Source organism: Rissa tridactyla, chromosome 9, assembly GCF_028500815.1.
Source record: "Rissa tridactyla isolate bRisTri1 chromosome 9, bRisTri1.patW.cur.20221130, whole genome shotgun sequence".
Lineage (NCBI taxonomy): Eukaryota > Metazoa > Chordata > Aves > Charadriiformes > Laridae > Rissa > Rissa tridactyla.
This window is the reverse complement of record NC_071474.1, coordinates 1,934,255-2,214,358: the sequence shown is the minus strand read 5'-3', so window position 1 is coordinate 2,214,358 and position 280,104 is coordinate 1,934,255. Positions and strand designations below refer to the sequence as shown.

The following is a 280,104-nucleotide window of genomic DNA, read 5'->3' as shown; positions in this document are numbered from 1 at the left end:
CTTGCTGTGATTTGACATGTGCAGTCTCATCACTGCAGGTGCTGCATGGAAGAGACAAGGAGGCTTCATTTCTGGAGGAGAGTGTCTATCAAAGCAAGGTCTGACCTTGCTGGCGCTTTGGGACGCTGGGGACGTGCTTTCTGGACACGCGTGCTGAGCCTCCCAGTCACTGCTCTTTCGAGCACTTTAGGCACTTGCCCGTTTCTTTAAAGGGTTACTTCCTGTGGTCAAAACACATCCTAAAATTGAAAAAGTAAAACAAGAGCTGCAACGGCCAGATCACACTTACATAGTGTCTTGCAAGCTCTTTTCACCCGTGTATATACTGTGTGTCTCCATGGATCAATGCCATGGTCTGAAGCCTTCAGACTTTTTTACCCCACTCAAGCCTTAGAAGCGAACGATGGAGGGGGAAGCCTGCCGCACGGAGCAGCCCCGGAGGAGGACTCTGACACCTTCTGTGCCTGTGAATTAACAATGTTTTGGGAGTCGGCGATAGAGTATTGGCCTGAGGATTCCTCGCTGCTATTCCTGGCTGTGGGAGCAGAAATCGGCCTTGTGGATAGCTAGCACAGATAATTAGAACACCATTTAGTTTGGCTTGTCCTTGGAGGCAGGAGCTCTAGATGTAAAATCCTCCGCTACTGGAGGCAGTGGTAGAGTGATGAAATTTTACATGCGCTGAGGTCACTAGAGGGGGACACAGGGTCAGTCCGGGGTGGTTTTGGCTACTCAAGTACTTCATGTCTCCAGGTGTCCTGGGAAGATAGTACAGCTCCAGAGCTGAGGTTTGTATTTGTCGTTTTGGAGGTCCGACTTGTGTTCCCACTAAACATGTGAATGGGCAAGAATTTCCCCTCTAGTATGTGCCCTCAGTTAATTACAAGAGCTGTAAATAGCATAGACGCATCGGTAGCAGTGGGAGAACTGGCTGGGGTGATAGTTGTGGTGGGCTGTGTTACAGCCAAGTTCTTATTTTCCAGAATTGCAGGGCTTGCGCTCCTTCAGCCAACTGGGGATGAGTCGCCAGCCAGGCTTTTCTGATTTAACGCTTGCAGTGTGGCCATCTGATCAAGCCTGCCTGGGAACAAAGAGAGCACCTCCAGTGGAGGGAGCCGTGAGACATCCCAGCGGATCGAGGAGCATAGGAAGTGTCGTGATTCGGTCACGTTTTACACTGAGTTACTGCAGACACAGGCTGGAGTTCCGCCGAGGAGCTCTCGGACGTGGTGATGTGGGGTGGAAATGGGTGCAGATGCCAACAGACGGGTCCCAGGTGTCCTGCGGGCAGCGATGGGGCTGTGCAGAGCTGGCTCAGAGGATGCTCTTCCGAGGTCTCAGCTCCTACTGCCAGGAAACCCTTACCAGTGGCATCAGGGATTGGGGAATGGCAGGGAAGGGGAGCAGGTTTCCAGTTTTCAGTTTATTTTTAAAAGGTGCCCCAGTGCTCAGAGTGCCACGTTTTGTGCAGGAGAAGCTCTGTGTCGGTGCATCTGGTGCACCACAGGGACATTCAGTGCTGCAAAGCAGTGACGTGCCATTTCTAATATTGCCTAATAAAAACCGCTGCATTGTCTCCTGCTTCCCCCCTTTAAAAAATGGCATGAAAATTGCATGTTAAGCGGAGAGTGAGCTTCCCTTAAAGCAGCCTGTAGCCATCAGTAATATTTATTTTCTCTATTTGTTTTAAGCCTGTGAAGACTGTGGTTTCCTCCATACTGTCCTGATGGAGCCCTGACCAGCAAGCGTGCAATGCCCCTAGCCCTAATGTGCCATTAATGATAGGTTAATGTACAGTATAATGTTTTTTGGACTATGGGTTCATTACACTTCTGAGTGCAAGGTCCTTCTGCAGAGTGCCCAAGGTCCCATTGCATTATATCATGCAATAAAAATACCCTTTTCATATCACACGCTAATAAACTGTATTTGAAATGCTATCTAAGGGCACTGCCATCGTCTTGATAGTCTGTGTCTGCAACAGTTGGGATCTTTTTATTATGGTTTTTGTTATGCTGAATTCAAATTTTTAAATTAAATGCATAATTTGTCCATGCTTCTTTGTAATAAATGGAGCACAGTCCTTTAGCTGCACTGTCTGGGAGGATTCCTGTAAAAGAGAACATTAAAAGGACGGCACTGTTGCAGCCAACAGCAATGCTGCTTATTTCCTAATGTATCTTGTATAAGCGTGAGGTCTTTTATTGTCATTTCTAATTTGCTAGGTGGGGTGGTTACGTTTGGGTGTCACGTAGTCGTTAACATGAGACCTTGGTCCCTCTAATGGCATCCCTCCTCCTCTTCTGGGGTTTGCGTTAAGATCTGTCTTTGCAGCTGGCCCCGGGCTGCAGGGATGATGGGCTCTCAGCGTGTCGACAGGCAGCCCCCGGGTGTTTGCGGCCGTGGCCGTAGACCATGCTGGCTCTGCCCATTCTCCTACCCGCAGGATGGGAGCAGCAGTAGTGCTCCACCAGACCTAGTGAGCAGTGTGGCACATGGCACCTTGACGACATGGCCAGCGCTGGACTTGGCCATGCAGGATTGACAGTCAGGGCTCGGCTTTTCTTGTCAGGGAGGAGAAAAGAGGAAGAGAGGGCAGTGCCCCAAGAGCTCGCTGCTGCTTTTGCAGCCACCAAAGCAGTAGAAGGTGCCGAGGTGGTGCCATGGGGGCACCTGGCCGTGATCCTGGCAGTAAGCGCAGACCCTTGGCTGCAGCGTGGGCACTGCTCATCTCCCCGTGCAATCTGCTGCTCAGGCCACAGCCACGTCCCAGATCAAGGGTAGGTGGGATGGTGTTCCCAGGTTTCTTCCCCTTAACCTTCATGTCCTCCTGCAGCGATGCAGCTCTCCATGCTGGCTCAGGTGCCCCTGGACACTTCCTACCAGGGCAGTGCAGTGAGTTAGCACCGACCCTGGCATGTCCTCCAGGAGAACTCAGAGTAGGTCATTCAGCTCTCCTCAGTTAACCTCTCACCGTTCACAAAAGATATGGAGATGATGATGTGCGTTGGATCTGTATGCACCATCATAAAAATAGCAGTATCATTGAGCACCATTTGGAATTAAGGTTTGTGTCCGTGTCCTCCCTGTGTCCCTCATGTCCTCTGCCCCAGGAAACTCCACCCTGTCAGTTTTTTTCAGATTTACAAGGAAATTCGTGACTGACCGGTATTTTCTGGTCAGTACTTTGTCACCATCCTGGCTAAGGCCTATTTCATGGACCCTTTAAACCAGTCTCACAACAAACACTCACTTGTTTTGTGCCTGGAAAGTCCTCTGAAATCACAGGAGCGTTGCTTAAGGGATGTTATTTATTGTCTGCCTGTCCTTTGGCAGTGTTTAGGAGCCTCAGCGCTGGTCTAAACCTCCTTGGTGCTATCCAAACACAAGCGTTTTATAGTCAGCGGCAGAGGAACCTATTTATGGGATAGACTCTTGTGAAGCTTTGATTTTCCCTGGACTTGCGTGTGAGAGGCAGCGTAAACCGTTACGTATTTATTAGACGAAATAGCTGAAAGGATTCAGGCAGCCCAGATTTGAGGCCGTGGGTGATGCACGGGTCTTGTATTAGGGCTGCGTCCCAGGGGGGACTTTCATCTCCGCGGGACAGTTCACCCTCACTCCTACCAGCGATGCCGGCGAGCAGACCTGGAGCAGAGCTGCTTGTGGGCACCTGGTGCTGGAAAAAGCCCGTGGGTCTGCAGGCCCGCCAGGAACGCGATGTAAAGTCTGTTGCAATAAGCTCTGGGTGGGTTATTATCAGAAACGAAGATTCCTCAGGCCACAGGAGAAGGCCATGAAAGCAAATTGCTGAATTTTAAGGATAGGTAAAATTACGGAACTTTTACCCTTGAATAATGGCAATTTAATTGACTGGGCTAAATGATTGATGGTTTGTGAGCAATGAGTTCGAATTACCAAGGCTGTGTGTTCAGGGGGCCACTGCCCTTTTAATTTCATGTCAGATATTTAAATCATTTACATCACCCTCTGCGAGGCGCTCCCCTTTGAAAGAGTTAACCTGTCTGGTGGGACACTGCAACTTGAGAAATGTACCCTTTATCAAGAGAACGAGATCAGACAAGTTCATTTAAAAAGCCTGGTTTGTCATTGTTTATCTAATTTTCGGAGTTGACACACAAAATTAGGCTGGCTGACACTCACTCTGGGGCTGTCCCTGGCCCCGTCCTGCCTGACCTTTTCGGCTCCAAGCTGCTGCGCGCTGGTCGGCGGATGGTTCCCGTTGCCTGCAGAATTGGCCGTGTGTCCTGCCGAGCCGTGGAAAGGGGTAAGGCAGGCATGGGCAGTGGTTTGGTGTTGCCTTCTCGATGTGTTTTCTGCTGCTTGGGTCTGCTGGATGTACTGATTGCCGCATATTTTTAAGGCTGAGTATTTAAGAATTGGCGAGGAGGCGGTTCCTGCTTTGTGATGAGCGCGTGTACAAGTCTAAGCAAACATGAAGTGCGCGGGGATGGGATCAGCTCTGTCATGGGGATGTCCTGCGATACCTTTGGGCTCTTCTCAGGAGCATCCCTTTCCTTGGGGGCGTGCTTCCCTCCCCAATGACGCCTGTCAGTGTTGCGGTGAGCTCTCGCACGTTACTGAGACTCAGATGTTGGCTGGAACATCACTGGTAGGGCATGAACAGTCTCCATTATAGTGATTTTACTAAGGAAGGTTTAACATCAGTCTCTTATTTGCTAATTTAGAGCGGACATAGGTGTCAGTGTTAAAAAAAAGCTGTGCTTTCTGCTGATATTGGTGTGCATTTGGAGCGGGAGACCCGGGTACAGCTCAGCGCCCCGACTGCCCAGCGGCATCTGAGTGCAGGGCTGGGGGCGCCTTGCTCCGGGCTGGAAGCCAGCGAGCTTCCCCACGTCAAAAAAAAAAAGGATGGATGGCTGCTGCAAAAAAAAGGTATGCACGCCACACCAAGCAGAGAGGGAGAAACCAGCCGCGGCAACGGAAAATGCATTTCAAGCTTCCACACGTTTAGCTTTCTCCAGTGTTACCTTGCAAAGCAAAATAAATCTATATGGGAATATTTAAGTACAGCAGGTTGCTTGTGTTTGCTTTAGAACATATTGCTCGCTGTTGAAGTCAGGGCTGGGATTTTAATTGTGGCTGAGACACTCAGTGACCAGAATTTCTTAATAGGGTCCAAGCTGTTGTGACTCGTTGGCTTTTTTTTATTCTTTCTTGAGGTGACAGTTTATCCCAGCCCTGCAGCGTGGGCATGCCCTAGACCTGGAGGGTGCAGCTGCGTTTTTCCTTTAGCAGTTTTGATTTTTACCTGTTTTTTGTTCTTTTCCCTTCCTCCTTCCTTCCTTCCTTCCTTCCTTCCCTGTCCAACCTCCCTGCCTGTCCTCTCCACTCTCCCTTCCAAAGACATCTCCAGTTTAAGGCACAGGTTTCTGAGGTGTGCGTGGTTTGGACCGCAGGCATTAATGGTTGCAGTACTCTGGATGCCTGAAAAGGGGGGAATGGGGGACCAGGAGCTGAATAGTGGCAAAATGCAGAGAACCCGTCAGGGTGACCTTGTGAAGCAGTTGCTAAGAGCAGAGGAGACTGCTGCTGGTGCAAACGCAGTGGTTGGAGACTTTAGATGAAGTCTTCAGTGTTTTGCATGAGACGTTTCTGGATGCTAAGGCAACTGCAAGTCCCTCTTACATAGTTCGTCCTGCATTTTCACTTCAGATGTTGGTGTAAGCAAGCCAAGGGCAAGTTTGATGGACTTACGCGTTATCCACAATTCTGTATTGCTCTGATGTATTTTTTTATTGCAGTTGCAGGCGAGATGCTGCTGAGCGAGGGATGATCTAGTGAGGTCAGGTATTAGAAGCAGCAAAGTGGTTTTGGTGTAGACTTCAGCGCAGGCCATCCATGGACATTGTACATCCTTGGGCCACCTGTGACCTCCTGGCTCTCGGTACCCGACCTGAACATGCCATGGGCTGTCCACCAAGATGTGCAAAGAAAGACAGGTCCCACTGACACTGTAGTCTTAGCTTTGGTGGAGATCTTTGCTCTCCCATTCCCTATTCAAAAACAAACAAACAAAAACCCCAAAATACAAACCAGAACAAAAAAAACAACTACCAGATTCTGAAAAACACCTTCTAGTAAAAACATCCCTTCAGCCTGCGAAAAATCCTCCCTAGAGCAGTATAGTCTAAAAACATGGGAAATCTAGAGAGTTTCTAAAGAAGAAGAAGAAAAAAATTCTAAGGAGTTTCAAGTTAAACTTATTCCTAGGGAGAAAAGTGAGGGTGTAAAACCCCAGGCTTCAGTGGAATAATCTCACAAAACAAAGCCAATAGGGTGAACAGCATGGCTAGCTGGCGTTTCAGCCTTGCATAGCCTGCAATTTCCCTTTGCATGTTGTGAGTAGCTTAAATGCAAGGATATACTGGGTGTGAGATGTCTTCCTCTGCGGGGAGTCTCTCCATCGTAAAGGAGATTCATGGGAGAAGCGGACTGGCTTTAATAGCCGTTTTTTAATTGCCCCAATGCATCTGCTCTTCCTTGTCTGTGGGCTCTTGATTGTTTTTCCCTGGTTCTCACTATTGTCCTTGACTGTTGTTTTGTTTAAGAGGCGAAACAGCTCCTTCCAGGCTATCTTGCTTATAGTAAGTATTTACGTTATTCTTGCACCTTTTGCACCCAAAACCACTGAAGTGCTGGGCAAAACACGCCTGCACTGATTCTCACAGCACTCCCGTGAGAGAATGGAATCATTTATTCCCTTTTTAACCGTGAGGCTGAGGGAGATTAAGCAGCTTTGTGAAGGTCGTGTTGGAAAGTATGTGGCAGCCTGGGGAGAAACTCCAGGACCCTGCCTCTGGGTTCCCAGTTGTGCCCTCTCCTGAGTTGTTTTCATAGGTAGGAACCAGGTAAACCCAGGAATATTTCAGATTGAATTTGTTTAGTAAAACAGTGAAACCCAAACATACATGGGGTGTTCGGAGTAGGAGATAAAAAAAAAAGAAGAGGGTGCTGTCTTTCTTTGGTGTCGTTCCTGATGTTAGACATTCCAGACCAAAGCTAAAGATTTTTAGTAGCCAGGTGTTAGAAGGAAAAATACATTGTCCATAAGCTCAGTGCCACAAGCATCTGTGTACTTAAGTGCATCATTTTAAGAGCATCCATCTCCTCTTGGTAGGATTGAACTGTCTGCCGCTGTCCTCAGAGCTCTGGAATGGACTCTGGTACCTCTGAATATGTTCTTCGTTCTTGGTGGACCATTTTCCAAGCAGCGACTGAGTGTGAGCACACAGCATCTGCCTGGATGGGAAATTCAGGGTGCTCTGACAAATTTAAAGTTGCTGTCTACAGCTAAGAATGGCTGAAAAGAAGCAATTTACTTCAAAAAATTGAATATTGGGGGAAAACATCTATTCCTGTAGCAGTTACAAAGAGCAAACTCGGAAAGGTCGATTGCAATGGCAGGTAGCAGCTGCCCACAATTTCAAAGGCCTGGAGATAAAATTAAGGGCTTGCAGCCTGAGCCTGGTGGGAAGCGCTGACAAATCTGAGAAGGGAAAGCAAGTTCTTTGAACCGACCTTGCTTTGGAAACCTGTAGTGGCATGAGAGTCGCGCTGCGGCCTCCAGTTTGCAGGAGTGGTGTGATCTCGCATCTGCGGACTTTGGCATCTCAGCAGTCGTGTTCCGTGGGACGGGCTCATCCACACGTGTGGCTTTCACACAAAAGGAGTTGTACGTAGGAAAACTCATGAGCTTTCTTCAGGCTGCAACTGTGCCGTTTCTGTTGTGGCTTCACCCTAGTCACTGCGTTGTCTTTTAGATTCTGTAGACTTTTGGCGTGGTTTCCCCCCGCCCCGTTTCGAATTGGAGTTATAGACTGAGCAGGCTGAAGCTTTCCTTGGGGGAAAAGGCAGGGCAGCCATCGGGTGAGAGCCTGCAGTGCGAAGGTAAGGTGTTCCCAAAGGCTGGGTGTTGTGTGCACCCGCTAATTAAAGAAATCCAAGGAGTGACCAACCAGGTCAGGCTGGTAAAGGAGAGGAAACCCAGGAGCGCAGCTTCCCCCTGCCCGGGCTGAAATACCGAGGGTTGCTGCGATAGACATTGCAGGGCAGTGAATGAACGCTGGAGAGGAAACACGGGGGTATGACCCGTCCTGGTGCGTCCTGCACACCCAGTCACCACCACCGTGCTCTGCCTGCCGTGTAGTCCTTGCGCTCGCAGGTCGTAACAGACCTCGCTGCATCATGGGTTTTGCTCCCGCGGTTATGCCAGCGGCTGTTGAAATTATTCATATACTCACTGATGATCAGCAGTGAGGTTTGTTGGGAGGTGACTGGGATATGGTTGTTGGAATTAAATTATCTTCTTTCCACCGAGGCCCGGCCATGCTTGCAGCGTGGTTCACGGCATAAAGCTGTGTGGTCTCTTCCACTCTGATGAATGGATGGGAAAAAGTTTCATTTAAGCACTTCCAAAGTAAGGTCTGTTTCACCGCTGAGAGATTAAGCCACTAAATGTCCTGACTGGTGTAGCTGTGTCTGCCACCGCCTCACAGCTCTTTGTTAGCCCACAGGCAGTCTTACCTCTCCTTTTTTCCTGGCTTTCGGGGTCTTTCCCTCACCTTTTTTAACAACATCCTTTGCTCTTTATACACCTTTGCTCTTAATATACCTGTTGTCTCAAGTCTGTGGGCTGTATCGCTTCAACTCTCATGAGTTTAATTGTGGGAATTAGTCCTTTGAGATGAATGGAAATGAGAACTGGCTCCTGACAGCTATTGATGAGTTCGCCTTTACGTGTCCGTTATCTCTGTCTTGCCTCTTACTGTGGTGTTCCTCCATCTTCATGGTGAAGGAGCCACATTTGCAGTTTTTCCCCACCAGGAGAGTATAGCAGAAATTGCAATGGGAGAGGAAATAAAGGCTAAGTAACATGCCAGCTCGGTGGGCTGGCTGCAGGGACCTGTAGCTGCCCGTCTGGGGGCCCTACTGGCATGGAGATTGCTCTGTGGTGGTTTCCTCCTGTGAACTTTAAATACAAGGTGGCAGAGCTTATCGGCACCTCCCTTAATCCAGGCAGCAGAGCGGCATCGTCTTTCCTGCCTCTGGACCAGGACCCTTTTCAAGCTGAGATGTTGGATGCCAGAAAGTTGCTGAGATTGAGGAAAGGTTTGGGCCAGGCTCTGCTCCATGTGCGCAGGCTCGGGTCGCCATGGCTCTTGCATTGCCCCTTCCTTGCGTTGCCTTTCCCAAAAGCCTGTGGAGGTGCAGGCAGCGTCCCACAGCTGCCTGCATGGAGAGGGAAAGCTGCTGTTCTGCCAGGTCCTGGGGCCGTGGCTGGCTGGGGCCCGCGCAGCGGAGGAACTCGGGCCCAGGGCTGTTTGGCAGCTTTCACGGCACCTGAAGCCAATGTGGTGAAATAAAGCACTTGGGATGTTTGTAGCGCTTCATGGCAGAGTCTGTGTGTCATGTTCTCCTGGCGGTGGACCTCTTGCTCAACTAAGTCACTCCACCAGAGCGTTTCTTCTGTCTTTCCTCTACAAGGTTAACTGGGAAAGCAGCTGAGCTGGTCCCAGTAAGATCTGAAGAAGAGCTCTCCGCATCTCAGACTTCTCCCTAAAAAGTTCTACCTGAGATTCCAGCCATCCCAAAGAGTTGAAGCAACAGCACCTCACGCTTCCTCCATAATTCTTGTAGATAATGGCATATTTTATTCCTGTGGCTCCTGTGTTTGCTGGCCCTGGCCCCGCAGAGTGTTTTATCGCTCCGAGCTGATGCTGCGAGGATTTATTGTGCTCTGTTTAGCCCGGTGCTGCTTCCTTGTTCCGCTCGGTGCCGTCCTAACCCAGCCGACAGCCAGGCTTCCCGGGCCCCGCGTCCAACCCGTGCTCGCTCTCCGTGGGCCGATTGCCGTGGCTCACCGCTGCGGCTGGCGGCGGGTTGCGCGCCGGTAGCTCCCACATGTACGTCACCCTCCCGAAAGGCTCCCCGGCAGATCTGCTTCGACTCCTTTCAGGCGTTGTTTTGCAAGAGCTCTGAAGTTTAGTGTTGCAAAAACTGAGCTGCTTTTGAGTGATTTGGAGTAGAGGTTTTCATCATCTGTGATGGTTTCTCCTGGCGATTGCTTTCTTTCAGTCATTTATGTAATTGCGGTACTTGGTTTCCTGTGGATTTTTATACTTCATTTGAGATTCATCTGAAGATGGCATGTTCCCATCTCTAGGAATGTGGCCAGATTGAGACATGAGCTGCCTAAGCTGGCTGCTGAAATTGCAGCCCATATTTTTGTTTCATCCTGAGATGCCGTTCTGATTTGCCGAGGTGTCTAAAGACACGGTCCTCCAGTGCCTGCAGTAGACGTATAATTCATGACCGAGAATATTTTGTAGTTATCTCTCTTTCCATCATACTTAATTCCAACAGTAGCTTCTCATGAAGGCCTGTTCCAGTTATACTTAGGTGATATTTTCATTTCTGTATCAGCTGATCCCTCCAAATGACAGGTAACTAGCACGTATGTGCATGAACAAATAAATGCCTCTCCGTGTGGATGCGGTGAGCGCTGCCGAGCCTGGCACCTGGTCCTGCTGCACCTACAGGCAGGGAGCTCGGCGACCAAGCAACACAAGGAATTCAACACTTGCAGGGATATTGGTATTTTCCTAGGTAATTTGAAGAACTCTCCATTTAAGGGATTCCTGTACACAGGGTGAGGCATAAAGTTTCCACCCATCGAAGTCAAGGACACAAAAGTAAGTGAATGTGGAGCTCGTACAGCTGCGGGTTTCCACGTGCCCAGTGGCACCGTTCAGTCTCTGCCCCACAAATGAAGGAGTTCGGGTTGTGCACGCAGCCTGCCCTTCCGCTTTGCTTTCGACACAGGAGAGCGTTAGGTTAATGCCTGCGAAAGCAGCGCGCGAGGGGGCTGTTAAAGAGAGAAACTTCAAAATTAACAGATCCCAGAGCTTTGCAAGCAGACTTAGTGGCTTTGGCAGAATATCGTTTTACCAAAACACCATGTAGAAGTCGAGCAGCCTGGCAGGCCATCCTAGAAAGGAGCTGGTTCAAAACACAGTAAGTTAATCGAACATTAAAAAAAATACATCAGTATTTCCAAGGAGTGCTAGGCTAAGGCCTCAGGAAAGAGTCCGGGTTCCCCCAGCCCTCCCTTCTCTGTATAAACAATGTACGTGGATAATACGGATCCAAGAGAAAGTTCACTGGTTTGAATCACTGGTTTATTGCGTTTTTATGACTGTAACCACAGGATGTTCCAATGTATTTTTAAAAAAAAAAAAAAGAAAAAAAAAAAAAACCGAACCTTTTTGGGTTTTCACTGCAAGGGTTGTGTTTGTCTTGGCTAACTCTGCCTATCCCGCTCTCCAGGGCCACCCGTTCATCGTCCAGTACAACGATGGGAACGCAGAAGTCGTGTCCATGTGGGTGTGCAGGATGCTTGAGGAGCGGCGATCGACCCAAGGACCGCAGTGAGCTGGACCGGCCCCGCAGCGGCGCGCGAGACGGCAGCTCGTCCTGGACCAGCAGCACCAGCCCCGCGCTTCGGACTCTCGGTCTCTCTGGATCGTATTTTACTAAAAAAGTATTTTCTAGAAGCATCAACGAAATCTTTCAGGGTAGTTGGTGCTGCCTTTCCCTTACCGCCACATTAAGGAATTTTCTTCCCACATTTCTTTTGATGCTGAGCAATTTAATGTCCTCAGATTATCTTCAGTTAAACTGTACACAGCCTTAAAGCAAGTATTTTATATCTGTATTTTTTTGTTACTGAATGTATTGTATATTTCCGGGCTCCAGAGTATTTTTTAACTGTTAGTCTTTTGCTCTTGTACGAATGACACGCTGAGTGTTCAGAGGATTTGGTAGGGAGTTGGTGGCTGGCTTTGAGCGCAGACATCCACAAAATGCTTGTTTTACGTGTAAAATGAAAGCGAACAAACAAACAAGAAGCGTCTGGAGTTGCCCATCCTGCGAGGAGGTGAGGGGTTGCCCTTCCGGAGTAAAAGCATGGCAGGTAGATGAGCATCGCGCCATGAAATGAGGGGCAGAGCCTCTCTGCTCCCGGCGGCTGGGCTTTGCTGGGAGGACCAAGCAGGAGAGACGGCACAAGGCGCTGGTGTGCGCAGAGCATCCGTGCGCAGGCACTGCGGGCTCCTCCCAAAATGCAGAGCGGTTTTTACCGAGGTGGAAAGAGGTGAGGTGAAAGAGGACGGTGCTCTCCTAAACAGGGAGCAGGGATGCTGCTGGGTGGACACCAGCTGGAGCTGGCAGCCCAGAGCCGTGCACGGCCCAGGCGGGCTGTTGGCCTCTGGATGCGGAGGGAGAGCAACAAGAGTTTGCCAATGGCAGCGGCGCAGAGGGTGGGAGGTTCTGCCCGTGCCACGCGAGGAAGCTGAGGGCCATGGCAGAGGTGTTGTCCCTCTAAAGGACGTCACAGGCTCACACAGCATCCCACGAGCTCATGGGGCAAGAGACCCTGCGCGGGGGGCCCACGCCATGCTGTGTCACTGGCCCTCGTGGCCAGGGAACGGGCTGCAGGGTTTTACTTGTTATCACAGCAGTTCGTGGCTTGCTTGGGAGCATCTTGCCTTTCTCAGCTCTGCCTTGGTCACTTATTTTCTCACGTTGGAGTCGCTGCACGATGGGGGCAGCTGGGTCAAGCAAAGGCTCCCAGGTTTGCTGTTACCGTAAAGGGAAGAAGAACGATGGCAACGTCTCTGCTGTGTATCTGTTACTCCTGCAATTTCGCTGTGTGTTTCCACAACAGACCGACACAGATTTAATCAGTCCTTGTGACAGGATGCTTATTAAAAAATAAAAAAACAAACGAACCACAGAAGAGAGGAGGACCGTGACAGGCAGAGTTGGGGTGTGTGACTTGGGTGGGGGAGGAGGTTGGGGCTTTTGTTTTTGCATTAGAAATAAACTTTTGCTAAAAAAAACCAAAACAAAACAAAACAAAACTCTGGTAGTTTATTATATACTGGCAGCTTTAAAAAAATACCTCAATTCGTTGAAAAATTCTTCCTGAACCACTGCAAATCCTAAATGTTACTCTGGAAGCAGCCTGGAAAAGACTTTTGTTTCCTTCCTTGGAGGGATCGTTTGTCTTCTTTTGAAGTATAGAGGTTGCAGGCATGAACTTATAGACTAAAGTTTGTCTTAATTGCTCTGATGTCACAACCTCCCTGGCAGATAACAGTACAATGAATGAGTCAACGGCCCCCATACCTTCAGGTCCTTTTTTCTAAAGTGAGACAAATTTCTTCCCTGTGAGCCAACCAGACTCGGGCAGCTCTTCCATTTATTTATCTCTAACGGTTTGCATTCGCTTTCTCTGGATAAAAAGTCTCTCCCTCGGATTTAGTTAAAAAGTCAGTAAAACCAAGGCTTTTCCTCTCGCTTTTCCTGGCAGGGAGGTCGGGAGGGGAAGACGTCACCCTGAAAATCTGTGCGGGATGCCAGCTGATGGGAACGTGAAAAATCTCCTGGCTACCAGGCTGACAGTGTTATAATTCACTGGCACGCGTATTAACCTTGCTGTCTTCATCAGTATACTTAATCAATCCTGCAATCATGGAGGAGGTTTGGGGCCTCTCATCTTTCCTTCCCCAAGTCCTTGAATTTGGTGCAGCGAGGGGGACGGCAGGAGTGGCCGGGGCTCTGCTCGGCGGCACTGCTTCTGCCCCGCTCCGTTCCCAGTTTAACGCTGGTTTTGGGGGGGATTAGGGGCGGGATGGGAGAGCGGAGCGGGCAGGTTGGGGAACGCATCTTCGGCACGGCCAGCCTTGCTGCCAGCCCCAGGGCCGAGCAGCAGCGAGGTCGAGCTCCTGAACTGCCACCTCCTGCCCTGGACGTGGTGTCCGAGGTCCGGACCCACAGCCCAGTCTGCGTTGCTGCAGGGAGGCTACTGGGGTGTCCCCCCCCGGGCCCAGCACCTCGCTCACCCCGTCCAACGCACATCTTAGCCCGGCTTTGCACGCGCGTGTGCAAATCCCCGGAGCCCGCAGAACCCAGTTGAAGCAATTCATCCCGCTTCTTGCCACCATCAGCACCAAGGGGCAAAAGTTAGCGGAAGAGGGGGGAAGGCAATAAAATTGGGCCAGGATCTGGGCAGATTTAGCTCTGCTGGGTGCCCCCACCCAGGGCAAGCAGCTCCCCGGCCGGTTCACACCCAGCCCCGGCTCCTCTCCCATGCCGACCCCATGTCTGTGCCATGCGGGAGCCGGGGTGCGCCTGGCATGGGGCACCCCAAAGCGGTGCAAGGTCCCCCCCCAAACCCATCCGAAGGGATCCCCGGGGGTGCAGCCCTGCGAGCGGCATGGCAAAGGGGGGGCTGCAGTGCTGCGTTGGAGCGAAGGGAATCCTGCCTCGGTGCAGGCAGAGGTGACTTTGAGATCACCAAGACACGAGAAACGCGCCGCTGCGAGCCCAGCCCCGGGTCTGCCGCCAGCCTTGCGTGTCACATCATCCTGTCCCCGAAACGCGCTCCGGGGATGGGGAACGAAGAGGCAGGGAGATTTTCCCAGCTGGCAGGGAGGGCTGGAAGCGCTGGGTGCTGTGGAAGGGCTCAGCGGTGCCGCTCTCCGCGCTGCGCTGGCGCCGGGGCTGCCTGCGGACGTCCATCCCTCTCTCCTCCTTCCTGCTGCAACTTTTTGGAGTCTGAATCAAGGCATTTCTTGGCTTGCAGAAAATGCAGCATCATTATACCCTGCAGGTGGGTCCTGCTCAGAAGACAGCGTGAGGGAGGGGGTCATAACAAACACATTAATTCAGCAGTGGATGTTATAGATGTGCTGAGTGCCCCCCCCCATCTCCCCCAGTCCCACTCCTCATCCCACCAGCTCATTTAGGGACTCCACCTGCGGCCCCACACCCGTCTCGCCGCCCCGTCTCCTCTCCCTGTAACCCCAGTCACGGTGGCACCGACGGACTCCATCTCCCTGGCATGTAGGTGGGAGCGCGCAGGCTCTGGGAAAAACTGGGTATGCCCCATCTGCCAAAACTTCCAATATTTTCAGTTTTTCTCTGCCTGTGATCCTTGCCAGGCAAAGCCCATCCTGCGAGAAGAGCCTGGGATAGTTCGCCTTTAAACGCAGCACGGAATTAGAAATTGTTTTGTTTCTTGTATCCCGTGGCCAAACACGTCCTGCTGTCAGCTTTCCAAAGGCAAAGCGTCAGTCTTTGTTTTCCGAATAACAGCCTGAAAAGCCGTGTGTGTGCGCATGTGTCTGTCCGTGTGTGTGTGCATGTGTCTGTCCGCACGCGTACAACGGGCAAGGAAGCCAGAAACGGGGAATTGCAGCGGGCTGTGGCTTCGAGGGTTGCGAGGAGTCCCCGACCCGTCCGCCTGCCTGGCCGTACATCCGTGGAGCAGGGACGGCAGCGGCCAGCGACGGGATAATGTTAATAACGGAGCGATCACTAGGAGCAGGTCTTAGGAGCTGCATTGGATCCCTTTGACATCAGAGAGCATAAGCAGACTGAAGGACTGACTCTGGGAGCGGTGTATGCGTTTTCCTGCCTCGCGGAGCTTCGTGGTCCTGCAGGGAAAGTTTACCTGGAGGCATCAGCGGAAAAGGGATGGACTGCAGCGAGCCCCCCCCTAGGATGCGTGTGGGCAATATCTGAAGCAAAACCTAGGAATTTGGGTCTTTGCTGGGGAAAAAAATAAAATCCCTTGTCCTGCAGGGAGCAAAATCCGCTGGGAGCCCACAACAGGGACCGCTGTGTGGTGACGGAGGGGCTTTAGCTGCGGGTGGGGAGGGAGGCAATGCCACCGGGGCAGCACGCGCCTCGCTCGGCTTTCGGCCTCCCACTGCGCCACCGCTGCCCAGCGCTGCCTCCAGGCAGGACAGCCCAGGGGGGCCATCGGCATCCAGCCCCACGGAAGATGCATGTGGGACCCCCCCCAGGGAGCCTGCAGCCTCAGCCGGTGAGGAAGACGAGGGAGGAGAGGACCGCAAGAGCCCCAAGCCAGGGCTCTGCTCTGCAGGGGGGCTCCCCAGGGCAGAGAGAGGAGCCCTCGGTGGCTGCTCCCCACAGTGCAGGGGGCCAGGGGACACAGAAACACCCTCGGCTGCTTCGGGCAGTGAACAGGAGCAGAAAATCCTTCACCTTTGCAAGGGTTTGAAGCAGGCGGCACCCGCGCTGCTCCCTGCGAAGGGTTCCGAAACTGCTCAGACTCTTGGAGGCAAAGCATCTGCGTGCAGAGCCTCTTCCTCCAGCTCCCATTAAGACGTGCAGCCGGCAGAGATAAACACACAAGAGACCCAACACCATCCCAGCAGACCCGACCTCGCTCAGCTGCCAGGAGTTGGTCCATTCAGGCCTCAGTGCACCCACGGGGCTGAGTTAAACACATCACAGGTGACCCCAGCTCTGTGAGAGCTGCAGAAGAACAAGCTGTGGCCTCTCAGCTTCTCCGGAGGGTGCTCAGGAGACCCTCCTCAGCTGTGTGGGGTTATTTGTGGGTGAATCCTGCCCCATGCAGCCTGGTCCTTGCCCCACTGCTGTCCTGTGGCTGCCCTCTGCCCTGCGGAGACCTGGGCAGAAGCCAGCCCAAGCCCCAGATGCTACAACTTGGTGGCCATGGTGTCCCTGCAGTGGGAGCCAGGCCCCGGGGAGCAGAGGAGCCCTTCGGTGGGGAGAAGGAGCCGCAGCCCATTGCATGATGGTGAGGCCCCCAGCTATCGCAGTTATTTTAGGATAATCTGTCTTCAGCCTTCCCCGGGGCACCCCTCAGGCTGGGTGGGCTCACAGGCGTCGAGGGGCACAAACACGGAGGGATGGGGGGACCGTCCCCTGAACTTACTGGCCTCATCCTGCCCCCCCGGCTCACCAGTATTGCACCATCAGGCTGCCCAGCCTGCTCTGGCAAAGCCTAATAGGGGAAAAAATTTTAAAAAATCTCTAGCTGTATTAAAGTATTTTGGTCACATTGAATAAAAAGAAGGCTGGGCTGGGCTTTAAGAGAAGAAAAGCTCAGAGGTCTGTGCCTTTCCCTGCGGGAGGCTGCAGCGGGAGCGCTGCGGTGCGGCTGCCGAGGAGCTGCGCTGACCCGGGGCTGCTTTACCTTCGGTGCAGAGAACAGCCATAAACTACAAGTGTGCACTAAGGACAGGATTTATAGATTGAGCCTTACCGGCTCCTGGAGCAGCCGCTGCTTCGCCGGTACCCCACTGCGGCTGCTCTCGCTGCTGAGTCCTGCAGCGAAAGTTCAAGGTTTATAAGTAGCCGGTCAGGCCGGGAGATGTTTAATGGCAAATGGATGTCTGGGGCTTTTACAGGCAGGAGGAGGAAAACTTCTCTGCAGCCAAGACAGAGCTGCCGGCCAGGCCCCGTGCAGGTGAGTGTGACTCCGTCCTGGGGGGCTGCGGTGCCCGGCCGTCCCCAGCACGGCACGGCCTGGCAGGGCAAAGGTAGAGTTAATTGCTGCCCTCGGCTCATCCCGCTCCATCTCCGCAAAGGCGCTGGTTTAACCTAATCAATAAAGTCGTGTCTATCGATCTGGTACGTTGCGTTCCTCCGCAGCCACTCCAGCAGAGGGAAATTAGGCAGATTTAGAGCCAGCAGGGACGGCGCGGGGAGGGCTTGGGTGGCCAGAAAGGTGAGGGGCAGCACTGCCAAGGGGAGGGTAGGGGGTCGGGGACAACGAGGTGGCAGCAGCTGGGGGGAGGGTTGGACAGTGGCGGAGCTGAGGCACATCCAGGGGTGCACGTTGGGGAGGGACAGGGCGAGTGCGAGGGTGCGCTGGGGGAGCACAGTGGGATCGGTGGAGTGCACAGAAGGGGGGCGGCGTGATGGGAGAGCCGGGGTGCGTAGATGGGGGGCGCACGGTGGGAGAGCCGGGGTGCATAGCTGGGGGGCGCACGGTGGGAGCGCACAGTGGGAGCGTATTGGGGTGGGGGGCAGACGTGCACAGCCAGGGCATTTGGGAAGGGCCCCGGGGCGCACCGAGAGGCCCCCACCGCCTCCCCGGGGGTCGCACGGCAGGTCCCGATCCTCGCCCCCCCCCCCCCCCCACCGCGGCCGCTGCCCGTCCCCGCCCGCCCTCCGCGGGCGCTCAGCACGGCGGGTCAGGCGGAGTGTGCCCGGCCTGCAGAGAGCCGCCGCCCGCTCCCTTTGTCGATGTCCAGTAATTAAAATGTCACCGTTTAATTTTCAGGCCTCTCGGAGCAATCTTTTCCTAATAAAGAGTCTAATCGAAACGCTCCTTCCCCCCGCCGCCTCCCCGGGAAGGGCCGCGGAAGAGGCAGTAAAGGCGCAGAGCCGCTGCGGATCGATAGAGAGAAGCCCGGATTGATCGGCCTCTAAAATTAAATTTATTGGGGTCATGGTTTTATATGGTGCTGATACAACTGTTAAATGGGGAACATTCATTTCCAATAGGAGGCGTTTATTAAACTTCCACTGAATTAGACCGCCGTGATTTATGTGGCAATCTCGGCACAGCCCTCCAGGAGAGAGGGGCCTTTCGCCGCCGTCCCCGCGTGATTATTTATTTATACACCCGTGACACGGCTTCCTAAGTTTTAACCTAAATTATCCGTCGGCCTCGCCTGCCAGCGGCACCGGCCCGGAGGGTGGCGGGGGGGGGGGTGTCCCGTCGGGGCGCACCGCCCTGCCCGCCGCCTCCCCGGCGGCCGCGGCTCCTCCGCGCCCCTTCCGCGGCCGCGCACCCCGACCCGCTCGGCGGCCCCCGGAGGGGCTCCCGGGGCGGCGGCGGATCCCGCAAACGTCCCGGCTCTCGCGTGCGGCGATCGTTGAGCGTTAATTAGAAATTCATTACAATTAAAAGCCGCGCGCACACGCCTTAATTACATCTGATTTTTAATTCCGAATCCGTGTTTACACAGTAAGCGAGACGTACCTCCTGATTATCCCCAATACTCTTTATACTGTACTAATTATGTAAATTAAACCTAATTAACTGACAAAAACTGCAGTCAATTCAACTGTTAAAAGATACGGCGGCTGCGAGGAGCGGGGCGCCGGCGGGGAGAGCGGCCGGAGCGGCGGGGCCGGTCCCAGTCCGGGTCCCCGTCCCCGCCCCAGGGCTCCGCGCTGCCGCACCGCCGTCGGGGCGAGCCGCGGGCCGGCTCCGCCGCTCCGGGCTCCGGAGAAGCTCTGCGGGCACCGGGGCAGCCGCACGGCCCGGGGAAGGGCACGGCGGAGGGGGACGGGGAAGAACCGCATCCTCTCGGAATCCCCCCCCCCCACACACACACCCCCCCCCCCGACGTGCCGCCGCGGGAGCGGGGGGTCCCGGCTCGGTCCGCGCCGCTGCCGCTGCCTCGCAGCCCGGCGTGGCCTCGCAGACGGTTCCGCAGCCGCTGCGGGTATTTAAGGCCGTGGAATCACCCCGAAACCCGGCGGCGAGAAGGGCAAGCGGGGCTTGGCCCCACAGCGGGTGCGTCTCACCGCGCTCCTGCGTCCGCTGAGCTGGAGGATGAGGCGGGGGTGGGGGAGAGATAAATAATTAAAAGGCGAGGAATAATTACCGGCTCGGGTTGCGATCATCGCGGGAAGGCCGCGCCGCAAGGCCCGGCCGACAGCACCCGGTCGGCGTCCCCCCCTCACTCCCCGACAACCCACCCACGACGGGACGTCCCGGGGGGAGCCGCGGCCGCTTTCCCGAGAGGACCGGGCCCCGGTTCAACCGCAGCGGCCCGGGGAGCGCGGAGGAGGTGGGTGGCTCCGCACCTGCGTTTCGCTCCGCGCCGGCTCCGCCGCATCCTCCCGGCGCTGCTGGTGATGGCGGGGAAAGAGGTGTGGGGGGGGTGAAGGTGGTGGTGGTGGGGGGGGATACACAAAAGTGATAGCTGGGGGCGATCCGCGCCGTTATTAACTTCTGTTTGATCAGTGTAATTGCGCCGATCGCGGCCGGACGCGATGATTAATTACAGTTTAATTAACGTGGCCGTGACGAGCGCCGCATGCGGGAACCCAACCAGGGCAGGGACACGGCTACGGGTCCCCGCCGCGCCGGCAGGACCGGCGGACACCGGAGCGGGGGGGGGACCCCCCCGCTCCGGTGTCCGCCGGTCCTGCCGGCGCGGCGGGGGCCTCCGTGGGGAACGAAAAAACACGGGCGCGCCCCCCCCCGCCCTCGCCTCCCGGGGATTTCGTTGCCGCCCCGATGTCCCCCCCCCTGCCCCGCCTCACCCCCGGCACCGCTCCCGCATCCGCGCCCCGCCGGCGGAGCGGGCGCCCCGGTGAGGGGGGTGTGTGTGTGTGTGTGGCGGGGGGTGCGCGGTAGCGGCGCATCCCCGATTTCGATGGGCCCCCTCCGCCATCCCCCCCGGGCTCCTCTTTTCGTTGCCGCCTTCTCCCCACGCAAACTTTCAACGAGCATCGCTCCCCCCCCAGGGATGCCCGCACAGCGGGAGGTGGGGGGGGAGGCGCGGAGCGGCGCGGAGCCCCGCGCAGGTGCGGCCCGGGGCTTATCCCCGCTCTTACCTCGGGCAGCCCGGGCGGGTCCCCGCTCGGTGGCGGCCCCCCACACCCCCCCCCCCCCCCCGCTTCCCTCCCTCCCTCCCCGTTCCGCCGTGCCTTAAAGCCGCGCCGTGATTGACTGGAGCGCATCGGTGATTGACGGCCGCGGGGTCCCGGAGGCAGTTAATGTAAATATGCTGGTGCTAAGTGGGTGTGTCTTCCCGTTATTTTAGCTGTCACCGGATCAATGTGCAGCGTCTCCAAGTACGGATCCGGATCCTCCCTCGGTGGCGCGGCTGGTCACTCGCTCTTGTTGCATCTCGCCCGGGCGGACGCGGCGGCGGCGGCGGGGCGGGCGGCGGCCCCGAGGCGTCGGTGAAGGGCGCGCCGCTGCCCGCCCGCCCCGCGCCCCGGCGGCTGCCCGCGGGAAAGGGCTCGGTGGGGACGGGCCCCCCCCCCGCCCTCAACCCCGGCTGATGGCGGCCCCAGCGCCGGGCTGCGGCCCCTAGCCCCGAGGAGAGCCTGCACGTCCAGCCGGGCTCCACGGAGCGGTAAGTGGGAGCGGATGGAGGGGATGGGGATGCGGGGGGGGCCGCGGAAATCGGGGCGCGTTTTCGGGAGACGCTCCCCGTTATTTCGTGTAATTACCACGGAAGCGGCTTACCGCCGTGAGCCCTCCCCGCTAAGCCAATTTGCCCGGCTCGCTGCTGCCCTTCTGCTGCTACGTGCTGCGGGACCTGCCCGCCCCGGCCCCTAATCCGCCCGTTCCTAATCGCCTGCCGGAGACACGACAAAGGGGCTCCCGGCCAGCCGCGCCCGCCGCCCCGCTCCGCCCGCCCGCGGGCACCGAGCGGCAAGTTTCGGCCCGCCCGGCCCGGCCCGGGGCTCGCCCCCCCGCGGCCCTGCCGCCGCGGGACGCGCCGGTCGCATCCTCCGGCGCGTTTCGTTGGAGCCCGCCCGGGGCTCGCCGCAACGGGCGACCGGGCACGGCTCGGCGAGCCGGCACAAAGGGAAGGGACGCGACACCTCCCGGGGACCCGGGGCTGGAGTGTGGGGTGACACCCCCCCTCCGGGACGCCCTTGCCCCGGGCGGCCGCTGTCGCCGAGCTCCCGGGGCCGCCCGGCCGCGTGTCCGCGCCCGGCGGCGGATGCGGCGGGGTTCGGTACCGGCGGCCGCGGCGCGGGGGATGCGCTACGGCTCCGCCAGACCCCTCCGGCCGGGCCGCCCGCGGCGGGGAGGGTCCTGCGGCAGCTCCCGGGGGGCTCCGGGCAGGGCCCGGCAGCGCCGAGCGGGACCGGCCGGGGCTCCGGGAGCGGTGGGCCGGGCGCGGCGGCGGCGGCGGGGCCCCGGGAGTGCTTCTAACCCGCGCCTTTCTCCGATTTTGTTTTGCAGGGGCGTTTTGGGGGGGAATGGAGGCGATCGCCAGTCAGATGGGAAATGGGAGAGATGCAAGCTCCTCCCCAAATTCAAAGCAAGAGCTGCAGCCGTACCAGGGCTCCAATACCCTCAAGCCCAACCAAGTGGGTGAGACCTCTCTGTACGGCGTGCCCATCGTGTCCCTGGTCATCGACGGGCAGGAGCGGCTGTGCCTGGCGCAGATCTCCAACACGCTGCTCAAGAACTACAGCTACAATGAGATCCACAACCGGCGGGTGGCCCTGGGCATCACCTGCGTGCAGTGCACGCCGGTGCAGCTGGAGATCCTGCGGCGGGCCGGGGCCATGCCCATCTCCTCCCGCCGCTGCGGCATGATCACCAAGCGGGAGGCGGAGCGGCTCTGCAAGTCCTTCCTGGGCGAGCACAAGCCGCCCAAGCTGCCCGAGAACTTCGCCTTCGACGTGGTGCACGAGTGCGCCTGGGGCTCCCGGGGCAGCTTCATCCCGGCCCGCTACAACAGCTCCCGCGCCAAGTGCATCAAGTGCAGCTACTGCAGCATGTACTTCTCCCCCAACAAGTTCATTTTCCACTCCCACCGCACCCCGGACTCCAAGTACACCCAGCCCGACGCCGCCAACTTCAACTCCTGGCGCCGCCACCTCAAGCTCAGCGACAAGACGGCCACCGAGGAGCTGTCGCACGCCTGGGAGGATGTCAAGGCCATGTTCAACGGCGGCACCCGCAAGCGGACCTTCTCCCTGCAAGGGGCGGCCGCCGGCGGGCCCGGCGCCGGTTCCCCGGCCGCCAAGGCCGCCTTGCACCCGCCGCCGCCCGCCGGCCCCGAGCTGGCCCCGGCGCACAAGAGCCTGCGCTGCAGCGGGCAGGAGCCGGCGGGCGATCGCGGGGCGCTGGGGCTACCGGCGGCGCACGGCGGGGCGGCGGGGGGCCCACGGCGGGGCGGGCGGGGTGCGCAGCTACCCGGTGATCCCGGTGCCCAGCAAGGGCTTCGGGATGCTGCAGAAGCTGCCGCCGCCGCTCTTCCCTCACCCCTACGGCTTCCCCGCCGCCGCTTTCGGACTCTGCCCCAAAAAGCAGGAGGACGCGCTGGGCGGCGCGGGGGGGCGGCGAGGCGGGCAAGGGCGGCGCGCTGCCCCCCGGCATGTTTTGGGGACCCCCGCACCCCCACCCGCACCAACCGGCCCAGCCGCCCCACCAGCCCGGAGCCGCCAAGGACACCGGCGTCTACCCCTCCTTCCCCGTCTTCTGGCCGGCCGCCGGCAGCCTGCCCGTGCCCCCCTACCCGGCGCAGAGCCAGGCCAAGGCGGCGGCCACCGCCGTGGTGGTGGCGGCGGCGGCGGCGGCAGCGGCGGCGGCGGCCGAACCGCCGGGTTTGTCGGGCCGGCACGGCGAGCTGGAGGGCTCGGAGCCGTCGGGCAGCGGGAGGAGCAGCGCTACCCCCCAGGAGGGCGCCGGGGCGGAGGCCGAGCGCTGCCCCAGCGCGCTGTCGCGGGCGGCGGGCGAGGAGGAGCGCTCCGGGGACGAAGCGCTGCTCCCCCCGCTGCCCCTGCCCAGGAAGGGCAGCTACCTCTCCGCCTTCCGCCCGGTCGTGAAGGACGCCGAGAGCATCGCCAAGCTCTACGGCACCCGGGAGGCGTACGGCGGCGCGGGCCCCCGCGGCCCCGGCTACCTCTCCCCGGACTTCCTCAGCGAGGGCAGCTCCAGCTACCGCTCGCTCTCCCCCGGGGGGGACACGGCCGAGGAGCCCGAGGTGGACGTGGAGTCCAACCGCTTCCCGGAGGACGAGGAGGATGACGCCGCCGCCGCCGCCCCCCCCGAGGGACGGGAGCCGCCGCCGCCCCGGCTGCTGGCCGGGACCGAGGAGCCGCCGCCGCCGCCCGCCGGGGCCGACGGGCCCGAGGAGAAGGCGGGCGAGCCGGCGGCGGAGGAGGGCGGCCAGCCGCCCGACGGCAGCCCCGAGCGGAGCAGCAGCAGAGGCGCCTACGAGGTACGGGGCGTGGGGGGAACTCTGCCCTCGGGGGTGACCGCGGGGCCGGCCCCGGGGCCCCCGCTGCCGCCGCCCTGACTCCCTCTTTTGTAGGTGTACGCGCCGGACAGGGGGGAGCACCTGCAGCCCCTGAAGACCGCCGCCTCCCTGGGAGCCCCGGCCGCCTACTTGTGCACCCCCGAGGCGAAGGGTAAAGGGGGCCGGGGGGCGGGAGGCCGGTGCGCATGGATGGCGCGGCCCCGGGCGCCGCTCCCGCCGGCTGCTCAGCCCCGGGGGGACAACGGGGCCGCCGTTTTCGTTTGGGGGATTTCGGGAGAAAAGAGAGCGCAAACGGTTTCCGGATGGGGGCCGGGGCTGGGCCCTCCCCGGGCCCGGGGATGCCGCCGTCGGCCGGGGCCGGGGCCGGTGCGGCGGGGATGGGCTGGCGGGGCCGCACAAGGCACGGCGGGGCAAAGCTCCTGCCAGCAAGCTACTTTCCAATAGCAAAGCGATTAGGATGTCCGCTAAGAAGGTTTTAACGAGGGCTTTGTCCGTAATTATGTAATTAAGGATATATCAGGACCATACTTTCATTGCTTATGGTTGAAAATCGGTTTATTACCTTTAAGAGCAAGATAAAGAAGACAATCACTCCGCGGCAGAGGATTTAGAGACCAGAAAATCCTATCAGGACCAAAGGAATGTCTCGCATCCCAGCCCTGTAAATACCGACAGAGGTAAGCACCGGTCCGCGCTCCGCCGCGGCCCCTCCGCGGGGCGATGCGCGGTCGGCGGAGCCCCCCGCGGCGGGGCTGACGGCCCTCTGCCCCCCCGGCCCCGCAGGAGAGGACGGCCTCGGCATGGATGTCGCCGGGACGCAGCTGGTGGAAAAGGACATCGAAAATTTGGCCCGAGGTGAGGCGGGGGCGCGTCCCGCGGCGGGGTGGGGGGCTGCGGGGGCGGGGAGGGCTGTCGGGACCCCCCGGCCTCTCTCCGCGGCTCGAGGTATTTGTGTTTTCTGCAGGAGTGATTAACTCCTGTGATTAATGTAACGTAATGCGATTAGCGGCGCGCTGAGCCGCCTCCATATGGAAAAGTGCGGGGTCCCCTCAACCCCGCCATGTATTTTTAAACAGACGAGTTACAAAAACTGGTCCTGGAGCAAATGGAGTTGCGGAAAAAGCTGGAGAGGGACTTCCAGAGCCTGAAAGGTACCGCCGATCCCCGCCCCCCCCCCGCCGCCGCGCCCCGGCCGGGGAGCGGTGCTGACCCCCCTGTCCCCGCAGATAACTTCCAGGACCAGATGAAGCGGGAGCTGGCGTATCGGGAGGAGATGGTGCAGCAGCTGCAGATCGTCCGAGGTACGGCCCGGCCGAGGCCATCCCGCAATTATTCCTTTTATTTTTTATCTCCTTTTTGTCTCTCTCCTTTCTTTTTCTTTCCTTTTTCTCTTTTTTCTTTCTCTCTCTCTGTTTTTTTTCTTTTTTTTTTTTTTTAATCGATATCCCTTCGTGCACCCGTCTCGGGATTTCGAGCCGCCCCGCAAAAACGGCTGCGAGGCATCATTACACGGGAGCGAATGAACCTTCCCTCTCGCAGGAATTTCCACCCGGGCTAAATTAAAAAGCGAGGCGTAAAATTACCTGGGAAGCCGTGCCTGGCTTTGCGCGCATCCCTCCCCGTATTCCCTCCCCCCGCAACCCGCGCTGCCCTTCGGACCAGCGCATCCTCGACGGGGCGGCCGCGCTCCCGTCCCGTTCCCCACCCCCGCGGCGCGTTGTGATGCTCTCCCCCCATCCCAGATACGCTGTGCAACGAGCTGGACCAGGAGAGGAAAGCGCGCTACGCCATCCAGCAGAAATTGAAAGGTACCGGGGCAGGACGGGGGGGGGGCACAGACGTCTAAGAGGGGCCGACACCCTGCCTCTCCCCGCCTTTCCCCGCGTTGGGGGGGGGGGCCGGGGGTGACGGCTCTGTCGCTTTGCAGAGGCCCACGACGCGCTGCATCACTTCTCCTGCAAAATGTTGACCCCGCGGCACTGCACGGGGAACTGCTCCTTCAAGCCGCCGCTGCTGCCCCAGTGAGCGCCCCCCCCAACCCCCCGGAACCCCCCCCCCCCCACCCCGGACCCCGAAGCCATGCGGGCAGAGCCCACACAAGCCATTTCCACGAGGAGACACTTGTACATAGAGGACTCGGAGCCCGTCTTTCCTCGGACTGGCAATACGGCGGGGAGCGGCCCCGGGCCGGCCGGAGGGGGAGCCGGGCCCCCCCCCCTGCGCCCCGCGCCCCCTAGGGCCCCCCCGCTCCGCCTCTCCCATCCCTCCCTGTGTGTCCGCTTCTTCATCCCTTGTCCAGACTGGAAACAAAAGTGGCTATGTGCAATGGATATAAATGTACTGTGATTCTCTTGGTACAGTATTTGTTGGATTTTTATTTATTTATGATGTATATTTATTCCCCCCCCCCGCCCCCTCCCTCGGGCCCCCTCCTCCCTCACCATCCCATTGTAAATTCATGGATGTAACGGCACTTTAACGGGCGGTCCGCGACTCCGGAGGCAGAACAACGCTCGCCCGCTCTGGGGAGAGACCCCTCTGTACGTGATTTTGGTTCTTTAATAAAAACCGACTTTAAGAAGCCGCCTGGTGCGTGGGGCTGGCCCGGGTTGCGGGGGCCCCACCCCGGGCACGCCGCGGGAGGGGCTCGCACGGCCCCCCCGGGCTCGGGGCGGGCCGACACCGGGTGCCGCAGCCGGGGGGGGGCCGCCCGCTCCCCTGCGAAGTTTCCCTTTCCCCCTCCTCCTCCGCGCCGCAGCCGGGAGCTCATTAATGCCCATTTATATGCTCGTTTCACACATGAAAGTATTACATTAATGAGCTCTGAGAGCGGGTGTGGAGGTGCTCGCACACCTATTAGCCCTAAATACCTGGTTTCAACCCAGGATTAACCTAGCACGACATCTCGGCGGGGCTGGGACCGGGGAGGGGGGGATGCACCTTGCGACCGGGGTCCTGGGGCGCTGCGGGGGCGGGAGGGACGGGGGGGAGTCACATGTCGCCCCGCGGTCCTGCAGCATCACCGGGGCTGCCGGGGCCGGCGGGATGCTCCTTGCCGCGGGGGCCGGGAGAACCCCGGGGCCGTGATGCACTCGGGGGAGGGGTGGGGTCTACGCGTTGCCCATCCCGGCGATGCCCGCGGGGCTGCTGCGGTGCGAGCCGTTTTACCGGGAGTTCCGCAGCGCGGATCTGTCGTAATTAGTTTCTGGGACTCTCATTAAGCGGAGCAGCGGCGGTTCCGCGGCCTGGGCCGCCACCGCGTGGGCGCAGACGGTGCTGCAGCCCCCTCTTCACGCCCCCCACCGCCCCCCCGGCTCCTCCAGCGGGCGCGATGCGCCGTGCTCCGGCCCGGCATCCCCTCCCCGCCGCCCCACAACGGCTGCCGGGCCCGATCCGGCGGCACCCGGCGGGGATGCTCGGCAAAGGGACGGGACCGGCTGCTCCTGCACGGCCGCATCCTGCCGGCGTTTTGGGGCCCGTGTCTGCCCAGCAGCTCCCCTCGCCGACGGGCAGCCCTGGGGGCAGGCCAGGGGCCTCCAGAGGTGCCTCCCAGCCTAAATCCCCCTGGGAGTCTCCGATCAAACCCCGCGGTTTTTATTAGGCATCATCCCCCTCAGCAGTTCAGCGTGGGTCTCTTCTCCCAAGGAACAGGCAATAGGACGAGAGGAAACAGCCCCAAGTTGCCCCAGGGGAGGTTTAGGATGGATATTAGGAAAAAATTTTACACTGCAAGGGTTATTAAGCATTGGAACCGGCTGCCCAGGGCAGTGGTGGAGGCATTATCCCTGGAGGGATTTAAAAAACAGGCAGAACGTGGTGCTTAGAGATATGGTTTAGTGATGGTTTTCGTCAGAGTTGGGTTAATGGTTGGACTCTGTGATTGGAAAGGTCCCTTCCAACCCCGGCAATTCTATGATTCTAAGGTTCTACGGCTTTTCCCCTCAGCAGGGAGGGGACAGAGAATGCCTGACTCTGGGATCAGCTGTGCTGGAGCAGGAGCAGCATCCTCTGTCACCTGTGGGTGAGGGAGATTGTCTGAGCCAGAGTGGACACAGCTGGCTGGGCTGAAGGTTACAAAACCCTTGGGGTGGGAGCACACCTGACTGTCTTGGGCTCTTGTTTCTCAGAGCATCGGGCAAAGTTCTTGTGGCCTGTCTGGGGACGGGCATCCTCGTGAGCTTCAGAAGGTGTCTGCGATATGCAACCCTGAGCGGGAGCAGAGGTGCTGGGGTTGCTGGTGGCACCTCTCATGCAGGTAAACCTATGGGAAGGGGGATCACCTTGCTGGGACATGGAAGGGATGTGTAGACTAGGGAGACGATAGCAAAGAGGTGAATAAAAAGGTAGAGTTGAGCTCTGCAAGCCGAGAGGCTTGCAGGAATGAAATACTTGGGTCTCTTTGGAGCTTGTGGTGGAGCAGCTGAGTCTTTTTCCTTATATGCTTCTCCACACATCTCTAGCTGGGTTGTCACTGGCACCTTGTGGGCTGGGGGTGGCACAGGGAGGACCACGGAGGAGCTTGTTCTGGGTCTCTGACCCTGTCTGCTGGCATGGCGGGGGCGTGTGTTGTGCTTGCTGGCGCTGCCGCACCTCGGGGGGGCTCTCGCTCCTGACCCCAGCCCCTCATCAGGGCCCGCAGCTGGGCTCTGGGGCACGGTGCCTTCCTAGCTCCCGTTTCCCTCGTGCCGGGCTGCCGGAGCTGTGCTCTCCCCAGCAGCTCTCCGTCCGGCCTCCGCTGAGCTCACCTGCCCAGCACACCGTGCGTGGCGGCAGCGCTTACCAACACGGGTGCAAAAATGAACTATTATGTTGTATTAATATTTTCACACTACTTAGCTCTCATTAAAATGTACTTTGCTGAATTTAATATGTGACTTCAAATGACACAATGTATTAAGTGCTTAATATACTAGAAATTATGAAACTATTATAGTCTAAGTAATATGAAATAATTAGAGTGAATTAAACTTCACCAGCAGAATGAGGGAAAGGCTTCAAATTTTTTCTTCTGGATTTTTTTTTTCAGTCTTAAAATAGTTGAATGCAGTAATAGACCCTGAAAATAAACAACCGGAGTTAGGATTTTTAAATAATTAAAGCAGGAAAAAGCCTGGAGTGTCTGTATTTGAGCCTGCGATGAATTCTGAATTGCGGGAAGCAGAAGGTCTGCTTGCTGTAGCTGATGGAGTTGTTCTTTCAGGCCAGTGGCAGAGCAGCTCCAAGGAGCTGATCACCAAACCTCCAGCCTTGCCAAGGCTTCTCACCATATGCTATTTTCCTCTTGTACACAAGGCTGTTTATTTGGAGGCAAGCAGACGTGATGGCTCCCAGGAACGGAGCTGTGTCTCTGCTCTGGGTTTTGCTGCTGCACTGCCTCTGAGCTGAAAGTCCCCTTTGCAGAGCAGGTCCCCTCTTAACGGGGGTGCAAACACCAGAGACCCCCACGTTAAAATCGCAGCGCCTGGATGGAGCCTGGCTTTTTGTTTGGAGAAGCGCTTTGAGCCATCGCACTGAAGTTGGGGTTGAATTGCAGGCGTTTTTCTCGCAGGAAGGGGGTTGCCCTGGAGCGTGGGTGGATGTGGGGCTGGTAGACATTCTCTGGTGGGTCTGTAAGAGCGACGCGAAGCGCCCAACTCATCGCTGCCAGGTTTCGGCTGGGTATTTGCACGGAGGTGTGGATGCATGGGACCGTGTGGGACTGCGCTGCCATGGCACGCGTGGTGGGGACCCGCTCGATCGGTGTCTCTCAGGCCCCAAACCTCTGCTCTTGACCCCGTGTGGAGTGGGGTCAGCTCGGATGCGGGCTGTTTCTCCAGCGGCAGCGTGGCCGGATTCCGAGGACGCCAGGAGATGGCGTTCCCAGTGCCGCTCTGCGCAGCGCTCCTCGCTGGAGTTTGTCTGGTTTTGAACTGAGGTGCTGCACAACTTCCATGGAAACTAACAAAATTATCCCTTGGGAAAGCAAGTCTGAGCCTGGGGCGGGGGACGGGACACAGGCAGAGCTGGGCCATCGCCTCCGCGAGAGGCGGACCTGCAGCGGAGAAGCTGTGGAGTCCCTCCTGAAGCAGCAGCTTTGGGGGCAGGAGAGCAAAGGGGGGAAAGAGGCATTTACTGTCGGGTGGGCTTTGGGGTGATGGGCACTGCTGCTGCGATGTGGGATGGTGGCCGTCGGTGAGTTAAAACGTGTTTGCACAATATTCTGCTGGAGGACTTGAGGGGAAGAAAATGAGCAAGGGGTGGATGTCAGCCCCATCCGCGCAGGGCTGGGTGGCACGGCGCCATGGATGGGCGGCAGTCCCGAGAGGCTGCTGGGTCCCTCGCAGGTTTGCTGATCCCCCCCGACAGCCCAGGGGAGACGGGAAAAGCAGCCTTCCCACGAAATCCTGGTGTCGGGAGAAACCTGGGCTGAACTGGAGGTCACGGACCTGATCCTGGGGACTAGACCAGCGGTACCGTTACACGTAAAGATGCTCTGTCCTGAAGTGAGGACATTCTTCTGCAAGCGCATAAGGCTCTCAGCAGATTTATGGAATAGTATCAGAGGAATAGTGCTGCACTCAGGTGAACACCAGGAAAGCTAATACTTGAGTTAAAAGTGCCTCCTTGAGGATTATTTAGGTTCCACCGACTGTATCATCAAAAGACACGTTTGCTTGGAAAGTCATCATTAAGTACAAAGAACATACCAGCAAGTATCTTAAAAAGTGTTAACTTTTTTTATATGTGTCTGATTTCAAGGGACTGTTTGCCGTCGGTGACGGGGGGAAAAATAATCGCCTGAACAATCTTTTAGAAAATGAGTTGTCTAGTCTTGGCCTAGCATGGCCCGTTAGGGAAGATGTGTTTGTAAGACTCATCTGACTTTGAGTGTGCCCTTTCAATGCTGTTTTATCGCTATATTTAGTATTATCCCAGACTGCGGGCTGGTGAGGCAAAACACAGGGAAAACACTTTCCCTTTTCCAATGACCGTCCAGGCCCAGAGTGGGTCTGGAAACCAGCAGGTCACATCCAGGTTGGAAGGGACCTGTGGAGGGCTCCAGTCCGACCCCTGCTCAAAGCAGGACCACCCGCATCAGGTTGTTCAGGGCTGTGTTCAGCTGAGACTTGGGTATCTGAAGGAGCTCTATGATCTCCCTCCGCTTCCAGTGCTTGACCTCCCTCCTCATAAAATAAAAAGAAGTTTTCCCTATCATTTACTCAGAGTTTCTCATTTCCCGTTGCCTCTCGTCGTGCTCCTCTGAGAAGTGCCTGGCTCCATCTTCTCTGCACCGTCCTGTTTGGGACTTGCAGACAGCAGCGAGACCTGCCCTTTGCCTTCTCCTCCCCAGGCTGGACAAACGCAGCTCCCTCCACATCTCCCCACACATTGTGCGCTCCGGCCCCCAAACATCTCGGCCCATCAGGACCCCCAGGTCCCTTCCTGTGATGTTGCTCTCCGTCCAGTCACCCCCCACCTTGCGCTGGCAAGCGGGCTTATCCCACCCCAGGGGCAGGATGTGGCATTTGCCTTCACAAGGTCCATGTCCTTTCTCCAGCCTGCCCCAGTCTCCCTGAACAGCACTCCTGTCCTCCCCAGCACCAGCTCCTCCTCCCAGTTTGGTGTCATCTGCCAATGCTCTGTCCCATCATCCAGGTGGCTAATAAGGGCAATATTGATCCTGAGGGGTGGCACTGCTCACCGGCTGCCAGTCGGACTTTGTACCCCGAAAACAGCGTTTGAGCCTGGCAGTCTGGCCGGTTTTCCTGCTAGTCTGCTTATCTAGTTCTCAGCAGTTCTCAAGGAGGATGCTGTGGGAAGCCATGCCAAAGGCCTTGCTAAAGTCAAGGTAAATAAACCCCCTTGCTTTCCCCTCACCCACAGAGCCAGCCCTTTCATCACAGAGGGCATCCAGGAACGATTTGTGCCTGGGGAACCTGCGCTGGCTGTTCCCAGTCGCCTTCATCTGAGCCTCTTGGAAATGCTTTCCAGCAGGATTTGCTTCATCACCTTCCTGGGGTGATGTTGGTGAGACCAACAGTTCTGCACCGCTCAGCCTCCTCCTCCTCACCCAGACCAAAGCTGGGTGTCATATTTGCTTTTTCCCGGTCATCAGCATTGCTGTGACCTTTGGGGATGATTGAGAGTGACACTGACTCTCAATCAAGAGTGTCCCTTGGGTGCTGCCCGTCTGGCACTACAGACGTCTGTTTGTCCAGGTGGCTGAAGTGGACCCTGAAACGTGCAGTTGTAGCCAAAATCCACCATAAGCTGCCTCGGCCTCACCTTGGCAAAGGCAAAAGGCCCTTTCTTAGGGAAAAATCCCGGCTATTTCAGGATCTGGCTGGCCTCAAGGGGCTGGGGACAAGGTGTGTGTCTAGTACTTGCCTGGTTGGAGGTTCCTCCTGCCTTCATCTTAAGTGTTTTGCGTAAATCAGTTTGGTTTAATTTGTGCAATGAAGTGTGTGGCTGGTGTCCTTCGGGTTTAGTTTGAGTATGTGAGGGACAAGTGTGAACAGGCCAGCGAGGAGCCGTACGTAAACAGACTGGAGTGTCCACATGCAAGGAGGTATGGGTTTAATTAAATTGGTGGAGGTTTGGGTGCAAACAAGACTTTCTGCGCTGCCTGGATGAGAGAAGGGTGTACAGCAGGGTAGCTCTGCCTTGCTTACAAAATCACTTATTTATTTTCATGTAACAAAGTGAACTCTGTGGTTTTCTTGGAAACTTAAAACATATTTTCTCTCTCTCTCTTTTTTTTTTTTTTTAAAGCTGAAAATTCTTTCCTTTGATCTCCTTTCTGACTCTTAATGAAGTTGTGGGATCTGACTTCCCGCGTCGTGCCTGTTGTTTTCGCTTCGCTGCCTGACCGTGGCGGAGCCGGCGCGCGGGGCGAGCTCCTGCCTCTCCCGAGGATTTCACACCTCCTAACACCAGCCCAGCTTCAAAGCACGCTACAAACACGAAAGGCCCGCGTCCGCCTGCGCGAAGGCCAGGCTTTCATTGAAGTCCGTAAGAGCTGAACGTGCACATCCAAAGGTATAATTTGACACTAACAAATTAATTCTCACTATTTTTCTGTGGACAAATTAAGCTGCTGTTGCCACAGTGCAGGCGGATTAACCGAGGAGGGGGCAGGCGAGGGACACCAGTGCCTGTGCTGGAGAAGGGATATTTTCCAGTCCGTTGTGTGTTGGAGGGGATGATGGGTCCCCAAGAGACTCACCCTGGCAGTCTGACTGCCCAGAGCCACTTCTCTCGTGTTGCAATTAAATTAGTGCTAATTGGTAGCCTCGGAAGGGAGCAGAGGGCACGATGCATGGCGCAGATCTTGCACGCAGCGCTGCAGGAGCGCTGGTCCCGCTCTGCTCGCTGCCAGTCAAGGTGCCCTACGGGGGTCTTGAGGTCCGTGACCTTGCCCCCGTCCCCAGCATGTCTTGGTGGTGGGTTCCTCATGCCAAACCCGTCCCGAATTGCCACCGGTGTGCTCTGAGCAGGAGGAGGGGGGCAGGCGGTGCCGCAGAAGCTCTCGCACCCAAGGCAAAGCTCTTTTGGGAGAGGACGGGAGCACCTTTTTGGGAGGCCTTTGCTGCTCCTGCTTGTGCTACTCCAGCTCTGGAAGAAAGAGCAGCCTTCATCTGCTGGGGCTGTTAATGTCACCTTTCACAAGTACTACGCTTGCAAAGGAACCTGCCAAGTATAGCACGTTTTAATTTGCTCTTTTCCCATGCATTCCTGGATTTATGGCTTAGTTCAGTCTGGTTACTGCTCGCTGTATAGATGTAAAGCTCCCTCCAGAGGGTCACTCCACGCCATAAGCTTTGTGGGTTCCCTTGGGGAAGCTGATGTGCTATTCCCTGAAAAGCATCCACCTAAAGAGGGGTTTCGTATTCAATTTTGCAGAAATCTGAGCTCTGAAAGCTGGCAAGGAGATTTGCCTATCCGCTGATTACAGCTAACAGTCTTCTGTCTGAACACAGATACGTTACTCTAGTCTCTGTGTGCCTTTAAATGCTTCGTTGTTTTTAGGTAATACGGATTTGTGAACATATTAATTGTGTAAAAATGAAGAAAAAAAACAAAAGAGAGAGAGGGGAAAAAAAGAACAACTTGGAGAAAATGCATTTTCAGTGATGCCTGCACCAGGTTGAGAAGTACATTTGCAGTTCCTTGCCATCTGTAGCAACTTGTCCAAAGCAAACATTACCAGTCGGTCCAGGTTTGGCTGCATAATTGCCATAAACCATTGCAAGGGCATCCAGAATAGCACAACCCTGGAACTACTTCTAGGATTAGGTCCTACTCCCTTGAAAAATAAACCTTGGCAAGAGCTCAGTTCTCCCTAATAAAAATTCCGTTTTCACAGCTCTAATCAAGTTTTCCAGAGCTGTGGTCCAAATTATAAACTGCATGCAGAATATCTGACCCAGGAGAACAAGATGAAGCTTTTCATTTAAAGCAGTGCCAGGCTGGAAATTTCCAAAGTTCTCAGTGGTTCACCTATGGCAAAACTGTGGACTATGTCCTAATAAACCCGTTCCTTCCACGGCAAAGCTCCATCAGATCCAAACTTCTTGTCCCCGCTCACAGGTGGAAGAGTCTCCTTTGGGGGATTCTTGCAGAAATGGTATCTTTCTTCACAGACTTGTAGATACTTGATTATCTTAAAGGTCTTTTCCAACCTAGACAGTTCTATGAGTCTATATTTCTGGATGGATCTCACAGCTAACCATTAATTATTACTTTTTTTTTCACTGGGGAAGGTGGTGGGGAAAAGGGGCAATGGAGCTGAAGCCACCTTGCTGAGTGGGCACCCAGAGTGGCAGTGGTCTCTGTGCTGAACCCTGCCTGCCTGGGTGGCACCCTGTGTCTGCAAACCCCTTTGAGATCCTCCAAAACTGGGGGTTGTTCAGCCTGGAGAAGAGAAGGCTCTGGGGAGACCTTATAGCGGCCTTCCAGGACCTAAAGGGGACCTACAGGAGGGACGGGGAGGGACTCTTGATCAGGGAGTGTAATGAGATGATGTGGGGTAATAGTTTGAAACGGAAGGAGGGGAGATTAAATTGGATATTAGGAAGAAATTCTTTGCTGTGAGGGTGGTGAGCCCCTGGCCCAGGTTGCCCAGAGAAGCTGTGGCTGCCCCATCCCTGGAGGGGTTCAAGGCCAGCTTGGACGGGGCTTGGAGCAACCTGGGCTGGTGGGAGGTGTCCCTGCCCAGGGCAGGGGGTTGGAACTTGATGATCTTTAAGGTCCCTTCCAACCAGAACCATTCTGTGATTCTATCGTTCTATGACCACCTGGTCATGGTCTTTGCAGAAGATGCTGTGGTTCCCCTAGGATGCCTCCTCATTTGTTACTTGCCTGCCCTCCTCGCCGGCAGCGGGAGGCATTAGGACATCGTTGGGGTGTGATCGGTGATGACTGTGCGTGTGTGGTCCCGCTTTCCACCCCCCCCAGTAGTACAGCGTATCTCTGCACTCACATGAGGGATGCTTCAGAAATATGGGGCTGTCCCCAGGAGGGTTACGAGGACTGTCTAGGTTCGTGCAAGTCATTTGGAGATCAGCGCTAGCTGTTGTAAGAGAACTGCTCGTCAAGTGAACAGCAAAAGCAGTTTTATATTTAATCACTTAAATTGTTTTCTCCCATTGTTTTTCCAGTCTTAGATCCAACTGTCCATCAGTCGCTCTCAATGCAAATGTATTTTTCTTTTTGTGTGATAAATGCTCATCTTGCAATATTGGAAAACAATGAACCTATTAGTGTCTTGAAGAGAGATGATCCAGTTACATGTAACTGTGGGATAAATCTCGGCTTGTTCTGTTACACAGTGCGCAGGATTCAAGCAATAGATGTTTATTTTTTAAATGCAAATGCAGCAGTGATCCATGCAGCATGGGTCGCGGAGGAACTTGGCCATCAGGAAACGACAGCGGAGTCTGTAGGAGAAAGGAGGAAACCACAGCCACGGTTCATCTTTGTATCTCAGGCTGGCTGGGCTAAAAGATGTACAGAAACATAAAAACCCCAGGCAAGATCGTTGCCTAAATGCTCACGTGGGCTCCTAATTGTGGAAACATGTCGAATTATGTGATACGATGTGGTTATATAACACCTTTTATGAAACTCTTGGCACAAAAACAATGCATAAAAATAACAGATGTGGCAAATCACAACCACGTTCTGAAATCTTTCTGTAGTTCAGTTTAGTGAAAACAATGGACTTGATTTAAATTGGATTCTCCCCCCACCTCTCAAAAGAAAAAAAAGTCCACAGGCAAAGAAATATTTGAAAGAACAGTAAAAAGGCTAAAAGCGCAAACAGGGTTTCTCCTAAAGGAATCTACAAGCAGCCGTTGGCTGCAGGGCAGCGCAGCAAAGGTGTGGGGGGGACGGAGGGTCAAGCGCTGCTCGTGTGACTCCCGCTACCTTCAGTGAGGCTTTTCTCGTAAGCCAGGCAAGTAAGATGTGGCCCTGAGATGTGTCCCGAGGGAAGGAATGGTAAACCAGCATCCCCATTAACAACAGAGTATGCAATTGTCTTTCTAGGACCAGCAAAATGGAAAGGGATGCCCGAGATGAACTGCAAATCCTGCACAAGGGAATAACCTGGTGGGTGCCTGGCCGTATCCTCCAGCCTTTCACCATCCCCCGAGTTTTCCAGGGTATCGGCACGTAGGGGATGGGTTTGCAGTGCTCCACAGGAGAGGTCTCAGGCGTCGGGAATGTGGCTTTTCCCATGCTTTTGTGAGGCTGCGTTGCTGATAACAGGCTTCGCCGGTCGCAGCCTGTAATCAGAGCAGAAGCTGCACGCAAGCGAATGCTCTGTAACTCCACCGGGCTGATAAAGAGGAACAGGCTCCAATTAAACACTGACAATTTACTCCTGTTTGTTGTGGTACGCAGTGTCCTGAACACGGGCAGCCCGCAGCTCGGAGCACCTAAAACCCGACCCAGAGCTTTAAACAGTGAGGCAGTGCCGTGCTGCTGCTGTGCGTGGAAGAAGAAATTGGATATTGCTGGGTGGTGTTTGTTTTCTTTTTCATTTTAATCCCCTTTCTGGCTATTAGCTTTTTATACAGTCGATTTCTACATCAGCTGAAGCCGCTGTTGGCATATGGGACCATCCCCGGTACGACAGCTCCGTTATAACCGTGCTTCCCAGAACTGAGTTTGGCCTCAAGTCTGCTCCATAATGTCCTATTAATTCATTATTCATTGTTAGAGAGAGCCCAGATGTGAGTGCAGAACCGACTGCTTGGTTGTTTCTGAGCGATTTGGCTAAGCGGTGCCAATTATTTCTTGGTATCATTTTAAAGAATTTTGGTTCCCAGATGGAAGAAAACTGCAGGGCATCTTCGAAGAAAAAGTGAAAAATAGTATTAATAGCCTATTTTTATTAGTAGAGAAAAGAAAGACCTTTCAGTTAAAGGCTTCCGATTATTAAAAAAAAAAGGAAATTTCAACCGAAGAGAGAACTTACTGTTTTGAAAGAGTTTGCTGGGTGGAGATGTGAAGCTGAAAGGATCTTGTGCAACTCTGCTTTTTAGGTCTAGTACTAAATTCCCCCATTTAGTCCTTTATGTTACCACAGGAAAATCGCTGACAATTGCTGAGGAAACGACTGATTTCTGGACTAGCCGAAAGCACGTGGCATCTTCCAGGATCAGACCCTGACATTTCTGTCTCTAATCTTTGTCCAGAGAGCTGATATTTCTGTAATTCTTCTCATCCTCCAAGTCCTCTGTAAGCGTTAAGTATTTTCGCATACAGCAAATGGAACAATAACGGAGGACTTAATTTCCCCATCTGTCAACTAGTCCTGAACAAATTGTACATCTTTCTCTTCAGAGAGAAATCTTAGGTAAATTAAAAGCTTTAGTGTTCATTTTCATGTAACAGAGGTTCTGAAAGAAATTCTGTCATCACATTTCTAGCTGAATTTTTTTTTTTTAAACATGCTACAAATCATGGAAGACATGTTTGTTTGTTTGTTTGTTTTTAACTCGGAGATGGTGGCTCTGTCTTGGGTAACCTTGGCTCACACTGCCCCAAAGTAATGCACATCGCGAGGTCGAAGCCTGAATTTTGGGGGAGCCGATGCTGTTGGTTAAGGATGGTTAGCAGTGTTGGTAAGGGAAAACTGCAACCGGGGGGCTTCGGAGAGGTTGCTCCAACGGTGCAAAGCTCAAGGGCCATAAGCCTGTGGTGATGCTGCGTGCCCCGTTCTGCCCCGCTGAGGACGGCTGAGCACAGGCTGGTCTTTGTTGCTTCCCAGCGAGGCAGACAGCGTATGGTGTGATGCTGTTTGTCTTGGGCTCGACCCTCCCAGGCCGTACTCCAGTGAACAACGCTACTGACGTTATTGGAGGGTGTGCGTATGGGTCCTGATACGTTGCTTAAAAACACGTTGGTGGGCTTTCGCATTTGCAGGACTTGTTGGTGTTGACTCTGTGCAGGTGATGGCAGCCCTAGGCCACGTATTTCTGCTCTCTTGCCCCTTAACCCTGCCTCTGGAGCAGTTTATAACAAAGGAGGTGCTTTTGGGTGCAGGTTTCCTCCTTCTCCTATATGCAAGTAAGGTTTGTGCTTACTTTCTTGCAGATGTTGTCCATCCCCCACCTTGTCGCCGCCCCAGCTGGCAGGCTCAGATAAGGGATGAATGGAGAGATAAGAAGCTCTTTTCCTTCTCCTCCCTCATCTGGAGCACCAGCAAATGGTGAGGCTCTGCTTTCAAAATCCCACAAGCTCTGTTAAATACATGGGAAAGTGGCTCCCAAAATGAAACAGGTCACACACAGCCCCGCTCTCTGGAAGACAGATTCATCAAATACAAATCTCTGTTGAAAGAAATGAAATGAGGAAAAAAAATTAGAAGCAGGTTCCCCTTCTCTTCAGCACCCCACCGTGTCTCTTGGGAAGCCACCCTTGAAGCTCCCGAATAGGTTTACCTTGAGCAAAAACCCTATTATGTGACGTGGCAAAGACACGCCCTGAAAGAGACAGGTTGGAATTTATCTCTGGAGCTATTTCCACTGCAAAACAAAAGGTTTTCTGTGATAGTCCAGAACAAGTGCCAGTTAAAGGGTATGAACTCTTTTCATACTGTGTTCTACTGCAGAATATTACTAGCAAGGTTCATACAAGCCATTGGGAGCTTTTTGCGCCCTTCTGAATTAGGCAGGCTGAGGCAACGTGGTGGTGTAGTCCAGCAAATTGAGAAAGCAGGGCAGATGATAACTTTTTCTTATCATCTGTCGGCTTATCCCTCGGCAACGCGTTTTTAGAGTGACATCCATGGATGCAGCAATGCATTCATAACGGGACTTGAAATAGCAGAGCACAAGGAAACTGTGGCAGGGCTCTGGCAGGAATCCTCTGGGCTTTACGGCTGGTGTGATTTCTGCTGCAACATGTGCTGCCTTACAAAGGAGGTATGATAGCTTCATCACACCAGTGATAATGAAGTAGAAGAGGACATAAAGAGGCAGCTATTGACTGGCGCGGGTCTTCCCTGCGCTGAGCCTCAGCGTCAGAAGCTGCCGCCGCTGCGATTCCAGTGTCGGTATCCATAGCACGAGCTTTAGAGCGGATCAGGTTCAAGTATTTTTGCTGGGTTGTGCCGTCTACTCGCTAGCTTGTGCTGCCAGTAGAGCTGCAGCGGGGATAAATTATGATGTCAAAACAGAGAGATGTTGTCACACAACCATCTCCCCGTCTGGGGTCAAGGTTCTGCTTTATAGCTTGGAAACCCATTAGTCCATTTGAAAGCATATGGCCAAGAACAGTCAAAAAAAAAAGTCTTGTGTGTTTGGGTCAGAGCTACAGACAAAAGGCTCTTTGTGCTAAGAGCTGACAATGACAAATAAAGAGGAACCTGTTGATCTAGGAGAGAAATGGAGGATTATGAAAAGATCACATGGTGAGAAAAAGACCTTGGCTGTTTGTCTGGATGTCAGTCTCGCCTGTCATTAAAATGCTTTCTGCAGCTACGGCATATTTGTTAATAGAAAATCTGTCTCCTGCTCATGTGGTTGTTTTTTTTTTTTTTTTTTTCCCTAGCCTACAAAATGCTACCTGTGCCTAAATGTGCCGCCCTCACAAGACCACATCAGAGAGGTGATATGCTCTTCACTGGATCCTCGCCATGTGTTAGGTATTACACAGAATAATTAATGTTTGCAAGTATCTCTGATAGCACTGGGAGCACTAGAAACAGTAAATGCTTAAAATTAGTGTCTCTCCAGCCATGATACATAAATACAGGACACAAAGAAAACCCAGTAACAAACCCACTATAATTCAACAAAGTTATTGGAAGTAAACCAAAAACTATGTCTAATGCTAATAATAAGCATATTTCCCAAAGGTAACATTTGATTTCTATCCAAAGCCAAACATATTTGAAGCTCTGCCTGAATGTCGTTGCGGAGCAGATTAACTGGGACAGTTTAATCTGCGAATAACTTTGTAAAGCCTTCAGCCAACTCTGAAGAAATAGCAACAGTCTTGACAAGACTGGGCTACAAAACACTTCACAGATAATGCGTTTTTTTCACAGTAAGTCTGGAGAAAACAGAGAATGGCTTTGGTTTTGTGGCACGCACATCTGGCAAGTGTGTATTTCTGATCGGTGTGCAGAGAACATGCTGAACAGAAATATTTATATTGAACATTGATGGGCTGCCTAAAATGACCTCCAGAGTCTATGAAGTGCACCATAGATTTTTAAAAAATCTATTATAGCCCATTATGTTCTGGAATGTATCCGAGTCCATCATCGCAGAGAGCGCCAGCAACTCTGCATTTGCTGTAGTGGAGGAGACCTATGGAAACGCGTTTAATTCAAAATAAACGGGGGGTGGGGAGGAAATAACAGCATGTTTTTTCTCTGGTTTTATTTATCTTCACAGCTGAAGAGACTGCAACGGGAAGGTGACTGGAAAATGAAACACAAAGGGAAAGGTCCCTTGCTGTTCTTTAAGCACTGGTTTGAAATCAATGCAGATAATGCACTTGGAAGGACTGTCTCATTTACTGGTTTTCAGTAAATTGCTGGGCTGTGCTTCCCAGTGATAATGTGATAGTCATGTCTGTGCCAGTAAGAATATAATTTAAAAAATAATTAAAAAAAGGTAAAAAAAAAAATCCCCCAACCAGCGTGCAATTCCTTGCAAGCAGCATTTGTATAGTTTAGCCTGGGATGCCCTGAATTCTATACACTGACCAAGAAACATCTCGGGCTGCTGGTTATCCCTCCTGGTGGTACAGCGCATTTCTCAGTTCTCTGCAGCTTGTTCCAGAGACGCAACAAACTGTACTTAAATACGGTATCCTCCTGCGGCGCGAAATGCCCGCTCCTGCCCACTACAGCCTGGCACAGCCAAGGTGTTTTCTAACCACTGCTCTTCCTTCTACCTTGGCCATCTTGATTTTTCACCGCTGGTAGTCGGTGATACACTCACAGTGACTTCAGTGCTACTGGATTAGGTTTAGGGTCCAATTATCCTCATTAAAAGTATAAACTAATAATTCATGGTTCAAAGTAGGTTTGCTATGGACAGCACCACTAGGGATTTAGCGCATGATACTGGAGTTGGTGCTTAACGTTTTCTTTTAATAATATTTTTTTAACTGGAGGCAGACCTATTTATATATGCTTTGGGAGAATAATTTTATGGGTAAATATGATCTTTATTAATATTTTTTTTGTTAATTCATTGATGTTAGTAAAGAGCTTTGAAGATGAAAGCACTGTATGCAATAAATATTAAGATTATTCCAACTTATTTTAATGTTGCCAGCATTCCAGCTCCATCATGTTTCATCCAAGAATCTCAAAGTACTTTCCAAATGGTAATTAATTTCCTCTCAACAGTCCAGGGAGATACCTATTATTATCATCCCCATTTCACAAAGGAGTCATTCCGAGCGCATTCTACCCCATGACTTGGTCAAAATCGGGGAATATGGCAGGAGTCTATTTGGCAGTGATCCAAAATATTCCTGACTCCCGTTCTCCTGTTCTTGTTGCTAGACAGCATTCCCTTCTTGGGAGTGGGCTGTGACACTCACCCGCATGGTGCTTGCCTGCCTTCCTCAGGTGCTTCTACTGGTAGCTCTTAAAACAAAACAAAATAGACAACGATAACATGCCACACCCAGGACAGGTGAGGAAATAAAACTCTTCAAAATCAGCATTATCACAGTTATTAGTTTTACTGAGTGGGCTAGGCTGAATTTTCAGCATCTTTTCAGATGCAAGAGTAAACCTTGACTGGATGCTATTTTAGAGTCCTACTGTAGAGTCATAATCTTATAAGCCATACTCAAATGACAATTAACATACAAACATTTTCTCAAATGCAGACGGTGGTTCGAGAGTGCAAGGAAGCGCGAAAGATGTGAGCTAAACAGCATGTGCTGCAGCTGAAACTTCTTCTAAGAACACTCTCCCCAAACCAGAGGCTAAGTTAATGGTGAGACGAGAAGACCATTTAGAGACAGCATGACTCCAGCAATCCATGAGAACAATGCAAAGTTAAAAAATAGCAGTATTGACTGGTGGAAAAACAACATACATATAATTTTCAGGTAATTACTACAGTATAATTAGCTCTGTTGGTTTTGTATGAGCCATCTGAAATGAACTCTACTTGCTATTGGAACTCAACTTTACTTACAGTGTTCCGATGACTACAGTGATTCTTTAGAAATAGTGAGTAGGTAAAAAATAAAGATGTGAGTACTTTATACCAGATACCATCTTTGTGCCGGCGGGCACAGCCTCGCTGCTGGCATTTTATTCAGCATTTCATCCACCCCTACTCTGAACCACTGTAGGCAAGATAGGAGCTAAAGAACTGGAGAAGATGAGCATAATCTGCTCCTATACTGTCTACATTACTACCATGTGTGGTCCATAATGGAAATTGTAGGACAGGGAGGAGGAAAGAGACTCAAGTTGTAACAGGTCTCTGTCTTTTTCTAAATCACTGTATGTGACCGATGCCCCATGCAGAATTGCTATAAATTAGGATTGTATGAAAATGTGGGTATTTTACATGTACTGTGCAAGTTGGAGGAAAAGGGAGAGTAACATGTAACATCATAACAAGGACTTACTCTCAGGCAACGTTCTGAAAAATTTAGCACCTTCGTTTTTTTATTATTTTACTTTTTTTTTTGCCATGGAACTTGGCTTATTAGGAGTTATTTAGTATCTGTAGAAAGTAACTTCTTAAGCTCTGGGTCCTTTCAGTCTTACATAAAATCACTTTAATTGGAACGAAAAAGTTTATCAGAGTTAAAACCTGGTTTTGTTGATGCTGGAAGTCTGTACAGCTTAATTAAAAGTCTGCCTCACCTCTTGGAAGATATTTTGGAAATAGATGTAGCTTTCTGTAGTTTTCCGTCCTTGCATTTGAATAGCTCTTGGCCGGTATCAAGCTTCTGAACCATCTGACGCTCCAGGTTATTACTTGGGTTTGGTACGGCATCATGCACTTCACAGCTCGCTATGGATCAGCAGCCGCCTGTTGCAGTTGCTTTTTACTCCTTCTTGTTCTGCATCAACACATTATGAAAATGGGTGCTAACGACAAAAAATCCCAATTGTGATTCAGCAAAGTGGAATTTTGTTGACAAAAATCTGGATTCAACTCAGCCGAATGAAATGCTTTTACAAGTGTAGATGAGTGTCTCAGGAATGACCATTTCTCAGAGAAAAAACTATTCTAGCTTTAATTTAAAAAAAAAAAAAAAAAAGACGAAAAAGATAGCAATTCAAATAAAAACCCAGAGAAAAGTGAACAAAGGTACTTACAGAACTAGATTCATTCAACAGTGGCAGTTTTCCTGGAATAAAAGTTACAGAAGTTAATGTTAGGTAAGTTAAACCAAACGCTGCAAGGCCAGCAGGATGCTTTTACCTTCTCAGCTTGGCCTGCCTGTCCCGCGTCCGCCTCATTTCGATGCAGAAAGCAGCCCCCTACGACAGCAAACTCCTCTAGTGTAAATGAGTTCTGCTGTTGAGAAAACTGTCGTTATGTATAAAATTAAACAAGGCGTTTTTCATGCTACCTCTGTGCCTGGTTTGGAGGTAAGCCGGGCACTTTTCTTTCCCTGCGCCCGTGCTCGATGAAGGTGCAAAACCTGAAAGGGTTTGATTGCAAGCGACGGCCGTGATCCGTTGGCTCTGTGCAGTGGGGTCAGGCACCCGTGGCGAGGCTGAGCCCCAGGGGAGACAAGCCGGGAGACCCCATTCTGTTCATCCTCACCTTAAAACCTAGTCTCCATTTGCCATGCCTGATACTTCATTTGACACAGTCCAAATATAGAAGAGCTTAATTATGAAGGACAGGCCCTAAGAACGTTAGCGGAGTGCTCTGAGCAAGCACATATCAGCCATTGATATTGGAGCGGAAAAGGCTAAGCAAATAGTTTTAAAGAATGGGCTAATTGTTGTGCCTATTACCATTGTCTTGCAGCTGCAAAGCTTTGTATAGCAGTAAAGTACATCGGGAGCTGAGCTTGACTTGGAATGTGTAATTCCAAGCAGGGAATACAATATCCAGGGCATTTAAATATCAAGGAAGGCAATTAAAATTTTTAAAGATTTGCAAAAATGGCACTGGGGAAAGAGTTTGTGTCGTGGCCATGGGAGGCTTTGAGTACTTGGTGGTGTAAACTGCATTCATATGTGTACAGCAACAAGGCAAGTTGATATTTAAGAACTGAAAAAACAGGAAATACGCAAATGAAGCTGGGATGTGTCACGCTGTAACGCTGCATATGTAATTAAAGAGTATAGTAACTCATTTACATATGCTTTCCATATTGCAATAACATTGTTATGCCAGGAGATCTAAGGATATAAAAGATGTGACATTAACAAAATAGTCCAGTATCTTTCTCCAATTTAGGACTTTAAGTGATTAACTCCCCCTCTCTAAGTTTTAATAACACAGGCAGCAAAGATGTAATGAACCTTCCTTTTCTAGAATAAGTAGCAGCTGTTGTTTTGGGCCAAATTTGAGAGGTGATGGGAACATAATATGATATAATTTAATATAATATTGCACTTGGATGTGAATTTAGGGGGAGACGTGTGTACCAGCCAAGTCTCAGTCACTCAACGATGCTGAACTTACTATATAGCATATTGAGCAATGCCACGTATATTGTTTAGAAAGAATTAATGGACTTACTTTATCTGATATACCGGCTACTCCATTTTCTCCACATACATCCAACAATTTTCACTAAAATGTACCTCCATGACTTTTTTCCTTCCCCAGAAAAGGCTATTTCAGTGACACATCTAAATGCTTTTTATGCCTCCAACAATCTCAGGAATAAAAGGTGTTTTTAATGACTTGGTTACACTTTTCTATCAAGAAACAGAGTCATTGAGAATCTATCTTTAAATAACTTTTAAAGTTATATTCAGGATCAAAAGTGCCTCCCTGTTATTTTTGAGCAGAGAGTAAGTTTGGATCATTAGACAAAAAGGGAAAAGTCTTGGAGACTTGGACTAATGAAAACAGCATGTTAGTAGAAAAAATGCATATCTGTTTTAAAAACGTTATTGTGTCTGAACATGGTTTTAAGCAAGTGAGTTATGTGACATGATACATTTTTGGGGAGGTTACAGAACGGGAAAATAGAAGAAATGGGGGTGGAAGGTAGGTTCTGGAAGTCGTTTGTTTTGCTGCAATATGGCAAAAAGGGGGAAATGAACTCTTGAAAATTGGGAACTGAAAATATCAAGATGTGAATGGTCGAGGAAAACCCTGATCTTTATTTTTCTCTCTTCCCTTCCCCCCATCCAAAAAAAAAAAAAAAAGTTCTAAAGAAAAAATATTGTTGTTTTAGCTCAGAAACAGAGGTGACTGGCAACCGGAGACTATTTTGGAGGTGTTCTTACCTGTTCTGGTTGCACCCCAGCTGCAGTACCTGATGGGCATGCTCTTCGGAAATGAAGACAGAGTCGTGACAGATCTGAGTGTTGCCATCCCTTCCAGGGCTGCGGCAGAGCTGGAGCAAACTGAGAGCACCTTTGAAAATTACTGTGTGTTGACAAAGTCTTTTCTTGGCAAAGAAACCATCATCTAAGTCTCAGGAGTAGAGAGGAACAAAATTTCATTACATGTAAATAATTGTCTAAAAATAGAAGCACAGATTGCTTTTCACATTAAGCTCCTTCTTCATACTAAAGTATATACCGCATTAAAAAAAGAAGTGATTATCAGGAGTCCAAACTGAGAAATAAAGGGCCTGTACGAGCTGCGTCTGTAAAAATACTTATTTAGGGCAGACTACTTCGAATTGAATATTCTGTATCCTCTAAGTTTGCTTCCTTATTTTAATATATCTGAAGACATTCTCAGCCTGTTTTATTTAAGGCAAGTTTTGAAAGAGGACACTGTGGTTTATGGCCATGTGTCAGGTTTGATAGTGTTATGCCATGATTTAGCAAAGCACTTAAGCACATGTCCACATCCCACTGAATTTGGTAGGAAGTGAAGAAGCAGAAAAACTGTTTGCTGTGCAGCAAGCCTCTTTCAGGGGGGAAAAAAAAGCAATTGGAAAAAAAAAATTTGTCTTTATACGATTATAGATCGTTTCGCCACATTCTTTAAACTAGACACAGACTCGTAGATCATATTATATAATGATTATTAAACATATTCAATCATTCAAAACGAAGTATTCTAAACTGGGCTGGTTCAGACCACTGAAATAGATCAGCTAATTATGGTACATGTGGGCGTACTGGGTAGTCATCTGACTTTTATTTTTTTAGATATCTTGCCTAGTGCCCTGCCCCCTCCCCAAACCAGCATTTTAGGCACTATGATAAGTCTTCATTACATGCAGTATTAAGCCGGAGTATTACTTATCAGCCCTTTCTAATTGCTCCTCATTTTCTGAATGCTTCATTTGATATGCTGACGCTGAACTCTGAGAACTGTAAAAGAAATCAATGAGAACTGTGGATACTTATCATATCTGCAATGGGAATGGGCTGTAAGCATGACCCGGAGAAGAAAAGAGCGGTAACAGCGAGGAGTCAGAAGAGGCACCTGCGTTTTCTGTCAATCTGGTCTTGAGACCAAGCTGGGGAATGTTTCTGGGCGAAATGCTTTGAAATGAAATGTGTGGAAAGAGATGTGGGTTGTTTTCCTTTGTTCAGAGAATCAGGACCTCATGTATATTCTTACCAATAAACAGGACGGTATCAAAAAGCTACTTACTAGAAAGATATTTGATAACCACTATCACATTCTTCCCTCAATGGAAACTACCTAATTTTAAATTGTGGCTAACTATTCAGGTCATATGGGAGACATAAATTATAATTCAGTAATAATCATGAGTGGTAATCTCTTTACCACTGATTCCCTGTTGTGGCCTCAAGCATGCTTTCTTTAATCTGCAGAGTGGAGACATTAATGTTTTTTTTTTTTTGTCTTGCAGTGCAGATAATATAAGTGCTTTCTGAATGTACGATAATGAATTTTATAGCAGCTATGGAAAAATGGCAGGTTTTGTATCTCTCTCTGTCTCACTTAAAAGGGCGTACAATATTAGCCGTGGTCAACAATATTTTTCCATCCCATGCACGAAGGTAAAGGCCAAGTGGAGAAAGTATCATGGCAATCTGTAATTATAGAGTGACACACAGGTAAAAGGAAGTTGAATCAAGCTAAGGTGTGCGACTTAAATGCTGGTATTTAAGCTGACCGACTTCACAACTGATGCAGTCATCTTGCCGGGTAGCATTTTTGCTGTGTATTTCTCCCCTCTGCATTATCTAAGATCTGCTGTTGTAAGAACCCACGTTTTACCCCAAAATGATACGACGCAGGCAAGTTTCGATCCTAAAGCTCTGCTCTGATTCTGTGGGCCCTCCTAAAAACACTTTGTATTGCTTTTCCGAAGTAGGAGGCAAACCCGGGCGAGCTCCCGTTGGTTCGCTGAACTTTCCCTGCAGTCCCTGAGGGAAGCACAGCCCCGCTTCGTGCTGCGGTTGGTACGAACCGGCACCCAGCCGATGGCAGGGGACTCCCCCAGCTCGCCCCGCAGCCGCCGTGACCCCGGCCGCGGCCGGGCCGGCGCCGGGCCCTCACCCGCGGCCTCGGCGGCGCCGGAGCCCGGCCGGCCCCCACCGCGGGACCCCAGCCTAGTCCCGCGCTGCTTCACTCCTAAAGCACTTAAAGCTGCGGATTTTCAATTTTCGGAGTTGCAAAATTTAATCAACTAGGAATGCGTATCCACCTCTTCCCTCTGGTGATCCTATTCGAGAGAGCCGCCGGCACCCCGGCGGCTCTGCCCGGCGCGGCCGAGGAGAGCCGGGGCGCGGGCCCCCTCAGCGCTGCCCGATCTCCCCTCAGCGCCCCGCTCCCCTCACGGCCTGAGGAGCGGGACAGGCGGGACGGATGGGGCTGCGCCATCAGGGGGAAACTTTCCAACGACGCGCTGCCCCCAGGGCGGACCGGAGACCCCCCCGCCGAAGGCCCGGGACTCCCCGCAGGCCGGGGGAGGGACCCCGTGGGCCGCTCCCCACCAGAGACCCCCCCGCCCGGCAGAGCGCAGAAGACGGACAAAATGGCGCCGCGATTCAAACGCTGCGCGCTGCGTGCCGGCGGGGGGGCGGCGGGGGGGCGGTGTCCCGGCGGGGTTCACTGCGCCTGCGCCCGGGCTTGCAAGATGGCGGACAGTGCGGAACTAAAGGTAAAGCGCAGCTTCAATTCCCTTCGCGATGCCCCTTGCTGCCGTGCTTGGGGCCGCCGGGGCTGCACTTCCCCCCGGCGCCAGGGGCGAACCGAACGGCTTCCGGAGCCCCGCGGCGCTTCCGCGGCGCTGCCTCGCCGGTGCCTCGCTGGGCTGGCTGCGGCGGCGGCGCCCCGCCGGCAGCGGGGGCTGAGGGACGGAGCGGGGCGGGGAGCGGAGCTGTCCTCCCCTCGCCCGGCCGCTCTCCGCCGGGCAGCCCCCCGAGAGGCGACGGCGGGGAGGGCTCCCCTCAGCGCCGGCGGAGGGGGCGGTTGGGCTCGGGCCGGGCCGTCGTGGGGGTGAGGGCGGCGGCGGCCGGGGCAGCCCCCGGGAGTTGCCGGCGCTGGGCAGCGCGGTTCGTCCGCCCCCGAGGCGGGGCGGGGGGGGGGGACGGTTCACCGGGTTCCCCGCAAAGTTTCCCGGGGACTCCGGCGGCGGCGGGCGGGGAGGGAGCCCTGAGGAACGGCTCTGCCCGCCGTTGACAGGCGGCCGGCTCCTAACGAGCGCCCTCCCCGCCCGGCGGACGGGGGTGGGGGGGGGGAACCGGCGGGGGAGCCCCGCTCGCCTCGCCCCGCTCCCCGGTAAATAAAGGACGTCACAAACAGATGCGGAGGAGTTAGACGATGTTAAGCTTGCGGCTGTCCCTGTCATCCTGCGAAGAGCACCGAAACCTGGTGCTCCGGAGCACCCTGGAGCGGAGTTAGGGCTCCCCGAGGGGGTGAAGCCGGGCGGGGGGCGTCCCGCCGGGCTGCGGGGGGGCCTAGCTGGGACCCTGCCCGGGGTGGAGGAGAGGGAGCAGCTCCGTGTACCGGAGTCAGGTATTTTGAGGAATAGTTGTGGTGGATTATCGGGTGGCGGGGAATCCACTCTTGTACGCGCCCCCCCACCCCCCCCCCCCAAAAAAAAATAAAAAATTCAATAAAACAGATCCCAGAATCTTTCCAATCACTCTGACAAGGTGTGTGGGGGTGCGAACTCTGCCTCACACACCCGACAGTGTGTTTAAAAGTTTGCGAATTGCACTGCAGTTGTCATAGGGTCGTTATTCATCATCAGGGCTTCTGTTTCATGCTTTAAAATTAATACAGTGAAAGACACAAATGAGAAGTATATTAAACGTGTAACATAAACTATGGAATATGTAACGTATGTCTAGGGAGATATTTGGTCTTTCCCTAGAGTTTCAGAAGGTCTCAGTTTTCTGTATATCAAAGGTTTCTTGTGCTTTCATTTTTAGATGCTTAAAGAGCTGTCAGGATATAAAGAAGTATAAAATCTTGTGCTTGTTCCAGCTTTTCTGGGGTCTGTGTCTGCCAGGTCAGGACAAATAGATCCTCCTTTAAATCCTCTGCTGTTCTTTGGTTTTTTTTTTTTGATATCTTGCAAAGTATATTGCTTGGGCCTTTTTTTGTGTGTTTTGTTTTGTTTCAAATTGTGCATCCCACATAATGAGATAAAGAGTCAAGCTGTGACTCCAGTGTTGAACTTTTGTTAATCTTAGTGTGGCAAATGGAGTAGTGTGTTTTGGTAACTGACTCTTGTAAGAGTTTTTGGTGCGTGGTAGCTGGCTTGAGTTTATGTGATGCCTTTATAAACAAGACTGACTCAAATGGAGTGAAAATAGGCAAGAGCTAGGGAATAAAGTTTGTTGGTTTTTTTTTTCCCGGATGTATGTTAAGTTGGTGGGATGGTGGTCAAGGACAGCGCTGAAAGGCATGATTTTACTATGAAAATCGACAATTTATTGATCTTAGGAGCTTTGAAACCTGAAGCCTCTTGTCCAAGGCAGAGCCTGTGGGCCCTGGGTACGTGTACGTGTGTTGGAGTGCTGCTGGTCTGCACCAGCAGAGCGTCGATGCCCGTCCCTTTCCCTTTCTCTGCAGCTTTACAGGTGGAGCTTTTGTAGAAGAGTGTTTGTGTCTACTTGTCATCCTGTGCTTCTTTATTGATCTCTTTCTGAAACCTGCTTCTTGAGAACCAGTAGAGAGAAATTATGATTTTTTAATTTTTTTTCTAAAGTATGTTGTTACCTCAGGGGTCTGAAGGGTAAATGTCAAACTGACTAGTTTATTTTCAATTTCACTTTGCTGCTCAGGATATGTAGTGGTACGTGCAAGCTGGGACTGTAGGATGATAGCACTGCATTCTGTGAAAAGTTGTTTTGTTTTTTTTTTTTTTTTGTAGCTATGGGGGCTTGGCAGTTTACATAAGAAAAAGACAGTTACTTTGAAGACTTCAGTACTTTTTGTTTTTCCTCTGGACTGTACAAAGAAAAAGAAGTGTGTGGGTGTGACCCCTCTGTCAGGAAGGAGTGGGAAAGACAAGTGGGCATAAAATTTCTGCGTAGAGTTGTAGCTGTCACATACCATTTTTTCAAAAGTAGTACAGCTCAGTTATTAGGTACTAGATGAGGTGAGTGCTCCTTGGAAAAATGTGGGTAATGGAAAGCCATTATATCGTAGTTGGGTGCAGTGGGTATTTTTAAGCAGGAGTACATCCCCAGAAAATGTGCCTTTAAATTCTTTCTTTTTTTTTGAAAATTGAAAGAAGATGTAACTAAGGGAGGGTTTGTGATTAAGACTGCTATTTGAAGAATGAACAGTGAATTCCTTTCATTATTTTAATTTTCTTAGGTAAATTCACATTTCTCCTCTGATTAATTAGCAAATGGCATTGATTTCAGAATGAGTGACCTTTAAGAGCTAAAATCAAATGTAATGGTTGCGCAGTAACTCGCTTGTCTTGCCAGATAAACTTGTCAATTTGTCAGAAAAACTTGGTCAAATTTCTAAAACTTTCTTGCTGTCCTTTATAAAGAACCATAGGGATGCGTGTGGGTAATGTGCATACATGTAAATTGGGGAATGCGATATGATGAGTGGTATTGCCAAACACACAAAGCAAAATTACAGATCTTGCTTCCTCCAGAAAAACAATGGTAATTTTCTTACTTGCAGTAATTTTTCACAGAGTTCTAAACCATGAAATAGCGTTTCCTGTAATGTATTTTCTTACCACGACCAAGAGTATTTCAGTCTCTTGCCCCATTTGAGAATGTTTGTCCTATTGGAAAAAAAATAATCAGATAAGATCAGACATACTTGGCAGATCCCAGGCTTGTAAGGTTACTGAATTCTTTGGTACTCTCGGAGGTTTGGAGAAATTTAACCAGTATGTTTTCATTTCTGTTGATGAAACCAGGTAACTGAAAAGTCTGTTCTTCTGTGGATTACCTCCCTAACTCTATAGGCTGAGGCATATGTGAATTTTCCTGATCTTAATTACTATTCCTGTATAATTGCATACAGACTCTAATTTCTCTCAAGGTAAGCTATTTAAAGCTCTTTCTAATTGGAAGGAGTATACTTGAGTGATTAAATCTTTCCTTCAATATTTCTTACATCTCTTTAAATTGGTTATTAGATTGTTGTGATCTTTGCCTTCTACTCAAGTCTTTTGGAAATCATTACACAGTTTGCAATAATCAATTCAATTATACATGGATCAAAGAATGAAAAAGAAAAGCTTATGTTCTAGTATTGTCATTCTTGATACTGTCCTAAGAAGCTGGTTTGGAAAGCACATGCTGGGAGGTTTTCTCCTTTGTTCTCTCTCCTTTTAAGAAAAAGTGCCTTTGGGGATTGAAGAGATCCCTGGTGTGTTTCTTGTTAGACACAATTTATACTTTAAAAAAAAAAAAAGTGAGCCAAGAGTTTGAATGAAAATTCATAATAGCATTTCCACACAATGGTGATGAAAACAAACCATTTAAAAATAGTCAGTTGGGAAATACCCCTCCTCTAAATACAGTGAAGCAGTTTTGCGAAGGGCTAGTAGCACGGCTTCCAGGTGTTAGTGGTAATAGTGACAAATGGATCTCCGGTATGGAAACGCAGTTGTGTTAAATTGCATCGTCAGTGCTAATAAGCATAAGCTACCTATTTCAGTGTTCAATTAGAATTTTACTCTTCTGTATTATGAGCTATTTTTGCTTAATCCTTTTATAAGTTGCTTGGGTTGCGTGTTTCTGTGATTAAAGTCAATATAATCCACTTTTCATTGTTATCTGAGTCTGCGGATTACGTTATTTTCATGCCTGTAATTTGGTGTATGTCAGTATAATTGTATTTTTAATTGTATTTTGGTCTAGGTATTTTTTTTTTTAGCTTTTGGTCTTCGACACTGGAGGTGCAGATATCAGATGAATAAAATTGGCAGCTGTGCATCACTGCTGAACTGTCATAGCCCCAATCCATAACACTTTTTTATTGCCAGTAAAAAACAGATTGCATATTGTGTACATGTAAATATAGTGTCAGCACACTTCTAGTATAAACCCCTCACGAACGTTAGGGGCCATCCTGGAAGTATCTGTAGGCCTGTGCAAGTGAAATTCTTATTCATTGCCACTTGTGAGAAGGAAGGTATAGGAACCAGTAGACTTGTGAGAAAGAAGGTATAGGAACCAGTAGTTTGTAGTAGTTATTTTTAATGGGTGTACAGTTCATTTCTCTTTTGCTTATAAAGGTATTTAGAAATTACAGTTAAAAGGTTTAGAAGGTTTAAATGGGTAGAAGATGCATCTTACTTAGCTTTATACCATGAGAATAAGAGAAGAGTGTTACCCTGGGGAGGGGAAGGGCTCAGGACTGCTTGGCCATTGGTAAGAATGTTTATGGATCAGACACAGATGACAAATATTTAAAAGCATCTCGTGAAGCAGGGTGTAGACAGTTAAGATATCTTCAGATACTGAAGTTATTTATAGGGATGTAGATGAGTGGTATGGTTTATACTCTGACCTGCATTCATATAGAGCACAAAGATAAGTGCAGACCTGTCACTAATGTGTTTGGCATGGTGGGTTTAATTCCTGTAATCCATTCTCGCACAAGTCAACATCTGGTCGTTTTTCTCTTTAGTGCCATTATAATGAAAAACAAAACAGAACTTCCAAGCACTTGAGACGTGAGTGCTCCCTGTAATTGTTCTGAGATACCCCCAGCCCTCTCCGATCCTCTGAGTGCCTAGCTGCTGCATTTCTCTGAAGCGTCTCTTGTAGTCCTGGTTGATTGTAGTAATGCTTATGAGTAGGTTCGGAGCTGAACCCCAGGGTTAGTCGGCTGGTGGGCTCTACCAATATGGGGTTCATTGGTCTCTGCTGAAATTCTCGAATTTGAAGTAATAGTACCTTTCTTGCTGTGATGACATTTTGAGTGGGTTACTTTGTGGGGCCTTGGGATCACCCAGCGTCCCAGAGGATTTGTGGCTGGGAAATGGATTGGATCTCGTGTAGCTTTTCTCTTACGTGGTGATATCGGTGTTTGGCCCTTTGGCTCCACAAAGAAAGAATTCTACCTACAAACCTTAAGTTGTCTCAGAAATGTCTGTTTACTTTTGCTGCTCTGCTTCCACTTTAGAAACTTTTGCTTTGATGAAGGATGTTACAGGTGCCCTTGTAATGGAAGAGACTGCTTTATCCCCCTCCATAAAAAGTAGTAAAAGCCTTCTGAAAGCTGCAATTTCAGTGAAGAATGCAAACATGGTTTTTAAATTTTTTGATATATACCTTGTGTGCCTTTTGCAGTCCAGCTCCCTCAGCTTGTGCTGTCCCCTGTAAGTAGGAACTTAATCTCTGTGCCTGCAAGAATCACAGAGAAATGTTTGCCCTGTTCTTAAGGGGGGAGAAACGGGGAAATATATTGTTTGGGTGACTGCTGTGACACATGCTTGGGCAGCTGAATTTCAGAATCCTCTTGATCAAGCACAGGTATTGATTCTCTCATTGCTCTGTCACTATTTCAGCTCTGTGTAGACCAGTAAATGCTAGAAGTGTTGGTTTGGGCTTTTTAAAATGAAGATGATTGGATTTCATGATGCAGAAATTGCATGTAGTACCCTCAATGGTAGTCTGTTCATGAAAATAAATGCTGTTCTTAAAAGTAGATTCTTCTGCTAGTTAGGGGAGAAGGGTGTGAGGAGAAGAAAGGAGCTCCAGTACCTTAGAAAAGAGTGCTTATTTCTGTAATTTTACTCACACTATCAAAGCCATTTTGAACAACTAGTCACTGCCATAAAATGTGGCTATTTCAAACTAAATTAGAAGCTTTGGGGCTACAACAAAAAGTAGATGATGTTTAAGCTTTTGAAAGTGAGAATATATGGAGTTGAGGATGGGGATGGGAGATGTTAGCTTATCTAGCCTTGTTCTGATCTTCCAAATTTTCAATAGCAGCCAGAACCAAATTAAACCAGGTAACATTATATTATTGTTCTCTGTGTGCTGTGGTACAGACCTTTCTGTTGTCATTTATTTTCATGTTTTGCTGAGACTTCTCTGTCTGTTGCAGCTTTGTTGATCCAGGAGTTTGTCAGCGATTTGCTTAATTTTACTCTCCTGTTGGGATTTCGGATGGCTATAGATGTACTGCCATGTCTTCGCTGTTATATTCTGTCCCTTAGCATAAACTGGAGGGATACCATAGTGCTCTGTAAGCAAACATTGTATTCCAAGACTGGGGAAGAGTAAGAATTAGCAGAAGGTGGGCATTATGGGCCTTGTGTAGAATATGTGAAACAAAGAAATGAAAAGCTAGTATACAATTAGACCAAAGGTCAACCTAAGCTTGACCTTTATGTCTATAGGAGATGATATACAAGAGATTTATATAGGGAGTGACATGATAATTAATGGAGAAGGAAAAGGAGCCCTTTAAAGCTGTTGCTTGGTAAGGATAGAATCCTAGGCTCTGCAGCAGAGCAAAGACTCTGTGGGTTTGTTAAAAGTTTATTTAGCATGGAGGACAGAAAGATAAGTGTAATTCACTCCGTGTGCATTGCTGAAGATTGCTCTGTAGTGAACTTCCCTTATTTTGTTTAGGAAATGATAATCAGCTTTCTGGGTACGTGGTAATAAACATGTATGAGTTCTGCCTCCTCTCTGCTTCTGCCAGGACTGCATGGGCTGTAGGTAATGCATCAGTTGCTAGTTCCCATCCTAGGAGTATGTCTAACAGCAGGAAAAAGTAAGAAAGAGAGAGTTTGAATCTCTGCTCTGCTTTGGGGCTGATACACAGTCAACAGCTTTTCCAGAATAGTAAGTTGTGAAGCATCCCTTCTGTAGATATTTTCTTCCTTATGACTTGTATGTTTATCGTGTATACTGAGAGCGCTTTTTCCCCAGTTTCCAGCCCAGATATGATTTGTTGTGCTAAATTCTTCAAACCATCAGTTCAGTAGGGCTCTCCTGTTAGCTTTTCTTGGTGTTATTTTCAGTTTGACACCTAGTTGCTCCCTTGATCCTGACCATAGATTATTTGGTAATTTTGGTTGGAAGGGACCTTGGAAAATCCAACCTCCTGCTCAAGGCAGGGTTAGCTATGAGGTCAGAACAGATTACTCAGGACCTTATTCAGTCTGATCTTTAAAACCTCCAAGGATGGAAACTGCACAACCTCTGTGGGCAACCTCTTCCACTACTTAACTGTTCTCATGGTGAAAACGGGTTTGTTTTTTTTTTTTTGTATCCACCCTGACCCTCTTATTTCAGCTTGTGCCTGTTGTCTTACATCCTTCTGCTATGTACCTCTGTGAAGATCGTGGCTCTGTTTTCTTGATGACCTCCTTTACATGTTGGAAGGTTGCCATTAGGTTCCTCCAAAGCCTTCCCTTCACCAGGCTGAATGAGCCCTGTTCCCCCAGCCTCTTGCCAGATCATCTTGCTGTACCTCACGTCTTTGACAATAAGATACTAGCATCTGGTTTGGCGATGGGATTTGGGCAGAGGATTCTACGCTACAGATGTAGTTCTTGAGGAGTTTTTACTCCTGTGGATTTCCGTTAGTGGAGATGTATTACAAAATCCTTAACATCCTCAGAAATGTGCAAAAGTAGTTCCTGAGACTGTCCACTGGTATCACTGGAAAAGGTGGACGTTGCTTCAAAAAAACTAGATTTCAAAAGCCGTGAACCTTCTGAGGGGAGCTGAAGACAGGCAGTAGGTAGGCATCTCTTCACCAGGAGGCTCCATAGGATTCTTGTCCATTTTGAAAATTGGTATACCAAGCTCTCCCACTCTTTTCTCCCCTCCCATTAAATACGTGGTTGTAAAAGCAGATGGAAAACTGAGCTCGGTTTCCTTACTGCTTGGTTGCAGCATTGCCTTCACTTCCTGAAGATGCATCCTTTGTGGCCGCAGCCATTCCACTGTGCAAACACATGTGATAAATGTTCTCAGAAATTGGTATTGGGCAGGAGTTAAGCCATAATATTTGGGCAGAGCGGAGATTAGAAGCTTGGTTTTCTAAGATAGGTTTATACTAGGAAAAAAGCAGTTCTCTTCCAAAGAGATGACAGAGTATAAAGCTGCAGAGCCCTTTAGGTACACTAGAATTTTATGTTGAAGCTGTAGGGGTTTGTATTTACAGTGGTTCTTCCACTGGGCACGTACTCAAGCTGCCAGCCAGTATTATGGCTTTACCTTTCCATCTGTACAACTCATTACAGAGCAGCTGTAGGGTCTGTCATCTGCAACATTTTCAGGGGTGTGGTTTGCAATAGGACGCCTTAGGTCCATCAGATTTCAGCCTTGGCCCTCTTGCCCGTGTATTTGCTTGATGCTGCTACTCTGTTCTTGAGGCTCACAAAGGGGAGCAGATTGGCAGCTGAGCCAAAAGGCAGAGTTTAGCAAAATAATTCATCCCTAGATGCTTCTGGGAATAAAATTGGCTCTGTGTATCTCTGCAGAACGACTGGTAGTCCTGAGAGTCGCTTTGTTGGTCTAGTCTAATCTTGGTCCTTCCTCATATTTGTGGTCTGATCAGTGTGGCAGACCATGTGAGGTTCCTCCACCTTGTTTTGCATGTGACAGTGCCGGAGCTTCCTCCTGAGAAAGTGTTATCTTCCTTTCCTTTAGAAGAGCATCTTGGTTTGTTTGCTGTGTAAGCAGGTGGCTTGCTTTTGCTGTCCAGTCCTGTGAAGGAATTTACTGTCCCTTGAAGTGTGACAGTTGGTTGAGAAACATTCAGAGCTGAAACTTCTTGCTTACCTTCATTTGCAGTCTGCTGCGGGATGTTCCTCCTGCCCTCTTTGTAGAGCAGAGCCTGGACTTAATAAGGCCGCTCTGTTCAGCTTTTCAACTGAAAACATGATTAGTTAGCGTGCCAAATAGAATATAGGATGGAAATAGCAGCGAACGTAGTTTTGCTTGGCAATTTAGCATAGGTGCTGCTCACTATTATTTATTTTTTTTAAAAAGCAGAGGCCAAATACAATAGGGATAATGTGTTTTGTTCAGGTAAAATCTGTAATCTGAGCTGCAGAAGTGTGTCGTAAAAAGTTGTGTGGATGAGAGTGTTTTCTGATACATTCATTCCTCGTATTGTTTCTTGAGACTCCCTTGACAAAATGATCTCACTTTTGTGCAGATGTTGTATCTTGTTTCCCTGGTGCAAAATAAGGGTCTTTGAAACAGTCCAAGTATTTGTGTAGATTTTCAGTTTATTGAAAAATCTGTTAGACGCAGCTCTGCTCAGGCTATCTATGGAGGAGTTAGTACACCTATAAATATAGTGCGCCAAAATGAAAAATGTAGGAACTTCATCAGCGGTACAGAAACAAAGCTGTTCTTTTTCATAGGTTCCATGTTGATTTAGCAGTATCTCATCAGTGAATCTGCTGAGGCCACTTGATGGCAGGGCTTCAAATATTTTTAATCAACTGTCAGAACTGTTGTCGGTTTGAATTACAAGTATTTTAGATAATATTTTTCTAAAGGGTGTACACCCAGATTTTCATTCAGTTAATCTCCACTTTTACCTCTTTGGTGTTAAAATTTGACTCTTTCAGTTGAGAAGTAATATCTTTATTAGAGGCTCTTGACAATGTCGCCTGGGTTTCTGAGGAAATGGCTAAAAATAAACATGCGTTATAAACTGAATCTTAAGAATGTAAAAGTAGCTTTACTGGTTCAGACCAAGGGTCCATCTGGCCTGGTATTGTCTCCTAGAGCTTCCAGAAGTGAATGTAGAGAAAAGGGGAAACAGGACAAAATATAAGAAATAACTGTCTCCCACCTGCAATATTCTCCTGGTCTCCAGCTATTTTCAGCTCAGTCCTCTGAACCCGCTGGGGGCTACTAGCTAGACAAGCCATAATAAATCTATTTTCCAAGTGCCTGTCATGTTCCTCTTGAACCTATATAAACTTATTTTGCTCACCGTATTTTGCTAGGGATTTTTGTTGTTCTGCTGCTTAGGACCCTTCTCATTTTGTTTTGAGCCTGGTTCCAGCCGTCTTCATCCACTGGTCACGATGTTGTGTAATGAAAGAGACTGGACAGATGATCCCTGTCCACTGTCCTTGTGCTGTTCATGGTTTTGTAGATTGCTGTCCCCACGTTCTCTATTTTGTAGGTTGAAAAATCTTAGCTTTTGCCATTTCTTAAGTAGAAGAATCTTGCTGGACTTCTGTCATCTTTCAGTGAAACTTTCCACTTTTAAAGACGAGACCAACAAAACTTCGAGATCTGGGTGAACCAGGGATTTATACCATGTATACAATAATTTCTCATTTGCTCTCCATTCCTTTTTTGAAATGATTTCTAACAATAATGATTTGTGTGTTTGACTGCTACTGAGCTGGTGTTTTCATATGTCTGTTTATCTTGGGCCTGGGAGCTTGCTCTAGTGTGGTAAAGGTCATCCCAGAGCCCATCACTTCATAGGTACAGCCAGGTCTGTCTGGGCTGCTTTTCCCCATAGGCATCATTTTACATTTATGTACACGGATTTGCTCTGTCACTGAGGTATTTCACTGATTCTTCAGGTTGCCTTTGTCCTTACAACCACGTCATATCTCTGCAACTTTGTCACCCCACTGATCACTTCATTTTCTAGGTTGTTAACGAATAGGTTAAGCTACATGTGCCAGCATAGGCCCTTGCAGAACTCCACGCATGACCTTCCTCTATTGTTTGGTCTTGGAACAACTCGAACGTATTGGTAATAAAAGAACTTTGAATAGCAAGCTAAGGATCTATTGCCTGTTTTATTTAAAAAAAAAATAATATTATTAATGCTGCAAGGATACCCAGCTTGTGTGAGCAACTAGATTTTAGAGTTTCCTTTGACCTGTACTATTCTGTTGTTTTTAAACATATGTAGAACTCTGAGGTGGTGCCAAGCTGTTTTAAGGGGAAGCAGAGATGTGTTGAAACTTGTTTCCTATGTTCAGTTAACTAGAAAAGTTTTTAAAAAATGTGCCTTTGTTTTTTGGACTACATTCACATATCTTAGTAAAGGGCTTGAGCTAAATATTAGTTGATTAACTGCATTGACTCCCTCGTTCCTTGGGCCTGTTCATGACTGATGTCTTGATGCCTCAGTTTTTTGTTTTTCCCCAATAGTGGACTGTCCTTTGCTTTTGACATAGAGGCTGAGCAAGGTTGTGAAGGGATACGAGGCTTACAACTTCTTTACCTGGAAATAGAAGCTATATGTTATCCAGGGAGTGTAGGAGGAGGCAAAAGGGTGAAGACACTTCATACTGAAATGCTGGGCTGAAACCCAGAAAAAGCTTTGTTTTGTCATGAGATCCTAAATAATCTTTTTTTTTTCTTCCCTCCCCCTGTGCCTTTGGCCCATATATGTAAAAAGGGAGGCAGAGTATAAATTCATGAACATGTGAGAGTCATTCAAATGACATTAATGAGCTGCAAAAGGCTTGTATATATGCAAATTCCTATTCAGAGTGGGATTTGGATGAGTGCGGTTAATGAGGTGGGGCAATAGTTTGGTCAGTAAAGATGAAAAAGAGCAGTGACTGGAGCAGCATCCTCCCTCTGCCCCGCGAGTGGGGTGGGAGTTCGGGGGGAGGCAGCTCACTGCAGGGTTGGGGAAAAGTAAGGGAATGTTTATATCTGCGTTCAGTACTGCAGAAACACTGCACATTTTCTGTTTTCACTTGGTCAGGATTTCCATGGAAGTTTTAACTTTGCTATCAAAGTTTTCTTAGGCAGCTTTTTCAGTTCTGGTTGTTCTTGTGGCTGAAGCCAAGTTAAATGCAGTATCATTTTTGGAGTTTACTTGCAATAGTTTTCATGTATTTTAAATCATAGGTGTGGCTGAAACTTGGCTTAAAGAAACCTTCATTCCATCAAGCAGTTTGTTTCCATGCAGGGCAGGGGTTATTGTGTGAATAGATTAATTGAATTCAGTCTTACTTTGATTGTAAGAAATATACAGTGCTTGAAGGATGAGGGTTGCGGGGAGGGGGACAGTGTGTCAGATTAATGGCACCGGGAAATGAAATATCTCTCTTCCCACTGAGCAAGCATCCTTAGTATCTCTCCTTAACATGCGCCAGCGTGACTGTGAAGGAAATGTTTCTATAGGCCTTGTCTGTGCTATATGTGGGCCAGGAAAATATTGCATAAAGAATGTATTCTTAGTTTTCTAATGCACTGTTGGATGTTTTGTCCTGGGATTAATCATTGCAAGCTAATGGGTTCTTAAGCACTGCATGCTTGTCTTTGAGCCTATAGGTAACATGATGCAGCTAATACATGTAAAACTACAATTTTCTGGTGTGGACAGCACTGGAAGGTAGAAGGACAGAGTAGCCCAAATTCTGAGGGGTGAAGTAGGATTGTGGGGTTAGGATCAGCTTTGTCAGGAGTCTAGGCCTTGCCTAGGATGCATCTTCCCAGCCTGTCTCAGGCTGCATGTTGTCATTTGAAACTGTTTTCTTTATCCTCTTTTGAATGCTGAAGAAAAGCAGGAAGGTCTGCTTCCTCTCCTATTATTTCATCATCTTTTTGCATTTTTCCATAGTGGGAAGAAACCAGTCGTTGTGGGTGATATGAAAAACTGAGCTTCCTGCTTTCCCTTTCTTTGTCCCCATGCCTCTTTTAGATGTCTTCCCCAGCATACGCATTCAGGGTTTGGCACCGCTGCTGCCCCGTTGCTCTCTTTCCAAGCTGCGCTGGTACTTGGAATGAAATCAGTGTGATTCTTGACAGTCTTACTGATGCTTTAGTGGCGTGAGTAGCAGCCAAAGAAGTCATCCATGTCTCATTAACTTGACTGACCCAGGATCCTGAATCCGTCTCGGTGGGAACTAGGTTGAGTACTGACATAGTAAGATTTTTTGAAATGGGAGATGAGCTTCTGACTGCCAGTATTTTCACCTGGGTTTGGACAAGTGACATACAAGAGTGTGGGTTTTTTGGTTGGTTTGTTTTTTTTTTCCCCCCAGCTACTAATTTCTCCTCTATAATAATAATAATTTTATTTTTGCACTTGAAAATTGATTTGTCTCAATACGTGATGTAAATATTAATCCTGTATCATATTGTTGTATGCAATGCATAATTACATTTTTTTAATGCATCTGTACAGTTAGGAATAAATTAGCCTTTTGTGTCCATTTAGCTGCTTTATAAATAGTAAGACCTGTAATTTGTGTTTCCTATTGTGCCATGAGAGACAATAGCTCTTCAGAGTTTGAAAAACTGACTTTTCTTGAATTACTGGGTGGCCACATGTGGCTCACGCATAGTTTCTTGCTAGCACTTTGCTGTTACATGGCTACTCTCTGTTCTAGATACCTTGTTGAGAGAAAATGAGCTAGGATAGGTAACAGTGATTTTTACTAGGTGGTGGTCTGATCTGGTTGCAAAGCCCTGTGTGTTCCTAGGGTAGTCATGGGTAGTCATATTCCACCACTGAACCATTCCTAGATTGGTGCCCTCCTGTCCACCTCTGTCCATATGTATTTTAAAACTCGTTGCCTTTTTGGAATGACTGTAGGACCAGATATCTCATACATCTTGATTCGCTGCTTTGACTTCTTCAGTTCTGAAAAATACTCTTACCCACATAATGTGAGGTTGAAAGGGACCTCCCAAGGTTGTTTGGCCTACTAGTTCCCTGCAAATCTGCTTATTTGGCCGTAGCTGCATGAAGAGCTGTCTGTAGCGATGCCCAAGTTCCTCTCCTGAACCATCAACTGCATAATGAGAAAAACACATGAGAAGTTTAGATGATCCTTCACTTCTGTCTACTTTGTGTTTAGTAACTTTGAATTTCATGTGCAGTTAGCTCTTAATGAAAGTGGCCAGGGACTAGAAGAGTCATGTAAACATGTGAATGTTACTTCTTGGTCTTGCTTTTAGGCTGGTGCCTAAAAACCTGAACCTGTTTGTTCGTAGGCAGATGCTTCTATAAAATATAATGGGGTAATAATTCTTCTTAGACCAACTGATATGGTTGAAAAACATTTCAGATGTGCAGGTTGTTTCTCTAAATGTAATAGAAAGTGTTACTTTCCGTCAGCCCTTGCCTTTCTCACATCCTTTTGTTTACGGCCACTGCACTATTGATAGATGAAATATGTGAAGCAGAGATGTGGCTCCCAGATAAATGGAGATGCTTAAACATGAAAATATTCAACAGCTAAGGAACAGAGAAAGGACTGCTAGTTCTGTTTTAGTCTCCAAAAAACACCTAGGACTAGCTTTTTCTAGGTAGGACTGGGGCTAAGCAAGCAAAGTGAAAAGAACTTGGATCATCTGTTTCAGGAATAAGTAGAGGAAAGGCAAGAGAATGGGTGTCCTCTCCTGAAAGAAGAGGAAGACCTGAGCAGAGAAAATGCTTGTCTTACCTGTGCTCTATGAAGACTTAGAAAAACTGCACTAAAGGAATGATTTTGAAGAGTTTCACTAGAACGTGCTTGAAATTGATACCTCATCAAAGTAGAGACCAATTTAGGATAATCTGTGCTATGAGAACATTGCTGTAGGAAACTTGAGTCTTCCCCAGTTTCACGTGGTCTCTGCAGAACTGGTGACAAGATGCTTGATTTGTGTGGTGCATCTTACCTGGTACTCTGAGGAACTGTAACGTAAAAGGAAAATTTCTTAGTATTGTTCAAGCTCTTAATTAATCTTGATGATTTACTGCTATATGACTACTTAAAAAGGAGTGTGTATTTTGGCTTCCTAATGTAATTTCTATACATGAATTTGAAGACCTTACGAAATAAATTATGTACAGAATGACTAGCTTTTTTTTTTATATATGGATGCCAGTATGATTGCTTGATGGAGTATTTGTTTTCAGCTTATTGACACAGTGGGAACTTTAGGCTCCATTGCTTATTTCTGTGATAACAATTACGACTAATTGTTAGTAGTAATAAATTATTATTCTTGGTGGACCAGTATTGGAAGGGAATAAAGTATTTGGCCAGTGTATTTCATAGGTATTTGTTGTCAGCAGATTTATTTCATTTCTGTTCCATTTCTTCCTTTGGAAAGGGAAATCTTTTAATGATGAATTATTGAGTATTTCCCATACCTGATGTTTTATCTGATATCGTAATTTTCCTGTTCTTCTCCCTTCCTTCCGCCTTTCCTTCCTCCCCAGTCTTTATTCTAGATGTTATTAACTATTGTTGCAGTCTTTTATATATTCCTGTAGCTACGGCTAAAAGCACTACCAAACATTATTGTGTATCTTGTGAGATGGTGTATGAACAAGGGGATATTGGTACGTGGTACCCAGTGACAAGGCTGATGGCAGCTGTGGCCCTGGTACAGCTGTTGCTGTGGATGGATCCTGCTGTTGTGGTGGAGCTCAGTGCCTCAGAATCGCTCTTTTTAGGTGTAATTCACAAAGCCTAGGAATGCATTTCTCAGAACAGAACTTTGTGAGAAGGGTTGTTTCCAAGTCTAAAAGAAAACACTTGATTTTATCATTGGCCATTTTGGCTTTAAAATATTTTTTTAAAGTGGTAGCTGTGAACAGACAACTCCAGTCTCCTAGCTTTCCTTCTCCCAGGGTATTTACATAGCAATTGGTTACTTTTAATGGCAATGAGATTCGATTATATACTGGCTTCAGCCTGCTGCTCAGTCCTTTGCAAGTCAGTATCCAAATTTAATACGATTGTTAATTAAAACTTTTTGAGATTCCAGCATAATAGTTGGTGATGATGTAGTCTGTCTCCTGTGCTGCACCCTAGAAAATGGGACAAATGAGGGGAAAAAAGTTGGTTGTTTTGGGTATATTTGACTGTATAATTTCATATTCTGAAGTGTTAACCTCATTAGAAGCTAAATAAATAGCAAAAGTTTGTTTGTTTTTAGTGGACAGCTAACTCTTCAGTGTTTGTTGATAACTTTCAGCATGTGGAAAACGGATCACTTTGCGGTTCTGTAATGTACAGAAATAAATTTTTTTTTTTTTAAAATCTTGGAGGAAAACATGCGTCTATTACGGCAATAATTTGTTTTAATTGAGTGATGCTTAAGTTGGCTAACACATATGAAGAAATAATGTCTGTTGATGCAGTAGAGATTTAAATGTTGCAAGCAAACGTCAACACTGAATGTGAGAATGTAGGTCTTGAAATTGTTGTGTGTCTTGCTGTTAAGAGGTTCTGTAAGCTGCTCGTGGAAGCCGCCTCTTTATCCATGTTGCTGTGTGAGTACATTCATAGAATTCCAGGTACATTCTTCTCCAGCTTTCCTTCAAAATTGACTTCCAAAAGCTACATGTGCTTCATGCAGGTATTTTAGATATTTAGAAAGTAACTGGAGCTTCATTCTCTAGCGTTCTGCTGAAAAATAATGGCTAAAAGGATTCTCATTTAATAGAATTCCTATCTGTAAATCCCAAATAAGTCAAATTTTTTACATAACCATTGCTTTTGTGTTTTAATTGCATGTTTTAAAAGGTATCTGGTTTCTTCTTTAAAATCACTGGGGGAGGGGGACTAAATGTGTGGTTTTGACCTCCTGTATGGCTTCCAGAAGCTGAGAATTCTTGTTCCTAATCTTTTTTTTTCTTTATTATACAAAGCGACAATCTTTCAGACTATTACTGAATGCTATATAAGTTGTTATATTTTGATTATACTGATGTAGACCTTTTGTGTTATTTGTTAGAGAGATTATAATCGGACATACTGTGTTTAGCAAGCTCTTTGGACAGCTGTGTCTGCGGCTGGCTTGGGCTCTGCTGAAGCTTATTGCATAGGAATTAGCTCTTCTGTCAGCCAGTTGAAAGGCTTAGTTAAGGATAAGAACATTCTTAATAAAAAGTAAACTTGTCTGGCAATGACCCTCTCCCAAATAGTGGAAAATAATTGTCTTCATTATTAGCCTTAGGTGTAAGCTGTTTGTCTTTAGAGAGGCACACTGTTTAGTTGTCCAGCAATTGTCTAAACTAGCATTTCTGCAATTACTTGTCATGAAAATCATGCTAGTGCATAACTCTGTAAAAATGATTCCTGTCTGCAAAGATAAATACACTAGGGACAATTAAGTTTGAGTGCGGCTGAAAAAAAACTTGAGCCTTCAAGAACAGAAATGGAGATTACTACTGTGTCAGCAACCTTATTTAATACCCAAAGTAATAATATAGTTCACCTAGTGAATAAAATCTCTTGAGAATGGTAAAACTTTTGTTACGGATTAAGATAAAATGTGACTTTAAATCAAACACAATTTAGACATGACTAAAGTCTTGGCCGACTTTCTCCAGCAAATCTGGCTTTTACAGTGGGAGCAAGTCCCTTCCCCAGCTGCCCACCCGGCTTCTCTGCTAGGGCAGGGTTGATGTGCAGCCAGGGAGGCAGGGCAGGACACAGTGTGGTTTGCAAGCCATCATATTAAAAAAAAATAATTACAAAATCCTGCAGATTTAAGTGTTCGAGAACTGAAGTGGCATTTTGGGGACATGGGCACACAGTCTTGAGTCTTTCTGAGGAAAAAAACTCTAGGAAAAGGGGTGCAGTGGACATTTAGATGGGTGATCGCCTACAGTAATTTGCCAGGGTATATGTATCGAGGCTTTTAGATGATATTTCACTTCTGTGATAGCATAGCAAAATATCAGAGGCAAAAAACATAAGACAACTGTTAACATGTGGGGATTATATTAAAAATTCCAAACTCTGCCTGCCTGTTGTTACTAGCAGGCAGTTCAAGGGGGGCTAGAGCTGTCTTACTGTTTTCTTTTGCAATCCTTTCACTCTTCAGTGTATTTTGTTACTTTTATCACTGTGGATTTTCTTGTCTACTGTGAGCGACAGACATCTCTAAGAAGTTGGTAGCGTCACTGCTGCAGGATTAGATGGAGGCCTCTGAATCGTGGGTTGGAAGGAGAGCTTAGATTTATTAGTGTTCATGTATACACAGCAATGCTCCGACCTTACTAAAACTTTCTAAATTTGAGGGTCGTCAAGTTTTACCAGCACGACAGATACAAGCAAGCAATGTTTGCCAAGAGCAGGTAAGGAAAATATTCCTTGTACTGTTTGATCTGGGGAATTAAGAGTTAAGGTTGTGATATATTTGGTAAGTTGTTATATGAATTGAATGAGTGTAGGTGACAGTAGGAAATCGCAGGACCTTCTGTCCAGAAGCCCTTTATGCAGAACTGATATAGATTTTACATATACATACAGTCCCTTCACTGCCAGAGATCCCTGGTGTTAGTAGGCACTTGAATCTGAACTTCATCATTCGTGTAGATTTGTTCAAGGGTCATAATGTTTATATTAACAGATATGGAACCATATCATTAGCAAGGAAATATTCTGTTTGTGAGCATGCTAGAGTAAATAACACCTGATGACTTAAGCTTTATAGTGTACTTTCTCTGCTAGCATGGTAAAAAACATGTAACCCGGTGAAAATCATGAATACAGTGTTTGACCTTAAGGAAGCCCATGTCTATGGAGATACCAACAGTAGGTCAGTCCAGGCTATTTTTGGCATTTACAGTATATGGACATCATTTTGTTGGTGCATTTTTAATGGATTTAAATCTATTTTTACTGCCCGCTAGACAAATGCATAGATTTGGTCATACGGTTGTGAAATGTTCTTTATGAGCACTGATATACTGTGTAAATATAGGGTTTCTTTGATTAAGAAATATCTCCTTGTGTGTGTAACAAAAGGCAAATAATATTTACACCTGCGGTTGGTTTGTACCGATTCTTTTGTTACGGCCCTGCTTGCCGAAACATTGTATGCATCACACTAGGATACAGCTGAGTTTTTCGTTGTGAAAACCAATAGCCTCCTTAAAGGTTGTAGTGTGTTGCATATTTATGACTGTTCTTCTGTGCTTTTGCCTCCCCTTCATTTTGAATTACGGTGACTTCAACCTTTGAGTGTTTTGGTTGCATTAGACAAATGCAGGAAGTTACAGCCTGTCATCCAGGCGCTTGAGCTTCCATGAATTGGTCGTTTCACTCCCTCTTGCAGATTTTCGGTAGACTGATTTCAATTTTTATGGTTTAGCCTTGATAGCTTCCTTGTGTGTGCCTTGCAGATAGAATTTAGGACTAGGCAATGTGCCTTCATAAAAGATGGGAATATTTTTACCTTCATGATCTCCCATTTTCACAAATCTTAAATGTCTAAGAACCCAAGAGTTTAGTCTGTGTAGCTGTAGAGAGCTCGTGTAGCTCAGGTATAGCTTTCTTCTCCAGAAGATTTATATCAGGGGTTAAAGAGGCTGTTCATAGCATGCAGGAACTCTCCTGTATTTTTACAGCTGGGTGTTGAAGGCATACGGCGATTAATTCAAAACCACTTCCATACTAATCTAATGCTTCCTAGTTGCTTTTATTAGAAAAAAAGAACAATTCTGATTTGATTTTTTTTTTAAACTGTCTTTTGGAAGTGCATTGTGGAATTCCTTGAATAGTAGTTTCCTTGTTTTCATAAGGGGGAAATTTCCATTTGCGTTGTGCTTGAAAACAGCGTTAGAGCTTTGCCAGTGTGAATGTGTCCCCACTTGTAACGCAGACGATGGCCGGAGCTGATCCCTCCGGACTCTGGGGCCGAAGGTGCTGTGCAGGGTGTCAGTGCAGAGGCTCCGTTGCTGAAGCCTTCAGAAGAGCACAGGGTTATAGTCAGGAGGATTTTCTTTACTTTGACTTTGAAGTGACTCCTTGCAGTGCTCGCCGTCTTCTCGAATGAGTCTTAATTTCAGGATTGTTAGTAAACTATTGCTAATCACTATGTTTCTAATAACAGAAGAAACTTAGTGTCACTGTCTTCAATTGCTGATTATAAATGGGTGACCTCCCATTCAGTATGCTTTTTTTTTAAGTTTCTTCTTTTTTTTTTTTTCTACTTCTGTTCTCCCATCTTCTCCCTAGTGTTTGAGGTGATTTTTTTTTCTTTTCTTTTTTTTCCCCCCTTTGACATTTGTGTTAATGGTTAGAGAATTGTGGAGGACCTGTTGTATAGCTTTAGGCACAAAATGCGGTGTGGTGCCTCGCCAAATGCTGCTTCTTGTGCTGGCAAAACTTTTGAATGCGTTTTGGAGCTTATTCACAGCTTCTAGTTATCATAAACATCCGGAAATAACTTGTTAAATTCTCCAGATAGATCCCGGGGCTGATTACTAGAGATGTAGAAATACCCTTTCTAGAAAGCATTCATCAAATTGTTGGGACTGTTAATGCTGCTGCTGATGGATGAGTATGCTGCTTTGAAGACAGTATCTCGTGGTGCTGGTATTTGTGATAAATTTTCAGTATTTTCCACCATGCTTTTCAATGGACACTGCTCAATTTATTTAAAATAAAAATCACTGACTGCTGCCTGGCTTTTACCTCTTAGGCAAGTCCCTCCATTCAAAGAATGGGAAAAAACATGAAGGCTCACCATCTGTGGTGTTGGATCTCAGCAGATAACCTGTATCTGATCTTTTCTTGAGCAGTGGGACTTAAAGCTCATCTTCCTGCATTTCAAACCAGTGTTTTAGCCCCCATGTATTTTCCAGTCTAGAAATTATGTTCGCTGCCTGAATCTGCTTGTCTTTTTAGTAGCACTTCTCTGAATCACGTGCCAGTGAGACCAGCCACGCAAGGTTATCAAAGGAATTTCTTATACAGAGGCACTAATACTTAGATTTTATTTATTTCTAAACTTAATTCCCAACCTTCATAGATTGGTGAGATGAGATCCAGTTCTTGAAAGCAATTCTTCTTTGGTCTGACCTGTTAACCTGTACTAACGATTGGACTTCTCTAGCCAGAGAAGCTGCCCAGCCTGGGCATCTTTCCACAACGGGTGGAATGACTGGGCTTGTGTGGAAAACCATTCTTTAAAACTAAAGATTTATCTCTGCTGTTTTCTTTGCTGAGAGAAATCAAAGAAAATGACTCTTCATGTTGGCTGCTCTGTTAAAAGTTAAGGTTCCTGGTAAAATATATTTACTCTGAATGGCCAAACAACATTCACAAAGCAAAACGGTCCTGTTGTGTGGCATAGACACGTTTCTCCAACCAGACGTGCTTGTTTATTGAGAGATCTTAGTGAGTCAGGAGCTACAAAACGTGCGTTGATGTTGCAGTGTGTACTAAGCAGCCTGATGCTTTTCATTTCATAATCCTTTTCTGAATGTCTTGGGGAAAACCCTGGTTCCTCTTTACCTTGTACGTGTCTCCATGCAATTTTTGGTTTGGGGGACTTCAACAATTTTCATATGTGTTAGCTTTTAAAAAAGTGTGTACCAGCCTTTTTGAAAGAGCAAGCTGTAGGCAGAGCATCCTTTCCTATTGATAGTCACGGGAGAAGTAGTGGGTGGATGACGTAGGATGCCGCCCGTGGGTTGCTTTTGCATCCTTAAGCTATTTTCTTCCAAACCTTATTGGCTATCTGAAGTAGGTGTGGAACAGGAAATATCCTTGTTTCCAGATGAGTTGCTTGAGAACGTTTCCTCAACACACAGAAACCGGGGGATGCACCTGCTCACGCGGCTGCAGCATGAACTGCAGCAAACGGTTGAGTTCACACAATCTGCCAAGAGAGAAGTGGCACAGATTTGGAAACAAGCAACTGGGAGGTGGGAAAATAAACTGGCCTCTTTGATTCCATGGTCCTCCTGCCCGACATGTACAATTAGGTGACTTGTCTTAAGACAGTGAAATGCCCTGCTGGCTTTGGGAAGGCTGGGCTGTGGTCACAAGGCTTGGGCGAGGGGACGCGGGCTGAAGTGGGGGTGTGTATAATGAGCCAGGCAATCCCCATGACTAATGCAGCTTTTGCGGAGGAACGTGTGTTTGTGTTGTATTGTCAAGCAGGAAATGTCAGATGTATGTTGATAGATTAGAGTTACCTTCTAAACTCTGTGAAGGTCTTTACAGTGAGTCAAAATAGAAATACTCTCTGTTAAACTGAGATAAGTTGAGTTTCTGTAAAGCTTGTTCTTACTCTTTTACACTTTGAACAGTTTTTCTACCGTCCTCACCCTTTCTTTGAATTTTAGATATTGTTTAGATACAACAGGTAGCAAAATGCACAACATCATCAGAACACCCAGTGTGCTTGGTACTGGGATTTGTTGTAGCTGAAACTGGCTTACAGTCAGCTGCTGCGTTTCTCGTGCTGAAGTTAGGCAAATGGCAAGTAGCTCTACCTTTTCTTAGCTAAAAAGCATCAATTTCTTGTGCCCTAGTGTGAAGTTTGTAGGAACATGTATTTACCTGTACTTGAACACAGAACTAAACACCTAGTTATCTGTAATTGCAGTTTGTAAGCTATCCTTCAGTCTGTCCTTGGTAGCTGTGTATATACTTTTTTTTGGTTGGTTGGTTTTGTATTTGTTGTTGGTTTTTTTGTTAGTTTCTTTTGTGTTAGGAAAGAAAAAAAAACCACCAAACCCACCAAAAAAAAGGATTGTGGATATTTGCTGTTGTTAGGAGACAGAATCTTTGTGGTGGGTTTTGTAGCTTGCTGCAGATGCAGCTGTACTGCTGGGAGTGGTCTTCTTACTACTCTACTTCAGGCAACAGGAAAAAAAGCAAGATTTCCTGAAGCAAAATACTTTGTGTCTTTGCCCTTCAGCTTTGCTGGTGTAACTATGCCAGCAAGGGGTTTGAATTGTGATGAGGTGAGATGTGACAGGAAAAAAAAATTAATTATAAATTGCAGCTTTTTTGTGTATTTACTTTGTGCGTTTGACAGCACTTGTTTTATTTCCCTGCTATAATTATCCGGCCTGTTCTAAGATTAGGGTACCAGTGTGACATGGGCCAAGGGCTCGTAGTATGGGTAGTGCTTGTACGGGCAGTGGCACTTCTGCTGGTGGAGCTGGGTTGTGTCCTCAAATAAAACACAACTGTGTTGGAGGAGGGGAGAGGAATTTTCATGTTCAGATTGCAGCAACGTGAGAGACTTTTTGCCAGCATGGCTGCGTCTGTCGGGCTCTGCTTCCCCGTGCCACTGATTGACACGATCCACTGGCAAAACCTATGGATGTGTGTGCGTGTGTTTTAAGGCATTGCCTCTATTTATTTGTGGAAGAAAGGTTTATCAGTGAAGTATGAAACTGTAATAAAACTGCAAATGTTTATTGCTGGTTTTTTCCATGACTGTGTTTTTAATTGATGTATCCGTTAGTGCCCTTAACGTTGCAAATACAATTATTCTTGTCCTTTGTAAGGAATGCGCCAGGGTGGGGAAGATCTGAGGAATTTTATTGGTTTTGGTTTGTGACTCTGGCTACATGATGGACCCTGCTTTCTGTATGCTTATTTTTAACTTGCCTATACCTTCCAAAAATGGAAAATATGCAACGTGTAGCAGGAGCTTCTGTGTCAGCTCAATTATTTCTTAATCCTCTGTGTTTTTTGCAAGCTAGGTCTATAAGTTCATTACAAAACACGAACAGAGTGAAGCTCTGAGAGGTTCTGGCTGTTCAGGAAGTGACTTTTAACAGTGATGGTAGCAGGCATTAAACCCTTCAGCTGTAACTACTCATTCTGTTGAAGAAATGTTTGTAAAGCATTATAAATAGTGTTTTTCCATGTTGCAAATCTATTTGTTTCACTTTCTTTTCAGCTGTCAACACTTCAGATTGTAACTGAAATGCCTATTCTTTTAAGACATCTCTGTTTCTTACAAAGTACCTCGTCTGTTCTCATTAGTAGCTTCATGACAGTCTCGTAGTCGAAAGTATGAAGCAGGTTCTCAGGGTATTCACGGAAAAATATGCCAGAAAATTCCTGTTATATCCCAAGTGTTTGCGGTAGTCTGCAGCAAGGTTTATCCAAGATCTGCAGCAAGGTTATCCAGTTCTGTTGGTGGGGTTCAATGGAGCAGAAATTTTATGGCAAATTTAGTTAAAGCTATCTGGGTGCATACCTCATTAAATACATGAATCATCTCATTTAGCACTTTTAAATAACACGACCTATTTCAGTATAGGGGAATACCTCTCCTGGACACCTGTACCTTGAAGATCTCTTGCAGGTGCTGGATGTTTGAAGAATTGATGAGGGTTGGGGCTGGTTTTGCTAAAGCTAGGGATAGCATACTTTCTAGTACTAGGACTCTAGGTTTAAGAATTAATGTGAAAATAACTTGAGTAATGTGTCTGAATATTTTGCACGGCTTGAAGAACTAGAGAAGGTGGGAGCATTCGTACTCTATTTTAAAGATTCTTTGCTAGCGCTAGTTTGGTTATTCAGCCCTCAGTCACTGGGAAATTGCAGAACCCTGGTATGCTGAATTAGCTGTTTTAGTCCCAAATATGTACTTCAAGTATTATTTTGGTTTTGATCTTTTGGAATTGACTACAAAATATTCAGGGTATTTAGTGGTCTCATACAAAAGATCCAGGTAGCCAGTCGTGGCATTGTACCTCTTTGTCATTTCCTGGGGAATCCAAAATTCTGCAGGAGTATCATTTCATCTGGTGTCACAGGCCTCGTGATGGCGAACGAGCCTGTGTCAAGCACTGAAAGAAGTTTTCAAATAGAAACTGAGCTCCTAAGTTGACTTTCTGGCTCCTGTTTGACCAGCAGAGAAGTAGTTGGTGCACATGGGCGACTGCTGGTTTCGCCACTTTGTGTAGTGTTTTTCTCGGTTCCTGAAGAAGTGAAACAGTGTACAAGTCTTACCAGTTTGATTTCATTAGACCATATTGTGAGACAGTAAAAGACTGTGTAAATGAAGATGCTAATTAATAGAAGGCAAAGCCCAGCTCTCCCATCCAAAACAGAACATGCAGCTTTGATGTGAGAAGTAAGGAAATGGAGTTGGAAAAAGTTTCCTTTAACTCAGTAATGATCATATGGGGTTGAACACAAATTGGATTATAATTTCTCGTTCTCTTTTTGACATCAGTCACTTATCTCCTTTCCTTTGAACCTGTGTGGATTAGTTATGCTGCATGGCAAAAAGCGAGAGAAAGTGAAGTAACGTTCCAGACTTAAGGACTGGCACAGCTTTTAAGTGCGAGTACTGGAGACGTGGATATTGTCAATGTATGACTTTTTATTCATCTAGTTAGATGTAAAAAAAAAAAAAAGTTAACATTATAGATACTAGCAGAACGGTGATTAGAAAATAATTACATTTACAAGCGTTATTTTGTACTGGCAACTTGTCCTTTTCTCATTTTTTTTTTTTTTTTCCCCAGCATTGCTGTCCTGAATTGTATATGGCAAATGGAAATCCCTTTAAAAATTGCTCGATACTGACTTTCTAAGTAGCGATATCTGTCTGTGAACAAGTACTGTTTTGCTTTGTATTTCTTATAATCAGTGGGAGAAGAGCAGTGGTGGGGTGCCTTTAAAAACTGTATGCTTAATGGGATTAAGCCACGTTCTAATGTTAGTGTTTAAGATGATGTAACTTGAATACTAATTTTTTGTTTTGTTTCTTTTAAGCAAATGGTTATGAGCCTTAGAGTTTCTGAACTGCAAGTACTTCTGGGTTACGCGGGGAGGAACAAGCACGGACGAAAACACGAACTTCTCACAAAAGCACTGCATTTGTTAAAGGCTGGCTGCAGTCCTGCTGTACAAATGAAAATCAAAGAACTCTATAGGCGAAGGTTCCCTCAGAAAATCATGACACCTGCAGACTTATCTATCCCCAGCGTACACTCGAGCTCCATGCCAGCGGCTTTGTCTCCGTCTACCATTCCACAGCTCAGTTACGATGGCCACCCTGCCACGTCACCATTGCTTCCCGTTTCGCTTCTGGGACCTAAACATGAACTGGAACTCCCCCATCTCACATCTGCGCTCCACCCTGTCCATCCCGACATAAAACTTCAGAAGTTACCTTTTTATGACTTGTTGGATGAGCTGATAAAACCTACCAGCTTAGGTAAGGTTGCAAATGTTGTAATAATATTTTAAGTCTTTTTTGTTTTAATAGTAATGTATGAATTCAGCAGCTAATGCAGTAACTGGTTAAATATTGCATCACACCAGTGTTTAGAGAATTGCTATTTTTGGTAACTTTTGGAACAGATTGTTCTACATGGAGAGACATCTTACGTAACACTCATTAGTTACTTTAGCTGAGCCCTAAATATGGTTCAAAGATCCGTTATGTTTAAGGGGCGAGTTTGACAAGAAACAAACTAAACCTTAGAAAAAGGAGAATAAAACTGCTTTCAGTAGTTCTTATAAACCATAGAGTCTGATTATTTAAAAAAAAAACAGAAGAGAAATACCCCTGAATCCGTCAAGCCCATAAAATCTTCTCATCTGTGCTGGGAAAGAATGCCAGGCTAGGTATTTGCTGTGGTGCTTTACAGCCGGAACACCTGAGTTTAGGAAGGCTTTGAGGTTCTTTTGCAGTTGTGGCTACTTGTCTTTAAACTCTCTTTTGTATTAAGGTATAAATCACTTGTGTAGCTGCTGAGAATAATCTGATGCTCACAGAGAATTGTATAACAATGTGTGATTTTTCTGGCTCTGGCTCCAAGTAGCACTTTACAGCATGGTTAACTTTTAATACTCTTGAATACTACTTAAATACAATAGTCCTGTTGATTTCTGGAGGGGCTGCTTCCATGTTGGAACCTTCTACTGTCTTGAAACCCTGGAGAAGATTCACTGTGAGAATAGCTGGGAGGAGGAGCTTTGAGAGAATGGATACGGGGAGGTGGTGGGTGAGTGGAAAAAACCTGTCCTTTGCGAAAGAGATCCCTTATAAATAAAAATGAGCAGGTACTTTACGTTAACAGCTACAGGGTTGTAGAAGGCCTGATGATGTGAGTGGTGATGGTGGTCTGCAGACTTTGGAAGTATGTTGCGCAGTTGTTTGCGAATTTTTTTTTTTTAAACTATTATAACTGAGACATTGAGGGAAAAACAGATAGCTTTTGATAATCTCATCTTCTGGTTCAGGTATTCTTTTAAGAGGTATACTGTATCTATTTAGCTTTAATCTAAAACCTAATTGATTAATAAGCATTCCAAGCAACGCTGGTGGTACAGGATAATTAGGTACTCAGTATGTGTCTCATCACTTTTACATTATAAATACTTAAAAATAATGCTATAATTTCAATAAGACATTCCAATGCAGGAATTATGGTATGCGTTTATTCCTAGATGTGGTAAGAGCACTTTGCTGTCAGCTCCATGTCTGACAAACCAGCCCCAAATGAAGAGATCATAATTCATGCTCTGTCATGTCTTATTGCTTGAGGAGTTTATATACAATAGCTTATTTTTTCCCTCGTTTGTGGACTCTGAGTGTCAGGGTAAGAAAATGGAAGTGGATGAAATTCCAACCAGATACCTTTTTAAGCAATCTCTGTCCTTTCAGTTAACTTAAGGGTATGTTTGGGGTTTTTGTTTTGCATGTGCATCCGGTGGTGTCTTTCTGTTTGTCTGAAGCAATAATATTAAAAAGCTTTTTTTCCTGTGCTTTTGGGGGAACAGAGCGCTTTGGTATCTGTGCAAATGAGAAATGGTTGGTTGTTTCCTCTTGTAGTGGAAAGTAATGTTGCTCCGGATTGTAAAATTGCTAGCTCTAAATGTCATGAAGGTATTTTAGAGTAATAAATATATATATGTTAATGAAAAAGTGTATTGGACTAATAACCAGTGATATGCAGCTTTATATGCTTTCAAAACAACTTGGAGCAATTGTGCGTACAGCTTAGGAGTTTTAAATGCAAGTATACAGCAGACTTTTATTAATTTTCTGCATTTATGCAGTTACTGATACTGTAACAAAAAACAGACTTAAATGTTTTGTCGAGTATTTGCCCTCAATCGTTTGGGCATCTTTCTCACTTGCTGCAAACAATGTGGGTTTCCTCAAATGTCAAATTTCTAGGTTGCCTGGCTTTGTTTTCAAATGGCAGATGCATATTACAAACGCTCAGAACTTCTTGGTGTTTTGCCAGCGTTTCAGCATCTCCTGCTTGCTTTTTCCCCATCAGATTCCTCAGGGGTAGGGATAAGAAACTTTCAAAGTTACTCTGTTTCCCTCCACTGCAAGGACAAACTGGTGACCGGATGTGGGGTTTTGTATAATTATCTCCCTGCTTAAAATGGAACCTACTGGAACAGAAAAAAATGTGTGTGTGTGTGTGAGAGAGGGTGAGTGAGTGCAGACTCCACTGATTTGAGGATCTTTAGATTCTTCTGAACTGACAGTCACTACATAAAAGTTGGGCAAAGCACACCTTTGGATGTGATTCTCCTTGGACTTTCCCAAGTCAAGGTGAAATGTCTTGGAAGGTTTGCTACAGTAGTCTTCTGTCCCATCAAGATGTGATTATTAATTTGAAAAACAATAGTTTGACAAAGCCTCGGGGAAGGGAGTTGCACAGCAAGGCACTTGAACATGCATTCTGTACCCAAATATTTCACGTAGGTGGGTAGTACACAAGCTAATGTGAATAACAGATAAGGAAATTAAATTTGCTAACTATTATTTTTTATGTCAAGAACAAAAGGAGGAAATGGATGTTACCTTCTTACACTTGCTTCCTTAAAATGTAGCTCTGAACTGTGATTAAAAGCCACATGCTGACTGCTCACTGGGCTGGATTCACGGCGAGGGGGAAATGCAGTGTTTTATCCATCCATGCCCTTCTCGCCAACAGCTATTGAGGATCTTTACTTGAGCGTGGCTGACTGAAGCATACATGACAAGCTAAGGTTAGAAGGTGGCTGTTGGCTAGCTTTTTTTTTTTTTTTAATTTTTAAACTCTGGTTTACAGCAGCCCATACAACTTGCAGCAATGAGTAGGGTGCTTGCAGAAGAGCAGACTTGCCGAGCTAGTTGAACCCGTAAACTCAGCCTGCGCTACCTCAACCTGCTGCTGTTTGAAGAACTGAAAATAGCAGCTAGGCCCTGCTGGTGGTGGGACTCTTCTCCTGCTGTTACTCCGCTCAGATAGCGGAGTCTCACTTCCTCCCGAGTGCTTCAAGTACACGACTCCTGCGTAGCTCTTTCTGAGCTGTGTGGCTAATACTGACAATCATGGCTGTGCTGTCGGGGGGTGACAGTGTTTTCTTTACTCCCAAGAAGACTGTCAGTGGGCTTGTTTATCTGAGACGAAGAGATATCTGTCCATGTTCAGCGGAGCTGTCAAATTTGATCCATATTTCATTAGTCGTCCTCATTGCAAAATTGAGAAAGCGTCTATATTGGATGTTTTTGTGTGCAAGCCAACTAGGAATGCTCTGTATTCTGAACATGTATGTTGGTGGATGAATCTGTACGCTGAGCTCTTGCAGTGCTAGGGAGAAGTCTGAGCACTCTGCTCCATGGTTAACCACGATTTGATGTGATTATAGGACTGGGTTTTCTTGAGGAAAAGCTATCCAGTTTGGCCCTGGTGGGATGTATGAAAGTTGCCTTATTATTGTGACTTCTATGTTGTTTGTTTGAATAGCACCTCCTTTAAATAGAAGAATTTTGGTTGCTAGTTTCTCAAATGAAGTGCAGCTATCACTTAATTTTCCCCTATTTTCAGCCCAGTGTACAGACACTGCTAATTCGTTGTTTTTTTAAGGATGGGGACAATTTTCTAAAAGTAACTTCTAACACACAGATAAGATCTCTTTTATGTGGTGAAATGTGCTTACTATGAGATGAGTAACGAGTACCAAAATTCTGCCAGATTATTATGGAAAAGACATTAGATAGTTAAACAACATCTTAAAAATACTTCTTGTTACAGCGTATGTCATTCCTAATTGCTTTAGCTGTCTAGTTGTTCCAAAAAATGTTTTAACTAGGTTATGGGTCTTCACTTACCTGTTAAGGGGAAATTAACCTTTCCTTTTCAATGTAAAGGATTAAAGAGGCTGTTGACTATGCTACTCTTTTAAAAGCTGTCCGAATAGCATACGGATGATCACCCTGCAATTTAATTGCACCGCTGCAGGTTTAAGCGATGTGGAACACAACACTGAAACACAGATCTGAGCTGTGGAAATTAGGACTTTTACCTACAGGTCTCACCCTCCTGGAAAGAGGAGACAAACATCAGGATTTCTGGGGAGTCAGAGTATCACTTACGGAAGGCATTGTATGCCACCTGCCAGACTGCAGATACTGGCTCCATCGGGTGAAAGGAGCTTCCAGTGGCTCTACTGAGGCTTGTCTTGGTTTGCTTAGGTCTTAGTTGAATGTCTTAATCTGTGGACTCTAATAAGAGGGTTTCTCCAATAAGCTGAATTTCACCCTTGGTGCCTGCCCTCAAGAATTATATGCTGATTAACCAGCTTCTGACTTGCATTTACCTTGAAATTTTCTTTTTGACTGTGATTGATCGTGGTTACTTGGATGTGCTGCGTTCTTGAAGCCAGATCTTGCAACTGATCTGACTAAAATCTTTAGGGTGACTGTAGTTCAAAGTACAGCTATTAAACAATTAAACAATTCAGTGCACTTAGAAATCTAGGTTGGAAAGTATAGAAGTTTTGTTTGGCAAGTATTCCTCCCTTTCATATATCAGCAAGCTGATCTGTTGCTCTGTCCAGTCAGTATTATGGTTTGTATGAAAGTCACGCTTTACTGTCAGTGTTTGTTATTTTTTTAAATGTACTTTGTGGGAGGAAGTTCAACAAAATACTATATTCTCAACTCGGGCTTGAGCTTTCTGACTTCCGGCTCTACAGTTTTCAGTCGTGCAAGAATAAGCTGAAATATTAGCCCTGTCGTCTTCATGTGCTGTAGCTCAACTAGAATTACAGTGCACTTAAGTTTCTTTTTTTGGCTTCAACTTGTATTTGCATGCAGTATGCCTCAAGTTCATGTATAGAGAATCTTTCCATAGTCTAGAATCTAGTTTTTGAAGTGTGAGAGCTTTAACCCACTGGGTAGCTCTTGTGCTACAAAGGAATATAATTTATTCCTGTTCACTTCAGCTGATTGCTCAATCTCCTCACACATAGAACTGAGATCACCCAAATTCCAGGACCTTACAGGGTATGGATGTTTGCAGACACTGCTGCTCTGATTTGAATGGATCTAGGGAAGCAACTTTGCTTCCCAAGATCAAATTAGGATATCTTCTTGATAATTTGATAAGGATTTGGGCTCAGTGATCCTCATGGGTCCCTTCCAACTCGGGATATTCTATGATTCAAATTAAAGCTTTTAGTAGAAGAAATTGTGGCAAACCACGTGGTTGTCTCAAAGCATGTGAGTAATCCAGTAGTAATCAGTGAACCAACCTAAGCTTGGGGTGGTATCCCGGTACCCCTTTTAAGTGTTTGGAGAGCTTGAGGCCTAGAAGTGATGCTCACATATCATGAGAGAGGAAGCTATGCTATTGCAATATATATTTTTTAAGATTTCATTTTGCAACCAAGTGTTGAGATCACTTAAAAGTTGTTGGAAGTACTGCTGGGACTTGGAAGTCTTAAATAACTTAGAATTTTTTAGAGGTTCTTTAATCTCTCTTTATGATGGCCTTTAGGAAAAGATGATACGGGTTATGCTAAGCCTGGTAGAGAGTTTACTAGGGACTCTCTTATCTAATCGTGAACGTTAAACTTAATTTTTTGCCTTTCCTGTTAGGCTTCTAAAACTTGCTACTTTCTTGGTGAGAGTAAAAATGCACTAGGATACCCGGTGTAGGGATGTGTCAGTACTCGCTTTTTGGTACTGCTCATTTCAAGTGTTTAAACTGTTGGTGCTCTTAAAATAGAAGCTAAAATGCCCAAGCCTGAATGGCAGCAGTTGAGTTCTGGGACATATATTCAGGTGTCTAAAGAAATCAAGTGACTTGAGTATGGATGATCCGGTGACGTTCCTTCCCTCTGGTAAAATGGTGGAACAGATGTGTACTGGAGACCTGTAAGCCAGGGTGGGCAGTGGTGAGAGGAGAGCTGGGGTAGGTTGGGAGGGCAGAGAGTTCTGGCACTGAAGGTTGGCATGAAATTGTCCCTTAATACTTACTGTAGGTCTTCAGAAATCCTCATTGCTCAGAAATGCTCTAGTACATGACTGATTTTAAAAAAAAAAAAAAAATATAAATATCTGTCAAATGACACAGAGTTTCCAGCAGATCTATTCTGTTTATACAACGTATCGTAGAGAGTTATAAAATGCGTAATACTTATGAATTAATTGTAGCCCTTGGAGTATTTCCAGGCTATTTTCATATATAAATTTAGGCACTATTTCAAATAAGCTCCTTTTGTGTCTTTTTACTCCCTGCCTTTCCCACCCCCAGTGTAGCTCTGCCTATTCCTTCTGAGTATTAACTGTTAAAAGCTTAAGTCGAACAAAATCTAAAAATGATCTTAAATGACAAATGCAGCAGACTGACCAAAACCGGAGTTCAGTTTTTCATCTGGTTTAAGCTGAAGAAGGTGGCACTGTCACTTCCCAGTAATGCAGTGTATTTGTGAGCGTGGTGCAGCTGTCACCCGTGGAAGTGGGTTAAGAGCTGGTCACTGCTGTCAAGGCAAGAATGATGTGTATGCATTTACTAAAATGCTTCCCTTCAAGTAGATTTGAAGTGTTTTGAAATGTTAAGGTTACACAACATCCATTGTGATAAGCGATTGAAATGAAGTGGCCAAGATGTTACGGCGAGGGAGTGACGGAACAGCAAGGGGAACGTGGGATTTCTCTGGATGCCAGAGGAGAGCTTGGTGCGGCGGAGCTGGTGGAGCCCATGCTGGCCACGCTGTGCTTCCTCACGGCCCTTGGTCCTGCTCTGGGATGTCTGGCACGCAGGGACATGGCTCTAGCGATTAGCAAGAGCTTTTCCTTCCTTCCAGGGCAGAGGGTGGCTCTCCGAGGAGGGGTCTAGCTGGGAAAGACCCCGATACTGCACACCACAAATGCCTTTAATGGGTAGCAGGAAATTAAGGGTATGGCGGGGAGTCGTTGAAAAGGTACTGCTGCTTCATTCCAGAAGATGGCAGGAGCTTGGTGCTAAGAGGTTGTGGTTAATAGAAAGGAAGTGTTTATGTATAAACACTGTCGTTACCCAGGAACTTCATAAATTGTGGTGGTTTTAAAAGGGCTAATGATACATCCCGAGATGTTGCAGATCCCCCATTAAGGTGTATCCTCTCATCATTTCTCTCCCATGTAGCTGCTTGCTTTCTGCTTATATGCAGATAGTGCAATGGGCTGTACACAGGCATTTGAGATCATGTCCAAAAGCAGTTGTATAAATGAACCCCGTTCAGGATTGATACAAGACGTTTCGGACAAACTACATTATGAGGAGCCACGTGTATGTAGTGTTGCGGTACAGATTTGCTGGCTTCTGCTGCCATTGAGCATAATTCAGAGCCTCTCTGAATTTTACCTTTTTAAAAGGTAAACGTTTTCTGTGCTTCAATCTAGATACAGTAATTTTCGTCTAGCTTGGAGGCGGTGTATTAAATTTTCAGCACTGAAATTTGAAAGGATTGGACATAAATTGTTACAATGCCTTCTGTTGTTTAAAAGCAAAATGCCTATGCTGCAACAAAATGAGATATTTTACCTATCTAGGGAAGATAAGCAAGAATTATTTGTATGTTGGGCTGACAAATTCTAAAATGTTTAGGTTTTTCTGGTTAATGTGTTGGCAAATTTAACTGATCAAAATTATGTACCATATTAGGTTAATGAATAATTAGACATCTCTTGTTTATCTTATAGCATGTAGCAAAAATTTGCTATAGTCCTGATACTCCTATTTAACATAACTATTTTTGCCTTCGGAAATAAAGATGCTATTATTGGAAATCATTGGTAATGGGCCAATTCACTGATACCTTTTCTCATGGCCTGAACTTAGGTAATTACTGCAGTGTAAAGTGCAAGCTTAATTTTAGTCCAAGTATCTTTCTGTATTGGAAAACAATATATTCTCTTCCCTATTTAATAAGCAGCACTTGGTGATGATAGATGGAAAAGATAACCTTAGAATATTGGCAGTATGATGGTCAGCTGCAGTTGCATTAGGAAGCATCACCACCTCAACAATGTGATAACATAAGTTTCATTAAAGATTTTAAGGTATCTGTTCTTGAATGGGAATTTAGAGACTGGCTTTTTCTCAAGGCAGCAAGAGGTATTTTACTGCAGAAAGATTGTGTGGCTATTTTTAGCTGTGGGTACTGGTGAGGTGGAACAGAATATTTTTAGAGCTGTAGAAAATGCAGCCGCTCAAGCTGGGTTCTTTTTTTTTTTTTTTTTCACTTTAGCGCTATAGGGTTTTTCCAAAACAAAGAATAAAATTGGTAGGAAATGTTTTTATGTATTATTATTATTATTATTACTACTTATATAATTAATATATTCATTGTCCATATACACACACACACATATGTATATATACATTCATATAGAATTTTAAGTGTTTTGTGCCTGTGAATGATACTGTCATGTATTAAAGTAGTTTTTGCTCAAATTCTGAAAACTCATTACCCATGTGAAGTGCTTAACAAAGTACAGAACCATCAAGGCATAATTGGGTCACTCTCACTTAATACGTACCAATCCCATATGCTGTTTGGATCATTACTTGAATGAGGTAAGCATGAAATAATTCAGGAAGCTGTGGTGATAGTGAATTGGTAAAAAGAATAGCTTTGAAGAAGAACCTCTGCTCTGTAATGTCTTTGCAATGTTACAGACATTATAGAGTGTGTTGTACTAATGTTGGGGACCTGCAGAGGCAACAGACCTGAGCTTGTGCTGGTTCTTACTAAGTGTATGTGCGTATTTACAAGAAAATGTGGATTTTTTTCATTGCCTTTCTTGGATTTAAGCTGAATGAATGAATAAGTAGTAAATACTCCCCTCCACCACCCCCCCCGGCCTTCAGCACCCCCTCAAAAAAGGTGACATCCTGGTAAGATGAGAAGTGGATTTTTATATGGCTTGCCTGAAACTGTTCCTGTTGACACTCATTTAATTAGTAAGTCTGCTTGAAAAGCTTTTTATTATACTTTCAAAACCTGTCCTTTCAGATTTCTGAATTATTCAGGATACTTTTTAGCAGGAAGGTAAAGCGATGCTTCTGATTAGTGTTATTATTTTTTTAATTACTGTGCCTTTCTTCTTTATATGTAAATCTAAAAAAATATAAAAGTCCATTAGGCATTCGTGCATTGTACCTCCTTTCTGAGATTGCAAAGGAGACGTGGCCTATAAACCACTCTTGACTAATCCTCCAAGCTCTGTACCATTCATAGTGCGCTAAAGAAAAGGTTATAAAACTTACTAATTCTTACTTGTGAAGAAAAAACACCAAAACCCCCCAAAACATTCCTGGCAACTTCTTAAAGAATGTTCATGTTAACTCTGTTGTCCTGGCTAGATTCCAGCATTATTAGCTTATAAATTCTATTTTAATCTACTCGGTTTTCAATTAGAGATCTATTTTTGCCTTTCTTTTGTTAAATAATAATAGTTGTTTGCAGGGCATGGTTGCATGTTTCGAGCCATCAGAATTATTTTCTTGTAGAAAACTATGTATTTTCCTATTTATGGTTTTAATCATACTCCAGAACTTCCAAAGTAAACGATGTGCCTGACTTGCCAGGATCTGTTCGGTGTTCCTAAACACAGCAGACACACCAGACAAATTAACAGAAATCTGTTAGCTTTTCTACACTCTTAAATTCTAGGTTTCCAATGTCTCTTCCTAAGAAATCTGAATTCCTTAGGAATAGGGGAGTTTGTATAGTCATAGATGAGCTTGGAAGCTTAGTATTTAATAGTAAAGCTGCTAAATTAACTCTGTTTAATGTGTTTTATTGAAATTTTCATGCATCGTTTGTAGGATAAGTGGATCTAGAAATAATAGATACGCATATAAAAAGATTGTGCCAAAACATATGGGAGAGGATTAGAGAAAACCACAAAGAAAAAATGTATTTTATGTCCCTTCTAGAGGATCCTTTTGGGTTTGTTTGCTGTATATCCCCCTTCCTCCCAGGCAAACCCCAGACATGCAGCCGAGGTCCTCCTCCCTGGCTGTCCCCTTCTGTGTCCCCGTCCCCCCAAGACAAACTCCCTCAGGGCTCTGGTTTGCAATAGGACAGGAGGCAACAAAATAAACGGACGGTTGGTTTTGAAGTATGGCAGAGTCGTTATGAAGCTGTTGGCTTTTCCTCGCCGTATTTGACTGACCTCTGCTTGGAATGACTTGCCGTGATTTTGCACCTGGAGGGCATGGTTTGCCCTCCCTCCCGTTTGGTGGCTGGGCTGGGGACGCTGTTGGGATGTAGGGAACGGGTTCCCCCCAGCGCGGGCGGGTGGGAGGTTGTGCTGGTGTCTTGGTGCCAAAGTGGCAATTGTGGGATCTTGATGGAAAGATAGGGAATGGAAATAATGCTTTTAACCACCACAGCCTGTGTAAAATTTAAGTGTGCTTTCAGTGTCATAGCCTGGTGTTTTCACTGTCGTTCGTCACCTCTTTTGCAAGTTGTTTTGTGTCGGAGTTAAACTGATCATGCTTATTCTTTGCATAGTTTGTTCTTGCCATTTCTTAATATTATGCTGAATGTAAAGATTAAAATTATGTCTTTATAATTGGCTGAAATGTGCTTGTACCTAAAGGTTAGACTTGCTTATGGTAGTATGTACTGAATTGGGCAATTGGGGTTTAAATTTGCTCTTTTCCTGGTTGGTAGTTGAATGTCCAAGAGGCAGAGCTGTATCCTAATACTAGTTCAAGAGCCTGACCGTAGCGCTCTTAGTTTAGAATAACGTATCTTCTTCTCTGTCTTTCTCTGTACTGCTCAATCTGTCAAGAGTTTTGAAATCTTTTGATTGGCTTTTGGATCATCTTTGCCTAATTAACAAGTTGTTTCTTCCTTCTTTGCAATTTGGCCGTGCTCCCACAGTAATCACAATGATTGCTTGTACACAAAAGCCATGTATTGAAAACACAGCGTGTGTATATTAATGCTGTTTCACAGCTAAGAAAAGATCAAGCAGCATGTGATGAAGTTCATCTCCCATCACCGGGGACCATTGATCATAGACTTTTGCTTACAGTTATTAAGATGAGTGCGTATGAAGTTAATAGCCAGCATAAGAAGAAACGTTGGAGGCCTTTTTATTTTTAGTCTAAACTGATAGTGTTAAAACCAACCAACCAGCCAGCCTCCCCTCAACCCCAAAGCCTTCCTCCTTGCCTTTCTCATTTTAGGTGGGTTCTAATTAAAAGTAACTACCTTAACTGCACTGTGCACGATGCACTTACTCGTAATGCTCAGATTTCTGCGGTATTTTCACAGTGCTAAGTTTGAAGTGGCTATTTCTGTGGCAAATTTTTTGATTTAAGCAGAAGCTATTTACTGTCTTGTAAAAGTGCTAGAACTATAGCTCGTGAAGAAAACTGGAATGATGAGAGCTCCCATGTCAGCACTGAAGAACGTCCTTTTTCAGTTTCTGCCATTTTTATGTGTAATGCTTTAATTTGGCCAATGCAAGGGCATAATGAAACTGAATATAGAACTTAGAAACCCACTTTTCAAGATCACGTAATACTGTTTAGCAAAAATAAGTCTTATGTTAATACCAACTGGTAACGAACAGAGAAAAAGGGATTGAATTTTGGAACCTTTGCTAACAATTATTGTGCTCCTCCCTTCTTTCAAAGGCTTGCAAAAATCCATATTCCCTGCTTGATTCTTATCTTCCAATTGCGGATGCTGCAAAACCAAAACAGGCAAAAAGATGAGATGCTAAAAGGGAGAAAGATTGCTTGGGAAATTTGGATTTAGGCTTTTTTTTGATGATTGCTGTTTAACTTCTTTGGATAATTAAGTTTTAAATGAAGGTAGCCATAGTTAAATGTTCAGCAGCCTTGTTCTTCCATCAAAGGTGTTGGAGTTCACAACAAATGTTTGCAAAGACCTTCCAGAACTTCTCTGATAAAGCCGGAACTGACAATTTCTAGTGTAAAGCAAATAATACATGGGAGGAAAATAAAACCAGCAGATGAAAACCACCTTTAACCATGTAAAAATATGAAATAATAACTTGGATTTCATTCACTTCTCTGGTCTGCTGCTAATTCATCTTTTGTTGATTGCAGTATATAATTCTGATATTGCTATTTATAACTAAAAGTAAGTTTAAAATTATATTGAAGACTAAATATTATAACAGATTTTTATTGTTAACTGTATGCATTGTGTTTCTATTTCCTGCAAATTTTTACATTATGATAACATGAGTGGCTGCCATCTGAAGCCCTGCGTGTTTCTCATTTGAAGAAATTTAATTGAAAATGAATTAAAATAAAAATAGATGTTGGATACTGTAGGCATGAGTGTCTAACTAAACAATAACTTGAGGCTGCATGCTGCACCCTGGCCCGGGTGGAGCTTTTGGACATTACAGTAGAACTTATTATTGAAAAAAAGAAAAGGAAATACATGCATAGAAAAAGTTCTTTATATAACATGATGCTTTTAAAAAGATTTATTATTAGTATTTTCACAAAAGTTGCTGTTTGGTGTATATTACCTTTTCTTACCCATCTAGCTTTAGAGCAACTGATAATGCACTGCGTGTGGTTCTTGCATATAATGTGATAAAATGTACAGATCTCATAGCGTTGTCATGCAAGAAAGATATAAATGTAATTTTGTGAGATTGCTGCTGTTAATATTTATACTAAGTCAATGTCTATTCTATTGTTGGTTCCAACCTACCACATGCTGTTTTTAACAAAATATCTGAAGTATCACCCTGAAGTATTCACTCATCTGTCACTCAAGGATGAGTCAGGAAGTATATTGTAGTAAAACAAAAAATGATAAATTTATTGAGTGTTTAACACACAAAATAGTTATAACCTTACAAAATTATTAAGAATAATGACATTGAATGGCAAGCTTCCTACAACTTTAACTTCAATACATGTGTTGATGATGATGTTGAACAGTTCTCCGGGGAGATGCTTCTCTTTTTTTTTTTTTTTTTAATTTTATTGAATTTTTTTAGAAAGCCATTTTCGTTGCCATTGTGTACGGTTCTGTACTGCAGTGGTGCCTGTAGCCCTGGTGCAGGGATGTAATTTACATATAAGCACTATTTTGGAGGTGTTTAACATTTCTTTGGTTTTACAGCAGGTGCATTAATTCTTTCGTACTGGTGGGTTTTTGTGTTACGGAGCACGGTGGCACAGAGTTGAAGGACTTTAAAACCAGTTTTCATATTGCATATCTCATGTATTGTTTGCATATTATGTATTTGGTGCATTTAAGTCCATAAAATACCTTACTGAAATGTGAGAAATGGCATGTGTTGTACTTCTCAGTCACTCTGTGTATTTTCACAGGCTAATCCATGACCTTGTGTGTTAAAGGAAATAAAAAAGTGATTTATGAGAATTCCTAACAATTCTTTAAATTTAATATCAAAAAGCATTTAGTGTTAAGTTACCATGACTGATAGAAAGTCTTAAGTTGATTTGTCTCAGCTTTGCTGTTATCTGTATCAGTTTTTTTAATGTATGCTTTATATGCATATAAAGTTTGTTTATTGTATTTTTATTTACAGGAGGGTTTAAATGGCAGCTTTCTTGTTGGCTCTAAAATTGTTTACAGAAACAGATGTGTGTCAGTCTATTGGGCTTGCTATAAAAATGTCTCTGTATATATATGTAGACACTTTAATGAAAGGAGATCGTTCTGTTAATTATTCTCTATTTGCTGGTTTTAAAGTGATGATCTCTTGTTTTCTTCTAGCATCAGATAATAGTCAGCGATTTCGAGAAACCTGCTTTGCATTTGCACTGACGCCACAGCAAGTGCAGCAAATCAGCAGTTCAATGTGAGTGAGTTTGATCAGTAATACAGTATCTTTAAATAACAATAAATTTAAAAGGAAGTAGCTTACCATATCTTTCATTTGAAATGCGATCCAAAGAACACAGATGTGTGCGTAGTGCCTCAGAGAACGCTTTTCGGGGGAATTCTTTTTTCCTTTGTATGTAAGCGGATGAAGAGGAAAAGGGTGAGGAAGAGGGAATTAAATACCACCACTGTCCAGTGAGTATTGGGCAGGTTTCTCTTGCACTAAGTGCTGTACAAATACATAACTCTCCTTCCTGCAGCCCTTTCTCACCATCAGTCACATCCTTTGTTGAGTTCTATGTTTATTCACTATATAAAGTTGGTATGTCATAGCGACCCATTAGAATTTTCTTTATAGTATGCAAAAAAAAAAAAGGAAATAGTTGAGGTCACATGAGAATGTAATTGACTTATTTACCTTGAAAAGTAAAAAGTGTAACTTTTAGTGTGTCTTGACAAACACAGTGGTGTTTTGACTGACCCGGAGAAGGGAGGTGTGGCTTACACTATATTTACTGGAGAGTGTGGTTTACATACATTGAAATTACAGCTCTGACAAAATACCGATGAACCTGTTGTATAAACAGTATGTTTTAACCTGTGTTCTGTTGTTTCTAGGGATATTTCTGGGACCAAATGTGACTTCACAGTACAGGTCCAGCTAAGGTATGTATTTGTATTGCCTGTTCTTAATGCTGTTGTTTTTTTAAAACATATCCAATACATGCTCCCCAGCAGGTCGGGCTTTCCTTTGTGGAGAAGAATCTCCTCCTGTTGTTTTCTTGAGAAAAGCTTGCTGTTGGCTGCTTTGAAAAGGGCAGACTTAACTGCTTGTCCTTGTTACATGCAGCTTTCCTGAAGTTGCTGGTGGCGTGATATCTGGCGTGTCAAAATACTGCATGTACTCTAGCTGTATAGCCAGACAATTTTCTTCAATTTGTTATTTTAGATTGTCCATATGCTCCTTTTTTTAATTCCATGTTTGTCAGATTCCAGGTGCTGGGCCTTCAAAATCTAAGTGCAGGGAGGGTTATTTTTCCTAGCAGAGATGTCACAGTGTTTCCTGGGCATGGCAACCCAAGGTCTACTTTTCTTTAGGCAATGGGAGGCAAAACTTTGGGAATCACCAGACTGGGTCTTTAACCTGTTGCTTATTTTAGAGGTTTTGACAAATGTATTGTAAGTTGGTTAAATCCTATGTATCCCTGTAACTCTGCAGAGCTGTGAGCTGATTTCAGAGATTGCTCCTGGCAAAAATGGCTGTTTTGCCTTTCGCCCCCCTGGTCATGTCTGCACGGTGAGCTGTTAACTCACCAGACGGCAAGCGATTGCTTTTGGGTCTTGCTTGTTAGGATGCCTTCTGCTGATCAGCAGTTGGGTTGGCTCGGTGTGGGGTCAGCTGGACAAAGGGATGAGGGAAAACAGGGACAGAAGGTAGCTCCCCCTTTTTGAGAGCAGCAGCCTTTTAGGCTCAGCTGGGTTGAATAGCTATGCCCTGATGTGATGGTACATTTGTGTGGACGAGGCAGGTCCCCTGGAAGAAATCCAGTTGAGTTGAGAGGCTCTTTTTGGTCATTTGAATGCCTATTGTCCGCGAGCTTGGCCTACACACATTTCGTAGGACAAGGAAGGGTGTGTCTTACTTTAGTTCCAGCAGCAAATAAGCCTGTCTGAACTTAAGTAAATAAATAAAACTGTCTGAACTTAAGTAATAGGCTTGACATAGGCATGAGGATAGCGTTTGATGCTGTGGCTGAACAGCTGGCTGGTTGGTTGAAGTCAGAGGAGGGACAGTTGAAGAACACTGTATGTTTTGTCCTTTGTGAAACCCAGGTCTTGTATCAAGAGGTCAGCCTGGAGAAATGGTAGGAAAGAAATTCGGGTGATCTATCTTTTGTAACAGGAACCTGCATATCTGAATGTGCCAGAGTCAGTCTGAGGAATTCAAGAAATCTGAGGAGGAGCCTACAGCTAGCTTGATCCAAACCTGTAATTTTGGGGGGCTTTCCTGCTTAATGATCTAATGATCTGTGCAGCTAAGTTGAGGACTGTGTCTAGCAAGATTTGTTATGCTTTGATAACTCAGTGGAAAAAAAAAAAATTCCTTCTGGAAAGAGGTGATCTTTAAATCACGTTAGAAGTGAAAGATGATGGAAGCTCTTTGCTTTTAGGTTTTGTTTATCAGAAACCAGTTGTCCACAAGAAGATCACTTCCCACCCAATCTGTGTGTGAAAGTGAATGGGAAACCATGCAGCCTTCCAGTAAGTAAGATGTTATTTTGATATACATAATTGGATAGCATTATTAGGAACTGTCTGTCAGAAATTAGCCCGAGAATTTATCCTAACCTTTATTTTCACATTTTGGAGTATTTGAATGAAGATGGATAGATGAATGGAAAAGATAGTTAAGTAAATTGTTTCTCAGGAGACGAGCCAGCAAATCCAAAACATTTATTCTCAATGTGACAGTAAATTTTTATGTTTGACAAACATCCAGTGAGTCTGTCTGAAATTTGACTCTGTTTTGGAGGTTGTCTGTGCAGGGAGTAAACCGTCACTGACCAAGAGGACTAAAGAGAAGAAAGCCACTTTACAGCACTGGGGCAGCACGCTGGATTAGACTGGGCAATGTCAGCCAGGCAGGCTGCGTAGCAGTACGGAGAGAGGAGAGGTGGCAAGGGTGTCTCTTAATGTGCCGGTGGGCAGGGTTAGGATTTGGAAAGTGTGAGACTCTGTATAAGGAGAAAGGGCCTGTAAAATACCTGATACTGTATTGTCTGAGATAGATATATAGATATATGTGTGTGTGTATATATATATATATATGTCTTTCAATTGAAGAGGGAGCCTGGTTCAGGTGAGAGACAGCTTTTATTGGGGCAGGGTTGTGGTGAGAGGGGAAAAAGGCAAAAGCAGCATTTATTTTTTGTTTTGCTGAGGGGAAAAAATACTTTGATTTCTAGGGCTATCTTCCACCAACCAAAAATGGTGTTGAACCAAAGCGACCCAGCCGACCAATCAACATTACCTCACTCGTCAGATTATCTACGACGGTACCAAACACAATCGTTGTTTCATGGACTGCAGAAATTGGAAGAGTAAGTAACTTTTGTACATAATGCTGTCTAAAGCTTATTAGTTTCTGCTCTGGCATCTGTTTGAAAGATTTGAAAGATAAGCAAGTTTAATTGTGCAGAAAATACTTCATGATTTAGCAGTAGGCTGTTCCTTCTTTTGATGGTATTACTCTATGCTGGGCAGATAGGACATGCTCCCTTAGATCAGTGGCCCTCAGGTTTTTTGGTGTGATCTCTCCCTCTTCACCCCCCACCCACCTCCCTTTGTGACTCACTGAGGGCTCAGACAATAAGATCAAGACATCCCATAAAACGTTTGTTTGTTTGTTTGTCTTAACTTCAGGCCTTAAGCTTTTCCTGATTTTAGGGACCTGGCAAAAAAAAAAAAAAAGCCCTGTCTTGGCTTCAACTTGTAACTAGCACGTGACGTTCAGTACAGAGCGGTCTTTTATAGCCATGTAAGTGCAGACACAAAGCACAGCAACTCAGCGGGGCCCAGGAGATTTAATTTGCCTCTTTCACATTTCTGTTCGCACAACTGCTATCCTTATACTTAATATTTAAAAAGTCATGTTTTTATAACTTTTTTGTGTCTGTGGGGAGAGTGTTACAATTGGTATTATAAAATTGCTGATGTTCCACTGTACTAATTAAATCTGGAACATGCTGCAAAAAGTTACTTCAATAAATTAGTCTGTGAATTAGTGCACTCTTTCACCGATGGCAAAAACCCCTTGCTATATATGCATTATAGAGTCAGCATGTACTTGAAAAATGGTAGCTTTGCAATTGCAACCATCCTGGTTTTAGAAGGCCCGAGAATTGTCCTGAGGTGAAATCTTGTCCAAGAATTTGTCAGTGCGCAAAGGCCAGGATTCCTGAACCAGCGTGGAAAAATGCTTACAGCCCAATCATGCACAATAGCCAGTTATAAAACATCACGGTGGTATTTCATGGTGGATTTCTTGTGGACCGTAAAACAGTCTCCATTCAGATTATAGAATAAATGATGGTTGGATGATTTTTTTAAAAAACCTTCTTCTATCTAATGAGAACTGCAGGTATCAGACATAAGCATTTAAAAATGAACCTGTTTTGGTTTACATTGCAGGAGTCCCTACACGCAAGTTGATTAATCCTGGTTATTGCCCTGAATACAGCTCTACACTTTTGCTTAAGAATACCAGTGAGGATTTAGGGAAAAGAAATGTCACAAGTCAGCATGGACTGTAAGCTAGTCTCTTGTGAAGTAGCTAGTTTCTCAGGCTTCACAGATATTTCAGTTATAAACGCCCTTTTGGCTGACTTCTAGCTTACAATAGAAAACTGAAGATAGTGGTAAATTTGTAGTGGATTTCATGAGAATTAGGTGCTGGTCAGAACTTCCCTACTTTATGAGGTGTAATGCTTCCGAACGTGATTATTTGAGACCTTGGCAGTTAAATTTGAGGAATTATTTTATACTTGGATATGCCTGTGTAACATGAAATTTGAATTCTTCTCCTCCCCTTCCCTTAAGAGTCAGTTGCATGTCTCAACTGGTGTACTCTACCTTTCCTGAAGTCATAATTGTGATTTTTACACAATCTATTTCAAGAGCCTTCTGTACAAGATGCCTTGGGCAAGTTCCTAGCTTTGTAGATTCAAGCTGTCGGTAAATAATTTCACAATGTTAATTACCATTTTTCTAACTTCTATACTAATTGAGGCATTAAACAAACAAGTTAAAGCAATAGTGGTTTTTAACGATGTGAAAAGCATTCGTTGTAAGAATGAAATATTTAAAATGTGGTGTTTCTGATGGTATTTCAATTTGTGTAATTTTATGGTAACATGTATTACTGAGATCCCATCTTTGGATTCTGGTGGCATCCTAAATAATGGTAGGTGTCACAACTGTGTGGATTTTTTGTTTGTTGTGTTAGTGGAAACATACATGGCATTTGCTGGGGGAAGAGTTTAATTTTTCAATTTAAAGTGTGTGAGTGTGGCTGCAGGTTTAGCGAATAGTGTTTATATCAAAAAGTAATTGATGTAGCTTAATGTGAGAACACAAATTCTGTCCTTTTCATTTTGGGGGTGAGGGGGAGAGAGGGGTGTTGCTGATGAATGCATAGTACAATATCACATTTTTAGAAAGACAGTTATTACCCGCTGTTGTTAGTAGCTTACAAGAAAAACAAGAGCTTCAGAAATCTCAGGCTGTGGTTTGAAATGAGTTAGCAACGCCAGGAAGAGCACTCTGCCACTCCTGCTCGGCCCTGGAGGGAAGCCTTTCCCCGCTCACAGGGGAGCTGGCAGAGTCCATGTTCAGTCTGCATCTGACCTGCTTCTCTGCCAAATTATTTTCTGTGGTGGCAGAAGTGAGCATCCGTGGCTTTTTGCTGACACCGATAAGGAACATTTGCATGATCTGGTCTGTTGAGACTGATGGGGGGAAGTGACCTGACCTCTTCCAGAGGGGAAGGACGGACAGTTGGGAGTGGTGATTTCTCACCTGGTCTGGCTAAATTCACTAGTGTACATCTTGGTCCAACTGAACTCTTGAACTCTCTAGCTGCTTTACTTCTGTTAAGCCTCCCCAGTGGAGTAACATTAGCATTTTATAGACAGTAAGTGCAAGAAGATAAGAAAGTTGAGCAGCGTTTCCAGACTGAGTAGGAAATACAGCAGATGATGCATCTTTTTATGCATTGCTTTTGAAGAGGCATCACTGCTGATTTTCATACTTTGAAAATGAAATAAGCTTTTATTAAAAACAAAAAAAAAAATTCTGGTCATATTTGACCTGACAGCTTCCCTTAAATGTATTGAAACAACTGCAGTGCCTAACATTATTGATAGAAAATTACCCTTAATGGTGGTAGACTGCGTGCCCCAAGTTAGATGTAAAGCTTCCAGAGGTGTCCTAAATGCTGTTTTAATGGCTTGATTTGCAGCTAAACGTAATCTCAGTGAAGCGTAAAGTCCCTCTTGTTGCATCTCTAAAACTGTAGCCCTGTGAACTTTCTGAAGCATGGTGGGTTTTCTCCAGTCTGAAAGTTTTGCCATCTAAAGTCTGGTAGCTGCTTTAGAAACACAGTGCCCTGTAATCACATAACACATTGCGCAAGCATTGTATAAAATGCAAGCCGTCTTTCAGTTAAAACAGTTTTTACTTTGATCTTTTGTTCTGTTTTCTAGAACTATTCCATGGCAGTCTATCTTGTGAAGCAGCTCTCCTCCACGGTGTTACTGCAGAGGTTGCGAGCAAAAGGAATACGGAACCCTGACCATTCTAGAGCACTAAGTACGTCTGATGTACTACTTATTTAAAAAGGAAAAATAGCTTTTCCTATGTAAAAGGAGATTTGAAATAGGACTGCACTAACTGAGGTTTGGACTTCCTACAATTCTCTGAGTTTTGAGAATCTGATAGTGGTGTTCTTTGTATTCAGTTCCAATTCAAAGACTCAGAGGCCTTTGTTTGTACTAGGAGCCAGTCCAGGAACCCTGTTGACACTGTGAAGGGAAAAATGCAAGAGAATCTCTTTCAGTTCAGCCATACTGGCTTTGTTTCTTCAGAATAGAACAACTGTATTTATATAGTTAACTGGTAATTCAGTACCTCGGGCAAGCCGGACTAAATGCCTAATACTGAACCTTGATGCTGACATGCTGGAGGAAGGTCTCCATCAGCACCGTTTTTGTTCCTTTGGCACAGTATTGTGGGGTGAGCTCCTGGAGAGAGAGTGTCTAGCACTATACTCCTCCCAACCCCCTTCCAAATTTATTGTTTTCTCTGACAAGTACACGTTGGTATAAGTTCGTGTAATAAAAATGCAAGCAAAAACTGCTGCATGCTTTTTTTTTTTTCAGGGGGAGGGTGAAAATAGCAGCACCTGACAGCCGTTGGTGGTGCTCTTTTAATGCTCAGATAATCTGTGTGGTACACAGCACAGGACCTTCCCCAAAAGGGAAGAAATTAGCCCACCAGTAAATGCTACAAAGCCAGCCGAGTATTGTGCTGGGCATTAGCTTGTGCTAACGCAGTCCGATTTAAACACACGAGCATCTCGAGAGTTGCCAGGTGGCTGCTGCTGGTTGTATCCAGGTGAGAATGAGGGTGGAGGCCGAGTTCATAGAGCAGGAAGAACATGGAACCGACTTGTTTGTTTAACCAATGACTGCTTATAAAACACTCCTTATAAGTAAAAGTAGAGGATGGGTAGAGATGAAAGACCTCTGTAGTGCTAATATTTCACTGCAGTTATTTAAAACACAAATTTTGTCAGGGCACTTCTGATTTCCTATTTCTCCATTTGCTTTTCAATTTTAAATCACAGGATTGCTTGATGAGTATTTCAGGCGTTTACAGTGGTGCTTGTCTGGGTGGGGGTTACTAACACGTTTTTTTAGCGTGCTTGAAGTTAACAGTCAAGTTATGTGGCTCATCTTGGTAGATTTTAAGTAACTTGCGAGTACAGAGTTGCGTGTATATGAAAATAGACATCTCTGTATAAATATATTTTAGGGAACTTCGTTTAAGATGAGCTTTTGCTGCTTTTCGCTTTCTTAAATGGCTGTCATTTATGATGTTTCTAGAAAGTAAAGATGTGTTACATGTTTATTGTGTGAGTCTGAAAAAATAGTCACTGCTGCTTGCTTTGAGTAGATCTGTCAAACTAAAAGTTCAGCACAGTTTCAGGCTTGTTTTATTTCTGTCATGTGTTTTAAATCAGCTGTAAAATAAACCTTTTCTTCTTTCAAATAACAGTTAAAGAGAAACTGACTGCCGATCCAGACAGTGAAATAGCAACAACGAGCTTAAGAGTTTCTCTTCTTTGTCCAGTAAGTTTTTTTTAATTCCTTCAAAACTGATTCTGATCAAAACGTGGCTGTTCTGGGACATGTATTTGGTAGAGGTTAGCCTGTGTTTCCCTGTGTGTTCATTTGTGGGGATAGGATCCAGCGCTGGAGTTAGCCATCACTGTGCTTAAGCATGTGATACACCCCTGAGAAAATGAGTATTCCATTAATTTGAAAATGCTATTCAAAATTATATGGAAGCATACATTTAAACGTGTCACTAGGTCCTTTGAGTGTGCAGTTTGGGTCCTTGATTGTGATAAAACCACTCTCAGTAGTAAGGTAGGTGGGTCTGACTATTAAAAGTAGCTCTTTAGCCAATGTCTGCAGCCGAAGAATTGAGCATCTTTTAACTGGAATTGGTGATGTGCATGTGTGCACTTTGGGTATTTAATAATCTTAGATTAAAAGTGAAGCAGTGTTCTAAGGGCTGTTCAACAAAATTTGCTCCAAATTTGAATTGGGACAGTACAGTTCCAGTGAATGTGGAAGTGGCAGAGACTTACTGTGTCATGACATACTGGTTTTTAATAAATAAAAAGCTGTGGTTTATACCGGGGTTTTTGTTGTTATTGGCTGAACTACACAATATTAATATTACGTGCACTGTTTTATCTTTGAGGCTCAGTGCTCTTGTTTCAAGTACCCTGCACCTTCAGAATACTTGTCTGTATTGATTGACACAGTATCTTTATTGCAGGATAACTTTTTAACCTCTTTTCAGGATTAAGGATACATCTGCTTCCTGGTTAGGCTCAATCTGTTCAAGTTTGACATGAAATTTTCAGTTTTGAAATCTAAAGAAGAAAACTAACTGACTTTATTCTTGTAAAATTCAAGCTTATTTCTCAAGTTATTAAATATCTTCTTAAACTCTACCAATGTATGGATAAACTTGAACATAAATAAGCTTTGCTTTGTAAAAAGCGCAATTAACATTGTGGTTATGTTTTGTATATGTATTAGATTCTTGTCAGTGTTTTAAGTGTGGTATTTTCATGATCTTCAATCTTAAGACTTTCTCCATATCACCATTGGTGCTAACTAAACAATAACATGTTTATAAGGAAGATAAAACTCATCTGTAAGAAAGATACAGGGATTGCATTTACAGAATAAAATCCTGTTCTCTAAATTTAGAACCTCATAACCTGTCATCTTACAAATTAATGAACTTTTGTGTCGCCTTGAAACTGACGCAGATTTGGGGCAGAGTTGTCCCAGTTGAATGTGTGTTGTGCTGTTAGTACTTTGTTACTCCAGAAAGTGCAATAGTCCTGGTGGGTTTTTGTCATTCTTTAGGCACAATGTTCTTACCACTTAAAATTAATTTCCAATACAGACAAAAGTAGTAATCTGTTAGTAGAAATTAAATGGCTGTAAGAGTTTAGAAGTGCGTATGTATTAATTCATTATCTTAAATTAACCTTCATGCATCTTCTGGGATTACAGATTTTTACTTCAGTCGTACTTGATTTGTCAAAACTGCCCCTTCAGGCAGTTACGTTGCTTTATAGACCATTCCGTGGCCGTTTTCTGACACGCTTCTGTTTGTCCTGACTGCCTCCATTACTGATAAAAGTTCTCCTGCAATGCTTTTAGATGCATTTTTTTTTCTTGATGACTACAGTTCAGATGAGATAGTATTAGAGTAGGAATATCCTCTATAATATTGCTTGTTGGACTGCAAGTTTGCTAATACCTAAAGATGTCAAATACTATTTTGCTTTCTCAGAGTTCTGCCAGGGGTAAAAACAAACCAGCAATTAGACACTAGGGTGTAGCTCTCCAGAAGTCCTACCTTTGTCACTATTTCCTCTTTAAAATTTACTACTCTTCTGATAGACGTACAAAACAAAGTCCATAGCAGATTATTTTGAGCATATTTGTTTCATTTTAATAATGTCTACAAAACATACGCCCTTGACTTTTTTTCCAGTATGTTCCTCATTTATTGCTGGCTGATTTCACTGTAGCTCTTGGAATAATCCGTCATTGCAAAAGCTCGTTGGGACAGAGACTGCACCTTTCAACCTGTCCTATGAATAGAAAGATTATTACCATGAGTCAGACTGTCCTCAGGTTTGAATGTAATTTTATTATAGCCTCCATATTTTTACTTGCTAATTTGTAAGCATTTGGCTCAGGGAGATTTTTTTTGTAAGTATTTTGTGCTTACTTTCTAATGCTTGAGTGGACAGTGTATGCTTTGAAAGTAAATATTGAAAATGCTGATTCGGTGTCCAACAGCAGAACCAAAAATTAAAGAATGATGCGTCTTCAGCTCTGTTAATGTGAGGGTGCTGTTCTCCCATCTCATTTGTTATGAGTGTGATTCCCTTGTGTGCATACTTTGATAAAAAATAAACGGAATTGTGTATCTGGATGGGGGACAGGTTTAGACTTTATAACCTTTATTTTGCCCTCAAAAAAGTGCAGAGCGAGGCAGCTTCCTCTGAATTTGTTTTGGATTGCTGCTGAGCTTTTTTTAGCACAGAGGCCTGCTCTCCCTCCGCGACCGTGGAGTACGGAGAGAAAGCTGTTCTTAACTATTGGCTGAATCTCTCCAAGATGCAGCAGGCAAATGGGCTGGACCGAGTCTGTATTTCAGGAAGATGCTTGTATTCGTGTTCTTTTTTTCCCTTGAAATAAAAATAAATAAATCTCTGGCTCTGCAGCCGGACCAAATATTTAACTGAACAAAAAATTCCAAATCCAGCATTTTATTGCAGGGTTTTGCAGCTTTGTTTACAAATCCTTACCTCCTGTTTGGGATGCATTTTCTAGCATGAAAAGATAGCAATGTTTTGTATGCTTGTAAAATAAATTAATGCAGTGTTTCTTTTGCTGCCGACAGGCACGAATCAAAACAGTAACGGTGTTGGGAAACAGAGTTTTTCAGAAGTTGGGGTGCATCACTCCTTTTATGACCCCTTCTTTTGTCAGTTCTGACACAGCTTGCCCAGTATGGCAGAGCTGATCTGGGAGGTTCAATGCCAAAAATGGGAAAGGAGACATCAACTTGTTAACGCTGAATACGCTGAGTCTGTCTGTGTCTGTATGGCTCTGGTTAAATCTGACTGCTCCTTAGAAATGAGAGCCACAGTCTTTTATACCTTGTGAAAATGTTTCTGGTTTAAATCTGCCTTTTTTTTTTTTTTTTACCTGGGAGGTGGGTATTTATGTTCTTCCTGCAGCATGTGTCTTTGACCTTCCTTATTTTTATTGTACACCATATTGAAATATCCAGGTTTTATCTCCCGTACCCTTACTCTTGATCCTCGCTGAGCTAGGAGACTCTTACTGTGCCCAAAAGACAAATGAGCCATTGACCTGCCATCTGGGAGATAAGAATTCATAACAGACATGGATCAGGGGGCCTTGCTTTGTTGGGGGTTGATTGTGTGATAGAAATAATGTGCTTGGTCATGGATTTTGGGGGAGGGGGTGCCAAACACATGGCACATACAGCACCTCCTGCTGTCTGAGCTCTCCACCACCATTACTGCAGGCTCCCCAGGGAGTTCTCTGCTCCCCTCCCATCTGCTGGGGAGTTTTGTGACAGTGACTGAGAGCCAGAGGGAAGAAAAATAAGCAAGATCCTGACGTCTAGCTGAATTTGCTGGGCATGGGGTGGAGGGATTTCTGCTTACGGGGGATGCAAAAACAAACAAAAAAAAGGCATCATGGAGGAAGTAGTGGACTGTGAGTAGAGCCTTTGTTCTTGATATTGTTTTTGGTTTTCTGATATTCTGAGATTGAGTGCCATCCTGTGGCACCCATCTTGAATTGCTCAGAATCAGTATGCGTGACCACGGTGCTTGCTTAGGCCGTACTAAAAACAGTTCCTCCTACTATCCACTGCTGGAATTGGCTGAAGGTTTTCAAATGAAGTCATCGTGTATATTTTAGTCAAATATGTATAACTTCAAAATACTCAGTATAAATAGTTCTTAATAAATAATTATTTTGTTGTTTTTTTAATGTGGGAAAAGCTTTGTTTAGACATTCCTACTTTTTCCCTTTAGTGTGGTCAGTTAATGCGACTCCTGAAGTGCAGCGTAAGCACTTTGCCAGAAAACAATTGCTTGTTTTTTTGTGAGGAGAGGAGACTTTTTCATTTCAGATTAATGTGAAATGCCTTTCACTGCCTAACCATTTTTTGCATTCAATGTAATCATATGTTAATGTTTTATGGGCTGGGTTAGCGTTGATCTATCTATCCAAGTCAAGCTATTCCTGTCCTGCTGTTTAGCCTAACCACTCGCTGCGTGTTGCACTCCTGTTACCTGCTCAGCTTAGCACTCAGCTGTGCTTTTTGTATTAAACGTGGGGAAGCTTTGTGCTGGCCTGCCAAACCTCACTGTCCTGACCTTTCTACAAACTCGAAGGAGAGGATGGGCCCCATCTGAAAGTGTACTTTAGAACTCATTTTCTCCTGTCTCATCTTCTGTTAACATTTGCAGGCCCTTCGTAGTGTTGAAAGGGTATGATGGCATTACAGGGAGAGTCAGCTATTTGTATTTTGCACGAGAGAAAGGCAGCAAAATTTCAGGTTAACTCACAACTGTATACATAGCAGTGGTGTCTGTCACAGCAGGAGGAGTATAAAGTAGTTTCTTAAGAGTTAACAGGTGTGACTTCTGCGAGTAGTCACCTTCTGAGAGTTCTTTGCAGAAAGCAGTGCAAATGATGGAGTTAGAGAAACAAGTCAGGAAATGATCCATAATCCTGCAAATGCATTTTCTATAGGCTTGCTGCTGTGGCTGTAAAGTTAATCAAGTAGTTCTGGTGGCGCCCTGATGACTGATACACGGACAGCAGCTCGAATACACGCTGAACTGTGAGTGGATAGGAGAGGACTGACCCATGTTCATCAGCTTTTAAAACACTAATGAAGAAGAATTCTTGTTTGTGGTTCGTCCAGGACACTGATGTGTTACAGGTGCTCAGTGAGCTCTGACTTTTGTTAAGGGAATACGGAAGGATGTAGTCTTCAGTTTCCTTGATCAAATGTAGATAAAAATCTGATTTTCAGTAACTCTTTCTTTTATGTGACAATCAAACCTACAGGAAGGAGGGAACAGTGTATGTGGCATGTATTTTAATGAAAATTTGGATTTGTGAGAGCTCTTGAGTAAAACTCAACCTGTCTCTGTCTCTTTTCAGACAGAAAAGCCCCATTTGTTAATTTAATACCAAGATGATGTAATCTTTTTTTTTTTTTCCCCTCTTAAAGCTTGGTAAAATGCGGCTAACTATACCATGTAGGGCCCTGACATGTTCACACCTGCAGTGTTTTGATGCCACTCTGTATATTCAAATGAATGAGAAGAAGCCAACCTGGGTTTGCCCTGTCTGTGACAAGAAGGCTCCCTATGAACATCTCATTATCGATGGGTAAGTAAAGCTTGACTCAAAATGAAGGATGTACCTTACACTCTGTGTACTGTTCTCGTGCTGCGCAGAATACAGTGCTCTGAAATCTTGATTATCTGGGTGTGACATGTTTTAAGTTACCGTGTCCTTTAATTTCCCTGCTGTTGGTGAAGAGTTACTAAGCAGGTGCCTCTTCATTCAGTGTTCTGGAAGAATCGTGGTCAACAAGCTGTTAGAGTTAAAAATAATGAAAGGTATTCCTTCCAATCCTAGGTAAATTTTTGAGCTAAATGGTAACCCTGCCTAAACTCTGCCTAAAATGGTTGGGTTTTGGGGTTTGGGCGTTGTTTTTTGTTTTGGTTTGGTTTTTTTTTCCAATAGTCTGTAGTGCTGGATCCCCAGGAGAAAGAAATATATAGAGAATATATAGTTTTCTTTCTATAAAGAAAACAGCACATGTTGTCTTTACTTTTAATGAAGCAACTGCACAAATCTGGCGTAGTTGATATCAGGCATTCGTGTTAGATCAAATAAATACTGCCAGCCCCCAAATGCATGTGTGGTTCCATGTACAATTATTTCACATTGGGGAGTTGCTATATATAGAAAGTGACGTAGAGATGGATTCCCTGGTACTGCCTACTGTAGAACATCAGTAAAATAAATACATTTAGTGTTGGTCTCCATGAAGAAATGCCAAGTATGTATTTCCTGGGTTTGCATTTTAATTCCTAACCTTCTTTCCAAAATGTGATAAAGGAAGAGAACAGGTAGAGCCTTCTGAGCATACTCCCAGAATGTTTTACTCAGAAAAACCTTACCTACCAACCAACCCTGCCAAAACAAATAAACCCCCAAAAAGCAAAACAAAAAACCCCAAACAAACAGAACCCCAGAAAACCAACTCAGAAATGATTGGGTCTTTTTTTAATGAGTACACATGTTTCGCTTTGGTGACCTGCCAGCGACCCTGAGATTGCTTGGGATTCCCTTTACAGCCCTCCAAAAAGCTCTTGAAGAGACACTTGGGGCTCGCACAGGCTTTGGATTCATGGACCCTGAGATTTACAGGTCCTCTGCTTTGGATCAAAGAACCGTTCATTGTTCTAGGTTTCAGCCTAAAATAGTAAAATGAAGAGCAGTAATAATTAAAACAACGCATTTTCCTTATTTCTTCTTGTGTTGCTAGATGTGGATGTTGGAGATGAGGTGGTGTAATTATAGCATCCCGAAGAGAAGGTTATTTCTAGAAAATGTTTCAATCTGGGAAAGAGTGAACTTTCTCACTAATTAAAGCAAAGCTCTTTCCTATGCAGAGCCACATGAATAGTCTTGGTCAAAAGCCGGAATTCCCGCTGGGAGTGATGTGGTGCCAGGATCCTAAAAGTTTTAGGAGACACAGCTAGCAGAAGGGGCTGCCAGTTTAGATTCCCATGCTCGGCTTTTGTTAGGAAGTTTTCACTTAAAAAGAAGAAAGGACATTTCAGGACTAGTTTTTAAGTACTCAGCTGTGTGGACTCCTTTAAGATACAGGTTTCCTTAGTTAAATATTGTCACAGATAAATGCGGGTAAGTAGGAGATTACGTTTTTCGATATTAATTCACATTCTTCCCTCATTTTGGGAAATGGAGAGTTCTGTGTCGTGACGTCTGCAAGATTCCGGTCTTGGGATTCTTTTTAGTGAATGTGCAGATTTTTGTTTTCGATAGTATTTTAAATTGTGATTCCTTTTTTATCAAGGAAGCAGATGAGAGAAGGGTAGAACAATAGAAGTTTTCAACTCTTTTTAAACACTGCTTCAAACTTATACTGACTAATAAAGATATTGAGAAAGCAATGAGTTAAGCTGTTTTTGAGGACTGATATTCAATGTTTTTGATTGACAGGTTGTTCATGGAAATCCTGAAGTATTGTACAGACTGTGATGAAATTCAGTTTAAGGAGGATGGATCATGGGCTCCTATGAGATCGAAGAAGGAAGTGCAGGAAGTAACTGCATCTTACAACGGAGTTGATGGTAAGTCGTGTTTTGAGATGTACGGACCAAATGTCGTACTGTTGGACTGTCAAGTATTGATGTTCTTTAACTTCTCAAGGTGCACGTTTTTGCATGTATGTTTGTAGCTTTTAAAGATCATTTGCGAGAAAGATCGCTTGCGTAATACCCATTCTTTTATGCTAAGTTGTAAGGTTTATTTATGAAGGCATGTAATAAGCAGTGATGTTATCGTGATTGTGGTGGTGGTGTAAGCTACACCTTACAATGTTGGCTTACTTTCTGTAGGATGCATAAGCTCTTCCTTGGAACATCAGGTGTCTTCTCACCAACAGTCAAATAAAAATAAGAAAGTAGAAGTGATTGATTTAACCATTGATAGCTCATCAGATGAAGAGGAGGAGGAACCATCTGCAAAGAGAAGCTGTCCTTCCATATCTCCAGCATCGCCGTTAAATAATAAGGGGTGAGAATAAAATATACAGGCCAATGCAGGGAACATGTAGTCTCAATGGAGAGTATTGACAAATTTCAAAAGAAATTCTATCTAGGAAGTTGCGTATTCGGATTATATCCTGATTTAATAGCTTATAGCAAATGGATTTCATCTCAGATCACAAAGCCTGAAAAGATTGGAATAATAAAATTGCGTAACATGACACAGTTTTTGAATTGCATTTGTGAAAATGAGCGTCCAATGGTGCCAAAAGGTTGTGGCTTAGAAGCATGTTTTTTGCAGATTTAGAAATGTTTTTCTTTCGTAGAGAAATAAAAAAGCAGCAGCATACAGAGAGAGAGCGTGAGAGGAGAAACGTGGGTGTGGTATGGGAGTGTGTGGGTTTTACCAGTGGTTCCTGCCAGTAGCATAGTAATAAAGAATGCCAGAATAACCTGATTACACCTAAGTAGCCAAGCTGTTTATAGCACCCTGTTTACATAAACATGTAGGGATGAAAACTGAGGCTAAACCGAAGGGATCCTGTTGTTGAACTGATTACTACTCCAGTGATGTAAATGACTCAGTGATCACTTAAAACTCCTCAAGACCTTTTTGGCTGTCTTCCATCGCTAATTACCTTGTAGAGCCTATCTGTCCTGTTGTTATGCAGATTTATACCTTTCTGGGGGGTCTTGTCCTGGCTTAGGAGTATTTGTAGCATATTTGTTGCAGAGATCCCAATAACATTTATAATGAGTCATCAGTTTCTACTGTTTGAGACTGAGCTTTACTTTGCTTTTAAATTTGCTAGACTTCAGCTGTCTGGGCTACAGTCTGGCTTGGATTGTATTAACTTTTCTGATAAAATGTCATTGTGAGAAGAAAGTTTGGGGAACATGTGGTGTTCGTGTTCCGCTCCCCTCCCCTCCTTTTTACAGTCCTTACAAGACTCATTGAGGTGCAGCAGTATTGTGATGCTTTCTAGTGAAGCTTTGAAATTAATTAGGGGAGTTGTTATATGCACCTGTCACAAAGCTCATAATGCATATTGAGAGGTTGACTTTGTGTTGAATTTGAAAATGGGCATACCCTGCACGGGACAGCAATAGAAATCCTTCAAATACTATTCTTCTAGTATTAAAGCCAAGACTATATTTTATGCTTGTAACAAGCCTTTGTTTCTTCCAGCATTTTAAATTTACCACATCAAGCATCTCCTGTGTCAAGAACACCAAGCCTTCCTGCTGTTGACACCAGCTACATCAATACATCACTTATCCAAGACTACAGGCATCCATTCCATATGACACCCATGCCTTATGACTTGCAAGGTGAGCTTCTGACTGTAGCTGTTAAGTACAGCTCTCCAAGCAATAACAACTATTGTAAAAGGATTTAAACTTGCAGTCATCAATGGAAAATATTATTTTTGCATCCATCCACAGAGGATGAGATGGTATTTAAAAAAAAAAAAAAAAAAAAATTAGGTTAATATCGTAGGGTTTTAAAAGGTTCATGCTTTGCAAGCTCCAGTAGTGAAGAGAATCTGAAGTGTCGTCAGTATTATGTTGGTTGTATTTCAAAATAAATAGTGAAAAAATGGGGAGATGCTTGTTTATTTTGAGAAGCTTAATCTTTTTCTTTGGCTCTTTACAGGTTTAGATTTCTTCCCTTTCCTGTCAGGAGACAATCAGGTAAGTCAAGGGAAATCAAGTCATATGGCAATACTCTTTTCTCAGGAGGACTTGCTGCATGGATGTATAGGCGAGGAAGGGGCAGATGTATGATGTAGGTGTAAGTGCAGGCAGGCTGCAACTTTATTTTATACACATAGAAACTGTGACCAAACATAAGCATTGTCTAAACACTGGTGTAGGATGAGGCATAACAAAAGATAAACATTTCGGTTTCCGAGGGTTAAGCTCAGTCAGCCGCTGTTGAATGTAGAATGACTCTTGGCCATGGCTGAAGGTCCACCAGCCACCTCCTTAGTTTTTCAGACCTGAGGTCTGGCCTTTGGCTATCTGGCAGTCTGGCCCCACCGCTGGGACTCTTGACAGGCCTGTACACAATTGGAAGAGTCAGGGGCAGCTCTGTTTTTTCTGAGGCTGTGTGCCCGTTCATACCATGTTTGCCACCTTTCTGTAAGTGCTTACTGAAATGGACTAGGTTGGTGCTGGCTCCTCCAGTTTTGGGAACTAGGTAGGTCGTTCTCAAAAGGAATCTGGGTTGGCAAATCCTCCCGCTTGATCACTTTTCCTCCTGTGCATCCAAGAAAAGAAGGGAGCTGGGGTGACTCACCTGCCCTTTGTCCCTTCGTGTCCTGCAACCTCAAGTAGGAGAATTGCACTAAATGTAGAGGGATGCTTTCACATCATAATTAAGACCGGAGCCTGCACTGTAGAATTTGGATTCAGAAAAGCTGTCTTGATATTCAGTAAAACATAGATAGGAGAATTATTTTGAAACAATTAGCGTCCGAGTCTGATGCTGCGCTGATATGCACTGGTATAATTATGCTATAAATTTTGGGGAACGAGTTTGAATAGCTTGCATGGGTGTTTCACCATAGTGGAAAGAAATATCAGGAGCAAAATTACTCTGCAGAGAGATTGTATTTAAAATCTGATTCTTGATAGCTAAAGTTCTTGCCTTTCAGGGGCTGCCCATCAAAGACTATAACTTGGGTCAGCCCTTGCTGCCGTCTGATGGGACTAAGCGTGCTATTTCCACACGTATTTTTCACAGAAGCATGCTTTCCTCCACCAACAGTGGTTAGCACATAGTTATACCAGCCGTGGTTGGTCTGTGACTTTTGAGCGGAGGAGAGGGATGGCAAAATGTTTCTTTGAATTTTAGGGAATTTTTCCATCAAGGAATTTTTTGAAGAGGTAGAAGAGTGCTGCTTCTTACTGTTTCTTATTGCTTTGGGTTTCTTGCAATACTGTTGCCTTTCTAGTGTTTGCTCTTATTAATACTAGTATTTCCAGTTTCTTGTGGCTTCAGAAATCAGGGGCTGCAGAGGTAAAAGTTCACTGCATCGGTCCGCTTACCTTACAGAAATGTTGAGTAGACGAGCTGGTGTGAAATCCAGAAGCTGTCAGAGCTTTAGCTTACAAATATCTTCTTTTGTGCTGGTCTGAATCAAAACTATGGTATCTGAAATGTAACTTGAAAATGTTGTTTTTCCCCCCAGCATTACAACACATCCCTTCTTGCCGCTGCAGCTGCGGCAGTTTCCGCATCAGATGATCAAGAACTCTTACACTCTCGTTTTTTCCCATATACTTCATCTCAGATGTTTCTCGATCAGCTAAATGCAGGAGGAAGCAGTTCTCTGCCAGCCACAAATGGTAGCAATAGCGGCAGTAACAGCAGTCTTGTTTCCTCCAACAGCCTGCGAGAGAATCATGGTCATCCAGTTGCAAGTAGGAGCAGCACGGACACGGCGTCTATCTTTGGTATCATACCAGACATTATTTCATTGGACTGATTTTTGGAGTAAATGAACTCGTCAGAGGAAATCTTTGTGCTTGGTTTTACTTTATGTTAGAAACATAGACAAGTTTTTTTCCTTTTTTAGGGAAAAAAATTTATGTGTACAGAGAACAAAAGTATATTTTCAGTTTTACTTTTGTATATAAACCTAAGATGGCCTCACTGGTAAAAATAAGAAAAAAAAAAAAAAGACAAAACAAAAAAAACCATAAACGAGGAGCTTCGGTTCATTTTTATGGATGTTGAAGATTTTACACCTTTGCATTTGTCATGTAAGTTACTTCCCCCTCCCCCCCCCCCCCCATAGTTTGGACACAAATGGCATTATTTTCTTCACAGTAACATAAACAGGAAAGGAGCTGAACTTTTAAAGTTCAAACTTTAAGAGAGGATTTTTTTCTCCTCTTGGAGACATTTACCTTTGGTGGAATCTAATTCCCTCATCCCATAGTTAGTGCCGATTTTATTATGCTTAAAGCAGAATAAGCCCTACCCAAACCGTTTCACAGCATCCCCTCTGTTTGCAGGACATAGCCTTTCAGGAGTGGGCTTGGTTTTTTGGGATCTTTTTTTTTGGTCGTTTCTGGTTCTACATGACCCTTTATTAAGACAATTTTTTTTTTTTAATTCCATGCTTTAATCAAGCATGTCGCAAGCTCATTAGTGCACCAATTATTCTTGAGGGCCGGACTCAATAAAATCTGAGGCAGAGGATTTACTTGGCTGTGCTTATGTGGGACGAGACAGAGAATTTGTGTAGCATCTAGCCCCAAATAAAAGCATTGACACATTGGACTGTAGGGTTTTGTTTCTGAGAACTTTGAAATCCTTTTAAAATAACGTAAGATCCTAATCAGCAAAATATTAAGCATGTGTCAGTTTTAAATTTGTGGAACTGCTTGTGCTTTAAAGTTAGCCATGCGTGTGTAAACGGGCCATTGAATTGAGGCCTGTCTTGTTCTGTCTGGAGAAACCTACTTTTAGCTCTAGTAGATCCAATTTCTGCTTAAAAGTGAACTTGTCAACAAAAGGAAGAAAATACAAATACCAATACACTATTGCATGGTTTGTGCAGCTGATAATGGTCTTGGTACACTGTCTTCTGAGTTCACATTCATCAAAATTAATATTAAATGTTCAATGTGAGTCTCTGCAACCAAAAACCAACCCAATAAAAAAGCCTCACCCTGTAGCCCATGTACTCAAATGTATCGCTACCTATTGAAGTCTCCTAGGGTAGTGGGTTTCAAAATTCAGTTTTCTCTTTTTGGCCGTGTAATTAGTTTGAGTTCCCTGATTTTTCAGTATGCTTATGTTGAACTTTGAGCCATACTTACTTCCTGATTTCTTTTTTTTTTTTTTTTTAAGTTGTGCATGACATAGGAAAATCTTTTTTTTAGAACTGGTAGGTCATTTGGGCTGATCCGTTCTTATTAAAGAGTGAAATGTGTAAATAGCTGGAATGCAGTTTTTCAGGAGATTCTTTAAATTAAGAGAAGGGGGAGGGAAGGAGGTGATTCTCTTGTGTCCCAAAGTCCATGTCAGAGAGAGTAAATATTTCCTCTGGTGTGAAAAATATTTTTATAACTGGTTGAAAGTGCAGGTAACAAGTTTATCAGGAAGAGAGAGTAAGGAATACTAAAATTAGCAGATTCTTGTCTGAATTTTTAATGTCCAAAACTGTTGATTGCAGCTAGTTGCTTTGAGCGTTGACAAGGGCCACCTTTTGCCTATGAAGTTGTCTCAAAATCTTGCATTGATTAAAAAAGAAAAAAAAAGGAAAAAAAAAAAAAGGAAAAAAAGAAAAAAAATCTTTAATCCAAGTAGCATTAGGTATTGCTGTATGATCAGTCGTATGGTTATTTGAAAGGTTCACATTATGTGGCATCAAAATTGTTTTTAGTGTTTTTACAGCATCCCTCTGCCACTAAATAGTTGACTTGAATTTTGAAAACAAATGTTTGTGTTTATATGTATATGTGTGTGTATATATGTATTTATAGATCTGTGTGTGTGAGTTAAAAGTGAGTTAAATAGTTTTTCCCATGCATGTGTATTTCATACATATCTGGCTGATATATATATTTCACCATACACCAATTTTATAATTTATTAAATGTCAGTTAAAAAAAATAAATAAAAGGATAGAAAATGGGAAATACTTATTTTTTAAACTCAGTCTGATTTTGAAGTGATTAAACCTACATTAGGACTATATCTCATACATTTTAGTCATGAATACTAACCTGGTAACTTCAGAGCATATGCTTTGCTATAATACCGTTTGTAACTCCGGAGTACGACTGCCATCAGTGTCACTGGGAGCCTGCGTGTCCCCAGCTTCTGAAACACCTAAGAGAAATTCAGGAGAGCTTGTGGCTATTTTACTGACGATTGTGGCGATGTTTCCATTGACTGTATTGTTAAAGATGACCTGGAGAGCAGCTTATGTCGCTTTTGACAATGGTATTAAAAAATCTTGTTAATTCACATATGAAATTAAATGTGGCGAGTGTGTGGTAACAGAATCTGGCATCCTTACACCTGTCTTAGCTTTTGGAAAGTGAGGCCAGCTGATGGTGTCTTGCACTTCCTCACGAGTCACCCTGAAGGGAAGGAAGGCCGTTCAGTTCACCGTTGTCATTTTTTAACCTCATTGCTCTGCAAAGACGGGACAGAAATGTTCTTACGTCCTCCTTTGTGGTATTAACCCCATATGCTTTGTGAGTATTCCTGTTTCATGCTAGGGTGTTCTTTAGAGTTGATAATTCTCTGTGCCTCTGACCACGGTTAACGTTGCTTGGTAGAAGTCTCAGTCTGAGTTCTGGACAAGTTCCCTGCAAATGTCACTCCAAAACTCACTCTCCGTTAGTTCGCACATTACCGAAGACGCAGTAAAGCAACCCAGGGTGGCCTGGCTTGCCGTGATGCTCCCTTCGCTGCAGATTGCAGAGTTTCTGTCATCCTTGGACCAGTGGTCTCTTGTCCTCAAATTCTTCCACCGGAGGAGTGGGGTGCACACACACGTGCACGTGTGTGTTACGTGTTGTGCTCCGCGTGCGTGTACAGATGCACGCGGCTCTTTGGAGAGCAGGGTGGAAGTGGCTTTGAATGGCTCTCGAGGGCATTACTGACGCATCCTTTAGAAGATGAACAACTGCGCTAAACTATAACCTATGCCGTGCGTTAAAAACTGTGTAGCGCTTCCATAAGGATAGAGGTGACAGCAGTGTCGGGCTTGCCCCTTCCTCTCCGTGGCAAGGATTCAATAAGCCGTTCAAGGACGGGATGACCGATAGATTTTTTTTTTTTTTTTTTTTTCTTTTCATTGGACTCTCTTGGACCTGCCTCCCAACGCAGAGCTGAGGACTGTGAGGAGAACGTTTTGAAAATTAATTCTTTGTTGCAGTTTAACATTTCAGGGTTTTAAGCACATTTTAAATAGAAAGGATTTTGTTTTGTCAGTGTAACTGTTTTTTTTAGTTTCTTTCTCTTTCTTTTTTTTTTTTTTAACAGAGCTTAGATTTCTAACAAGGGAAAATTGCTGGTGGTCCCCGAAAGTGCTGCTGTTAATTGTTTTAATTAACAAAGGGAAAAATGTATATAAGCAGAATATTAAAATTACCATTAATTCCATGAATTTAAATCTGTCATTCATTGCCTTAAAACTTTCTCTTAGTTTCCATACGGCATGCCAAACCAGTAAATGGCTTTTAAAAATGTATAGTAGACCAATGTCAGTTTGTATAAAAGTACCAAGTGAAAATATTTATTATATGCATTGGAAAAAAAAATGGTTTACCTATTGAATGTTACCTGTTTATGTAGAAATCTTTAGATGTAATAAAAAGCATTCAGTTACGTTGTGTTTCCTGGGGGGGCAAAAAAAGGGGGGGAGGGGAAAGCAGGGTGTTTTCTGTGAACTGAGGGTTGCAAAGGTCCCTTTTGAGCCCGAATGCTTCGCTTCTCGATGTTTGGTGGCACGGAGTGTCTCGCACTTGTCTCCCCAGGCTCTAACAACGCTACTTTGGTGAGTGTGTGTGAGGAGCGGTTTCTTTTTTGCTAGCTTTTATTTGGGTAACGTTTACCCACCCGGAGAGGGTAGGAACCGCCTGTTAGGATACAGATGCATTCTGGAGTAGTCCAAAGTGATTTTGAGTTGATCAGTCCCCATGACATACAAGCTTTTATATTGTCGGCAGCTGAAAGGATTTGTTAATCAACTGTTCTGGTCAGTAGGGAAGAATTAAGCTGCGTATTGGATCGTTTGTAGTTTGCCTATTGATGCATATTGGAAACAAATGCTTCTAAATGAACTCCTTGTTTCATAAGCTAATTATGCTCATGCTCCAAAGTGACGAGGTTTTTGCTGCCCTTGGTCACTGGTGCTTCCGGAGCAGAGGTCTGGAGCAGCTCCGGGGGGCAGAAGCCGAACTCGGCGCTGTGGCCGCCCTCCAGCAGGCACTAGTGCCCAGAGGCTTGGTGTGGAGGTAGGTGAGTTGTTTGTCCAAACATCGAGATTAACTCTGAACGGTGGGGAGAAAATTGTAAAGGAAATCATATCCTTTGATTTGTTCTTAGTTTTTCCTAGGGAATCCTAGTGCTGTTTCACTGTATAATGTTTTTCTGGAGTGTTATCTGAGTGGTGAGCTGCTTCTAACTCTGATTTTCAGAGAAACAAGGGGGTTTTTTGTTTGTTTTCTATCTGTGGAATAGGAAGAGCTAATATAAGAATTGAGAGATGTGGTAGACAGGTATGAGAAAGTATGTCAGTTTCCCATCAAACGAAGTTTATTTTCCTGTGAAGCGTGATCCTTTGCTGTTCAGAGAGCCTTTGGAGTTAGTACCTTGGCGTGTCAGGATCTGAGTTGGAGCTTACTGGGTTAGTCTGGGACTGCATCTTGTGAGGACTGTGGGCTCTGCAGCTTGGCTCTGAATCAAGGGAGGCTGGGCACAAAGCTGCCATTTCTCTGAAGGATACGGCCTGGGTCCGCTTCCGTTTCATGCCCAGCGTTCAGCACATCATTTAATCTTTTGTGCTTTTTTTACCCCCGTGTAATAATATTCCATGAGAACAATCTCTGCCTTACCCTTCTAGAGACACCGTTACTGATTTGGAAGGGTTAAGATTGGCTTTTGCTTTGTTTTTTTTTCCGTTTCTAACCAAGTTTGTGCTGGGTACAGTCCTGGTTGATTCCAGGTGGTGACTGCAGCCTGCGGTGTTCAGGCTTGTACCTGCAGTGGCTGCAATGATTTCATTGCCAGTCGTTCCACAAATTGAGCAAAGAGCGAGTTAGTTGCTTCAGCGATAAAGACTCAGAATTAAAAAAAAAAAAAAAAGGGCAGGAGAGGCATGGGTGGAAGGAGGGGAAGGGGGTTCCCGGGGGTGGAAGCCGCAGCATACATGGCAGGAGCGTGTGCTCTGCCAGCGTCCTGCGCAGGTTGCTGCTTGGGCTGTGACGGTGCAGAGATGGTCTCTGCAATTTTCCAGTTGACTCCAGAGAGAATCTGCGGGATGTTGTCCTAGATTTCATACCGGTCTGAGGACCTTAGCTGAGGCTGCCAAGATATAGATGGAATAAGATCAGTAACGACTGCTGTGGGTCGCGTTGATTTTTAATCAGTTGAAAGTCAAGAGAGATGGGGTGTTTTTTTTCCTGTTGTAGAGAAACTGAATTTTCCTGGCCCCTGTTTTTCCCTGCCAGGCTGTCTCTGGGAGTATGTTCTGGGCAGCTAGCCCAGGGCTTGGTGACAGATACATTTACTAAGTGCAGCATTTTCAGCGTGTTGCCTCAAAATGCAGGGGCAGCTTCACTGCACAGAGACTTAACGTGGCGAGATACTGTACCTTAATAAATACTGTGACACAAGTACAACAGTACAGAGATCTCGTGTGCTGGAGGAGCGAAAAACGAGGAGGAAAGAGACAGCGATCATAGACTGTTCCTGTGCTTGGAGACTGGGAGTTGTCCTCCGCAGCCGGCGTCACCGACCGAGGGAGCGGGAGAATTGCCGGCTGCCCGTCTCCTGTCGCTCCGGATGGTCCCCGGGGATGTGGCCACCACGCCAGCGGGGCTGTAAGCCTGACAGCTTCCTGACAGGGGAACATCTGGTTGGGAGTTACCTTATCGGATGATACCATGGATCCATGGAATACCGGGGAGCTGTGCATAGTTGTACTAAATTTACCACCGTCGTGACATAATCAAGCTTCCCGGGGAATCTGTTCTACACAAAGAACTGCGTGTGGAAGCAGCAAATGGTTATGGGTGATGCCGACTTCTTGGAACGCAGTCACCGTGAGACCTTAACAAGTCCTTATTTATGCCACAGTCTGTAGACTTAAATACATTTTAAAAATAAGAGTTGGGTTTTTTTTAAGCATGACACATTTTACACAAAGGAACTCAGTTTATTTAAATTCAGTTTATTTAAATAACTGAGCTCACATCTTGTGACAGCATTTCTCCAGAAATGGGGTGGGAACCCGTGTAGGTGTAAGCACTATCATCAAGGCAAAACAAGGATTTTTAAAGGCAAATGATGATTCCTGAGTCCAGGTAGTAACTGGGAAAAACCGAAGTCAAAGTTTCAGGTCCTGCTCCTACCAAATGTCTTGTTTTGAATTTCAGTAGTCGACCGTAGGAAGACAAATGATGCGGACAAATTCTTCATATTTTATTGTTTCATTTGTTCCAATTTTGGCTTCTTTTAGCAGGTCGTCAACTGAAGGAAAGAGTAAAAGACAATAGTAAGTTTAAGTGGCGTTTATCCAGGGATGTTGTGATCTTCAAAAGAAGAGGAATGCAAGTTTGGGGTTTTCAAATCATTTTTGTTAGAAGTAATAATTTCTGGGATCAGTTGGAGGTGTCATCCAGATAGTAGGTTTAAACTAGCACCAGTTAGCACCTTGATTTCCATGTCTCAACTGTCTGGAGCGGAGATGTCCATCTCTTTGAGTTCCACATGGAACAGATTTACAAATTGAGGCCAAATCAGCTTTTAATTGCTCTTGGTAGGAGTGGCTTATGGGGTTTGAATAGCAAAGCCGTCCCTCTTCAATTTGGCCAAAACTAAGTGCTCATGCAGGTTGTGTGCCCAACTTTCAGTAGTTTTGTGTGATGGTGGTTAATATCGGTGGGCCTTTAGTGTTTGAAAGCAAAGAGTAGTGACAGAAAAGAAGTGGAGCTTTGGGAATGCCTTGGCAGTGATGGCAGTTACCCAACTTAAAATGTTCTCTTCTGTACAGGCTAAACCATTAAAAGGTATTTTTCCTGTCAAATAATGTCAATAAAAATAGAAGAACGTAAGAAATAACACATAGAAAAGTGATGTAAGTATTGCTGAATGGAGCTGCTACTGGGAATTGGATGCCATATTCCTTCGGATGCTGGGAAAGAAGGCGAATTCCCTTGTTGGCTTTACCCATAACATACAGTGGGCGGGTGCTAAAGCGACCAAGAGAAACCCAGCAGCTTTTATTTGATAATGTTTTGGGCAGTGGTTTCCTTCGATAAGGTATCTAAGGCAGTCCAGAAGAGGTTTTCCCTTGCTGCTGTTGAGTGTGTCCAGTTTCGCGAGTGTTTGCCGTTGGATGGGTGGTGGCCGGACGCTACACGGAGGGATGGGGCAGGAAGCTGTTGGCTTGTGGGCCTGCGTCGATCGTTTGCTATTTCATTAGTGGGACGCCTTCTAGGCGTTCAGAGCCTGATGGTAGACTGTTGAAACAGAGGGATCGTACGTGGCGACGTGCTAATTACGAGTCCTCTGTAGTCTCGTGCCCGTGCGGGACTGGTGTCCCCTGGCCGGGGCGGCACCGGAGTGCTGTCCCCTTTGGAAACGGGCGAGGGCAGGTCGGCAGAGCCCGCTCTGCGTTTCCACTCCTCACCTACTTGGCTGAGGTTGCCGGAACGGCCGTTGGGGCTGAACGAGCTGTGGTTTGTTTAAGTAAGACTCAGAGCGCTCGTGCTGGAGCAGAGAATTAACAGCTTTGCAGTTGTGAAATCCAGGGGGAAGGTCGTGGGAGGAGGGGAGGCTGAGGGGGAGAAAAGCTGCTCTTACTGTAAATACTTGTGGAAGGGCCTCTACGAGCAGCGTAACCTGTTTCCTCCCTCCGCTCGTGTATGGGGTGAGACGCTGCTTTCCCCTGTGTTTGCAGGCAGGTATCGGTGTGTGTAAAGGGGGGGTGAGCTGCTGCCGGCAGGGTCTGGTTGCAGCCCGGGGGGCGGGGGGGGGGGAAATGAGGCGCTATCGCAAGAATTTACTGTAAGGTAAGGGACAGTTCTTTCTTTCCAGGAGATCTATTCCTCCTTTCAAAAAATACCCTGATGGTAATCAAATGCTTGTAAGGACATAAATTTAAAAAAAAAAAAAAAAAAAAATTAATTCTTCCCAGGATAAATATACCACAGAAGAAAAATGTGTCATTTCTCATCTGGTAAAAGGACGTTAAATTAAAACAAAGCAAAGGCTTTTCTGGAGCCACTGTCAATGAAGGTACGTGCCGGTGGTTACTGAACAATCGCAGATGCTAATGAAATTGAGCCTGTTTCGGCATCAAATATTCATAGCAGCTCAGCAAGCTGGAGTTCAGCGTGTCGAGCCAAAGGGGGAATTTCTTGTTGAGAAGAAGCATCGCTTGCTAGGTTAGGATCTATAGTGCCTTGTTACGAGGTGGCGTGTGGGCCGCGCATCTACGCGCAAAGCAATGGGAAATCCCCCTGCGCTCCCCGGATCTTTATGTAAGGGAGGTTCTTGCTAGGATGCCTTTAATTAGGGTTAATGTCTCCATGTCTTCACTGTTCAGCTCTCGTAATCGCTCTGGAAGTGTTCTCAGATGTACGTAGCTCCATAAACTATTATTCCCGTGAAACAACTGAAGAAAACACTCAGAAGACGTGCCTTGTTGGCGCGTCACTCGTGAAGCTGGTGATGGTGACTGGACTGACCAGCCTTGCTCTGATTAAATTCTATTTTAACAGGAGAAAGGACAGTTCTCGTACCCCCGGGGAGCCTAATGGGGTCTGTACAAACCCCGTAACCCTGGTCAAACTCACTCCTTGTCCCTAGCAAACTGGCGACAGGTTTTTCTACTTGCTCTCCGCCAAAGATGGGGCATTGATGTGCGAGCTCCGGAGCCCGCAGCGGGGTCAGAGGGGCGAGAGCTGGAGAAGGAGCCGCGGGGGGGGCGGTGGTTTGGAGCGAGGAGGGGACAGGAACCCCCCCATCCCCAGGGCTGGCGGGCAGAGGGGTGCGCGGAGGTGCTGCCCTGCCTCCCCGCAGGCCTGGGCCCCCTCCCACAGCCCGTGGAAGCTGGAAGAAGTGGGGCATGCATTTAAAAAGTTCATATACGTATATAAAATGCCTAGAGCGAAATCAGCTGTCTCAAAGGTTTTGATCATTTTCAGCTTCCTGACAGTTCCCTCCTGCTGTGCCCCGTGGAGGCAAACTTTGGACAAACAGGACAGGGTTTTTTTTCTCCTTTAGAAGAATCTTAATTAAGAAGTCCATCTCTCTTGCAAATTGCACTGGCCACAGAGGTCACCGCAGCAGCTCTGGTGGGAAACGGCCAGCGCTCCGTACAGCATCCCTGCAGCTGGGGGGGCGGCGGACGCTCCCAGCGCCCTTGGTGGGACAGACGCTGCCTTTATAAATAACAGTGGAGCATCTCGCGGGGGGGAAAAATCATCATTCGGGAACCAACTGGAGAAAGGGAGAAGGTCTCTCGGTTAACGGGCAGCTGGCTTGTCTCTTCTGCGAGGCACAAAACCTGCTTGGCGATGGTGGCAATGGGCAGAGGCCGACAGCGGCGAGGGGGCCCCACCGTCACGTGAGTCTAATTAGCCGCAGTGAGGTGACTTCACTAATGCGCTCTGCTCAGCGCTGGGAGCGCTCCCCGCTCTCTGCCTGGGCTGGGCTCAGCCGGGGGCTCTGGTTTTTGTGGGCAGAGTGTTTTAAACGAAGGCACAAGCTCATTGAATGGCTGTGGCAGGAAAGAGACTGGTGCCGGTGGGGTGGACCCGGGGGCACGACGGCACGGTGCGATACCCTGGGGCACTGCACATCTCGGGCACGATGGGGGGGACATCCCTTGGCGGGGACATCCCTTCTCCCCCCACCAAGGGTACACCAGCACTATCTGCTGCTGGCCCAGGTCCTTCCTGGCTTCCCAGCTGGAAGCGCCTGATCCCAGATTTGACTACAGAGGAAAATCAGGAAGGAAATAAGAAGATGGGGAGCATTTGATAAGTCCTGGAATTGCAAAATACCTTCTTCCTCGGAAAGCTTTTCTCCCAGTCTTGTAAGTTTGGCTCTCAGCTCCGAAATGCTGATAACGCCTCTCTTCTGCCTGTCTATCATGGACAAGGCCGTGAGGATTTCCTTCTCGGGTTCCTCCTGCTTCATCTGCCTGTATATTATATTCAGGAAAGTGGAGAAATCCAACTCTGCGTTTCTGTCTGGAAAGATAAGAGCAGATTCTTTAGATGTGGCTCGGTTTTGTAGTCTGGATCCAGACCTAAGCACCCCGCTCCTCTCCCCCCCCAAGTCTCCCCTCCTGGGCCACCTTTTCCCTTTTGCCTGACTCTGGTCTGGACCGGGATGTACCTGCTCCTGGGGGCTTTCTCCTGGCCCCAAACCCCTTTTATAGCTTTGCTACACTTGTGCTCTGAAACCTCTGTATCCAGACTTTTTAATCCAGCCCGCTTTATCTCATGATTCTTCTTGTGCTGTGCTTTGAATTTATTTATGTGTATCTGCAGAGGAATGTCTTCCTGTGCTCTTCTGCCTCTGCTGGTTGGAGTGGATGGTTTCCCATCCTCGGGATCCATAATCAATACGTATGCCTCCGGCATACACGCTCTTGAAGCTTTTCTTTTTTAATGGCACTATTTAAATCTGGGCGCTGGATTGGCTTTGTTCACCACCTAGAACATCGGACTAGGTTTTGGTGGCGGCTCTTGGTTTGCTGTGTTGCCTGGGCTGTTTCGCCTGAGACTGAATATTGTCTGCTGGGCTCCGGGCAGCCTCCTTGCCTTTGCACGTAGTCTCCTGGCCACAGAAAAGCTGGATTTCTCCAACCGTAATGCAGTGTGTTTTATTCCCGTGCGAGCGCTGTGCTTTCCTTACCGATCTTGTGCAAGTGCAGGTGTCTCTGCACCTCTCCTGGCGTCGGGCTGGCTCCCAGGCACCGCATCACTGCCATCAGGTCGGAGGCTTTTATCTTGCCTTTTTGTTTCTTGTCGTACAGAGAAAAACATTCCTTGAACTCTAATTAAAAACCAAAACTCTCTGTTATGCCATGTAAGATTACATTGATCTACCGGTGACGTTTCTTCTCCCGTTGCCCGGCCGGGCGGCGTTGGTAGGGTTCCAGCGGGGATATTGTGTCTGGTTCAGGGTGTCTCGTTTCGAGGAAGATGATGGACAGTGGGGGAGGACCCCGGGTAAAGTGCCAAGGGCAATTAAAATCCAGGCTCGTGAATAGCTGAGCTAATTGGGGTCCTTCAGCCTAATGAAGCAAGCCTGAAAGTGGAGTCAGGCTTCCAAATATGTAGAATGCTGTTAAAAAGTAATTTTTTTCTGCCTTCACGGTGGGAAGGAGAGGGTGCTAAAGGGATGAGCCTTAAGGAGTGGTGGAGGATGCTGGTTTGGTCCCTGCCATGGTCTCTGCAGGGTCTGGCCCTTGGCCTGCCACCGGCTGGACTTTAATAAAAGACAAAAGAACGGAAAATGTGGCATTTGCCAGTCTGCGGTGCTGTCGGCTGCCTGCGTTTAGCGGAGGAGAAACCGCCAGCCCTGCTGCCATCCTGCCGCGGCGTCTCCGCTCCCTCGCCTCTCCCCTGCCCGCCAGCCCTCTCCCCTTCCCCCCCAGCACGGGCTTCCTCAAATAAACGAGTGCGGGTTGTGGCTGACCTAGATAAGGCTGACATCTCGCATCCTCCCTTCCCACTGTGCTGCCGGCGCGGTGGCCGGCTCCTCGGCATGCTCCATGCCAACGGGGACAGTGCTGCGTGGGGCCAGTCCTGCTGCTTTTGGTGCCATCACCTTCCACCCCCCTCCTCATCCTCATCCTCTCTGTCCCTAGACCTTACTGCAGGCACGTCCCCGTGGGTGCCGTGACCCCGTGGGTGCTGCGTCCTCCCCCTGCCCTGCAGCAACCCTGCCGAGCCGCTGAGCCCGAGGGTGCTGCAGATTAACAGATTTGCAATAATACTCTTATTTCGGCTTTCTTCTGCCGTTCTCGTAGCAAACCCTTCCTCATTCCTGTCCAAGGCAGGGGTCCCCTTTCCCGGGGAGAGCCCTGGTGCTTCACAATGAGAATCTGTACCTCCTGCACCATCTCCTCCCCTCCTCTTCCTCCTTCACCTTCGCTCCCATCACAGGTGAAGCCTTGCCAGGCTCCAGCACGGCAAGCGGTCGCCTGAAATTTCCCCTGCCTGGTCTGTGCTGGGTTGGCCAGGGCAGACGCTTTTATGGGTTGGGAGGATGCTGGTTAACCTCCCCCTGCGATCCAGCGCGGGGGGCTGCGGCCGGCTTCAGCTCCCTGCCTGTGCCCGGCACCGTCTTAAGGAAACTGGGGAGATTTCTCTGGTTTCAGAGCAAGCGGATCCCCTCGGGAGCTGGGGGGAGGGCAAGAGGGGGAGCACAAGCCCAGGCAGAGACCCTTTTTTGGGGAGAATGCATTTATATACGTGTGTGTTTGAATGTACATATATATATATGATCCTCAAGATCCCTTCCAACCTAAACCATTCTCTGATACATATATATAAAGCTTGTTAAGCTGTTCTTGCTATTAAAGAAAAAAAAAAGCAGAACTGTACATACCATTAATTTGATCCTGGGACAGAAATTTTGCCTGTAGTGTGATGGGGGGGCGGGGGGGAGAGGAGAAAGACAGGAAAAGAAAAAAGAAAAAAGAGCTTTAAAATCTGGGCGAGGGGAGCAGGGGTTGAGCAGTTTGTATCAGCTGAAGCGCTTCACTCACCATTATTTTGGGGGCCCTCCTTGTGTTTTGTGCTGCTCGTTGGGATCGGAGGCGTCTGCTGCTACTTTTCTATTCGATTAAGGGCTAAAGTCCGCCAGCCCAGGGTGGAGTGTGGCCGGGCTGTAATAAATACCCCGCTGCTATGGCTACGAGACCTGATCCCTGCCAGGGCTGGATCCCGCTGCCAGCACGGCTCCTGCTGGTGTGCCATGGGGAGAAGGGCCCTCCCCAGCCTGCCCCAGGACTCGGGACGGGCCCCCGAGGGGTGATGCTGTCAGGAGGAGCTGGGAAGGAGCTTCCCTCGGTCGGGGTTTTGGGGTGTTCGGGATCAGGCGGGATGGAGATGAGCTGGTTTGAGCACCGAAGGTTTGATAATCTCAAGGAGCTGCGCACCTTGCGCTAAGCTGAGCTGCTGGGAGACAAATCCAGCCTCGCCGAGGCGGCCGGGGAAGGGCGCGGAGGGGGGGATTTACGGCTTTGCAGCTCACTGCTGCAGGGGTTTTGCTGGTGGGCAGGAGGAGTCGTCGATTCGGGGTTTGCACGTCCTGGCTGAGCTCTGCGCTGGGCATGGCTGGCCACGTCGCTGTGCCCTGGCACCCCTGCCTTTGCAGGGGAAGGGGGGGTTTAGGTGTGCCCCCTGCAAACCCGGTGGAGCTGGGACATTGCAGATAGGCTGAGAAGAGGGGATTTTTTGCATGGCTTAAAAAGACCCCTGTCGTCTGAGTTTTTATTTATTGGCATTTATTTAGTTGATCTGCTTTGGAGCAAACAGCCTCCAGCACTGCTGCGTCTTGTTGCAGCCCTTGGCTGGGACTGGGAAGGGGGACGCCGAGGGAATGACGCTGAGGGGGGGGCTGCGGTGAGACCGGAGAGCTTCTGGGGTTTGACCCTGGGTGTGGGGGGCAGGCAGAGCACCCAGCTGCTGCGGACTAGCCCAAACAGCTGTGTTTGCTCAAGTCTTCTGGTCCCTGCCAGCGCTCTGCTTCTGCCACTCCGTTGACGTTCAAGCCGGTGAAAAGCAGGTATTTTACATGAACGTACGATTTCGTCCCATCCTGTCCCCTACAAAAGCAGCCCAACCACCAGCTCGGCGGGGTCCTCCTGGCTGCGGGAGGGGTGATGCTCTGCCTCTCTGGATCTGCTGGTGCTTGAAGTATCCCAAAAAGAAGCCCAGTGGCTGCGCAGGCAGGGCTAGCATGGGGGGGTGGGGAATGAAGGACCTGATGCCGGGCTCTGGTGGAGACCCAGACCCACGAGCAAAGTATTTAGTGGCCGTAGTGACCACCATAGCATGGACCGGACCCTTCCCAGGGCAGACACTGCTCTGTTACAATGACACATTCTCAATCCTTAAATATCATGGGATAAAGGTTCTCCCTTTGAAGAGCAGAGCTCTTCAGGAAGCAACGTGAGTCACTCGGCTTTTACCAAATGTTTTTATTCAGTATGTTTTGCTAATAGCTTTTTTACCTTCTACCGTTTGGATTCCGTCATGCAGGGCTCTAATACAAGTTTTATCGATGTAAACCACGGCAGGGATGCAGCTGGAGTTGCGGGAGCTCAGCTCCGTCAGCTGGGGCTGGAGAAGTGGTGAGTGGGAGCCGAAGTTGCCGGCGCAGACCCGGCGTGAGCGGGGCTGACTCGAGCTCACTCCCTGCTCGATGCTCTTTTTTGGGCTGTGTTTGTGGGGAATTGGCCCTTCTGCCACCAACCAGCCCCTTCCTGCACTGGGCCTGTGCTCAGCAGCGAGGGCTGAACCCCAGCGCTGCGGGTCAGGACCCCAGGAGGGCTCCCTGGGGAAGCACGGCCAAGCAGAGCTGGCGGCAGCAGCTCCAAGGTGGGGCGGCTCAGCCCCTTCCCGGCATGTTTACTCGGCTGGGAGCAGCGTGGGAGGAGCGGATAAATCCCTGCGCCAAGACACGGGGAGGAGGGAGAGAGCGCTCCCGCTTCCCAGCAAACCGCTCCCATTAAAAGCTCAGCGTGGTGGGATGGGGGATCGCTGGCGGGGTGGACCACCCCAACGCCTGCTCCCATACAGGAGCCGTCGGATGTGGTGCCGTCCCCAAAGCACCCAAAAATGGTCCGGCGTGGAACCACGCTGTGTCACTGTGAGAGCTGGCCGGTGCAAAGGCAGGGGAGACGGCCCTGCCATGACCCGGCTTTAAAGCGTTAAGTCACAAAGACTATTTTTCCCTTTTGTTCTAGGTCTAGTTCACATACAAGACGTCTCACAGCAAATGTTGGTCAGGAATTTATTTTTAAATACTTCATCTACATTAGAAAAACTAGATTTTTTTTTTTTTTCTTCAAATCACTCTAAAATATCAAAACTTATAAACTTTCCTTTGCCGCGTGGAGGTTGTTCATGTGCAGGGTGTAAAATGCCCAGGGCTCGGGGATATAGATCACGCCAGGGTACTTCTTCCTGAGAATTTTGTCGTTCCACAGCCAGCCCACCCACAGAGCAATGAGGACCAGTGTTATGATGAAGGAGTAGAAGAGAAAAAGCCCATTGCTGTCCAGGACGAGTCCTTTGCGTTTCTGGTGCATCACTAAAGCCATCATGGCAAAGAAAGTGAAAATGTAGAGGATGAAAATCTGACCTTCTGTCACGAGATACCTACAAAGCAAAAACACTTGTTAGTGCCACCCCCCCGGGAGAAAGCACCGAGCGGCAGCAGCCCCCAGCGCTTCCAGCCTCACCCGGGGTGAAACATCTCCCTCTTCTCCCTGCTCGGCATCAGACAAAGCGAGTTGTGCCACTTCCTACTACCAGCTTTTAAACTGGGATTTGTTTTCGCATTTCTCAGCACTAAATTTAGCACCTGAGCTAGGGGCTCCATTACAACAGGTAAAGAAATGCGTGTCCAGTATGGGATTCGAAAGGTGCTGGGCTCAGTTTGGGAATGGGATGCTTAAAGGCAGAACCAAAGCCAGGCTCTGGCTTTGCCTCGTGGATGTTGTGCTCATTTAGTCCAAAAATCCACGGCTCCCCCTGTGCTGTATGTGGCAGCGGCCAGTCCTGACCGGGTGTTAGCAGGGGGACGAGTTACACTCCCTGGCTCTTAAATCGCGAGCACACGAACTGCAGGGACTCACGCTGATATATTTAAAGGAAGTGCAAAGGGGTAACTGGGAACTGACCAAATCTTCCTGATGATTCTGACTATCAAAAATTAATTTACTGTATAAAAACAGTCTCAGCAGGGGGCAAAGCCACGGGCAAGAGAGAACATCATCTCTGAAGATGAACTGAAAAGTTGTTTGACTGCCATCAGGGAAACCGTTTGGGAAGATAAGGCTAATGAAAATGGGAAATAAATAAGACCTCTCTCAAAAGGCTATTTGGACCCGCAGGGCGAGCCGAGGAGGCAGTATCTGAGCATCGCGCAGGCAGCCCGGGCTCTGTGCAGATTCCTGGACAACTGGTGAGAGCATCCCTATTGCCACCAACAAGCTGAGACCCAGTGGAGGCACTGCAGGAACCCAGTGACCACCCCAAAATCGTCAAGGCGCTGCCTAACAGCGCAGCGAACGGCAGCTTTTAAAGGGGGGCCGACAGCAAGTACTGTGGAGGCTGCGAGCTGGAGTGCAGCAGTAGCAATACGACCGACAGTTTGGCTGAAGGAACACCCCAAGCAGGGACAGGAGCGCTGCCGAGCGACCCTGAAGTTGTCCCAACTTGCAAAGGCCAAAGTGGCTGCAAATTTCAACCAGATTTGATTTATTTTTTTTTTTTTTCCAGCCCTGCAGAGCAGAAGCTGCAGCAAGTTCTGCCCTGGGGAATGGGGAACCCCTGCCTTGCTCCCTCTTCGTCCCTCGCCCGCCCGGGGCGGACAGAAGCCACTTACCAGTAGTAAAGGCTGCTGGGCCCCATCAGAAGCAAGGCAGCCACTGGCATCCTGCTCTCCTCTTCCACAGGGGTGAAGCAGCCGGTGAAATATATGAACAGTATCAGGAAAAAAGGGATGTACCTGCAAACAGAAACAACCCTCTGATCAGCGGTGTGACCCTGGAAAGGGTTTAACCGCCCCCCTCCGCCCCGACTTCCCAAATCCAAATTCTGCACGCAGGCAATTCCCACGCTGAGTCCGCGAATTAATTTGGTGACAGAGCAGAAGCGGAGACCACCCAGTGGCCGGCAACTGGGGTGCAGGGTCCTGCTTTGCGGGGTCCCACAGTGCCGGTCGGGGCATCACCTCTCTGCCAGCGTCACGGCTCTTGCTACGAGATTACGCCGCGTCAGTGCGACAGCCGAAGGGCTGGCGACGCCTGGTGCGGGGCTATCGTACGTCCTCGCTGGGCCGAGACCTGCAGATAACGAGACTTCTGGGGCTCTTGCAGGAAAAGCTTGAATTTGCTGACTAGGTCAAACGCTGGGCTCAAGTGCTCCATCGAACAAGTGTATTTGTTGCACTCCCAGGCTCTAAGCGGCTGTTTAAGGGTGTTGTGTTGCGTTAAAAGCTGAACTGCAGGAAAGCAGGACATGGACCAGGATTTCAACAACCCAACAGAGCCCTTTTTTGATTTTTAGATAAAGGGATTTTCTTGCTTCACCGGGCTCATGGAACAGCGAATAAACTGGGAAAGTCTGATGGGGGGGAGATCTCCCTCCGCGCTCAGCGAGGTCTCAGGATTATGTGGCAGCGCATAAAGGGCCAGAGAGTCCTTTCCGGGGTCTCCAGTGCCAGCCAGGGGATGTGTCTGAGCGCTGGATGCTGCTCCCATGGGCAGGAGCGTGCCGACGGGATATGCCACAGCCTGCGGGCGCTACCAGCACTACCTGCCGCTGCGTCAGCCAGGGCAGCCGCGCTGGATGGAGCACACCGTCCCGCTGGAACACGTCTTTCTAGGGTTGGCTTGGGGTGACAGCGCTGAAATCAGCCCTTAACTGAGCTCCCCGGATCACCGTGGCCGAACAGTCTCTGTTACTGGGCAGCACTGGTCTGGCTACCCGAGCAAGCCTTCCCTCTCGCCGGAGGTTACTAACTAGATGGATGCACGGTAAGGGAGGGGAGCAAAGGGCTGGAGAGACCGGGCAGAGTCGGTTTCTTTTGGGGCCAACTTCCAGAGGAGTAAAGATGTGGGTGGTGACAGCCAGGGCGTCTGCGGAGCCCTCAGACCTGTCTCTTCACCTGGGTATCCTGTGCCCCAGGAGCGAAGACAAGCCATTCCTCTGTCCCCTACGACTGTCGAACAACCGCCACGTCCCAGAAATATCACTGAGACAGAGGCAAAACTAGGGGGAACGGGCAATTTTCCAAGGGAGAGATCCACTGTAATCACACTGGCTATGACAACATTATCCCCAGCCAGCTCTCGTAAGCTGTGTTTTATTCTTTTACATATTAAGCTATGATCAGATCAGATCTGCCCTTCCTTGTATTATGTTCTGAGGCCGCTACATAGACTGTAAATTGCTTACCACATCGAATGACCTAAATATTCATCGTAGTAGTACAGCAGCTCAAAGGAATCAATCTGCAACGCAATGAGAAGAGATTTAAAAGGGCAGAGGGAACAGGACGCTATTAAATAGGAACAAGCAATTAATTTTTTTTGTAAGTGCTTGTATAAAAAACAGTCTCTTTACCAGTGTCTCTGGCTTCAGGTTCTTGATGATGGGATTCTCTCTTACAGACAGATGGTGCTGGTAGCCACTGAAAATCAGGCGATGGTTTACAGAGTCTCCAACCAGGTGGATGCTGGCTCCCATGACAAACATGATGATGCTGACGTACACCATGGATCTCGGTAAGGTCTTGGGGGATCTCTCGATGAGCTAAAAACACCGAGACGTGTTGAACAGCAAGGAGGTACCAGCAGAGACATGCGATGCTCTGGCAAGTTCCGCCCTCTCTGACTTAGCGGCAGAAAATCACTTTAGGTGATTTGGAAAAAATCGCCTATACCCCAGCAGAGGCTTGCAGAGAGCTGGGGGTGAGCTGCTGCCCGCGGTGGCCGGCACCCCGCCGGGGACAACACAGCCGTCCCCCCGCGGAGAGCGGTGTGACCGCACCAGAACGAACTTACCTGATTGCAACTACTCTCCCTAAACGCATCTCAGACACGTCTGCACCAGCCTACGTGGCTTTCAGGTTTGAGTACACACTTTATCCACGTTTGCAACAATAAACCCACATTTTTCACCCTTGTTAAACCTTTCTACAAAGCAGCACCCTTAACCTGAGCCAAGGCTTAGACCGAATCAGTGATCCGGTACTTCTAATAGACTACTCGAAGCAATTTCTTCACCAGATGTGATCAAAACCGATTAATGAGAAACCAAAAGGCAGCTGCTTTCTCTCGTTCCTCCGCTGCGCGGGTCTGGAAGGCTGGCTGTGCCCTCCAGCGGCAGGGAGAGCCTCCAGCAGCGCTCCAGCTGAGCACGCTTCCCTCCCCACGCTCAGCGATGCTTCTTCCTCCTTTATAACGATGATTTTTTCAAACGACTTTGCTGAACTGTTTGGTTTTGATTTTCTTCCTAATGGAACAAACGGGACTCGCCTCTCCGTGAATTTGCTTCTGAAGGGGAAGCTGCGTTTAAACCCCTATCTCGCAATATCTAATTACCAGCAAAACCGGTTGAGGCAACCTTTTAAACACCAGCTTTAGTGCTGAGCTGGCCCTGGACGGTCTCACGGTCTCCTGAGGTCTGGGTGGAGGCGGGCACGTGAGGCTGGTGGGGAGCCCGGTGTTACTCAGAGCCTGGGGACGAGGAGCAGGAGCTTCTCTCCGGAAAAGAGCTTCCTGCAAAGCAGGGAAGACCTCCAAAGATGTAAATCCCAGCTCAAGCAGTTCAGGCTTTGGAGGGGACGCCGCGCGGGTCAGGCGGGACGCATCAGCCCAGCCCGAGGATCAGCTGGGGCCACCTTCGCCTCCCATCCCCCTGCTGCCAAATCAGCTTTGCGGCCCTTCATAAACACTGAAAAGCTCCTTATTTGTATTTAAATTTGAGGATTAACTTTCCCTTTCTCTGTAACTGCTGTACGAGACAGAGAGGACGAGGAGAGCAAAAGGTCCAGGAAAGCTCTCCTCCGGTGGGAAAGGAGGGTGGGACATGTCCTTCGAGGGGACGCTGGACCAAAGAAACGCTCCCTGAATAACAAAGGGATTTTTTTCTGGGGACCAACCCTTCATGCTGTGCTGCCAGGGAAGTCCAAGGCAGCAAATTTTAACCTGAGGAGTTACAATCCAGCCTGCAGAAACCAGCTGTCTCACGCTGAGCTCGAGTTTCCACGTCCCCCAAAGGACCGGATCCTGAGTATTCCTTTTTGGCCACGCTGGCATTTAAAATCTCCCAGACAGACTCGGGAGAAAGAGAATCATTTACATCTTAGGACATAATTCAATTTCTAGCTAATGAAGGTTAAAATATATTTATAATTGCTTTCTCATATCTTCTGGCTGCTAAGTATTTAATATAAGAAGATGTCTAATGATATGACAGTCTTTAACCTCATAAATGGTTTGCACGATCCAGTGGTTGGCAGCGGAAGCAAGATAAATTCAAGCTAAAGATACAATTCTAATGTTGAAGAGCAAGTGTAATTAAGCTCTGAACAAGTTAGACAATCTACTATAGTTCCAGCTGTCTCACAAGGTCTTTTAAGACATGGATGGATGTTGTCTTAAAAACACGCTTTGGCTCGGCCACAGTGAAGGGCACCAACTCCTCCTGAATCCGGAGTTCCCGGGGGAAGCGATTTGCTTTGTCTGTGCAGGGAACCGAGTCGCGTTACGCCGGTCACCGCCTCGCTCTTCAAAAGGTGGCGTCACAAATTCTTTCTGGAGCGGCAAACCTCTAACGTACAGTAGGGCCGGCTGACTGGCAGGAGTTTGGGAATCACCCAACATTTGTTCAACAAGTCCCTGGCCAACTCTTAGCCTCGTCTGCCCCACTTTTACAACTGATAATATTAAAAAAAAAAAACTGTAACGCCTGCACCTCGAGGTTTACCTTTAGCAGAAGAAATGGTGTGATAACGTTGTAAGCCATGTGGAAATAATCTCCGGCACTCGGTTTGTTTAGAGGAAACCACTCCAAAGGTAGGATTATCTGAGGAGGGGGGAAAAAAACAAACGACATCAGTATATCCTCACCACCTCGTGCGCGATTACAGCCCCGTCGCTATCCGAAAGACACGGAGAGAGAACATCCTTGCCTGGGACCACCGCTGCTTGCTAACTGTCAGCTTGACTTCACGTAGCTGTCAGTAAGGAAGTTGGGCGGCTCTTCTTGCATCCCTAAATTGTGCTAAATTCACAGCGTATTTACATCTCGGCTGTTTGCCCTGCAGCGCTGCCCAAAGCCGATGCCGTGAAGTCGTGAGGCCAAGCGAACGAGCCAGGCATTCGGAAATCCTGCCGCAGGGAATCTCCCTCAACCCTCTGCTGCGTGCAGATGCCAGCAATAAAAAATTACATTGGAGGGTAACGGCCCCTTCTGCCCTGCACCGTCTGCAGAGCGGGAGTCCCACGTTCCGGAGATACAGGCAAGGTATGGGGAAGAGCAGTAGGAACCTCTCCAGGTAATTTTTGTTACAAAAACATAAAGTGGTGGGATAGATGAAACAGAATAAGTTTCCCAGATAGCTTCCCCGTGACTGGAGCAACATGTTTGGCACACCAGTATATCACAGCATCTCAATGACATCTCACTAATGTCTCACGACATCTCATTGAGCTCATCTCAATGAAGGCTCCTCAAGGATGTCCCTTTGGTGTAGAGAACAGCCCACAGGTCTACAGGGGACCACCAGGGCTCTGCCCCCCTGTCCTCCACCCTAAAGACGCTGACCGCAAGCAAAGCAGCGGGCCCGCCTCTGCCACACTCACCATCGCGATGGGACGCCCAAAGTCCAGGACCCAGTTCTGCAGAGTGAAGTAGAACCACAGATCCAAATGAAACGGGGAGGTCTTGAAGGTGTCCTCTTTCTTGACTGCGCCATGCCTAGGGATGGCAGAAGTGACAGCGTCAGCCTTAAGTCACATAAGCGGTTTGCAAAGAGGCAGGGAGCAGACTCCAGGTATGCATCCCCCCCCCCAAAACCTGTGCTTCCCTGGCTGCAGGTGTGCCTCCGGGCTTTGGGATCCATGGAATAACAACAAAGTTGAGAGGCCAAAGAGAGGAAGAGGCAGAAAGGCAAAGCGTTGTTACTAAAAACTGCCACATCGTAAGGCGGCTCTTCCCGGCTGAGAAGTGAGCACAAAAGCAGGATGAAAAGCCTAAGTGCTGAATTAAGTGCAACTATTTTTAAATTTTGCATGACAAAGCAAAACTCAACCCCCATGGCACTTCTGCGGAATGCTAAAAATGCATCGGTGCCTGGTGGTACTCAGGCACAGGGATGCTCTGGGCACACTATCACCTTCATCTTCCACTCTGAAGATCCTCCTCCTCCTCTGCCTCTGCAGAGCAAGGCCTGGCCCAACCCCGCTGAAGTCTTTCCATCAAATAACCCTCCCAAGCACCACCGGATCTTCACCTCCCTCCGGGAAAAGCGGATGAATGGCTCTCCCGCCGTGCTGAGACCAGCACAGTGTCAGCCGGATCAGCCTTGAGCTCGCGCTACCTGAGCCCACAGTCCAAACCCAATGGATGGAGGAAGAGGATGGCGGTACCCTGGACAAGTTGGGGTGCCCTGGGTGAGCCGGGAAAGCTGTGACTCCCTGGAAAAGGCTGTCAAACCCTGGACCAGCGGGGGTAATGCAGGTGAGCCAGGGTGCCCGGGATGAGGCTGGCTGCCGTGGGGGGGACCCCGATCCCCCGGGACACCCTCGACAATGGCAGCACCCCGGAGATGGGCTGGCGATATCTGAAATGGGGTGGTGGTACCTGGGATGGGATGGCGGTACCCGGGATGGGGTGGTGGTACCCGGGATGGGGTGGCAGTACTCGGGATGGGGTGGGGGGGCCCGGGCTGAGCCGGGGGGGTGGGAGTTGGGGTATCCTGGGGATGCTGGGGAATGGGCTGGATGGGGCTGGGGACCCCCGAGGAAGGGAGGGGTTGCCGTGCCCGCCCCCCCCCCCCCCCCGCCGCCCCCGGCCCCGGCGCTCACCTGCCCGGGTAGAGCGTCCCGGCGGGCTGGGGGGAACCCGGGGCCGCCGCCGGGAACGGCCGCCGCCGCGCAGCGCCCTGCATGAGCCCGCCCGGCCCGGCCCGGCCCGGCTGGTCCCGGCCCCGCTCGCCCCGGCGCGGCTCCGCCCGGGCCCCGCCCCGGCGCCGGGGGACGAGCGGCGGCTGCGCGGCCGGTGGCCCCGGGACCGCCCCGGCCCGGGGGGGGAGGACACAGCGGGGCGGGGACAGCCCAGTATAGCCCAGTTCAACCCAGCACAGCGCGGTTCGGCCCGGTACAGCCCAGTATAACCCGGCGCAGCCCAGTATAACCCCCTATAGCCTGGCACAGCCCACCAGTACAGCCCAGTATAGCCCAACACAGCCCACCAGTACTAACCCCATATAGCCCAGCACAGCCCAGTATAGCCCGGCACAGCCCACCAGTACTGACCCCCGTATAGCCCGGCACAGCCCACCAGTACTGACCCCCGTATAGCCCGGCACAGCCCAGTATAACCCCCCGTACAGCCCGGCACAGCCCAGTATAGCCCAGCACAGCCCACCAGTACTAACCCCGTATAGCCCAGCACAGACCAGTATAGCCCAGGACAGCCCACCAGTACTAACCCCGTATAGCCCGGCACAGCCCAGTATAGCCCAGCACAGCCCACCAGTACTAACCCCCATACAGCCCGGCACAGCCCAATATAGCCCAGGACAGCCCAGTATAGCCCAGCACAGCCCACCAGTACTAACCCCATATAGCCCAGGACAGCCCAGTATAGCCCAGCACAGCCCACCAGTACTAACCCCATATAGCCCAGGACAGCCCAGTATAGCCCAGCACAGCCCACCAGTACTAACCCCATATAGCCCAGGACAGCCCAGTATAGCCCAGCACAGCCCACCAGTACTAACCCCATATAGCCCGGCACAGCCCAGTATAGCCCAGGACAGCCCACCAGTACTAACGCCATATAGCCCGGCACAGCCCAGTATAGCCCAGCACAGCCCACCAGTACTAACCCCATATAGCCCAGGACAGCCCAGTATAGCCCAGCACAGCCCACCAGTACTAACCCCATATAGCCCGGCACAGCCCAGTATAACCCTGTACAGCTCGGCACAGCCCAGTATAGCCCGGCACAGCCCACCAGTACAGCCCAGCATAGCCCTGTATAACCCTGTACAGCCCAGTACAGCCCAGTATAGCCTGGCACATCCCAGCACAGCTCAGTATAGCCCAGCACAGCCCGGCTCAGCCTAGTACAGCCCATCACAGCCTAGTTCAACCCAGCACAGGCCCGCTCAGCCCAGTATAGCCTAGAATGGTCCAGTACAGCCCAGTATAGCCCAGCCCAGCTCAGTATAGCTGACTCAGCCCAGTACAGCCCATCACAGCCCAGTTCAACCCAGCGCAGCCCGACCTCCACCTCCCTGTGCTCTCCCCCTGCAAAATCCAGGCAGCTTATCTTATTTGTCTTCCGTCTCTAAAGCAGGAGTGCATAACCTTTGCTATTTCTAAAGCAGAGGAAAGGGTGAAGGACGGTATTTAACTCCCTAATTGCTCTTTAGATGAAAAGCTCTTGGCCCTGATGTACCGCCACAGATCTTGATGGGAGTCCTCACCTGGGCAAGAAAATGAGATTCAGAGCTGGGAACAGTCTGGCAGAGAATGAAACGGAAAACACAGCCTGTCCCATGCAATCACTGTATCGTTTTAAGCAGGAGGTTTCATGGAAATAAGGCGGTGGAGCACGGCGTGGCTCTGCCACAGACTTGGCTCATTGCCACGAGCAAATCACTACGTGTGGCAGGTCTTGTCTCCATTGCCCTGGAATGAAATAACTCACGTTCTGCACCCATACGGCACAAAGCAAACGGACATTATTACTCTGAGGAGTCGGGAGTCTTGCTCTGTTCCCTCTCGCCCTGTGTTTGCCCGGATAAATGCCATCAGGCCAGGAGGACTCATGGGCAGCAAATGTGGGAGGCAGGGAAGGATTTGCACCCCCTCGGACTTAATTTGCGCTCCCTGGGACTTGTAGTTTAGGGTCTAAATCGGGAGATGCATCTGCATTTGAAACAAGCAGAGTTCTTCAAGTGGAGCTACGGCTCAAGATGTGCTGCTGGTCGGGGGAAATGGGCATTTAATGGACCGAGTGGTTTGATGCGCTGCAACACCTCGGCTTCTGACCCTGCTCCTGGGCAGGACCAGACCGCAGGGAGCTGGACACACCGAGGTCGATGAGGCTCCAAAAAGCTGCAGAGCAGAGACCTCAGTCTCTCTGCTCAGTGGTGCTGCCAGGAGAGACGGTGGCAGCATCCGTGCTTCCTCACGGACCCTCTCTGTGCTGTTCATGGTAACATGTGGAACACGAGGGCAGTGTTTGCTGGAAAAAACCCACCCTTGAGAAGTGGTGGAGATTGTTGGGGTAATGGAGACAGGTTCCACTTCAAATTACCACAAACCCTGCTCGTCGCACGGTACCTGACATGCCTACGTGGCTGTTAAAAGCTGATCCTCCTTGACTGAACACCGCGCGGCTGACCGCGGCCTGACTCACCTCCCGCTCCCCTCTCCAGGGCTCCTCTGGCAACGCTGGCCATCAGCCGGGCAGCGGCTCCCATACATAATGCACAGCTCGGCCTGCACCAAACTTTCCACAAAGAGCTGCAGCTCCAGTTGCATGATTTTAAATTAACTATTAATATGGCTGATACCGTACCCCCATGAAAACAATGGCAGGCAACAGACAGCAGTGCAGGCTGTGTATCGTGTTTCTTAACACAACCTTTATCGGTCTCACATAACTGGTCGCAGCATGGGGCACCTCCTGAAGGTCTGTTGGAGATGATCTGTGCAGAGGAAAGGAGAGGTGGCCAAGCAGGTGGGTTGCGTTTAGCTCTGGGTTAAGCTGATATGCGTGCAGCGAGGCTGGTGATGGTGTCCCTTGAAACCAAGGACAAAGCTCTTGCGTGTGCTGAGACTGAGCACAACAGGCTTGTTGGGGTGGAGCCATGGCCGAAGCGATGAAAGCTGCTCATCCCTTCTTAAAAAAACCAAAAAACTGAAGGCCAGCGGACTCCTGGGGTGCATTAAAAAGAGTGTGGCCAGGAGGTTGAGGGAAGTCATCCTCCCCCTCTGCTCTGCCCCAATGAGGCCACATCTGGAGTACTGTGTGCAGTTCTGGGCTCCCCGGTTCAAGAAAGACAAGGAACTGCTGGAGGGAGTCCAGCAGAGGCTACGAAGATGATCAGGGGGCTGGAGCATCTCTGTGCTGAGGAAAGGCTGAGAGACCCGGGGCTGTTCAGCCTGGAGAAGAGCAGGCTGAGAGGGGATCTCATCAATGCTTATCAGTCCCTGGTGGGTGTCACAAGGATGCAGCCAGACTCTTTTCAGTGGTGCCCGGTGACAGGACAAGGGGCGACGGGCACAAACTGGAACACAGGAAATTCCGTCTGAACGTAAGGAAAAAATTCTTTGCTTTGAGAGTGGCAGAGCACTGGAACAGGCTGCCCAGAGAGGTGGTGGAGTCTCCTTCTCTGGAGATATTCCAAACCTGCCTGGATGTGTTCCTGTCCAGCTTGCTTTGGGAGGGGGTTGGACTGGATGATCTCCAGAGGTCCCTTCCAGCCCCTAACGTTCTGGGATTCTGTGAACCAAACAAAACCAAATACAACACAAATCAACCCAACCCTACACAACCCAATCCAACCAACCCAATCCAACTGAACCAGACCCAACTGAACCCAGCCCAACCAACCCAATCCAGCTGAACTAGACCCAACCTAACCCAACCCAATCCATCCAACCCAGCCCAACTTAACCCAGCCCAGCCCAACCCAATCCAACCAACCCAATCCAACTGAACTAGACCCAACCCAACCTAATCTGATCCATCCAGCCCAGCCCAGCTTAACCCAACCCAACCCAACCCAACCCAACCCAACCCAATCCAACCAGTCCCAGCCCAACCCAACAGAACCAGAACCAGGAGGGCCCGGCACAGCGCCAGGCCACCCGAAGAGGGCGAGCCATGGGAGGCCGTGCAGCCCGCGGCCGGGCAGCGGGCCATGAGCCCCGGGGGCGGGCGGGCGGCCCCGGGGTGCCCGGGGTCAGGCAGCCGCCTCGTCTGTCCCCGGGGGCCGCGCGCGCTCCGGAACCTCCGTGCGCTGCCCCGGTTGCCGACGGGGGGAGCGGGAAAGGGCGAGGCGCTTCCGGTTTCGCTTCCGGAGTCGGCGGCGGGGGCGGAGCGGCGGCGGCCGGCCCGGCGGGGCCCTTCCGGCGACCCGTACCCCTGCCCCTCTCTACGGCCGGCGGAGCGGCGCCGGGTCCGGTCCGTGCGGGGCCCCTGGGCGCGGCCGGGTCGCGGGTTCGTGTCCCCCGCTGCGGCGGCGCGGCCGGGGCGGGGATGGGCGGTGGGGGGTGGCGGGGCGGGTGAGGCGGCGGAGGGCGCTGGGGCTGCCCCGCCTCGCCGCCGGGCCCGGGGGGCGGCTGGCCCCGGGGGGGCCGCATGTGCCCCCCGCCGGGCACCGAGGCAGGACGGAGGAGGAGGCGGAGGGAGAGGCCGCCCCGGCGGCGGGGCAGGCCGGCAGGCCCGAGCGGGGCCGGCCCGGTCGTCGGGGCCGCAGCCGGGAGGAGGAGGAGGCGGCGATGGAGGGGCTGGCCGGGTACGTGTACAAGGCGGCGAGCGAGGGGCGAGTGCTGACCCTGGCTGCCCTGCTCCTCAACCGCTCCGAGAGCGACATCAAGTACCTGCTGGGGTACGTCAGCCAGCACGGCGGGCAGCGCTCCACGCCGCTCATCATCGCCGCCCGAAACGGCCACACCAAGGTGGTCCGCCTGCTCCTCGAGCACTACCGCGTCCAGACCCAGCAGACCGGCACTGTCCGCTTCGACGGGTATGTAGGGCTCGCTGCCCGCCGGCCAGGCCTCGGTGTCGGTACCGGCACGACGCAGGCGCTCCAGGCTCTGCTTCTCACTGAGAAAGTTGCTTTATTAGCTGTTAAAAATGCCTTTTCCATTTGAGGTCCTGCACATGGTGCTTTAGGAGCTGTAAACACCCTTCTGAGACCTCTCACCTGAAACCGTAGACAGAACAATACTTGGCGTAGCTTAGAGACCTCAGTGAGTTTCCCCTTGGTGAGCAGGTCACCTTGTGTTCTCTCCCGCTGTGCCAAAATGGGCTTTTCCGTGACATTGCTCGCTGCCACGGGTGACAGCAGGCATTGGGTCAGGGTGGGTTGGTACCTGCATACCGGGAGCCAGCCCTTTGTGTACTCAAATTGAGGGTTTTTCAGTGTCCAGCCCAGGCATCCCAAGGGACATCCCTTCCTTGCCTCACGGAGACAACGTATGGGACGGCTGGGACCAAAATGTGGCGTTTTAGGATGGGAAGAGAAGAAAGGGAGGGCAGGGAGTGCCTGATGTTCACCTGGGACCTGTCCGGGGCGGTTTGCAGAGCAGCCTGGCAGCAATTTCCCAGAGCATTGTCCCTGGGCCCGTGGTGTGCTGCTGTTCCAGAAGGCAGGAGGAATGTTTTTAAAATCTCCCACAGTGCTTCGTGAAGTTCTTGCCTGTATGTCAGTCTTAAACCTAAGGCTGACTAATCGTGGTCTTTAGAACAGCTTCAGGTTTCGCAGGTAGCTTGCACGGAGAGGAGAGCTCACATCAGATACTGAGCGAGAGGGATGGTAATGGGTCCCCGCGGATATCTTTCATCTGACTCCTACTTGATGAGCTGGAGTCGTGCCTGTGCAGCTCCACCTGGCCCAGGGAAAGACTGGCTTGGTCCTTACATGCTGAATGAAGGGGGAGGAACCGACTTCCCTGCGTGTTTTTTTTTTTTTTTCTTTCTTCCTCTTCTCTTCCAGCCCTTTTTTTCACAAGCAAAAACTGGTCGAGAATACCTAGGGTGAGGTCTGCCCCGGGTTTAGTTAAAGGAATGGAGTCTGTTGACAGAAAGCGATAGGAAGGGCTGTCAGCCCCCCCCTCTACTGCTGAATTTTCTCGTTTCTCGAGCTGTGCCTTGATGGAATGGCGATCTGCTTGTCGGAGCCTCTGCCTGCTGCGGATTAAAGGAGGTGTTGTCTGAGGCACAATGGGCACAGTGGGAGTCGCAGCCTGCTGAGAAGAGAGGAGGCATGTGATCCCCCCGTTGTCTGCTGCCTTCTTCAGATGAGGTGGCACAGCAGCTCCGCTTGTTTGGGCTCTGGGCTTTTGACTTGTAAAAATGTACCCGTAGAGTACCAATAAATCACCCCGTGTTCGTTAGCAAATCCTAGGCCCTGACTTTTCCTCCTGTTTTAAAAAAAAAGTATTTTGATGTGATTATTTACAAAATAAGGAACTTCTTACTGTGAATAAAGGTGTAGGCACCTCCGCATGCCGGAGCTCTTAAATGACCTCTGAAGCGTTGTCTAGAGGTGTTGGATTTACAAACAGCCACACAACTATTCCCGTTGAGCTACGCGAGAGCTTCATAAAATGGCAAAAATTGCCGCTAAAGTTAAAATTAAGTCAGTGTCTTATGATATTTTAACTTTGGAAAACGTGACTGTTTGGACATATGGAAATAGGATATTTGTGATTTGTGATCCTCTGTGATTTGCGATGTGCCTTGAGCGTGTATCAGCTGCAGTGTGGATGCCGCCTGTTTCTACATTTAAGTGCTACTTCAAAAATCAGGCGAACGGGAAGGACATCGGCCTTTATCTTTGTAGCTACACGACGTGCTGGGTTTGGGAATGAGAACAGCTTAGGAAACTGTGATGCTTTGCTAAAGTTAACTGTCCCCTCATTTACGAGTGCCAGCAAGCTGTCTACAAGGCCGTGATGTAAAACAGGTCTCTGAAACAGCCCAGCTCAGAAAAACTTCAGCTTTTTAATTTTCTTTTTATTTCTGGAGTTCCATTTGTGTAACCAAACTGCTGGTCTGTTTTACGGCGTCGTCTCTTGAACAAGAAGTATCGTCGCAAAGGAAACGGTGGCAATTTTGCAGTGCAGGGAAAAAAAAGAAGTGATACAAAATTCTTAAGCCAGCTTTGCTGCCAGGCCCAGTGCATCATATAGCTACGCAGTTTGTTTTTTTGTGTCAATATGTGAATTTTAAGTTTTCTGTCTTTCTTCCATTTGTCAGTTTCTGGCACAGGGGATCAAAGCAGCGATAATTCTTGTAACTATTCTTCCCGAGACCTCAGTAGGCTGAGGGCTGGAGCTTGCAGGTAGGATCTTCAAAGCAGCCCGGGAAGTACTAGTGCAAAATGTGGCCAAATCCCCTGGCTGCTTTGAAGTTTCAACTTCCAACGCTTCTTCCTTCGGGAGGTCTGTGTGCTTGATGAGCCTCTCATTCTTTTACCTTGGCTATCCCAGTAAGCTCCTTGAAGCACAGAAATAGGATGGCTGCGAAATATCCTTTAATGGCTGGGTCTGCCCGTGCCCGTTGCGTACTGCTCGGCTGCCCGTGGAAGATGCTTTTGAAGGAGTATCAGTTTAACTGCTTGTTTCTGTCTTTACGTTTTTAGCTTTGTCATTGATGGAGCCACAGCTCTCTGGTGTGCGGCAGGAGCCGGCCACTTTGAAGTAGTCAAGCTGCTGGTGAGTCACGGCGCCAACGTGAATCACACTACGGTGACCAACTCGACTCCCCTGCGGGCTGCGTGTTTCGATGGCAGACTGGACATTGTGAAATACCTGGTAGAAAACAATGCCAACATCAGCATTGCCAACAAGTACGACAACACTTGCCTTATGATCGCGGCTTACAAAGGCCACACGGACGTGGTGAGGTACCTCCTGGAGCAGCACGCCGATCCCAACGCCAAAGCCCACTGTGGTGCCACGGCCTTGCACTTCGCGGCCGAAGCCGGCCACTTGGAAATCGTGAGGGAACTGGTCAAGTGGAAGGCGGCGATGATGGTGAACGGCCATGGGATGACTCCACTGAAAGTGGCTGCCGAGAGCTGCAAGGCCGATGTTGTAGAGCTGCTGCTTGCTCACGCCGACTGCGATAGGAGAAGCCGGATTGAAGCTCTGGAACTTCTGGGTGCCTCATTTGCAAATGACAGAGAAAACTATGATATAATGAAGACTTACCACTATTTATATTTAGCGATGCTGGAGAGGTACCGAGACAGCGAGAATATAATTGAAAAAGAAGTTCTTCCACAAATTGAAGCTTATGGAAACAGGACCGAATGCAGGACTCCTCAGGAATTAGAGTCTATTAGGCAGGACAGAGATGCCCTTCACATGGAAGGCCTCATTGTGCGAGAAAGAATTCTTGGCTCGGACAATATCGATGTTTCTCACCCCATTATTTACCGGGGGGCTGTTTATGCAGATAACATGGAGTTTGAACAGTGTATCAAGCTATGGCTGCATGCGTTGCATCTAAGGCAAAAAGGCAACAGGAACACTCATAAGGACCTTCTGAGGTTTGCTCAAGTCTTTTCTCAGATGATACACTTAAACGAGCCCGTTAAGGCCAAGGACATCGAGAGCGTTCTGAGGTGCAGCGTCTTGGAAATAGAACAAGGCATGTCCCGGATCAAAACCACCCAAGACTCTGACATCCACACAGCCATGGACAACTACGAATGCAACATTTTTACCTTTCTCTACTTAGTCTGCATCTCTACCAAGACTCAGTGCAGTGAAGAGGATCAGTCGCGCATCAACAAACAGATTTATAACCTGATCCACCTCGATCCCAGAACTCGGGATGGCTCCAGTTTGCTGCATCACGCTGTCAATTCCAGTACGCCGGTTGACGACTTCCACACGAACGATGTCTGCAGCTTTCCCAACGCGCTTGTCACAAAACTCTTGCTAGATTGTGGTGCTGACGTGAACGCTGTGGACAACGAAGGAAATAGTCCGCTCCACATCATTGTCCAATACCACAGGCCCATCAGTGACTTCTTGACGTTGCATTCCATCATCATTAGCCTGGTGGAGGCTGGTGCTCATACAGACATGACGAATAAGCAGAAGAAAACCCCTCTTGATAAAAGTACGACGGGGGTGTCTGAAATACTCCTTAAAACTCAAATGAAGCTGAGTCTCAAGTGCCTGGCTGCCCGAGCAGTACGGATCTATAACATCAGCTACCAAAACCAGATCCCCAGAACTCTGGAAGAATTTGTGAAGTTTCACTAGGCTACATAAAATCTTTTCGTGGTGGTGCTATCTCGGGACGACATAATTGCAGACAGCAGAATACACATGTATACATGGAGTTGTTTTTCCTCTGTTCTTTTGGTTTTGGGTTCCTCTGGTCTGCAGCCTCAGGTCTCATGCAGATCTTGCAGGGGGGGAAAAAAGCCACATCCTTTTCCTGTAGTCAAAATCCGATGTTTGGAATTTTGGTCATTTCTTTTGATTAAAAAAAATGGCTTCATTATGTCTTGTTTTTATAAACAAAATGAAAAGAATCCCAATGTAACTCGTGCAGAGTGTTTTGTTTCCAGTACACATCTCTACTTACGATTTGCAGCCGAATGCTTCAGGTAGTTTTTTTACAAAGGCACCTCTGAGAGCCCGTGTCACCGCGCTACCCAGGCAGGAGCTTTGCAAATTTTAAAACTTCTTGGAATGAGGTGGGAAAGAACAATCGGAAATTATGTGGCAGTTGGTTAAAAGTGAAGTCTCAACGTACAGAGCTGTCCGTTGCTCTCATACCTCACCATCTTTTTATGCCTTTCAGTTAATGCTGAAGGTGTTGGTAACTTTTTAAAGTTGTGTTGTTTGGGGTTTTTGTTTTTTTTTTTTTTTTTTTTTTTTTTAAATTAAATTTTGAACAGCAGTTATCAACAGCTACAGACGTATGGAATGCTCTGTTAGGAAATACAGGTTTAAATTCAGCTATGGTACGTTCATCTAATAATAGTTGAAATATCAAGCTCTTTGTGTACACTACTACAGTAAGTATTGAATAACTTTTGAAAAAGGAACTTGCACATTGACCGAAATGAACCAGAATCATGGTTTCTTTTGATGTAGCTAAGTTGCTCATATATAAAGATCATGCATGGATACCTAGAAAATTGATAGGGTATTTGTGTTTGTGTGTGTCCCAACATTTCAAAATGCTTTTAACTTGGGTTTTTTTTTTTTGTTTTGTTGCTGTTTCAATGATCAACATGCACCTTTTTGACTCAAAGTATGTAAAACTGCACTCTTGGATTCCAAATGCTGTATCTTCCTAATGGAGTAGTCTGTCGCCAAAGAGAGTCTTCCTTTGGAGCGGGATACTGCTTGAAACTGGCTTTCCCAATGAGCGTGGAGTCTGTGCCTCCCTGAATTGGACTTGAGGATTTTTCATGATTTTTACTCCTTTCATGATGAAAATCTCTATTGAAACTGATTTTTAAAAAATTGTCCTATCATAAGACCTTTTATGATAAGCAACTGATTGTATAATACCGCTGTTGCTTGAGAAAGTACTTCTCCTTGGTAGAAGTTGCAGATACTCCGACAGTAAAATGTCACTTGTTTTGACAGGCTACTGAGAACTCTGTTTATTTTAAATGCAGCTTTTTAACTGTCAGATGATGAAAGAATGTTCTGTAGGTTTTTTTTAAACAATCTGGGTAGAACTTTAAGGTGAGATTTGGGCACACGTTTCTATTTGTATTGCAAATAAATAAACATTGAATGTGGAATTAGCTTGTAACTCTGTAATTTTTGTCTAGTGCCAAGCGGAACAGCGCTGCTTAGATTGTCTGGTACCGTTGTCTCTCCTTCGAGGGAAAAGCTTTAGAAATACCCTGTCTTTGAAGCTGGCGATTTTTAGTCTGCTAGAAACTAGCTCCTGAAATGCGAAGTGCGTCTGTCGCTTGGATCTCGGGTAGGTTGGGCTGCTGCACTTAAAAACCATGACTCTCGCAGAACGGCAAAGCCAAATTCAGCCACCTGGGGCCTTATTCGCCAAGTGGATGTTGTCAAACGGTTGGGAAGGTGTCCGTGTTCCTGTCGGTCGTTAGCCGAAATGTCTTCCTCCCGCCTGCTGAGGTGTATCCTGAAGTCATTAGAAAAGCTGCGGTTTTGTATTTTGCTGAGAGTTTACAGTGGCGATTTTTGGCCTGGTTGTTGGAAATGCCAAAAAAACCCTAAAAACCCGTTTAAGTGGCTGGGGCTGATGGGGAGAAGAGGGGAATGCCTTTCATGCGTTGGGTCTCACGTTTTGGGATTGTGTCTGAACCTGAAACTCGAACGACTTGAGAACACGCACCAGGTGATTATTATTTAGCTCGTGAAGTTGCTGGTAGCTGACTCGGTTAAAATTAACCAATACACGAACCAGTATGCGTATGTTACAGGAAAAAAGTCTTCTGTTGTACCGTGCCACGTGCGTCAAACAGAGCTCTGATGCCTCGCTGTTCCTTTTTGCCCTCGCACATGTGCAATTCGGGATGTGCACGTACTCAAAACTGGGAGTCAGTGGGTCTGGAGCCTGTTTGACTCGGGAGAGTCGGGGCAAAGAGGGGAGAGGGCCGAAGACTTGGAGCGACTCACACTGCTTGCCGTACAAGAAAGCGTTCTGCACTGGGGATCGTTTGGAGCTGCTGGATCATTGATTAGGACGGTATTTCCTTGCACTGTGGTTTTTTTTTTTTTTTTTTGTTTCCTCAGGACCTGTTTCTGACATGGAGTAATCTAAGTGTTGCGTTCATGTGAAATACCCGTATAAAACTGTTCTTGGAACAAATGTGCGTGCTTGAAGTATCTGTAGGTAATAATAAGGTGAAGGAAGCTGCTCCTCCCATGATTTTGCTTTTTTAATAAGAAAAAAACGCTACACCAAACGATCTTGTGGAAAAGCTGCTCCTTCCTCCCTTCCTGTAGCTTCGTTCTGATCCTCTCCCGCTTTTGGCTCCATTGCAGGATATTTGCTGAGGTTCTGCTTGGTTTGTGCCGTTCCTGGCATGGTTTCAATGTGCGAAGACCTGAAGAGAGAGGATGCCGTTACCCAGAAGCAGCAGTAAAACTTCTTGTCAGCAGATCGCAAAGTACTTTATGGAGAGGGGGAAGTTCTGTGCCGTGGACGGAGCAGCTGATGCCGCTCCTGGCTCAGGTGTGGTCCCGGGTCTTCGCCCTGTTCCTGTTGAAGACGGGTTCCTGCTTGTCTGTGGCCAGGGAAGGTGGCATCATCCATGTGCTGTTCTCCTGCCTTCGCTGTGGCAGTAAAACGTCTTGGCCAAAGGATAGGAAAAAACGGTGGGTGCCTGTTTCTGCACGCCCGTGGGTGCAGCAGAGTCCGTCAACGGCTCTTGGCGTCCTGGGAGCTTCCCTCTTCTCCGTCTGGAAATTTCTTTTTTCAAGCATTAAAAGCTGAAAGAGCATGCTCGCTCTCTGTGGGAGTCGTTTAAAGCTCTTGATAAAAATCTGTACAGACCCCACAGGTGCTCCTTTCACGGGGAAGAAGGAGCTGCGTGACGTCCCCTCTGCCAGGGACGAGGTGTGTGCGTGCCCGTAGGCGGTGGTCTGTTATTTATAGAGCTGACTCTGCGCAGAGAGCTGCTGTCGGAGACCAGACTGCCTTTTAAAAAAATACACCTTCCCGAGGCCAGCCCGTGCTCGCTGGGATGCAAACCCTTGGCAAACCTGGAGTTTCGGCCCTTCTGTCCGGAGGGATGCGCTCAGGGAGGCGAGCCCAAGCAGAAGGGCAGCACCAGCGCGCACCTGGGGAGCTGCTGCTGGCATTTCATGTGCTCGGCTTTGGGTCAGCTACGCTTAAACCGCGCTCTGTAGGTGGTGATGAGAGCCCTGGCTGCTTCTGGCAGCGTGCAGCTGCGGGAGAATCTCAGTCTTTCACTTATTTGTTCCCTAGGCTTCTGCATCCCTGCGGAGGCAAACGCCGCTCAGCCCTACCCCAGAGCAGCAGCAGCAGCGGAAAGCACTTGGCTTAGTAAAGAAAACTGTTCTCTGAAAACGCGATGCAGGGCTTTTTTTGTTTTGGTTTTTTTTGCGAGCTATGGGACTCGGGTTTTGTGTTTGGCAGGGATTGCGCAGCAGCCCCATCGCTGCCGCTGGTGCCCTGTGCCAGCCCGGTGGTGGCTCTGTGGGCACCCCCCCCACCTCAAGCCCTGTCCCCCGCCCCGTGTCAGCGGTGCCCATTTGCTCCAGTCCCCCCCTCTGCGTTCACACCAGGGTTTGCTGGATCAGGCCCTGGCTGGAGCTTTGCCATCCTCTTCGGGATATGTCAAGGTGCAGAATTAATTAATAAGTTTACCTGAAGATGGCAAGAGCCGCTTCTTGTTGTTGGAGTCAGACGAGGCGGGTTTTACCCTCGTTTTACTGAGGTTTCCCCTGATGCGAGCATGAATTTGTGACCCCCCCCAAGTAACTGCGCTGAGCAGCTTAACTACTTTGAATCATAGAATCATTGGGATGGAAAAGACCTTTAAGACCATCGAGTCCAACCGTGCCTGCACTGTTTTGAGTTAAATTGCTACAGGCTGTTGGTGTAAGTAGCTTTAAGCACGTTCTCAGTAGCTGCAAACCCTCTTGATGTTTTAACCCACAGACAGAGAAGTGCTGATGCTTCGATGCCAGGTGTGGGTAAGGAAAAGCCCACGGCAGGGCTCGTGTCCCATGGCACCCGCTGTTGGGAGCAACGGGAGTTGCGTTCCTGGAGTGTTGTGACTGAATGGGAAGGAAAGCGCAGCTTCCCTTCCCGCGGGGGCGCAGAGCGACTGTCCCACACCAACCCTCTGTCTGGGGCGAGGGATGACCCCCCGCCCGGGCTGGGGACAGGCAGCGGGTACCGGGCGGCAACAGCCGCTGCTCGGGGCCCTGGGATGCTGCTGGGCGGGAGGTGTGTGTAGAGGGACGGTATAGCAGTATATTTATTCATATGTATGCGTGTGCGTGTACGCATACAAATGCATATATACATGCACACACATATATATGCCTACATATATATGCAGACACTTTTTTATATACACACACATACAGAAGCGCACGCACCTAGATGTATATGTGCACAAGTACAGGCGCAGACAGATCCTAGCTGGCGCAGCGTCCCCTGCGAGCGCAGCTTCCCAAAGCTGGAGGCTGGAGATGCTCTCTCAAAGAAACACACACACATATATATGTAAAAATACCCATTCACACGTAAACACATACGTGTAAACCCCCTCCGCACACACGCGCACCCCCAAGCTGGTGTATCGTCTTGCCTGCAAGGATGGCTTCCCAAAGCTGGAGGGTATATAGACGCATGCAGACATATATATATATATAAAAAGAGAGAAAGAACATAAAATACATACACACTCACGCATGTGTATAGGCTTATAAGCGACTCCGGAGCCGGATGGCACTGGGAGGGCACCCCCCACCCCCCCCATCCCTCCACCCGCAGCTGAAGGATCCTGCCCAGCCCTTGCTGACCTTCTCCAAAGCCTGGGGAGGGAGGGAGGGAGACGAGCGACTGCTTTTTTCATAGCACCAGGGGCTGAGATGCTTTTAGGCAAAGCTTTGGAAAGCACTTGGTTAATTTTTTTTTTTTATTTCCCCCTAGCAATAAACGGCTGGAAAGGCACCAGCAGCAGTCCTCATGCGTCCTGCCTCTGTGCTTGCAACAGCCATAAGGAAAAATTGGTTGAGCATGAAGGGCGGGGGGGGGAAAATAGATCTGCAAAATTTGGTCTCTCTGGGGCCATGGGAGGGCTGGCAGTGCCAGCATTGCCCTGGACTCGTGGAGCCCCAAGCACCCAACCTGATACCTGCACTGGGATTTCAGCTCTCCGGGGTAGCCTTTCGGTTCTCTGGGGTAGCCCTGCACCCCAGCCAGGCCCCCCCGGGACAGCCAAGACGTGAATCAGCCCAAAACTCTGACATTAACAACTCCCATTCAAGGCGAGGATGGTAGCAGTAGGGAAAAAAAAATAAATCAGATTTCCCCCCCCCCCCCATTTTATCCAATGGATGATACAATTTTACACAATTTTGCAGCACGCCTTCCTCCGGGCTCACAAAGACCGACCCCCTCCCCCCCACCCCCCAGCTGCGTGTCCCACCCCACAGCATCCCTTTAAAACCAGGCTGCAAAATCCTGCATCCCACAATAAATAAGTGGAGGAAAAAGTCTGAGCCCCCCCCACCCCGGTCCTCCTCTGCTGCATCCCAGAGGGGTGTGAGCATCGCCCCCCCGGTACCCAGCGGAGCCGTGAAAGTGGGCTAGCACAGAATGGCAGGGGAGGCTAAGCAATGTTGGTTTGGTTTTTTTTTTTTAAAATACTGTATTTTTAATCCTTAAAAAATACTAGGACAGTATTTAACAAACTTCATTACACATCCGGCGGACATATGCTTTCTTTTTTTTTTTTTTTCATCCATAAAATTATTATTAGCATAAATAATTCTATTATGCAAAAAGAAAGATTTTTGTCAAACAGCACCGATCATCCGGTTTCGCGTGACACCGAGTATGTACAATTATAATACACGTGCGGACCCTTCTGGACACAAGCTCTTCCAAACTGCTCAGTTTGTAGAAAACACTCCAAACTGGGTTTTGATTTATTTTTTTTTTTTAAATTTTTTTTGAATGTTTTTTTTTTTTCTCCTTTGCTTAAACAGGTAAATATTTTTAAAATAAGTATGTACAGCTGGACACTGGAGATTTGCATTAAGGTGCTTTAATTTGCTATCATTTGTATTCAGTGCATTAAGAAGGCGGCAAATTAAAATCTCCACCCAATTGCTCCGGTTAACGAATGCAATGCAGTTTGAGAGCCGGGGCCAGCAGAGCCCAGGGGTTTGCTACAGCTCAGCCTTTTTTGTTTGGTTTTTTTTTTTTTTTTTAAAGGATATTATTTTTAAAAGAGTTTTGCAGCTCCGTAGTTTGCTCCAAGTTACTTGGGGGATGCTTCGGTGGCCGCTCCGTCCCCGCGCCACGGCCACCTCCTGCAAACCCAGCGTGAAGCTCCTCTCGCTGTGGCACGGGGCCGCGAGGAGGGGGCTGGGGATTTTTTGGTATGTGTAGGGGTATTTTATTTATTTTTTTGTCGTGCGTGTGTGTGTGTGTGTGTGTGTACTCTCAGCTCGATGCAAACCCGAGCTCAGCACCCGAATCCCTCGGCATGGAGGCGAACCTCTGCTCCGTGACGGGCGAGGGGCTGGGAGGGGGCGAGGTTTTGCGGGGGGGATGACCTGGTGGCCCCCCGGCAGCATCACTCCAGCCCCTGGGTGCTCCGCTCCCGCTCCGCCGCTCGCCGGCGGCTCCCGCTTTTAAAAAATCCAAGCTGTAGGGATTAAAGAGAAACATAAGAAAAAATAAAACAACCCCACGCCGTTACTTCGGCTCATTGCTGGGACCTGCCTGTCTTTTAGTGGGATCTTGCCGGGAGGTTTGGACCCTGAATAGAAATAATATGGAAGTGGAGGTTAGAGGAGCTTTTTGTGATGCCTGGCGGTGTTGAGGGGCTTGTGGGGCTGTGGACACGGAGCTGGGGAGGCCGGGGGGGGTCTCTCCACACCTGGGCGTCTCCACCGAGCCCCCAACGCGTGTGGCTTAAGGGCTGCTCACCTTCCAGAGCGCGAGGACGAGCAGGGCCAGGAGCAGGAGGCCTCCTAACGTGCTCCCCAGGATGATCCAGATGGGGATCTGCGACTCCTCCGGCTTGGAGATTTCAAACGTTATCTGCAAGGGAAGAGCATCCAAATACGCGGCTGCTGCTGGGTGCAAGAACCAGGTGGGCAGGAGCGGGGGCGGGGGGGCGGCGCGGTGGTGGGGATGCTGAGCATCCCTCTGGGAGGATGCTGGAGCTGCTGGGAAGAACGCCCACCCCACGCACCAGTGATTGGGCTCAGGTTTTCCCTGTGGAATCCGGTGGTGCTGGGCCCAGAGCTGCCTGGCTCCAGCCACAACTGCACCGAGTCGCTCCGGGCTCTGCAGAGCTGGGTGCCTGGGGCAGGATGGTTCTTCTGCGGGCTGCAGGGTTTTTCCCGCTGGGGTCAGGGCAGGGTTTTGCTGCGTCCCCGGAGCTGCCAGGTCCGTGTGTGACCGTCCTGCCTGGGGGCTCACCTGGCGGCTGGGGTCCTCCTCGCGGAAGATGAAGGGGCTCCCAAAGCGTCGCTGGAGTGCGGCGTTCATGGTGAGCTTCAGTGACTTGAACTTCAGCTGCACAAAGAAATGCTGGGTGTGAGTGTCGGCCACAGGAGAGGACCCAGCACCCCGGCTGGGTGTCGTGGCTCGCCCCCAGCTTAGCATCCCTGCTGGGGATGCTGTGTGCTGCATCCGGGGCGGGGGACGGACGGACAATGCAGATCAAACAGGGAACGTGGCTAAATTGCAGCAAAAAGGACTGCTCAAGATGAAATTCCCCATAACGAGGTGCTGTGCGGGATGTCGGATGCGCACACCAATAGAATATGTGGGATTTGAAAGCAAAAATCACCCCCCACACCCCCAGGCTTCCTGGGAGGGAAGGCAATCACAGGAGAGGGGGAAAAAAAAACCACAAAAAACCAACAGGATTTCATGGTGCAAGGGCCTCTTGGGGGTATTTCTCCTCGAAAGCCATGCACCTGCTTCAGGAGGACTTACTGCTTTCAGAGACTTCATCCACAGATTGCCACGCAAGTGGAAGTTCATCTCCTCGTTGGGGGCTAATTTCACATTGCAGTCGATGGAAACGATGTCAGAGTTGCTGTGGTTCTGCAAGGGCAGAAGTTTGTGCTGTGGGAGCATCGCCGCCGAGCAGGGGACAGAAACCCCAGCACTCACTGAGGGCAGCGAGATCCAAACCCTGGTGGAGTGGCCACCCATCCTCCCCCGTGGCCGTGGGGCATCCCCATGCCTGGAGCTTTCTCTCTGGTTTGGTGGCTGCCTGGGGCGGCAGGGCTGAGCCCAGGGCCAGGATCAGGCCCACGAAGGCACCTACCAGGTGGGGGGTGCGGGAGAGGTCCTCCTCGGCAGGCGTCCTCCGGTAGTCAGTGGTGTTTCCCCAGATGTTGCAGGTCGTGTTCTCCTGCAGGAGAAGCCGATGGGCTCCGAGCATGGGGACGGGGACCATGGTGGCTGCCTCCCCGCGTCCTGCCCCGTGCTCAGCACCCATCCTGGTGAGTGGGGGGGATGGGGAAGAAGGACAGGGAACTGCTGGAGAGGGGACAGCAAAGGGCCACCAAGATGCTGAGGGCACTGGGACACCTCTCTGATGAAGAAAGGCTGAGGGATTTGGGTCTTTTCCGTCTGGAAAAAAGACGGCTGAGGGGGGATCTTATCAACGCTTATCAATACTGAAAGGGGGGGTGTCAGGAGGATGGGGCCAGGCTCTTCTCAGTGGTGCCCAGCGACAGGACAAGGGGTAACGGGCACAAACTTTCCCATGGGAAGTTCCACCTAAACACGAGGAGGAACTTCTTTGCTGTGAGGGTGGCAGAGCCCTGGCACAGGCTGCCCAGAGAGGTGGGGGAGTCTCCGTCTCTGGAGACATCCCAACCCCGCCTGGAGGCGTTCCTGTGCCACCTGCTGTGGGTGACCCTGCTCTGGCAGGGGGTGGGACTGGGTGATCTCCAGAGGGCCCTTCCCACCCCCACCGCTCTGGGATTGTGTGATTCTGGCACCCCCCGGGCTTTGCCGGTGCTGGTGGCTGAGCCTCTCCCCAGCCTGGCAGAGAGCCCTATCCTGGATGCCAGCCACGTGCGCCGGGGTGTCACAGGTGACACAGGGGCTTGGCCAGCGCTGGCAATACAAAATGCCTCCACCGAGGCCAAACCCATCTGTAAACACGCTGGCTCCTGTGCCGGGCTCTTTCTATCACTGGCACGAGAGCCCCGCGGGGCGGCAGGAGGCTTGGGATGCCCCAGGCTCTGCTCCCAGCCCTCTCACCACCCTACGGGCACTCAAGCCTGCGGTTGACCCCAGGCACCGCTAACGCTTTCAAGACCCTCAAGAATTCATTGCATACTGGAGGGAGGTCTGGCTCGGAGAAATACTTGGACTAAACCCTTTGGCCGCTACCATTTATCGTGTTTCCAGCCATGCGAATGCAAAAGGCAGAAGTCCAGGCACGAGCCAAGACCGTCCCTGCAGGTGTGAGCACAGGGGGTGTTTGCAAAAGGACGGGGTGACCCCACTGTGGGGTGTCCCTCCCTGGTGCAGAAGGGACCCAGACGTGCGTAACGGGGATGAACCCCCCCTCCTACCTGGTCCACCACAAATTCCTTCAGGAGCAGGAGGCGGTTGCCCGCCCGGGTGGCCACAGGGGCGGTGAGCTTGATGGTCAACCCCTCCACGGGGAAGAAGCCCAGATTCTGCAGCTGCGAGGGCAGAGGACAGAGATGTGTCCCAAGGGATGGGGACGAGCAGGGGGATCCTGGCACATCCCATTTCCGGGATGGTGCTTTGGGGGGAAGGTCCCTCGGCCGGTTTAACACCCCCTCCATACCTTGAAGGTGCAATGAAAGGGGGGGCCAATGCTGTCGTATCTCTCCAGGGAGCTGTTGGACCTGATTTCATAGTAGTCCAGGCTCGACGCCCTGTTGCGACAAAGGATGACAAGTCACGAGGTGGGCTCAGCCCAAACAGCCCCTCCGCAGGCAGGTTCCTCAAGGAGAGGACTTGAGGTCTGTCTGGCCCCATTTTGGACAGAAACTATGGCCTGGCTCCACTTTGTGCAAAAAAAACCGGGGGATTTTCAGGCTATTCTGCTTCTGCAGCATTTTCCCTTTTGTCGTAGAATTTTTCTTGCTTTTTTAATATAACAGAGCCATCCAAGGCCCCGGTCGGCAGTTTGAATGTCCCGTATGAATCTCGGGAGGTCAATCACATCTCTGTCTCGCAGCTGGGAAGGGAGGGAAGGAGCCAGGACCGTGTGACGGGTGCTCCTGGGACCAGCCGGGAGCGCCCGTGGGGGGAATGCACGCTCACCACTGTCACGTCATGGGGCACGTGGCCCAAACCCCCCCCAAACTCTTTGAAATGATTTCCCCTTTCTTTCCCCCCCCCGCAACGGTACCCACATTTTAATTTTTTTTGTGCTGTTGCTTTTCCTCCAAATTCTCCCTTCTCCCGTAAGAGCGGTTCTGATATTGGTTAAATTGAGAATCCCCTGATTCCCATAAATTGTAAGTATTAAAGTGATTTTATTTTCAGTGCCCCACTGCCTTTAGTGTAAAATAAAAAAAAAATAAATGACTGAAGGTCTCAAAAATCTGCTAAGAATTACAGCAAGCAGTGCCAGGGAATGTGTTCTGGGATCCACAGTTTTTTTTTTTTTGTAATCAGGTTAATAAATTATCGTCTGTGCCTTAGCTCCCGGCTCTCCTTGGACCGAGGATGCTCTCTGCTTTAGTTACGGTTGATGCCCAAACCCTTCCATGCACATCCCTCAGCCGAGCTTCTGGTGAGACGATTTTTTTTAGTGGGATGGCTACCAGCCCAGGCACTGGCTAGTAACACATGTTATGAACATTATTACCTACAATAAGTACTTTTTCCCCTTGAAAGAAAAATGGCCCTCACGCCTATTTAATAACACGTGCGCATTTAAACATCGTGCGAGCGCAGCAGCTTGTTGCTTCTCGCTGTTGATTTTTTCCAAGGACCCGCTGAGCGGGATGCCCCTGATTTTATGGTTCCTTCAGCCCCTTTTCTAGGTAAATTCCCCAAATTAAAGCTCAGTTTGCACTGGGCTCTGTTTGAACACAGCTCTCACGAGGCCAGCACTGGTTTTCCCGAAGGATGCGTGTGTGTGTGGTTCCCCCCCCCTGCCCCAGCAATGAGCTGCATCCCCTTCGGAAACAGGCACCTGGTGAAGAGCAGGTCGGCTTCGTACTTCAGGTGAAAATTCAGGTGGGCGAAGTTGTCCTCCTTGGTGCTCTCCTTCTCCTCGCTGTCACTGAAATGGGCAAGCAGGGGTGAGGTGGGAGCTGGGTCCCTTCTCATTTTTTTTTTTGGGGGGGGGGATGGGTCATAGGAAGCAGGTGGGGAAAGGCTGAACTTTCGCTTTTTGGCCAAAGTGTAAAGAAGAAGCAATTTTATTCGGTAACTTTTATTAGCCCAAGGCCATAAAAGTAGCTCATTTGGAGACAGGTTTCACGCCCAGCAGCCGTAAAGCAGTGCAGCAGCAACGGCAGAGCGAATCCTCGGCTGCGCTAATAATTGATGAAAATGAAAAAAAAAAAAAAAAACCAAAAAAACCCCCACCAAACCCTAACGAGATTTCCTTCGGCTGTCAGAAAGCTTTAGCTGTGCGGGGGCAAGTGGGTGAGGAGAATTTCGCAAAGCTGCCAGGAGATATTTTTCCTGGGAGTGTTTGCAGTTGTGAAGGTGGGTAAGAAAGCGGCGGTGGCCGGAGCCCCTCTCTGCTCGGCGCAGACCCCAGCAGTGGCTGCACGGCCTCCAGATACACAGAAAAAATGATGGATATAAATATATAGATAAATAAAAACAGCCTGGTTTGCGAGTACTGGGCTGCACGCTCTAACAATCCATGGCAATCAGTTTTCCTTGTGGTTATTCCCCGAGTAAAGCCTCTAGCATCACCTATGGCAATGGGAGAAGGAAACCCAACCCAAGCCGGCGGCATCCCGACGACCTCGCAGACACATGCAAGGGAGAAAGCAACCATTAACCTGTTGGCGATCAAGTAGATCTCCATGCTTTGAAGGAAAATCGATTTGCTGAATTCAAAATCCAGACGAAAAGCTACCTGCGGAGGTTGGAAACAGATTGGAGAAAATATTAAGGGAAAAACCCCACAGCTGAGTGCTGGCTGGGAGCTCTGTGGGTGCGAGCATCCCCCTGCTCCCATCGGGAGATGCTGCCGGGCTTTGGGCAGAGCCTCGGCTTTCCAGGGAGAGAAGAGGCCCCGCTGGGGATTTGCGGGGTTTGCTCTCAGTCCCGCGCTCTGCATTTTTTTATTATTTTTTTTTTGCTCGGAGATTGGGGAAGCAAGCAACCCCCCCCCCAGCCTTTGGATGAGAAACCCTCCGGGGGACCTGCAGCGAGAGGCCGCTCGGTCCCATCTGCGGCACGGGGTCGGCTGGCGGGGGAAGGCAGCCGGAGAGAGGCCAACAACAATAAAATGTGATAAATGTCACATCTGCAAGAGCTGTGGCAATGACCTCAAACTGTCTGGGACTGCACAGCTGAGTATAATATTAAAGCTCCTGCTGCTCCCCGGCCAAATTTCCATTTCCAGCTTGTCTTTGTTTTGGCAGGACCTGGACTACCTGATGCCACGCAGATGCATTCTCAGCCCCCATAGGTCATGGGGAGTCAGGCTGCTGCGCTCTCGTGTACAGCCACAGGCATCTGAGAGGGCTTTTTTGGGAGCTTTAAAGCCTTAGAGAGGTGCCTGGAGCTCGTCCATCATTTTCAAGCTTCTGACAAGGAAAGGCTTCAGACGGATACGGCGGTTGGAAAGATTTTTCTCTTTAGATCCTGCTTGTCTTGTCCCGTTTTCCCGCGGTGGGGGCAGGACAGGCAGGTGGGATTTCACAAGGTGCCTGCAGAGAGTGGCCCCGGCGAGCGAGCTCCCGCATCTCCTCGCTTTCGCTTAATGCTGCACGTGATGTTTCCAAAGGGTTTTACGGCATTTAAAACACGGTGTTTGCTGGACCTGGGCTTATGCCCAGCGCTGGCAACCTCTGTGAGCTGCGGTCTGCAGGATGCCACCAGCCCGTGGGGGCTTGGGCAGGCTCGGAGGAGGGTCTGGATGGACCCCGGGTGCTCAGAGCACGGAAAATCTCTCAGAAGAGGGTACTTCATCCTGCGAGGAAGGAGCTCGAGGAAGTCACCAGCATGGTTTGAAGCCAACATTAAATTGCTCCAAAGGACTGGAGTCAAATCCTCTGGCTTGGAGGAGCTGGGCGACCTCCGAGCATCAAGGCAGCACGCTAACCATCCCCGGCTCCCAGACAAGCCTTTCGACCACCGGCAACGGACAGAGAAAGGGAAGAACCCAAAATTTTATCTTTAAAAAAATCCTGTTCTAAGAGGGACGGCTGCGGCCCCGCGGCCGTGCTGGGGGCAGGGGGCTCCCGTCCCATGGGTGAAGCCTCACTGGGGCAGGAGGGAATAGCTTTACCTTGGCCTTGGCTCGGAAGAAGGGGTAGCTCACATTGCACACTTTCTTGTTGGGGTGCTTGTCTTCAGTCATGCAGTCAATGTTGATGTCCGTGTCATCCTAAAATGGGACGCGAAGTGTCCATGGCACCGGGCACGAGCCCTGTGACCTGGCTCTTTATGAAAGCAGCAAACACGCGCACACACAAATGCCCAGGGCTCAAAACAGGCTTTAACTTTTGGAAAAAAACAACCAACCCAACCAACCAACCCACCCACCCCGGTTGTTGCAGGCTGGTAATCCTTCCCAAGCAGCTGAATTTCTAGGGTCGTTCCTGGAGAGGGCATTTCCAGCAAGCAACTTCCAGCTTTCCGATTTAAATCCCCTTAAGAAATTTAACTACAGCAGTGAATGAATGAACCCAAATATTCTTGGCACTGTAATTGGGAAGAAGAATATTTTCCCGTGTTGCAGAGTCACAGGGAAGCATCAAGAGATAATACGAGCTGTTATTCTGCATGGCCACCAGCTAAGCAGTAATATTCAACTCCCCCATCCCGACGACCAGGTTCCTGCTGCTCACCCCCCGGCGGGCGAAGCTCCTGCCCATCGCGAAGCCCAAGCGCAGGCTGGGGTGGGATGGGATGGGACACCAGAAGAGGTTGTAGCCTAGTTGCATGCAGGTGTCCGTCCCCACCGTGAGACAATGAGCTCTTCCAGTTTTCGGCACTGTGTTAGACCCCGTAAGGGTCTTGGTTTGAGCTCCTGCCAGTAGACAAGTCCCAGCCAGGAGCTGAAGCTACAAGGAAAATGCCTTGACAGCCATCAGCAACGGCCTGGAGCTTTCTCTCACTCATCTGCTGAGATTATAGACTTTCTGGGGGCCACAGATACTTTTTATTTGTGTCTCTATACAGCCCCTGACGCAAACATTCAGCCCCTCTGGTTGGCAATTTGCTTATTTAAAAGCAGCAGCTGGCAATTTGCTTATTTATAAGCAGCAGCAAGGAGCCCGTTAGCGGACTGATGCTACAAATATTTCCTGCAACCGCCGCTGCGTGCTGCTTTCCGTTACCGGGCATCGCAGGGTTCCCCCCTGCCACCTCACTTAATTTGTAGTAATCTCTCCGAAAAAATGCGTTCGTCTTATTTTGTGGGCAGCCTGCCCCACAATTTTCCCTTGGCACGGCTCATAGAAAAACAGAGGCCGGACATGGGATCTGCGGGCGGGTATGAAGTCACTGGTGGTGGTGGTGGGGGGGGGTGAGCGAGGAGGGCTCAGCAGCATCAGCAAATTTCCCAAACCTCGCGGGGGAAAAGGGAGGAGTCGCACTGAGATGAGCACGTGGCGGGGGTGGAATATTGGGGAGGGCACCCAGGGCCTGGGGATGGGCTCACCCAGGGGACAAGCCGTAGAGAAGTGGCATCGCCCGGCTCGATGCTGAGCTCGCGTTATCAGCCCGTACTTCCAGGAGTTATATCTCAGCTGCAAAAATTCATCCCTGACGGGACCTTGGCCACGCGCAGCAAGTATTTTTAAACTATTGGAGCAGAAAAATAAAGAGGGAAATAATTTCATCTGCCTTTGACCTTCTTTCAGGCTCTTAAAATTCAAACGTTTTTGTATTTCCAAAATAAAGAGCTGAAAGGGCTGTAAGTGCTTAGAAACGACGCCAATAAACACGTCTGATTTATGAGGAATGGAGACGTTTTTGGGCTCTGGTTTAGGACACAGCTTTCTCATCCGGCCGGGATTAGGAGCGCCTCTGGAAAGCCCCGGATATCCCCCGGCAGCCTCACCTTGGGGATTAAGCTGGCGAACTGGAGGTTTCTGGAGAAGGAGATGTTGAGGACTGTGCTGTAGGCGTTTTCGCCTCGGTTCTCCAGCGCCGCCTCCACGGCCACCCTCCTCCTGCCGCTCTCGATGACGAAGACGGAGGCGTCGAAGGAGAGGCTGAAGGCCGAGCAGTCCGGCGGTGCCCTCCGCAGAGCCCGCCGGCAGAACTCCCTGCGAGAGGAGGGCAGCGCTGCGGGCAAGGCCTGCCGAGCACCCCCCGGGGACCCGGCCCCAGGAATTCCATGTGCACGGCGTGTAGGATAGTGCAAGGAAATCCCCGCTCTTCCTCTGTTGTGCTGCTACGGAAAGAGGAATCACGAATTCCTCCCACGGGCCATCATTTTGCTGGTGATTTTTGGCTAATGCTGCCTCGCTCTCTCAGATGCTGAGGGCACTGGGACACCTCTCTGATGAAGAAAGGCTGAGGGATTTGGGTCTTCTCAGTCTGGAAAAAAGAGGACTGAGGGGGGACCTTATCAACGCTTATCAACACTGAAAGGGGGGGTGTCATGAGGATGGGGCCAGGCTCTTCTCAGTGGTGCCCAGTGACAGGACAAGGGGTAACGGGCACAAACTTGACCATGGGAAGTTCCATCTCAACACGAGGAGGAACGTCTTTGCTGTGAGGGTGGCAGAGCCCTGGCACAGGCTGCCCAGAGAGGTGGGGGAGTCTCCGTCTCTGGAGACATCCCAACCCCGCCTGGAGGAGTTCCTGTGCCACCTGCTGTGGGTGACCCTGCTCTGGCAGGGGGTGGGACTGGGTGATCTCCAGAGGGCCCTTCCCACCCCCACCGCTCTGGGATTCTCTGTGACCCAGTTAGGAGCTTTGAGTGCCGTTGGGATGTAAAGAAAAAAATAAATCCCACACCATTAGCACAGGGTAGGGCTGGCACCGAGTTTCAGGCTGGCTGAGCTCTACCTCCCAGTAAGATTACTGGCACAAACTGCAATGGCAGCGTCTGTTTTTACAGACTTGGCGGGTGTTTGCACATTGATTTTCTTTACGCAGAATAAAAAAAGGAAAAGAAAATATAGGACGGTGCCACCTTCAGAGCCCCACGGCGGGGCAGCGAGGGCGCCGGTTTGAAGGAATAGCTCTATTCCAACAAGACACCTCAAAAGTGGTTTTCTCAGCAGAAATCACCTCCGCACCGGCTGCTCTTGCAGGGCACGATCCAGCGCCCGCTGATGCCGTTGGGAAAACTCCACAGGCTTCAGGAGGAACCGGACTAGAGGTCTTGCACCCTGGTAGACCATGGTGTTTGCCCATGGTTATTCGTAGGACTCCAGCCGCTAAGTTCCGGAAATCATCCCCTTCCCGCAGCTCGCTGCAACCTCCCGCAGCACAGCCCAGCCAGAACCAGTCATGCCCTGGGTCGCAGCCCCAGGGACCGAGAGCTTTACGGAGCTTTACAAAAAATGCTGAATTATGGGATACAAGTAATCCCCAGGTAGCGGTGCTGGCCAGGAGCTTGGTCCAGAGCCCGCTGCCATCGATGGGAGGTGGAGGTTCAGACTCCTGTGCTCCTAGATAACCTTTAAAGCTCTTTAAGTGATCAGATGTAGTGTATAATTATTTCTGCTGCGTGAGTCAAGCCTGTAATTGCCAACTGGGTAATGCCAGCCTTGCACTTATTCCCCCCTATTATTTTCTGATTTGTCTCCCCGGGGCTCATCACCATGGCATCAAATATTAGTTGTTTTGTGGATTCCCTGAAAAACCACTGATTCGTTCCAGGCAGGGAGCAGGCAGAGTCTCAGAGACCCACTGCGAGCCGAGGTGCCGAGGAGAACCTCGTGGTGGTGCTGGAGGAACCTTATGGTGGTGTTGGATGAAGGACCAGCTGCGATGGCAGAATCTAGGGAGCATGGGTTGGGGGGGCGCCTTTTGGACCCCCCCCAGTTTGTGATACTGGTTGGGAGGATGCTCTGAGCGACCTACTCACATGGCACTGGGCACATCGCTTCTGGCATCCAGGACCAGGTCAGGGACGCAGTGCTCGTCTTCATTGCACCCATTCCAGAAAGGGACCTGAGAGGGATGACAAGAGCAGCTTGGTGACACTTTGAGTCCCAGTTTGTGCTCCAAGGAGAAGGGACACAGGCAGCGATCCCAGGTTGCAAACACATTCCTATCACGGGAGGGAGCAACCCGAAGATAAAGAAGCAAATGTTCCATTGGGCAACAAATCTGCTGACCAAGCTCCCAATAAGAGGCACCCTGGGAGGTCGGTGCTGCTACCTACCGAGACCTTGAGCGAGGTGGGCCAGCTATCGTCCAGCATGGGGCCGTTCTCAGGGTGCTCCAGCTCGTAGTCGATGGAGAACGTCACCGGCTTCACATAGTCAGCTGTGTCCTGCGGCGGACAGAAAGCATCCTTGAGAAGGACAGGGCTCCTGCTCGTGGAGGGGCAGCATCAGAGAGCGAGGTAAGGCAGAACTGCAGGCAGGTGTGATTATTTTATGAAGTAAAAGCTTTGCAATCTTGTACGCTTGGTGTGTAATCATCCTGCCTCTCCAGCTAGCCCTTACCGAGGGACAGGGACAACCCGAGCTCGGCGGTGCTACTCAACACCCATCTGACGGTGCAGGAAATGCTGCACCCTGGGGACGCTGCCTCCAAAAGACGGATGCTCTGGGATCACTGACCCTGAGCCAGGCTCCCAGGGGATGCAGGACCGTCCTGCAACCCTGACCTGGGGCTTCTCCGGCCGGTAGCGACGCTGCACTTTTCCTGCAGCTCTGTGAGCTTTTCCCATGCATTGCCCCGGCCGCACGGGGTGCAGTTAGATGCTCTGAAGCGAGATGCTTCTTGGGCTAAATCACAAGCTCCATCTCGAGCTCCAGACTCAAATTTCCCAGAAGTTCACGGCAGTTCAGGCCAGGGCTTGGGGCCGGGCCAGTCTGGCAGCTCGACCCTCCCTGGCCTCGGCAATGTTCTCATCATTCACTGGGAATGTTTGATTTTGGCCAGGTTTGTGCATCAGCTGTTCCCCGCGAGCAATGCAGAGGGTTTCGGTGGCTCCTGCACCCAGGGAGGGGGACCCTGATGGCCAGAGGGGTGCAGAGGGTGAGAGCACTGGGGACTGTCAGGGAGGCATTTGGTTCCCTAATGGAAAAAAAAGAGTTTTCTCTGATTTTGGAGCAGGGGGACCAGCCTGACCTGCGCATCATGAGTGCACGCCCTCCCTGAGGGCACGGCTAGCGGCTCGTGGACAGCGCGAGCTGGGGCTGCAATGAAGTCAGTGCTTGGGGACCCCGCGGCAGCTGCGTGCCAGCAGCTCCATCCCTGACCACATCAAACCCAGCGAAGAAATCCAGGATGGAGGATGAGGCTGGTTTCCAGCCATTATGGCTCCTCCAACCACGTCCCAGCACATCGTTGCTTTGCACGTGGTGGAGAGCATCTTTGTCGGGGCGGCTGCCTCTCCTCCGGGGGCTGGCCGAGGAGGAGACCCCAGCCTTGTCCCCTTTTGCACTCACCAGGACGTGGAACTGGAGCCTGTCACAGTGCTCCTGCCCGGCGAGCAGCACCAGCCCCTTCTGCGTGTGCCGCTCTCCGCTCTCATCCAGGTGAGCCCGTGGCGTGTACCTGCGCTCGTCGATGGTGGCGTTGTACCGCAGCGCTGGAAGGAGAGCAGCGCCGTCAGGGCTTCTCCCCGGGGTTACCACCCTCGCTATACAGCGACGCCGGGGCAAAAATGGGCTTTTGCGCACTCAAGCCCCTGTCACCCCACTGGGAGGAGCGTGGCAGGGAGCGCTCTAAGGGAAAACTGGGAAAGCTGGGCTAGAGTTGTTATTGCCTGCTTCTAACAGACGTTTCTTTTGGGCAAAGCATCCGCTCTCCAGGTCAAATAAGGAACTTGAAAAATGCATTATCCAAAGACGCTGTGTAAAATCTGTGCGGGATATACACTTATTTGCCTCTTATAAATGCACATGCTGGCCTGTACCAGTTCTGGAGCTATTGTACCCCAGAGCACTCTCCTCTCCCAGATGCTTCACTGGAAGATCAGTTGCTTCCTGCAGCGCTGTCGAAAAGAAACCGAAGGTCCTCGACCCGGTGCCAAGCCAGGGTGGGGGTGGGGTGCACAAAACGTGGGTAAGCAAAGAGCAGCCATCAGCCCCCAGCACACACCGTCCACCAAGTGGCTCTTCTGGGTAGAAATCAGTGTAAAGGTAAATAAATGAAGGAAACCCCACTCAGTTTTTTTTTTTGTCCTGCAAGCTCTGCAATGATAGCCGTTAGGAGGAAAACACTGGATTTAATAGTGCAACTCAAAATTCTTGCTCTAGGGGATGGGAGCTTTTCCTTTGGCTTCACTCGGGACCCAGGTTTCCTCTGACAGCGTTTGCTGCCGGGTTGCAGGGGACGGAGCCTCCACCGATTCCCCCGGCTCCAGCTGAGTCACTGGCATCCGCCGGGCAGGCTCGGGGTCACAGCGACATGCGAGGGTTTAAAAGCAGAGCCGGCCAATAACTTCACGGAGGTTCCCCGGGATATTAGGGAAATGTGCACATATGGTCGGCAGCTGCGTCCTGCCGCGGCAGCGGGGAGGATGGATGAACTCCGCGGGACACGGTCCGGGCACGTCCTCTCCTGTCCCGCTGCCCGGTGAGGCGGTGGTGACACCCCCGTCGCACGCACCGCAGCAAGGCAAGCTGCGGGAGAGCTTGGCGCCAGGGCGTAGGTGAGAGAAAAGGCTAAACACTGGCAGGGTGGAGTTCTTGGGGTGTTTCTCGGCACTGCTTAACGGCAGAGCCACCGTCCCTGCTGCACCGGCCAGAACAGGGACAAATTTGTGGGTAAAAAGGGATGTGGCAGATGGCAACGCGCACTCCCCCAGACATGCCAAGCTCCTGGACGGTTTCCCTTGGCAGAAGCCGAGTGCTCCTTCGGGGCTGGAAACCTAAACGACGCATGAATTGGGTTTTTTGTCGCGCGAGCAGCCGTGCCGCTTACCCAGGCTGGCCGTCTGGAAGTGAGCCGAGAGGAAGACAGCGGTGAAGCAGACGAAGGCCGACATGCAGGTGGCATCCTTCCCGTTCCGCTTGCAGTCCTTGGTGAAGATGTTGATTTTGGGGGGCTCGAAGCGGATGCTGGCGTTGATCTGGACCACGCTGCGGGACCTGTGGGGCGAGCAAGGGACGGGAGATGTGCTGGGGCACGGGACCCCGGCAGACATCTGCAGCAGCTTCCAAAAGCCTCCAGATTCATCCTTTTCACACTTTTTCACCCCTTTTCCCAACATCGAGAAAGTGCTGAGGAAAACCAAAGGCCACCACAGTGTGCCGATCTTCTCTCAGCTCATCTATGCAGGATTTGAAGAATAAAATCTCTTGCACATATTTGCCTCCCTGCTTATGACAGTGAAGCGGCTCAGCACCGAGAGCAGGATTTGGCACGCAGCACTTCCAAAGGCAGACCTCAGGGTGGCCCATCTCTGCTGGGCACAGCTACCCTCCATCCTAACAGCTTCAAGGGACTTTCCAAACATTAATCTATCTTTGCAAATATTAAATTCTTCTTATTCAATAAGAGCAGAGGGAGCCTGGGCAAATCACCGCAAATGGTTTGAAACTTTTGGGGACCTAATAACGAAATTCAATGCAAAACCAACTCTGATGTCCTTCAAGGGTCCAAGCGCATTGAAATGCCATGGCCCTCCTGGGCGGGGGGTCATTATTGTAGAAAGACGGGTCAGATTGTTGGGGCATCAGTTTCCCCCCCCTCCAAATGTCAATATATTGCAATGAGCTTTGGGCCGAGGAGAGTGCCAAATGAGATGCAGCTAACCACAGCAGCACGGCGTTCCCCAGAGAGCCGACGGCCAAGTCAACGAGCCCGTCTTCGTTCAGGTCCAGCTGTCCGTGGATGCTGCATCCAAAATACATCAGGCCTGGCGCGAGGTCCGCAGCTGCTATCCGCTGAAAAGCAAAGGGGAGAATCCAGGCTGGTTTCCAGCCGGAGCATCCCTGCCTGCGAAGGAGGGGTTTGCCACGCCGACCTCTCCACCTTGCTACTGAAGATGCCCCTTTCCAAACGATTGCACCAAACATAATTTTCCAGGGAATGACACCATCCAGAGATTTCTACCGATTTACTCTGCATGTTTACTGTGTCTCTCACAAGTGTGAGAAATATTTTATCTATAGTAATCCATTGCACAGATTGCTAAACATTGCCCCTAATTTCAAGCATGTTTTCCATCCCCTACGTTTGCTTTGTCTTGGACCCCTCACAAGAGAAAATATCCAGCAATAATAATGAACAACACGGTACTGCATGTGACTTGATTGTGCTCTATCAGTCTTTAAAATGGGCACAAATGACATTTATTCTGATGAAGGATGGGCACGATGGAAGCACCCGAGGGCTGTACCTGCTTGTACTTCTTCAGGACGGTGTCTTTGAAGCCGAGGAAGATGTATATGGCTCCTTGGTGCTCGTCCTCCAAAGGCGCCCCGACGACAAGGTCGTTGTAGGAGTCCTGGTTGAGGTCGGGCACGGCGGCAATGCAGGAGCCGAAGCGGGAATTCTGGTAGCTCTGCAGATCTACAAGGGCACCGCTGGAAACGAAGTGGTTCTGCCGGGCCAGCCAAAGAGAAAAGGCAAAAAAAACCCCAACCCCAAACCCATCAGCAGCAAGCCTGGCAAGAGGAGAAGGTCCTCAATGGCAAGCAAATAAGACGTAATTTCTCTAAGGAAGGAGGTTAGAGCCCTCCTGGCGCTGTGGGACTTTCTGCTCAGCATGTCCTTGGGGACAGACGAGCCCCATGCCAGCCCCACACCTGCTTTGCCTTTCTTTTATAGCAACCTGCATAAATAGTTGCATAAAAAAATTGTGCCTTAGATATGGGGACTCCTGCTGCTCTGGGCAGGCTCTGCAGCCTTGGATACCGAGCGTGACCTGCTCGCTGCCCCGGATGCCCCCGGAGCCTGATGGATTTGGCTCTGAAACTGCATTTTGAGCCAGCTTTGAAGGCGGCAGGAAAGCTGGTCCTGCCCCAGAGCACTGGTGGGTGCCAGGGAAGGGGACAGGGGTGGCACATGAAGGGGACGGGGGTGGCACATGTCCTGCCTGTGCCCTGAAGCGACGGTGGAGGGACCGACCTTGCTCCCAGCCATGACCCTGGGCAGGAGGGTGCGCTTGGAGGGAACGGTTTTGGGGGAAGCAAAGTGGATGGAGACCGTTTGTCCAGAGAGACACCCACGTCGCAAAGACCCCACCACGCACCCCGTACATTGCCTCCTCAGGGCTGGGGAACTCGCCCGGCCGGGAGCAGCGAAGCCTCGAGACGAGGTGGCTCCGTTCCAGCAGAGGCTGGACGCCCTTCGCTGGCAACGAACAAACCCCCCGAGATTGTTTATAAACAAGGAAAACAAGACAAATCCTCCCCGAGCCTCGTGGCAGCCGCAACAGCGAGGCGCTGCCAAGCTCCGCTGCCTTCGCACCGTGCCGCCGTGCCCTGTGAGGTTTGGTGGGGGCTGGCGGGTGCGCGCTGCCCAGAGCCACCCCGGGGAGGTGACACGAGGGGACACAGTCCCCATGTTAATGCCTTGTCCCCTGCAATGTCCCCATCTCGCCCTGCGGTGCTGCCACGTACCTCCCGCAGGGTGTAGACATAGACCTTCCCCCTCTCCCTGCCCTCGCTGAAGTACATGGGGGCTCCCACCAGCAAAACATCGGTGACGCCGTCGCCGTTGACGTCGAGGGAATTGATCTCGCTGCCGTAGTAGGAGCCGATCTGGAGGAGACAGAGGAGGGGATGGGAGCAGTGCTCCTGGTGGTTAGGGGCACTGCCACCCCCCCGGTGGGGACCGCAGGGACGTTCTGAGCCCCATCCCTGCTACAGCCATGTGGTTTGGAGCTGTGGGTACAGAGACAGCCAGGACGTCCCCAGCTGCCCATGGACGCATTACACTGCTGAGCCGTTTAAACAGAACTATTTGCAAAATGAAGGGGGGGCAGGATTTATGGAGGAGCCTGCGTGCCAGGTGGAAAAACCGGCGCAGCATCCTTGGCAGCGTGCGCCCCCACGTTACCTGCTCGCCCTTCAGCGCCTGGTGGATGGTGAGGTTTCGGTTGTTGTGCATGCTGAAAATGATGACTTTCCCGGTGTGGTTGAACCTGGGCGCTCCCGCGACATAAATCCGCTCGTGGTCGGTGGATATGACGGAGGAGACGGTGTAACCTGGAAGGGGGGCGGGCGGGGGGTGAGGATCTGCCTGCCTGCTCCCAGCCGCTGCCCGGTGATCTGCTTTCCATTAGCCCCCAGCTGCTGACATAACTCTGGCTGCCTCCCAGATCGGGAAGCTGGAAACCCAGATTACTTCAAAGATAAAGTCATTCAAACAAAACCCAGCGCCCTGACCCTGGGCTTTGAGCCGCCTGCTCAGGTCCTACCTACACCCTGGGCTGTGCAGCCGCACCAAGAGTTTTGGCACCGCTGAACGCAGCCGGCGAACCCCGTGAAAAATCCTTCTCTCATCGAAGTCAAGTCCAATTCCCGACCTGATTAAGTGTTTTATTTCATGGTTTGCATCAAGTTAAACAAATGCTAGTGAGGTGTGTGCACGCTGGGAGCCTGCGGCACCCGCTGCACGGAGTCTTCGAGACCCTGGCAGCTCCGCATCTGAAACCAGGCGTGAAAGACTTTGCTGATGCTTGACATTAACATTCACAGTCCAATAAAAGCCACGAAGCCATCGAGACCGATGCTCACAAGTCCTTATGAATGACCCTGAGCAATCGCCCTTTCCCACCCAGGAGGGTTATTTTCTGTGCCGGGATCACTGACCCCACACATCGCATGCCGGGCTGCGGCACTTACCATAGAATCATAGAATCATAGAATCTTCATGGTTGGAAAGGACCTTTGAGATCGTCGAGTCCAACCATACACACACAAAAAACCCCCTACAATCTCTGCCACTAGAGCATGCCCTGAAGTGCCACATCTAGACGTTTCTTAAACACCTCTAGGGATGGTGCCTCAGCCCCCTCCCTGGGCAGGCTGCTCCAGTGCCTGACCACTCTTGCAGTAAAGTCATTCTTTCTAATATCTAATCTAAACCTCCCCTGCCGCAACTTCAGACCGTTTCCTCTGGTCCTGTCATTATTCCCCTGGGAGAAGAGGCCAACACCCACCTCTCTACACCCTCCTTTCAGGGAGTTGTAGAGGGCACCACTTCCCCATGTGCGTGGCACTCAAAGCATGGCCAACCATGAAGCTGGAGAAGATCACTTGGGGTCACATCCTATTGAATTTTTGAGTGTCTCCAGGGATTATCAGGGTTTATGGACCCCTTTCCCTGGGTACTGGCCTTACCTGGGGTCTCTGTCTACCTAAATATTCCCTTCCTGGGGGGATGTTCCTAAGCCAAGGTTGATGGTTGGACTAGATGATCTGAAAGGTCCCTTCCAACCTGGGCAATTCTATGACTCTATCAGCTTGGAAAGCCCCAGGTCCTGGCGCTGGGTGAGCTGGGCTGCTCTGCAGCAGGAGGGACTGGCATTTCCTTAATATTTCTGGATTTCTTACTCCAGAAAACAGGAAAGAAAGATCCCAGCTGAGCTCCCACGTGCTGTCACGGGTACCCCTTGCACAGCCACAGCCGTCCCCGCTCCAGGTGCCTGCAGCCGAGCCCCGGGGACACTCTGCTGTCACCCCAAGAGATGAGCCGCGTATCCCAGGGCCTGTTTGTGTCCCCTGCGGAGGGAAGAGCCCCGACACGCCGGCGAGCAGCCCCACAGCATCCCGCCCCGCTCCCTGCCACGGGGCAGCCCGGCCTGGCACGCACCCCTCTGAAGAGAGGCTTCATTTTGCAAACCAGGCTGATGTTTTTACTCCAGGCCTTCAACAGCCGCACATGGAATGGATTAACCCAGCAGGTATTTCCTCCCTTAGGCATGAGATTTCATCAGTGCTTTTTTAAACCATTCCGGTAAGCGCTGCAGGTGACCCGGGCTGGTCGGTGTCTGAGATACTTTGGCATTTAAATGGCTTTTGTGCTGCATGCCGTGGTGGACGCTGGAGTCTTCCCAGGCGAGGATGCTCACACACGCTGCATCCCTGAGCGAGGGGCAAGACAGGTCTCACGCCAACCGGAGCTCGCAAACAGCCCGGCATGGCACCACCTACGCTGGGAGTGCTGGCTGCTATTAGTCATTGGAGAAATACGTTGCGCTTCCTATCGTTAAGTGTAAAATCATGAATTCGGCCCTGGCAGGAGAGCCTCATTCAGCTTTCTTACCTAGATATGCTCCGTGATTTTTCAGCTCCTCCGGGAACTCCTGGAGATAAGATTCCCGCAGGGGGATGACCTTCCCGCTGCTGGTTTCCTTCAGGACGGCTCCATTCCAGTCGTAGGCACCCACTGCCCCCAGCAAGATCCCGTCCTGTGGGAGAGCAGGAGTAGTTTGAGGGTATTTCTTGCCAAGTGGAGGCAATTCTCCCCCACGCTGCCCATACGGGCAAAGCCGATTCACGCTGAGATGGATGAGGGGACCTGATGGGAGAACAGGTAGGGGGGTCCCTCAGAGCCCAAATCCTTGACTGTATACTTATTGGAGGCTGCAGAGTGCAGAAAAGAAAACCAGAAAACAGTCCCTCCCAGAAACTGCATGTTTTACAGAAAAGGGGAGAAATCTCACCAATGGAAAAGAAAAAAAAATCAATACAAATAATAATAATAATAATAAAAAAACCCCAAGCAAACCATTCTCCAAAGCACACCTGGAAAGATGGAGATGTTTAAACACGCCGCAATGACATTTCACACCCTCTTCTTATCTTTTCAGCGTGCTCTTCCTCCCCGGGAAAAGCCCAAGCAGAAATTCCTCCTGGCTTTTCGCTCGGACCCGCCAGCCTGCAGAGCCCGGGGGTGGGAAGGACCATCCCCTGCATCCCACCACCGACACACGCCTTCCCCCGTGGCCGTGGTATCGTGAGGAGCTGCTGCGGGCTGGTCCTAAGGCAGGCACTGGTCTCCCAGCAGCTCCCTTCCCCACGGGATAAACCACCAGCAACAGCGTTTTCTTCTCGTTCTTCACGTTAGCAATTTAGCTTCGTGATTAATAACTTGCCCAAAGCACCCGTCTCCCCACCTGCAGCTGCCAGTGATGATAAAAAGCACAGGGCCCCCGCTTGCACAGGCAGGAGCCAAAAAAAAAAAAGCCCCACGTTTACTCTCTTACTTCCACAACGTGTGATGAAAATCCAGTCTGGGACATTTCCAGTCCAAAGGAGATTTCATTCTTGTTGGTTCCTTAAAAAAAAAAAAAAAAGGAATTTGTATTTGATGAAGAGCTTTGCTTTCCTGGAGGGGCTGAGCCTCGGTGGGTCGGGGTGGGATGAGCGCCCACCTCCACCCCACCTGGGGCACAAAGGACCTCGGTTGCCATAAATGTGCTTTTCTCCCTAAAGCACCACAATTACACAAACTTGTGCTGTTAATAGGGACTGGGAGCTCTGCCCCGGTGCAGTTCTCTCCTTCCGAGACCCACAAAAATGTGGGTTTAGAGGATTTTGCTTCATAAGTGCAACTGGGTGAAGCTTCTCACCCCAGGGAAGCTTTCTTCCACTGAGAAGCATCGGGCTGGCCGGACCGGCATAACTGGCAAACTGGTGGGGAGTTTTTGAGCTGGTTTGACCAAAATTCCCCCAAGCCCCAAGATGTTTAATTTCCAGTGAAAGCCCTCCATCTTCTGTCTCAATTGTTCGTCCCGGGATGTGCTTTTCCTGTGAAATTTAGACAAATTTAGTTTTGGAGACTGACAAACTTGTCACAAGGCGGACAGAAGCGCCGTCATTTTGAACAAAAATATTTCTTGATATTTAATTTCAGCCAATAAAACCCAAACCTCACATTATTCCCATAACCCCGCAATGCCTAACATTCCAGGGAGTCCCTGGCCATCGGTGTGTGGGGTTTTTTGCCCGCTTATAGCCCGGCTGGGTTTGAATGGAATTTGATGGGTGAGAAAGACACTGGCACCAGACACTGACACCCAGGTGACCCGCCCTGTGCCAAATTTCAAAGGTTTGCTGTAAATGACAGGGCCATCACAGCTCTGCGAATAACTGTTGCAAGAATGAGGGGGTCACCTTTTGAGGAGAAGCCGTCTGTGCTCCTGATGTTTTGAGGGATGCAAACCACTCCAAATAGAGACATCAAGGCCAGGCTGGGTGAAGCTTTGAGCAGCCTGGGCTGGTGGGAGGTGTCTCTGCCCAGGGCAGGGGCTTGGAACTAGATGATCTTTAAGGTCCCTTCCAACCCCAACCGTTCTTTCTATGATTCTATGATATAAGAAGATACTCAAAGTGTGACTTTAGGTTCTGGATCAAAGCCTGGCAGGGAGGACTGGTGTGGGTGGGAGAGAAGAACCGGCAACGCCACGGCCAGCGTGGGCAGGATCTCGGGAGCAAGGACCACACGCTTCTCCAGCCAGGTTTTGTGAGGGCTGACGCTGCCTCGGGGCAGGGGGCTGCGCTAGACGCTCCTCCAGCGGCTGTTTTCTGCAAGTGGTTGTACTGATTCTGGGCAGTGGAAATTCACGCTTCCATGAGGTCACCAGAAAGGCGCCTGTTTTAAAACGTTTGCATCTCTCCTCATTAGTTCTCTTACTTATACGCGAGAAGAAGAAAAACAAAATGAAGAAAAAAAGTCACTTTCTCCCTCCAAAAGGGCTTTCTCTAAGTGGGGCCAGACAAAATCTCTTTGGTCGCCCCTGTTAGTAGAATGTCCCCCCGTTGCCCTCAGCCGAAGCTGCTGCTGCTGCATTTTCATGCATTTGGGATGTCTGTATGTCATCCCAAACACGGTGATGTGCTGAGGATACTAAACCAGGGAAAAAGGGACAGCCTGTCCCTTGGAAAGCAGAGCCCTGAGAGGTGGGCAGCGCAACCTGAGCAATCAGGCTAGACTTTCCTAAACACGCTCCAGGAGCTAGCATGGGATGGGGACTACTGGGGGGGTTGGATGCAGCCACCTAATTCTGAAGGGTGGGAGAACGAGGCTCAATATCACCTATTTTACTAGTCAAGGTGCTCAGAGAGCTCCGAAAGTCTAAGTGCTCAAAGTGGGGGCTGGTGGGTTGGTTATTATGCATGAGCATCTTGCAGGAGCAACGGTACATTGCATTGAATAAGCTTTTAATCTGCTAAAGGAATGGAGATGGGGAGGTTCAGATGGTAAATTAGGCTACTCATTCTTAACAGGGAAGAGAAAAACATGGCCAGACCATGAAAACATCGTCTGGAAGCAATGAGCTGCCTGGCTTTCACAGCAGCAGTATAGGGAAGCAGCTCTGGGGGCAGTTGGAAGAGGACAGGTGCCTTCATCCCTCTTGGTGGTTGCAGATCAAAGCCAGAGTCACCTCTGCAGCAGACACCTTAACAGAAAAATGTCTGATTCAGTGTGAACTGGATAAAACGCAGCGGGAGTGGGTGCTGCTGCAGAGGGAGGCCGTGCCCTAACAGGCTGCCCAGGGAAGCGGCAGAATCGTCATCCCTGGAGGGATTTAAAAGATGGGTAGACAGAGTGCTTAGCGACAGGGTCTAGTGATGGTTTTGTCAGTGTTGGGTTGATGGTTGGACTCGATGATGTGAAAGGTCCCTTCCAACCCAGGCAGTTCTATGATTCTATGATTCTATCAAACAGATATCAGGGAAACCATCGCACAAATTCAGCAAACCGAGGACAGACAGCACATCTGAAGTAACCTGCTGCAGCCTGACTGGCCGGGATGTGTCAGGGAGCAGCAGCACTCACCTTCCAAGCTAAATATCCTCTCCCCCAGCGCGTCCACTATGTCTTTGAGTGCTGCTTCATCTGTGACATTAAAGAAATGCTTGTCATCTGGGTCGCTCGCTATAAATTTTATCTCGTTCAAAAAGGCTTCGGGATTGATTCCTCTTCTGTTATAATAACCCAAGACCTACGTTTGAAAGAGAAATGCAAGACTCAGGGGTTTTCATGCGATGGGTAGAGCCATCCCAAAGCACCTGAGGGGTGTCCATATGGAAGGAGCCTGACAGCCTTGGCATCTCCCGTTGTCGGAGCAAACCAGGATTTGCTGTAATTCCTCCAGGCGGCTCCACCTATGCTCCCCTCATGGAATTGGGGTGCCCGGTGCAATGCAGGGTCCTGCCTGTCCCCGGCCACAGCTCCTGCTACAGAGCCGAGCATCCCACCACCTCCTGCAAAAGCAGGACCAGCAGCAAGGAGCCCTGCGACCGCGCTGGGAGCGGCGGAGGTGGGCTGCACTGCCGGCCCTGGCGCACTGGGGTGCATGGGGCACCGCCGAGCTCTGCACGGCTTCTGCAGCCATTCAGCGCCGAAAGGTCCCCCCTCCACCACTTACCGCCACCGCGTATCTGGTGACATTGTCCTTCTCGCTGTCCTCAATCACCTTCTCCAGGTCTGGGCTGTCGTGCGACTCTCCATCTGTGATTACAATCATTACTCTCTTTGCCCCTTTCCGGCCACCTTTCTGAAACGCTTCCGAGCTGCAAGTGAAGAGATGCCCTGGGCTGCTCAGCCTCGCCAGGGGGGTCCTGGCCCGGCTCCCACTGCCGTGTGTCCTCCCAAACCCCCCCGGCTCCCACCGCCACGCACCCACCGAAACCCCCGTCTCCCACTGCCGCACACCCCATTGCCCGCACCGTACGGCACCGAGCGGCGTCGGGTGGGCTGCCAGCCCCTGTGGAGGTGCAACGGGATGCAGAACCCTGGGGAAACATTTTAGGACTTTAAAAGGGGATTTTTCCACCAAGGGAGCTGGCTTCTTGCAGGAGAGGAGCCTTGAATTCACCAAAATGCCCTAAATCTGCAGCAGGTCGGGCTGCTGTAAAAATGCACGGGAGCGGGGATTTGTCCCAGATAAGGGAGGAGCTGGAGGTGTGGGTCGGGGCTTTCTGAGCTCCCTGGGCTGTGGCAGCCTGGGGTAGGTGGCATTTGGGGTGGCTTTTGGGGCCTGAGAGCTCTTCCAGAAAGAAGATTCATTTTCCGAGCCTGTCTCTGCGCCCTCCTTCTGGTCCGGCTGCGGCCAAGGACTAAGCGGTTTTGCAAAGCATCGTTTGTAAAGCATCAGTTAAAGACCAAGCGGTTTTGCAAAAGCATTTTTAGCCTGGCGGTATCCCCTGCTTTCTAAGCAGCGAGGAAAAATGAAGGGGGAGAGAGGGAAGGGAAAAAAAAACCCCAGTGATTTTAAACTTGTTATCGGGAGGAACAGGAAGGTGAGGGATTTTTACCGAGCAAACTCTATCCCGTAGGCAGTCCTGGTTTCTGTACCTCCTCTTTGCTCTATGTGACTGGCAGCCGCTACCACGTCTTTTACAGACCTGTAGTCATTTAAATGAAACTCATGGACGACGTCTTCTCCATACTGAACAACTCCGACCTAGGGATTAAAGAAATATCACCAAGGACACCAACAACCCGCTGCATGGTGAGTGCCTGCGACACAACTAGCACGTTTCGCCGATCGCATGAAATAGCATCATTAAAAATCAATCACTCTGTCCCAATTTGCTCCAATTTTCCCAATTGCTCCCAAACGCTCAATTTTGATTCTATTTTCACCCCTGCGTGGCTGCCCCTGCCCTCCTATAAAGGTTTTGGGGTGATGCCGATGTGCTGTATCCACAGCATCTCTGGATGGGACCCAGTGGGAGATATTTGTGCAAATTGTTGAGGATATCTCTGCCCAAATCCATGCCCAAATCAGCCCACGATCGCTTATAGGGAGAGGATGGAAAGCTCTTCACAGCTGCAACAAGCTGCTTCGGAAGAGGGCAATACTTCCACATTTCCACATGATTTCATCCTCCCCATGCCCGGTCAGGGTGTGGGATGCCGCTCTCTCCATCGCTCATTTAGGGACATTAATGTGAGCGTTGTTTCCATGGGCTCAGCTTTAAAAATCCATACATTGGAAGTTTATTATGAAAAAGCGTGGTGCCAAATTACAGCGTATTGGCAGAAAAGGGACGTTGAAAACGGCCTCGTGAGTGTGGCCAGGAGATTCTGCCCGACACGGGGGGATGCAGGGGCTTACTTGTATCTGGCCGGGGCCAATATAAAATTTTTTCAAGATGTTTATCAGGAATTGCTGAACTTCAACCCAAGGATATATGCTGTTTGATCCATCCAGAACTATGATTATGTCCATGTACGTCTGGCATCCTGTGAAAAATACGCAGTATGTTATTGAAAGATCTTGGCAACGCTTGTAAAGGGGAGATTTATGGCTTCATTCCTCACAGTCAGGTACTTGCTCTTATGATTTCTTTGAAAAAAAATCTAATTTCAATCATTCAGAAAGACCTTTGGTCTTCAACAAGGTAGAGAGAAGCCACAAGCATCCTCTCTGCCGTGAGAAGACCGGATAACTTTCTAAGAATAACACTCAGCGAGACCTTTTCTGATTCAGATTTGGACCTTTATCCGGTCTAATATAGTTGCATACTTCAAAGAGCGGCCCGCTGCAGGCAGGATCCGGCCTCCGTTCCTCCCGCAGAGTGATGCCTTACCCCTGAGTCACTCCCCAGCCCTGCCTGTACTCGCCGTACAACGCCAGTCGGGCATTTCCTCCCCTTCCCGTTAAATCCTCAGCGACGAGGCAGCCAAGAACCCCAGCGAGGACCCCAGGACTCGGCTCCGTGGTACGAGCCGCGAAGGATTTAGGCAGTCGACTGGTTTTCCGCACTGAAAATTGCTCAGCATCATCCCCCTAGCTTGTTCATATTTTATAACATAATTTAGAAAAATTGCAGAAAACTGGAAGATGCTGAATTTTCCAGTGACACATATTAAAGGTTCATTATATTTAAAGGTTTCCACCTATTATAGTCATTTATGGGTTAGTGTGCCACCACCTCGATCCCCCGCTCACCCCGGGACCCAGGGAGATGAGCCGACCTCCCGCATCTCTCTCAAAAAACCAATGACCCTTTGCAGCGAGGGCTAAAGGCATCTCCTGGCCATCAAGAGGGAAGCGACGCTGGGAATTCAGTGGTGGGCTCTGCCTTTACTGCCTCTGCCCCCCCAAAAGTCCCGTTTTCCCGTGCCCTGCTCTATGCGGTGAGAATTAATCAACACCAAAGGGGTGATGGAGCTGGGGCATCGCACCCCGTGCCCGGCTGGGGCAAGGAGCTTCTGTGAGCCCGGATGGGGCAGGAGAAGCTGCTGCAGTTTCTTACCACCTGCAGGAAAGCCAGGAAGCTGATTGAATCCCTCAAAATAAAATCACGTATCCAAATTTACAAATTTGGGCCAAAAATATTAAGCTTTCAGTCAATGAGCTCTTTGTTTCGTGCGGCCGAGGTCTGAATTCTTTCCCTATTTTGCCTTCCTAGCTGTGCTGATAAAATATTCTGGATACTTTTATTTCTGGTTTTGGAAGAATAAGGTATTTTTTGTCCTCCCTGGGTGTCAGTCAAAAGGAAAATGTTTACCAGATGTCTGTGTACGTAACCCCCTTTGAATCACTTCCCTGCAACCATTTCCTCTGCTCTCTTGCCTCCGCTTAAACACTGACATCGCTTTGTTTTCTCAATGGGACTGAAGCGATTAGAGAACAGAAATTCCCTCTGACTTCAAAGGTGGGGTTAGAGCTGCAGGGCAGATTGTTTCTCGTACTCTGCAGAGCCGGAGCCACCGTCTTGGAGAACCTGAAGTTGGAGTTGACCCGGGAGCACATGCCCGTGGTGTAGTAGGAGCTCCCGCACTCGTGGGACCAGAGAGGGCTGCAGGCCTGGGGAGGGGGGGTGGAAAATCAAGCATTAGGGACGAGTTTAAAATTGCCACTTTTTAATTGCTGCTTTGCAAGGCTGTCCTCTCCTTTGGCATCTTTTTCCCCATGGAAGGTAAGGGTTCTGAGCCCCACGGTGCAGACAGCATGTATATATAAATATATATATATAAAGGCATTTGCATGCCTTTACACGCTGTGTACACGCACCCTGCAGCAACCTCCCTGGCCGAAACCCCCGTTCCTCACCAGAAAGCTGTTGTCCTTGGGGTTGGTAGCCAGGCTGAGGCCGAGGCGCATGTTGTCCTTCCTCTCGGAGACGTTGGAGAGCGTTACCCGTCCTTGGGGGAGAGGATGCGGTTAGGGACGGCCGCCAGGCGGGGATGCCCGCCACCCAGCCCATGGCCCCCTCAGCATCTCTGGAGCAAGAGGGAACCCAGCTGAACGCTGGAGGAGAGCCATTTCGGCCTGCTTACACTGCAGACTTTGTGCTTTTGGGTTTTTTTTGGAAACAGTTGTCAAGATTTTGGGGTTTTTTTTCTTACCAACCAACAACTGGTTTCGTTCTCTCAACCAACAAAGAGAAAAGTCTGCTAGGGAATGAAGCTGTGAGTCAGAGACAGCATCTCCTACGCAGCCAATATTTAGGAAGAAACCCCTCTGAGCAGGTACAGCATCTCGTCTTTTATTGCCAGGCCAGCAGGCGTTTGGTGGCTGATTTATCTTTGCGCATTTTTTGCTCTCGTTTCCCATGTCAGCCCAGGAACCAGGAACGGCCCCCAGGGCAGCCCAGGCTCTCCGCTAACGTTAATACGGTTTAGCTGTGACACAAACGCTGCCGAACCTCGTCGCTCCTCCAGCTCAGCTCCAGGAGGGCATCCAAGCTGCCTCTGCCCAGCCGTGCCAGCTGCCGGCCACCCTCTCCCCACTTCAGGGCTCTGGGCAACGCAGCTCCCCGTGACCCAGGGCTCCCCTTTTGCTGTTCTGTCCAAGAAGCAAACTGAGAAGGGGGGACATCGGGCAATTCATGGTAAAACTGGGGTGTGGGGTTTCTTTGCCTATGGCCTTGGGAAGTTTCTTGCTGAGGTTTAAACTGAGGGCGGGCTCAGACCCCAAATGCAAACCGGGATCCACCACACGGAGCTCAAGGGAGCTCAGCCCGATGCTGAGGAGCCTCCGGCAACCCCTCGCTTCTCCCCTTCGGACCTGCCGGCTGCAGTCCCCCCCCGACCCACGCACCCTGAGCTTCCTCCGACCTGCTGTCTGCACGCACGCCGCAGCAAAGCCAGAGAAAAAGGGGCTTTAGCCCGGGTTGTAGATCCTCCAGGATGCCGGCTACAGATGCTGACACCCCGCTGTCCTGCTCTGGTACCCAGGGAGGCTACAGCTTGCAATCGCGGCTCTGCGCTGGGGAGCAGGATGCTCCCCGCCAGCTCCTGCATCCGCTGCCCGCTTGGCATGGGGAGGGCAGAGCCCCGGTCCCACGGCAGCTCCTGCTTCTCCACGCTACGGCTGTCCCTGCTGCACGCTCGCTGTCAGCTTGGCATCGCCTGCTCCAGCTGAACCTGCTCTGGCAGGGGGTTGGACAAGGTGATCTCCAGAGACCCCCTCCAACCCCCTCCATTCTATGATTCTGTGATCCCCCCAGGGCAGCTCCGCGCCTGGTTTTACTCAAACGGCCTCAGTGGATGTGCTAACTAGACAAGTTAATGGGGGGGGGGGGGCGGGGGGATTAAAAAAAAAATAAAAAATCACGGAGCCAATCTTTTCATCTGAAACTCGTTTCCAATGGAAAAAAAGATTGCTTTTTAGCAAGATTCAAATATAAACACACAAGAGATTTATTTCCTTGAAGAATCTCAAGGTTCTCAGAGCAAATAACAAAAAAAAAAAAAAAAAGAGGAAAAAAGAATGCAATGTTTTTTTTTAAAAAGAAAGATATGGAGCCAATCAATCAAATATTGTGGATGATCCAAAGTTCCTCCTCTCTTATCAGCTCTGGTAGAAACCCAGGACAGTTCAGATACATAATGATGAAAAATAAAGTGACAACGGCCGCTCTAGATGCTCCAGTGTTAAAAAATTCTAGACCTTGCCCCCAGATCCCAGCAATGCTCTTCAGGACCATGAGAAAGTCCTCGTCTCTCACGTTCCCTGCCGAGACAGGGACATGCCCCTCGGGCGTCCCACTTTGGGCAGCAAAAGGGACTTGTCCCACTGTGCTTTGCGGTACCCCAGCCCAGGGAGGGCATGTCCTGGTATCGCAATACTGTGCTCTTGGCATGGTAGGTGGTGGACCAGCCCGAGAAACCCCGAGAAAGAGCCCCATCTCTCCATCTGGGGAGATGGGATTGAGAAGTTCACCGGCCTGGAGCACCCCCAGGGTCTCTCCTCCTGCGGTGGCAGTGATGGGGCCGGGGGCTGGTGGGGCTGGGGGATAATTCCCCAAATACCACAACTGTGGGGGCAGGCTGGGTGCTGGGAGCAAAGCTTGCCTGAGCCCAGGGAACCTTCTGTGGTGGGCACGTCGTCCAAGCATCCCCCGGAGAGGGAATACAGACACGGCCACGTGCAGTCAGGTATTTGCTAGTGGGACCATTATCTGCCGATAAGTTTATCCTGGTCATTTAATAAACCAGTTTAAGCTATATCAAAATACATAACCTTTTAATTTATTCTGATTTGCTTGGTTTACCCTAACGTTGCTTAAAGCTCCGCACCAGAAGTAACGTGAACACCTGAAATAATTCCCTATCTAAAAATCCTCCCAAAACACGCAGTCCCTATGTTTTTGGGGACTACCTGGACAACGCGACAGGGTGCATCTTTACAGACTGAAGCAGTGATAAAAAGCACGATGTTAAAAACGCCCAGTGCCCCGCGGGTGTGCGGTACCTAGGTTGAGTTTGGTGCAGTTGCTGTGGGTGTCGCTGGTCACTGGGCACTTGTAGACGTCTCCCGTCTTCTGCTGGCCGTTGGTTTCGTAGGGAGCTCCCACCACCAGCCTGCGGGAAAGAGGGGTCTGTCAGCGCCCGGAGGCTGGATGGGAAGCGTGGAAGCAAACCCACAGCCACTGCCGGAGGGGAATAAAAGGATTCCCAGCCCAAGCCCCTGGTACGTGGGTCAGGAGGTGTCAGGAGAGGCTCTCTTGCTGTGGGGATGCCATCATTCCTCTGACCTGACTCAGTGCAAGCAGCAAAACCACTGGTTTGACTTCCCCTTCCCATGACAGCAGGCAGCAATAGGCCAGAGACGATGACTCACTGCTGCTTGGAGGTAATGGCCATCAGATGCAACGGGGGCGAATGAATGCCTGGCAGCGAGCGAGGTCTGCAAAACCATCTGGCAGCGTGGGGAGGAGCAGGGGACCCTTGCCACCACCTCGCCTCGTGGCCGGCACCAGCACCAGGATGGCACCGAAACCCTCAGCATCCATCTGAGGTCCCCACAGCTGGCCCTGGGAAGCGGGGGACAGAGGTGTCCCTTCTCACTGCTGCTTAAGGGAGGAACCTTTTCGTGCTAAGAGCGTCTTCAGGACATGGATGCGTATGAAGGGGTCCCGCCTAGCAATACCCAAAGGAATACCAAGGAGCTGGCATAGCAGCAACCGCGAATCACACTGGGATCCACCAGGGCTTTTCCCCACTAAAAGGCTGAAAAAGTGAATTTCCAGATTTTTTGCTCCAACCTGGGTTGTTCACGTACGAGCAGCCTGGAGTCATACGTTTGGATCCCCAGCTCAGCAGTGAGTGAAGGTGTTGGGCATCTATCTTCTCTTTAAAATAAGAGCAGCTGATAAAAAAACCCCCACATACACCCACCAAGGGTGCGGGCCACCGGTTGGGATGCATCTGGGACATCGCAAGCATTTTTCTCACTTTTTCTTGTGGACTTGACCAGAATAGTACAAAACAGCAAACCAAAGGAGGAAGGGAGCAGGACCTGAGGAATTTGACCGTTCCTTCCAGGCTAGTTCAAAAATACTCCGAACCACGGGTTGTTGGCATCTTCTGCTCCCAATGCGTTAGCCCAAAATAAAATCTGCACCGTTGCTTTTCTGCTTTCAAAATCCTATCGGTGGATACAACCGTCTAAGTCCGGATCGGCAGATAAACAGGACCTCTTTTGTTCTCCACCGCCCTACCCAGCAGCTGGCAAAGCGACCGTCCCCGGCACAGATGTTCCCTGTTAGACCAGAAATGGTAATTTTTTAATTTTTTTTTTTTAAATGCTGCTTCTACAAAGACACTGAACACTCATTCTTTTATTCCATCGCTATAAAGTGGAATTGCTCACCAAATTAAAAACCTCCAAAATCTAAGCGGCGTTTAAGGATTCTCATGGAAATACTTCCTGTCTTACAGCTTCATTGCTAACAAGGAGATTAATTAGGGGAAAATAATAACCATCTGGAACTGTCCTCAATAGCATCCAGGAGCTCAGGGGAATCTCGTACCTTCTCCCTGACCTGTACAAGAAGTTTGCTCGTGTCCCTCAGCCTCTGCCGCGCTACCGATGCCCATTTGCTCGTGGTCGGGGATGGGGGGGAAGGCGGAAGGTGTGAAATGTAGTGAAAGGGCGCGGGAGGGGGAGAGAAAAAGACCTTGCGGATGAAAAGAAATAAAGGTTGCGGCAGCTCCGGGGGCAACGTTCTCATTTTTAAATTCTTCAATTCCAATAGAAGAATTTAACACAGACAGAATTTAACATGAAATTCTCACAGCAGCTCCACTTTAATCCCCCCCACACACACCTTGATTACCCCCCCAGCAGGAAAAACCCAGCTGAGACTTTCCCATTGATTAGTACTCACATATTAATACTATCACGCTAGCCATTAATAAATATTCCCCGACACCAGTGGTCCTTAGGTCGAAGCATCGCTTTCAAAGGCGAGACGATGACGAGGGCAAACCATCCGTCCCCCGACTCCCCAGCCCGACGTCAGGGCTGGAAGCTCAAAGAAAGCCCAAATATTTACAGACGCTGCCACGAAGGCAGAGGAGTTGTGAAGCTCATGAAAACAGAATTTTTTGTTTCCCCAAAGACAATGGCATTGTTTTCCCTTTTCGGTTAAATCTAAACGATTCATTAGCTGAGGCTGTCAAATTCTCATGGAAACTTGGCAGCGGGGGAAAAGCCTTTTCCAGCTGTTTGAAAGGTGCCGGTTGCAGGGACGCGCGAAGTGTTCCCTGAAGCCGGCTCTCGGAGGTGCTGCCCGACTCACAGGTTGCTTACAAACCTCTTCCTTTGCGGTTTGCAAACCTGCGCTCTAAATGTTGTTGGTTTTTTTATCTTTAAAAAAAAAATAAAAATAAAAAAATGCCAACCCAAATCACCCAAATCCAATCGGAGCATCCTGCCGCCGCAGGGAGCCATCCTTTGCTCCGTCCCAGCTTTCCCCCTCCCCACGCACCCTTGGGGCACCCCAAATCTCCCCCCCTCGCCCTCCCTGGAGGGGTGCAATCCCCCCCTGCCCCCGGCCCCAGCCTGATGCTAAACAAGCAAAGCCGTCTGCAAAGAGGGAAGCGGCAGGCCCTCGCGTCACGGCTTGGCTAATAAATGAAGCTTTAAAAGAAAATAAGAACCAAACAAGCCCGCCCTCGCCTTCCTTTTCATGTGCTCCTTATGGGCAAAACAAAAGCAAAGCAAAGGGAAAAGCGCAGACTGCTCAGAGCGACATGTCTGAGGACATATTTTTAACTTTCATCCTGGGAAAAAAACAAAAAAAAATGGAAAAAAGAAAAAAAAAAAGAAAAAAAAAAAAAAAGGAAACCCAAGCTGTTGGTGGAAATACCCGAGGAGCCTCCGCTCTGCCTGTGCGGCGAGGGGAGTGGAAAGCCAATCTCTGCTTTGCCAGCAAAGCCGGCATCCGCAGCCGTGCTGGGTCCTGCTTCCCGGTGTGCCGCCCAGGCTGGGGACGGGACGGCTGCCTCCGTCACTGCAGCCCGGGCAAGTCTCACAGCAAACATCAAATCGATGTGTCAAGCTCCATTTGCATGGTTTTTGTGCTATTTTAAATGATTTCATTACAGCACACGGTGCTTCTAGCACGACAGGGCAACATAAAGCCTGGAGCGCTGCCGTGCTCCAGTGTCTGAAAGAGAGTCACAGATGCTCGGTACCGATATTGGGGTATTTTTTCTTTCCCATAGTCAAAACACTATCCGGCGAAATTCCCTGTGTCACAGAAATGAATTCCTGCCAGTTGTCTCGCTACTAAACCCAAGAAATGATGTTTGGCTGGAGCACTTCTACCGGAAAAACCTCCATCCCTGATTTGAAGGCATCAGGCGGTGGAGGAGCCAGCATTTCCCTGGGAAATTTGTCACAGAGTTCAACACTTAAAAATTCCCGGCCATTTGGATGTACCTGCCAGCTCCTGCCCCGAACGGAGGGGACGTGCCCGTCCCCAGCATCCCCTCCCGGAGGAGTGTACCACCGCCATCAAACCTCCGACAGACCTGGCTCTGCTTCTGTTTCATTTACTTAGCCCCTTTTTAACTTCATTTATTATTCGCTATTGCATAATGTTTAAATTCTGCCTATTGCCCCTAAAGCTCTGTTGGTTTTTACCTGCGCTTTCCCCTGCCAGGGCTGCATTAACCATCATCGTCACCCGGATGCCGCTCAGCCCCTTGCCCCATACACACGATGATCCCACACCCCTGAGACCCCTCAGGTTTTTTTTTTTTGCATCCAGCAAATTCCTGACTTTTTAATGGAATAACCCTCCCCGGCACAGCAGGCTCCCTGGGTACGTTGCGGAGAGGTTGCAAAGCTCATTTTGGGCCTTAAGATATTTTGGTTAAATGGAAAGAAATCAGGAAAGGAAGGTATGTCTAACTGGTGATCCGGGAATGTGGGGATTAGGGAGGAATGGAGAAGCAACTATGCTTTTCACAGGATTTTTCAATCAATGGGACACTTAATCTCCTGCAAGGCAAATTCACTTGCAGTTAATTTATTCAAGATGGAACTGGATGAAGAAGCGATTAAGGAGGTTCAGGAAAGGGAAAGTTCAGCTGTGGAAAACTTTAAATGGGACTGGGGCTCCTTGGAGGGAGCGTGGCAGAGGAATGGACTTTGAAATGTTTTTCTCCGCATTGGCAACGGTGGAAAAAAATACCTAGTGGGAGTCCAAGGAGAGGCAGAAACGGCAGAGGAGTCAAAGAGATGGTGGCACAGGAGGATGTGGGACCTGAAAATGGGTCTTTGGTCTGACAGCAGCTTTCTGTGGTGATTTTTGCATCTTTAAATACGAGGCAGCTCCGCTGAGGAGCACAGGCGCTGCAGGACGGCTCCAGTGATGGTGATGACCCCATCACACTGCATGGGCAGCAGCGGGCAGACTGCTGTCCCGGCCAGTTCTGCTCCCCATGAGTGGACAAAACCCGTGTGTTGGTGACCAAAGGCCACCACGAAAACACACCTGGGACAAAGAGCTGTGGCCGGGTGACCTCCAGCACGGTCTCACTGAGGGAGCTGGAGTTGATGACAATTGCGTTATTGAACCCAGATCCACCCCTTAGCACTGCCCGAAGCCTGGGGAGGTGCAGCAGAGACGTCAGAAGATGATGAAGCGATGCTTTGGGTCTCTCCACGGGGCAGCCCCGTGGGCTGGGGACAGCCAGGGAGGGAGCTTGGGGTGCCTGGGAGAGGAGCACAGGCTGGCGGCGAGGAGAGGCATCGGGTCTGGGAGCACCAACAGGCCACCCCGATGTGCGAGGGGGTAGCGGCGTGTTAAATGAGATCAACTGGGGACATTCGGAAAGCAGTGTTGAAGAAGCACGGCGCACCGAGGCAGGAGCAAAGTATTTACAGGGGGAATTTACAGTATATACAGCAGGGAAGTATTTACATCGTTTGCATCAGGTTTCCATTGCCCTTGGCGAGGGATCATCCCATGGGTGCTGCCACCCAGGAGAGGATACTCCTCCCAGCTGTGGCGGTTTCACCCACATCCTTCTCTCCTGCATGGAACACCATCTCGCCCCGATCCGTTCCTGACCACCTGCAGCCCCAGCGCTGCTGCTGGGCCCACGTCCTCCACACAGCTCTGGAGGGGCTCTTCTCCAGCACCTGGCTCGGGGCCGGCTCGTTACCAACCAGCCATTCGGGCTCGTTATTTAGCAGCGATTGCGGGGGGGCGCTACACCCTTTGCAAGACTGTTTTGCCCGCTGAATACCTGATAAATCATCCCTCAGGATGATAAATCATTCCTGGTGGAGGCATTAGACCCTCTCGCTGACTCCCGAGTCTCCCCATGTCACCCTAATTAACAGACAACCGGCTAACGACAGAGCAGTCGCAGTGCTCCATCCCCACGTTTGGTGTGTTTTAGGGGATTTCTCACGAGACATAGTGCATCCTTGTTTTGAGCTTTGGGTCCCACTGACGCCACAGTGCCCAGCACAGGTGACCAGGTCCAGGCTCAGACCCGCTCCTGGGCATGAGCTTCGTCCCCATCCCTGTCCCCTCCTTCTCCGGGAGTGCCTGCGGGATGCTGTCCGTCTCCCACGGACGCGCACAAGCACCTTCGGCTGTTGTGGTTTTGTTTTTTTTTTTAAAGGCTGATCAATGTTCTCTCTGCTTTATGACAAACCCTCTCATTGCAAAACGAAACATAAACACAACCGTAATTTACCCAGCTGTTCCGCGCGTCGGGTCCAGCCGGGAATGGATGCTCCTAATTACACAGCCCGTTCCCACAGCGCGTCTGCAAACCCCTCCCGAGGGCCGGGCAGGGCCCCGCGGGTCATCTCCCCCCCACGCCGAGCGGCCACGTCACGGGAACAGCCCCGAGGGGACCCAGGACTCGGAGATGGAGGCAAGCCGGGTCCGAGCGCCGCGTGCTGCTGCAGCCATCACACAGCCACCCCCGTAGGCAAAATTACCGGCACTCTTCCTTAAAATAGCAGCTGAGGGGCGTGTTGCAAAACATGTCTGAGGAACTTGCAGAATATTGTGGTCAACAGTAATGATACTTTCTTATTTTTCCTGGTGTAATTTTTTCCCTTTTACTTAGGGATATTGTAACAAAGAGGTGTTTACAGCCCAGGCCCGTCAGCAACTCTTGGCCCGGCCGGGGGTTTCCACTGCCGCGTTTGGAGCTGCCGGCTGATGCTCTCTGCCGGCTGCACGTGTCCAGCAGGACTCGTGCGATCTCTGGCTTTCTTCTGGAGGTTTCCAAAGCAAACATTGATCTGTGACTCTGGTTCTCACCAGGTGCCTCTTGCTTTCCCCAGACACCCATCATCACCAGCCAACAGCATCTGGGGGAGGTTCCCTACCCACGCATGTCTGCGTTGGAGGCACCATTGAGCCACCAGCTCCAATATCACAGCTGCCTTTCGGTGCTCTGAGACCAGGGCACCAAGCCCCTAACCCTAAATAATGAAGATGTGATTGCAAAGGCCTTTATTTGAGTTAGCAACTTGGGATGGGAAGGAGCAAGACCCCCTTCCTCCGTAGAGATCTTCATAAATGAGGCTATAGGTGTTTTGCAGCACACACGTAGTGTGGTGGCACAGGCAGGACTTGGTGTCCGTCCACCTCCAGCTTCCCCCGGGCTCACTGTGGGAGGGGTGCTGGGGTCTTAGTGCTGCACCCAAATGCTAACGCTATCATGCAATGAGGATGCTTTAAAAAACAAAACAAACAAGAAAACCCCACAACACAAACACCGAGGAGACAATTTTCCTCTATACGACAAGGGCCTGGCTGCGAAAGCTCGTGCTTGATGGGCCTCTTCTGTATCTTCCTAAAATTCCTGGTGCAGCTCAGAGAGGGAAGCCTGCTCGTGCATCACGGCAAGCGAAGGTAGGTAAGGGAATGCTGCTCCTGCCACAGCAGTTTGGAAAGCCCTGGGTAAACCTGCAGGGTTGGGGCAGAGGAAGTTTTCAGGCTGTCAAGGCGGGGAAGGCAAGACAGAGATGCAGGGATGCTCAGGAGGCCAGAAGCTGCAGGGCATCCGCCGGCCGGTTTGTCGTGCAGCCCAAATCCCCATTCCTGCACGTGCCTCCCGTTGGTTCCCTTGTGGAAAAAAATACCAAGTGCAGTTTTGCCTTTTTCCCCCCCCCCCCCCGCTGGACAGGGCAGCAGATGTTTTCCTTCCTCTTTTTGTTTGGTAGCAGGCTGAAAGAGCGTGTCAGTGGAACACAGCCCAGGTCTGTCTGCGAGGGGACGTCCTCCCACGAGCCCCTCTCTTCTGCAAGCCCTACAGCGAGTAACACGAGACCACATCTCCTTTTCCGATTAGACCAACTGCTTTTAAAAAAAAAAAATAAAGAAAGAAATGAAAGGGCCTAACCTTGCAGCTGATGCAAACTGACCCTGCCGTCTGTGATAACCACAGTGCTTCATGGCAGAGAAGATCTGGCCCAGGGCTATCAGCTGTCCCATGTCCTCCAAGGCGCCTGGGGAAGGTGCCAGGCAGGGACAGACCAAACTGCGGAGCAGCCCCAAGGAGCCCAGCGATGCTAACAACAGAGCCTATGGGATTTTCTGGGGGAAAAAAGAAGCCATAATGTGCCAAAAAAGGAACAACCCCTGAACACGGGAGATAGGGTGGGCCGTTACAGCATCCCGCACCCTGCGGCCAGCCCATGCCTGCAGCCCCGGCGCGGTGGGAGGGAGAGCTGGGAGCAGACATTATCCCCGCGCCGGAGGAATGCTTTGCAGTTATGTACCCTTTCACCAAAATAATTCCAAGAGCTCGGGTACCGGCCAAACCACAGGAGAATTGCAGCCAAGAAAGCCTCTCGCAGTAGTAGGGAAATAGCAAACCCTTTAACTGTTTTTCCAGATCAGCACAATTATAGCTTTAAATCCACCGAGCAGATTTTTCTCTCTTCTCCCTCCTCCTTTTCCTTTTGGCCACGCTCAGACTGGAAACGTCATGTCTGTGCCTGGAGCAGCCGCGGGGATGGGGGCTCAGGGCTGCCCCCCTCCAGGCACCCTTGGGAGGGGGGGACCTTGCAAGGACGAGCCCTTGGAGGACGGTGGGGAACTGTGCGCAGGGGAGCCCAAAGGGGCCAAACCCTGCACTGAGGCTTCACAGCATCCCTTTGGTGCAAAGCAGGGCAGGGACAGTGTGAGACTTGAGTTCAAGAGGGAGAGAGCATCCAGCACCCCAAATACTAGACCCACAGCCCTTGAAGCCCATCTGGCCGCGGACCCACTCCCCAGCCCTGCCACCTTGCCAGCAGCATCAGCGAAGCCCTGGCCTCAGCCAGCTTGGGAATGCTATATTTATTATTTTTATGGCTTCTGAAGGCTAATGGATGTTTATTCCCAGCGCTTTCCTTCCACAGCCAGTTCTACTCAAGCTTCATTTTTTGCATAGCTGGAAGCTTTCAATCCGCAGACAGAAGCCGGCATGGGGCAGCAATCCCGGCACTCGCTGCATGGAGCATCACGGCTGCTGCCATCTGCTCCATGGGGGCACAACCCACCCCCCGGGCCCCTTTCCTTCTCCTGCTTCTGTACTGGGGTGTCTGGTGGCAATGGAAAGTGAAGGGCGGTGGTTGGTGTGTCCTCCCATGTACACGTGGGAGGAGGGAATGGGTCCTCCTGCCCTTCCCTAGGGAATGGCACAGCTCCTGCTCATGGGATGATGGGCGGCAATCAGGAAAAGCAATTGGGAGAGGTGAGATGAAAGATGGAGGAAACTTTTTTCCCCATTTTTTACCCGATTTTGGATCCCTAAAGATATTTTGTTCCCAAGCTCAAGGTAATTCCAGTTTGTGTTCACCACAAACTTCCATGTGCAGTATGAGGAGAGCGCACACGGGGATGGGAGCTTCCATGTCTGAGGGACATAACTCCCACGTGCATTTGTGAAAACTCTTTCCACATTTGAACACAAGTATTCTGCCCAAATAAATCCATCCACAGCAACAAATGTGCCTGAACTCACACAATTCATACCTTAAATACCGCCAGAACGGCATGAACCGAAGTATGACCTTGAGGCAGAGGAACAGCTCCAAGCCAAGCCACCCCTTCAGGCCACCACCACAATCACCTCTGCGCGTACAGTAGCTCCTCTCCTTCTACCGAAGCTCCTGCCGTGCCACTTTATCCCGAGCACTGTATCCCCTGTTTTACATGAGATGCCCAGTCCTGGGGACTGGGGATGCTCAGACCCCGTAACGCCAGGCATCGCTTGCCCTGCCCGCACCAGGAAGGCTGCCCAGCTGCTGAGGTATAAAACTACGTCGCACTTTAAGGGTGAGTTTCGGGAACCTGCTGTCATTTTTTCCATTCGCAGACTTGGAGAAGGCACTTGGGTTGCACCTGCAGCTTGATGAAAAAAGTGGGGGAAAGCGTTGAGAGGGAGTTCTGAAAGCCATTCGCTGCTCAGGAAGACGGTGAGCAGAGAAGAGCCACCCCACAAATAGATGAGCTTTTCGAGCAGTATATACCCAAGTGTTGTTTCCCCCCCCGGCCCCGAGTTTAATAATCTGAATTCTTTCCTTCCAGATTTTCCACTATCAGGGTTGCAGTTACAGCCCCCATGTGCAAGTGATCTGTCTCCCTCCCTGAAAGGTTCGAAAAAGAGAAGTAGTCACAACTAAAAATATACCTAGAGAATGTTATATATGTTTGTTTACGCTCAAATACGCCTCTACACACACACACACACACATATATATATATAAAAGCTGCTTTGAAACCCTTCTAAAACCATCCACATGAGCCAAAAGCAGCATTAGAAGACTCAGACTGAAGGATAGGTGCCAAAGTCCTCAGATTCCACATTCAGTATTTGGCAGCCGGGTCTCTGCACGTTGTTATAACCATCGCTCCTGTACGAGCCCCGTTTCTGAGATAACCATTTAGTTTCTCTGAACTCTCCTGCATTTCAGTGGATTTTTTGTTGAACTCCTCTGGGATCGTATTGAAGGATACTCATCTGGCTTCTGCCTTACCAGCAACTGGTTTCATCTTAGCATCTCCATTTCTTCTGCCTCCTGCCAGCTCCTGGGGTTGGCCGAGGCTCGGCACAGTTATTATCCTGCTCTCTCCGTACGTCCTTGGGTTATACTATAGATGTTTTGTTTGTTCAGTCATTTATCCTTTAACCAGAGTGAGTCATGGTGGCTTCATTTTTAACTGTGTACGCATATTTAATAGACATTTTATACTACATAATTGCATATTCAAATACACGCTGTACTTATGTATATATGTACACTCATTCTGTGCAGATAACATCCATTTTTTTCATGCAGAGGAACCGACAGAGGAGAAAACTACAGCTGTGTCCTGCCTAATGTTGGCAGGAGAGATGTGAGAAGGGCCAGAATGAGCCAGAGCTGGTCTTTGGCCCAATGTCCTGCTGGGAAAGGAGGCAAAATTCTCCCTTCCCTGGTCCCCAGGGAAGCCAGCCCTTGACCACCCCATCAGTGATGGTGGCAGCTCAAAGATATGAGAAAAAAGCCTAAGAGGCTCCAAATAGCATTGAAATTGCAGTTCCTCTGCCAGGGTGCAGCCAGGATCATGCCTAAAACAGCATCTATAGCTACATAGCAAAACAGCATCTACTGGGCTGAAAAATGTATTTAAAAAAAAAAAGTGTTTTCCACCAATGTCTGCAGGGCCTCTCCCTCTGAGAGCTTACTTTGGGCAGAAATCTCTGCAGATCAGCAAAACCAGCCCAGGCAGGCACTGAACACCCAACGGTTTAGCTACTCCTGCCCTCTCTGCCTGGCAGGGAATCCAAATCCCGAGGGGCAGGGGGGGAATCGCACATGTGTATCAATGCCTTGGCCAGGACCTCTGCCGGATGGGCCGGGCTCGGCCACATCCGTGTCCCGCATCTCCTGCCCAGGGATAGGTGAGGAGGGTCCTTCCCTGGAGCAAGGCTCAGCCGTGGCTCCAGGAGGGCTTCCTGTCACCTGCACCTACCGATGCCATTTTGTCATTTAAGGAGCATGGTGGAGCAAGGCCATTCGTACCTGGTTACAGTAGTGTCCTCCAAGGGGAGATTTTTGGCATGTTTAGGATGAAATGAGATAAGAAAAAGGGGTACTATCCAGAAGCAGAGGCAGGGAGGAATGTGATGGCAGAGACACTCGGTTCCTGCTCTTTATCCCCTTCGGAGAATCACTATCTCCGAACAGCCTTTCCTGAGCTTAGCCCTGACCTGGTAGGCACCTCTGCGGAGCCACAGCCTCTTACGGGGGCCAGCACACATATCACCAAATTTTTGGGGTTTTGGATCCATTCCTGGTATAAAATATTTCACAGCAGAGGTCTGGGCAAATGAAAAGCTCACTTGTTTTGAAGCATCAGGTCAACCACCCTGCAGAGCATGGTCCCCATCCCACCATCTCACAGACCTGCCCGTGAGCAGGTAAAGGATGGAGACGCTGGGCCAGGCTCATATTCCCTTAGAAGTTAAGCACATGGTGCTGCCCAGCATCACCTGGAGGGATATGAGGATGGAAGACTTCATGCCAAGCAAAGCAACTTCATCTGTTAACATCAGCCATCCCCACCCAGGTCTTGAGCAGGGGACGTTGCAGGAATTTGCTGGAACTACTCAACAGCCGTGTTTATGCTGTGCTCCAGTAGCTTTGGCCAGAAGCAACTGTGCTGTCAGGCTGCCCAAAATTCTTTACCCCCCAAAAAAAGCATTTCTTTGGGTAAATATCCACACGTTCTCAAGCAAAGAAAGGGTGGCGGGCTGTGTCCCATGCCAGAGGTTTCTGGCTTGTTCACTGTAAGCTGGCTGGTTGGGAAACAATCCCATAGCACAGGTTCATGGACAACGAGGATGAAAAGGATCCCAAGAGACCACACGGTCCCTGACATGGCGAGTTAGCTCTGGGAGAAAGCTCCACCGCTGCTGCATGCAAACCTGCTCATGGACCACGGGGATGTGAGGATGCTCTGGTACCGGGCACGGTCACGCTGCTGGGGAGACTCAGCCCGACCGCGAGCAGCCCAGCACTTGGTCTTGAGCTGAAGCAGTGGAAAAGCTCATTACCACCACGCAGGTGTGAGTCTCTGAACTTCAGCAGGGATACTGGCTGCTAAAATATCTGCTCAGGACCCATCTCTGTGATGGGGCAGAGGCGGCTTCACGGGCTGCACCCCAGGCAACCCCCCTCCCTTCCCAGCCTGTCTCAGAGCACACACTTCCAGCTGAAACCTGAACCTTATCCCACCACTCAAAGTTTTACTAATATTAACTTGGGTCTCTGCTGGACAGCAGAAGGAAACGGTGACCCAGTGAGTGGAACCATCCCCAGGATGCCGCTGGGAGCACCAGAGCCCCGATACAGCACAGGGACCACAGCATCTGCATCACCCCACTAACTGGGGGCACAGTACTCTTTGGGAAAAGCAGGCAATCCTGTGGGAAACCAGGGCCTGGAGCCAGCGGAAAGGTTCACCACAGCGTGCCTGGGCGGCTGGCCCCGACCCTCGACTAAACAGAAGGGAAGCGGGGAGGTTTCAGGCCATGCTGATGGCAGCTGGGGAGACCAAACCACGCTGTTCCTCCTTGCAGTGAAACATCAGCTTGGCTTGAGGGCACAGGATGGGGTCTGACCCCACACCACCCTCCAGCACCAGCAAAGATCATGCAAAGGCAGCACAGGCCCAAATTTTGAATTTCAAAGGTATCCATCTGCATTATTTATACCTGTGCTTGCTTCCTTAAGCCTGGCCATCATCCACCCGTGGGGCAGATCCTTCAGCTCTGCAGTAATCAAGGTTTAGGGAATTCAGTGGGCTTTTGAGCTTCCCAGCATCCAGATGTGCTCCTAGGGAGCACCAAGGGTCTCTGCCAACATCTGTGTGGGATCCCCAGCAGGGATCAGCCCTGGCGAGGAGCAAAACCTGCTGCGAAACCCAAAACCCGAACAAAGCCCATCCGAGTCTCATCTTGCACTCGTGACAGACGCAGGCAGGTCTGAGCGCTTCTGCAGACCACGGCTCTTTGGTGGAAACTTTATAAAATAGGATGGCCTCAGTCCAAAACTCAGATGGGTTTCCAGCAAGCGTCGGAGGCTGAGGGGCCCCAGGGAACCGTGAACCTGCCTGGAGCAAAGCCCCATGCACGGCACCTGCCACCGCGAGGCAGCCAGGCAGGACCCAGAGCACAGCACTGTCAACACGCACACGCTTGTCAAATACAAAATACACGCTTATCCCTCATGTCAAACTCCTTGTTTTGAAGGGAAGAGGGTTTCTACTCTCTACTTTGCCCAGGATGGCTTTGCACCAGAGTTTCATCTTGGCATCACCAAGAACAAACTTGGTTTCCCTTCAAGCTGGAGCACTGCCCACCCCAAACTTGCGGTTGTACGGAGCAGGAGAAGACATTCAGGGTTTTGGGTAGGCTGTGTTAGATCCCTTCCTTTTCAGAGTCTGGTACGGAGGTCACTTACCATTTCTTCCCCCCGATGTCATGCTGCTGCACTGTGTAGCCAAAATACGCTTCCTTAGAGCCAGCTATGATTTTGGGCCTCTTGGTGTCAATGTTGAAGGTGTCACTGAACCCTGGGAAGAGAAAAGAAGGATCCCATCAGCCAAGGTGCTGGATGGTAGGAGAAAAGACCTTTTTTTTTTTACTGTGAGGGTGGTCAAACACTGAACAGGCCACCCCAACAGGCTGCGCAGTCTCCACCCATGGAAATATTCAAACCCCAACTAGACACAGTCCAGGACAACCCGCTCCAGGTGACCCTGCTTGAGCAGGGCTCAGACTAGATGATCTCCAGAGGTGCCTCCAACCTCAACCTTTCTGGGAATGCTGCTCCCCCAAAACACACAGCCTGCCCAGGAGGGCCCTAGGCAAGACAGGGGTGGTTTTACCCCATATCAGCAGCTCTGTGGCACAGCATCCCCATAGCCAGCCGTGATGGACAGGAGGCTGTGAGACCCAAAGCCCACCAGCCCCACCTCACCTGCAGCCACCCAGCACTCCTCTCTCCAGCACCGAGCCCACAAGGAGCAGCTAGCCCCAGGGCTGCAGCTTTAAGCAGGTTCAATTAGGGTTGAGAGGCCACAGCTGCACAAGCCCTGGAGGGCAGCCCACTTCCCCAGCACACCTGCGAAGGGCCTTCACCCTGGTAGGCACCAACATGCTCCTTGGAGCTGCTGACCTGGTGCCCACCACTGCTACCAAAGCAAAAGTGTGTTTATGGGTCAGAAAGGAAAAAGTATTTTTCCTCTCGGCCACTGTAAGGGTGAATCTGCTGAAGGCTGGGCTACCAGAACGGGCATGGGGAGGGAAGACCACCGTCCTCCCCTCTGATGTCTCCTCAAGCCCCCTGGGATGGGTGACGCTGCTCTGCAACACTTTGCTCCTCCAGCTGTGGAGCAGCAGCTGCTTGTGGTGGAGATGGCCACCACCATGTCACCACGCACACCAGCAGGGACCACGGGCTGCGGGTACATAGGAAATGTGTGGCCATACCAGATGTGCCCGGTCAGGAGCCAGTCACCCACCCCAGCTGTCCTCACGGGCCACCCCCTGAGGGTTTTACAGTACCAAAGAACCAAAGTTGGGGTTCACTTTTCCCCTGCAAGCAAAAGCCGGTGTCACCAGGGCGTTTGCAAGGGAGAAGTGGCTCTGGAGAGGGATGTCCCAAAGGATGGATTCTCAGACCCGGATGGGGTGACTTTTGGGCTTAGTCCTCTCCCCATGGTTGCTCTGGAGGGTGTCCCTTGCCGCAGGACAGCGGGAGCAGGATCCTTGTCCACAACATCCCAGCTCCAGGGAGCCTGGTGCTTGCAGTCCACGGGGGTCAACCTTCAAGAGCAGGTTGATCGCTGGGGAACAAATCCCGGGGGATGGGTCTGGCAGCTCCCCGCTCTGCCAGGAGCTGGACCCAGCAGCAGGGTGTGCAGACAGGGGTGTCAAGTCAGTCTCCCCAGGACTGCTCTGTCTCAGGGCTGCTGGAGAAACCCCTTTGCCTATCCATGGCTGTGGGAGCTGCCACGAATTGTGCCCACATCCCCCCCGGGTGCATTTGATGGAGAAATTGGCTGGGGGCAAAGACCACTCCCAGGCAGGGGGGAAGAGCGCTACCTGTGCCGAGGGGCTCCGGCACTGCGTTACCTCTATTAGTGGTGGCCGAAAAAAGCTGCAGCCACCCATGTCCCACGTCCCGTGGTCCATGTCCCATAGCCAGCAGGTATCAGCCCCCAACACCTAGTGCATACCTTTATTCAGAGGCACGTACGCTTTGCCTCGGACCAGCACCACTTTCAAACCCTCCATGGGTGCAACAGCTTGTTTTTAATTTACGCTATTATTTTCCCCATGGATTTGCTTAAGCACAGAGGGGCACTGCCCGGGTCCCAGCAAGGAGCAACTGCACGGGAGACCGTACTGTAGGGAAGGATATGCAATAGCCAGGATATCCCAGCTCTTTGTTCGTCTTCGGGCAGAAAGTGGCTGCGGTTGCAAATAAAAGATCCTGGCGTTCCTAGTAAGGATCGCTTTAAAAGCAGCAGAAGGGTCACGTTTGGTATTTATAGGAGTATAAAGGCATTGTCAACAGGAGGTGCTGGGAATGCCGCTTCCCAGGCAGAAAAACTCAGGGTGGAAAGTGTTTTTATAGGTAGGAATGTTAGGGATAAACCTGATTTTTTTCAGTCAAAGGAGCAAATCTGCAATGTTGGCTCCGTAAGCAAAGAACTGGAGAGTCTCGCCAAGGAGAGCTGAGGTAAGGAGCTTTAAGATCCTACAAAAAGAAATTCTAGAAAGCAGGGGGGGAAAAAAAGGAGATGGGGAGGATGAGAGCCAGCACATTTTGTGGTAGATTGACCTTATTTAACATTACAAAACAAATTAAAACCTCCTCTGAGTTAACTATTACCCAGTGGAGAAACGGAGGCCAGGACCGGCCACTGAGAGGAGCGATGGGCACGGGGAGGAGGGGAGGTTGTGGGGGACTGGGAGCACCCTGGCGTGTCACGTCACTGCCACCGGCGAGTCGGGGTGACACCCCGCACCTCGCTGGAAGAGGCAGGGGGGGTGTTTTGGAGAGGGGGTTTTTGAAGTATTTCAAGGAAGGTTCAATTGCAGGTAATGCAGAGGCATCCTCATCACTTGAGCGCAGAGCAAGCGTCAGAGAAGATGCGACGGGTTTTCCTCTGATTTTTTTTGCATTCAGCAGAGTTTTCTCTGATTTTGCACTGCAGAACCGCAAGCAGGGGTTTTTGGGGAGCGGGAATGCTGGGACAAGTTGGGGACCCCCATCCCATGGCTCCTTGCTTTAAGACCCCGTTGTGCAGCTGTAGCCTCCTGCAAAAGGCAGCCAGGCCGGTCGCGAAAAGCAACATAACCCCCCAAATAAATAGCACGAATTCTTCATTAAGTGCAAAGTCTCTGAACTGGGAGAAGTGCTGCGAGCTGCTCGTGCCGCTCACCGGTGCCGGAGCATCCCACTTGTGGCAGGTAGTGGCAACCGGGGGAGGCGATGGGGCTGGAAAAACAAAATGATCTGGAAAAAAAAGTTTCCAGGCAATGGATGGCAGAGGGGAGGAATTTCAGAAAGCCGACAGATGTGGGTGCATTCGAGGCAGAAAGAAAAAACATAAAAAAAATTGGAGAATATTTAAACTGGCATAAACTAATGGGAGCTTTTTGAGAGGTTGTCAGGAGATTTAGCAATCCGAAGAACTGAGTCTCATTTTCTTGTCAGGAGTGACATCACTGTCATAAATAAGTGGCCGAAAGCCACATGTTTTGCTTGCGATGCAGCCAAGGCAGGAAGCCTCAAATACCTCCTTTCCGAACTGGAGCTTCTGTCGAGTCCAAAATTTTGATTCTTGTCAGATCAAATATTGAAAAGAAAAAAAACACCCAAAGCACATTTGGGGAACAATACTGGGAATAAAACCCACCTTTTCTGCCAAAAAGAATAAAAATAAGTCCTCCCTGTAAGGGAAACCTTCGGGAGGGGGATGCTCCCGGGGCCTCAGCACCGTGCTCCTGCCCATACCTCTGTCCGTGCCTCCTGCCTTCATCCTCCGGGAGGGCAGCAGGATTCACTGCCGGCAAAGGCACCCTGGGAAGGTGCCGTAACGCAGCCCGTCGGTGCTTGCCGTGATGCCCCAAGGCTGCTTCTTGCTGCCATGAGAGGTTTGGGGCTTTAACTCCCTGCCTTTGCTCCAGACCCTTACAATTTCAGGAGATGCAAGCCGGGCAGTGGAGCTGCCGGAAGAATTTCCTTTTTTTTCCATTTTTTTTTTTGACTGTGAGGAAAATACAGTCAATGTTTCTGACTGCATCACGCAAACCCAGGCTGTTTCGCTGGCTCCTGGCACTCCCACAGCTCGGGACAGTGTTTTTAGAAAGAGGCCAAGCTGCCACGCTGCAGGACACGGGTGGGAGAAGCATCTCAAAGGCTGCGGCTGAATCGGGCCCATGGGAACCTATGTCCGGATCCGCACTGGCTCTTCTACACAATTCCCAAGGGCAAAGGCAGTTTGCCTGCTGCTGGGCTGCTGCGGGTCCCCAGGGGCAGCACGGGAGGAGATGTGGGATCTGGGGGCACTGCAGGTGACCTGAGGAAAAGGGTATGGACGGGACATGAGAAGAGCATGCGCCGTGATGGGCTCCTGCTCTCTTGCAGGGACGAGCGAGCTGCTCGCTGGAGGAGCCCCGGAGCGCATGGCCAGGGGAAAGCTCACATCTGCCAAAAACCTGGCGCATGCCGGGGTCAAGCAGCTTGGTCTGGCATTTTGAAACTCGCCTTGCTGTTCTCACTCCCTCTTCCTGTCGTCATAGGAGCCCACGCAGGAGAGGTGACCTCTGCGACGGGGCAGCGGGTCCATGGACCATCGTCACTGCAACCCCTGCATCCTCAGCATCCCTGTGGATGCCACTGGCCACCCAGCGCTGGGCTCTGGGCTTCGGTGCCATTGGATGCTCCTCTGCAACCCATCTGCCATGCACATTACTTTTTCTTTTCTTAGGATTGAAATATTTACCTTACCTAGAAAACTTTTAAGCTTGATATAGGGTATTTGGGCAAAAGCTAGCAGGCCCTGAGAAGGAGCAGGGTGGGCTACGTGTCCTTGTGCTTCCTTCTAGCTTTAACTCCCATCAAGCGCTCTTTGCCAAATGAGATGTTGAAAGCACCAAATTCCTCTTCAGGTCGCTATCTCAAAGCCAGCGTTTGTCATCAGCTATTAGGAAACAACCCGGGGTTTGGTGGCTGCTGCAGCAGTGGATGGGGAGCCAGGGAATACTGAGGATGAACAGAGGATCAGTCATCGCCGGCTCGTGTCTTGTAACATTCCTGGTTACCCACAAAATCTCTGACAAACAGCCCCGGGGCGTTAGCTACACAAGTACCTTGTGCTTCCATAATTCCAGCATTCTGGCCCCCCAAAAGCCGGGGAGGAGCCGTTTGATGGCCACATTTTGCAGCCCTAAGGAATGTGTTGGTTCTTCTTTTGCAGTTCATTCGTTAGCCATAACGCAAACGGCATCAAGAATAAATAGTGGCAGGTCTCTGATTGCCCCTTTCCCATGGAGATGCCAGGAAAGTGATCAGCTTGGGGGGGGTATGGGGATTGTTGGCTTCTCAGGGCCCCATGAACCTCAGGGGGGGTTGTTGAATAGATCTGCCCTGACCAGGCCTTGGCCTGTGGATGGACAACTGGTAGGTGGGGAGGTGGGGTCCCTCAGCCCCACTGCTGGGGCTGTGCAGCCACCCAAAATTAAGTACCCACCATTGGATTGGATTGGAGGGTCCCTTGGGAACCCACCTGGACAATCTCAAAGATGCCCCATGGAGCAAGTTTTACCATTTGGTGCCCCTTTAGAGAGGGAAGGAGCTGACTGCCTTCTCTGGAAAACCAATCCAGTGAAGGAAAAGAGATGCATAGTCTGACAGAAGGGAAAATACTGCATCTCAGCACATCCTCCCCGGATCCTTCTGGAAGTCGCAGATTCCCTGCCAGCACACAGTGTCAACGAGCACCCTACAATCCGTGGCTACTGAAAGCATTTATTTCAACAAGCCGTGGGCCAGCAGCCCTTGCCTGTGCTCTCCCCTTTTTGGCCCAGACCTGCTTGCACCAAAGCCTTGGGGAAGAGGAGCTGGCCTGATCCAAAGTTTAGGGAAACCTTGGGTTGTCCCCAGGATGGGCTGTGCCCAGAGGCATGGTGCTGGGGTCCCTGGCCCTGCAAGGTGACAGCTGGAAGGGGACTTGCTGCCAGGCATTGGCATTGCCTGCCTCCTCCATAGCTCTATTGCTGGTGGCAAGTAATAGCCAAGGAAGCGCCAGAGGTGCCACAGTGCCTCCGGGGACTCCCAACCCGTGGGACGATGCAAGAGCGGGGACAGTGGCCGAGTGCAGGAGGTTGCCCCGGGGCCGCTGGAGAAAGCCAGGAGGGGGGTTTCCCTCAGGCAAAGCACCTGAGGGCACGTACCAGGACAGCCAGCGCTGCCCACACGGCGAAGGGACGGTTCCCAAGGATGCACATCCCAACCCGGCATCCTCAGCTCAGCCCAGGGCCCTGCGCGTCCCACACATCGCACAAACTTGCTTTTGGTCCGGATGGCGAACCGCCAGCATCAGTCCTCAGCAAAATGTATCGACCAGTAGCCACAATGCACCCCAGTCCCGAGACAACCATGGAGCGCTGGGAGCATTAACCCTTCCCGCTGGCACACGGCTCATGTTTGCTGCAGCAGCGCTGCCATCGCTGGCCCCTTCCAGGCGCAGACAGAAACCCCTGTGGGCAGGAACCCTCGTGGGCAGAAACCCCCGTGGGCAGAAACCCCTGTGGGCAGGGACATCATCCGTGGGCAGAGACACTCGTGGGCAGGGACACCCATGGGCAGAAACCCCCGTGGGCAGGGACACCCACGGAAAGAAACACCCGTGGGCAGGGACACCCATGGTCAGGGAAAACCGGTAGGCAGGGACACGCATGGGCAGGGACACCCATGGAAAGAAACCCCCATGTGCAGGGACACTCATGGGGAGGGACACCCGTGGGCAGAAACCCTGGTGGGCAGGGACACCAAGGCACAGAAACCTCCGTGGGCAGGGACACCCATGGGCAGGGACACCCATGGAAAGAAACCCCCATAGGCAGGGACACCCAGGGACAGAAACCCCCGTGGGCAGGGACACTGAGGCACAGAAACCCCCGTGGGCAGGGACACCCGTGGGCAGGGACACCCGGGTGGAGGATTTCTGTTCAGCCCGAGGCGGAGTTGCCGATTTGCCACATCCCCCAGCTACGCTCTGCAATACCCGACATAGCTCCACGAGGGCAGATGGCCCCCCGGGCTCGGTCGCCCACGTAGGCAGGGCCGGGGCCGCGGCCGCCGTCCCGGTGCCGGCGCGATGGGCCACGGCAGCTCCACGCAGGCAGCCCCGCGCCCCGCCGCCATGCAGGACGCAGACACATGTTCCCTATTAAGCAAAGAAAGGCAGCTCCGCTGCGGCTGGCTTTAAAGGATCGAGCAACAGTGCAATTAGAAAGGGGAAAAAAACAAAACATAAAAGAAGTTAAAAAAAAAAAAAAAAAACAAAACCAAACAAAAACCCCCCAACAAACTGAAACCCCAGCGTGCTTTTCTATCGCAATGTTTAGAAACGTTTGCAGTGGGAGAAGCGCTGCCGGCTGGCGGGGAGGCGTGAGCCGGTGGCAGCGCTTCTGGTAGCAAGGAAAAGCCCTTTTTTCCCCCATTTACAGCACGGAGCAGTCCCAGCCCGGCTGCTCCGAGCCTGGGCTGCGTGCGGGAGGATGCCAGATGTAACTGCCGCAAAAACGACCGCTGCCGGGGAGTCTCCTTCTGCGAGAAGCGAGCCCAAGCGCGCCGGCCAGGGGCCAGCAAGAGGCATAACCCCCCCCCTGCCGCGCCAGTCCCCGGCTGGGCTCGTCCCGCAGGCACTGAGCCGTACGGGGGAAGCTGCAGGCTCGCCTCCTGAAACCAAACGCTTCCCTAAAACCTCTTCTAACTTATTTAACCCCAAGCAATTTTGTTTTGCGCAGCCCCCTGCGGTGCAACGGGACAAACCACCTGTGGGTCACAAAAGTTAACTCTAGGTAAAAGGGCCTGACTTTATTTTGGGAGGGCTTTTTTTTCCTTCCCCGCCATCTGGTGCTACAGTAAAGCACTAACTAATCCCGCTCCAAGTGCAGCCCAGCCGAGGAAGGGGGCCGGGAGCTCGCCGCGCTGCCCGCTCGCTCCTGGGAGCCCATCAAAGATCTCCATCCCTTTCAACTCCCCTTCGCCTGCCTCGGAGGCGCCGGCCTCGCTCCCTCCCTCCTGCTCCCTGGAAGACTTTTCCGGCAGCCTTATTAACCCTGGGCTTTCTCCAGCACCTTTCCCAGATAAGCAAAAGTTATTCCCCGTTCCTTTCCTCTCGCCTGGGGAATTGGGGTGGGCGCAGGAGGGGGAGCGGGCGCTTACCGGGCAGGAGGCAGAGGGAGCAGGCGAGGAGCATCCCGCTGGGGAGGTCCATGGGAGCGCCGGCTGCCCCGCTCCCCGGCCCCGAGCATCCGCGGGAGGCAGCCAGCCAGACTGGTAGCCTCGCTCGCAGAGCCCTTTCCTTATCCCCAGCCTTTCCCGGCTCCCTGACAGAAGGCGAGCATTGGGAGGGAGTGGGAGGGACGAGAGAAACTTGTAGGAGGTACAGCAGGACGGGAGAGGGGACAGCCTTCGCACGGCGGCGGCACCCTTTAGGGATCGGCTTCCCAGCGGGGCTGTGATGGCTGGGAACAACAACCCCACGGCAGAACCCTGGTCTTCTCCCTGCCACCCTGCTGGGGTCCCCTGGGGACACCCCTCCCTGATGGGGGCTTGGGGACGGAAGGTCTGCACGGCGTCACTGATGGTTGTGGGGTGCCATCTCTGGCCGTGGCTGCTGTGGTGGCAGGTCCACTCAGGTGCCACCTCTATTTGGTTGCCACCTCCCCCTGGGTGCCACTTCTATGCAAGTGCCACCTCTGCTTGGGCACTACCTCATCTCAGACGTCACCTAAGTTTGGGTGTTATGTCTGCTCAGCTGCCACCTCCAGCTGGGTACCACCACCTCTGCTCAGCTGCCACCCCTGCAGAGATGCCAGCCCCGGGGTGGTGGAGAGTGGGGCTGGTGCCCACAGCACGCAGGAGGCTGCTGCGATGCCACAGGGCACCAGCCAGTGCTGGGGCACCCGGTCACACCATTTAGTGTCCCCAGCACCTACCCAGGCACATCAGCGCTGGCATGGGCACCCAGGAGAGCCCAGCTGGGAAGCAAACAGCGAAGGAGCAGGAGGAAAACCGCTAATGAGCGCTTTCTTCCCCTCTCTCAGGGTTGTCCTTGGGCACAATGGGGTGTACACAGCTCTTGGACCAGTATCTCCAATGCTCCTGCACCAGGCAGCACTGTCATTTAGGGCCCTGTCACCTCTGGGCTGGGCTATGTAGCCCAAAACACCCAAAGCATAGCAGCATCCCCAGGGTGGGGTCTTCTTCCTCCACTCTCTTCCTCCCCAGGCTGGGGACACCCTTTGGAGGAGGTGCCCAGGAGGCAGCTCCAGCAGGAGCTCAGCTCCAATGGCGGTGACGCTTTGGGGCTGGGACGCAGCCCCGAGCACCCATGGGCCAGACCACGCAGCTCAAGCTGGGGCAGCTCCGCTGGGGAGGTAGGACACGCCACCGACTCGCTTCCCCTTTTCCAAGTGGAAAAGATAAATCCAGTCTTTGGTTCGCTTTCGGACAGTTGATGTGACCCTGGAAGTCCATCCCTACCTGCCCTCCAGCCCACACCCTGTTTGCCAACAGGGGCATCTCCACATGTGGTTGCTGCCTGCAGCGATTGAGCTCCACGAGACCGTCCTCGCAGCCAGGAGAAAAGCAAAGCCAGAGGGGTCTGCCCGCTGCGGCCACCGCCGTGGTGCCAGCATCCTCACCTCAAAGCAGAGGAGAAAGCAAAGGTCTTGGACGGGGTTTTTGTCTCCCTTCCCAACCAGCCGAGAGCAAAGACCTTTTGAGATGGTTCGAAACACCCATGTCTCTGCCTACTGAGTGTCTGTCAGACAGTTTGGGGTCTGCAGGAGGGACATAAGCTCCGCTGGAGACACTCTTGGATGAAACAGAGTGTCTGGGAGATCCAGTTTCTTTTCATTCTCCCCTCTTCCCTCCTGAAAATATATGTTTGGGGTCTGCAGGCAGGAGAGGACACATGTCTGGGACGGAGATCAAAGCAGCTGTAGGATCCAAAACGGCGCAGAGACACGGATGCTCTTGAGCTTGTTTGTACAGTGCTCCTTCCACCAGCAAAACACTGCCTGACAGACATTTTCAGGTCTTAACTGCGTCTCCCAGCTGGTTTTCCCCCTGTATAACTCTGGAGGAAAAAGCAGAATTTCAGGGGACGGCAACAGCTGAAAAGAACAAAATGCATTTCTGGCTTGGTGAAGGTTAAAAAGGAGTTTTTAGGGAATAAAAGGGAATACTAAAAAGCTTGGGCAGGAAGCGCAGATGAGATTCAAGACAGAGTAAGCGGAGAGAGCACAGAGGGAGGGATCCCTGAGAAGTGGATGCTCCGAGTGGGAGTCGCAGCCTCGCTGCTCCTGCTGCCGGCCCGGGGCCGCCGATGGGGCACGCGAGGGGAAATCCCTCGCTGGGAACTGAACTCTCCCATGCACTTGGAAGCCAAGCCAGTTTTTCATAAAAAAAAAAAAAAAAAAAAAATTACAAAAGGCCTATATAACCTTGAAATTTGCATCTTGATTCAGTTTTCAGAGAGGTTGTTTGGAAGCAGAGCACTGGAACCAGCTGGCTTGAAGGGGTTTGGAGGAAAGACGGGGAAAATAATACCAGAGAGAGGATCCTGGGCCTCGTGTTCTCCCTCCCTCCCTCCCTAATCAGAGCAAGCAGGGTCTAAAGCACAATATTTCAGAAGTTAAAAAACTCTACGGAAAACCAAACAAAAGCAGCTGCCTCTTGCCTCAAACTCCCCGACCTGGAAACCAACGGAAAGTCGGATTTACAGGGATCCGCTGTTCCGCTCCAGCCAAAGGACTGGCCGTGAGAGGTTTCCCTGCAGCAAAGCAAAAGGAGAAACCCCGGGAGCCGCTTTGGGTTCCTGAGCGATGTCCATCGGACCCCTCCTGATTCATCTCTCTTTACCTGCAAGCAGCTTGCAGATCCCTGGGGGTTTCTCGTTAGTCTAAATTGGACCCGACCAGGGTCTTATTCGACTGATCTTCTGCAAAACTGGTTTGAACTATACAGCGTGGCCGCGTTGCCCTGCAGACCCCTCCTCTGCTGAGTTATCGGTCGTCCCCCCCGCCCCAGGACCGAGCTTCTTTGCATGAGCAAGAAATGCCAAGAGTTCAAAGGAGAAGCGCTGTGCTGCGATAATATTGATGTAATACTTCCAAAATGTAAACAGCTGTCAGGGGAAACGATGGATGGGAAAGCAAAAAACCAAGGAAATAATACTATTTCAACCCCTTGCAAAAAGTTGTTATGAGGACATCCCATGACATCCAGCAGAAAACTCAGCAGCAGGGCTCCTTAATGTCTAAAAAGCCCAGAGAAGATAATTTTCATGTATTCATCATATGATATTAATCCTGTAAAAAGAAAAAAAAAAAAAAAAGCTGGGTGCATATTAAGGGCTGCCTTCCCACTTCGTTTTTGGATCCCCCTCTGATTTCTGTGCTGTTTCATCCAGCCCGCGCAGCACTTTCCAAAAAACTCTCTGCCTGCAGCGGCGCGGAGCCAGGAGCAGCCGGGGAGACCCACACGTGCTGCCACGGGGCGAAACACAAACTCAGGCAGCTGAAGGAGGGTTATTTTTTTTTTTTTTTTTTAATTTTTTTTTTGTCCCCCCCCCCCCATCTCCCAGCTGCTGACCGCAAGGTAAGCAGCAGCGAGGGGAGCGGTTTCAGGCGTGAGCATCGCTGGGGACGCGGAGCAGCCGGCAGCGCCGCTTCCTCGCAGGGCCGACATCTCCAACAGAGATCGGTGTTGCTGCAAACAAACAGCCGGTCCCCGCGCAGGCGCTTGGAAAGGCGGTAGGAAAAGATTTGCTGTGAGCTCTGCCTGGCTCTCAGCGAGCCCTTGGGATGGTTTTCTTTGTGCTGGGTTTTGCTGTCCGGAGCAGGGGATGCTCAGAGCCAGGATGCTGCGCTTTGCAGGTTCCGCCCCCGAGAACGTCCCACCGTGCTGCAAAACCAACGCGATGAGAGTGGCATCAACCCCTCCAGGAATAAATTGGTGGGAAAAGCAATAAACAAAACAATTACATCCTGAAAACAGAGCAAAGCAACAGCTTTTGATGGGGAAGGATAACCTTCAGCTTCCGACCCTGAAAAAGTCTGGCTCCTGAGAAAAGTTCCTGCTCGCGGCTCAGATGCCAGAAGGTTGTGACCAAAAGAACCTCATATTTTCTCTGCGAGCCTGACAGGTTCCAAGAAAAGCATCAAGGTGCAAACTAAGGCTTGTGCACATTGGAGATCATCCGTGCTCTGCGGCCAAACACCGCTGGGCTTAAACCACCCCCTCGCTTCAACCTCGGAGCTGAACTCTGCACCCGAGTCCTGGGCAAAGTTTTTACCTTCCCGACCATCAGCTTTTTCTGCAAGTGCCAGTGCAAGTGGGAAAAAAGCAAGGAGAGAGCAGGCAGGGACGGTTTCAGCCCAGGCAGCAAGTTCATCTGGCTACAGATCTGGTCAGAGAATTACACAAGCCATTCCTGAGCTGTTCCCAAAGGGAAGATCTCGTGTCTTCCCCAAATTGACATCCTTGGATGCGCTTCTTATAAAATCTGGATAAGGAGAATATTGCACTGACCTTGCCCTTGCAGCTTGCGAGAGGATGACCCCAAACTGCTCGGCGGAACCAGGCAAGCCTTTGTGCTTGCAAGACAAAAAACTATGAGTAACTTTAACTTCCAGCCATGCATCCATGTCCCAGCTCAAGCTCTTGCCCCGACACCTCCAGAGCCGAAAAACGAACCCTACGTGAGCTTGTGCTACCGACTCGCCAGCCGCCTGACCTTCCTCCCCGACGTTTTGAAGTCATCCCAGCAATTCACTGCAGGTTTTCCCACGTGTGGTCATTTTTTCCAAAATTCAGCCTTTCCCCGCAGCAGATGCCTCCTTGTGCCTGACCTTTGGGAGGGTGTCATGTATTGGATGCTGTTGCTTCTGGAGTTTTGGAAGAATTAAGCTAGGATACAAGGAATGTAAACAGAGGCCAGGAATGAAAACAAAATCCCTAATTCACTAATATAAACGGAGGAAGGGCTGACGGTGTCGTGCAGGCATATAATAAAACCTGCCCCGGGGTGATGGGTCTGGGATGCACCCAGTGCTCCCAGGGGTGCTTCTCCCGGAGTTTCGGGGGAAGGATGGGTGCAGGTTGGATGCTCAGGTTACACATATCCCCCAGCTCAGGAGCACCAAACGCTGCTCAGCACCTGGGTCTGGGGTCAGGATGACACCCGCAAGCAGCTCTGGCCTGGCAGGAAGGGAAAAGGGAAAATGAAGCCGCACCACCAGCGGCTCGACATGCTCAGACCCCTGGGTGGGCATAGTCAGGTGGAAGCAGATTTGTCACAGATTTGTCACCCTTGGGTGACGGGGAGCAGCTCAGAGCCATCTGCCGAGGGCGAGCGTGGGCCAGCAGAGCACGTGGTGCCGTCATGCCTGGCCGTCACACAGCCCCGCTGAGCTCAGGGCTCTGGAGACTCGGTTGTCCAAAACAAAAGCTGATGTAAACAGAAAGCCGGCCTCTGCTGGAGATCATCAGCTTTGTGCGAACCCAGGACACGTTACGTCTTTACAGAGCACAAAGCAAGGAAGGGGAGAGTCCCCCCTGCCCTGCCATCACAGCACCCGGCGGCAGCGATCTGGAGGTGTCCCGCTTTAGGATGCTCCAGGGGTATTTCTGTGCCTCAGGGTCTCCCGAACCCCAAGGACAAGAGCAATGTCCCAGCTGGGATCACCCTGAGCACAGCCTGCTCCAGGGGAGCGGAGGGAGACCTGAGCCTGGGAAAGGAGGGAAGATGTTGAGCCAGGACCCAGGGCACCCACAGGGGTGTTGCCTATGGGAGCGGGAAAATCCTGAGTTATGCTAAAAGATCGATATTCATCGATCCTCCTTGCCAGCAAAGTTTGGGGTTCCTGCTCTCAGCGTCCCGCGGCAGCTGCAGGGCCCTTCCACCTGCGGTCGCCCTCCCCGGTGGGACAGACCCCCAGCCACCCCGTTCTCTGGAGGAAGGAGGCAGCCATGAGCGACACCCAGCTCCAGAAGCAACATCAGGGGATAAAATACACCCCGACCCAGGAGAAACCCGTCCAGCAAAGCAGTGCCGCAGAGATCCATTGGATTTTTTTTTTTTTTTAAAGAGAAAAGTAATTTAACCTCTGTAAAGCAGAGACTTGGCACCCCCACCGTGTTTGGAAGAACTTTGGCCCTTAGCTCCCAGCACTCAATTAGCGTAAGCTGTATTTATTAGCCCTCGCCAAAACGCTTCTCTCCTTCCATGCCACCAAGCTCCTGCTGGGGCCAAACGCTTTTGTAGCGGGACCAGGGCTCATCAGGGCTCAGGGGCGCTGGGCTGAGGGAGGCAGCAAAGCCCTGGCCAACAACATTTTTTTGAAAATATATACAAAAATCCAATAGCTGAGGCGTTCCTTGTCGGGTGTTTCTTAATGTCTTGGCAATTGCCGCCCAGCTATAAACATCCACCTCCAAACAGATGACTTTACGCTTTGACAGCCGCTTTCTGAAGTGTGCTAAAACCCCTCTGAAAGGGTCGCCGGAGCCCCAGGATCCGATGGAGATGGCAGGGAGCTGGGAGAGCCGCAGCCTGCCCGGGGGAGGGGGGGTGTGTGAGGAAGCAGCTGTGGGGATGGGGTCCCCCATATATTTAAGGTCACCCCTCTCCCAGCTGGACGCCAGGTCTGAGGTTCCCCAGGTGCCTGGCGCTGCCGGAGTGACTTCATGATTCAAGCAGCTTTCCCAATGCCCTATTTCCAGACTGCTAACCGTAAAAGAAGTGTTTGCTACCGAGGAATTTCTTTGTTTACTTAGATAGCGTTATTTTTTTTCTATTTATTTAGCCTCTCCCTGTTTATTTCTGACTTTGGATGAACAGACATCCACCCTGCCTGGACAATGAATTATTGGGATGAATCCCCTGGGGCAGAGCTCCTGCTGAGTAACTGTGGTCCGAATTCCCCGCCTGACCCGTGGCGTACGCTGTCTAGACGAGTTCCCAGGTACACCAGCTTGGATCCTGCTCACATCTCTACCATACATACACAAAAAAAAGTCATATTTGGGGTTTTTTTCCCTTCCCTATAAGGAAGGGTCGAGTGTCCAGGGTTGGCTGGACCCCTGTGCATCTCCAGCGCATCACCCCAGAGCGGTCCTGGGAAAGCCCTCGCATCCCAAGCACTTTACCCCCTCTCAAACTAAAGGAGGAAATTAAATACCTCCCTGATCAAAACAGATTCTTTTCCCTTGGAAATTTACCATTGCAGAATTAAAAACCCTCTTAAGTAACTATTCCGAACTACCTATTACGAATATTATCTTATCTCCTGCCCCACAGCGGAGCTATTCACAGCTGCCTGTTTCTGCTCCCTCCATTTGCCCATCTGCAGCAATTCTTCCCTGTCTGGAGGCAGTTGCTGTGCAGTAGGAATTCTGTTTGGGTGTTTTTTGTTTTTTTTTTTCTTTTTTCCAGTTTAATTCTACTGAAGCGACACATGCAGCTAAGCCCTAAATACAAATGGTAAAGCCATTAAAACCTTGGTTTGTCAGAGAAGATGCCAAACTGGCTGCGTGCAGTTGGCAGTCCATAAAAATCACAACATCAGAGGAAAGCTTGATTAATACACTGCTGAACCTCCTGGAGGGGAAAATATGCAACGGTAAAAGTAACTCTGGGCACAAAATTATTTGCAAAGGAGGAAGGGAAAAAAAAAAAAAGGAAAAAAAAAAAAGCTTTTCAAACCTGCTTTGCTCTGTGCTGTGTGGAAAAGCGGGGGGACAGCCAGGAGAAGGGTCCGGCCTCCATCGTCTGCGCTGCCTCCATCTCCCATGCTCGAGCCCCCCAGGCTCCCCCGGGGACTGAACAGGGGGTATCACTTGCACAGGTTCATGCTTCGCTGGCCCTACCCCGGGGGTGGAAGTTGTGTTCATGCAGAGAGGATGGGAGAAAGAAAATAGCTGATGGACTCCAGGTGGGGACGGTGCCCCGGCAGCATCACCCAGCCCGCCCCGGCAGAGCTCCCTGGATTTGCTCAACATGCTCGAGGGCAGCTTGAGGAAAGGGACGTGAATTTTTACAGCGAAAAAAATGCATTTGGTGGGGGGGGGTTATTTTATTATTATTATTAATTCCTTAAAGGAAAGCAATGTAATAGCCTCTTTCAGCACAAGCTTTGAAGGGGTTCAAAAATTTCAGAAGAGGGAAATACAAGTTTGACCTGAAACCTGGTTAAGGCTCGAGGTGGTCACAGCACGAGTCCCCCCAGTTCCTCCCTGCTGCTCACCTCCTTGCCAGCTTCAAACCTGCCCTCCAGACCAGCAGCGTAAAAAGGGTGAGCCCTGCCCTCACCTCGCTTGAATTGGGAATTCTTGCTCCCCCTGGATGCAGGTTAGGAATTGAATATTTTTGGTTATTTCTCCAGAACTGTCCACTGTGGAAAAAAAGCACGTTACCCGCTCCAAGACACAATTGGGTTACTATAACAAACCTTCATACTTTTGCAAAACACTTCCTCCAAGCAGCTCAAATGCCTTTCCAAACCAGAAACGCCATCAGGCAGAAAGATCGGATCCCAGCTCCCCATTCACCTGAGTCCAAGGGCACCCGGTGCTGGCATTTTCTAGACAACCCTCTCTAAAAAAGGAAAGGATGAGCCATTTTTAGACTCTGGAGGCAGATTTAACACATTCCAGGTGCCTGGAGAGCGCTCTGCTTTGCTGTCCGTGCCCTGGTAAGGCCATTACTGGCCCAGTGCTCCTGCGGAGGATGAGCGCTGTGGTCCCCAGCCTTGCCGACACCGATGCCAGGCAGGCAGGAGACAGCCAGTTCCCCGTGCCGAGGTGTCGGCCCGGGTTATTGCCTCTGCCATAGCGTTTGCAGATCTCTGCCGCCCTGTGATCCATCACCTGCGTTAACTGAAGCATCCGCTGATGGAGGGTTTGCTCCCAGCTGTGGAGCAAGGATGCTCTCGCGAGAGCATCCCAGTGTACTTCGTGTCCCCGGCAAGCGCTCTCCTAAAAGGCGAATTGCTCTCCTCTTCCCTCCCCACCACTAGTGTTACAGAGCAGATACCTTCGCACGTGGTCCTTTAGGGCTTTGGAAGCCTCCCCTCTTTGCTTTCCATCTGTGAAGCTGCTTGCAAGCGGCTTCACGCTCCTTCTGTTTGTCAGAAGGTCAAAAGCTTGAGTTTCTAGCACGAGGGTGCGAGTCTTCAGCCACGTTTAGTGGCCCTTTGGTCGTTGTCTCTGAAGCCAATGGACTTTGATGGGAACAGCGTTGAGCCTCCGATTTCCAAAATGCTCTCCTGCACAATGCGACCTGTGCCCGTGCATTGAGAATGCAGCAGTGGGCTTGAATCAAAAGAGAGGAGGCTCCCTGCCTGCAGCTCCCGTGAGAGCAGAGGGGATGCACATTGACCTTGGGCATGACAGCCTGGCCATGGCCGAGCCGTGCACGGCAGCACCTAGTTGGGTATTGGGGACAGCAGAGACGCGGCCCACGAGCAAGGCAGAAAAAACCCATCACCCTCAAGGCAGTCTCTCTCAACCTGCACTGCTTTGGATTCGATAGCAGAGTTTCGTGCAACGTTTCCCGCTTCTGCCAAAGAAGAACTTGAAAGTTGGATTTTTAAGCAAAGAGCAGCCAAAAGAAGGTGTTTGCTTTGTTAATGAAATCAGAGGTTTTGCTCCAAAGCTGAATGCCAGCACATTCTCAGATTATTTTTTTTTCTGGAGGGGGAAGAAAAAAAAAAAAAAAAAAAAAGAGTTGAAGACACTCTAAAGAAATCCAGTTCTTCCTAGAGAATGCTGACCCTACTTTTCGCCATCCCCTGGCTGCCCGTGCTGGCCCGAGCAGCGGCAGCTCTGCCATGCAGCATTGGCTGCAGAGCAGGAGACGCCAGCCCAAGGCATCCAGCTAAAGCAACCAGGGAAAATGGAAAAAAAAAAAAGGAAGACGTGAAAGCGTTTAACGCCGCAGCCGTCAGGCTGGCTTTCAGCAAGACACAGTCTCAATGTCTAAACGAATGCCTCGTGAGAAATATTTCAGGCTAAGGAACTTACTACCTCAATGGGCAGGTGGTTTCTCTTCCTCCCTCCAGCCCATAAAACCAGCCCAGAGACAAGATTGCTCCAAAACCACATCAGCATCGGAGCTGCTCGCTCCTGCTTCGCTCTGGGAATTCACTGAAGGTTTAACTCCACTACTTGCTGAAAACCATCTAACAGCATTGCTGAGTTTGGTTTTTTTTTTTGTTGGTTTTTTTTGTTTGTTTGTTTTTTTGTTTGGTTTTTTGTTTTTTTCCCCCTTGTCCTTTGCTTGGATTTTGGCTCCCTCCATGGCTTTTGCCATGAAGTGGGATGGAGGAAGAGTCACCCCTTTGCTGCGGGGAAGAAATCCCCCAGCCACAGGGGTCTGGACTCATGTTCCCCCCACGCCCCCCCCTTTTTTTTTTTTTTTTGCCTAATTCAAGCTCCCAAATTAGTCTCCTCTGTCTCTTCCCACATGTTATTTTAGCATTCTTATTAGTTCCCAAGTTGCATTATTATTAGTTTCCAAGCTGCGGCATGCGCAGAAGCCCTGCCTGCAATGGCTAGTGTGGCTTGCAGGGCCCCCGCTGCCCGTTTTGGGGGTGACAGCCCCAGGACCGTCCCCAGCCGGCGCTCCCAGGGCAGGGCAGGAGCGGTGCCAGGTGGGGGGTGGCAAAGCAACCGGATTTCAGCAAGCGGAGATGAGTCAGTGTCGCAGAAATGCCAGCTCACGGGGAAAGGCGCAGCATCAGCAAGAAACCTGCCCTGGCTTGTAACAGGAAAAAGATGTTTCTCAGCCCAAACCAGCCCAGGGCCTGGGACAGATTAGGAACAGAGAAAACTCCTTGCCAGTGCACGCCAGGGACGTGCCAGCGGCTGCAGCGGGCTGGCACCCACTCGGGAGGGCAGAGCAGGGATTATTTAATCCCCAGGGCTGCCCACCTTCCTGGCAACTGCTTTAAATCGAACTCCGGCATCTCCTCTGGCAGACGGTGCTGCGTGTCACCCTCAACCTCTCCCTGCAGCCGGGGCCTCCCGAAGCGGCTGGGTCCTGCTGCTGCTGGTCCTGCGCCAGCCTGTCCCACAGCTGGGGACACCCCCGACCAGCCCCCAGGGATGCTGCGGGGGAGCCTGGTCTCAGAGCAGCCTGGGCAGGCAGCGCAGGCACCCGTGATGCTCTTCATCACTGATAAAATCCTATCTTAAAGAGATTCATGCATCAGAATGCAATGAAAGTAAAGAAAACAGGCTGTATACTTTGCATTTTCCGAGTTGCAACAAATGCAAAAGTATTCCATTCACAAAAGATAGTTATACTGAATGCAGTGCTGTAATAAAGGTGAGCACCATCGCAAACCAAATAAATCTATCAGGAAGCAGGTTTTAAGATCTTTCTTTCGGTGAACAAGTAGATTTTCCTACGCCATCTGCATGCCATATTTGCGATGGGGTCAAGTGTCACGTACAAAGGCACCTCTTCCGATGTCAGGATGCTGTTGGGATGGAGTAAAGCCCGGTGTCTGGCACAGCCGAGTGCCACACACCGCTCGTCCCACGTGGGTTGACATCGGTGTCTAATACGAAAAGTGACTCGGGTTGCAGAGCAAAAAGGGCCTTATATGATTTCACAGCAACTTCAGCAAATCTCATTTTCCAGAGCCCTCAGACCCCAAGGCATCAGTGCCCACAGCCACCTCTGTCAGCGCTCCTGCTGCAAGGTGACGCCGACAGCTTATGGCACATCCCAACTTTCTCTCCCTTCTCTTTCAGCTCCTTGTTAGTAAAAAGATGCATTTTTAAAAATTTTTTTTAAGCTCTCAACGTCTTTTGGTTGTTACAGCTTTTAAAAAAAAAGCTTGAAGTCATCTTACAAACCTAGAGTTTTAATTCTTTCCATGCCATTTGCTTTGAAAACCAGCCTTTTCCAGCGGGATGGGCTGACGCATACATGTTGGGGGGTGGGGTGTCTGTGGGAGAGACCCCCAGCTCAGATGCCAAGCCCGGCTGAACATGAGAATTCTCAAGTCTCCCCCTTTTAATTAAGCATGTAATAGGGAGAGACAACTTTCATCGCCCTGCAAGCGCTACCCGTATGAAAGCGGACGTTCTCCTTTCTCCCGCTCCTCCGCAGCTGCCGCCGGCGTTGCGGCACATCTCCTCTGCTCCCCCCTGCCCCCCAGCCAGCAGAAGCGCTCCCACTCCTGCCTCGAGGAGGCTATATTTAGCACTTTAGGGGAAAAAAAAAATTAAAAAAAATACAATTTTGCAAACTGTAACTAGAAGAATATGTCATTTTGCAGACGTTTTCCTCCAGGCCAGACTGCTGGGAAAACATGTGTTTCATTAGATGCAGTAAGTCGTGCAGGTGGTCAGGGCAAGGGAAGCCAGCCCCGAAGCAAATGGACTTGTTTATTGTTTGGGGAAAGGGAGGGGAAAAAAAAAAAAAGCCTCAAATGATGTCATGAAACCTCCAGACACCCAGACTCTAGAAGCAAGGAGAGACTTGCCAAATCCTTTAAAGGTGCTTTTTCCCTGGAAACTGCAGGGAGTCGGGACACCCACGTACAAGCATAGCCCGAATTTATAAATCACTGCTTATGTGGGTCACCGGGGACCCTGAGGGAGCGGATCCTCATAGATCAGCTCTGTATTAGAAGGGCAACAAGGCTGGTTCCTGCGCCAAAGGCTGAGCAGTCTTCACCCCAATCCCACCCCCGTCCCCATGGTGGAGGGAGCCAAGGCAGTGCCCAGCCCTTGGTGTGGTCCTGCGGAGCGGGCTGGGGAGGGTTACAGCCAGGGACCCTTCCTCCAGCAGCCACCTTCCACCGGGACCAGTCGGGTCCCACCAGCTCCAAGGTCTCAGCGAGACCTTGGGGACGGAGGGTGCCCGAGGTCTCACTGTGCTGCAGCGATGTTTCGCCCCACTCCGCGGTGACCCCGGCACAGGGCAGCCCAGCAGCACCCGCACCATGCTCCAACAGCGCGACCCGCATCCGTCACATGCTGCTGATGCCCAAGCAGCCCAGATCCCAACTCAGTCTGGATCTCTCCAGTCCAGAAACGCTGCTATAACCATCACCATAGGACCTCTCGACTGTAAAATTAATACTTCACCTTTTTTTTCCATACTATCCTATCACGCAAGAGAAAAAATTTATGTAGCCAAGTCTCTATTACTCTTAAGTATGATGTATTGTTAATACATTTATGGAAGCAAAGCCATTCCTTTCGTTTAGTGTTATAGCCCATGTTATGCTACCTACTCACACCTGAAAACCATTTAGGGGAGCTCTAAATTATTGTCCTGCTGCTGTGCTTGCCCAGGTCTGTTAGAAAAATCAAACCAGAGCAGGCAGATTGGTTTCTCCTCTGCAACACTTGGCAGCCTGTCCCAGGCCCCTGTTTCAGCTGTGGGGATTTATAGGAGAGGAATCTTTTACAGTGTTTTTTCACTTCACACACATGCACACAGCCCCTTTTCATCACCTTCCGAAGTGTTAAATGGGCCTGGACCAAACGTGAACGCCTTTGATCCAGCCCTATGGTTAACCAAGCTGTTCTGCAGCCAGATCCCCCCCCATCTGCCACTGGGCTGGGCAGAGGAAATATAAAGCAGGGCTAGAACACCCCAAAAAGAGATTTTACAGATATTTCTGCCATTTGGGGGGCTGCTCTGGATTCCCCAACGCCACAAGTGAACCAGCCGTAGCCTGGCAGCGGTGTTTTCTCATGCTTGGGGTGGTTTTGTTTCCCTTGTAGAGCTCTCCTGGGTCAGGGCCAGGGGAACGATGTGCGAAGGTGGCAGCAGCCAGCGCTTCAGAGAACCAGCCTTTTCCTGACCTCCTTGCAAAGGATGGCACAGGACTGGAATTAAAAAGCCTGTTTTTCACCCTCAAGAGCTCTCTGTGCAGGGAAGGCAGGCTGCATCCTGCACCTCCTTCCCATTCGTTGCACCGCTGGAGAGGACGGAGCGGTTTCAGATTGAGGATTCACATCCCCATGCCAGGGCCCTCTAACGAGCTCCCCAGGACACACAGCCCCCTCGGCAGCCACAAGGACAACAACCCAGTTATCACCACAACTGGTCCCAAAGCACTTAGGGAGCCCCCAGATCCCCAAATTCCCATATTTTGTCATTTCAGCTCCCTCCGCTCTCTTCCTCCTACATGTGTGCACATTCACAGATGGACACAAACAATATTGCTATTAAGACTCCCAAGTTTATTCACAGAAAAGCATGTAATGCACAAAAAATGAGCGTGCTGGCTCCCCTGCTGCCTGCAGGCAGCTCTCCCCTGCCTGCTCCTCCGTGGGGGGATGGCGCCGGCTCGCTCTCAGGAAGGGAAATCGTGGGAAGACACCCCGTACCAGCAGCTGGGCCGTAGCGCGCACCCTCCTCCCACCCCAAAGCCCTCCGGAGACGATCCCAGCCAAAAGAAAGGGGGATGTCCCACCTCCCGGGGGTTGCTCAGTGTCCCCAGCCCCGCATGATGCCCCATGGTGGGGCAGGCTCACGGGCTCAGCGTGGCACAGCCCTACCGGAGCGCCATGCTCTGCCCTGTGGTCACGGGCACCTCAAGGGAGAAATGCCAGCAAGGGTGGCATCGGGTTTTTGCCTCACAGGTAGCATTTGAGCCAGGAAAACAGAGGTATATGCTAATTCAGAGTGAGCCAAGAGTAGAGACTAAGGCATTTCTCTCTGCAGAGAGTTTTCTTATTCGAGAGGTGAAACGGGTATTTCCAGCAAGCAGCTCAGACGCTTCGTCAGAGCGGGGTCAAGAGCTCCCTTTCCCCCTGCAAGGAGCCAGAGAGGAGCCTGCGGAGCCTGGGGACACACTCAGGGCTCATCTCACTGGCACGGGGACACACTTGCATGGGACACAGAGGAGCAAGGCCACAGTCCCGTAACTTTGTGCCTGCACAAGCAGCCCCCTCCAGAGCGAGAGCTAACAGCTCAGCCCAGCCTTCTCCAACGCCGCTTAGAGCGCAAGACCACAAAGCGCTGCTCCGAGGAGAAGCCACCTCTGCAGAACCCCTGGGCAGACCCAACACCAGGCCCAAGCTGCACCTCCAGGGCCCCAACAGCAAAGTGCTCAGAGCCACCTGGCACCCGTGGGTGCTGCAGCACCCAGTAGGGTCCAGCAGGCTTTGCTCGAGGTACAGCTGAGCTTTGCTAACAGCCACAGACCAACCAGGACAAATCCCAGGGTCACCTCCCCTGCCCAAGCAGCCACAGACCCCAGTACTCACCCCCAGCACTCGGAGGCTGCCTGCACAGGGCCTCTCACTCGCTGTCACAGCTGCTCGGGTCACCTCTTCACGTGCACACGGCAGCACATCCCACCAACGGGACAAGCCTCACAGGAGCAGGCAGCGGTTCACCATGCACCATCCACAGCCAGGCAAAGGGGCGCTGCCTCCCAACACCCTTCACACGTGGATCCAGCCTGGGAAGACGCTGCTCTGGGTGCAAATCTGGGCAGAAAGACCTTGGTGTCTCTCCAGGACAGGCTCCTACACCAGGGAAGCTGCAGGACACCACAGCTCCCTACACCACCAATGAAATACTGCCCTTGGTCCAGCTCCAGCCCTTTTAAGCAAAGGCTGCTAATTAGCACTTGCAGCCTAATAAGCTCATTTGCCCTTGAACTCACAGCTGACAGCACACTCCTGCTAACAGCCCCAGAACAGAGCACCAAGGTGCTGGGGCGCTCCCCCAGCAGCCCTGGGGACAGGGACACGGGGGACAGAGGGAGGCAAAGCAGCCCTGGGCGGCAGAGGGGAGGACCCTGTCTGCTGCGTCCCCCGGGAGAGGGCAGGACTTGGGGCCTGGGATCAGACCCAGCTGGCTCCAGCCCAGCCAGAGCTGAGCACGGGGATGGCCAGAGCTCGTGACATGCACTGCGCTTCGGCAAAGCCGACCAAAACCTCCCTGTCTGAGCTCTCCGACCGGCTCTCCCCACCCAGCGACCACAGCAGAAGGCGATGAAAATAAGTAGGGAAGGAGAATCGGAGACAAAACTTGTAGGAAGCGTCAGCAGAGAGAGATTTTTGCAGCACTATTTGGCCGAGAGGTCCGCTGCGCAGGGCCGTGCTTCCAGCGTGAGTCACCCCGCGGAAGAGGGCCCTCCATCGCCAGCCCCAAGCCCACGTTTCCAACAGGACCCTGCTGACTTTTGCCCAAAAATAAGCCCAGGGCTGCATGAAATGTGTGGAGCACGTGTGGGTGGGTCGGAAGCGCTGCTGGCACCGCAGAAGGGTCAAACAGCCTCTTAAAAACTGCCAGGAGAGGCCAGAGCTGGTGCACTGTCTCCATGTGTTACACACGGAGTGTCACCTTCCCTTGCGCCCTGGCTGGGCTGGGGGGCTGCAGGCAGTAGGGCCAAAACTTGCCCCTCCTGGGCAGAAAAAGCCTGTGTTTAAACAAGCATTTAGAGAATAAACATAGACTGCTAGCAATGATGCTCCGAAATTTTTATTTTTTGGGGTGTGAAATGTTGCCCGGCCAAGGCGCCTGCAGCACTGCAGAAACCCTGCGCCTGAGTCAGTGCTTGGAAGGCAGCAGCTTCCCTGCTCTGCCCAGGTAAACTGAGGCACGGGAAGGTGCAGACGACCGAGCGCCCCGGTGGCCTCCATCGCTGCGAGTCTCTGGGTCAGCGATAACCGCCTGTAAAATACAGCTGGGCTCTGGCAGAGCTGGTGAAGCTGCTGCCGGCCCAGCTCCTTGGCGATGCTTTGTGGCTTTCCCAGGCGGTGCTTTAGTTTGCTGTTATTTATTTTGCTCCAAAATATTTGTAAAAAGCTCTGGGTATGTAAATGGCTTTACAGCCAGCGTGCCAGGCACATAGCTCTGGTTGGCATCACGGTGCATCGCTGCCGGGGACCTGTCTGGCGTGTGCTGTGCATCGTGTGCTGTCCTGTGCCATTCGATGCTGTCACTGCCCTGTGCCCGTGCCGGCACGCTGCCAGGGTCCCCGTCCCCTGCCGGGGCTGAGCCCCCCATCCGATTAACACACGCACAGTTAGCCTTGATGCTGCAAGGCTAAAATAAGGGGTGATGGGGGAGAGCGCTATGCATTTTGCTAAACACGTATAATTATTTCACGGCTTTGGTGGAAACTGTGGTGGCTCCGCGCACCTTCTCTCACCCCTGCTCCTGCACGGAGTCGTGCTGTTGCCTTTGGCACCGCAGTTGACACACACACACCCCCCCACACACCCACACACACAACCACACCCCCCCCCCGACAGCATGGGTGCCCATGGCGGCTGGCACGGGTGGGATTTGGGCTGCTCTGGGGCAGCTGGTTGGGATGGGGGTAAGGCGAGGAGACCCCCGGGAGGCGGGGGGGGCGGTGCAGCGGGTGCCGGGCTGTGCGGGGTGGCTTTTGCGAAGCCCCCGGGGCAGCGCGGGGTGGGGCTGGGGGGCTGCGCATCCCCCCGCGGGGCCGGTGCGGGATGCGGCCGCCCGGCGCTAGAGGGCAAACGCGGCCGCCGGTGCGGCGGGCTCGGCCCCGGGATGATGCGGTACGCTCCGGGCTCAGCGCCCCCCGGATGCTGGGGTGCGTCCTAGGCTCAGCGTCCCCCCCCAACCAAAAAAAAAAAAATAAATGCTGGGGTGAATCCTGGTTTCAGCCCTGCAAAATGCTGCGGTTCACCTCTCGCTCCGCTTCCCCAAAATGCTGGCGTGCGTCCTGGCACCGGCCCCCCCGCCAGAATGCGGGGGTGCATGCTGGGCTGTCTCCCCAAAAATGCCGGGGTGCATCCTGGCCTCAGTGACCCCAAATGCTGCAGGGCATCCTCGGTTCAGCGGCCCCCCCCCCACTCCAAATTGCTGTGGTGCCCCCTGGCTCAGCTCCCCCAAAATGCTGCGGTGCACTCTGGGCTCAGCCCCCCAAAATGCTGGGCTGCGTCATGGTTTCAGACCCGCAAAATGCTGCAGTGAGCTCTGGGATCAGTGCTCCCAAATGCCTCAGTGCACCCTGGGCTCAGCGCCCCCCCACCCCCCCCCAAATTCTGGTGTGAATCCTGGTTTCAGCTCCGCAAAATGCTGCAGTTCACCCTGGCATCAGTCCCCCAGAAATGCTGGGGTGAGCTCTGGGATCAGCCCCCCCAAATACTGCAGTGCACTCTGGGCTCAGCCGCCCCCAAATGCTGGGGTGAATCCTGGTTTCGGCCCCACAAAAAGCTGCAGCTCACCCTCACTCAGCTTCCCCAAAATGCTGGGGTGCATCCTGGGCTCAATCTCCTAAAATGCTGCAGTGAGCTCTGGGATCAGCACCTCAAAATGCTGGGGTGCATCCTGGCATCAGCCCCCCCCCAAAATGCTGCAGAGCACCTTAGGCTTAGCCCCCCCAAAATGCTGCAGTATGCTCTGGGCTCAGCCCCCCAAAATTCTGGGGTGAATCCTGGTTTCAGCCCCGCAAAATGCTGCAGTTCACCCTGCCTCAGCTCCCGCAAAATGCTGGGGTGCATCTCTGGGTTAGCCCCCCAAAATGCTGCAGTGCCCCTGGCTCAGCCCCCCTCCCCCCCCCAAAAAAAAAGGCTGTGGTGCCCCAGCTTCAGCCCCCTAAAAATGCTGCAGTGCCCCTGGCTCAGACCCCAAAAATGCATTGCTGTGCCCAGGCTCAACACCAAAAATGAAGGGCTGTAGGAAGACAACACACAAAAGCCGCTTGGAGACGTGCTTGAGTCGGGGCTCATTTCTCAGCACTTCCCTTCTCCAGCTCATCCTGGCAAACACGGGTGGGAATTGCAGCTGGGGGCAGGGGGGTGCAGAGGTTGGGGGTACTGGGGGGAGCGAGGGGGCTTTGGTGGGCTCCCATCATCTGCCTCTTCATCGGCCCCTTTCCCCAGCACTGTGTGGGGTATTCCAGCTGGGGAGCGGATCCCATTTCAGGTGATGTGATCATCATGGGGATCTTTGGCAGGATGCCCCCGGGAGACAGCGGGATCGAATGAGGGGACCCGGTCGCTCTGCCCACCCCGACGGTGTCAACTTCTCCCCCACTGCCCCTGAGCCCAGGGAGACCTGGGGGTGCTCACGCTGCAAGGGGAAAAAGAGCAAGTGGGCCAGGCGTTTAAGGTTTCCCTTTAAAATGCATGTTGGAGGCAACTGTCAAACACATTCACCAAACAACAGACACGAGCTATGGAAAACCCTTCTTAAATTGCCTGGGCTGGCTTCCCATAGCTCAGGACTCTTGCCAGGATGCTCTGCCTAAAATGGAGTCCCGTTTCCATGCCCTCCGTGCGGCAAGGAGAGCTCCCAAGTCCGACCACTTTCCCATCTGCCACTGTATCCTCCGGGTTTCCAAATTCAATGTACCTGGCAGGAGATGCGGCTCAGCGCAGCCTTAAATCTGGTCTCCATTTAAAGAGAAATGGAGACAAATCCGAGACATTCGCCTGTCTGAGCAGCGGAGGTTCAGCCAGGAAAACCCAGGCTGATGCGGCTTAGAAAAGGAGCTCCCCGTACGCTCCCAGGGGCTCAGCTTGGATCTCCACCCAGAGCCCGTGCCCTGCACCCCCCCGCCGTTCCCGCTGCTCTTCCCCATGTCCACCCAGCACCTCTCTCTACAGGAGGCAAGACCCTGGGAACCTCTTGAGATGCACCCACAGCCCGTGGGACCCGTGGTACCCAAGCGCTGCTGGGCTGGGAGCGTTCCCTGAAGGAATTGGCTGAGGGACCTCAGGTTTTAACCTGATATTGTCCCTCTGGTCTCTCATGCTTCAGCCATTGGTGCCAGAATCAGAGAGGAGCTTTGCAAGAGAAACGCAGGGGGTTACCATAACACACAGCCCGTGGTGGGAGCCACAGCTCAGGTGGGAGCTGGAGGGCGGGGGGGAGCATGGTGGGAGCGCGTTGGCTTTGGCAGACGGTGATGGAGCCAGAGCCAGCTGTGCAAAGAGGTCAGGCTGGGGGAAAAGCTGGTTTCCACAGGATTTCTGTAATTGCCTTGGGTTTTCCCACTCACTGCTCATTTAAATCTCTCCTGCCTGGGTTTAGGGTCAGAGCCGCCTCTGGGACCCTGCAGGTTTGTCTATGTCCGGCAGAGAGTGGTGGAAGAGCCCCAGGAGACCCTGGCTTCTCTTCTGCACCATCTGATGCTCAGCCCTCTGTTTTTTCACCAAGAAACTCTATATGGGCAGAAAGTAAGAAAGCTGGGAAGTATTTTCGGAAAGGAGGGCTAGGTCCTGGTTTGCACGAGGCACAGGACAGGCCTTTTACCAAAAATCTAGCCAGGGAGCGGAGCTGACAGCAAACTGAGAAGCCAAAAACTCGTCTCACAGTGCTGCTTCCAATCCGTGCCGATCCTTCAGTGCCTGCCAGCGCAAATCCATGTGCTCCTGCGGAGCCCAGCCGTGCCGGCCAGAGACCAGGAGCACCAGGAGCATCTCTGTAAAAAGGAGAAGAGGGAGAAGGACATTGCTGTGTCTCACGAAGAGGATGGAGGCTTCACATCCCCTTTGGGCAGCAGCATTTCACCCTCGCTCGGGAGCCAGCAGCCGTTCGCAGGCACATGAATGAGCCGTCTGATTTCAGAGCTCCTTGTGGCACGCGTTGGGTTAGGGAGGCTGAGACAGAAAAGAGTCTTAGAAAGAGGGTGAGACCCTTTCAAAGGGTCAGAAAATGTCCCCAGCGCGGGGCCCAGGTGGGCAGCTCAAGGGGAAGCCGACGTCTCCATGGCCAGAGCTGTGGACGCGGGGAGCGATGCTGCACGGGAGGAGCTGCAAAATCTCTCCTTGAGCTGCGCGTCCAAGAGACCACTGGAAATACCCTTGCTGGGACACGAGCCACCAAACCCACAACGTGCCCAGCCCATCAAAAGGTAGCAAACGCTTTCAAAGGGCTTCTTTTTAAAGATAATTTTGAAGTCTCTTGCGCCCCCAGCCCAAGCCCCTGGTTTAGCAGCGAGAGCCCCTCCGCCTCCTGAAAAGCCCTGGAAAAACTCGCTGACCTCAGGGTTTTCCACCCCAGTTAGCCCAGAGCCAGCTGTTACTGGTGTGCTGAGATGCAGGGGAAGGAATGCCCCAAACCACACGCACGCTCAGCGTGGGGCACGGTGACGAGCCACCGCAGGAGCCACCAGCTCGGTGACAGGCGCTGCTGCAGGCGGGCGGCTCTGCTGAGCCGGGGGAAGGCAGGTGGGGATGGGCAGCCCACCGGCAACACCGGGGACAGGGCAAAACAGGTTCAAAGGTGGAGATCAGCTCTGAGTTTCTGGCTAAATCTGTCTCCCAAGATGTTGGTGCAACGTCCCTGCCGAGGGACAAGTTGTCTGTGCCAGCTGGCGCCGGGCGAAGACGAGTTCAGAGGGCTTCACAGGCTGCAAACGCCGTCTCAGCACCTGAAGAACCTCAGTTTTCTTTGGATGAAGTGAAAAAATAAAAGAGCAGCAACTGCTCTGCAGGTAACTCACGCCTTGGCCATTTTGCAATGAACTCAGGCTGTTTCAGACCCATCTCCCGACAGCAGCCCCGAGGGAGGACACGCAGACGCGTGGTTAACTTCCAGCACATCCCTACTTCTGCTGCCGTCGGGCGCTCAGGCAGGCGTTGGATCGCTCTCCTGTGGCCGGGGGACGCGAGGTCCTTCCTTGCGGGACGTGACTGTCCTTTCCCCGCAGTGGTGCCTGGCTGCAGGCAGCTCGCCCCTCGCCGCGGCCAGTCCTGCTGCGGGGGACGGCGTCGCTGCGCGGGCGCTTCACATCTGGCAGCCACCAACCTGCGCCTACGGAAGGAGCGCACCAGGCAGGGTCAAGCTCTGAGCACCCCGAGGGGATATACACACACACACCGTTATATTTATATATTGTTATATTTGCCCAGAGAAGCTGTGGCTGCCCCATCCCTGGAGGGGTTCAAGGCCAGGTTGGACGGGGCCTGGAGCAACCTGGGCTGGTGGGAGGTGTCCCTGCCCAGGGCAGGGGGGTGGAACTAGACAATCTTGAAGATCCCTTCTAAAGCGAACCATTCTACGATTCTACGATTTATCTCTTCACCTCCCCAAAACACATCAACCCAAAATCCAGACAGCTCTTCGCCCCATCTCTCGCTTTGCTCCAGCCTCTGACGCGCCGGCTGTTTTCCTCTCTGTCATCTTCTGCAAAGCGTTTCCGACCCGTCACATGCTATCAAATTAGCAGCTATGGCAAGAGCTGGCTATAAACAGGCGCTATGTAAACAACAAGCCACAAGAAAGGGCTGGATTTGACTCGCTGGTGTTGAGAGGCTCCCTCTTGCTTGGCGTTTCTTGGGAATAGCTTTTCCCACTCATGAGAAGAGGGCTCTCCTCCCAGCCAGCTGGGAGAGGCTGCCAGCACCCTCTCTGGGGAGGTGAGCAAGGAAGGTTCTGCCTCATCCTTGCTGGAGAAAACGTCAGTTTCCCACCAGGGTGAGAAGATGATGGGTGCCAGGAGAGCGGCTCGGGACCCTCCACTGCAGCCGGAGGAGCCCCAGAGCCCAGCACTGGCCTGGCTGAACCGAGCCGGGCTTCTCCCCCAAACCTGAACTTCAATCACAGCTTCACCCTTGCCAGGAGTCATTGCTACTGGTCCTGGTGGTTGTCCGGGGACTGGGGACACTCAGCTCCCACCCTCCATCTCCTGTGCCTTTAGAAGTGATTTTCCACTGGGAGGAGCTGCCATTTCTCTTTGATTCCCTTCAGATGTTGGAGCTCATTGCATTTTCATTTGCGCACCACATTCAATTCATACTTGAAATGAGTAGAAATAGCTCCAAGTTCTCCTCCTAGTTCACTGAGCAGAATGGGACCTTATCCAGGACTAATCTGAACCAGATGACTGCAGTGGAGGGGAAGAGCAAGGAGAGTCAGTAATAGAGAGATGTTTGTTCTTGCTAACAGAGTTTTTAAATGGAAACATCTTGCTTTCAAGTAGAAGGGCTTGGGTTTTCAGCGCGGTCCAAGTGCCAGGTTCTACCAAGTATTGTTATTCCAGATGAACTTTCATCAAAGCAGATGAAAGCCCGTCCCTGGACTTCTCTATAAATTATCTGGTATGAAATCCAAACATTAACCTCCGTATAATTCACAGCTGCAGTAACTCTGGGGATAATCCAGGACAATTTGCCATGCACAGACTGTATGTAGTATCGATGCTATATTTATTTCAATGTAATTTTAGCCAGCGCAAACAACGCGTTCAGCTTTGGCCGCCTACTCCACCAGTCCAGCGGCGGGAGTGTCTCTGAGAACTGTAACTCATTTTTGATGAGGCGAAGAACCTGCAGACCTTTCCTTAAGAACCAAGTATTTGCTAAAGGGGGACCACACACCTTTCCTTTCAGTGGGACTGGCGTTGCTGAGTAGGAGCATGGACCTGGAAGACGTGAAGACTTGTTCCACCTGCTTCTGGGCACCTCATGCTCATGGCAGCATCGAGATCACCGCCTCCAATGCCAGCACGGGGACCACCACGTCCGACGGCAGCATCGGCTACGGTCAGTCCCTCCGGCACCCCGGTGTTACCGAGCCCAGCCAGCCCCGAGCACCGAGCGCTCCTGTCTCCCAGCTGGCCAGGCAGACACCTCGTGCGGGAGATGTGGGGCCTGACCTGCATCCCCAGAGCAAAGCCATCATGGGCTTGCAGCAAGAGACGTGGCCAGCTCCATTCATGGATCATCTCATAATCAGGGCTCTCTGGTGACACAGTAATTATGTGTTACAGCACGGCTTCGTTATTATTCTCAGATGTCCACAAGCACAGCCTGGTGCAATAGAGATGTGTCTTTCCAAGACTTTCATCAAATGAAGGGCTAAACTCATCCGTGGTGTAACCAGGTCAACCTCGGAGCTTGCCCCAGTGCCGAGCCCGGCTCAGGCAAGCCAAGTAGTGAGTAATGGGGTGATGAATTCTCTCCAGACTTACGATTCGGGATGGGTTTGGCAATATTTCTCTCAGGAGCTTTCCTTGAGCAAGGTGATGTATTGCACTGAAGACGGACATTTGTCTGCCTCGCCACATGTCCCCAGTCTCCTGGACACAGGCGCTACGAGCCACGCTCTTCCTGCAGCCCCTGCCTCGCTGCGCAGCCAGACAGGCAGGCTCCAATTTTCCCAACGACTTGCTTTAATTGCTTGCATCCACCGAGGCGGCATCTCCTTCCTCCTGCTCAGCAGCGCCAGTAAATTAAACACGCGGATAAATAGAGGGGTGGGATGAGCCGCATGGCAGGAAGGACGGAAACGCCGCTGTGCTCCGCGCGTGGGCTCCACATGCTGCGAGGCGGGAGGTGGGGGGGGCGCAGGGCCCCCCCCCAGCCTGGTTTCGGGAGGGCTTGTGTTCATTAGCCCGGCTCAGGCCCCTGAAAATCCCTGTGCCTGGGTTTGCTCTGCTGCAGCAACGGCTGTGGATTTTTGCTTGCCCCAAGGGATGTGCACTGCCACATCTCCCCCCTCAGTGTCCCCGGCGTCCCTCCATCCTGTCCCCACAGCATCCTTTGCAGACGGCATGTATTCACAGGCCTGCAATCTTCCTTCCCGTCTGCGCATATATATATATATATATATGCACTAATTTTATCTCAGTAGAGCCGGGAGAGGGAGCCCAAGCCACCCCCACCGCCGCGGCTCGCCCCTGCCCCTGGCACCCACACGGCTCCGCGCCCGCCATGGCCGCCGGGCTCGGCGAGGCCCCATGGCACCCTCAGCATCACCCACGGACACGCTGCGGGTGGGAGATTCCGGCTCCCATCCCGCAAAGGGCTCTGCTCGGCAGCTCTTTGCAGCAGCCACGTCTGCGCCGGGCTGGGGCTGCGCGGCCTGATCCAGCCCGGCGGGAGTATTCCTGTTGGGATCCCCTTGGGATTCCTCCTGGGCCACAGGAGACACGTTCCCACGAGCCGTGCGCGTAGCACGGGGACCGAGCGATCTCCCCACACAGCCCTGATGCCGATTTCCTCTGCTGGCCACTCCAGCCGGACCAGACCAGGACTGATCCTGCCAGCAGGAGATTTTTAACTCTTTGCCGGTGCTGAGCATCTCCCTTTGGACCTGGTCTAGTGGGAGGTGTCCCTGCCCATGGCAGGGGGGTTGGAACTGGATGTGGAACTAGGTGATTTTTAAGGTCCCTTCCAACCCAAACCATTCTATGCTTCCCTGGAGAGGAGAGCGGGTGCTGTCAGTGCAGGTCTGCACAGCCCCGGCACACCCCCCTTCTCAGCCCCCCAGGAGGGCAAGTCCAGTCTGGGGCTTGAATGGGGTCCCAAGAAACCTTCAAAGCAAAACCCCAGTAACAAAGCCCCTGCAATCTATCACTGGCTTTATTTTGATCCAAAATATAATAAAATCCTTTCCAGCCTGCCAAAAGCCGGATGGTTTGGGGTTGGAGTTGCTGTGCTACCCTGGTGAAACGAGGAGCCCGTGCTATTTTCCTGGCCATGGGGCAGAGCTGAGGCCCCGTTCACCCCCGCCAGCTGTCAGCGGAGCTCCGCGCACCCATTAGTGCCATTTTCTGCTGGGACTCGTGCCGACACGCTGCACCGCGTGCCCTCCGCTGTGGCGTTGCTGGGGGGCAGCCGCAGCGCAGGGGCTCGGGGCAGTGATTTGCCCCGCGCTTGGCAGGGTCAGGGCTGCTGTGGCGTCCCCTTCACTGCAAAATCCCACCTTCACACCCCATCAAGGGCTTTCCCCTGGCAAGGGCTTGCCTGGCGGGGCTGGCACCGGCTCCCCCCACCCTCTACACACTGCCCCGAAGAGGGTCCCAACCCTTTTCCAACATTTCTGGGCTCCCCCCCAGCAGCAGCAGCAGCCTGTGGGGTGTGGGGGATGCTGGGATTTACCACGACCATGTGGCGGCAGCCTCCCTCCGTCAGCAGGATCAGGCCCCCAGGAGCCACCCAGCAACGCATGCCATCCCAGCAGCCTTTCCCTTCTCCCCCTACCTTCACTGGCTGTCCCAGTTCCCCACTCCAAGCCAGTTGTTTCAATCAGCTAATTGGTGCTAATTAATCCCAGTGGCTCCAGAGAAGCACAGGAGGCGCAGCGGGTCCCGGGCACTGCTGCTTCCACGGCACGAGTGGCGGCGGCCGGGGCACGGCGGCTCCTCTAAGGCTTTGCAAGGGCCTATTTTCTCCCTGTTGCCTTATCTGGGCCTCGCTGTCCCCTGTCTCGGTCACCTCCCAAGCGCTGTTTAGTTTTAAGCATCATCTCCGTCCTCATGGAGCCTCCCGCTTCGGTTACCAGCTCCCGCGAAAAATGGTGGTTTTGTCAGGAAGAGGTCATTGCTGGGTGGTTCGGGAATTAGAGGTGGCTTCTTCTGCTGGCTAATGTCATTAGCTCTACATTAATTGCATTAACCTTCCTTACAGTTTCCAGTCCAGCCCGTGGCACATGGTTTATCGTTAAAAACAGAGTTGATTTTTAGAAGAATATCAGAGGACAGACTTTTTTTACAACTCTCGGTATTCACTTGTTATCAGATCCACTAATATGTTATGGGAAGGCTTGACACTAGAATAAAACTCGGTAATCTTTCATCAGACTCTTGGCTGAATAATCTCCTTATAAAAAGGAAATCCTTTGTTTATTGGCAGAGTGCTTTTCTTTAAGGGGAATTGGAAACGCATTTGGTATTGGCCTCAAGTAGTTTTAGCTCAGCAACAATAAAATAAGTTGGTGCAACATCTAATCTAATGGTTGGATAATTCTGCATCTGGGCTGTATCCTGCTGGTTTCACTCCCATGTAACCAGGAGAAAATAAGCTAAAATGCTGCGTTTTCTAAGTATTGCTTCTCTCATCTACAATGACAGGGAACTTTAAAAATGTGAGAAAATGCCTGTGTTTCGTGGTGCAAGGGTGCAAGGGCAGGTGACGCAGGCCACAGCCAGCAGGGATGCTTCAGTGCCTCCGGGTACCCTGCACCCCTGAATTTATTTTGTGTCGGTCCCGCCAGCAGGGTGGTTTGCTCAGTGGTGAGAAGAGGAAGTGGGATAAAATTACACAGATTTTATTCCTGCGTCAGTGACCTCTGTTTGGGCCCCAGTTTGTGAAGGTACCGGGGCACCCAGCCGCACGGCGGGACACCGGAGCCCTAAGTAACCCCGTGCATCTGGGTGCCACCTCCAGTCTGGGCCATCCTTTATTCGCCTAGAAAATGGGAATGACAGCTCTGGGACAAAGCAGTAGTCTCTGGTGTTGTCACTTGTCACTGTTTCTAATAGGGGGAAAAAAAAATAAATACCACCTTCTATATGAAGGGAAACAAGCACGTGGCTGGATGCTTATGGATGCTGTAGGACCCTACCCGGATGCCCAGCGGGAGAGCCCAGGCAGCAAGGTGGGAGCCCTGCAGCACATCCCTGGCCCCCGCTGCGGAAAGCCCACGATAAAATACGCGACGTGGTCGCAATCGCCCTGCAGAATCTGGCGGCGACGCAGCCTGTCGCCCGCGCAGCGCCCGCCAACCCGCATTTAATTTTTATGGCTTCGGAGGGAGGGGAGCTATTGCTCTCCCAGTGCGCACGCACTGGTCTTACTGGTCACCACTGGACGCGGGCGACTGCCTGAGCGCAGGGAGGCCTCCCCTGGGCGACCACCATCCCCTTGCGCATCACTGCGGGGGCGGAGGGGGGGGGGGGGGGGGGGGAAAGGACAGCAGGTGCCTGCCCAGCTCCTGTCCCCCGGGGAAGGGGAACTCGGGTGGGCAAAGAGTTAAAAACCAGCCTTTTCTCCCCGGAGCCCAGCGGCACCCGCGTCCCGCTCCCCCCTCCCCGCCCCCGGCTGCCGCTCCTTGGCCGGCCTCCCTGCCTGCCCCTGCCTGCCCCGGCCCCCCCCCCCCCACCTCGTCCCACAACACATCACATCCACCCCCCCCCCCCCCCCCCCCCCCCCGCGGGAGGCGGTTGCTCCGTCACGGCGGCGCGGGGTGACATCACCGCCGCCGCCGCGCCGAGGACCGACCGCTTCGGCTGCTCGCCCGGGCGGGCGGCGGAGGGCTGCGGGCTCCCCGCTCTGCTGCCGCCGGCTCCTCCGCAGCAGCAGCCTGTGTGTCGTCCCCCACCCCGCCCCTCCCACCCCGCCCGGCCTCCTTCTTCTTCTTCTTCTTTATTTTTTATTCCCCCCCCCCGCCTTTTCTCTCCCCTCTCCGCGCATCTCCTCCCCCCCCTCCGCCCCTTTCCCGGCCGTCCGCGGAGCTCCCTCTCCCCTCCGCGACTTCCCGCATGACTGTCACCAAGGTAAGGACCTGCCTTTCCCCGGCTCGGATGCTGTGCCGGCCCCGCGACGTGCCACCCCCGCCCCGCTTGCCCGCAAGGTGCCGCGCTGGGGGCTGCGGAGCGGGGCCCGGCCGCCTTCCCCCCCTTTTGGTCGCTGCTTTTTATTTCTTTTTTTTTTTTTTTTCCATTTTATTGTAATTTTTTTCCCCTATTTCTTCGCGTCTCCCGCTCGCTCGGCCCCTCCAGCTCGCAGCCGTGCTGCATTTTTAACCCTTGGAGCAGGCGGCCGGGAGGGCCGGGGGGGGATGAACATCCCCCGCGGGCGGACCCCGCTATAAGCCGCTTTCCGCGGCCGCTCGGCAGATGCTGCCCAGACCTCTACAGGTGGCTGCCGGCTTGTCTGGGAGCGGGGGGAGACCTCGGGAATGGGGCTAGGGGGGATTAAGGAGCGGGACGGGGGGGCTGCGGGGTGGAAGGGGCTTGACGACGGCGTGGGAGGCTGTGCAGGGCCACTTCGGTCCCCCAAATCTGCCCAATAACCCTCTGGTTATTGGATCAGCTTTAGAGCTTGGCTCTCCCAGATTGCTGCCAGTGCTGCGGAGGGGAAGGTTTTGCTCTCCGAGGGCTGTTTCCCATTTCTCCCCATCCCCTTGATCCCTCGTGCCGGGGAGCCGAGTTCATCGCCTCCCGCTTGCCCCATCCCGCAGTGGGTCAGGGTCATGCCAGGGTGAATGTGCCAGCGGGGTGGGCTGAAGCACGCAGCATCCTGCTGAATTAGTGGGTGATACAGCAGTGTCCGGAGGAAAGGGGCCACCTCCGGACTGCGGGAGCCGTGGGACTTGGGGAACGGAGCAGTCCAAGCTAGACCTGCTTGACCCAAGCCCTCCCACTTGCTCTGAGGCCCTGACACAAGCATGTGGTTGTGCAGATGAGTCTAATGGTTCATATACTCCGAGGGGAAACAACAGCCCCCCTTGCCTCGGGAAGCCCCCTGTGCAAAGGGCTGCCTGGCGGGCAGGGTCTGGCCATAGCTGGGAGGGTCTCCGTGGGCTGTGAATGCCACCCCGGGAATGGGACTGAGGGGGTGTTTGGTGCCACACCGCTGATGTGGGCTGTGGCACTGCTCACGGGGCCGTAGCGCAGACTTGCTGGGGCATTGGGCACGGCACCGAATGAACTGACTGGGTGCACGCAGAGTGGGAGCAAATGGGACTGAAGCTGCCGTGGTCCTTTTCCGAGCGTCGAGGCGGGACGCGTCCGGCGACGGCAGCATTAGCTGTGCTCTGTTTGCTGTCTTTCACCCCAAATGTCGCTGGCCTCCCCAGCGGGAGGGGACAGGCGGCGGGGGCACACGTGTTGGCACGAGTGTGCTGGGGACGTCCGATGAGCCTGAAGATGCTGGTGTGTGCCCAGGCTCCCCAGTGAAGAGGCTGCTGGGGAGGAATCCCTCCCCTCCGTCTTTGTCCTCGGCAAATAACTCGCATTTTGCCTGCTTGGCTTTTGCTGGGCGGTCACCAGTGTTCGGGTATTCCCGCACTCCTCGTGCTGCGTTGTGCCACCCCGCAGCCCCTGCCAGCTCCACAAACCCACCAGCGTCTGTGTTCAAGAAAAAGTGTGTTTCCAGCTCTTCTGGGTGCTGTGAGGGGGACTGATCGACGGACCTGTGCGGTCAATTGGGTTAAAAGAACTGCAAACTCGCCGGCGTGAAGTGTCACAGTTTTAAGCCAGGCTGACTAATTTGTAGTGTTCATTAACAATTTTGTTTTTCTGAGTGCAAACAGATTTATTCAGAGCTACATTGAGAAAAGGCCGCGGGGCTGTAAGGAAAGCACCTTCGGTAGGGCAAGGAAGGACTCCGCTGTTAATTTTTTGGGAATGGAGGTGCAAACTGGGAAAAACTGTGTCATGTGCACAACGTATGCTTTTGCTGAAGCGTTGTAAAGCTCTAATGCACCCCGTAGATTTTATTTCCTGCAATATGGACTGTCCTGACGCAAGTTAAAGAAAACCCAAAAGCAGGCTCCTGACCTGCCACAGCGTGGGCGCCGGCGTCTTTCCAGTCAGGTTGGGGCAGGGACCCCAGCAGTGGGGTGGCGAAGGTGTCCGTCGCTCACCGGTCCTTCCCCTGGGCGCGAGGCTGGCACGCACGGCCCAGGCTGGTGTGGTGGGGGGAAAAGAACGTGGCACGAGCACCCGTGGGAGAGGAGATGCTTTTTCTGTGCGTTTTTGGCTGCCAGGAGTCAGTGCGAGGCGGGGACTCGGGGAAGGGTCCGGTGACCAAAGGCTGGGGGAAGTGGGGGGGTTTGGGGACCAAGAATTGTGCGTGTGTTCCTGCAGATGAAGGGGAGAGTCCTGGAGGACTTGTGGGGTCTTTGCCTCCTGCCCAGCTGCAGGTGTCTAACTAAACCCAGTAATGGTGTCTAACTAAAACCAGTAAAAGCCCACAGCTTCCAGTGCTGCCAGGGACAGGCATTTACAGCGTTCCTGCAACAACTCCTCCCACGCTGGGGCCGCGTCCCGGGCGGTGCTGGAAACGGGAGCCATGGGTAGGATTTTACAAATTTTGCAAATCTCCCCCAGCGACTCATCCTTAGAGGAAAATTGATTTGAAAATCGGGTCTGGGTGCCTAACGCCAGGCAGAGCTGTCCTAGCACGAGCCGGAGGCATGGGGAGGCACAAAAAGCTTTTCTCGGGGTGTGGGGGAGACTGTGGGAAGGCAAAGAGGGGGCAGAAATATCTGCTGTCAGTGTGTGAAACAAGCTGATTTCATCCGCGTCCCAAGCCACCCGCTTCCCTCCCACAGGAAGACGTTCAAGCAGCCGCAGCGCATCCCCAGACCTCGCTCTTTTGGGGGAGTTTGCTACCGGGGAGAGATTAAGCAGGTTATAAATAGGATGGAGAAGAAGCAATTGAAAGGCAAAAAGAACCCCCGCTTGGGGATCTGCCCAAACTCTGTGACACCTCCCTGGCACCATGGCATGGCATGACGTGGCCACGCCGCGCCACACCAGCTCTGCCTGGCCAGGGCTTTCTCCAGGCTCTGCAGTAAGAGCCACCGAGGTGGTGGCCTTCAGCTGAGAAGGTGCTGTAGGCATCAGGGGCAGCTTCATCCCGGCTGTAGACCAGCTGGTCCTGCGAGGGTCTGGGGCTTGGGGTTGCTTGCCAACAGAAAACCAGCCCAAACGCATTGCGCGTGAAGAAAGGGACCCGCGTGACGAAGCTAAAGCAATAGGCAAACAGTGCAGACAGGCCTGGGTCTCATGGCAAACAGGGAATTGTTTGACGGCTGTGGTTTCGAAGGGCTGGTTGAGTAATTCCTCACCCCGGATGACTTTCCGCTTTATACCAGCGAGTGGGGAGAGCGCGAAGCCGGGCTGGTGGCGGGCGGGCGGGCGGCGCGGGGCTCGGGGGAGAGGGGATGTGAGTCACGGGATGGAGAACAAAAGCGGGAGGAAGGAGCCCATGGCTGGGCTCTCCTAATTCATTTGCCATCAAAAGGGTAACGGGATCTTTGGGGGTATCCAAGTGGGAATCCCGCGGTCAGGGAGGGGCGAGACACATTGACCCTCCGAGCAGGGGTTGTGCTGGAGGGAATTTTGGCGGGCAGAGGCATGGCAGAAGTCCCTGGGTATGACAACAGCACTGCCAGCTCCCACCCATCGCCAGAGGCTGTTTCCAAAGCCCTAAATATAATTAACCATGAAGGCAAGTTAGTGGGGGCCTGGGGGCCTGTTAATTTGGGGAATGTAGTTTTAAAATGACTGGAGGTTTTTCTAAAAGACGCAGTTTAAAAGAGGATGCTATCTGGGAGGTCCCGCGATGTGCGTTAGCCTGAATTATCCTATGGTCTTCTCTGGCTTTATTATCTATTAATTGGCATTAGTCACCGAGCCACGCTGCCTAAATAACGGCTTATCCTCATTGTTCAGCGAGCAGAGGAAGCCAAAACCAAAACCCAGAGAGGAAACAGCAAGTACGGCCCGTCATGATCAAATGCAGTAAATAAATGATGTCCCAACACGGGTAAATAGTAATTACCGCAGAGGCCCTTGATTGGGAGGTTACAGTGACAATGCCATGACGTTCCTGGTGGCAAGTCGCAGTGTCCCCTGCCTTGTTGCTAAGGGCAGATACAGAGTGTCTGGGGCTGATCCCATGGAAAAGCTCATAGTGGTTCAATCAATAAGAAGCTTGACTGAAGGCACTGGACCATGTTATCAGGGAAAATAGCTTTGCGGGAATTAGGCTTTGGACGGCACAGCTTGACTTTGTTTCTGGAGGAATAACTGGTGAAGTCTTCTCGAGGTGGTTTGCTAAAAAGGAATTTGATCAAGTGCTGTGTGTGTGCGCTGACGCTTGAGAAACGGCCCCAAATAACGTTAGTACAACTCACGTTAAGGGATTAGGTGTCTAGCAAATAGACAAACGGGATTTATCATTGCATGGGGTTTTTGCTCATGGGGTTCGGCTCCATGGGGCCCCCGTAACCCTGAACCCAGCCAGGTCCCTGCACCACGTCCCCACGCAGGACCGAGTGTCACCGCCAGCCGCTGGCACAGCGCTGTGACAAAGGGCAGACACTCTTCCCAGCGGGAGAGGGGCACGGAGGCGGCGGTAAAAGGCAGAAACAATCCACGGAGGGCCTGGGAGAAGCGGGGCTTCCTCCGCCTCTTGCCGCCTTAAAATCAAAGCTACCGTAGATTCTGAGTTGGGCTTCAGTGATATGGCAGTTGGAAAAGCCTCGCTCCTTTGGGCTGCCCAGGCAGACGTTGCTTATAAATAAGTAATTGTGCAGAATGGAATTCCGAGGGGGGGGGCGAGGTAGGGATGGAGGGATGGTGGCTCTTCTGGAGGAGCTGCTTTGCAGCACGTGATGGGTGAGGACCATGTAATGGCGCATGGTGCCGCAACTGGAAGGGGGTAACGAGGTCCCATTGCTCGCTAGCTGGGCCGGGATGGAACGAGGCAGTCAGCACCGAATTGTGAATAAAGTACACAACAGGCCCCCTTGTCTCCGACAGCGGGGACGATCACTAATCTTTAGCTTCGGTGGGGTTTCTGGGGGTTGGGAACAAGCATAACGGGCCGCTTTGAGTCTAAAAATGGAAGCTCCCCATTTCAAGAAGTATACTCTCATCAAAGGCAACTTGTCTGGCCTGCGGCTTTTTAATGAGTTTTAATTGTGATTCAGTGCAGCATTAATCTGGCGCTTTAACATTGCCCGTCTGTGGCCAGCAGGCTCGCTGGGCGCTGTAATTCATACCCTGCAAGTGCAACGCAGGGTCGCTCCCCCTTCTTCTTCTTTTCATGGAAATTTTATCAAATGATGAATAGTTCAATTCATTACCCGGCTAGCAGAGAGCTCGAAGGAGTCGAATCCTGGATTCCTATCTCCCAAGTCAGTGTGTAATTACCCAAATCTGGCAGCAGGCAAAAAATCTACGTGCCGGAGCCAGCTGCTAGAGTCCCCCACAAATCTGTGAATCCCATCGTTCCCGGGCTGGGAGGGGACGGGCGCCAAGCTCAGCTCCCAGAAATCCCGCGCTCCTTTGTTCATGGCAGAGCTGTTGGCAAAGCCCCCTCGCTGCAGCTCGCGCCGAGTCGCTCTGCGGAGCCTCCAGCATCGCTGGGAAAAGCCCGGGCAGCGAAACTGCCCGAGGGGAGGCTGTGCTGGGGCAGCGCTGGGGCAGCCGAGATGTTGCTTGAGTCGCGGAGAGCGGAGAAATCGGGCTAAACCCTTCAGACCCCAGCCCAGATTGGGGTCCCGCTATGGCGAGCGCGACAGGGACCCTGCTTGAGGAGGAAACCTGGTCAGCCTCGAGCAGGGCAGGGTGACGGCCACCTGGCTGCACCAAAGATGAGCCTTTCCAACTTGTTGCTCCATGCTGGCTTAAAAACACGGCCGAGGAAGCGCCCGCTCCTGCTTAATGCCAGGATGGGAGCTGTGCCTGCAAGCTGCACCGTGCTGCTCTCCCTGTCCGAGTGCCCACCACGACCCCCCTCCTTCCACCGGCATGCGGACCCGGATTTTCCCCTCTCGGAGCGGTGGTTTCTTCCGCCGTCAATCTGCTGTGCGAATCCCTCAAACAAGCTGTCGAGCCTTATGGAAAAATCCTCACCCACCTCCTGTTGCTGAAGGGTGGAGAATAGCCGGGCTCCAGCCAAAAAAGCCCCGTGGCGCTGCTGGGGCCAGCCTGGGGACGTGCGCAGTGGGGACAGGGGCGTGCCAGTGCCGGGCATCACTGTCACAGAGTTAATGCTGTTTGGTTTTGGTACGGGGAAGGACCTAAAAGGCCGTTTCCCGGGATTGTTGGGGTGCTGGGGCTGTCGCCAAAGCCTGAGCCATTGGCGACGCAGGGGCGAGGGTCCCTTTGCAGCCATGGCCATCCCTTCGGACAGCCCAGCCCTGGTTGCCTTCTGCTCCAAGCATCCCTGCTCTCCGCCTGTACAATAGCTGCTATAAATTCACCAGGGAATAATGGTCTCTCTGTCCGTGTGCAGGACCATCTCTGCGTGCCCGCCCCGAGGCACGCTGGCCCTGGGGGGGCTCCAGACTCATGGGGGCCACATCCTGGCCCATCCCTGCCGGCAGCACCGGGAGTTTGGCCATGGTGCTGGCGGGTCCCGTGGCTGCAGGCAGGCTGGGGCCACCCCCGTGCCAGCTGCCGGCACCCTGAGCCTCCGCACCGGGTGCTTCGGGGCTCGATATCCCCACCGGTGAAGGAGGGATTGCTCAGCCCCGGCTATGAAATCCCTGCTGGCAGCTGGGATAAGCAGCAGTTTCGCCATGTGGGGCTGGGGGCTGGCGAGGAGAGCCGGTGCAGGGGGGGCTGGAGCTAATCCTAATATCATTAGGAATTAGCTGCCGGCAGCTGCGCTGGCACGGGCGGCTGCGCCCCAGTGCGTGTTGGCACCCAGCATTTCTCGAGCGTTTTTGGTAAAGCTGAGGTTTCAGGCTTCGTGCCTGGGGGGGGGGTGGTTTGGGGCAGGCGACAGCGGGGCGGCTGTAACCAAAGGGTTTCCCTTTCTTCCAGGGTCGAGGAGCGCCCACGGTTCCCTGAGCCCCGCGGCCGTCCCTGGGTGTCAGGAGGCGCCCCACCAGCCCCCGGAGCAGAGCAGGGCAGGTGAGGACCCCGCGCTGCGCCCGTGCCCCGACGGACCCCGGGGGGGACCAGAGAGGGATGGAAACAGCCCAGGGACACGGCGCCATGCCCAAGGTGGGGGTCTGCCACCAGCAGCCCCTCTTGCCCATCCCCAGTTGCTCTGCAGATAGCTGCGCAGGCGGTTGCATGGCCAGAAAAGCATTTGTTTTTAATCCAGAGGAGCGCAGCGGCTGCTGCAGCTCTCCTCCCCCCAAAATCTGACCCCATTCCCCAAAGAAGCTCCGTACATCAGAAGAGAGCAGATGCACGGAAGACTCAGTCCTTGTGGAAATGCTGAGTCCTTTAAGCAAGTGACCAAAAAGCTGAATGTGCCAAAATATTGCTTGGGTGAACACGGGTGAGGCCGCGGCGAGCAGCGAGCATCCCCTGCGGGCTCAGCCTGCGCCTCCCGGGGGGGTTTCCAGCTCCGGGTGGGTTCACTACCAACCTCTGGCAAAAAGAGTCGCTTTGGCAGCTCTCATAATTATATTAAGTGTGAAGATACCCAATGCTAGAGCATTGTGTGCTAAAATACAAGGGAAAATAGGGAACAGGCGAGATTTGAGCTCTGTTGAATGCGTGGTGAACATCACGGGGCAGGGAAGGAATATCGCAGCCGTTCCTCCATCAGCTTCCCTGCCCTCTTCTTTGTGGCTGAATAACAAGGCTCCGTTTCGCTTCTGCGGATGGTTTCCCCCTTCCTGGGAGCTGGCACAACAAGGCAGGGCTTGTCCGGGCTCCAGCTCCCCGGCGGGCACCGGCCAGGCTGGCAGCGGGGGGGTTGCTGCCTCCCGCATCCCAGCCGTCCGGTGACCTTCATCCACCCAGGCTCTGGCACTTCCTCACGCTGGCCAGGAAACGGGTTTCTGAAGCCTGAAATATTTAGAAGATAGTGTTTGTTTTTCTTCTTTTTTTTTTTTTTTTCCTTCCCATTTTTCTTTCCTTCTTCTCTTTTGGAAAACTTTTGCCCCCAGCTGAGACAAACTTCTAAAAAACCCTTGCGGTTTTGTAAGCTGTCCAGGAGCAAACGGCTCCGTGCGGGAGCGGCTGGGATGGGAAAGGAGCCACCGGAGCCTGGGCTGCGGGATGCTGCCCCGTGCCTTAAGGAATACCCCGGGGTACTCGTTCCCAGGGAACATTTTGGGGATTTTGGGTGGAAAACAGCAAGTGAGGGAGAGGCGTCTGAGCTGCTCACCCGTGCACTATCTCCCTGCGTTAGTAAACTGCTGTTTGCCAGGATAAATAAGTTTCTGTGGTTCATGTCCCGTACAAAGCTGGGGCTCAGTAAGGATGTTTTTCAGGCTGTCACAAAAGTAGAAGTGTTCGTGCTCCCCGCAGCCCTTTTTGCCCCCAGATTTTTACCGCCACCCACCCCATAGCATCTTCCCAAGCAGTTTCTTACCCACGGGGTCCGTCAGCTGCCCTTCTCCCCACCGTCCCCTGGCCCTTTCATACCCGCGTGTGCGGCTTTTCACCTCTTTCCAATTAAAAAACCGGTGAGTTTAGGAAGGGGTTGGATTTATGGCATCCTCCCACCGGAGGCTTTCGCTTGTTATACAGGCAGCCCCGCTCATTCTGCTTAAAACTGCGGGATCCTGGCTGGAAAAAAAACATAACCCGGTCTCTTGACTCAGTCTTCTTGATGACGTGTGGTGCAATGTGAAATAACGCTCATGGATGAGCGCCTGGCTCGGTTACCCGCTCGTCTCAACACGTGAAAAGAGACCTTTTTTTCCCTCTCTGAGTTTCCTAAAAACCTCCCGAGTTGAGAAAAAGCATGCCAGGGTTTTATCCTCAAGGAAACATTATTCCAAGAAGCTGGAGGAGGGTTGAATCCTGTGGCCAGTGACCGAGGGCAGCTCCGGGGGCCAGAAAGGCTTTGTGCTTCATCGGGTTGTTTCCGCCAGCTTCATGGGGTGGGAAGGAGTTGGGAAACAGAGTGGGAGGAAAATTGTGCTTGTTTACAGAATTTATTGATGAGCGTGAGACTTGTGTTTCTTCTCAGCACGTGGGCCCAGGAGAGGGTTGGTTTGTCTCCCCCGGAAGGTTTCCTGGGGGGAAAATGGTCCAAAATGGGAGCCTTGCCCAGTACTGCGAATGCTGGTGCCAGGGATGCTTATTGCATCATTCCTGGGCGGTCCGTGACATCTGTGGGACCGTGTGAAGTGCCCGGGATGGCTGGGAAGCAGCACCGTGGTCAAGGAGGGACGGGGACTCGTGGTGACAGCCTGGCCCCGTGGCCAGGAGACATCTGGCCTCGCTTGGTGCTTTTTTCCCAGCGGCTTGGGAAGAGGAGAGGCTCTTCCCAGGCAGTCAGGGGTCTCTAGAAAGAAGAAATCATTGAAAAGTTGAACTCCAGGGAAATCCCTGTCACTTCCTTCCAGGCTGGAAAAAACTCAGCTGGCAGATATTGCTTCAGAAATGTTCATCTGTCTTTTGTCCTTTGTTTAGACCATGTTAATCGGATTAACCCTTAATATTTGTAAAATCAATCTACTGCTCTTTACAAGTTGGATAAACGTGGAGCTCTCTTTGCCTCTCCTTCTCTGTGCACTAAGGACAAGTGGCTTTCCCAAAGCCCACCTCAGGGTGCCCCCCCGGCTCCAGGGTCCCCACCGGGGATCTGGGGTGCGCCCACCGCCCCAACGGGTGCAGAAGCAGAGATCTGCTCTGGCTCTTGGCAGCTCAGCCCCACTTGGGGGGGACCAAATCAGAGCAGTGCTGCCATTGGGGGTCTCAGCCCCTTGGGAGCTTTGCCCTGGGCTGTACAACTGCCTGGTGTCCCTGGTCTCTCCTCCGCCAGGACATTGCCCCAGTACTAATATCATCACAGCATCATACATTGAATCATAGCATCGCTCCTGTAGGACACAGCCACTGCAGGGACATCTGGATTTGCAGCACAACCTTGGAAACTGCCTTCTGGAGCATCCCAAAGCGCTGCTGTCCCTGACCCTCATGCCTGGGCGGCTCTGGCAGGGCTGTGGGCTGCGGGCACATGGGGCAGAGCGAGCCTGGGGGATGCCCAGGCTCCTGCCCGCCCGCCTGAGTGTCACCTCCTCGCGGGGGGACACCACCCCACGGAGCTTCACAGCAGCCCTGCTGCGGCTCCTTGGATCAGGGCAGCCCAAATGCATCACTTGAGTGCAGCCGCTGCCCCTGCAGAATCATAGAATCGTAGAATGTGTTGGGTTGGAAGGGACCTTTAAAGGTCATCTACTCCAACCCCCCTGCAGTGACCAGGGACATCTTCAACTAGATCAGGTCACTCAGAGCCTCATCCAGCCTGGCCTTGAGTGTCTCCAGGGATGGGGCCCCCACCACCTGCCTGGACAACCTGGGCCAGTGTCTCACCACCCTTCATGTAAAGAACTTCTTCCTCATGTAATGCAGCCCTTGTATCTCGCTGTTGGACTCGGTGTCAGCAGGGTCTGTCCCCCTCCGGTGCCATCCCTGCTGGGGGGAGAGGTTTGGGGTGTGGATGTGTTGGTGGGGGGCACCTTCCTGGGGCACAGCACGAGCGGATGGTACCAGGTCACCCATGAAGGAGGCAGCCAGGCCACGTCAGGGCGGGTGCTCCTGCACTGCAAGGCAATTAAAGCCATCATCTCGCCATTCGCTATAGCAAACAGGCAAAAGCAAGCCCCCACGAGTAAGGACACAGCGAATTCAGCATCAAACCCTGTGTCTGATTTTTTAACGCACCCTTAATGCGATGTTTGGTCCGGGGGCTCTGCTGAGCTGTGGTTGTCCCATGTGCCAGCGCTATGCCTTCCCATGGGCTGACAGCATCCCCCGCCGCCGAGCAGCCTGTGTCCTGGGCTGCTGCTGCTGGTGGGGAGCTGCCATGGGGTGCTGCATGGGGTGAGACCCGAGCTATGTCCTGCACCCCTCCCCAGCTGCCTCCGCTTGCCCCCCAGCAGAGTTTTTAGCTTTGCCGTGTTCCCCACGAGCTCGTCCCCACCACTGCTCCCCGGCTGTGCCGGGCAGGGCGAAGTCCAGCAGGACAGAGGGGATGGGAACATGACAGCCTGTTTTATAGGAATGTTCTCTTTGCATTTATTCCGGTGTTTATTAGAGCCCAAAGGTGTTTCCTGCGGCTGGGTGCAGAGCTGAAGCCATTCGCTCAGCTTCCCTCTGCCGCTCCAGCTGCTGTGCCATTAGCCAGATGCATAAATAAGGAGAAAACAAGGCGTTTTGCTGGTTGCTGTAGGAGATAGTATCCGAAGTGTTGTGAAGAGCAGGCTGAAGGGCTCTCCCCTGCTCCATGGCCTAGGTATGTGTCAAGGGCTGGTTGGGCTGGGGGGGATGGGGTCTCTCGTCAGTGGTACGAACATGCACGAGCCGTGGGACAGATGCTCCAGCATCGCATCCCGGCAGGAGACAGTGAAAACGGAGCTGGTGGGGCGGGACGGGGGCAGGAGGATCAACACGGCTGGTTCCCCGCTCTGCCGGGAGGAGAGGAGGCCGGCGGCACTTCTCCCTGCCGTGGGTGCGCGTCGCGGGGAGGGACGCAGCCTCGCGCGGCATCGGCTGGCGCGGGGCGAGCAGCGGCGTGCCCACAGCTCTGCGGGCTGCTGGGCTCTGCCCGGCGCAGCATCCCGGGGCTCCGCCTTGTGACAAGACAGCAAAAATTATGCAACTGCTTATCAGCTTTTCGTGAGGATCAAACCCACATCAGGACCAGGAAACAAGAGCATCTTCCCAAGGAGATGCTCTTTTCTCTGTTCTTGAATATTTGTAACCACTTTGGAACATGTATAATCCATTTTTTGATGAGGGGTCACAACATGCAGGGAAAAACTTGGTCTAAAAGAAAAAAGCACCTTCGAGATGCTGATGGCATTTGGGACTGTGTCCCTGGTGCCAGCAACGGAGCGTTTCCAGGCAGCATTTCTGCCCGCTGGCAGCTGCGGGGGGGAGCTTGTAGGGGTCTGGGTGAGTCCCCCCTGGGGGCAAGGGCTGGGCCGGGCCAGTGCTGAGGTGGGGGTAGAGCTGTGACTGTCATCCCCCCCCGTCCTGGAGCCACCGCGCTCCCACAGCAGCATGAGATGGATGAGGTCCCGCAGCACTGCTGATGTTTTCTTGGATTCAAAGCTACCCAGCCGTCCAAACCTTAATAGCTGCGTGGAGGCCTAACGGGAAGCTTTATCCTTCATTATCGACATAATTATTCTGTAATGGGATGTGCAGTTTTGCCTGTCTCATAAATACCCATAATCTGCTTTTTAGTGGTCAATATATAATCCCGAACCGACCTCATACAACTATCAAACCCCCTCCTGTAACTTTCTCAGGCCAGCAGGGTTGGTTTTGGGGCTCTGGTGGTCATGGCTGCTGTGCCGTGTGTGTCGTCACCCTGGTCCGGGTGTGCGGGGCTCTGGCTGCCGTCCCCAACGCCTGGGGCTGCTCCTCAGGGGGACGCAGGCTGGGAACGCATCCACAAGTTGCCTCCATCAGCCTGTGCTGGATGCCACGCAGCCCCCCTCTTTTCCAAAGTCAAGCAAGCGCTTCTTGCAGAGAAGCACAATTCTAAAATTGAAGCCTTTGAAATTGCACCATTTAACAAATTTGCTCCATGGCAGAGCACAAAATGGCTTTTCCCCACGGCTGAGTGCAACCCCCCCCATTTCTGGTGCTTGCAAAAGCCCGTTGCGCTGAAAATCATAGAATCACAGAGTGGTTTGGGTTGAAGGAACCTTAAAGCCCCCCGGTGCCACCCCCTGCCCTGGGCAGGGACACCTCCCACCAGCCCAGGTTGCTCCAAGCCCCGTCCAACCTGGCCTTGAACCCTCCAGGGATGGGGCAGCCACAGCTTCTCTGGGCAACCTGGGCCAGGGGCTCACCACCCTCACAGCCAAGAATTTCTTCCTCAGATCTCATCTCAGTCTCCCCTCTTCCAGTTTGAAGCCGTTACCCCCCATCCTATCATTACGCTCCCTGCTCCAGAGTCCCTCCCCATCCTTCCTGGAAGTCCCCTTTAGGGACTGGAAGGGGCTGGAAGGTCTCCCCGGAGCCTTCTCTTCTCCAGGCTGAACCCCCCCAGCTCTCTCAGCCTGTCCTCACAGCAGAGGGGCTCCAGCCCTCGGATCATCTTCATGGCCCTCTGCTGGACCCCTTCCAACAGGTCCATGTCCTTCCAGAAAAAAATCTGATCTGTGTCCCACCTTCTCTGTTTCCCCAAGGAAGGGGCTGCCCTGGGGAGGTTGCATGGACCAGCCCCTCGCCTGTCGCAGCCGCTGTGGCCCCGCTGCCGTGTCACATCGTTCCCATGCAGGGTTTGGGGCTGATCCTGCCCCGGCGACGGCCCGCGAGGGGCAGTCGTGCCCGTGCTGGTGCTTTGGGGGCTCTGAGCAGCTGACTCGCCGGCAAACTTTACCTGGGTGTATGAATAGATGTTGCTTTACACCCTGCTGCTGATCCCGGGGTCTCTGGACAGGTTAATGAGCACGTTACCGGGCTGCGCATGAGTCAGGTAATGTGCTGTGTACGTAAATGCCTCCATTTGCGAACGGTCTCAGGAGCAAACGCTGTTTGTGTTGGGATGACTTTGTTCTCTAGAAGAAAGTAGGCGGCACTGCGTAATTATCCTAAACGGGGCTGGCAGTCACCGGGGAGGAGGACATGGGGGTTGGCGTGATGGCTGGTGTCTTGTGGGGCTCAGCCTCGTGCCCTGCCACCGGCGATGCTCCAGCTGGTGCCAAACTTGCCCGGGAGCAGCCCCGTGGGGGTCGGATCCTGCCACGCGTTGCTCAGCGCCGTGGGGCAGAGAGGCAGGAAGGGTTTGTGTGTTTTATCTCAGCCTCCCGGGATGGTGAATTGAATGTTTTTGCTTTCCCTCTCTGCACAGAGCTTTTGTCGAGTCAATGAGAGACCTCCACAAGTCTAGCGTGCTGGGAAGCAAGCACGGCAGCCTGGTGAGTGTCCCGCGCAGGGCATTTTAATAAGGCTGGGACAGAGAGATGCGTAGAAACAGCAGCTGAGCCCAAGCAAGCCAAGAGCCCAACTGGCCGGCTGTGCTCGGTAGGTCCCTTGGCACAGAAGAGAAACCACTTATTTTACACCGGAGCCTCGGCGTTTCTTAGCCCGTCTGCTTTCAATGTCAAGTCGGGGCTGGAAATGCAGCCGGGTGCCCTGGCCGAAGCATCGATCCTGCGGCGATGCTGACGCTGGCCTCGCAGATGCGTTCGGTGCCCGAATTGCGCCTGCACACTGCGAACATGTGTTGCTCGCTGTGGCGGAATTGTTATGAAAATGAAGAACGGGATGTGCCTAAATGTTAAATCTTACCCAGCCTCGTTAGCATGAAAGCCATTAATGTGAACAAAAGCCGTTTTCAAGGTTGAATTGAGAAGCATCAGAGCATTAGAGTAGCAGAGAGATTAAAATCAGCATTTGTTTAGCTCTAATCTAATGTGCATGGAACAATAAGCATTTGATGACTAATTTTGGCAATGCTGGGTATCTTATCAAAATATAGCTGTTTAATTTCAAGCTTTTCTTTAGGGAGTGGATTCCAGCAGCATAAATCCTACATAAATGCTTTGCTCAACGCACCGGGCATGCACTGAGCAGACCCCGAGCTCTGTGGCCGGAGGAGCCGGGGCAGGACACGTCTCGGGGTGACACCGTCCTGCCGCAGCCCGCTTCTGCATTTTCCCCTCCTCCGGGTGAAAGAAATAGCGGCTTTGCTCAAGCACAGCGAGCGGGGATGGGGTTGGGGTTGGGGTTGGGGTCGGGGGGGAGGTGGCTTTGCGGGGGCTTCCCCACCCCGGAGCGATTGCAGGGATGGGCGCTTTGCCGTTTGCCGGTGGTGGTTTAGGGTCTGAGCTCATCCCAGCGCCCCGCAGGCGCAGGTCCCCGTTGTGGTTCCTGGGGTCCCCCTCAAGTCCACGGCCAAAATGGCCCCTTTGGGAAGGATTTTAACCCCCCCGCCTCAGCCGTGAGGCTCCTAAATCTCCCAGCGCCGATTCTCACCGGCTGTGGAGGAGCATCGGGACCGGAGCAGGGTCATGCCCTCCTCGCGGGGACTTTGGGGACGATGACTCTGTCCTGGAAGGCAGGGCACTCAGGAGCGTGGCATGGCAGCGAGTCTGGTAGTGGGTTTTTCCCTCTAAAATAAGCCCTGGTGAGCTATTTTGTTTTCTTCCCCGCTCTCTGCACACGGGAGCTGTGAGGAGTGTCCCCGGGCAGGGCTGGGGGGGGCAGGACGGCCAGCCCTGTGCTTCCTACCAACGCAGCCATCTCCTCGGTTAAGACCTGCCAAAAAGCAGCTCTTGGTTTTGCACAGTTCCGCTTTGTTGCCTTAATGGCTGATCAATACTCGAAATGTCAAACTCGCGCACCGCTGACCTTTCTGATGGAAAATAACTCCGGCCCAGCGGCTCCCAGGGATGCACGTGTTGGCTCTGGAGAGCAGGGAGGGAAAATAACCCCGTGCAGGGGGGGTACAGGGGCAATGAGGGGGCAGGTTGCAGTTGTCTTTGGTTTCCTTCATGCAAAACTGCGCCTTGACTTTAACTGGAAAGCCCCAGATGGGGAATGCTCTCCAGAACCCCTGCCTGACCCAGGAGGAGGTGAGAAAAAAGTGTGATTTTGGAAAGGCACTCCGTCCTGTAATGCCACAAAACCTCTCCTGAAAGCCCCATTTTTTCTAGGCAAAAAACAAGTCTTGGATTTCCTTTTCCCAACGCACTTTTTCATGCAAATATTTTTTTTCTTGCTAGTCAACCGTAGCCCTGATACGTAACGGTGGGCAGAACAATAAGTCGGACAGTCAGGGTGAAAGAGCACTGGTCTCCTATTAAAAACCTCCCTACGGCCGTGGGGGATGCTACGTGCCATCGCGGTTACCCAAAGAGCCGCTGTAGGTGCCCCAGCCCCCTTGTCACTCCCCAGCGTGAAGCAGAAAGGGCTTGCCAACCCCCCCCAAACGCCTGCTTCGTCTGCAGGTGAAGGCAGAAATTAATTTCTCTGAAAGCTTTCATGATTGAGGCAGATTAATCGGCGCTATATATAGGATATACAGATTTTTTAGGGATTACAGTCCACTGTAACTGCCTATTGCGGCGTCGGGGGCTCTTTGCGCAAGCTCTCCCTCCCGGCTGCTGTTGCCAAGGCTCCCGATGCTTGAAAAGATGCATTTAAAAATAAACACGTTGAGACAAGAGCTGTGTCCTGCTGCTGCTGGTAGGCAAAGGCTGGAGCTGCCAGCAGATCAGAAAAGCTTCCAAAGAGGGGCTGGGTTCTTTCTTTTTGGCTCCCTTTCTTTTTTTCTCCAGGCGAAGGGCAGTGCCGTTCTCAGGGGACGCGGGCAGAGCTGCTCCTCGGGGGGTTTTGTGCGTGCTGCTGGGACACGGGGGTCAGGTCCCGCTGCCCCACGGCATCCGCTCTGCCTGGCTGATGGGGGCGGCAGGGTGGGTACCAGCCCTCCATCCCAGAGAAAAGCCTGCAAAAAAAAAAATATTGGGTTTTGGGTGTTTTTGTTATTTTTTTTTTTAATGAGAAGCCTGAGACACTCACTTAAAAGCTTATTTCCCCACCCTGCAAGAAGCAGGAGCTCGCAGAGTGCCCGGGGCAGGTCTGTCCCCTCCGCAGCCCATTCCTCGTCCCGCGGAGCTCCCTGCCCTGCTCCATGACTTGCTGGCATGGTACGCAGGTGCGATATTCCAGCTCCTGGGATAGATGGGGAAAAAGAGGGAAGTCAGCTCTCTGCAACCTCCACGCACGGTCCAGCCCGCGCTCTCGGAGAGGAAAAGTTGCCCGTCCCTTCCCTGGTACAGGGCTGCAGCCGCTCCTCCGCATCATCGCCTTAATCCAGCCCTATGGTAGATGGAAAAGCTCTTGCTAACCGACCTACGTTGCGTGCTCCTGTCCATCTTCTCCCCGTATCTGCTTTTGCAGTGGAGCAAGGTCAGGGTAAGATATTAACGCAACTCTGCAAAGGTGCCAGGCAGCGCGGCAGGTTCCCCCAGAGCTGCAAACGCCGGGCTCCTTGCCTAGAATATTGTCCCTGGGGTCTTTCCCCACCTCTGGATCTGCGTGTTTTCCTCTGGTTTTGAGGAACAGCACCAAAACCGACGCGATGACCCACAGAAACAGTCCGGCTCTCCTCTGCATTTCTCCTCCAATGAAATATTTTTTGCTAAAGGAGGGATATTCCGCCCTCCCAGCTGGGGTGCCCGGCTCGGCGCAGACGCCCGGCGGTGGCAGATATCCTTGCTCCGATTATGAAACCTCAATGAGCTGCTTTGTTCTTTTGTTTGGAGAGCAGGAGCGGGATGGCAGCGCTGCCGTCCCCCCCCGCCCTGGGGCTGCTGGGGGGTGCAGGGGAAGGAGAGGAAGGGGAAAGAGATGCTCTGCACTGGCCTGTATCCCTGCTCCAGGCTTCCCAGCACACCCATATCCTGCTAAAACTATTGTTGGCAAAGAGATTTCCACCTTCCAGCTTGGGATTTTGGGACACGCTCTTCCCCTCAAGCACTTAAATAAGTAAAAAATTGCAATGAGCCCAAAAACGCTGGGGCGGAGCAGAGAATTTCTCTGCCGCTGTTTGTCTCATGAAGTTAATGCTGATGCTGAATGTGGTGATTTGGGATGTGATTTGTTTTATCGCCTCACTTCAAAGTGCTTTATAGCATTCTCCTTTTTCATGTAAGTTCTGCTCAACTTAAAACGAGGGAGGAGTTTTGTAATGAAATTTAAAACCAGAGTCCAACAATAATGCAGAACTAGAATGAACCGTGGAAACGCTGGCACATTAGTGCGATGCTGGAGATGGATGGAAATGACTCCAGTAAATCAATAATATTTTTTTTTTAATGCATCTAAGCCATTGAGAGTGAGGTGACGGAAAAATAAAAATGCCCATTAGTGTCAGCAGAATGTAGAGAATTACCCAAAAAGTGAGTTTCATAAAAATTATGTATTATAGCCTTGCAAACGCTCTGGGTAATAACTTCCAGAATTGCTGGATGTGGCGCATCGTATGGTGACAGGAGCTGGTCCCTCCCTGCCGGGAGTTCGGTCCGAGCTGGGGTCGACAGAGGCTGCAGAGACACCTGTGGCTTCATGCAAGTGCTCAGGGCATGAAAAATTCCCAGGATTTTTTTGGTCTTCCAGCATCGTCCGTCTTCCCGGAGAGCGGTGGGCAGCAGCGCACCCGTCGGCTGCGGGGTGATGGCTGGGGGCTCACGAGCATCCCTGAATTCACCCCGAGTTTGTGTTTGGTTTTTTTTTTTTTCCATTTTTCTCTTCGAGAGCAGAGAGAAGGGTATTCGTAGGGGGAAAATAATTTGCAATGAAAACGATAGGTTCTGAACAGACACAATTTTGCAAAATTTAAGTCAAAACCCTGCAAATAGCATGTTAAGGGAGGAGAAAAAAGAAAAGAAATTTGGAACAAAACCCCCAAGAGTTTGGGGCTGTTCATTTCCACAGTTGCTGAAACGCAGACGGAGCAAGGCTTTAAATTCAAGGGGAAGACAGCAAATGGAATGTTTCTCTCTGAGTTTTGGGGGAGGTCCCTGTCCCCTGGCACATGGAGGCCTTGCCACAAGGATGTGACTGTGACCAGGTCATGGCCACCTCTCCCCACACCCCATGGGACGTGGGGCACTGCGGTCTCCGCACGCAAATACCCGCGCGAAGCCCCCGGCCGCTGTCGCCGTCCCCCCCGGGAGGAAGCAGAGGGGCCGGCGTGGGACTGCGGCTGGGTGGCTTTTTCCAGCCTTTCCTCTCCTGCTTTGTCTCGCCCGAGTCGACCTCCTTTGGGGAAGGGGCTTTTTTCCTCCCCGGCTGGGAAATGTCCGCACCACCTGCAAATTCCTCGGTGCCGGAGGGGAATGCTGAGCCGCGTCCTGCCGGCATCCGAAGCGTCTCTGCATCCCCCCCTCCTCTCCATCCCCTCCTCCTCTTCAAAAGCCTTCGCTGGCTCAGCCAGGAAAAAGGATGTTTGTCCAGCGCCGAACTCCAGCGTGCCCCCTCCGAGCCCGGAAACCCCGGGGAGCGAAGGACTCTGCAAAGCAGCACACGGGGGGAAAAGAAATAAGTAAATAACAAAACTATTTCCCATTTGAAACTATACCTCTGTCCTGGGTTGCGGAGCCTGTGGGATAAGAGATTTTCATCCTCCTGGCTAGAAATTTTGATTTGTTTTCAACTGTTTCCCATCATAGAAGTGGTGTTTCTTGTGAAACCGTGGATTTTGCTGGGAAGACTTCCCACGTGCAACCCGTCGACCCTTTGCACGTTGGTTTTTCATTGACTTTCTTCTTCTTGGCATCCTTAAGGTGGCTTGGTGACCTTGCATGTGGGCTTGCGCTCTTCTCCTTCACATCCTTCGGGAGCAGCTGGGTGCCAGGGAAATCTTTCCACATTGGACCCAGGTGTCCCTGGTGTCCCTGCCATGGGCTCAGTGCTATGGCCACCATGGGCTGCCAGCGGAAACCAAAGGGCTCCTGCCCCTTCCTCCATCCCCTGGATGCTTGGAAGCCCCATGAGATAACACTAGCTTCAAAGAGAAGGTTTAAGTATATGTAGTGGGGAAAAATGAATGGAGGAGCAAATGATAAAACTAAATGGAAAAATAAAGCTGGCATCTGCCTGGAAACTCAAAGTTTTCATGAATCCGGGGAACGGAAACATCGGTCACAAAAACACCCCAATGGGATAACGCAATGGGAAACCAGTGATATTTTCTTGGCCGGAAAATATTTCTAGGCTTTTATTTGCAGGCGATGCCTCCTGCAGCCCAGCAGGCTCCACGGGGAAAGGGGTTTGGGTGAAGTGTGGCAGCCCAGGGTGTGCAGATCCCGCCGGAGCCGGCAGCACCTCCACGTGCCAAACCCGGAGGTGTGAACAGCACGGCGGAGCAAGACCCCGCTTTCCCTGGGATGCTTTCCAGCGGGAGAGCGCGGCCTCTGCCAAAGCCATCTGCTGAAGAACCAGACACGCAGATGATGATGTTTTGACGGTGGACTTTGCCTGCCCGCCCACTTCTTGGGCGCTTTGCTCCGGCGACGGGACAAACTGCCAGCAGGAGCAGCCGGCTTCGGAGCCAGGCGAAGGGGCAAAGGATGCTGAACTTTTTCTTTTTCAAACCAAAACCAACGTTGATGTGTAAGTGTCCCGTCAGCTGCTTTTCCCCGCTCCTGCCGCACCTCAGCACCCTCTCCATCCGAAGGCTGATGCTCCCTGCAGCCGGCGGGGCTGGGACCCCCGTGAGCGCTCCCAGCTCTCCCATGGGTCACGGAAGCTATTTTTGGTGCGGGAAAGCCTCCACCGGCTGACAAAACCAGAAATCTGCAGGAAAGGACCTGGCTGGGAGCCACCCACCACACAATGTCAGCTCTGGGCAGCCCCAAGCCCCTTGCCAGGGATTTTGCCGGCGTTTCGGGGCTGTCTGCATCCCCAGGGTGATGGGACGCTGCTTACAGGAAATACGGGCTGAGGTTAAAGGAAAGAAACTCTGGATTTCTCCAGCGAAACAGGCACTTGAGCTTATTGCTTCCTCCCGGCGTGGCGGGGGGCTGCATGGGGGCTTGCCCGGTTTTTGGTGAAAGAATAAAACAGGGAGAGCTGGGGAAAAAGAGAGATGTAAAAGCGCTGAGGTTCTGGGGACCGCGGCAGGTAGGGAGCATCCATAGCACACCCACGAGGACCCGCGTTAAGGGTAAAAACACATCTCCGGGATGCTTGGAGCGGAGCTCGTTTGTGCTGGCGATTTCTTTGGCAGCAATTTGTTCAAGTTGAATTTCTGGACGGAGCAAATATTGGGAGCCCCCTTTTCTGCTACCCCCTGCGTGGCAGGAGGGGTTTCCGCAGGGGAGTCCGTGGGTTTTCTCCTGCATGGGGGTATGCTACGAGGCACCTGAAAAGTTTAGTGGGAGAAGGATTCAGCAAAAGGCTCTTTCTGTAGAATCTGGGGCTTTGTTTTTCAATAGGTCCGGAGCAGAGGGGCACAGTCAAAGTGCCAGGATTGTGGAGCAAATCAAGAGCTTAAAAAAATATGGAAATGCATTTTTGTGCTTTTCTTAATATTGTAAAGAAATTAATTTCAATATGAGAACTCATCTGTTGAGACAAAGGAAAATGTAAGACTTAGTGAAACTCTTGAAAGCCACTCCTCAAGCTGCGGTCGGGATGTTTTTCCTTGCCCTGCCTGACTCCGACCGCTTGGGTAGGTTTGGCAAAGATTCACAGCGCGTTGTTGGATGTGAGTCTGCATTTTTTCAGAGCAGAAGCCTTTCCAGCCAAAAATGCTTCTCTGCTCTCGTTTTGGGTTAAATCCTCCAGAATCTGTGTCCTTTTTTCCTTCTTTGCAGCCTGGGGACTGCCGACAGCATCGCCTCCACGTCAAACATGCAGCCCTGGTGCTGCCGGGCGTCCTTGGAAGGATGCTGGCAGTGTGTGCGGCTGGGGGGATGGAAAATCCCCAGTGGGAGGTGTCCCTGCCCTGGGTTGGAACTAGATGATCTTTAAGGTCCCTCCAACCTGAACCATTCTGTGATTCTATGATTCTATGAAAATAGAGCGGGGATTTTGGTGTGATTAACGGGGTCAAGGCAGCCCAGCGGGATCGTGGAATCATAGAACTGCCTGGGTTGGAAGGGACCTTTCAGATCATTGAGTCCAACCATCAACCCAGTGCTGCCAAGCCCACCACCATGTCCCTCAGCACCACGTCTGCCCGGCTTTTAAATTCCTCCAGGGATGGCGACTCCACCACTGCCCTGGGCAGCCTGGGCCAGGCCAATGTTTGATAACCTTTTCAGTGAAGAAAGCTTTCCTAATATCCAATCTAACCCTTCCCTTGCGCAACTTGAGGCCGTTTCCTCTTGTCCCATCGCCTGTTCCTTGGGAGAAGAGGCCGACCCCTCGCTCAGGACTTTGCCTACGGGCAGGTTTCCTGGGGGCAAGGCATCAGATGCTGGGACGAATATCGGCTTCAGCGGGGCTCTGCTCACACGAGGTCACTGTGACGTGTCCCTGGACATCAGCCCTACAAGGCACAGTGCAGGCTGTCACCTTCTGCTGCTCCTCGCTGCCTTTTGCCCCACAGCCAGGAGTTAATCCTGCCGTCGGGCTCGCTCGTAAGAGATGGGAACACTACCTACTGTTTCCAGTCTTAAAGCTGAAGTTCCAGTCTGAAAGTCCGATATTCCCCTTTCGGATTCAGGAGCTGCTGCTCAAACACGCCGTGCTCCCAACACTGTGCGTGGGCGTTGAGTTTGGGGTGAAGCATGGACTCAGCCGGAGTTGTGTAGGGTCGGAGCAGCCACCGGCGCGTTTCTCTGGTGTTGCCCCACGCTGAGAGATGCTCTCAGCAGATGACCCAGGGTTTAAGTACGCACTTACAGACTTTTGTCAATAGATGCTGGTTACGGAGACGTGAGCGGCGACAAGTCCTCAGGCAATTACCATGTGTTTGGATAGAGTGGAGTACTTATCTTCCTCTAAGGTGGCTTAAACGCTTATGCTGTTCTGCACACTCAGTGTGCCTTAAATCTTTATAGATTTTATCATGAACACTTGCGCTACCATAAGGATTGTTCAAAAGAAGACCGAAATGAAAAAAAACAGTCTTTTTCTTTTTTTTTTTTTTTCCCCCCACTTAGAAAAAGCAAAGTAGCGAGGACAAGCAGAAGGGTGCTCACCTCTGCGCATGCAGCTGCGGCGCTCGGACTTGCTATGGGGAAGCAGGACGAGCTGGTGGGTCCTTGGGATCCCTGGTCCGCCGGGATCAGCTGGTGGGATCCCTGGGAGCACCTCGCTCGCTGTTGGGAGCAATGGCAGCCGGCCCTGCAGCACGTGCTCCCGCGACGCTGCGGGTTACCCCACGCGGGGAGATCCATGCGAAAGAAGCTGAGAGAGCTGAACACAGGGTGTACCGGCTCCCCGATGCTCACTCCCTGCCTAAGTGCTCTTATTCTGCCCTGATGCGTGCTTTCATGTGGCCCAGGCCAATCCGTTTCCAAGTCATCGCATTAAAAGCCTTAATTGGTTTGTCATCTGCGCATGAAGTAGTAGCGCTGTGTGTTCTAGATAAGCAGTTCGTGCTGAAAAGGAGATCAGCTTAAATTTTGCAACAGTCGAGAGCCTTTTAATGCCTTGTGTGAGTTGTACCTTGCACCGGGGTACATTTTTTCAAGTGTTATATTTGCAGACCTGGGCTGCGCCGATACTGCTGTGCCTCGTCAGGCACAACCCCTATTGCAGCGCGGGTTGGAAACTGGGAAGCAACTGGGAAACAGGCCGGGCGGGGTATTTTTGGAAGGCTAACCCCTCTGTGTTTGCCTGGCAGATGTCATGGCGCCCGCAGTACCGCAGCTCCAAGTTTCGGAACGTCTACGGGAAAGTGGCGAGCCGGGAGCACTGCTTCGATGGCATCCCCATCACCAAGAACGTCCATGACAACCACTTCTGCGCCGTCAACGCCCGCTTCCTCGCCATCGTGACGGAGAGCGCCGGCGGGGGCTCCTTCCTCGTCATCCCCCTCGAGCAGGTAAGAGGTTTGGCCCCGGCGGAGGTGACTCCGATCTGGAGCCGGTCCCTAAGCGCGGGTCTGTGGATGTACGCTCCATCCCGGGAATCCCCTCCTGCCGCGGGATGCGTGGAAACCTCTGCTGTCCTTTACTGGGGTTTTCTTGTGCGGGGAAGGGAGGATTTACAGCCGCCTTAGTGAATTGGGTTTGTTCTTCAGGAAGAAAAGGAAACATTTGTTAAAGGCTTCTCTTTGCGCCGGCGTTTTTGGCATCTCTCGGCGAGCACGTGATGGCAGGGCGGGCGCTGGGCACAGCTCCATCCTGCCCCTCCGCAGGGCCAGAGGCCGCTCGGGTTTGTGACCCCCATATTTTCACTGACACAGCTGCCGGGAAGCAGGGGAGTCCCAGGGGAGCCCCTCGTCCTGCCGAGCAGGTACCTGTCCTTGTCCTTTATTTGAGCTTGTCCATATAATGTTCAGCCCTCAATCTTCACGCCCCGGACAGCCTGAGGGGGAGGCCGCGGCTGCGCACCCGGTTTTCCCATTGCAGAACCAAAGGGGCTTTTGCTCTGTGCACTCCAGCAGATGCCACCTCACGTAAGGTTTATTTTTAAGACCCCATCACCAAGCCATAGCCCCCTGCGAGCAGCCAGTGCCCGGGAGCCGTGTGCTGCGCCCTGGCAGTCCTCTTCGTGTCTGCGCTCTCAAGCCGGTTTGCGGCCCGCGTCCTTTCTCCCCACCGCGCTGTACTTTTGCTTCCACAGCTGAGGCTTTCCCCGGCTCTTTGCCTGAGTACCCACGTGAATCCGCACATCTCTGGCTCGTGCAATTTTACATTCCGAGAAATTCAGCCGATGCTTCAGAAGCGGCCCCCGAGGGACCACGCTTGGTGTGCAAACAGCCGTGCAACACAGAGATGCGTCTCTCGGAGGAAAAGCCGGGCAGCAGCGACCTTGAACATGAAATAAATATTACCTTTGCTCTGCTTTGCTGCCCAAACGTGAGCGCAGGGCTCTGCCGCAGGGTACCACGGTTGCAGGGATGCCGCTGCTCTCCCGCTGGTGCTCCAGCGTGTGGACCGGCAGCTCCAGGCTGGTACCCACGTCCCATCCCTGGGCATCCTGCCGTCATCCCACGGCTCTTGGGCTACAGGAGGGGACACAGGGCTCCGAGTCGCTCATTCTCAGGAGTATTTCTGACATGGGAGGAGCTGCGCTCGCTCCCCTTAAGGATGCACCTGCTCCATGTCACTTGAAGACACACCGTGTATGAAGACGTACGATGTGCATGGGGAGAAGGTGGTTGTCGGACAGCAACATCACGGATTTCCATCCAGGATTTCCATCTGGGAGGGGAAGGTGGCAGAGCTGGGGCGGTGGGATGGAGGAGTGCTCCCCTCCGAGCCCCTCCGCACCCCGTCTCCCCACGCCCTGGCGTTCCTCTTAGACACTTTCCCCGGGTAACGTTCCCATCTCTTTCGAATTTCTCTTTAATTTCTGGAATAGAATCAGCTACAGATGGAAGAAATGATAATCAGTGTCTTAATTGCAGCGCACAGCTTGACTCCTGTTAATATTCGGAAAACCAGGAGCTTTGTCTGAGCACTCGGAGCGCTCCAGCCTCCATCCCTGCCTCCCTCCCCAGGCCACCGAGCCCGAGCTGCGAGGATGCCCATCCACACACCACTTGCTCGCGGTCCTAAATCCCAAGCTAATAACCGGTATTGCCAGCAAATTACCCTTTGTTTTTTTTTCCTGGCAAATGTAGTCCCGTCCCAGCGGGATAAGAGCAGAAGGAGTGCGATGCCGTTTGCAACCTGTTCCGAAGGGATCATCAGCCGCGGGTGGAAATCCTGGCAATATCGCGCCCAATAAATCCTGGCCGGAGCAGACCTTGGCACTCCGTGTCAAGTGGCTGCACACGCCTTCGTGCAATCTAATAATTTCTTTTTTTTTTTTTTTCAAATAGGGACTGATTAGCTCATTAAGAGTAAACTAATTTTCTTTGGAAATCAGCAGCCCTCTAATTAATTGGCATCCATATTTAGCCGAACATAATTAAGGTAACCTAGATACCGCAGATCTACTCAGGACTTGATTTGCTGCCATTTTTTTTAATTATTTTTTTTTTTTACATTTCTGCCCGCTGTTCTGCTCAGAAACGTTCACCAGAAACCCCCTCTTCTTTATGCTTCGAAGGACAATGCATTTGCGTACGCTGGGCCGTATGTTCCTCTGCCTGCACGTCAGAAGGGCTGGTTCCTCGCGCGTTTACGTGGCAATCAAGGGGATGAGCAACCGCTTCTGCAAGGCTCCCGAGGTTGGAAAGATGGAGCACGGCTGCGTTTTGTTCCCCCCTCCTCCCCGAGCCTGTCCCCCCACCCCACGCTGTGGCAGGATCCCAAATTCTGGAGCCTCGGCCACTGGGAAGCAGCCTCTCCCCAGCACCGCGAAGGTTTTGTGCCGTAAATATCCCTGGGGAGTGGGCGAAGCAGAGCTTGTGTGCTGGGGCTGGGGCTCCGGGAGATGGTTTGCTCCCTGAGCCATAGCAACAGAAGGGTTCAGCCCAGGCTTCAGAGCCCGGAGAGAGTCCAGCGGAGGCTACGGAGATGACCAAGGGACTGGAGCGTCTCTGTGCTGAGGAAAGGCTGGGAGCCCTGGGGCCTGGAGAAGAGCAGGCTGAGAGGGGATCTCACCAATGCTCATCAATAGCTAAAGGCGGGGTGTCAGGAGGATGGGGCCAGGGTGTTCTCAGTGGTGCCCAGCGACAGGACAAGGGGTAACGGGCACAAACTGGGACGCGGGAAATTCCATCTCAACGCGAGGGAAGACTTAGAGGGTGGCAGAGCCCTGGCACAGGCTGCCCAGAGAGGTCTGGAGACATCCCAACCCCGCCTGGAGGCGTTCCTGTGCCACCTGCTCTGGGTGACCCTGCTCTGGCAGGGGGTGGGACTGGGTGATCTCCAGAGGGCCCTTCCCACCCCTGCCATTCTGGGATTCAGCTGAAGGGGAGAGGAGACCATGTCAAAAATCTGTTATTTTGAGTCAGCAATAACCCAGCCCGGGTTGAGCTCCATCATCATGAGCAAAATCCAATCCTGCTCGGTCGGTGCAATTCTGCAGGAAAGCAGCTCGTGCGATTACATCCCTGTTTGTGGTCCAACACGGACCACGCTTCTGCTCCATCCTCTCTGGACACGCTGCCGGCACCGGCCGTCCCACCACAAGCTGTCCTCATACTCTGCGCCTTGCGAAGGGATGTATGGACAGAGAGAAGGACATGTGAAATTATTGGAAAGCCAGGATTTGGGGTCCATTTTTGAAAAATCTGTGCAAGAATCCCAGAAAAATCAGGAATGGTGTGGTAACATTTTTTTTTCGCAGGTAACGTGCTTAATTGGGAGAATCTGAGGTCTCACATTTTGCAGCCCGAATAGCAGTGTTGTCCCCAGGGCTGCGCATCCCTTGATGCCAACGCTGAAATCCAGCCTTGTCACCATCAGCAGCAACGGCACAAAGTCACCCGTGGAGGAGCCTTCGTCTCTTCTGGACTTTACAATGCTCCAGGGTGCATTTTGTGGCATTTCCAGGTTTTTATTGGTAGCGATGAAGCATTTCTGTTCCTGTGAAAGGGAAGCCGTGGCTCTGACATCCGTGTCTGACCCCAGGGCCGGGATGGGGCCGTGCAGCCTCAGGAGCACCCGCTCCACCCTACCCAGTCCCTAAATCCCAAAATCCGCCCCCCAATCCCTAAATTGTCGTCTTCAGCTTCGGTCCGTTTAGTCTCCCAAATGCTTTAGCTTTATCCAAACGCATGGAGAGCCCAGGGAAAGGGACAAAATACACGGTGCTTTTTTAAGATATTACACTTGCAGCCCCGAAGCGTGAGAGCTGCTCTCCCCCGCCTCCCCCATCCCAGGGCTGGGACACCTTTTGGAAGCAGTTATTAAATAAAAGAAATAAACCGGGGCGTTTGTGCTGCAGCTCACCCGCAGCAGCCAGCACCAAGGGTACTCGGAGAGCCCCTGGGCTTCGGGCTGGCCCTGGGCTGGCCAAAACCAAGCCCCATCGTTAGGTGGGTCTATCTCAGCTGTGCCTCATTTAGTTGGCGTCGTATAAACGGGGCCGGGGGTGAGGAGGGGCCATACTGCATCTTGCTGGGGTGGGGAGGGGGGCTGTGCTGCAGGGGCCCCTTAGGCCAGCTGTTGCAGGAGAAGGGTGGGTGGCATCGCTCGCACTGCGACAGGAGGATTTCTGTTTCCACTGGGGATGGAGACGGCTTGTTTTCCCCAGCCAGACAATGTTATCTGCCTGCGCACCTGAAGGAAGCCGCGGGCAGGAAGGGGGAGTCTCTGTTTACATGTGGGAAGCTGAAGTCCAAGGCTGCTGCTCGTGCCAGCGCTGCCTGCGGGGGCCGTGGGTGGCTGCGTGTGAGCTCTGGAGCTGCCCGTGGCGTGGGGCAGAGCGGGGCTGAGCGTGGGGCAGGTCCTTCACCCCACTGTGGGCAGGGCTGCCTTATTGCTGGCCAGGGAAGGCTGTGCAGAAGAGCAGAGGTGTGAGCAGGGCATCCTGGGGGGCTGGCAGGGGACTGAGCCCCCCCTGTGTCCCCATGGGACACTGATGTCCCTTGCCTGTACAAACCTACCCAAAGCAGGGGCAGCCCATGGAGGTGATGGACCCATTGCCAATCCCTGTGGAGGTCCTGGACCTCCAGGGTGGCTCATGGAGGTGACGGACCCATTGCCAATCCCCGTGGAGGTCCCGGACCTCCAGGGCGGCCCATGGAGGTGACGGACCCATTGTCAATCCCCGCGGAGGTCCCGGACCTCCAGGGCGGCTCATGGAGGTGACGGACCCATTGCCAATCCCCGTGGAGGTCCCGGACCTCCAGGGCGGCCCATGGAGGTGACGGACCCATTGCCAATCCCCGCGGAGGTCCCGGACCTCCAGGGCGGCTCACGGAGGTGACGGACCCATTGCCAATCCCCGTGGAGGTCCCGGACCTCCAGGGCGGCGCACGGAGGTGACGGACCCATTGCCAATCCCCGCAGAGGTCCCGGACCTCCAGGACGGCGCACGGAGGTGATGGACCCATTGCTAATCCCCGCGGAGGTCCCGGACCTCCAGGGCGGCTCATGGAGGTGACGGACCCATTGCCAATCCCCATGGAGGTCCTGGGCCTCCAGGGCGGCGCACGGAGGTGACGGACCCATTGCCAATCCCCGCAGAGGTCCCGGACCTCCAGGACGGCGCACGGAGGTGATGGACCCATTGCTAATCCCCGCGGAGGTCCCGGACCTCCAGGGCGGCTCATGGAGGTGATGGGCCCATTACCAATCCCCGTGGAGGTCCTGGGCCTCCAGGGTGGCTCATGGAGGTGATGGGCCCATTGCCAATCCCCACGGAGGTCCTGGACCTCCATTCCAGCCCTGGGGAGTTGGGGACAGGGACAGCAGCTGGGTGAAGCCTGAGTCGTGCCGCGGGGAACCGCGTGCAGATATTGCCTGTCCCTTTGTTACCCAGCACAAAGGGACGCAGCAGAGGAGCAGCCCCTCTGTCACCAGGAGCGGTGCCACCATCCCTTGTCTGTGTGGCATTAGTGGGTGCCCTCCTGCCAGCTGTGTGCCAGGGTGGCAGCTGGCAAGCGGGAGGAGCGGACTGCATGCCCCAGGCAGCCTGCCCTGGCTCTGGGATGGCTTGTTTTGGCTCACGGTCCCGATGGTATCCGCTCTGCCTGTGCGCTCGTGGCATCGCCCTAGGGACCCCCCCCGCGTGCCCCCCGCTGCGGGGACACCGGCTTGCCAAGGCTGGGCAGAGAACGGGCAAGCTCATCGCACAGCTGCTCTCCTTGCTTCTCAGAGCTACTGCGCTTCAAAGCGCTGGGAGGTTTTCTGCAGGGAAAAAAATGCAGAATTTTCTCTGTTTCTCTGTACTATGAACCAGTTTTCACGTCCTTGGAGCTTTTCTACCTTTAAACTCCAGACACAGGAGACTGCCTTGGTCTGTACTATGGGTTTTTTTGGTTTTCTGTGAATTTTTCTCTATCCACTTTTAGTCTGCGGGAGACATCTCCTTTAACCTAGAGCTGGCCAGAAAAAAAAAAAGATAAATACCTGAGGCTTACAAAAAAAGCTGTCACTTCAGCATTACCGTTCCACACCGGAGCACAATGTGATGTCTCTGCATTTATCAAGGAGATAACGGGAGAGCAGCTGTGGGAAGCCCGGACCTGGGACCCGGCTGATATTAAGCACCTAGATCAGTCAAAAAGTGTCAGTGTAAAATTTCCATGCTGCTCTGAGAGCTGGTGCTGCATCAGAGGAGGAAACGAGGTCTGGAAACGCGGATCCTTGGGCCAACAGGAGCTTGGGGGTGGGGGTGGGGGGGAGGCAAATCTGGATTTTTGCCCCCATTAATGCTTCTGCGGCTGCAGCAAAGCCTGGGGTCGAGCCTGGGGAAGGAGAGCTGGGCTTTGCCGGGGCCGTGGCAGCGCAGCCCTGCCGGCCCCCTCTGCCGGTTAAAACAGAGAGAAACCCTGTCCTCGCTGGGGAAAAGGGGCTTTTTGTTACCAGTAAACATGGATTTATTTTTAGTGTTCCATAATCCAATTTAACAGAGACGTTATATGGGCTTTTGTCTTTTTAATTAACAAGCTTGAGCCTGGCTACTGCTTTTATGGTGCAGATAAATACCTCTGCAGCGAAGCTTCGGGGTTTTAATCTGTGCAAATCGTTTGTCAGAAAGCTGCTGCGTACGGTGCTTTGGGGGGCTGTAGGGCTCTGTGGGTCCAGGTGCAGGCAGCTGGGGGGCTGCTGTCTGCCTGGGCAGAAGATGGGATGCTTACAGCCCACAACGGTATTTATATTTAATTTAACAGTACTTATATTCACACAAGAGGAGAAACTGATATTTAGACCTTCATGCTGGCAAAAATGGCATTAAGCAATGCCGATTTCTTCTCCTGCTTTGTGATTTGCACGGCTTAATACAACAAAAAGAGTAACGGGGTCACCTATAAAGGGATGTAATTTTTTTATGGCGGTAACCTGGTAAATCTGGGACTGTTTGTTGATCCCGAAGCGCCCCTGAACGTGGAGTTTGCCAGTTTTGGATGATGTGATAGCATCATCGCTCCTGGGGAAACCGAGGCACGGAGACTTGTGCTGTTTGCTGAAGGGGCATGGCGTGGGGGCTGAGGATGGCTAAGCGTGCTCGCTGTACGGAGGCTGGCGGCTAATACCTGTGTGGATTGCAGCTTTTCTTGCTTTCCCCTTCTCCCCACCGTGGCCAGGCTTTGCTGGGGAAGGAGCCTGTGGACCCAGGAGGGTGGGAGATGTGCAGGCAATAAAATCCCGAGGGCTAAGCAGAAATCCTCTGCGTATTGCCAGGCTTGTTTCAAAAATGCACGCGCTGTTTTAGCAGGTGCTGGAGGATGCTGAGGGCACATCTCCCTCTCCCTCCCCTCCCTATTTGAATTTCCCAGGTGTTACAGGCGGGGAGAAGGGGCAGCAGGTCTGGCTCGTGGTGGTGTTTTCCTGGAGGCGCACATCTGGCTCAACAGCTTCTTCTCTCAAAGGTGCCAGAACACGGGCCGAGCTTTTATAATTTGTTTACTAGAAAGCTGGCTCTTGGCTTAGCTTTTTCCCTACTGCTTTCATTCACAGGAGCAGCCAGGGAGCTTGAGAGTGTGTTCACAACACCCAGGTTACTCTCTGCAGGACCCGGAAGCATGTTCAGACATTTCCAGTGCCTGGAATTGATGCTTTGATAAACAACGTTGTTGTTCGCAGGCATGGATTTCCTTTTTTGGTTTGGTTTGGTTTTTTTCCCCGTGGATTTATATTACTGAGAATCCCTGGACCGGCTTCCAGCCAGGTCAGTTGCGTGCCCCATCCCTCCCAGGGGATGATCCTGCTGGGAACACGTGTGGTTGCCCCATCTCCTCCGCCTTGGCTGGCTTTGGCCAAAATGGGGCCATTTAATCTCTCCCGTCTGGCGGTTTGCGCCTGCTGGAGGCTGGATGCGCATCCTGGCAGAAGGGATGCTGCTAGGGAGAGCAGAAAAGGTGGAGAAGGGCTTTAGGCATCTGTCTTTATCCCGTTGCTGGAGAGGAACATCTCCAGTAGCAGCATCCTTCCACCTGCACAGGGGAATTTCCTCGGGGAATCGTTTGTGCAGCTGCACAAGGGACTGGGGCAGTGAGTGCTGTCTCTCGGCGCTGCCCGGTGATCTGTCCTCTCGCGTTCAACCTCTCGCCGCTCGAAGAGCTGGTGTTGCGGATGTGATGCCCAGCTGTGCCTGGAGCCCTCCCCTTGCCTCCCCCTTCCCGTGGGCTCTCAGCCGGGGCCGGTCCCCCGCTACCCGGCAGCCGGCAGCGCACGGTGGCAGTGGGTTTTCTGGGTCCCTGCCAAGGGTTTGTCCCATTTCTCTCTCGCTTGTGCTGGTTCCGTTTGACTTGGTTCCTAATGGCGACCAGTTAACCTGCAATGACCTTCCCTCCTACTGAAATCAGCCGGGATCTGCCCCGGGCCAGGGAAATCTGTGTAATTTCCTCCTCTTTGGTTCTTGAGTAGGAGAGACCTTCTTTAAAAAGGCGGCAGTAAATGTATTTGCTCTTAATCGCAGCCACTGGAGACTTGTGTGTACTCAAGGATTTCCTGGGAAACCCTGTAAATCCCCTGTGGCTCAGGCAGCGCTTCCTTGATCCCCCTCGAAAAGCTAATAAGGGATCAGGGAGCATCTGGGGGAGCTGCGGGGTGGGGAAGGGTGGCCCGGCCGGTCCCCGGGGTCACTCACCACCCCGGTGGGTGCTCCTTCCTCGGGGAGGTTTCTCACCCAGGGAGAGGTGCCAGCGTCGATGCCGGATTGATGCTGCTGCTGCTTCTGTAGAGTTTTCTGTGCGTGGTTGGTTTGAGGGGAGAGTCGAATAAAGGTTTTCACCGCGCGCATAGCCCTTTGTAGGGAACGTGAGGATCTGGAAATGTGCTGGGTTTGTATTTCCAGGGAAGCTGGTGAAAAGCAGGTTTTATGAAATACATCTATTGAAATTATTCATGCGAGCTTCCTGCTGGTTTGTTGCAAAGCAGATGTGGAGTCATAGAATCATAGAATCATAGAATCGCTGAGGTTGGAAGGGACCTTTAAGATCATCAAGTCCAACCTTTAACCTACCCTGACAAAAGCCACTTCTAAACCATGTCCCTAAGTGCCCCATCTACCCTTTTTTTAAACACCTCCAGGGACGGTGAATCCATCGCCTCCCTGGGCAGCCTATTCCAATGTTTAATAACCCTTTCAGTGAAAAAATGTTTCCTAATATCCAATCTAAACCTCCCCTGACGTAACTTGAACCCGTTCCCTCTCGTCCTATCGTCTGCCATGCTGAGCCTGAAGCTTGAGCTGCTCAGAGGGTCTGAAGCGATGACGCTTCTTGTGGCCCGCGTCTGATGCTGCTGGTGGCCAAGAGGGTCACTGAGATGACTCCGATACCCAAACTTGCCGTGGGCTCACAGCAATGCTTTGATGACTTAAGAGTGCTTAAAAGTGATGCTTCTAAGAACACGGAGGCTTTGCTCTGAGGGATGGTGTTCCCCTTCCTGGGGCAGCCCGACCTCCTGGGGCCGTGGATCCATCTCTCCTGGGCTCTGCCCTCGCCGCTGGTCCAGCCGTCCCTGGGAGAAGGCTTCCTTCTCACCCACCAAGCAGCAAAATAACTGAATTCAACCAGCTTCAAAAATTCATTGCCCTTTCTCCCCCAGCCACAATACAAATAACTTTCTCCTTTTCAAGCGCTCCTCATCGCTCCAGGGAAGGGAGGAAGGCTTTGAGGGGCTGAAGTTGCTGGAAAATGTGCTCCTTCCAGCCCATGCTGTGGAAAAACATCAGAGCTGCCGGAGCCGAGAGCCACGGCGTGATCTCGCTAAAGGGACGGTATTTGGGTCACTGAGCTTCCCAGGGATCCGGCGATTAGGATTCACTGCAGCTTAATGCACGGCCGCTGGCGGGGTCCCTCAGAGAATGACTGAATGGGAAGCTGCAGCATGAATCCCTGATTATTTTTTTTTAATCATTTTTTTTTTCTCCTTAAATTCCACTTCTTTGGCTCCTCCTCCTCTTTCAGGTGCCCTGGGCATGGGCACAACCCGCCACCGCTCTTGCACGAGGGCTGTCCCTTGCTGTGGGCAGCCTGGCAGCTCCTGCACGCTCTCTGCCTTCAGCTAATTTTAATCAAAACTCTTGATATCTTGGGCAGAAACTATCCCTAGTGACCAAACTCTTGTTTTGTCCTCTGGAAATCGTAGTGAATTTTGGCAAAAACCATCTGATCTACCTCGCAAAGGACATCACTTGGCCGGTTGCTCAAAACTGGAGTGATTGCATATTAACTTGTGCTGTTAAAAGCTCTGTCCGCCCGGAATTTAACGGCTGCTGCATGAATTTCTCCTCTAGACAGTGTGTTAATAACGTCACGCTAATGCAAATACGAAAATAGGGGGGAAGCTAGATAATCTGAGCAGTTTGGGTAAGCGATGTCTGCTAGCATGCTTAATGTAATAACCGATAAAGCTGTGCTTTGCACCCCGTTAATTCACAGGAGGTTGGTACCAGGAGGCAGGGCTTCATGTGCTGCGTTTTCCTCCACCTTCCGTCTCTCACTTTCGGGTTTTCCCTTCCCAAATCCTGTCTGCTTGTCCCGGGGCCTGCATCCCTGCAGCTCGCGCTTTGCTCCGTATGATGCTCGTGTGCAGGACGAGACCCAAAGCACCTCGTCCTCTCTCCAGGGCCGTGGGGCACAGGACTGAGCTCTCCCCACCTGTGAACAGAGGGCAGCATTAATATATTTTTATTATTTTTTTCCCCACGAGAAAACTTAAAGAATGTGGGAAAAATCAGATATTTTTTTCTTAATAACTTTTCATGGCATGATTTTTACCGTGGAGTTTGGGTGAAAGCAGCGGCTCTGTGGGTCTCCCCAGGCCATGGGCAGCTCTTGCCCCACGTCCCGAGCACCCGTCAGGGCAAACGTCCCCTCCGGGATGCCCAGCCCAGCACGGACACCCGGCGTACCGGGGCGCCGGGGAGAGAGCTGCTGAATGGGAGCGCTGGTTTTAGGTGTCAGGATGTTTTTTAGTGAAAAGCAGCATTTTCCTAAATCTTCCTTCCCCTCCACCCCTTCGGAAAGTTAAATTTAGTGGAAAACTAACTTTTTGATCAAAGCTGTTTTCTAGGCTCTGCATCAGAAATGCTTAATTTTTTCTTTACTTATTTAAATGAAGGGGCTTGCCCTCTCTAATGGTTTCCCTTGTGTTGAAGCACATGTGCTCTCAGCACTTGGTCGGTCGATGCTTCTCCTTGGGCTTTGCTTTTCCTGGGGACCGTTGGCTCCCAGCACGGAGATCTTTTAGTGTGCAAGGGGGGATCCCTGAGGTGCTGGGGGCCGCTGCCCCGCACCGTGCAGGTTCGGTGTGAGGGGGACTTCCCAAGGGGCTCTCTCTGCCACCGAGGAAAAGGAAAATTTAAAATCGATGGGTGATGCTTACCGTAACGTATTGCCCTTCCTGCAGCGGTGCTTGGTGTCATGTGGGCAAAGAAAAGTATCCCGGGGGAACGCGTGGCTGGGGGGATTCAGGGCACCATCCCTCCAGCCACGGCACCATCCAGAGCTGCTGGAGGTTTGGGTCACCCTGGTAAAACCGTCAGAAAGTCACTTTGCTTGTTTTTATCCCTAATAACCTGAACCGATTTATAATAGGGCTAATAAAACAAGGAAAGCGCCCTTTCGGCTGTTTGATAATGTCAGAAATGTGTACGTCGATCATTGCTGCTTATCCAGGGCAAAGCTGCCAGGTAAAAGCGGGGAAGAAAATGCATTAGTGGATGGCAGGAGGCAGTTAAAGGTCCAGGACTGACACAGCAGCTCAGGTCTGAGCCAGATTATTGCTGATGGGCAGAATTATCAAAATTTCGGCTCTCTGAGCGAGCCAAAGGGATGCCGTCGGCAGCTGAAGGAGTGGGTGGGCACAGCCGCCCCATCCCGGCTCTTCCATCCATCCCTGCCCTGACACCCCTGAAATTGGCCCTAATAGAGGTTAAAATCACACTGGCAGGTATCAATCACCCAAGGGAAAATGAACCCCGCGCCATATGGGTAGGGAATTTGTGTAACGTGCCCTAATTAGAGAGAGGCTCACGAGTTAGAAATCAGTCTTGCGTTAAGTGCTCAGCACAGAGCGGCTAACGGGGATGCGATCCCGCGCCTGTCACACGCCGGGGGAGTTAATGAGTGTTTGTAAGGGACCGCATCCAAGGGCAGAGGGGAACGGCTGCCAGTGACCCCGTTACCCAGCCAGGGGTGGAGCTGAAGGTGTCCGTTTGCTCACGTACTGAGGGCAGGCACCTATTTTTTTTTTTTTCCTTTACCTCGATAATTGAAATGACCCATATAACGAAGTCCCCGGTGTTTTTAGCCCAGCCTAGTTCTCATCTTCTATGTGGGCCGTGTCTGAGCGGTGACTTAGAGCTGCTGCAGCAATTTGAGCAAGAACTGGCTTATCACTAATAATGCCTATTTTAAAAATTGATAAAGTGGGCTCGGGGAGGGTTGCGTTTGCCCGTGTTTCTCAGTGCCTCCTGTGATGGTTTTCCACATCTCCATCCCTGCCTGATGGAATCCGGGCGGGCAGAGCCGCTCTGCCCGCGCATCCCGCGCTGCTCCCGGCTGGCGTTGCAGGGAGCACCTCCGCGCTCCGGCAATTAGCAGCCGCGTCTCCCTGGGAGAGAATTAATTCAAATCAACCTTCCCAGCAGCGATGGTGCAGGGGTGAGTCCCTGGGCCTGATCCGGCTGCCCGGAGCGTTCCTCCCTCAGCTGCAGATGGTAAAAATGCAGCGTGTTATCCTCGGTGTCTTTCTTTGTTCCCATTAAATGGAGCCAGGAGCTCGATATGTTAAAAGGTCAGTGCTGGAAAGGGCTATGAAATATTTAGTGGCTGTGTCGTGCTGACCTAGTTAGTTTGCACGCTCCGAAGCCTGCCACCACCTCCGGGCTGCGGCAGGGAGCCAGCGCAGGAGAAGGAAGGGCGGTGGAAGGCTGCAAGAAATGGGGTTCCTGCACCCCATTTACGATGGGAACCTTAACGGGACCTTAACTGTGCCGGGTGCTGTGTGCCGTCCTCTGCTGCCGAGCTCTGCAGGCCCCCTCTGCTGCGGGGGATGTCAGGACTGGACCATCCCAGAAAGTCTTGCAAGGATTTCCATCCATGTGGAAGGATCCCATCGAGTGGTGTAATTAGCCTTGTTAAGCAAGAGTGTTCCTGGGCTGCATCAAAAGGAGCGTGGCCAGCAGGTCGAGGCAGGTGATTCTACCCCTCTGCTCTGCTCTGGCGAGACCCCAGCTGGGGCACTGCCTCCAGCTCTGGAGTCCTCGGCACAAGAAGGACACGGAGCTGTTGGAGCGGGGCCGGAGAAGGCGCCGGAGATGCTGGGAGGGCTGGAGCCCCTCTGCTGTGGGGACAGGCTGAGAGAGCTGGGGGGGCTCAGACTGGAGAAGAGAAGGCTCCAGGGAGACCTTGGAGCCCCTTCCAGTCCCTAAAGGGGCTCCAGGAAAGCTGGGGAGGGACTCTGGAGCAGGGAGGGGAGCCATGGGACGAGGGGGAATGGTTTTACACTGGAAGAGGGGAGACTGAGATGAGATCTGAGGAAGAAACTCTTGGCTGTGAGGGCGGTGAGCCCCTGGCCCAGGTGGCCCAGAGAAGCTGTGGCTGCCCCATCCCTGGAGGGGTTCAAGGCCAGGTTGGACGGGGCTTGGAGCAACCTGGGCTGGTGGGAGGTGTCCCTGCCCAGGGCAGGGGGTGCCACTGGGTGGGCTTTATGGTCCCTTCCCACCCAAACCATTCTGTGATCCCAAAGTGGCTGGGGATTTGTCCTGTGGAGTACACGTGCACACCTTGCTCGACATCACTTACGAAGTTTGGGAGGAAAGTTCCAAATGCTTCATGCCAAAAACTCTACCCCAGGGTGAGCTACAGAGCTCAGCCCCCTAACAGGGCTCCGGTCTTAAAAAGACCAATTTTATCACTAATTTTTTTTTCTCTCTCTTTTTTTGGTTGTTATTGTTTATTTTAAATTACAGACAGGCCGGATCGAACCAAACTACCCCAAAGTTTGTGGTCACCAGGGCAATGTGCTGGACATCAAGTGGAATCCCTTCATTGAGAACATCATCGCATCATGCTCCGAAGACACCTCGGTGAGCTGGGATGCTTTGGGCTGGCACCTCCAGGACCCGCGCGGCTCCGTGCACCGTCTTCCCTTTAATTTATCCCCCCGGGGGTGTGGGAAGGGGCTGCGGGTGGGTGATGGCACAGCAGTCTAAGGGATGGAGAAGGGGGGAAGAGATTGAGGCAGAGCAATAGGCAAATTGTGCCGGTCCCCGGCTCCTGTGTCATCGGTGCCGGGGCTGCGGCTGGTGCCCAGCTCCTCTGCTGTCCCCGGTGTCACTTATCGTCACAGCGCTGCTCTTTCCGCATCCCCCGCTGCAGATAAGCCATGCAGCTGTGCACAACAAGGTTGTTTGTTGGTTGTGTTGTTTGTTTTTTCCCCCAAGCCCAACAGCAATGCTATTATTAATCCTTCTTGCTATCAGGGACCGCGGGGGCTGCGGCCGCTCTCGTGGCCGGACCCATCAAGCCATATGAGCAAAAGGCAGTTTTGCAGGGCGGGGGGTAACGAATCGGGTCATCGTTCCGTAGCTGTTAGTCGCATCCTCCTCCTTTTTGCTTTCTGGCCACAAACAAGCCCATGGCAAAGGCTGTATCATAAAGGAAAAATAGCCTTTGTACGAGGGAGAAGATCAGAAGCCGTCACCCATTCTGCTCGGCACGGTTTGGGGTGATCCAGTTTTTAACCAGTTACAAACTGCCTCACCTGGTCCTTAGCCTTTCACTGTATTGTCACGTAATGTCTCATTGTCTCCTTCAGTTCAGTAGATTGGCGTTTTTTATTAGCTGAAAGCTTGTCAAGGAAGATATTGAGTGGGGGGAAAAACAATTCAGATGGCGGCCATGAATCATGGTGAGCTGTCTCCCACTTTAAATTATAACCTTTTATATACAGTCGCCAGGGAATAGGAGGTGCTGGGAGGGAGGAGGATACCGGGAAGACTTCGTGAGCCATTGTTAAACCTGGGAAATTAAGCTAATTGCCCCATAGGCTGTCCAGTGTGGGGGGCTTCCCCCCGTTGGGGATGAGTTGGAGGGGAGCAGGCTCGTGGGTGCCGGTGCCACCCCGCACCCAGGGTGCTGCTTAGGGGCAGGTCCTGCGCCTTCGGGCTCTCCCCGCTCGCTCCCAGGAGGTTTCATGAGGTTCAGGCCAACGGCCGTTATCAAAGAGAGAGGATGCTCAGGTCCTTGCGGAGTCCGAGCTGCAGAAAACAGAGTATTTGCATGATATTTGTCACCCGGGGTCACCGTCGGTCCCAGGCGGGGGACACCGCTGGAGGACCTGCCATGTGGACCACGAGCACAGGGATGCAGCGGCTGGTCCTGCTCCACAGCCCCATCTTTCCTCCATCAAGCCTGGATACGGGCTAATCCTCTCCAAGGGGGTGATGAGGATTTTGCAGCGCGGCAGCACCAGGTATCAATGGCCGCGGTTAAACGCTGCCTCGCTGGAGAGGGATCACTCCCACGGCCCACCCGGGTTATCGCGCTGCTTGAAACCCCCTCCTGTAATTACTCCCTCGCTGTCAAACCTGTCTCCGTCCGTACCTGTCTGTCCCCGCTTGGATAAAGCCGTCTGTCCTCGCCTGATGCTTTCCCATGGCGTGCCAGGGACGTTAATTCATTATTTGTCCTCACGGGACAATTAGTGGCAGGGCTGGTCCTCGAGTTCCTGGTCCCTGCTGCGGTGACGCTGAAATGCTGTGAAGGCTTTTTGGGAAGGAGCTTTTAAAGGGCAGGACAAAACAAGCGGGAAGATTAAAAGGGGAATTACCTAATCTCGGCAGATATTTCTGGCTCCGTATTTTCCCTGTGCCGGGGCTCGCCGTGCACTCAGGCGCCGGGAGCTGATGTGGCAGGGATCTTGTGGCACGGTGGCTTGTTTGCAGGATACATCTCTTCGTGGAAAGGTGCATTTCAGGGAAAATTTTATCAAGAAGATTCCTGAGGATGGGTTGGGAGAGGAAGGCTCTGGCTTCACAAGCTGCGTCCTGCACCGGCTGCTCTCCCTGCTGTCACGGGAGGAGGAGGGAGAGAGGTGCTTCTAGGGCTCTTCCTGTGGTTTTTTTCAATGATAATTTTCCAAAAGCATCATTTCCATCCCAGGACGGGACGAGGTTGTGAAGCCCGGTGCTCGAGTTTCGGGTCAGCTGCAGCTATGCCTATACTGGCAACAGAGCGGCGTTAGGACTGCAACCAGTTCCGCCACGTCTATTTTCAGGTCATAGTGACCGCGGTAATGGGGAAACCTGCCTAAAATAGCCCGTCCCTGGCACTCGCTCATTTTTTTTTTTTTTTTTTTTTTTTTTTGCAAAACATGAGGAATGATGCAACTCCGTTAGGAGCCGACCGCAGAGGTGACGCCGCTGAGCGACGCTCCCCGGCTGAGCGGGGATACAGGGCACGTTTAATACCCATCCTTTAGGCTGCCTTTACAGCAAAAGGCAAGATGTGGCTCCCACCTGAGCAGACCCTGGCCATGCAGGGGGCTCGGCTGAGGGCGTGAATGTTTCCCTGTGTGTCCCCCCGGGTTTGATGGCATGTCCCTCGAGCAGCAAGCAGGCAGGCGGGCGCCCCTGGGCGTGCAGGGCTCGCTCAGAGCCCGCCACCGCCGGGGCCAGGCGCAGCCCGAGGTTTGGTAACAGCCGTTTCGTAACGCGCCGCTTTCATAACCGGTTCCTCTGACAGCCCGCCATCAGGGCTGTGTTGCTCGTTCCTCGTGTTGTGCCTTGTTTGAAAACCGCTGATGCTCTCAGAATCGTCCCTCCGAGCCAAACCGGCCCCTTAACCCCGTCGCTCTCGTAACGCTGTTTCCTCTGCACGCCGTGCAACCCGAAGGGCGAGCGTCTTCGCTCCACCCGTGCATCTGTACGCAGGTTTTTCACTGCAATATTTCAAATTAATTTCCCCCACCCCTGCCACTCAGCCCCTGGCTGGATGCGGCGACCCTGGGGGGTGCTGGTGAGGAGGGGCAACCGAAGGGGCAGCAGGATCAGTCCTCCCCGGGCAGCAGCCTCCCGATATTTCCTAGGTTTTGGAAAAGCTTTGTTTCAGCTCAGCGATGCTCGCTGGGGCGGTGCAGCCCCGGCCACTGCCTCCGCTCAAAGCCAAGCTCCTCTTTCGAGGTGCTGGGGGAGGAGGCGGAAGGGAACCTGCGCGGGCTGGGAGCTGCCTTCGGTGTGGTTCGGCTTTTTTGACGGGTGTCACTTGAAGGTGTTGTGATGTGTCTGCAGCTGGTGTCAGAGCTGGGGTGAGAGGAAGGCTCCAGGAAGGATGCACGAGGCAGGCTGCCATGGGGAGGAGATGGGGGGGGGCAAAGCTCAGTCGTTTCTCATCTCTCACCTGAGCCCCGGGGACGTGTAGGCACCACCAGACGCTGCCGGCTTTCGGGTGGCTCTGGGAAGCCGCAGGGCTGGCAGGACCCCAGGGCTTGCTGCTCGGATGGGTCCGGGGCACTCGGGCCCGGAGCAGACCAAGGGGGGATTAGATAAATGTGATGTGGCACCTTGGCTTCATACCAGTGACCCGCCATGGGGATGAAAGCATCTGTAATTGCTCTTTGATAGCATTATCTGGAGCTGTTTAATTGAAGAGGGGATGCTATAGAAGCCTTATTCTGTCCCAGTGCATCACCTCCTTTTCCACAGCAAGCACCCTCTGTGTGGGGGCTTTTCTGGCTTGTTTTTAACCCAGGTTCTTCTGCTCGGGGGGGCAAGCACCCAGCAAGGCTGATGGAAGGGGGAGTCTCCCCGGCCCTGCTCCCTGGGAACGCTGCATCGGCTTTATTGAGTCCTTCTCCTCGGCACCCACAGTCCAGGGGTGAAACCGCTGCCTTTTTTGGGTCTGCCCTTTCCCCGGGGTGCTCGCTGGTCCGGTGGGACGGACTCTGCCCTTGCAGGGGACGGGGTCGACCCCAGGATGTCCATTAGGGTGCAGGATGAGGCCACTGGCATCGGGGCACTGCGGGGGTTGAGCAGCTCAGAGCCCCCCACGGCGGGCGTCGGGGTCCTGCCGGGGCTCCCAAACCCGCCCCGATGCCTGCCCCGTCCCCAGGTGCGGATCTGGGAGATCCCCGAAGGCGGCCTGAAGAGGAACATGACGGAGGCCGTCCTGGAGCTGTACGGGCACAGCCGGCGCGTCGGCCTCGTCGAGTGGCACCCTACCACCAACAACATCCTCTTCAGCGCCGGCTATGACTATAAGGTGAGCTCTGCCCGGCCACTGCCCTGGCAAAGGCATTCCCTGCCCTTGACAGGGCTGCGAGTCACCTGGGTGCCGCCGGGGCAGGGTCCTGCCGCCTGGAATAAAGTGACCCACCGTGTCCGCAGCGGACGGTGCCTCCCCTCGTGCAAGGGTCAGGAGGACTATTTTAATTGTGCCCAAGCAGCAGCCGCAGGGCAGCGCTGGGAGGAGGGAGGGCGGCTCTGTAGGTGATGAGGGGGCAATTTCAGCCCAAATAGGAGATATTAAGGTGCCCAGAGCAGACTTGGAGGTTGCGGGAGGGGTGGGGGGGTCTGCAGGAGTGGAGATGGCAGGGCTGCCTCCCTGCTTCCCGCAGGTCCTCATCTGGAACCTGGACATCGGGGAGCCGGTGAAGATGATCGACTGCCACACGGACGTCATCCTCTGCATGTCCTTCAACACGGACGGCAGCCTCCTGGCCACGACCTGCAAGGACAAGAAGCTGCGGGTGGTGGAGCCGCGGTCCGGCAGGGTCCTGCAGGTGCGGTGCTCGTGCCGGGGGACTGCGCGGGGCCGGGGGTGGGATGGAAATAAGATCCTGGGGAGGAATCCAACTGAAAGTATGTGAAAACACTCGCAAGGTACAGCTGCTACTCACGGTGGGTTGTTTTGGGTGTGCCAGGGTCTGCGGGTAATTCTCTGCTGTTTTAATTAGGTGGAGATGACGGGAAGGGCTCGGCCTCATCCCAGGCACTGGAGTTGGAGGCTTTTGTTCTTTTATTAATTAAGGATTTGTGGAAAATAGTAGAAACTGGGGAGGGAGGTGAGGATGCAGAAAGTTCCAGAAAGAGCCACAGTTTGGAGGGAGCTGGTGGTTTCTCGGTGAAGGTGGTATCTAATGCTCAGGGCGACGGGCATTTTCGTTTTGCACGGGGGACGGGCGCTGAATCATGGTACCTCCGCGCTGTCTGCCGGCACAGAGCCGGCGTTCCGCCGGGACGAGGCCGGAGAGGCGTTGTGGGGGTGGCAGGTCGGGGGGTGCCTGCCGAGGAAGGGGCTTTCCCAGGGCGAGGGTCAGGTCTGGGGGCCATGGCGGGCCTGGCGGGGGGGATGCTGTCAGCGAGCTCACTCCTGTCTTGCAGGAGGCCAGCTGCAAGAACCACCGCGTCAACCGGGTGGTCTTCCTGGGCAGCACGAAGCGGCTGCTGACGACGGGGGTGTCGCGCTGGAACACGCGGCAGATCGCCCTCTGGGACCAGGTGGGTGCTGGGACCCCCCAGCTCTGTCCCCGCCGCAGCCCCCCCGCTCAGCAGGAGCATCGGGACATCTTGCTCATGGAGGTGTTTCTTGCTGTTGTGCAGGAAGACCTGTCCATGCCCCTGATAGAGGAGGAGATCGACGGGCTCTCGGGTCTCCTCTTCCCTTTCTACGATGCCGACACGCACATGCTGTACCTGGCGGGCAAGGTACGGGCTGCGCTTCGCTCCCCACAGCGGCGGGGGCTGCAGCGTCTCCCAGGGAGGTGAAGGGGGGAATTCATACAATTCCAGAGTGGTGGGGGTGGGAAGGGCCCTCTGGAGATCACCCAGTCCCACCCCCTGCCAGAGCAGGGTCACCCACAGCAGGTGGCACAGGAACGCCTCCAGGCGGGGTTGGGATGTCTCCAGAGACGGAGACTCCCCCACCTCTCTGGGCAGCCTGTGCCAGGGCTCTGCCACCCTCACAGCAAAGAAGTTCCTCCTCGTGTTTAGGTGGAACTTCCCATGGTCAAGTTTGTGCCCGTTACCCCTTGTCCTGTTGCTGGGCACCACTGAGAAGAGCCTGGCCCCATCCTCCTGACACCCCCCCTTTCAGTATTGATAAGCGTTGGTAAGATCCCCCCTCATCCGTCTTTTTCCCAGATGGAAAAGACCCAAATCCCTCAGCCTTTCTTCATCAGAGAGGTGTCCCAGTGCCCTCAGCATCTTGGTGGCCCTTTGCTGTCCCCTCTCCAGCAGTTCCCTGTCCTTCTGGAACCGGGGAGCCCAGAACTGGACCCAGCGCTCCAGATGCGGCCTCCCCAGGGCAGAGCAGAGGGGGAGGATGACCTCCCTCCACCTGCTGGCCACGCTCTTCTTGATGCCCCCCAGGATGCCTTTGGCCTTCTTGGCCACCAGGGCCCATCGCTGGCTCATGGTCACCCTGTTGTCCCCCAGGACTCCCAGGTCTCTTTCCACAGAGCTGCTCTCCAGTAGGTCACCCCCAGCCTGTCCTGGTGCGGGGGGTTATTCCTCCCCAGGTGCAGCACCCTACACTTGTCCTTATTGAATTTCCGAAGGTTGCAAATTCCAGCAAATGGCGCGGGGGAGAAGAACCGTCTGGGGAGCAGGGCTGTGCTAAGCCCCGAGCAAAGCATTACGCAGCTCTTTGGCCAAAACCCCCCTGTTTTGGAGAGGTGCCCGCTGCTCAGCATCCCGCGGGGTGATGTGCGGTGCTGCAGTGGCCCCAGCCTGTCTCCCCCTGGCATTTCCTAAGGACGGGGTGCTGGGGTTTGTTGTCATGGTCACTATTCAACGTCGCGTTTCCGAAAGCACTAATCCGTTCCTCTTCCCTGTGTTCGCTCCAGGGCGATGGCAACATTCGGTACTACGAGATTGGCTCGGAAAAGCCCTACTTGAGTTATCTCATGGAGTTTCGCTCCCCGGCCCCGCAGAAAGGACTGGGTAAGGACATCAGAGCTGCTGCCCCTTCGCTCCCGATGTGCAAAAAGTAGATGATGGAAGGCGCTTAATTAAATGCCACAGGCAAGCGGGTTTGGCACGGGTTTGGCGGGCGCTGCGCCGGCTCTGGCTCATCAAGGCAGGGCTGCAGCGCTTGCAGGGCAGCGTTCCCATTGCTGTGCTGTCCTTCCCGCGGTGATTCAGCCGGGCTGGGGCTGGGCGCCAGCCAGACGCATGCCCAGCGACACCCTTCCTGCCGTCACGTGCCATGGCTTTAGCAGGGCACATCAGGCAGCGATTCCTGTGATTTGTCCTGAATAAAAGCTGCTCATCCCTTTCCCGACATCCCTGCAAACACCCGTGGCGTGGCCCAGGTCTGTGCCCCAGGGATGTATTCAGTAAAGACCTGGGTCTCCTGATGGAGAGCATGGACCTTTCGGGGTGCCCCGTTCCAGGGAGGGGGATGGGTCCCAGCCAGCTGCCAGGGGTTTGCGGCACCTGGGGGTTAACGTCTGCCCCTCCTCCGCAGGGGTGATGCCGAAGCACGGGCTGGACGTGTCAGCCTGCGAGGTCTTTCGTTTCTACAAGCTCATCACCCTCAAGGGGCTGATCGAACCCATCTCGATGATCGTGCCGAGGAGGGTGAGTCCCTCGCCGCACCCGGGGGTGCCAGGATGGGTTGGCGGGGGCGAGCGGTGGCTGGCGGTGGCCGGAGTGGGTCCGACGCGATGGAGATGCCCCTGCTTGCGCCGCCTTGCTGACCAGTCTGACCACTGGGTCTCTTTGCGCTGGTCTTAGACCTTCCAGTCATTACGCTTCCCAGGCATGGGATTCCCAAGGGGTTTTTCCCCAGGGGTTAATGGGAGTGTTTTTAGGAAACACATCTCTGCATTGCCCCTGGCCTTGATGCGATTTTTTTTACATGCAAAATCAGCTTGGTCCATTGCGACGGGCAGTAAAGGGCTCATCTCGCCTGAGGTTTCAGGGCTGTTCCTGGTAAAATGTATCTTGGGGCTGGACCTGGATTTGGCATTTGCCTTTCCCAGCGCCGGCGGGGGCTGCGTGGAGGAGCCGGTCCCAGGCTCAGCAGCCGCTCGTCCTCCTCCGGCCCCTCGGCTCTGCTGCCGGTGGCCAGCTGGCGTTTCCCAGATCCTCACATGCCCTGAGCAGCCAACACTGGCGTTTCTCATCTGACCTAATGGTGCAAACACTGGTTGACCGCTTCCCCGGGTGGCTGCGTTGCCGCATGCCAAAGGAGCGAGCGCAATCCTTGAGAGCAGGTTGCATCACGCAGTTAAAAAGTTGTGAGCGCGTTCACGGAGGCGGTTGCTTTTCTTTCCCCCGTGTTTTCAGTCAGAAACGTACCAAGAGGACATTTACCCGATGACGCCGGGTACGGAACCAGCCCTCACGCCGGATGAATGGCTGAGCGGGGTGAACCGAGGTAAAGCCGCCGGGGGGGATGGCAGGGAGCCCCGAGAACGGCCGGGCAGCGGGATGGGGCCGCAGCCCCCCCTGACCCCCTCCCCTGCTCTGCCCCGCTCAGATCCCATCCTGATGTCGCTGAAGGAGGGCTACAAGAAGACATCCAAAATCGTCTTCAAGGCACCGGTGAGGGAGAAGAAGAGCGTTGTCGTTAATGGCATAGACCTGCTGGAGAACGTGCCGCCCCGGACAGAGAACGAGGTAGGGCAGCGCAGCCCGGGGATGGGGGGGGACAGTCACTGGCCGGGGGGGGGAACATTTTCTGGGTGCAGCTTGGAAAGCCACCGCTCTGCAGGTCTCTGCTGGTACCCTCAGACTGAAGTGCCTGGGCACCGCCATTCCCTGGGAATTGAAGCATCCCGCTCTGTATTTAACCACAGAGAACCCGAAAGGAGCGGCGTTAAGCTCCTGAATTTTTATTTTTTATTTATTAAAATCCCTCTCCGGGAATAACGTATGGAGGTGCCGGGGCAACATCAGCACTTGGTCCCGGAAGGAATTTGTTTTGCTGGAGCCGAGTTTGCGGATGGCATCCATGAGGGCATCCCCGTGCTGGAGGGCGAAGTAGTAAATGGGGGAGAGGCGGGGGCTGAAGGCGTGTTGCAAAAGCGGCCGAGTTACGAGGCGGCCCCAGCGCGAGGGGTGAGTGGCCGGTGCGGTCCCTCCAGCTCCCTCCTTCCCTTCCAGCTCCTTCGGATGTTCTTCCGGCAGCAGGACGAGATCCGGCGGCTGAAGGACGAGCTCTCGCAGAAAGACATACGCATCCGACAGCTACAGCTGGAGCTGAAAAACTTACGTAACAGCCCGAAGAATAATTAACTTCCAGGGACGTTTTATAAATAAACTCTCTTTGTTTATACTCGCTCTTTAATTTTATTGTATCCACTTACACAGAATACGAGCCAGAAGTCAAGTGACCTGCCAAGAGCCCACTCGCTAACTGGAAACACGTCCTCCTAGTCTCGTCTAGCGCTAAAACCGCCGTAACCGAAAGCCACTGCATGAGAGAGGGCTGGGGGGGGGGCGTCCGCCCCGGCCGTGGGCTTGGAGTAAGTAGAGGAGCAGTGTCCCCTCCGTCGGGATTCACGGGAACTGGGGGGGAGCCCAAGCGGCGGTGACCCCCCTCCCCGGGAAAGCGCGATGCTTCGTTGCTGTTTTTTTTCCTATGCAAAAATGTGAGGGCGGGTGCAGAACTGGAATGGGGCGGGGGGGTCAGAAGGGCTTCATTTATAAAATCGGGCAGCCTGGGACCCTTCCCGTGGTGGGGGTGCTGCCGGGGACGGGGGCAGGAGCAGCCTGTGAGTGTCCCCAGGCTCCGGCCCGGGGAAAGGAGCTGCTCCGTGTGTGCGCACCCATGCACGTGCACCCATATCCTTCTTTAAATTAAAAAAAAAAAAAAAATAAAAAGACCCTGGGTTTCCTAACCCCAGAGGGATTTTTTTTTTGCTCCCTGCGCCTCTGCGCAGAGGGACTTTCCCTCCTCCTTCCCGCTGGGACGCGCCAGCGCCGTGGGGAGGGGGGAGGATGCCCCCGGGATGGACCCTGCAGGTGCTGGAGCTGTGCGGGCACTCGGTGGGTTCAGCACCTCTGTACAATCATGGGGGGGGTTTTTTTTGTGGATTAGGCCTGTAGCACAGGGAACAACACCAAATACTGCTAGTTTACTGATATATATATCTCTCTCTATATATGTATATTTTCACTAAATCAAGTTGCCGAACTGCCCAGCACTACCAGTGCGAGTTTCTCCTCCCCGTTAACTGCCGCTGTGCCCCGCGCCCGCCGCTTGCCCCTCTTTACGTTCCACGTGCTGTCGTTGCCTATTATTTATGTTACCACGGAATAGTGATGAAATAAAATGTTTTCAAGATACCAACACCTTGCCCGCTCCTTTCTTTCTTTCTTTCTTTGCCGAGGGGCCGGGCACAAGCACTGACCCCCCACCCGAGAGAGGGTGGTGGGACCTGAAGGGGCATTTTTGGGGTGTCCACTGAGGCGCATTCTGCTTGCGCTGCTGCTGCTGCTCTTCCCTGGGCTGGGAGGTCCCTGCAGGGACACGCGATGCTGGCCGGAGGCTCTGCTCGGTGCGGTGGGCTGCAGGGGGAGCAGAAGCCCTGGTTGTGCAGGGAAGGAGGCGGTGGAACTGCCCTGGGCTGGGCTCCCTGCGAGGGCGCTGCGCGCCCAGCTTGGGCGAGTGGCAGGGAGGGAGATGCTCGCTGGGTGGGGGGACTGCCAAAGAGGAATCATAGAACAGTTGGGTTGAAAGGGACCTTTAAAGGTCACCAAGTCCAACCCCCCTGCAACGACCAGGGACATCGACCTACAGGGAAGCTGGGGAGGGACTCTGGAGCAGGGAGGGGAGTGATAGGATGAAGTGTAATAGTTTTAAATGGAAAGAGGGGAGATTGAGATGAGATCTGAGGAAGAAACTCTTGGCTGTGAGGGTGGTGAGCCCCTGGCCCAGGTTGCCCAGAGGAGCTGTGGCTGCCCCATCCCTGGAGGGGCTCAAGGCCAGGTTGGACGGGGCTTGGAGCAACCTGGGCTGGTGGGAGGTGTCCCTGCCCAGGGCAGGGGGTGCCACTGTGGGCTTTACGGTCCCTTCCAGCCCAAACCACTCTGTGATCTTCAACTAGATCAGGTTGCTCAGAGCCCCGTCCAACCTGACCTTGAATGTTCCCAGGGATGACGCATCAACCACCTCTCTGGGCAACCTGGGCCAGTGTCTCACTGCCCTCAGCGTAAAGAAATTCTTCCTTATATCTAGGCTGAATCTCCCCTCTTCCAGTTTAAAACCGTTACCCCCTGTCCTATCGTTACTACAAAGTCATAGACTCACGGAAGGGTGCCGCAGCCGGGCGTGCGCGAGCAAGGGGCCAGCACAAGGGACGCCGAGACCTTCATTTTCTGGTGTCGAGGAATGTGTCATCGTTTCGGTGTCAGGACGGGACTATCCTGGGTTTAGCGTGTCTCGTAATTGGGAGGAGAAAGCACCATGCAAGCACGTCTTCTCGGCCGCTTCGTGCAGCGCAGCGCTGGCTGGGTCCCGTTCGAGGTTATTTATGTCGTATGGCCTTATTCAACGGGGGTGCGCTGGGACTCATTGCACTAAATTACCTCCTGTAAGGGAAGAGCCAGCGTTTCTCCAAAGTCCCTGGAATCAATGCAAAATGAGCCCAATTACAGCTGCGGGTGGGGATGATTAATGAGCCAATTAGCATATCTGCAAACATCAGCATAAATCTCGCGGGGGGGCCGCTGCCTCTGTGGCAGGTCGGGGGGGGGGGGGAAACACACACACACGCCTCGGGGTGCAGGACGCGGCCCCGTGGGGTGGCTCAGGGTGGGCTTCTGTGTGCCCACGGGGCTGCCGAAACGCTTGGGATTCGCCCAAAATCTCCGGCCCCGGCCGTGGCCGTACGGTTTCCAGGGCAAACCCTTCGGCGGGTTTTCCGGCTGCTTCTCTCGCACCTTTCCCCCCTCCCAAACTCCCTCCCCCCAGCAACAGCTCGAGCTTTTCCCGGCCTTTCCTCCTGCACCATCTGGGCGCTATTTAAAGCAGAAAAGGCCCATTTTCGGGGCACTCGATACATCCAATTTTAGCATTGAATTCCCTGCACTGCCGCAACCTTATGACCGGACCCAGGAGCTGGGGGGGGCCCGTGCCGCCGGGTGCAATCCTGCATCGCTCCATCACCCCCACCCCGAGGGGTTTGGGCCACCTGGGAATGGCGAGACCTGCTCCCGTGCCACCCCACGTCCCTGCCCGTCGCTCCCGAGGAGTCTGTGCTGCTGTTGTGTTGTTTTTTTTTATTATTTTTTTAGATTTGCAGTATTTTCCAGGGTCTAAACGAGACCAATGAGCCCGCGACCTCCCAGCTCTTTTTCTCCCGTCCTCGCAGACAACGTTACGGTTTCTTTAAAGCCTCCCAGCTGCTCCCTGGCGCTGCAGCCTCGGCAGAGCTGACCCCTTGCTCTCCAGGACCTGCTTTTCCAGGACCCCTCCGAGAACTTTATCCAGCCTCGGTAATTCGCAAACATCTCCTTTACCCGCAGCACTTCCCAAGCTGTCCCCGTCCAAACCCAGGCTGGGGTGGGGGGGGGGGGGGGGTCTCGCCCTTCCTCTACTGCTGCTAATTGCAATCACCTCTCCATCGCAGCCGACATCTTTTAAGGATAATAGGTTTTAAGGAAAAAGGCTTAAAGATCTCAGCTGTCCGTAGCAGGCAGCCCCTTCCTTCTGCAAACAGGGCCAGGGGGTGATTTCTTTCCGACTTTTGTTTTCCCCCTCCGTGTTAATGCTGTCCCTCTGTGCTCATCCTTATCAACCTGACCTACTTTCTGCTTCCTGGAGGTTTTGCTTTGTTTGAGGCTCGGCCTCCTCGTACGCTTCCCTCGCTGCAGGATTATCATCAATTCTCCGTTTTTTTTGTGAGCGCCTACTGGAAAAGATTTCTGGCGATAAAAAAAAAAAAACGAAAAAAAAACCCAAACAAAAACCAAAACGCCACCACCCTCTGAATTTATAGATGGAGATGCAAGATCTGGTTTTTTTGGAAATCTAAAATTAAGCCAACGCAGGGGAGAAGCCACGATGGGGTTTATTTTAGTTAAAGGGGAGTTTCCCGCCGGTTTGCTGAGGATGGTGCTGGTTCCTCCTTTTTCCGACATCCTTAAAAACCAAGGGGTGCTTTGCACTGGTGGAACTTGGCCCCGCTTGGTTCGGCAGCTCCAGCTACGCACGCGGGGACCCCCCGCTGGCAGCTCAGCTCCCTCACGGCAAACAATTATTAGAATTTTTTTACAACTTTAGTGCATTTTAGGTCAGAAGGCGGTAGTGCGTAATTTCTAAAAGCACGCTACATCTGTAAAAAATCCTAGTAACTGTGTGCCGTGAGGGAGCTGAGCTCCCGGGGGAGGGTCTCCCTTCTCCGCGCGTGTTTGGCAAGTGCCAAGTGTCCAAACGTAACGGAAAAATAAAAACTCCAAGCAGAAAGTGTTAAAAGTCTCACCAGGAGTTATTCACCGGGTTTTCACTGGCTCTGGGCAGAAGGAGCGAAACCGGCAGAGACGAGAGCCAGCTGCCAGCGGCACAGGCACACGGGGACGTTATCTGGACCAAGCGCTTGTGTGTTGGGGGGGAGCGAGAGCCGGCGAGCTACGGAGCACAGCAGTCAACATCCCTTCGGAGAAGCACCGCTAAGAGCTAATGGGAGACGCTCAGATGGAAAAACACTGGTCCGGTTTCCCAGTCAAAAGGGGGGTGATAACTGCAGCTTCTGAACCGCACACGTACGTACCCTGACGCCAGCCCTTGTCTCACCCTGCGCTCACCCCCCCCAGCAGCGTTAATCCCCCCCCCCCCCAATATTCAGCAAAGGAGCAGCTGAATATTGAACTATTAGACTATTGGGAATTGCTGCGGTGCGTGCCGCAGGGAATGAGGGCGCTGCCGCCGCTGCCGGAGCGTCTGCTGGGAGACGGGCGAGGGGTGCTGGGAGGGAGCCACGGGGTGGGCAGGGCAATGGCTTCACCTGCCGCGGCCCAGCGAGGGCCCGTCGGAGCACAGGGGAGCGGGAGAGAGGAGGAAGAGCCCTCCCAATTCCACCTGGGGAGGTGGGAGGGATTGTGGAATGGTTTGGGTGGGAAGGGACCTTAAAGCCCCCCCAGTGGCACCCCCTGCCCTGGGCAGGGACACCTCCCACCAGCCCAGGTTGCTCCAAGCCCCGTCCAACCTGGCCTTGAACCCCTCCAGGGACGGGGCAGCCACAGCTCCTCTGGGCAACCTGGGCCAGGGGCTCAGCGCCCTCACAGCAAAGAATTTCTTCCTCAGATCTCATCTAAATCTCCCCTCTTTCGGTTTAAACCCATTCCCCCTCGTCCCATGGCTCCCCTCCCTGCTCCAGAGTCCCTCCCCAGCTTTCCTGGAGCCCCTTTAGGGACTGGAAGGGGCTCCAAGGTCTCCCGGGAGCCTTCTCTTCTCCAGGCTGAACCCCCCCAGCTCTCTCAGCCTGTCCCCACAGCAGAGGGGCTCCAGCCCTCCCAGCATCTCCGGCGCCTCCTCCGGCCCCGCTCCAACAGCTCCGTGTCCTTCTTGTGCCGAGGACTCCAGAGCTGGAGGCAGTGCCCCAGCTGGGGTCTCGCCAGAGCAGAGCAGAGGGGTAGACGCGTCTCCCTCGACCTGCTGGCCACGCGTATTTCCAAGAGCAGAAGAGAGTGGCGAGGCGGGATGCCCAGGGAGAGGAGCGCTGCCCTGGCCTCACGGGGCACAGGGAAACCGTCATGTCCTTCTCTCAGACCCACCTGCCGTCAGCCTTCAGCCAGGGCAGCGCCTTCACCCCGTCCCCAGCCTGCCCGCTTCTTCCTGCCGGCGGAGGGGGTCCGGAGGAGCCGGCAGGACACTGGCAGCAGCCGCAGGGCTGCGGGGGGGCTCCCATCGCTCCAAACTCAGCGCTGGGGCATCCCCCCCGGCCACGGAGGTGGCCGCTGCCAGTCCAAACCTCGGCCCAGCCTGCCGCTTGCCGCAGGCGTTGGTCTAATGTTGTCCTCACCAGCTAAAGCCGACAGGACCTCCAGAAAGCTCAGGAAGAGTTGTCTTCACATCAGGAGGAGCTCCGCGCAGCCAGATCGCTAATCGAGTCTCATTTTTTTAAGTGCATTTCTTCCCTTAACGTGGACTGAAAAATCCTCTGCCATCGCGCTCCTGGGGCTGGTGTCTGTAATCATCAGAGATTTCTCAATTCAAGTCTGTCATCATCAGAGATTTCTAAATTTCAGCACGGGCCGATTCATTTTCACCGAAACACGAGGGATCTTCAAAGAAAGACAACTGTAAGAGACTCAGGGTCGGAGCAGGGATTGTCCTGCGGAGGACCAGGGCAGTGATTTAATACCAACCAAAGCGTCGCAGGGCAGGATGAGACCCTGGATGATCACCGTTTCGGGTGGCCACTTTTGGCAAGGATGGCCAGTTGTTACAGACCAACAGATTTGCCTTTCTCTGTATCCAAATCTCAATTCAAAGTGATCTGGAACATACGTGCAGTCAAGTGAGTCATTGGCCCCACCTTAGGGAACAGGGTGAACAAACAGCTTTCCCCGACTACCACAAATTCCCAAGTTTTAAGGAAATAGCATTTAAACTAGTGGTGGTGCAGAGTCCAGAGCGAGCCTTGGCTTTCCAGTGCTGGCAGTCACCTCCTCCCGTATAACTGGATAACGTTGACCATCGCTTGGGCTCAGAAAGACTTCCCGACCTTCACCAGAGCCCCGTCCCCTGCTTTAACCACCACAAATAGTTCAGGTACAAGAAAGCATCATCAAATCAGCCAAGGAGAAGCCATCCTCGAGGGTGCCAGAAATACAAACACCCAGGCCATTACGTTATTAAGACGGACTGGATTTGCAGTCCCCATACGTTCGGCTTGGCACGTAACGACTTTGACCAAGAGCATCTTGTTCCCGGCTCGCTTACGCTCATCGACAGGCACGGCACAACCCCGAGCGACGCAGCAGAGAGGTTTTGTTGGTGAAGAGGGGTCACAAGGAAGGCTGGAAAGCCCCAGCAGGACATTTTTAGGTGATGTGAGCTTTAGAACAGGTTCAGGACAGTAAGGCAAAATAAAACACCCCAGGAACAAACTCCTGGGACTTCTCCAAAATAGGAGCCAAGGGAGGGCTCCACTTTTCCATGAAGAACCTTTCCCCAGCACCCGACATGTTCCAGGTAAAGCAAGTTTCACCCCACACGTAAGGATGAATGCACGAAAGAGAACAGTTTGGGCACCTGCAGAACACCAGGCTCCATCCCCACGGTCCCGGCAGGTCTGTCAGCCCCAGGCTGCTGCACGACCAGCG

At 51.2% G+C, this 280,104-nt stretch overlaps 8 protein-coding genes and 2 long non-coding RNA genes across 26 annotated transcripts in view; 7 read left to right on the top strand and 3 right to left on the bottom strand.

Annotated features, from left to right (window-relative positions):
- MAP2K5 (mitogen-activated protein kinase kinase 5) overlaps positions 1 to 11,738 on the top strand; it is a 141,443-nt gene extending 129,705 nt beyond the window's left edge. For all 7 annotated transcript variants that reach the window (XM_054213674.1, XM_054213670.1, XM_054213672.1 and 4 more), the window contains one exon: positions 11,371 to 11,738. In XM_054213674.1, the coding sequence (XP_054069649.1) occupies positions 11,371 to 11,475 (105 nt within the window). In that variant the 3' untranslated portion in view covers positions 11,476 to 11,738. The remainder of the gene's footprint in view (positions 1 to 11,370) is intronic.
- A 10,111-nt stretch (positions 11,739 to 21,849) lies between these two features.
- Positions 21,850 to 25,886, top strand: SKOR1 (SKI family transcriptional corepressor 1). The gene is given in 10 exon segments (XM_054214867.1): positions 21,850 to 22,764; positions 22,766 to 22,933; positions 22,935 to 23,822; positions 23,916 to 24,012; positions 24,431 to 24,538; positions 24,645 to 24,716; positions 24,938 to 25,012; positions 25,088 to 25,162; positions 25,604 to 25,669; positions 25,789 to 25,886. Coding segments are annotated over 10 exon segments (2,562 nt in total).
- A 13,169-nt stretch (positions 25,887 to 39,055) lies between these two features.
- LOC128914905 (uncharacterized) lies at positions 39,056 to 42,973 on the top strand. Its single transcript, XR_008468464.1, has 3 exons — positions 39,056 to 39,274; positions 39,903 to 39,996; positions 42,210 to 42,973. It is a non-coding gene; the product is annotated as an uncharacterized LOC128914905 (long non-coding RNA).
- A 5,123-nt stretch (positions 42,974 to 48,096) lies between these two features.
- On the top strand, positions 48,097 to 111,796 carry PIAS1 (protein inhibitor of activated STAT 1). Of its 2 annotated transcripts, none has more exons than XM_054213624.1 (14): positions 48,097 to 48,578; positions 74,322 to 74,766; positions 88,587 to 88,671; positions 89,313 to 89,360; positions 90,866 to 90,956; positions 91,661 to 91,795; positions 94,958 to 95,063; positions 96,531 to 96,604; positions 101,862 to 102,022; positions 103,889 to 104,019; positions 104,287 to 104,464; positions 105,626 to 105,768; positions 106,094 to 106,131; positions 107,634 to 111,796. In XM_054213624.1, the coding sequence occupies exons 1-14, from the start codon at positions 48,111 to 48,113 to the stop codon at positions 107,928 to 107,930; spliced, it is 2,400 nt and encodes a 799-aa protein (XP_054069599.1). In that variant the 5' UTR covers positions 48,097 to 48,110; the 3' UTR covers positions 107,931 to 111,796. The 2 variants fall into 2 exon arrangements, with proteins under 2 accessions (XP_054069599.1, XP_054069600.1); XM_054213625.1 differs by having other exon boundaries at positions 48,509 to 48,578; positions 107,834 to 111,796.
- A 2,565-nt stretch (positions 111,797 to 114,361) lies between these two features.
- CALML4 (calmodulin like 4) lies at positions 114,362 to 120,988 on the bottom strand. 2 transcript variants are annotated; one of them, XM_054213626.1, is made up of 5 exons: positions 120,924 to 120,988; positions 120,764 to 120,794; positions 119,063 to 119,203; positions 118,204 to 118,392; positions 114,362 to 114,661 (listed from the first exon to the last, which is right to left on the bottom strand). In XM_054213626.1, the coding sequence occupies exons 1-5, from the start codon at positions 120,924 to 120,926 to the stop codon at positions 114,564 to 114,566; spliced, it is 462 nt and encodes a 153-aa protein (XP_054069601.1). In that variant the 5' UTR covers positions 120,927 to 120,988; the 3' UTR covers positions 114,362 to 114,563. The 2 variants fall into 2 exon arrangements, with proteins under 2 accessions (XP_054069601.1, XP_054069602.1); XM_054213627.1 differs by having other exon boundaries at positions 119,063 to 119,171; positions 120,924 to 120,966.
- Positions 120,989 to 123,161: 2,173 nt separating this feature from the next.
- CLN6 (CLN6 transmembrane ER protein) lies at positions 123,162 to 135,126 on the bottom strand. 3 transcript variants are annotated; one of them, XM_054214923.1, is made up of 8 exons: positions 134,974 to 135,126; positions 133,552 to 134,640; positions 129,762 to 129,876; positions 128,884 to 128,982; positions 126,517 to 126,705; positions 126,349 to 126,404; positions 124,775 to 124,897; positions 123,162 to 123,543 (listed from the first exon to the last, which is right to left on the bottom strand). In XM_054214923.1, the coding sequence occupies exons 2-8, from the start codon at positions 133,674 to 133,676 to the stop codon at positions 123,255 to 123,257; spliced, it is 996 nt and encodes a 331-aa protein (XP_054070898.1). In that variant the 5' UTR covers positions 133,677 to 134,640; positions 134,974 to 135,126; the 3' UTR covers positions 123,162 to 123,254. The 3 variants fall into 3 exon arrangements, with proteins under 3 accessions (XP_054070898.1, XP_054070900.1, XP_054070899.1); XM_054214925.1 differs by lacking the exons at positions 133,552 to 134,640; positions 134,974 to 135,126 and adding an exon at positions 132,614 to 133,033; XM_054214924.1 differs by lacking the exons at positions 133,552 to 134,640; positions 134,974 to 135,126 and adding an exon at positions 130,986 to 131,119.
- Positions 135,127 to 135,448: 322 nt separating this feature from the next.
- On the top strand, positions 135,449 to 141,655 carry FEM1B (fem-1 homolog B). The gene is made up of 2 exons (XM_054214880.1): positions 135,449 to 135,889; positions 138,512 to 141,655. Exons 1-2 carry the CDS (start codon positions 135,642 to 135,644, stop codon positions 140,145 to 140,147), a joined length of 1,884 nt encoding a protein of 627 aa, XP_054070855.1. The 5' UTR covers positions 135,449 to 135,641; the 3' UTR covers positions 140,148 to 141,655.
- A 30-nt stretch (positions 141,656 to 141,685) lies between these two features.
- Positions 141,686 to 143,332, top strand: LOC128915071 (uncharacterized). The gene is made up of 2 exons (XR_008468515.1): positions 141,686 to 141,837; positions 142,310 to 143,332. It is a non-coding gene; the product is annotated as an uncharacterized LOC128915071 (long non-coding RNA).
- A 3,640-nt stretch (positions 143,333 to 146,972) lies between these two features.
- Positions 146,973 to 198,177, bottom strand: ITGA11 (integrin subunit alpha 11). The gene is made up of 30 exons (XM_054214347.1): positions 198,026 to 198,177; positions 190,019 to 190,130; positions 176,507 to 176,616; positions 173,861 to 173,952; positions 173,500 to 173,614; positions 171,917 to 172,044; positions 171,111 to 171,259; positions 170,222 to 170,366; positions 169,630 to 169,795; positions 167,054 to 167,124; positions 166,111 to 166,255; positions 163,900 to 164,048; positions 163,461 to 163,601; positions 162,236 to 162,439; positions 161,650 to 161,780; positions 160,816 to 160,982; positions 159,336 to 159,478; positions 158,099 to 158,209; positions 157,799 to 157,884; positions 155,816 to 156,023; positions 154,037 to 154,135; positions 152,580 to 152,656; positions 151,754 to 151,843; positions 150,392 to 150,482; positions 150,150 to 150,263; positions 148,886 to 148,972; positions 148,549 to 148,659; positions 148,027 to 148,122; positions 147,529 to 147,642; positions 146,973 to 147,244 (listed from the first exon to the last, which is right to left on the bottom strand). The coding sequence occupies exons 1-30, from the start codon at positions 198,075 to 198,077 to the stop codon at positions 147,173 to 147,175; spliced, it is 3,576 nt and encodes a 1,191-aa protein (XP_054070322.1). The 5' UTR covers positions 198,078 to 198,177; the 3' UTR covers positions 146,973 to 147,172.
- A 27,792-nt stretch (positions 198,178 to 225,969) lies between these two features.
- Positions 225,970 to 273,442, top strand: CORO2B (coronin 2B). Of its 7 annotated transcripts, XM_054215408.1 has the most exons (14): positions 225,970 to 226,062; positions 233,077 to 233,166; positions 240,035 to 240,101; positions 249,488 to 249,688; positions 263,797 to 263,913; positions 267,938 to 268,087; positions 268,443 to 268,607; positions 269,209 to 269,325; positions 269,428 to 269,532; positions 270,672 to 270,768; positions 271,295 to 271,407; positions 272,119 to 272,209; positions 272,312 to 272,451; positions 272,938 to 273,442. In XM_054215408.1, the coding sequence occupies exons 3-14, from the start codon at positions 240,051 to 240,053 to the stop codon at positions 273,067 to 273,069; spliced, it is 1,479 nt and encodes a 492-aa protein (XP_054071383.1). In that variant the 5' UTR covers positions 225,970 to 226,062; positions 233,077 to 233,166; positions 240,035 to 240,050; the 3' UTR covers positions 273,070 to 273,442. The 7 variants fall into 7 exon arrangements, with proteins under 7 accessions (XP_054071383.1, XP_054071377.1, XP_054071381.1 ...); XM_054215402.1 differs by having other exon boundaries at positions 272,119 to 272,451; XM_054215405.1 differs by lacking the exon at positions 225,970 to 226,062 and adding an exon at positions 232,857 to 232,979 and having other exon boundaries at positions 272,119 to 272,451.
- The last annotated feature ends 6,662 nt before the right edge of the window (positions 273,443 to 280,104 follow it).

Coding starts and splice junctions, on each gene's coding strand:
- PIAS1 (XM_054213624.1), top strand. CDS start 48,111: ATGCGTATCCACCTCTTCCCTCTGGTGATCCTATTCGAGAGAGCCGCC. Junction 91,796..94,957: donor GGACTGCAGAAATTGGAAGA/GTAAGTAACTTT, acceptor TCTGTTTTCTAG/AACTATTCCATGGCAGTCTA. Junction 104,465..105,625: donor TCGCCGTTAAATAATAAGGG/GTGAGAATAAAA, acceptor TGTTTCTTCCAG/CATTTTAAATTTACCACATC.
- CALML4 (XM_054213626.1), bottom strand. Junction 118,393..119,062: donor CCTGCACTTGCACAAGATCG/GTAAGGAAAGCA, acceptor TTATCTTTCCAG/ACAGAAACGCAGAGTTGGAT. Junction 114,662..118,203: donor AAAGCTTTCCGAGGAAGAAG/GTATTTTGCAAT, acceptor TCTTTCCTTCAG/TTGACGACCTGCTAAAAGAA.
- CLN6 (XM_054214923.1), bottom strand. CDS start 133,676: ATGCAACTGGAGCTGCAGCTCTTTGTGGAAAGTTTGGTGCAGGCCGAG. Junction 128,983..129,761: donor TTGGGCGTCCCATCGCGATG/GTGAGTGTGGCA, acceptor CCCCCTCCTCAG/ATAATCCTACCTTTGGAGTG. Junction 123,544..124,774: donor CCCAGCAGCCTTTACTACTG/GTAAGTGGCTTC, acceptor TTTGCTTTGTAG/GTATCTCGTGACAGAAGGTC.
- FEM1B (XM_054214880.1), top strand. CDS start 135,642: ATGGAGGGGCTGGCCGGGTACGTGTACAAGGCGGCGAGCGAGGGGCGA. Junction 135,890..138,511: donor GGCACTGTCCGCTTCGACGG/GTATGTAGGGCT, acceptor TTACGTTTTTAG/CTTTGTCATTGATGGAGCCA.
- ITGA11 (XM_054214347.1), bottom strand. CDS start 198,077: ATGGACCTCCCCAGCGGGATGCTCCTCGCCTGCTCCCTCTGCCTCCTG. Junction 158,210..159,335: donor GGCTCCAGTTCCACGTCCTG/GTGAGTGCAAAA, acceptor TGTCCGCCGCAG/GACACAGCTGACTATGTGAA. Junction 148,973..150,149: donor AGGAATTTGTGGTGGACCAG/GTAGGAGGGGGG, acceptor CTTCTCCTGCAG/GAGAACACGACCTGCAACAT.
- CORO2B (XM_054215402.1), top strand. CDS start 240,051: ATGAGAGACCTCCACAAGTCTAGCGTGCTGGGAAGCAAGCACGGCAGC. Junction 263,914..267,937: donor CATGCTCCGAAGACACCTCG/GTGAGCTGGGAT, acceptor CCCCGTCCCCAG/GTGCGGATCTGGGAGATCCC. Junction 268,088..268,442: donor GCGCCGGCTATGACTATAAG/GTGAGCTCTGCC, acceptor TGCTTCCCGCAG/GTCCTCATCTGGAACCTGGA.